The sequence below is a fragment of the Dreissena polymorpha genome, chromosome 15 (assembly GCF_020536995.1).
Source record: "Dreissena polymorpha isolate Duluth1 chromosome 15, UMN_Dpol_1.0, whole genome shotgun sequence".
Taxonomy (NCBI): Eukaryota; Metazoa; Mollusca; class Bivalvia; order Myida; family Dreissenidae; genus Dreissena; species Dreissena polymorpha.
The window spans coordinates 36,094,698-36,323,399 of NC_068369.1; the positions used below are offsets into that span (position 1 = coordinate 36,094,698).

At 34.5% G+C, this 228,702-nt stretch overlaps 3 protein-coding genes, 1 long non-coding RNA gene and 1 pseudogene across 5 annotated transcripts; 1 reads left to right on the forward strand and 4 right to left on the reverse strand.

The window, feature by feature from the left end:
- Positions 1-9,054: 9,054 nt before the first annotated feature.
- LOC127860462 (uncharacterized) lies at positions 9,055-18,817 on the reverse strand. The gene is made up of 4 exons (XM_052398544.1): positions 18,683-18,817; positions 11,086-11,307; positions 10,257-10,347; positions 9,055-10,000 (listed from the first exon to the last, which is right to left on the reverse strand). The coding sequence occupies exons 1-4, from the start codon at positions 18,744-18,746 to the stop codon at positions 9,475-9,477; spliced, it is 903 nt and encodes a 300-aa protein (XP_052254504.1). The 5' UTR covers positions 18,747-18,817; the 3' UTR covers positions 9,055-9,474.
- Positions 18,818-23,156: 4,339 nt separating this feature from the next.
- Positions 23,157-27,236, reverse strand: LOC127859687 (uncharacterized; annotated as a pseudogene).
- A 13,874-nt stretch (positions 27,237-41,110) lies between these two features.
- LOC127861029 (uncharacterized) lies at positions 41,111-67,541 on the reverse strand. 2 transcript variants are annotated; one of them, XM_052399386.1, is made up of 15 exons: positions 67,452-67,541; positions 66,605-67,245; positions 66,072-66,212; positions 63,378-63,449; positions 62,556-62,760; positions 60,268-60,431; positions 59,615-59,765; positions 58,486-58,653; positions 53,927-53,995; positions 52,501-52,612; positions 47,794-47,862; positions 43,788-44,079; positions 43,008-43,199; positions 42,448-42,563; positions 41,111-41,698 (listed from the first exon to the last, which is right to left on the reverse strand). In XM_052399386.1, exons 2-9 carry the CDS (start codon positions 66,722-66,724, stop codon positions 53,934-53,936), a joined length of 1,083 nt encoding a protein of 360 aa, XP_052255346.1. In that variant the 5' UTR covers positions 66,725-67,245; positions 67,452-67,541; the 3' UTR covers positions 41,111-41,698; positions 42,448-42,563; positions 43,008-43,199; positions 43,788-44,079; positions 47,794-47,862; positions 52,501-52,612; positions 53,927-53,933. The 2 variants fall into 2 exon arrangements, with proteins under 2 accessions (XP_052255346.1, XP_052255347.1); XM_052399387.1 differs by lacking the exon at positions 47,794-47,862.
- Positions 67,542-75,491: 7,950 nt separating this feature from the next.
- On the forward strand, positions 75,492-176,939 carry LOC127860763 (uncharacterized). Its single transcript, XM_052399041.1, has 22 exons — positions 75,492-75,621; positions 138,532-138,703; positions 146,257-146,366; positions 147,471-147,625; positions 150,360-150,519; positions 151,691-151,805; positions 152,228-152,372; positions 153,078-153,240; positions 154,497-154,611; positions 155,496-155,643; positions 156,595-156,757; positions 157,343-157,457; positions 158,566-158,713; positions 159,100-159,256; positions 159,636-159,753; positions 160,802-160,946; positions 161,783-161,942; positions 162,966-163,110; positions 163,428-163,590; positions 164,184-164,361; positions 174,016-174,130; positions 176,195-176,939. Exons 1-22 carry the CDS (start codon positions 75,499-75,501, stop codon positions 176,476-176,478), a joined length of 3,297 nt encoding a protein of 1,098 aa, XP_052255001.1. The 5' UTR covers positions 75,492-75,498; the 3' UTR covers positions 176,479-176,939.
- Positions 80,618-85,404, reverse strand: LOC127860764 (uncharacterized). Its single transcript, XR_008039921.1, has 7 exons — positions 85,118-85,404; positions 84,694-84,862; positions 84,339-84,537; positions 83,821-83,903; positions 83,586-83,606; positions 83,315-83,397; positions 80,618-82,470 (listed from the first exon to the last, which is right to left on the reverse strand). It is a non-coding gene; the product is annotated as an uncharacterized LOC127860764 (long non-coding RNA).
- Positions 176,940-228,702: the final 51,763 nt, after the last annotated feature.

Below are 228,702 nucleotides of genomic sequence, written 5' to 3' on the forward strand. Positions count from 1 at the left end.
TTATTATCAATATGATACTAATGCCTTATTTCGCCGTGATAAAACCGATAAAGGAAACCCCAGACAATATGGTCGCGAGTTGGGAATTGATATTCAGTTTACAATAGAAATGTATTTCACTCAATGTTCTTTGGATATAAACCATTCAAATTTAATATTTAATTGATCATACTACACAAATACGTTGCCAAACTATCAGAGAACAAACAGGTTGAAGATTAAATGGTGGTATATCGTTTTTTATGAAGATACACGCATGTGTTGAAAGCATATATATAAATCGTAGTTTATTTTGGACAAAACGTACATGTTCACTGTCATATATGCACTTTAAGCTCTGATTCTAATAACGCCGCGATACCAAGTCTTATCTTGACGATCTTATTTTTTCGATTTATGTTCCATTCAATATTACATAGATGAATACTAATATCGAGCTCATAGATTAATAAAAATATCAAGCTCAATTTATGTTCATCTGTAGATTTGTTTTTCCAATTCACGAACTTGTTTCGCTTAAGCTATACTTTTACGTTGTACGAGCCTATTTAAATCAGACACGAAAAGCTCCAAACGTGCTTCTAGAACAGCGCCATTCAAATTTCCCCAGTAACTCAACTTACATGTCAACATAGGACGATGACCGTATAAGAGAAAAAAATATAACAATACACGATAACAATATGCTACGCGAGTATGTTAATCAGATAACATTACGTCTACCATACAACGCCGATGCGATATTTATTGTTTATAATGTTGTTTGGCTCGAACAAAGTATAATTTTAATGTGGAAGTTAACTTTATTCACATCCTATCACATAATCTAGTTTCAATTTACAAAGGAATACTTTAAGAAATGATGTTCGGTATTTGACGGATCTAGTGCTGAGCTTGTCATGTGGTTATGTGCATGCATTGCTGAACAGTCTCCCTTCTATCGTAAACGATGTAAGCCATGCTATCCGCCATTTGATATTACAAGGTTGCGGAACTGCCAAATAAACAACAACACGAGTGGCCTACCTGACATTGTGCAATGCCTTTGAAATAATTATGTCATCCAATTTATTAATCAAATAAATATTTCTGGAGATAACTTGATGTAGATTTTTAAAATTTTAATGGATCTTTATATATGGGAATGAAGCAAGAAGCAAATACAACCAAGGCGGCTGGGGTATGTCATAAACAAAGTCAAAACATAAGTCTATATATTTACCGTCTATAAAATTAACTGCATTGCAAAACAAGGAGGAAAATTCAAAATGAACCTTCAGTTAGGTTCAGGTTTACATCCTCATTATAAAGACAATCAATCTGATATCTGCTCAGAAGGTCAAAAAGAAAATTCAAAGGATATCGACGCTGCCTACATGCTAATAAAAAGCTCCCTGAGGGAGTTTGAACCCCGGACATTCCGGTCACCAGGCAGTAACATAATACAGTTGTGTTTCGTATGTCATTTGTATTCGTGTGTAATTTACATGTTGAACAAATCTAAACTACATTATTTGATTGATCCAAAGGCAAATATTCAACTATTTAAGTAAATGTCATGCTTTTAATATGTTGAAATGGTAAGTAAATTATCGGTGTTTGTTCCAGTTAAGATGATTGACCATTGAGCCTATACATTGGAAAGAAGGTCGAACGGATATATTTTATAGACTGCTTAATGTATATATTGCACAAAATGTTAACATATATTTAACACATTGACTATTAAACGGATACGATTCTGAGATTGTTGAACCACGATATTCTACAGTTATACGTATATGTTGTATCGGCCCACGAACTTGTATGTTACTTAGACTTCTGAATATAAAATGCTGCTGCACAGACTGTTAAAGTATATGTTATAAATACTTCTAGCAATATATGTTGCACAGACTGTTGAGCGTATATGTTTCCCATAATGCTGACAGCATTAGTTGCACAGACATTTAAATATACTTGAGGACCCTATGTCGAAAGATTATTTTTTACACACTGTGAAACGTATATGTTTTTCACAGATTATAAAACGTACGCGAACATGCCATCAATTTAGTACTTGTACATAATATGTGACAATATCGTGATGTAATACCATATTTTAACAGAAAAAACGACACGCTATTAAAACAATATTGGATTAGCTTGAAAACGAGCACGGAACAGATATTTAAAAAACAAATAATCTAACGACATTGACATTACTATTAAATTTTTGTTTTTGTTCACATTAAACACACATAATTATACATAAATTGATTGGAGTACATAGCTGTAAAAATATTATTGTAATATCCCGCATCTGCTTGTACAGTAAAAACTTAAGTGTATAGAACGAATGAATAGTAATGGGTCGCTGAAACCCTTTTTTTAAACGATTATTTTTATAATAAAAACACGTAAAACAATAAAAATAATTGCGTAAGCACTAAAAATGAATCTTTGATACATTTGAATGACTGGAAACTCTCTGACTGGTTTAAATCAAACTACTATAAAGTGAAATGGAAACAGTAATATTATCAATGAATGTTAAAGGTTTAGGTTATAAAAAAGCGAAATCAAGTTTTCGAATGTTTAAAGAATAAAAAAATTGCGTTGTACATATTGCAAGAAACACATTCTACCAAAAATATAGTAGAAACATGGAATGGAACGGACACGCCTTCTCTAGTGGCACGAACTCAAACAGCGAAGGAGTAGCAATCCTAATAAACGATACAATGCCAGTAAAAGTATTAAACTACAACGAAATTATACAAGGTCGTCTTCAGGCCTTAACACTAGAAATCAATGAACATAGTTTTACAATTATTAATATTTATGAACCTAACAATGACGACACCCTTTTTTTAAACTCTAGCTAAATTCTTACAAGATACTATCGAACATATTGTAATCGTGTTGACTTTAATACTGTCTTAGACACTAATTTAGACAAGAAAAACGGCCGAGCCGATACACATTAACATTGTCGAGATAAAATACATAAAATTATAGACGAAAATAATGTAATCGACGTTTGGAGAATGGATAACCCTAATAAATGTCAATTTACGTGGCACTCCAACGGTAAGCCGCCAATTTTGAGCAGACTTGATTTTTTTCTTATCACATATTAATTATGTAATATAACAAAAAGTTGTAATATTCAAACAAGATGTAAAACAGATCATTCAGGTGTTATATTAAAACTGAATTTCATATCACATAAACGGGATCCAGGTTACTTTGAAATAAACAACAGCCTTTTGTTAAATACCGAATATAAATCGCTAATTAAAAAAAACATCGCCAGAAGTTTTAAACAACAATAAGCATTCAAACGCAAACACTATATGGGAATTGGTAAAAGGAAATATTAGAAATGTTACTATAAAATTTGCTAGTCAAAAGAAAAAAGAAGATAATCAACAAGAAAAAGAACTAATTCAAGAAATAGAAGCTCTTGAGCAAGACCTGATATGTAAGGGTAATGAAGACACAGAAGAATTATCAAATAAAAAAATGTTATTGGGTAATTTAAGAGACAAAAAAAATAACGGTATATTACTGCGATCAAAAGCTATATACGTTGGAAGTAATGAAACAAAACATTGCATTTTTCGCAAACCTAGAAAAACACGCAGAGAAGAAAATCATTAAAACACCACACATAACGAGTTGCCTCCCTTAATTCAAAATGGTACCATATATGAGTCTCCCCTTGATAAAGCGAATATTTTTTAATGTCTTCCTCCAATCTCAATCTACTTTAACAACACCCAGTACGCATATGCACAACCTACATTCCCATGAGCCAGATATCCCCGTCTTTGAAGATCTCATTATTTCCCGTCAAGGTGTCTTGGATTCCATAAAAGTTATGAAAACGGGAAAGGCATCAGGTCCAGACCAAATAAATAGTCAAGTCCAAAAGCAAATTGCATCTGAGATTGCAGGTCCACTACACCATCTTTTCCATTTCTGTATCAGTAATGGTTGGGTCCCACGGAGCTGGAAAGAAGCAAACATTTATGCACTTCACACAAAGTCTGATCCTCGTGATGTTGAAAATTAAAGACCGATCTCCCTTTTAAGTAAATATCTCGAGAGAATTCTCGACAAATATATGTTTTACCATTTAAGGGCTATTGAATTTATAACTCCATTTCAACCAGGCTTCATTCCTAAAGATTCTACTGTCAACCAATTAGTATCTGTATATCACTCCTTTTGTAAAGCACTTGACGAAGGTAAAGAGGTTCGAGCCGTCTTTTGCGACATTTCTCAGGCTTTTACAGAGTATGGCATGACGGACGTATTCACTAGCTCCGACTAAGTGGTATCTCGGGCAATATCCTATATTGGTTAAAAGACTACCTATATGAGAGGACCCAGTGTGTTGTAATTTCTGACTGCCAATCTGACCTATTCCCAGAAATGCTGGTGTCCCTCAAGGGACTATATTAGGGCCCCTCTTCTTTCTTATATATATAAACGACATTGTACGAGATATTCACTGTCCAATTCGCCTATTTGCAGACGACACCACGCTATACATCATCGTCGACAACCCTGTTGATGCGGCTAATCATCTTAACTCTGATCTTGCAAAAATTAATTCCTAGGCTGATAAGTGGTTGGTTACAGAAGCAGTGAAATTCTGTCAATCCTTTTATCAAAAACAGTAAAATAAATCATCAAATATTGATGTTTTAACACACCGATAAAACGCCTTAGTGAAAACAATAAAAATATATGTGAAGGTATCTTAACCGAAGAAGAATGTTATGGTGCCTTAAAAGAAACGAAAAATGACAAGAGCCCTGGCTCAGCTGGACTTACAGTAAAATTTTATAAAACCTTTTGGGATGACACTAAAAAAATCATCGAATCAATAAACTATTCATTTATACACAGACATCAAACTGACTTTCAAAAACAAAGAATTATATCATTAATCCCTAAACCTAACAAGGATACCACTATTTTAACAAATTGGCGCCCATATTAATACTTAATGTAGACTACAAAATAGCTACAAAAGCCATCGCTAATAGAATAAAACAAAACCTTCAATAATAGCACCTTTACAAACAGGTTTCATAAAAGGGAGATTGATTGGGGACGTGTCAGACTAATTTTTGAAATTATCGAATACCTTGAAAACAAACAAATGCCCGGTCTTTTATTTTTTTCAGATTTTGAAAAGGCATATGAAACTTTAAATCATGAATTTATGTTTAAGTGTTTACAGCATTTTAATTTCGGCCATGATCTTATCTATTTTACCATGATATAAGTAGTAGTATAATGAACAATGGCTACATGTCGGAAAGTTAAAAAAAAATGCGTTAGCCAAGGTTGTCCACCCTCATCGTCACTGTTTGTAATATGTATCGACATACTGTCTAATTAGATTGAAAAAGACCAGAACATTAGGGGTATTGTTGTGAAGAATGTAGAAATAAAACAGTCGCTCTTCGCAGACGACGCAACCTTTTTCAACAACGGTGCACACAATTATTTTGAAAATTTGGTAAATGCAACAAAAAAATTGGGCATACTTCTGGATTAAACCTTAATTATTCCAAATCAACAGTTTTAAGAGTAGGGCTATTTAAGAATACTACAATCCGGTTCTGCAATTATCACACATTTATTTGGACATCGACATCTGCAAACACTCTTGTGTTATCCTTTTATAGCTGTAAAATAAAAAATATGTTCATGAACTTAGAACCCACACTATGTGCATTCAGTAATTGTCTTAAACAATGGCACCACAGAAAATTGATCTTACTAGGAAAAATTACAGTAATAAAAACATTCGCCTTACCACAACTAGTATATCCATTCACTGTATTACCAAACCCTCCTAAACACACCATACACACAATAGCTTAGGAAAATTTAACTTCTTATTGGACGGTAAACCCGACAAAATAAAACGCAGCAAAATAATAATGAATTATACGAATGGAGGCCTTAAATTAACACACAATGAAATGTTCCTAAGTTATATATAGGGATCATGGGTTAAACGACTACTTACAGAAAATAATAGTATGTGGAAGTGTATGTATGATATCATCCTTCAAAAATACGAAGGAGAATTGCTATTTGATTCAAATTTACAAACATAAGATATTAAACGTATATATAATGACAACGAATTTCTAAAAAAACATAATTCAAGGATGGAATACGTGTAATAATTGTTTTAAACATAACTTTAGCAAACATATTATATGGAATAATAGTAAAATACAAATTGAAAATAAAACTTTGTACTGGAAAGATTGGCACGAAAAAAAGACATTTTGTTATAAACATAACCTCAGCAAACATATTATATGGAATAATAGTAAAAAAAAAATTGAAGACAAAACTTTGTACTGGAAAGATTGGCACGACAAAGGAATTATGCTTGTTGATCAGTAAATGGACTTTCGCGTTAAGAAATTGTATAGCTTTACTGATTTCAAATATATCTATAATTCATCAGACAATGAATTTCTTAAATACAATAGTCTTATAAATAACATACCTAAAGACATATTGGACGAGCGTTTTTTAACATGATCAAGGAATAAATCATTACTAGATATAATCAAAACATCGTACCAACCAAGTACATTTGATTACAATCTTCAGTTGTGTAAAATAAAAAATACAAATTCGAATGCGGAAAATAGATGGCAAAATATTTTTCAAATTAAAGAGTTAAATTGGGCAAAGATATACACGTTAGTTTTCAAATTTTGTACGGATACAAATTTAAGATGCTTCCAATATAAATATATTATGCGTCTAACTGCTACGAATACATATCTCTTTCGGTGCAAACTGACGAGCTCTAACTTATATGATCTGTGCAATGAATACGACGAAGATATTGAACACTCGTTTTGTAAATACCGGGTAGCACAACATTTATGGAACAGATAAGCGGACTACATGTATCACAAAGGCATTTTAGTATATTTTAACTACGAATTTATTCGTTTTGGACCGATGGGATATAATAAAACATGCAAACTATTAATTTCATCATTAATTTAATGAAATATTATATATTTAAATTGAAAAGAATGAACCAACCTCATGATTTCAAAAATGTCCTTACATTCCTAAAATTACGATTTGATATAGATCAAGAAATAGCCCTTAAAACGATAATCTCGAACAATTAAATACAATTTATCACAGGTTACTTGACGGTCAGTTTTGAGCATCCAGCGTCTCCTCTGTCTCTCTATCTCTCTAGCTACCACTAGAAAGAGCCGAGAGAGGAGAGAGCGATAGAGAGAGAGAGAGCGGAGAGATGCAGAGACGCGCGAGAGCGAGAGAGAGACGCGCGCGCGATAGCTCGACTGAGAGTCTTCTCTCTTCGCTCTCTCTCTCTCTCTCTCTCTCATCTCTCCTTCTCTCTCTCTCTCTCTCTCTCCTTCTCTCTCTCTCTCTCTCTCTCTCTATCTATATATATATTAGATATATATATAGATATTACTTTTGTTTTTTTTTTTCCGTTTTAATTTTGCTAAATAAAGTAATAATTACTCATGGTTACCACAAGTTATCACTAGTTTTCAGCAGATTAGTATATTTTAGGGAAAAACTTTTTTTAAACATTCCATTGTACGTTATATACGCCAATAAATTGCATTGTTAACTTATTTAAGGAAATAATGTTTACAATGTATGTACATGTATAATGTTTGTTTTTAGTGATATTCAATCATGATAAAAACATATATATATATATATATATATATATATATATAAGTTGATATTATGCTAAGATATTATTTCTGTCATTATCCAGTAGGTCCCTGGTTTGGTTCCCTCTACGCATCTTTCTTAAGAAACCAATTACTATTTCTTTCCAGAAAACAGATTCGAGTTGGTATATAGAGGCCCAATGCTTTTGGTGTAATCGAGCCACACTAAATAATATTAGCTTTTATAATAAGCTCTGAAACGCTAATCATGTTGGATGGTGTAGCAGTCATCTTTAATTATGTCCAACAATTTTAATATGATATTTGATATGTTGCCTTCTTGATACTGAGGCATTTTGAATTAGCTGTACAAACCTTTGTCTGCAGGAGAAAGAGATTTAGAAGAATTATATTAAGTAATGCATATGTAACAGTGTATTATACAGCAATATATATGTTTTTCAAAATGTGGGCTTTATATAGGATGTGCGCGACTTTGTAAGAATGTAAATGTAATATTTATTTTTATATGAACTACTTCGAGTTTTAAAGTTTAAAGATAACTTTGGATGCTGATTACCCAAGACAATATGTAAAATTTATTAATATCATATATCGTCGAAGGTCACAAATAAACGTTACTGTCATTGAAAAGTAAGCACTCTTTTAATTTATAACTGTTTCTTTGTAAATATTATTTTAAAGTATGTTCACCAATGATTCGGAAATGTGATGCGTAATTGCACCACGCGTTTTATGCAAACCTCATTAACAAAATTAATGCAACAAGCATATATGAGTCATGTTTGTTCGTCAAATACCAAGGTCACAGGTCATTGTCAAAGGTTAAGTACTTCGGCTGTGTTTCCGTTTCACAAGTGTATATAAGACGATGCGGTGCTCACACTTATCAGAAGGCTGTATTTAAGACAAATTCAATATATTAAATTCTGGTTTTGTGGCGCGTGTAATTCGAAACATTTTACTGCAAGGGTGAGTTAACTTAGAACATTTAAATACATGTGCAACGTGTTTTATCTTAGTTTTCGTAATTGGTAATAAATGGAGAAATAATTTATTTTATTATGTAACTTTTGAAATTGTGTAATTTGAAACGGTAAGCTAACTATATAAATCTCATTAAAAATGTAACGCGCCTTGTTTAAACGTGTGTCAAATTATCGTATCGTAGTTTTGAGGAAAATGTTTCTGTATGAAATTTTACCGCATAATAATCGGTGAATATCACTGATTGAATTATGAAAAATATAAATATAATAACCATACTATGAACTCAACCACTTAAGTTAGTATTTTATGTGTGATTTCTGAAGTAAAAATAGCGTGATGTTAGTTAATGTTTAATATCCTTTAACATATTATTATGTGTGAACTATATTATACACATGGTATGAAGAGAGGCGTTTGTCGGTTAGCTTTAATAATTTAGAAGATTAGTAAATATAAGAATAATGGCATGAAAAGATCTATTTTCTAACGGCACCAGACGTAAAGTCATAATTATTGCCCATAGCCGTATCGTTGTGTTGCCCTTGGCTCACATGATCATACTCGTCGCCAACAGGTTTAATATGGTTGTAAATGTTGTCTGAGTTTTCCTTTCGCGAGTCATTGAATCCCTTGTTAGTGTAACCGTAGTCGTTGTTATCTTCTCGTGAATCATCAATGCCCGCGGAATTGTCATTCAAATCTATCTCTTGATACATATCTCCATTATCGTAATCCAATTCAAGCGCATGTGCTGTTCTTATTGGTGGTGAGTGTCCATTGGTTTGTTGCTCTGATACAAAGTAAGCATTTCCATCTTGTGGAGGCATGTCATGAAACGGCCGATCACCTTCTTTCTCCAGCACAAAGTAGGGATGCACTTCTTTTTTGAAACACCGTTTCTGTTGCCAATATTTGGTTGCTTTTTTCCTAGAACAAAAAAGTCGTGTTCTTCTGTTGGAATGGCATTGGTAGCGCTTATCTGCTGCTCAAATCCGTCATTTTCAAACACAAAGTAGGCACGGGCCTCTGAGTCGTGGTTTGTCTGTGTGATATTCTTATTTTGATGTCTAACGTCTATGTTTGCGACGGGATTATACTTATCAGCGTTATTTGTGCAAGTTCTGGCGTTTTGCAGAGCAATGTACGTTTGGTTGGACACAGAAGGTCCTGGGGTTTGGTAGTATGCGGTTGGTTTTGATTTCACCCTCGCTAACGATATGTGGTGGTTAGCGTCTCTGTTTTCCAATTTTGGACTCTTTGTGTGTTCGAAACACAATTTCCTGCTACAAAATATTAAGATACATCTTGTGTGGCGTTTTATCTTCAGTGTTCGGAAAATGCAAACAAAAAGCATAAATCATTATGCAGGTATTATATAATGTCAATTAAAATGTATTATTGTGTTCGTTAACATATAAATAGCTGATTATTAGGCATCACAGAAGTTATGGGCCGTGCTTACAAGATGTTGTGTTAAAATAGTCAAAAACAATAACATATATTTAATATCAAATATCATGGAAGCGAGTAGAAACTTACCTGTTCCTGAGGACTAGGACAAACACAACAGCAGAGACAGCTATTGCGACTGTAACTGAGACCCCTGCTGCTGCAGCCGTAGTCGTAGCTCCTAAACATTCAATATTTAGGAAAACATATCCGGCTAAGTGCTAGTTATAACTGTAATAAACAACGGCTTGGAGTTTCAATGCGTAGCAATTAAATAACGATGACGATAACCTTAGTGGTTTGATTATAAACATCGTGCCGACACCACGTTGGTTATTATCCGAATAACCGACACTATGTCGTACATTATTTTGAGTTTTCCACGGATGTTTATGATTTGACTGTATTACATCAGACTTATTATAACATATAGAAAGTCCCTTTTCCGCGAAAAAACATACACATATGCGTGTATGTGACGTCAACATCAAATTAATGCACAATAAGGTTGGCTTTATTCGTAAAACGTAAGCATCCAGTCAATAATTCAAGCGACACCATATATATTATTAAACATAGTGAAGCCAGTATTCGAAACAAAGGCCAAATTCACCAACCATAACCATTGTCTTTAGACATAAATATTAAAATTGCACATAACTCATGCGGTTTTTCTGTGCTGCATATTGATGAAATTATTTGCACATTGTTATTTCGGGCATTTAGCACGTTTACATTACTAAAATACTTTTCTAAATATTACTCCGCCCATGATTGTTTGTCGGGTAGCCCATACCTTGTCTATATGAACGAGCTTTGTATATTATTGTATGATCCATTACACACGAAAATAGCATGATTAATTAGAAAAGCAAATATTTCTATAAATGCCGTTGCTAAACTTAATATATACGCATACCATCTTTATTAGCCTGTTGTTTTGAAACGGTAGATTGACCGTAAATGGCCGACAAAGAAGTTGTGGATTGATTAGGCTTCGGTGACGTTGTAGTGTTGAGCGATATGGCGTTCGTACTTGTTGGGGAGGTGTTTTGTGTTGTATGTGTTGTCACAGGTTTGACCGTTGTTGTTGGCCTTTGTGTTGTTCTTGACGTTCTTCTTAAATGAGTTTGTGATGCTCCTTGCAATATTCAATAAGAAAGCAGCATTCATACTATAATGTAATATTTGTAACAATATAATTATGCATTATTAGTTGTATTATTCGAACGTTAGATCTACTGGAAAGAAACAAAGATATCGCCCTTGGTATATACCGACAATGAACATGTGAACATGGTCAAAGTTGAGCTTAGATTTCATTTGTTTTTTAAACAAAATAAAAGAAATACGAAAATGTGACAGTTAAGCTTTACATACCGTAAAATAAATGAAATGTACATAGTGTGTTGTATATTTAATGTTCATATTCATCCATAAAATTAGTAACATATGCGGAATAACTGTTTTAACATCCTTATATTACAATTGGGAAAACAGTTATGTTTTACAGCCAAAACCGTATAGAATTTAACAAGAGTTTCAAAAATTCCCAAAGTGACAATTTCACGCATATGTTATTCTTGTGAAATATTCTATCAAAAGCCACTTGTGTGCTTATTTTTGCTGGTGGCATTTCCTTCTAAACTAATAACTGCAAATCGATATTAAAATTATACACTATAAGATGTATTTAGTAGTATTGCATCTATTGTTTATGTATCAATAATATGTTGATAAGTGTACATCATAGCCGGTGAATTAGATATGTTTGTATCAGCATAGATTTATGAACAGTTATTCTTATGCTGATATTGCTGATGTCTCTGTGTCTATTTGATGTATGATATATTCTTTTATTAACTCACATAACGAAGAAAAGCGATGATACTTTTAAGTAAATGCGACGTGTGTGTCCAAGCACTAAACTCATACAAAATAAAGAAGATTTCGAAAGTAAGCTTTTAAACTTCGTATGTTGTATTGTTTCATTTTTCATGTCCATAATGTTGTTCTTGAACAGTCTGAGTTCAATCGGTTGGTTCTGTATATGTGTTATGTATATATGGTTTAATTAAAAGTGTCGTGGTTGTACACACTATGAAGTTTCTGTCAGTGAACTACACAAACCAAATATGCGTAGCACAATTAAAATATCAAAAGTGTACTAACTTCTGTTAACAGGCATACATATGCATATCCAGAACAGAAATGATCGTTCATACATCGGCATTCTGTGTTAAGTACACACTAATTTACATTCCTAAACCTTCGAGTTAGTTTATTTTCTATCCGGATTTAAAAAAAATGTGAAACTTAAATACGGAAAGCTTTGTTAATGGTGTCAACTGTTAATTGTAGTGAACTGACATCGATTTACACTGTTAAATGCAAACTAGGTTCCAGCTTTAATTTCTGAATCGCATTTCATATAGTGAATGAACAGAAGACAAAGTTAGAGATTGTGTTGTTTGTTTAATTATTTTTGCGTTAAATTAATGTCATTATGTGCACAGGAACATTGCTCTTACCTCTGAATTTAATAGCTAAGGTTTAATTCTACAATCACCATGTAGTAACGTCAGGCAGGTTTACGATTAAAACATATAACGGATCATATCAGAAATTTTATTTCAAACAGTAACTCTGCCAAGGACGGTCCCAAGGCCGTATAAAAAGGAGGAGGAGGGTTGGGCGTAGGGATAGCTACCATACCCTGTTGAAACCTTATTGCTACAGAAACGCCGAACAGATAAACAACAGACATCACGGACCTTGGAGAAGGTGGACCTCCAGCTGGAGGAAGTATGAAGCTGGACGGTGAAAGCCATTGTCAACTGGAAGCCATCAGGTCGAAGACCATAATCTCCACCAGGACTACAACCACCATCAGTACATGGAGTGTACGAACCACGTACGAATACGGGAAGACAGCACAAGTTGCCGCAGAGATGAAGCAGTTCAACCTCACCATCCTTAAAATCAGTGAATCAAGATGGACTGGCTCTGAGCAGAAACAACTGACTTCCGGTGAGTTACTGTTGTTCTCATGGCATGAGTAGGAGGATGTAGCATACACACAGGGAGTAGCCCTGATGCTTTCCAAGTTGGCACAGAAAGCGCTCATCGGGTGGAAAGGCACACTTGACGGCCTATTTCCTAACAAAGAAGAAGATTATCAACGTGGACATAATCCATTGCTACGCTCCGACGAACGACAGTAAAGAGGAGGAGCTACTCAACAGGCCAGCTCATGCGGACCCAACGGAGATTCCGCAAGCTTTAAGCGATCTGCCAATCAAGGGCCGCACTCGCACAAAGGAAGAGATCAGCAGCGTCATCAATCAATTAAAGAACGAAAAATCTGCAGGACCTGACAACATGCCTGCAGAAGCGCTTAAGGCTGACATGGATACCAGTGTGGTGCTACTTCACCCCCTCTTCAGCAAGATATGGGAAGAAGAAAACATTCCAGCATACTGGAAATAGGGTTACCTTATCAAGCTTCCCGAGAAAGGCATCCATAACAGGAAAGGTGTTTAATCGCATCCTGCTGTACCGAATAAAAGACGCAGAAGACCCAAAATCTCCGTGACCAACAAGCAGGCTTTGAAAGGAAATATTGTACACGGATCAGATCGCAACTCTGCGCATTGTTCTGGAACAATCACTGGAGTGGAATTCGCCGTTGTATGTCAATTTCATTGATTATCAAAAGGCGTTCGACAGTGTTTTCCGGGTGTCACTCTGGAGACTTATGAGACACAATGAAGTGGATTGATAACTTCAAGGAGCTACTCAACAATCCAGCTCCTGCGCCCCCAAAGGAGATTCCGCCATCTATAAGCGATCTGCCAATCAAATGCGGATGTCCCACAAAGGAAGAGATCAGCAGCGCCATCAAGCTATTGAAGAACGGAAAATCTGCAAGACCTGATAGCATACCTGCAGAAGCGCTTAAGGCTGACGTGGAGACCAGCGTGGAGCTACTATTCATGATTTACAGCAAGATATGGGAAGAACAAGAAATTCAAACAGAGTGGAAAGAGTGTTACCTTATCAAGCTTCCCAAGAAAGGCGACCTCAGTTCCTGCTCGAACTACAGAGGAATCAAGTTGTTGTCCATCTCAGGAAAGGTGTTTAATCGCAACCTGATGAACATAATGAAGCACGCAGTAGACCCGCAATTCCGTGAAAACAAGCAGGCTTTCGAAAGGAGAAATCATGCACGGATTAGATCGCAAACCTGCGCATCATTCTGGAACAATCCATGGGGTGGAATTCGCCGTTGTATGTCAACTTCATTGACTATAAAAAGGCGTTCGACAGCATTGCCGGGAGTCCCTCTGGAGACACAAGGCTGCCTACTCTCACCTTTCCTGTCCCTGATGGCCATAGACTGGGTAATGAAGACATCGACGGAGCAGAAGCGGAATGAAATTCAGTGCACACTCTGGAAACATTTGGAAGACATTGACTTATATACCAAATAAATGCAGGACAAGTCAAACATAGTAGCGAACTACGAATCTAGACTGGGCCTTACCATCAACATAGGGAAGAAAAAGGTGTTCAGGACCAACTCATCCAACAACACACCCTTCACAGTCCAATGTGATGCGCTGGAAGAGGTGGACAGCTGCACCTATCTCGGCAGCATTCTGGACAACCAGGGAGGTACGGATGCAGATGTCAGAACCCGAATCGGCAAACACGAGCAGCTTTCCATCAGCTGAAGAACATTTGGGGAACAAGCGGATTTGGCATCACAGCCAAGATAAGGCTCATCAGTACTATCGTAAAGCAAACACTCCTCTATGGAGCAGAGACCTGGAGATTCACTGTCACCACCATCTATAAAATACAGGTCTTCATTAATAACTGCCTTAGGAAGATCGTCAAGATCCGCTGGCCAGACAGGATCTCCAACGAAGAATTATGGAGAACAACAAAGCAACAGCCAGTTGAAGAAGACATCCTTCAGAGACGTTGGCGGCGAATAGTCCACACCCTGTGCAAGCCTGCATCCAATGCGACAAGGGAATCTGTCACATAGTCCCCCATCCCAGGGTAAAAGGAAGAGAGGTAAGCCGAGAAACACCTAGCGCCTGGATCTGGATGCAGATGCTTAGCAGATGTGCCAAACATGGGGGCAGCTGGAGAGAATCGTCCAGAACCGAGACACCTTGAGAAGCTGGTTGGCGGCCTATGTCTTATATGGGAACTCAAGTGAAGACGAGATGAGATGATGTCAATTATTTCAGTCTTTACTAATAAACATGTCAACGCTAGATATTACTAGCAGTGTCATATGCATTATGAATATCATTACTCGTTCTTCTCACTTAAGCTACTCGTGTTATTCCCACTTAGTACACCATATTTCCCCATAGCTGCAAAATTAACGTATATAAGTAAGAAATAAGTATGCAGGATTAGTTAAGGACAATCTCGAATCCTCATTAAATACAGAAAAGTGTGCAAAGAGCTAATAAACTTCAAGTTAATTAACACATGCACGAATAATTAATATCAAGTAATGTAAAATACTGATTTAAATAACGAATATGTTTAATGAACGAATGTACACGCAACTTATATCTTTATAACAATTATTGTTGTCGCGATAACAACAGAGTATATCTTTTCCATGATACTAGGTGTAACATGAGCTATATGTATTCTTTTTTTATTTATGTAGCTAAACATTTGGCTTTATATAAAACATTCCTTAACATCTGAACGTTATATGTTGTACGCCTGTACGAGCCCCCATTTAATGTAAATCAGACCTCGTTATCAATACAACAAAACAAAGTAGCATAATTTTGGGCAATGCGTAAATATATGGTGTTTCAATAACTACAATCTACTCACATAAACATATAAAGAAAACAAAAACGAACCAATAAATACCAATCCTGATCCCAGCTCAATCACTTACTCTTGCAAAATAAGTAATAACTTCGTTATATCGGCATGTATCAGTCCAAAAACACTCTTCATTAGTTTAATTTCCGGTTGATAACCACATATGATGTCGCCTAACAGATTTGTATACTATAGGCAGAACTTGTCCGTATTGTATAATTAACAACTAAACATAAACATAGGAAATAGAGCGAACCAATAGAAATACTGTTTTTAATTTATCTTGTTGTGTTCAAAGACGTATAATTAAAACAACCCCGATCAACCCCGAGCACGAAATATCGCTATATTAAATTAACTAAAATGGGTGATCGAATGTAATTTGTGACATGTACCTCAAAACCTTGTATTAACATCCTTTACACTAAGACGCCGTTAACCAATTTAGAATTGTTAAAACCATTAATAATGAAAATATAATAAAGATATGAGAAAACACTCCGTGCTATGTTTTGCAGCATTACGAACGACTAATGTTGAATAATGTTAAAACAACGACGTGCAAGATTATTTCAATCTGTCGCAATAATGACATTATCAAACCGCAGAATGAGAGGGAGGTCACACTTCAATATAATAGCGTTTTGTGTTGAAAAAGTATAATTTCTTTTCGGGGTTTAACTTTCCAAGTAATAAAGCGCAATTTTATAAGTAGTCATATGGAACGATCGCACATGTTTAGTTTATACTGAGTATATGTTTCTTAAAGAGCCAGGGCGCGGCGGACTAATGTATTAAGCGTGTTTTACGACCGAATGTATGTGGCCTTGGCTTTGTTGGTTATTTGTCAATGTGTAAGGATCATACATTGACCTTTTTAATACAAAGTAAACATAAGCTTATTGTATTGTACACTGTAACGGCATCATGTGTGATAATTGTCAATATGTTGGTGAAAATAGAAGTATAGTGTATGTCTAATTCACTATATCCGCCGTGCACAGAAAATATATTACATTAATAATTGTTGCCATATTTTATGTCAGAAAATATAGGGAACGCAATGGTGTTCCGTTCTATAAAATATATAATATATGAATTTAAATGCAATCGAAAAATTAGTAGTATTTTTTCACTGGTAATGACAGCAATTATCTACAGTATGATAACGTCATCTTGTTAGGTTTCGTGATGTGGTTTGTGGTTATTAATTTGGAAACACCCCATCTTATCATTGTGAAAAAAACAACGCTGGCCAATTTATCAAACCAACAAGTTTCATTCAAATCATAACGGTTGATATTAAAATGAACGAGTTTCGAATGGATCAGCTTTGTTTTGTAACCAAAAAATTGACACGACATCATCAAACTTTAGCACATGTTAGAATAGGTTTACTCAACACTAAAAAACATATGCGTTCGTTCATAACTGAATATGAATGTTTACAAGGTGATGATGTGTCTTGTAATTTTGCAGACTGAGGGAAATGCTGCTATAATATAGGTACGTGCATGTTATGCATTTTGTCGTGCACTAACCCTTTACAAATATGTTGCATGTTGGAATTATATATTGATACTAAGTAAATACAGTAAAACTGTGGCTGTATGATGTTTAATATTTACCTTTGGTGCGCATGTCAATGACCTAATGTTCTTTTTTCTCTCAATTACACGATACCTTTTTTCATGACATAGTCTTTGATGTTTGATCTTACCTTGAATCCGGGTTTAAACCAAAAATGCATACCCTTTCCGAAGTGTCATAATTATTGTGTGTGTTTAAAATTGTAATTGAGTGAGTTTATTTCGTGGGACCATATCTGTGTTTTTAGTATCCATATATTCGCACATCAGACGTAACTGGTATGCATGTCACGTAGGTTGCTTTATAACAAACACTTTACCATCACAAACGAAATATGTTGACAAACATTATCTTTGTTCTACTGTATCACTGATCTAAAGACTGAGTTACGACTAAAACATACATGAACTAGACATTTTCTTGAATAATGGATATGCAAAAAATATAAACTATTCATTCATGGTGTTACTGAAGCAGTTATTTTTATTCATAACAGTTTTGTTATTGAAATTGGTAAATCGATGAAAAGTATGTCTAGGTATAAAAAATATTAATTAAAACAATGTGTGGATACAATTTAAATAATTAGTGTAGTCTTCACATACATTGTTAAGCAATGCTCCTAAATTAATATACATTGGCATTCGTATTAGTTTTCACATATACCGAATATTAATTATCCGACTTTTAACATTGAAATAAATCAAGCTTAACTTTCATCGGATAGGCCACTAACGGTCCAAGAAACAGCTTTCCCATGTTATACCAGACCAACATATAAATATACAAATTTGCCAACTCAAACATAAACAACCCATATAATTCAATTATATCCGGAAAATAAACAATCAAAATGAAGGATTACTTAATTTATTTCGTATTAAATAATTATATCAAAGCATGTGCCGTAATCTTTAAAAAGTCGTGTTGTATATATTAAAACGTTACTACAAAATACGATAGCTGTATCCGCCATGAGGATTTCGCAAGTAAAACAATAGCAACAACAACAAAAAAATAATTACAGAAGAGTTGAACTAATAAATATAAATTACCTTCGGTGAGCAGGCATGTATAAATGCAGATCCAAAACATAAATAATCGTTTATAAATTCTCATTTTATATGTATCAATACATTCACGCCAACAGGTCCTTTTTGAAATGCGATTTTGTTATGGTATACCTGAATATTTAAAACGTAAAACCATAAACAAGGAAATTTTGTTGGATGTATCAAATGAAATGTGCGAAGTTAACTTCCCGATTCAGCGGACAAATCGTAAATACTTTACATCGGTTTATACTCCTTCGTGTTTTGTGCAAACATAAATTATTCTTTAGTTTCTCATTTACATGACATAGAGAGGATGAACAGTTGGTATAAATACGATTCTTGGTACAAATTTCACTGGAAGGGAAACTGCAAAAGTGTTACCCCAAATATTGTATAATTGATCCAATTAATGAATTATAAGAAATAAAAGTTAATATTGTATATCTTCCAAACGTTATTACATAGTAATATACCCCGATGAATCATAAAGCTCGTATTGAAACAACCGATGCATGTTATCGAACACGTACTATCCTATTGAGTCTTAAACACATTAAAAACAAACACATTTGTAAACACGTTGTTTACCAGCGTTATCGTACGCCGGCAAGTTGATATATTGAAAATATTATCAAGATAAGATTGTTACATCCGTGTTAGGTTTTGCGATAGTATAGTCCAATACCTGAGAGGTATAGAAAGGATGACTCGTGCACAATACTTTAAATCACATGTTGGGAGGTATTCAAAAAGATGAAAGCGTATGAAGGGACAGTATTCGCCATAACTGTCATTGGTGTTACAAAATAGAATTGAAAATTAAATGTTAACTAATAAAGTAATTAAATAACTTTAAATAGTTTAATTTCGCAACGATTCTCATGGAATGAAGCAATAGTTATATAGTTGAATTCGCACATTTATTAACAACGATTGCTAAAGTATTTCTTTATATGGTGTGTGTGTGCATAAAAGTTGGTTTTATTATATAGTAGTCACCCTGTTGGTATTTCGGTCTTTCCTGTATATCGGAATGTTTAACATTTCCGTTTGCTCACTAAATTGTAAATGTTGACCGGGTTATGGCCCATTTTCTTTATCTTAAGCCAGGCATGTTTTCAACATGGTATATCAAGAAAAGCGTGGATATGGTTTTCAAATGCTGATTCTACAAATGCTAGCTATATTTAAAAAAACGATTTTCAGACCGATAACTGCTATATTCCACTTATTTATATTAATGACGATGGGAAATTATTTTGTTACACGTTGTATTGTAATAAAGCAGAGTTCCAGTTATATAACTATTAAAGTGTTTTCGATTCAAATTTCTATAAAGACATAGTTACCATAATCTATATCAGCAGGTTTATATCAAACTCAGAATGGATACACTTATTTAAGTTATTTATCTGATGTATTTGTGACTTCTTATAAAGTATGTCAGTATTTTTTTTATTCAAAGCATTTACAAAACACTAGAGACGTTTTGGTCTTTAATTATAAGATTTATCTCATACTCAAATTATATTGAATTGAGTAAAAAGTCCGAGCTTATGATCAACAGGGGCAATACAGTGTTTATATGAGTATAAATGGAAACTGTTCTATGTATTTATCGACATGCTTGTGTGTTCTATTTATCATAGATTTTCTAACGTACTCTCATATTGACTGTCCGTTTCTTTTGTGCATCAGATCTCATCGCCGATGTGATCTGATGCACAAACCTTAGAAATTACACCATGAAAATGTGTATAAGATTTAAGATTCATTAATGTCACAATTGTTTGGTCGTTAGTTATGTTATCATCGTTCAATGCTCAATCGTTTTGGTCTTCGTATATATAGATTGTAACATACAACGAAATTGAGTTCGTTAGAAACAACAATGTTCGTTATTATTTTAACTTCATTAATTTATCCAGAGTCGGAATAAAACTTAAACCTTACCAGAAGTTCAATGTCAGCATACGCTAAATCAAATGGCCGAGGATTCCTGTTACAAAACGTCGAATTTTCACACCAAAATTGTTGTACATGTAAAAGTATTTATCTCATAAGAAATACAATGTATACCGATCAATAACATGACATTTCGGGAATATTACAAACATTGCTAAATACATGTAAGATACACAGACTAACTTTGTCAATCCGTCTCTAAAGAAACCTTTTCCTAAAACTACTTGGTAATTCACTCGTGAGACAAAAAACTACAATGCAACACCTGCATATTGTCTGCATGGATTGTATGGCCCTATCATTAACTCTTGTTATATAAACCTTTTGGTGTTCACGTAATGGCTATCGACATTGATCTTTAAAGTTTGCTCATCCGACGTCCTATCATATGAATCTTAGAAGCATCCTCCGGCAATTGCATGTTTAAACTATGCATGTTTTGGGTAATATAATCGTTTACTTTGCTGTTATGGGCACCTGCATCTATATCAAGTATACGGTAATTGACAGCGTGTTCATGGTTGTCATTAATGATAGCATAAACATGTTCAAGCATTCCTTCGCATGTTTGGCAGCTTTTGTCTAATGTTCGTGTAACATTTTGTTTTCTAAAACAAATATATATTTAACATAAATAAAACATGTGACATAACAGAAACTAAGAAAGCAGCACATATCAGGGATACGTTTTATGCCGACGTGCTTAGTGACCACATGCTAAAACACTATACGTATACATGTGTTTAACAGAAAGGACAATCGTTTGCATCAAGTTAATTTAGTAGGTCAAACATATAGCAACATTGGATAATTTTACTATGGCACTACACGTGTGTCATAAGGATATACGTTTATCCAAGTAAGCTCGTTTTTAAATTAACAGTTCTCATACCCATGTTCTCGTGTCGCAATTATGTTAAGGTGACATGCCAATCTTTTTAAAACCCGTAAAAACCATTTATTTATTGCATTTAGTGCATATAAAGACGTTTTATCATTTCACTTCGATTCAATCACAGTGTTATTAGCGAGAACGAGTTTGACAAAGTCGCGAGTTTTCACACATTCCGAGCCACTAGCTATTTCATTCAAACCTGTAGTGACGTCAATTACACCCGTGCGCAGTGCGCGTGCTATCAATGCGCATGCACTCAATAACGAACCGGCGTTATAGGGCTTCGGATGTCATAACGTTTGCAACTTAAGTTACTAAGAAAAATTAATAAAAATGGAAAATGACAGTGATAATGACGAGTTTTCTGTTGAACCTTTTATGTTTGAGCCTGAATTAAGTGACAGTCCGTCTGATTTATCTGAATCTGACTCGGGCAGCGAGGAATCGTTTGCCGATGCTCGAGATGAACATCGTATTGGGAATACGGATTGGTAAATATATAACTTTCTTATTTTGTTGAATGCACAGGTTTGGTAATACGGATTGGTAAATATATGACTCTTTGTTTGTTAAATGCACACAAATTCAGGAAAAAGACAAATTAATCGTTGATTGTAATTCTATAATACGAGCGCGTTGAATATGACTACGTTGAATGGTAAATAAATATCAACACAGAACGGATACTTGCACCAGTTCTGAATGGAAAGAATTTCTGAATTGACAAGCAAACATTTTTGTATTTTCAGGTGTACATGTTCATGTTGCACACTGTATCGCATGCAAATTGAGTGCAAATGCTGCACTGAGTACTCAGAGCTAATGGAAAAGATGGAAGACGCAGGGGTAAAGTGCATAACTGATCACACTGGCTTCCCTGCCAACTGTCTCAACCCAGATGTAATTGAAGTGTCGTTTTTCGAATTCCTTGAAAATAATGGTCCCATTGGTGATGAAGAACCAATTCATGAGTAAGATATTATTGATTTGTTTAAAATGTTTGTACCAGGGCAGTTTTTTTAAACAAAGTCCACTGCAGTAATCAAATAACACCATGTTTTTTCCCGTTATTTTAATAACACAATTGACATTTGTATGTCATATTGTTAACATGTTTAAATACAAATATGAATACCAATAACACGAAAAAGATAACAAATTTAATTAACCATAAAAATATTTATGTATAAAACAGGTTGATAAAGTTGTTGAACTGTTATCTAAAATAACAATCTGCTACACCATGATTATTGGATGCTTAAAAGATCTCCACTTTTTTCTAACATATTTTTGTTATCGTAAAATTTTACCAACATTTGAAATAAATACATAAACAAGCTGTTTAAATTGTTCAAAAGTACATTCCCATAACAACCTGCTAAAACATGGTTTGTGGCTGCATACAAAAACTTTTTTTACAAATTTCCAGAAAGCAAGTTTGTTAAATAGTTAGGAATCGACATTTGAAATAAATATATATACAAGCTGATAATGTTTGTTAAACTTAAAAGTAAAGTAACAATCTGCTACAACATGGCTTGTGTTATTACATAAGTTGAAAAGTACCAATGTTTTACTAATATTTATAATTATTGCATCCTTATACATTTTACTTCAGAGTCTACAGATACATTGCATATTGAAGACTGGCTCGTTGGATTTGGCAGTGCCTGGGCAAGAAGGACCGACGACCACTTCCATCATGCGCTGTGGCAGCCGTTCGTCAGAGGTTTCCGTCTGGCGCTTACACTGGGTTTGGCTTTGCAAATTAAACCGCGACCGATGAGCTTGAACAGCCTCTGTTTTCATGATCCTCTTGGCAGATGACGACAGCGTTGGTGGTGATAACAGGACATCAGCGAAGGCAGCACTTGCATTGACATCGCTCTTTAAATCCTCTTTTAGCCTAAGTAGCTCTACCAATAGTTCACCAACATAGTCTGAATGTTATATTTTAATACATTATAATAATTTAACAATTTTCCTACTCTTTGTTTTGAAAAAAAAAACAGTGTATGGTTTTTGACTTGTTGTTTTTCAACTATGTATTATAGTAATCTAGGACTTAAAAAATAAAAAAAATCATAAAAGACTGCATGTGTTGTTTTTACAAAGCACGTGTATCCAGATTATTCTAAAAACTCTACAAAGAACGATTATACTTCACAAATGCACAGGGTTCAAAATAGGTTTTTAAGAAATATAAATATGTCCATTTTTACATAGATTTTGACTTTAAATAAACAAATTCTACAAGCAAATGAGACACATATAATTTAGATATGGGTCATGACCACTGAGTAAGATGTACACTTGTTATGTTTCAATGAGGCACAAACCAGTTATTTGTTGCAATAACAGCTTAACAAGATCACAACTTAAAGTACATTTATACATTATTGTATCTTAAACCTTCTATAGTTTGTCAGAACAGTCACTTAGAATTTCACCAAACATGGAAAACTAAGTAGCACAGTGTTACAGAATGTCTAAGATGATAAGAGGCATATGTATTTTTTTTATTGTACATGAAACTAAAAGCACATGCACATCTTCATATCTCAAGGACAAATAACATCAAGTGTCAATGTTCCTACATTAAAAAATGCCTTTTGACACATTTTTTATGACGAACAGACTTCTATGGTGATTCCAGTGCATTCGCTTTGCGGTTGTTGGACCTTCCTACCTTTGCTTCATTGCTGCATAGGAGAAGCTGAAGAACTTTGGGGCAAACTGATACTCCACCTTGTGCTGCGACTCCAAGGCTGATGTCTGCTTAGTGGGTGACAACATCCAAATATCGGCCAGGAAACGCTTACGTTCTGTTACAACCAACAGCTCTTTGTGGGCCTTAGAACCTGAAATTTACAAAAAATATTTTTTTTTCTTTACTGCACATTACACATTAATGATCCCTTTCAGATATTTCAGAGTTGTTTATGAAGTAGGGTATATACAGAAAGAGGAAAGGGCCACACATATTAATTATAAGGCTCTGCTAATTAAGAAAAGTGTAGTTTTTAATTGATGTGCATGTGTATAGGAAGAAGTAGATATGGCTGCAACTATGTATTATGCGTTGATTTATTGTGTATATCACTATGTATGTAACAAAATAAAACATTGCATTTAACCATTTTATGTCTATTGGTCCATGGAGACATCTGGGAAACAAGTCGCCATGGCCATCATGACGATTTGTGACATGGTTCCCAATTGAGGTCCACTTCGCAATAACCAAGTCCCCGTTTCCCTCACTGGAGGCCGCACAATAGTAGATGTGGTTTGCAATTGACCGCGCCCAGTTTCCAACTGCTTCACATCCTTTCTTCTTCCCAAGGATCGGCAGCTTGTTTTTCAAACCTTAAACAAAACATTCATGTCTCAGTCGTAAGTCTCAACAACATTGTTGTATAATACAGTAGTCAAATCAACAATAGTTGCTTTATGAGCACTGCAGTGTAATCCTATTTAAGACTTTCAGTCGTCTAAAATACAAACTTACTTTTCAACGAATCATCCTATGCAAATTGTTGAAATACAATTACACACACTGAGGCAATAAAAAGGACAATATTATTTGCAAGCATAACTTAAATTGTATTTCGAGAGTCTAAATGACGGACACCAATTTAAAACAAAATGATTATTTTATCAATGCAATATTTAATGCATTTATACATACCCTTTGCCACGTGCCATACATCAAACCAGTGGCGAATGTTGTCCATTTCTTCACGCATGAACTTCCGAACTTGTACATGTCTGTCGGTCGTCAGATCAGTGACCTTGATGTGGTTGGCAGCCAAGTTCCGAAGTCCTAGCTTCAATCCCTCCAGTTCCATAGCATTGGAGTTTTTAACTTAATTTCTCTTAAATACATTGAAGTTATAGTATGTTAATGAATCAGATTTATTTCTTATTGCTATATACTACAATTTTAGCATGAAAAATTAGCCAAAACACCCACAATAATATTATTTGCATTTGTATCAGTGTATTGGTATGTGAGAAAAATAGGCATAATGAAATTAAATATCCACTGTAAAGTTGTTGTTGTTGGCACGGACAATGTACCCCTTGGCTTCACTATAGAAATATACTGTCACTAGTTGACAAGCATGAGTAGACTCTTTTCAAAAGATAAAAATAGATAGCAAATAAATAACGCAAGTTGAGGTACCTGAACAAGCTGCACATCAAGGACGTGGTTAGTCTCCAGATCCATGAGGGTGTATGAGCCGTACTTGGCTGTGTGTCCAGGTGAGCAACACCGAGCATCCCCTCCTAGTCGTAACGCTTTACCTTTCCGAATCTCAAACAGTCGTGCTTGTTTCTTTTTCCAAACATTGTCCACCGCTGGCAATATATAGCTTGATTGAAGCCTCATGTAGGTCCTGTATGATATGATTGGAATTTTCACAAAAGTTAAACAGTTTAAGAATTTCCTCATGCAGACACCACTAAAAACATGGCTCCTGCCACTACTAAGTTGATAAGGGGTGTTCCAGATACACTGGGTGAACTGTCCCATGTTCTGCAATGGCCAGTTCCACAAACAGTCGAAACTTTCAACTGGCCTCCTCTTATTGTCTTCTTTGTTATGGTTCTTCTGTCGCCACACACAGAGCACATCAGAAGTAGTGGAAGCAGACAGCTTTCATAAACTAGGTATGGTCTGTCAATCTCCTCACTGCAGTCTACCCTGAAAAAAAAACATGATAGGAAAGTAGGGTAAAGACAAGGTAAATGTAATAAATACGTTTTTTTTAAAGCTTCAACTTCATAGACATGTACAACACTTTCAAACTATTATGCATTTGTTACTAGTTACACTGAATTGTTTCTTTTTACACAAGCAGTGGTTGTCAGACCCTCATTTAAGCTGATGTCATATTTACCAGGAATAACTGATGTTAATGAAACACACAAATGACATTCAAAATGCAGTTAAAATATTATCTTATTCTGAAATGCAAAGACCAACAAATTTAAGGTTTATTACACTTCAAGTTTCATTATATTTCTTAACAGTGTTAATCTGCAGAACATGAATCATGATTAATTCAGACAAGACATTTGTGCATTGGGCACATATGTAACATTCCAATTTTGCAGAAACTCCACTTAAATATGACCTTTGACCTCTAATTACACCATTGACAATAAAGATTGGGAGATGGGTGTTACACACAACAGCTCTCCTTATGATGATAAGCATTTGTGCCAAGTATTTAAAAATCCATCAATACATTGCAACCTGATGGCTGAGACGTAAAGTTTCGCACAAACGGATAGACAAACATATGGACTATACGACTTTTTCAAAGGGGGCATACCAATAACTACTACCTGCTTGAAAATATTCAATATAAAAAATAACCACTAAATAACAATAATATGGATACATAATATAGTAAACATAAGTTTTCACTCTACTATGCCAGTTTTCATAAATACATACTGAATGTTTTCTTCCTCGCCGGATGCATATTCCTCATCCGACTCATCTTCTGGCTCCCAGTCGGGATCATCCTCTGCACCATCCTCTTCATCATCCATCTCATCATCTGTCTCAAGATCTCCAGCATCTGACCCCGACTTAAAACAGGTAGGCTCTGTACCCACGTCCATCATCACTGGCATTGGCCCAACACTTTTGTCTTGACACCGTGGTCTAATAGTGAACCCTTTATTCTCAGTTGGCCGAAATACAACCATCTAAAATGATTGACATTTTGCATTTTTCAGATTTGTTGTCAAAAAAGTGTTAAAAGTCAGAAAGTTTCCCCATTTATTAATACAAAAATATACAGAGCATGAGCTGTGTTTGTCAACAACAAAATGCCCCCTACTGCGCTGCTTTGAAATACAATTTATATTTATTATTTGGCAGGTATAGAAATTATCTCCCTTTAAAACTTGTTACTTCCCTTGGCTTTTTTTACCTTTTACCTTGATGGATGACCTTGACCTTTCACCACTCAAAATGTGCAGCTCCATGAGATACACATACATGCCAAATATCAAGTTGTTATCTTCAATATTGCAAAAGTTGTGGCCAATGTTAAAGTTTTCGGACGGACGCACAGACTGACGGACAGTTTAACTGCTATATGCCACCATAACGGGGGTATAATTAAAACTATTATACAAGAATTAAGGATTTATTCATAGCAATTTAAGTAAATAACTCCCCTGACCTATGAAATCAGGGTGTTCGTAAATTATAATTCAAACTAATTAATGATTGAAGAAATTTCTAACCTCAGATGTCTGTGGTGACTGCGAAAGCACATTATCAAAATGTGATTCAGGATCACTGATCCAAGCAGGAGACTGCTCACAAGGCATTTCTTCACAAACATCTGTCTGAGCCACACATGATGCATATGAGTCCTACAATTAATCATTGTCATGTCACTTTCTATACATGTAAATTCACACAGAATAATGATACAAATTATGTTCACATTACTTTATGGATACAAAACAATGCTATTGAACTTTGAAATAATGTATTGCCATCAGTTGCCTTTCAGTGGTAGTGGGGATAGTGTGATCAGTACACCTAATAGGATTTGGAAAGATCGGGTGCTAATTTGCAAAAGGGCTCGTAAAAGCATACGTCCCTATATTATTATCTGTCTTGCATATTTTCAATAAAGCATGTTTTATATATTATTATGTAAATCTTTCATATTACATGTATTTTAACTTTAAACACTGTTTCTATTATAAATAAAAGTAGTTTCAGTGTAAACATTTTGATTAAGTTATTGATTAATATAACTTCCTTTAATTACAATAATGGCTGATAGTATAAAGGTTTATGACCGAACGTTGATTTAATTGCATAAGGGCTAATCTCTTATCTAATACCACACTGTGTCTGCCATAATCAACTTGAGATATATCTGCTGATAAGGCACATGTCAACAGCCAAATAGCCATTAATTACAAGACCCTTATGGCAGTTCTGTATGGAATAATACACAACACTGATTAGTGGTAAGTGGTGTCACTTTGACTGGTTGCCATGGATATTTGGAAAAAATAAGAAACTAAGACAACAATTCCCTCTGTGACCTTAAATGAAATCCCTGCTATCATTACAATAAAATGCCAAGCTGTTCATTGTTTATGAAATCAATACATAGTCTTATAATTAGAATCAAGGCACAAAACCCTTAGAATTTATATTATTATCCGAATATTTCAATATTACTGTATTAACAAATAGAATTGTGTAAGTGCATACTATTAATAATTTTATTTTTTATATTTTAAATTTCTATTAAAATGTCTGTTACAAATCTATGTAGTAGTAGAAATTTATGTATTTAAGTTAAATACCAGTATAAGAAAGTTTACATAATTTATTTGTTCACCAACAATTTGTTTTTCTCATTCTTTTTTAAAAGTTATGGAAATATAATTGATACTGGCCAGCTAAAATTTGATTTTATACAATTTCAATATTTTTGGTGAGTAAACCAGAAGTCTAATTTATTTATCAGTTCAAATGTATTTGTCATTTTTATAGCTGTTCCACTGATTCACCTTTTATAAGAAAATAGTTCCAAACATGTCTTTGTTACTAATCAATAAATGCATACATGCTAATAAAATAGAGCATTTTGACAACTACATAAAGGCATAATAATGATGCATTTCCATGCTGGGCCTAAGGCTGCATAATGAGCAAACCCGGAGTGTGCCCCAGAACTCCCCCTTATAAACCTACATTTTGTACTAGAATCTGGAAAGCGTTGATGAATTATAAATGATACCTGTAATATGAGCTGGTTGTTACAGAAAGATTTTAAATTTTGATGCAGATGTGTTGTGGAGGGAAGGAATCCAGGTCGTTTAGCCCTAAAATATCGCCGCGAGACGTTTCGCCCTAATATCTGTTCGCCCTGGGTCGTTTCGCCCTTATTTTTATTTTGTTTAAAGGGGATAATAAAAAGCACATAACAATTTTGTCACAGTATTGTTGTTCAATTAGCCTGGCCAGTATTTGAATCCGGGTCGTTTCGACCTAATTCCTGTTCGCCCATGAGTCGTTTCGCCCGAATTCCCGTTTGACCTGGGTCGTTTCACCTTGTTTTTTTATACATAGTAATTAGCCAATCATCTGATCACATGTCTTCCGGTCTTAGTTTGTTTGATAATTGTGATTGGTCCCGAAATTATTTCAACTGGCAAATCAACGCATCATACCTCTGCCAAACTTACTAATCGTATTACTTAGTTTGTAACACAATGTATCATAATGTTTCTGTTAATAAATTGAGATTATAGTCAACAGATAATTGCGCAATCATCAAATTTGTAATAATGAAATAATCAGAATTTCCTTATATGAATTATGATAAACAAATATTAAATTAAAATTGCAATTAATAATCAAATTTTTAATAAAAATCTTTAATTTGCCATATATGTTAAACAAATGCTATTCGGATCGAAAGAATCATTTACAAAACCTTAATAGAACATGAGAATTTAATAAGGGCGAAACAACCCACTTGCAAGGGCGAAACGACTCAGGGTGACTTACGGCAAACAGGTTTTAGGGCGAAACGACCCCAGTATTTCGAATTAAGTTGCATCTGAAAGTATTAAACACTATTTCCTCACCAGATGTAACAGTAAATGGCTAATTAAACCTCTGGAAATATTTGTCTGCTGAATAAAAATGTTAAGTACTGTACATGTCAAAATAAACTAGCATAGATAGCAACATACCGGTTTCTTGTTCCTTTTGGAAAAGGCCCCATACTTCTTTCGTTTGTGCTTCAATGGTCCAAGGTCGTTGGGATTCAGTGGGGCTTTCTTTGAAGCTATTTATGCCTCTGTTTCAGGAAATATGGTTGGAACAGCCCCAGCCTTCAGCATGAGCTTTAACTCCATTCCAACACTAGCCATAATACTTGGAGGGTGAACAAAACAACTGTCTTCAAAATGCTTCAAGCACAACCTAGAAGCATTACTCGGCTTGAAATCAACAACGTTCCTACCAATTTTCCTCCTGGAATTGACTGCTATAATCCATTTCTTACGAGTAACATGCCCCTTGGGAAAAAGAAAAAAATCCCTTGTTTCCCTTCACTGAACGTTCCTTGCACCCGAAAGCAACACACTGAACCATGTCTAATAACGACTGTCATGCAATAAACACTGTTAGAGCACACGCTTGAAATAAAACTGTATGACAAAATATATTAAAATAACACGATATTGATTTAGTTCAACAAGATATTGATTATCAAAGTTGACGTTAATCACGAAGTGTGCATGCTCCAATCCGTAATAACAATGGACGAGTTTCCGTGTCATGCGCGTTGAGGTCGAGTTGATGTCATCACCGAAATAGGTGGCGGAAATACCCGAGCGGCTTACGGAAATCAAAATCATCGTTTTTTAGTATCAAACTATTTTTTTCATTTTTATTGATATTTCCACTCGCTTTAGAATATATTTATTAAGAAAATGGCAGTTTTCGTTGTGAAATTGGCATGTCACCTTTAAAACATAAATTTACATACATGCCACTATATTACCCAGAGAATGCAAACCAGATTTCAAACAATTACATAGATACACATATTTAAAAAGTGAAACTTGACTTACTTTTTTCTGTGGCACGCGATGACACAAGCTACTATTCCAATTGCTTTAATGATGCCGATTGTAACTCCGACTCCTCATCCTACAGCTAGATACTCTGTCAGCCAAATATGATGAATAGAACCAAAAACCGCAATGGCACATAACAAAATATTTGCAACGTTCACCATACAATTTCAATTAATACATAAATTATTATGTTCAAGTAGTAGAAAATGGTAGGAAACTCGAAACAGAACATTATACCTAGGACTGAAGCCGTAGACTTGTTGTCAAGTTAACCGGATCGAACGTCATCTGTGGTAGAAACCTTCGGTAGTGTTTATCTGTGGCACTATTTGTAAATATGTGGTGTAAAACATTGGGGCAACTGTGCTGTTCAACGTCGGGCCATATGTTGTATTAACCAATAGCACATTGGTGGTGGTAATCTCTTGGACATTTGTGGTGTTAACCGATGGGATATTTTTGTTGCTAACCACTGTGTCATATTATATAAGCTGTTGTGTTGGGGACTTCAAATGAAGCAGAATACGTCGAAATCGTAGATAAAGCCGGTGTAGTGGTTGGTTCCAAAGATTTGGTTGAAGTAGAATAAGATACCAATACAGTTGTCTCTTTAGCTGAGAATGAATGTATTTGTTGATCTTCTTGCATTTACACATAAACACTATCCGCACCCAAACAACTTATGTTATATGTGGGAGTGAATCGGCTGTCGCCATTTTACTCCACAGAATTTTTTTGTGCACGGTTTTCGAAGGTTAATTTAAAACACAATACGCCTATTAAAATGCATTATTTTACCGTGATATTCTGCTAATTTAAAAATGTATATCATATTTTATTTTCGGTTAATCAAAATAAGGCTCAGACGTTGACGTTTACATAAAACGAGTGCGTCTAAGATGTTTTCAGTGTTTAAAGTCTAACGCATGTATAAAAAGAGCATCAGTCATACATACATTTGTATATAAATTAAAACCTGACTATGTACTTAAATAGTTTTATATATTCAATTGCAACATGACTATATAGCTAAAATTTTCTAAAGAGACACAGTTTAAGATATTTTATTTTCAAGGAGAATAGAGCTATACAACTAGACAGTAATTTTTAACCAATAATGTATTGATGGTATTATAATATAAATTTTAATTAACGAATGAACACAGATAGTTATTGGCATGTAAGGCCCATTTATATTTAATGTGTACAGTACTTGATTTAACATCAATAATCTCCTGAAACGAATACATTTCCGTCTTATAATATGCTAGTACACGGTGGTGCATAGATTTTAATATGTACTCAATAATAACATCATCACTGTATCAGTTCGGGAACCAGAAAAATCAACGGTAAAACAAATCGAAAATGTTCTTCTCTTTACAACACTTTTTGAACATACGATTGTCAATTTTAATGTTATATGAATAAGACATAACCGGAAACAGGTGAGACATTATTATTAACACCAGCTAATATGTATTAAAGTCACATATATTTCCATATAAACCACTTGAAAGCATACAAAACAAAGGTTTGTTGTAAATTAATACTATCACATATACCGTTAATGTTTATAATCACAAGCACAAACATTCCTAAACAGCAAAGAAACAGGGTTACTTTAGACGCCATGCGTATCGAATGCTATCTTAACACTCGGAAGGCAGTACGGAAGTAAGAAAGGAAGTTTTAAACAAAAAAATAAATACGTTCTGAATAAAATCGAAACTTAAAGGAATAAAGCCAAAACGTTTTGAATAAAATCGAAATTTTATGGAATTAATAAAGAAGATAAGATTTACGTTAAAATTACACATTAACAAAATCAGCATGTTTAAACCTCACTTTCACATACTCGAAACGTTTTCTTATGTCTTAAAATCAACTTTATAGATAAATACAATTATCAAGTAAATACAACATATTGAAAACAATGTTCGATTAAATCGTTGTTTATCCATCAATTATCAATGTTTGGAATTATAATCTTCGCATAATATCGTTAAGGGCGATATCCACGATACATGTAGATTAAAAGTCGCGCATCGGTATAAGCAATATATTGCTTATTAACCGATTGATAGCGATAATGCGATATATATTTCATGTATACATAACCCTACAGTTGTTATTGCGAACTTAATTTCTCTCTGGTGTGTTCAATTTCGGAAATTTCTTCCGCATTGATAACGAACATGTGCCTTCTGAGTCAAACTAAATGTCAGCGATTTCTGACTACATGGAGGCAAAAAGGCGAATACATGTAAATAGTTCGCGATACATTACATTTCTTGGAATGTGTAATAGGCATGGTTTAAAATGCACAATCAGTGGCAAACAAATTGCTCCGAATGATTTGGTATACTCGTTTTGGTTGACCTTGTTAGTTTTACGAATTATTAGCTGATATCCTATCACTATGAACGTACATACATTTCGTTTTTTTTCACATTTAGAACAAAACACAGATCATGTTTATATATAATTTATTTCTTAAACATTTTGCAAATAAATAACATTATAAATTTCCATATTTAAGTATCCTTATATTATCTTAAAATATTGTCCGATACTGGGCAAATCTTTGTTAATATCAAATGAAATGATGCATTATGGGAAAAAATGGCAATCATGGAGTAAACAAGTTTGACATATTTTAGTTGTACTATACGAGCATTTCGCTGTTGATTATTAAGACTCTTCATGATCTTTGCATCAAAGTTACACCGAAAATGAGTATCTAATGAAAACCAAACGTTAACAATTTAATGTTTAAATCATTACACTATAATTATCCCTACAAACAGTCTGGCGTAATTATAATCAAAATGTAATTACGTATGAATATAAGGAGAATACTAGGTTGGCGTTGAATACAGAGAAGTTTATGTTGCGAGGCTTAGAACGCCGGGAGCGCGAGCCTTGGCGAGCGCTTTCGGTGTTCGAGCCGAGCAACATAAACTTCTCTGTATTTAACTCTAATTCTAGTATTTTATTTATCTCATCGCATTTTTACTAAACAAGATAAATAACAAACAAACGTGGCATGTGTGGAAACTTCAAAAACAATTTAACACAGCGAACGAGTGTTTGTTTTTGTTTTTTCACATTTAGAACAAAACACAGATCATGTTTATATATAATTTATTTCTTAAACATTTTGCAAATAAATAGCATTATAAATTTCCATATTTAAGTATCCTTATATTATCTTAAAATATTGTCCGATACTGGGCAAATCTTTGTTAATATCAAATGAAATGATGCATTATGGGAAAAAATGGCAATCATGGAGTAAACAAGTTTGACATATTTTAGTTGTACTATACGAGCATTTCGCTGTTGATTATTAAGACTCTTCATGATCTTTGCATCAAAGTTACACCGAAAATGAGTATCTTATGAAAACCAAACGTTAACAATTTAATGTTTAAATCATTACACTATAATTATCCCTACAAACAGTCTGGCGTAATTATAATCAAAATGTAATTACGTATGAATATAAGGAGAATACTAGGTTGGCGTTGAATACAGAGAAGTTTATGTTGCGAGGCTTAGAACGCCGGGAGCGCGAGCCTTGGCGAGCGCTTTCGGTGTTCGAGCCGAGCAACATAAACTTCTCTGTATTTAACTCTAATTCTAGTATTTTATTTATCTCATCGCTTTTTTACTAAACAAGATAAATAACAAACAAACGTGGCATGTGTGGAAACTTCAAAAACAATTTAACACAGCGAACGAGTGTTTGTTTTTGTTTGTTGTGAACTACTTACACCTGTTAAATAAAAAAAATAGTTCGAGAATTATGTAAAGAATAAACGATAATAGAAATATCAACAATAGTTATTGTTTACGAATATTTTAAATCATTTAATACTTAAAAAAAAACATTTGCTATAACAAAACACTTCAAAATTTACAAAAATAAAATATACTAGTAATACATATGCGTAATGATATTGAACATTTCTAATTATAGATCAATACACAACACGCATGTAACATAAACGGTCATGACCTTTACTGGTCTCATTTTCAAAAAAGTGGAGGAAGCAAGAACAATAATGTGATGCTTCGCACTGTTTAGTACATTGTGGATTTATTTATGTGCATTGTCGCGTTCGTTGCGAGTAAAGTAGTTGTGAACATGAAAGTTTGCAATGTGAAATGTTGCTCCGGAAAATTGTGATTGAAGCGAGCTAGCAAATTGCTGTTGGAAGCTGATCGGGTGGTGGGGTGTATTTACATTTTGCATCTCGGTGCAGTTGGACGTTTGAGAGAAGGAGTCACAACTGTCTGTGGCAGAGGTAGCAGTATGGGCTATACGAGATGTAGAGGCGGTAGAACTGCTGATGTTATTTGCACTTGGAGTGTGACAGACAAGTATGTTTGAGCATTTTTTGTTGCTCTTCACTGACACAAGAATAATTAATAATTGACTGCACATTTTTATGCTCAGTTATTGCCATAATATCCGTTGGTGGGGTATTGTGCTCCCTCAGTTTGTGAACAAGATGTTTCCGGGTAGAGTGGTTCGTTCATCGTTTGTTCCCAAGTAAGCCAGCATCATTTGCCTTTGTTTTAACATTTTCCCCATTTTGTTCATCCCAACCCTTTGTCTGATAAACCAAGTCACCTCTCCCTCACCACTTTTCCCGGAACCATTTTTTCCAAAAACTGTGTTCGGTGCCAAATAGAAAGGGTATTCGGGTCCCAAAAAACCAGTGGGCCGCTTCTGCGCATACAGTTGATAAATGTTAACAGGGTTTCTCAAATCATGCTCTCCAGTTGAAAACATCTTAGGTGTCAAACTTCGCACATCTGCCACATTTTCACCCGTTCTGGTTTTTGTCTGGCGCTCGTTATAGTCCAAATTTTCTGTTCCATCTACAGCAGCTTTCAATGTAATGTCACCCGATCTGTATAATTTGCAATTACTTGTTTTATGGGAACATATCATGTTATAATCTACATGATAAAAATTTATATCAATCTGCATGCTTTTTTTTATTTTAAACATTTTTGAAAAAAATGACCCTTACATATTAAAATGGGAGGTTTAGTGTCAATTGGGAAAACTAACATAGTTTAAGGACTAAAATTGGATTTTGGTTTTGAAAACTACATTCATGTAACAAATTATTCTGGCCATTATTGCGTTTATGAATAGTAAATTCATAAAAAAACATATTTCTTGTTTATAATTGGCGGGTAAATTACTGACAATGTAGATGTTACAAACGAATGCATGGCATAAATGTGCTTAAAACATTATCAAAACAAATCAACACCTGGTTAATAATGTTAATAACTATTTCGATTATGGCTATTTCAACGATTTTTCATTTTTTATTATGGCTATTTAAATGATTTTTCCATTATCAGATTGTGGACATCTTCAACTTTATTACCTCTGACTGCACTGCTCTGTAGTGCATCTTAGGCCGAAGTGCAGACAGTTGTTGAGCCAAAGAGTGTTCACCAGCGCTGTTGGGCTGTGTGATCCAAAGACACCTTTCTGCCACATGACTTCAAGCTCTCCATCGGTTAGTGGTTCTGCTTCACATGGCCTGTTCCCGTTACCCTTATGTAAAAAGGTGTATGCTTTGTGTGTTTCTTTTTATTAAGGTCAACAACAGTAAAACAGTTTTTTGTTTATTAAAAAAAATCTTTCTTTTTTTCATAACCGAACACATATCTTAGTTTTTGTGAATTTTTCATCTGGGAATTGGGAAAATTGATTTTTTTTATTTCGAAGGTACCTTTTATGGGTACCTAATAAAAGTAGAAGAAAAAAAACATAGGTAGAATACAATGAATATTAACAAATCTTGGGGGGGCTTTGCTTAAATAAATTGACACGTAAATAAAAAAATACCATACATTTTTTGTTTTGATTTATTTAATACATTATGTGCTACATGTACTGTACCCATCATCAGCTGCTGCATTTTTATTATAACATAAAAAATGATCAAAATTGTCACAGTTGTTTATTTTTAGTTATTTAATTTTTTCTCGCTCAAGGTTTCAAGAACAATTAAATCAGATGGGTCAGGGTATATTACTTTTTTACTTGGTGAGTGTGGGTACCCGAAATTGTTTGTCTAATCATTTATGGCATGTATGGATTACCCGTTTCTTTAAGCTTGTTTCTTGGCATTATAGGTCTGTCTTTTCAGAGAAAAATGGGGCCCACAGCCAGCTCTAGTGCTTATGCAATAAAACACTAAAGAACTTACCTTAGTAAGTTGCTTTGGGTAGATACCGTCGTCAACAGTGTGTACAAGCGCAGAATAACTCTCCACAAGATTATAATGGAACGTCTTGTCAAGGTTGTTTACTGCACACACTCCGTGTCGTCATTCTTACGTCATAAGCGCGTTTGTCGGTAAAGAGGGCAATTCGGCAAAACGGTCTGGATGGTCAATTGACAGTCCGGGCAATTTCACCATACAGCCATTATCGAGTATGGATAATGATGCATCTTCAGTTATCTGTCAAGACTGCCAAGGATGCCTCGAATACTATTGGACTCGGTGCAATTGGACTTTTGAAGCGACAATATGAAGGTGGAAATGTATTCGTCAAGAACGTCAATTCAATCTGGTGCATTTCTCTGTATTCGCCACTTGGTGCAAGGAAACTTTTAAACTTGTTTGTGTCGTTCAAAGATTTTTTGGCTGTGTTTTTGCCATTCCGGACAATATGATACCCCGTTGGGCGTCCCGAAATGTTATTACATGTATTTTAAAAGAAAGCTCATCTGTATGTTGTTTTATAAACATTCAACGAAGAGTAAAATTTGAGATCACACTGGGGAAAACAAAGATATCTAACAATAGTTTTGGTGAAATAATGACAATTTTCGATAATTTTCACTTTTATTTTTCGCTGTTTGAAACAGTGAAATATCACTGATATTTCTCTATAAACCATCGGAAAGCATACAATACAATTCGATAACAGGATTGGCTGCCTTTCAGTGGTTTGGTATCTGATACACGATGCGGAAGAATGAGCTATATACTAGTATGAAAATAAGGTTCCAACAGTGCTGGTAAACACATTATTTTTTGTCAATATTATTAAACCCGAGTAAGATTTATCTTTCGTGCCGGGTGAATTAGGCACACGGTCTGCACCGAAGATTTTGAAAGGCTGTGTATACATGTGTTAGTGTGTGATGCCGGTAAGTTGTTAATAATATTGAATAGCTCTAAATGTGTTTTGCATTGTATCAAACCTCAATATAAAGAAGTGAAACTCAAGTTGCTCCAGCAGTATTATCATACACACGTTCGTAATTGTTTATTTATGACAAATGACCAATTACCACTAAACAGTACGGCACAAAACAAACCAACATACACACATAGTAGAATAAAGCTGGGGTAACCGCCTTGAAACGGTCAGTGCTAGGCACTGGGGGTTAAAACCGGTTTTAGAGCGCTCAACCTCACACATGGCCCAGCAATATTAATGATACATATACTTTTAAATAAAATTTAACCTCATAGCATTGCAACTCAAATTCAATAACAATACAGGGGAATAATAACGCATTCAATTTAATCAACATTTAATGACTTAATGGTAGGAAGAAGACTAGAGCAACAGAGTTACCACTTTTTGACAAACGATTAATTGAAATTCAGACAAGTGTCATCTTCATCTCTTCTTTTTACAAACATATTTAAGAACATAGCATCGTATAGTTAATATTTCAGATCAACATCGTGGAAAAACAAGTAAATTCCGTGGATCGGAGGAGGTCATGTATATATTACGTTTTTATATTTGAGAGAATACATACAAATGAAAAACTGGTCAAGGGTTTTGTGTTTATCTTAAAGGGGCCTTTTAGCGTTTGGATAAATTGAAATAAATATGAAAAAAGTTGTTTCAGATTCGCAAATTTTCGTTTCAGTTATTGGTTATATAAAGTATAAAATGCGTCCAACATTGCATCTGGCAAGATGGCCGAGAGGTCTGAATGGGAGACTTTTTACTCCAGGAATCCATGGGTCAGTAGTTCGAGCCCTGCTGAGGGTTTCCTTTTTTTCTTTGTTTAAATTTTATTCTTGATTTTTTACTGGAGAATTTTAGATCCAATGTTTACATTTATTGATATAAAGCATGTAATGACAAACTTCAAAAAATGCCAAAATCTATGAAAAGACCCCTTTACTACTACTACTACTACTACTACTTCTACTACTACTACTACTACTACTACTACTACTACTACTACTACTACTTCTACTACTACTACTACTACTACTACTACTACTACTACTACTACTACTACTACTACTACTACTACTACTACTAGTAGTAGTAGTAGTACTACTACTACTGCTACTACTACTACTACCACTACTACTAGTACTAGTACTACTACTTCTACTACTACAACTACTACTACTACTACTACTACTACTACTACTACTACTACTACTACTACTACTACTACTACTACTGCTACTACTACTACTACTACTATTACTACTACTACTACTACTAGTACTACTACTACTACTACTACTACTACTACTACTACTACTACTACTAGTAGTAGTAGTTGTAGTAGTACTACTACTACTGCTACTACTACTAGTACCACTACTACTAGTACTACTACTACTACTACTTCTACTACTACTACTACTACTACTACTACTACTACTACTACTATTACTACCACTACTACTACTACTACTACTACTACTACTACTACTACTACTACTACTACTACTACTACTACTACTACTTCTACTACTACTACACTACATTTCAATTACTTCAATCATAATATTAATTTAAAAAAATGTATTGCAATATGAACAACTGAGATTCAGTTTTACTGTTAAATTAGGCTAAAGCATTTGATATATAGGGACCATCCAATCTTTAATTAAAGGAATATGGCGCATTGTCCTTGCAACACCGCTCATGGTAACACTTGAAAACTGGAAGTCTGTACCTCATGGGCTATGATTTTGAAGGCTTTGCTAATTTAGATGGAAGTTGAAAAAGTGTGCAACACTACTTTAAAATTTGTCAGATTTGAACTAAAATATACCTTCTTGATTTGTTTAAGGTCAAATATATATTATATAAGTTTTCATATGCCATTTAATCCAGAACAGCATCTAGAAAATCACTTAGTTCTTTTTCCGACTTGTTTTTCTTTGCATGATCTTACCTCCATGACTGTAATTTTGGATGCACTGGCACTGACGTTTGGGAAGCCTATGCCTGCTGTACAGGGCAATACAAACTATCCATAACTGTACAATGATAAAAGCTTTTGAAACTTCCATGGATTTAAATCTTAAATCATTTCAAAGTCGTGAAAGGATGTTCGTTGTTGTGACAGTATAAACACATCGCGCAGTGATTAGACTGGAACCAGCATAGCTGTTTGTGAGAGCAAGGAACGACAACTCTGCGTGGAGATTGGTGACAATAATTGTCTGACCTTGTCCATATTTTTTTCGACCATAGACCTGGGCTTTTGACATGTTTTTTAAAAATGAAATGACGCATGATAATGGGCTTTTAAGTTAGCTTCTTGAAGGGGACAAGAAAGCATGCATCAGAAACGCGACGGTTCATTCGAATAAACTGTCTTTTTTATTTCATTTTTGATTTGTTAAGACATATGGAATGATCTAAGTTTGAAAGAAAATCCTTTTTCAAATTAATAATTAAACGTTTTGAACTAAGCTCGGGTAGTAAAGGGGAATTATTCATTTGCAATTTCTCTGAATGTCTATTTTGAAGACAGGTCATAGCCAATATGAAGTCAAGTATGCAAAACTGCATATTGCTGAGAATGGACATCGTTTCTACTTAGTTAGTTTTCATTACGTTTACACTACAGATACAATATATGTTGCAACAACCAAGATTTTTAGATGATGTAATTGAGGGTCATGCATATCCTTAAAATCAAACAACGTAAATACATATAGATTGCCTTATATCTGGGTGTTACCTGTTCTCACTTCAATGAAATTCTGCTTGGCAGTTAGGCAGGAAATCTACATTACATGATATTTTTTTCGGGTTTTATTTCATGTCCCATTAATCTCCCGCAATATGTGAGCCCATATTTTTAAATTTATTACGCTATATCGGCTCTATGAGAAAATAATTTGTTTAACATACTATACATGCTTATTATTTTCAAATTGTTTAGCTCAATTAGCTTTATTGATTTTTTCAATCGCCAACTTATTCAGAAAAACTAGTGTTTTGTTTCAAGTTATGTGTTTATAATTATTTACAAAGAGTCTCAATTAATACATGATATGGATTTCATTTGCGTAGTCAGTTATTACGCTCGGCTAAACGACACTGATATGTTTCCTCGTCTCGATGTCTTTGGTGTCCGTTCCATAGCAACACAGGTTAGATGCGCGGCAGATGTACTCGCCTTCGTCCGCCTGTGTCACACCATCTATGACAAGATTGCGCCTTGACCAGCTGGTCCCCTGTAATCATGTATTAAATCAAACCACAAATTGCATGAAACCATCACTTAAATCGAACATACACGCAAGCTAATGATTTCAGTACTTTGGAATTGAATTGTAGAAAAATAAAACGTGGAAAAGGGCTGCGGACATTTAATACATCGTAATTTTATTACTTAGTTTATCTTGATTGTACAAAACAAAAAATGAAGAAGTTAAAGCGGGTATATACGATTTTTTATATGTGTTTAATTGTAATATATTGATAAAATATGTTACAATAACACAAAATAGGCAAGAAAAATTATACATTAAAGCCGAATTTCATAAAATGCAGCAAAGACAAATTAGCGCCCCGAGCCGATAGTGACGTACATATTTTCCTACAATAACCGAAGCATTCGTCTTTGTATTAGGATCGGAGATAGTGTTCGTGTGTCGTATGAATAGATATCGTTGCAGGAATTCAAATAAACCGTTAAACTAAGTTTAGATGCACATCGTACATGTATGGTATACATGCTGGCGAATTCGGCTGTACAGCCGTTTTCAGTTTCAGAAATAAATATCTGGCTTATTTCGCATTTTTCGAAACATGTTCTTCTTAACTTTTATTTTAATTTATATTGAAATATATATATAATAAGTTTTTTACACAGTTTATATAAATTCATAAATATTTGACAAAATCGTATATACCCGCTTTAAGCAAAATATTCGTTGATTTCGAGGGTTTCTGAGCTTTAAGTCATCACAATAATTCTTACATTCGGTAACCTCCATATTACGTGCTGTGTTGGATAACCATCGGCGATACAGTGTAATGTAACCTTGCCTCCAAGCGGCAGTTGGCTTCTTGCTTTTATTCGCACGTTTTCAGCCTCTAAAATAAAGCACACCCACCGTGAAGCTTTGACAACAAGGTGAGGTAGCAAAACATCGCATATGTAATATCCTGTATAAGTAAATGATAACCGTCGCAGGTAATATATATATATATGGAATATATCACGATCTGGAAGGATAACGTGTGTGTGTACATTTTGTATTCAATGCAATTTAGGATGACTTAGTTTGAACATTAATGGGCAAATTAATATAGCATTTGCATACACTATGAAAATTTTTTATTGGCCAATGCCAAATCACGAACAACAAAGAAAGATGGTAATCGATCATTTTGGTTTATTATGACGGCATGCATTTGATAAAAGCTGTGCGCAGGACAAGTAACAATCGGCGAGAAGCCTGATATCTATTAGAGGAAATGTATGATACGGTTTCATGAAGCAAAACTCGCTTTTCAGTTAAACTAGATTTTACATACGTTGACACGGAATCCCAATTCCTCCATGACAGACATTTATAGTTGCGCCAGCTTCTTGGACATCTCCGTCATAACATCCGATCCCTGGCTTATCAGTCGGGTTGTAACACGTCCTCCAATGAGACCTATTCCCCTTTATATTATACATTGCTTCCAGGCATATGTCTGGTTCCCACTCGCCCAATCCCAGAGCTATGGATATAAAACATGTTTTTTGAAAACCTAGACATAAATCTACAAGGCAAACAATTTATAAACAGTTTTGCATAACAACTCGGTTATGGGTAGTAGTTGTTGTTTAATGCACAAGTCATTGAATCATCAATCCTTCTTTTTTATTTTATCTTTGCAAAACGTGCATATTTAGCAACCACATTTCCTACGTCTGGTTTGACCTAGTTTATGTTGTTCTTAATACAATGCCAACTATGTGTAAATATTACATTAAGCAGAAAAACTGTATTATAAATATTTCTGCCGTTTCAATCATTTTTTAATACCGAGTGTCTTGTGTATTATGGTATTAATGTAATTGAGAAAATAAATAAATATGTTTAAACTAAACCATGGTTTATTAATAAACAGAACCTGTTATCGTCTTATTTTATACTGTTTAAGTAAAATTTGAAAGACGTACTGGAAGAAAGAAAAGTCCTTCAACTTAATAATTATTCGATAAATTTTGCATGACCAGCGAACAAGAAGTCGCCATGTCATCATGCATTAGTATCAGCTACATGATTGTGTACTTAACATTTATGTGAACACATGTTTACTTACGAAGGGGAGGATTTGTCGTGGTCGTTGTTTGAGGCTAGGTTAGGGCTGTCGTAGACGTTGTTGGTGGGTGGGTTAGGGCTGTCGTAGACGTTGTTTGAGGCAGGGTTAGGGCTGTCGTAGACGTTGTTGGTGGGTGGGTTAGAGCTGTCGTAGACGTTGTTTGTGGACGGATTGAGGACTGTGTGGGTTGTTGGGTGTGGTGACCGGTATCAGGTTTGTTGTAGGAGTCACACAGGTTGGTGTCACAACACTTCGGATACATGGGGTCGGCGAACGGTACAGAATTACAACTCTGTAGTGCAAAGTAAAGCATGGATGCACTATCGATATAAGTATGTTCTGCATATACAAATAGGCCTTGCTGTGTGAAAAAGGGGTTTAAAGCATGTGCGTAAAGTATCGTCCAAGATTAGCATGTAAAGTCCGCCCAGGCTGAAAATGTTAACAATGCATGGATAGCGTTTAAAGATATTTTCATGTCAGTTTTGAACTCAGTTGCACCTGTTAAAGAAGTTTGACTCAAACAAAGGACTGAACCTTTGATGTCAGCTGAGATTTTACATATGATAAAAGTTAGAGACGCATACTTGTATAAGTTTAGAAAAGAAGGTTTCCATGATGATACTCTATGTATTGTCGATATAGAAATAGTGTACAAAGACATGTTAATACTGCAAAATCAACTTATTTTTCTGAACAGATTGCTGAAAACAGCGATAAGCCCAACAGTTTATGGCAGCAACTGAAACAACTTGGCTATAAATCTGGTAAAGCTGGAAATTATAATATTGTTTTAAATATTGAAGGCGAAAACTGTCACAGTCCTAAAAAGGTAGCCTCTCATTTTAATAACTACTTTACTACAGTTGCATCAAAGCTTGTTGAACAGTTACCTACCCCTACTTAATTGTTTGATTTAGACGCTCATACTTTGTTAGATTTTTACAGAAATAAAAATGTTAGTAATAGCAGATTTGCCTTAAAACATGTTTCTGAGTCTTTTATTTTCGAAGAACTAAAAAACCTTAAAACTTCTAAAAGCACTGGTCTACATGAAATTCCTGCCAGATGTTTGAAGAATTCTCCTAGTTATATGAAAATACCTGTAACTTTTATTGTAAATATGTCTATTTCTGAAAACTATGTAACTGATAATATGAAGGAAGCAAGAGCAAAACCATTGTATAAGAAAGATAGCAATCTTGATGTTGGAAACTATAGACCAGTCTGCATTTCAAGCATTGTCTCAAACATTTCAGAAAAAGCTATATATACACAGCTTGAAAAGTAACTAGAAGATAATAATTTATTATATGAATTACAATCAGGTTTTAGAAATTCATATTCTACGGATAAATGCCTTGTTCATTTAATGGACCACATTGGAAATAATAATGCTAAAGGACTGTATACAGGAATGGTTATGTTAGACCTACAGAAAGCGTTCGATACAGTAGACTACAGCATTTTATGTGGCAAATTAAAGATAATGGGAATTGACAATACATATTGGATCTTGTATTATTTATCTGGAAGAAAGCAAACTGTATGTGTGAACAATGTATTTCTGAATTTGAACCTATTACTTGTGGTGTACCCCAAGGTAGTATTCTTGGAACTCTTCTATTTTTATGTTATGTCAATGATATGATTATTATTATTGACCCTGATTTTAAATTGATCTTATATGCTGATGATAGTGCTATCTTGTATGCTCATAAAGACCCAAATGTTATCTCTGAGAAGTTAAGCAGTGTCATTGATTCTTTTTCAGACAGGTAAGTAGACAATAAATTATCACTACATTTAGGGAAGACTGAATGTATTGTAAATGGAACAAAGACAAAGTTAAAACAACTGAAAGATTTTAAAATTGAATGTAAGGGGCATACAATTGAACCCACAACTGCTGTAAAATATCTGGGTGTTAGTATTGATAACACATTATCTGGTGAAAATATTGTAAACAACATTGTAAGTAAAGTAAACTCTCGTCTTAAATTTATGTTAAGAAATGCAAAGTCTTTATATACAAGAACTAGAAAATACTTATGTTCTGCCTTGATTCAGTGTCACATCGATTATGCTCTTTCCTCTTGGTTCAAAGTTTAAATAAATGTCTAAAAGACAAATTACAGATATGTCAAAATAAAATTGTTAGATTTTTTTATGGAATGGGTCCTAGGGATAGTATTAATCAATGTTACCTGTCAGATATGTCATTTCTAAATATTGAAAATAGAAATGAGCAATTAAGACTGAACCATGTATTTGAAATTGTTAAAGACAAGTGTCGATCATACTTGGAAGAAATTTTTATCTATGCTAAAGATACTCATTCAAATGCAACAAGGGCAAATACATACAATTTTAGAGTGCCCAAATGTTATGGTAAAGGAAATGTTACCTTTTACTACAGTGCAATTAGTGATTGGAATGCTTTGCCAAATACAATAAAGAAAATTGATAATAGACATAAGTTCAAATTAGCTGTTAAGAACCATCTATTGTGCTTAGCTAAAACACTTTAATTGTAACAATATTAGAATATTTGTGATCAAGTCATCATGGCAAATATATTATAGAAACATGATTGTAACAACTAACATGTATACTCAATAATAATTAGGGACTTATTGTTCATTTTTTGCAACTTTCACATAGGCGTATATTATAGTAAGTATAACCGGAACAGAACCCCATTGGAAATAAGCTTTCGGGCGGCTTCCATGGGCAATCCTACGTTTTTACACTATATTATCCAAGTTATTTCATTTTACATACTTAGTTCCCCAAAGTTGTGAAGTTGTTTCTAAAATATATCTAATTACCAGTCTAAACTGAAAGTATGTGATAGTTAATATATGTGGCATACATGTTTAACTGTGATATTTAAGTAATATATTAAAAAACTGTCATATTTAAGCAATATATTAAATACCAATAGAGTAACATTTAACCATATTTTAAGTGTGAGGTAGTTGCTGATCTGTTCCCTTCAAAACTAATTTGAGTTGATACGCCTTCTTAAAACCTTTTTATTTTGTCGCACTTTTGAGTTCCTTTTCATTGTCATATCTTACTTCATATTATTTTTACGGCAGTTTTTAGACCACAGGTTTTGTTCAGCAGCAATCTCTTAAATACTTTTAGTAATAATTGATATACTTTTAGAAATAATTGTTATATAAAATTGATTTATAACTTGTATATTATGTGTTTTAAACCTGAATAAAAATCAATCAATCAATCAGGCTAATCAGGGACGACACTTTCCGCTTTTATGGTATTTTTCGGTTAAAGAAAGTCTCTTCTTAGCAAAACTCCAGTTTAGGCGGAAAGTGTCGTTCTTGATTGGCCGTTGCGGACTTATCTGGGACGACAGTTTACGCACATACATTAACCTCATTTTTCACAGAGCACAGCACAAATATAGATCAGGAAACATCAAAACATAGTCTCATTACAATATATTTTGTACGAGTTAATATTTTTGACGTACATGTTCAGCATAAGAATGGCTTAAGCTTTACATTGTATATTACGAGAAAATACTATAATTACTTGAGTAAATAAAAGTTACTGTAATTTATTTTTTGCAAACGTTAAAGTGTTGATTAGAATTGATTTTCCTTAACAATTTACATTTATGCCGATATGGCAAAATGTCCGTTTAAGGCACATACTTTTAATATTCTTTTTCCAGTGCTGTTTGTATTGACTTTATTAATACATTGTCATTGCAATTTTTGGATAACTCGCACCTACAAAGTCGTTCACTACAACAGTAACTATTGAAGTGAATGTCCGTCAGTCCATTTTGCTAGGCATGACTCAACATGATAAATAAATAAAATTCGACATGCCCAGTTGCAATATGTTAAACATGTATGCTGTATTTAATTTGTTTAACAATGTTTTTTATTTATTTATATCATTGCAATGGATGTATAATACAATCGCCTTGTAACCGCTTAAAACGTGCAGTATACGCAAATTGCTTTACCTTTGAATCAATACAAGAAGTTTTGTAAAGTTCTCGGCCGTTTTTGGTTATTTTCATCAGACCAAAAACCTGAAAAAAAAGCGTTTACTGTGTTCAATTAGTTGCTTTTATTGTAATCTTTGTATATTAATTGTTCTACTAAATAAAATGGCTGCTTATTTTACTGTCCGATTACAAAGTGTGTATTTTTAAAGTGAGAGTTTGTCCGTGTGTTGACAGTACGAAATTCTACGTTTGAAATGCATTTTTATTTCATAGAAAACAATGATGAGACACATCATACGGAGTAATATCTTGTCGAAGCCCATCGGTAGTTGCAATGTGCAGCAAATAGTTAATAACGCTTATTTTACCTGGACATATTTATCTGAAGTAAAATTTCCTTAAATAAAACTTGTGTTACTTCCAGTCACATGGATTTAATATACTACGTCCTTAAATTAAAGATTTGATGGTAACAAGAGTTTCTCCCCTGGCCTTGACCTATCAAAATGATAAAGCCTAATTAAATATTAAAACTGAAGCTAACTTGATCATATATACAATACATTTTTTAATTCAATTTTATTAAACATATTATATGCTAGTATTTAATTGAAATTAAATTTGAACTAAACACAACGCGTACTATTTTACACAATTACCTTTAAAAAAATAAAATGAATCAAAACAATATTTGACTAAAGCTACCTTTTTTAACATGGCTAAAAAGTTTACCAAAAAATCAATATGTTCAAAATCAACCTTAATGGCCCTTTTTTTATTTTTTAAACCTGTTCAACAATAACATAGCAAACACTATAAACATTAATGACTGATGCTGTGGGCATGGGTGATTTTGAAAAATTTTATAATCTCAAAAACAACATTCAACATAATTCAAGTCTTCAAAATTTCATTTTGAATGTATTCCGGCTAATTAAGTTATATTTGTATTCCACATATACCTATTTAGAACAAATAATCAGCTTTAAAAGTAATGCAGTATATAATTTATATATCACTTAAACGCAAAGTTTGATTTGTTTCATATATCGCCAATAGGCAGTGACGCCACGTAAAGTGTCTATTTTGTTTTTGTTACCTCATGCATTTGTTCCTCCTAAAGAGTATGTAAAAGTAATATTAAAATAAACTGTGAATATGCATGTTTATTTGCCGACCGGATCCGACATCTTCAGAGCAAATAATCAATCTACAATGTGATGTTTCTTATACGGCATCAATCTTATTGTGGGATCATTTGTTGTTCATGGACTGCTCTTCTGTAACGTATTTGGTAAAATATATTATTTTTTAGATTTGAATTTCGAACCTTCCACTGTATAATCATCTAGACCACAAGACGGGTCTCGGCATTTCGATAGTTTTGTTTGGAGGGAATGGGAATTTTGATACATTAATTTGATATTTAATGATAAAACATTTTAGGTTAGGACGTTTTCTATCACTTGTTATGTTTGTTGTGTTTTGCTTTACATTTTTCATTAAGTAATTGGCATTGAGAATTAACGTATTATTTTTTGCAGTTTACCAGATACTTCCTCATTTTTTAGGATTGTGTTAGGGGATAAAACACTCAGTTTTTCTGTTTTTGAATAGATAATTAGGCGTGTCCTGGAATGTTTTATGCCATATTTAATAACTTCCATCTGATAATTTTGCTAAGATTTGCTGAACATTCATTTCCAACGAATAGTAAGAACGTTAATACTCAAAATCAACGAATATTTCGTACAATATTTCGAAAAAATAAAGTTAAAATGTACCTTAAAGTGGGTATGCACGATTTTGTCAAATATTTATGAATTTATATAAAATGTGTAAACAACTTATTATACATATATTTCAATATAAATTGAAATGAAAGTTAAGAAGAACATGTGTTGAAAAATGCGAAATAAGCCAGATATTCAATTCTGAAATCGAAAATGTCTGTACAGTCGAATTCGCCAGCATGCATATCATGCATTTACGATGTGAATCTAAATTTAGTTTTAGTGCAGACTCGTTCAAACGACACAAAGAAACAATTTCGTTTTACGTATCATTTTAATTTCCTGCAACGATATCTATTCATATAACACAAAAACACTAACTCCGATCCTAAAAAAAAAGACGAATGCTTCGGTTATTGTAGAAAATATGTACGAAATATCTTCGTCTTAATCGGCTCGGGGTGCCAATTTGTCTTTGCTGCATTTTATGAAATTCGTCTTCAAGGTATATTTTTTCTTACCTATTTTGTGTTATTGTAACATATTTGTATCAATATATTACAATTTAACACATATTAAAATCATGCATACCCACTTTAAGGCAATTGCAAAACTTTCAACGCTAGATGTGGTTTGAAATATAGATTGAAAAAGATTCAAAATGCTCGTTTGTTTGTGTGGAGCACTATATTCCATCGTAATTTGCCATTTCTATTCATACGACACACGAACACAAATGTGGTACATCAACATGTGTTTAATATATTGTTCCGCAAAAAACAACGAAAAAATATTTTGTATCTTGTTAAATCTCTTTTACCAGACAACATCTAGAGTTGAAATGTTGGCTATTGTTATAAGGAATATAGATGTTTTATGTGCTAACTTTATTGTTTCGAAATATTGTTCGAAAAACTCGTTGATTTTGAGAGTTAATAGGCTTTAAATAATTGTTCAGGTTCTGCGTGCTAAACTACACAAATTATTTTATTTTGCGTGGTTTGGAGGGCACGATATTAATTTGATAAATATGTCATAACATTTTTCATACATGCAGTTTGTAACGTTTTATTTCCACGATTGCGTTTAAAATGGCCTATTGCGCAAACAACAGGAACATAGAGACCCCAACTTTTAAGGCATCCTTCGTAAGTCGAATTTTCGAGTGCTATACACAAACAAGGACGAGTGGACGTGACTGCTTCAAACACATGCATTCAAGTTTCAAAGTTAAACGACTATCCGGCATTCTGCCTCTGGCCAAGTACATGTATACAAAAGAAATATGACAAAGACCGAGAATCATACAATTATACAAATTAAAGATGAGCAAATATGACAATCAAACAAAATATGTATGAATTGTAAATAAAATTATGTGTTTCAGCATTCAATTATACAACAGTTAGACTATTTAAAGTCTCGCCTCTATGTTTAAATGCTTTGACCAAACATTTTGCAATGTATTCATCACTGATATGTATTAACTGATGGTAGGCCATGATGTCTGGATATTATTTTAAAATGTAAATCGTAATATAATTGACAACATAATAAAAAGTGATATTCACAAACATTCTGATTTCTTAACGTGATTCAATTTACAGGAATATGTTAACAACTTGCCTCGTTGTCTTTGCAAACGTTGATCTTGTTGCAACTTTCTTTTGACGGCGCGATTTGCTCATCACATGCGAAACACACAAGTTTTACAAGATATGAAACATTTTATGTCATTATAACCACAGGAGACAGCAAGAAACACGACCACGTTCAAACAGTAGCATATGAACAAAGAGGGACATTAACCACAACACAAGGAGAAAACTGTGCTCAACGAGGCAATTTTATGCGGCAAATATCTCAGTACATGTGGAACATTTCAAACCACATTAAGAAGATACACCTTAATGAAAGAAACCGTAAGTTTTGGTTTGCTACTCTGACAGCTACTGAGACAGCTTGAGGTTTTTCTTTGCTTTTATGATCAGTATCAATATCAAGCATGTGATGTTCAACCTAGTTAATAAAGGGAGCTGAATCATCATATATGGCGACAAACAAATCTCGCACAAACTACATCACGCAATATGTTTAAAACCAAAAGGTTCGTAACGGTTGTATCACTTGGTAAAGAATGTCATGAACATAACATGAGTGTTCACAACGGAAACTCGAACATAATAATTGGAAAAATTGGACATCATTCGTTACAGTAGATAACAAATATTACTAAGCCCCCAAATTGTAAAAGCCAACATTGTCACTGATGTTAAACACGGTTCAAAGTTCACCTTTCTGAAAAAAAAAATAGAATACAAATCTAAACTGAAATAAGATTAAGTTTATAATTCACTACAAACAGTTTTCATTCAGCTGTATATGCATGTGCAGCATTTCTGTTTCACGAACTATTAGAATCATGACAGCTCCACTATTGTTCTCCGCGTTATTTTATTTCAAGCGAGACCCGTCCAATAGTCATGAGTTATATTAGAATCTTACTTTATGCTTTACAGTGGTTTATAGAGAAATATCAGTGAATTAAAATTGATGATTCACTGTGTCAAACAGTCAAAAATAACATTGAAAATTATCGTGACCATAGAAAAAATATATTTTCACTCGTGAATTAAAATCGATATTACACCGAATCCAACAAATATCCTCTATATAGTCGTTGTTGCATATTAATATATATCAGGAACAACAGATTATGCTTTCATTTGCATTTATATTGTGTGTTTTTTATATTTTTGCCGCATCATTTGAATGTATAAACGTATGTTTTATACGTGAAATGATAATAAAAACAATGTAATGAATACGTAAAAAATCATATCTGACATGTTAAGAATGCATAACTGAAATGAAAAAAATAAATAAAAACACCTTAATTTTGTGCTCTACCCTTTGCTAAGTTTACATATTTCTTTAAAGACATGCGTTTGAAAATTCAAATAATTCAAATACGTATTTGAATGCTTACGTTCGTTCCCGCAAAGTTCGTAGTTACAAAGGTCTTTGTTTTCGCAATATTGAGATAATATGATGTTTTCTCCTGCATTTTCTATGAAACGTTTTCCACCTGCCAAACAAAGCTGAAATAAGCAAAACAATGGATTCATTCCTTCAATATATCAAACCACAACCATGGATTTAGTATTTAAATATTTTATATCGCAATAAATGGGGTTCGTCTTTAGCGATAAATACCCCAATACTTGCTTTAACGTGCTGAACAGACATGAAGAGATTGAAAGCCTAATAAAAGAAAAGTACAACAACATCAAAAAACACAAAACTAACGTCAAAGTCAATTAAAAGTTCTTTTCATTTGAAATAGATAACATTTTTCTGAACGGTTCGTATTCAAACATTTCTGTATTTTGTTCAGTTACTTAACATGTAAATATTGAGATTCTGTTTTTTCTTTTCACTAGTGTATCATTAGTGTATATTGTCTATTATCAAGACACAACATTAATTCTTAATACACTTGCAACAAACTTTAATGAATTGTAATTGAAATGAATTTACTTACACAACTTATTCATTATTGAATCTATTTAATCATTATGATATCCAGGAAACGTTATTAAAAAAATTATTTCACTGGAATTAAAGCCTGTGGCCACTGGAAGTTAAGCTTTCTAGTTTTCACTTGGGTAAGGGCTATAAATTAGTTATGATATGAAATACTCGTATTTTACAAAATATTGATTAAAACGTTACTAACAATGTATTATGTTATCTATTCTGATTGATATATTTTCCATAAACGGAAAGTTATTTAAATATGTTTTGTAATCATGTTTCATGTGTCAGATTCTTCGTGTGTGTAATGATATATAATGGACTATACACGATAAATAATAACGTCAAAAGTAGATGCTGGTTTGCATCATTAATTCTTCGTCGCGATTCCACGACATACTAACTTGAGGGAATAACTTACTAACTCGTTTTAGCTAGTTGGCTATGTCGTGGGAACGACTTAATCGAGGGAACGAGATAGCAAAAGAGAAGGAATGCAAACTAAATAAAAAAAAGAGTGAATTGAAAAACAGCGGTGCAGTAAATACATGATGGGTGCATTAAACAAAACAGGAGTTTAAAAACGAGTTAACTATGTCGTCGGAATGACTTACTTAATTGAGGGAACGAGATAGAAAACGTGGACAACTAGCAAAAGTCTATTGGTCCCCGAATTAGTAGGGTTAACGAGTTAGTCGTTCTCTCGAGTAAGTATATCGTGGGAACGAGATAGAAAAAGGGGATTGAATGTCATCTCTATGCCACCGTACTTACGTGTACGCATACATTACATTTTACGCACTATGTATCCGAGGTAAACACAACATACATGCACATTCACCCTTTAAGAGTCAGATTTATTAATAAGGGAATCTCACACTCTTATCACGGCACATAGTTGCGTAGAGGATATTTCCTCCCATCTGGTATTGGTCTGTGTAACACGACTGGAACATATAAACGAATAATATAGATACTATTATCAGATATTATCCAGCCTTTGAACAAAAGTCATGTACATTTAATATATGTGACAAGTATTAATATTGTTGTTGTTGTTGTTGTTATTCAGTTCCATTCATTATACCACAATCTTCTACCAAATAACCATAAAAATGCCCTATAAAAATGAAGGCAATCCTGCTAAAATGTAAACATTTTTGTTTTCAACATCTCTTTATATTCAATATTGCTGTTTAGCTTTTCTGATCATAAAAGCTCTGATATTTTCATATCAATTATATTAATATAGGAAAATAACGAGTGAAAATAGAGTTATTAATTGACATGACGTCGCCTGTCAATCAAATCCTTATCTAGGAATTGATCTACCAATCAGCGATCGATTAACCGGGCGCGCGAGTTAGCAACGAATTGTCCGTCATTTGCTAGACAAGCTATGTCTAGATTAACTTTTATTTCAACGAGTTTCTTTTGTTTTCCTCTTTAAAAAAACGTAGATTAAAATGGTAAAACGGTGTCAATGGGGATTATGTAACTCGGGAAATCGATATCCTGTCAGATTAGTTGGTGGCATTAAATTTATATCGTTTCTAAAGCCGAAAAGAGATCTTGAGAAGTGTAAGAGATGGATGAATGCAAGCGGTCGTACCCACGAACAACTGAACGTCAACACTATCAAATACAATTACAATATCTTATTATCGAATATACTAGCAGATTAAAATAGTTTATGTTATCGATATGATCGTGACTTAATAGTTCATGTTTTAATAGTTTTGTCAGTTACTAGGTGATTAATAGAAGCAAGGTTCATCTGCATTCCTTTAATAGAAGTAAAGCCCAGCATGAAACCTAATTCATGCTGTTTTATTACTCTAATAGTAATGCACTTTATTGTCATTATACATGTTATTTGAAGGTGACACGTAATATCTTATCTTAATAACGGTATTTACATATGTGCAGACATGTGGTGTCACCAATGAACGCTTTTAATCCACACGTGGAGATCGAATGCCTAGTTCTCATTTTTTCCAACGAGTTTCGTTTATTTTGTTAAAAAAAAACGGAAATGAAATATCGCAAAACGGTGTAAATAGGGATTATGTAACTCTGACATTCGGTATCCAGAAAGATTTCCAACGCGGAAATGCGGTCTTGACAAGAGCGAATGGAAGTTTCTAATGTGTAGAATTACCGAGATTCCCTTATAGAACATTAATTTATTTCAAAAACTGGAAATGTCATATAAGCAATAACTAAGCATTATTAAGTATGAATTATATCACGTGTGCATGTAAAATAATAGAAAATATTGGTACTCACTTTGCGTTACTTAACGAAATCCCCGTTATTAATCTAGTTGTTGTGTGTGTCAGAAACAATTGAAAACCATTTTATGTTACTATTTTAATAAAAACGTATCGATAAATGCCATTGTATAAGAGTTACTATTACTGATATAACCAATAAATGCGGTTACTTGGGGGAAGTCGGTACCTGCGCGTGCATCTGATACTAAAAGCTTTATTAAGTAGCCTGACTGAATTTTCCTTCATACAACGCTAATTTATATCAGACAATGACCAAACTGATTGTGTTGTGCACTTTCAATTATAGTGATTGATAAATGTCAAATAAGCAATGTTTTAATATTACTAATATCACTTTTATACGTAATAACATGTGGGATTTAGGTACCCACTCGGCGTCAGAAAGCGCGTGAAACTTCAACGAAATCCCAGTTATAAAGCGATATTTCGTGTCAAATACACGAGGGAAAATGTTTCGTTAATATTTTCGTAAATAACATGGGTAAAAAGCGGTGTATACGTGGTAATTTATTGCTAATAACACCATTATACGTAGTAACAGGTTCGATTTTGGTAAGCGAGCAAGCGTTTGAGAGCGTGTTTAATGTACCGAAAAAAAATAGCTGATGTTCTCTATAAACGTATATTTTTGCATTTGCATAATAACTAAATGACACAACCCCCTTTTACACGTGTTATATGGTGTGAAAAGGCCATACCAATCATACGGAATATCGCGTAAATCTATATGCAATCTATAGGCAAAGAAGCCATTTTGGTGTTAGCTTGTCTAGGTTTGCTACCCGCTGAGCCACGTGATTAAGTGGGCGGAGCGATCATCGTCCAGGCGTCATGTCAATTGCAATAACTCTTGTTTTTATTTTATTTTTTCTTCTTTAAAAGCATATCATAAAATCCACTTCATTCTATCTATTTTACTCAAATAACTTGATCCAGATAACTATCGGTAATTATACCACACTTATTAAACAATGAAAGCTATGGCGTCAATGTGATATGGCATGGATTGAAGCGACAAATGTTTTAAACTATTTTGTGTTTAAATTAGTAAACCACCACACCATTAACCATAACTATAACACGCAAAATAACGTGAAGACAGGTTACTGATCAGCATGTTCTTACTAATAATATGTATTGTTAAAAACAAAACACAGCAGCAAAAACACTCCCGGAGTGTTCTCCACATTGCTCCACGTGTTGACATGTAGACAGATAAATCGAGGCGTCAGAACGTAAACAGAACGTTGCTGTGGAGAAAACGTACGTTTACAAAGACAGTATGAGTGTATACTGCACATACTCACAACCAATTACTGACTTCAATATGATGTTCAGGATAACAACTATATAAGTGAGTAATTGTAAGACTATAACACAAATAGATGTGAAAATACGACAGTTAACTTATTAAAAATCTAGCTTTAAAAAAGTAAACTTTTTTACTGAAAAATTTTGATTTCTGCGTTGAATAAGACCGAGATCGTGAAAATCGCTGCAAAATTGATGAAGCCATTTTGGTGTTAGCTTGTCTAGGTTTGCTACCCGCTGAGCCACGTGATTAAGTGGGCGGAGCGATCATCGTCCAGGCGTCATGTCAATTGCAATAACTTTTGTTTTTATTTTATTTTTTCAAAGCGATGCACCCTGTTTCCGGTTGATTTCGAGTTGAATACCTTGTTATAGATATAGTTGATAGTGAAATTGTTTCTTTTTTTAGAAAAGTTGATTTTTCGTTATAATATGATTATTTATCATTTATAATGATGTTTTCACTTATTAATATCAAAGCCACACGCTAATCACCTGTGCATTGAACACGTATTAAAATATTGAGTAAATTATCACTTACTTTCCTCTAAAACAATATTATGTGTATGATGTTTAATACATAGTACACAATCAATCTTACTTCATCATTAATGTCTTTGTTTGTTTGTCCTCTTAAGGGGAATTGTTGAAGATTGTCAAAATGACAATTTTCCTATTTAAGCAGATTCAAACAATAAAAAAACACTGTTTTTTCGAGTGGCATATACAAATCATTACGATGACTTTTACATACAATTCATCTTCGTTAATAAGTAAACATTTGCAATTGTTAAAATGATAAAGTAGTTCAAACGCGAAACGATTGAATAATGTGGCGTATTATTGTTGCTTTGTAATTTTCCTTGATAATACATGGAACGCTGATATAAAATGATAAAAAGTATAAAAAGCATGGCATGATACAACAACTCGGATGGACGCAAGGTTAAGGCGATAGCTCCTTAATCATTGTCTGTGCTTTTAAAATTGGAATTTAGTGGCAAAAAGGCAGGCTTATGTTTTATGTTTGAATGCTATATGTTATAATTTTAATATCGTTATGTATTGAACTGTGTTTAATAATAAACAATTGTTACCGTGACGGATTGCTCTGTCAAAGCTCTAGTTTTGAAAACAAAATTCAATTATTCGTTTAGTAAACGAAATATCTCCGTAACAACAATCCTGATTTATCCATGAATACTCCAAACCATAAATAGGTATAATTAACTTTTGAAACACTAAAGTTCCTTCCAGAATAACCTACATTTTTACCTTTAACATATTAAAGCATTATTAAGGGTTTCAAAGATGTTCACCGATATTTAAAAAAAAAATCTACAAATGATATAATACACAAAGGAAATGCCTTTCGTATATATTCACACAGAATGGATGTCTTCACACATAAATAATTTTTCGACATGTATTGTTTCAATTGTTTTAATATACTCGAACCTTCAACTGTGTGATCCATACTAATATATCATCAAAGTGTTAATATAAGTGTTTAGTTGATTTTTTTTTATATAACTAGCTGTATCATTAAATGAAGCAAAAATATACGTCTGAGCATGAGAACTTAAATATATATGCGATGCGCACCCACACAATTTGAGGGTAAATAATAATCGCATGTAATTGTAAGACGATGCCATGTATATCTGCTTGCCTTACATGTTTGCCTATATACTTTTAAATAACATTACGTTGTTGGATGCCTCTGAGAAACTAGCTACATCATGGGCGAAAACAAGACATTATATGTCGTGACTTTCAATAACTTAAAAGAAAAACCTCGATTTAAACATAACATAATGGACACTTACTGTTTGTAGAGTCTTTGTCGGCGAAGGAGTTATCATAGTCTACCTCCGTCCCCGGGCACGCGTTCCCGTTCTGGTTTAGGCAGGCCCGTTTGCGAGTTCGAACCCCTCTCCATCCACAAGTAGCAGTGCATGCTGTCCAGCTCTGCCAGCTCCCCCATGAATCATAATCTAAGATATGAAATGAAAAATCCCACGTATGAACTAAAAACTGGCAATGAAACCCTTTTTGTAACTTCCAAAATTGATCATTCAACGTCAAGTAAGGAATAATATGTCAAACAAATTTATAAGACAAATAATAACAACTGAATTCGGCTTGCAATTGTTTATTTTCTATATTATATTTTTCAATACAGATATACAATCCTTATATACATATAAATGCATGATAACATGTTATATACGCAAACTGTAACACATTAACATATTATATTAACATATTATGACGATATTTATTTGTATATAGATTATAATTGTGTTAGTTAAATATTGTCAACTTTGTGTCAATCATTCCTTTTTCTGTATAAAACATAACTGAGATTGAATAGGATATAGATGTGAGTGAAACATTATTAACAATTTAACAAAGTGGATTTGGGGATACAGCATAAAGCAATACCCTTAAAAGGCCTTTTTTACTGATTTTGGCATGATTTGAAGTGTGTCAGTAAATGCTTTATATTGATAAATGTAAAAATTGGATATAAAAAGCTCGAGTAAAAATACAAAATGAAATTAAAGAAAGAAAAGACACCCTCAACTGGGCTCGAACTACTGACTCCTAGAGTAAAAGTCTAACGCTAAGACCACTCGGTCATTTGCGCTCATACAATGAGTGATATATTTTATACTTTATGTAAGCAATCCTCTAATATCACAAAATATAACGACAACAACAGAACTCTCCAAATTATACAATCATTTCGCGTTTCAACGCTTTATAATTTTCAGTTTTTTAAATTGTCGAAAGATGTATATACTGGATATTTTAGAGCATGGTAAATGTTCAGTATTACTGTTGCCTGACAATTATCAACTACGACGAACATTTGCGATTCAGAAACATCTTTTTTAATTTTGCCAATTTACCAACACGTGAACATGTCCCTTTTAAATATTTCATATTTACTACAGAAATCCGTTCGACAGCAACGTCTTGTTGTCGGAGGCGCATCTTCCGAATCATCGAAACCACCATCGTCGGTGTCATTTGGTTGTTGCATAGAACGTCGTCCGATAAGGGCATGGGGTTCGATAAACATATGGTTCGCTGCGCATTTCTGTAAAGCAAGATACATTACGGTAAACAGAGCCTTCTGGTTTACGCTAGCATTGCCATGCTTCCTAAATCGGTATATTTACGTATTTTTCATTGATAGCAATCTTGTTTGATGTATTCATAGCGTCTGTGTATCATTTATGGACGTTGATATAAATAAATAAATTGCATAACTGATTTTTGTCATGGTGCATGACTAAATGTGTTGGGATCTATAGAACGTGATCATAGTTGGTGCTTGCAAATGGTAGATTTTTGTTTTGCAATTTATAAGGACGAAGCTTTTGTTTTCAAGCACAGAATATTCCCTTTGTATTTTAACCCCGATAATAATGTATTCCGGTGTACTATCACCCTGCAATAGGAACAGCGCCATGAATCTTGTCGGCGGACATCAGTGCCATACTAAGATTTATTTAGAGGCTCAGCAAGTGTTTACACATTTTTTAAACGTCAACTGGCATACGAAATTCTTTAGAATAATAATGTACGTTGTGACTTACTCGAACCCCATAACATCCAGTATGAAAGACTGCCTGTTCAGCGATGCTCAAATCCTCAATAAAGCAAGCCTCGTCCTGCCCGCACACTTGTATTCGGGGACATGTCGATTGCCCTTGCTGTTGTTGGCATGCGTAGCAAAGAGGGCCACGTTGCATTGAGTAGCCTGTATAAACGAACAGATGTATAAATTCAGCAGAGTATATTCGCAGTAAATCAAGTCAAGAAAATATGACACTACCTGCATTTGCAGTAATTGTTACTGTGATAAATCATCGTTATATATGTTAATACTTTAAATCGCAAACCAGCTGTATCCGACGGAAGGTCAATATAATAAAACGTGTATGTTATTTTATAAAACAAATATATAACGATATATACACCTCGGTATAAAACAAATGTATCACAAACATTACAATTATTAAACCTTGCTGTCTAAATCACTGCAGTGTGGATATTTGTACGCATGTGTCGCAAGGCCGAAAGCATTAGAGAATTATTCAGTCATTTAGTACCTGAACGGAAGCATACAACGATATACCTTTGCTTACACACAGATGAAGCATACAACGAATTACCTTTGCTTCCACACAGATGAAGCACACAATGAGTTACCTTTTCTTCCACACATAGTTGAAGAATACTTAAACGAATTACCTTTGCTTCCACACACAAATGAAGAATACTAAAACGAATTACCTTTGCCTCTTCACAGATGAAACATACAAAGAATTACCTTTGCTTCCACTCAGATGAAGCATACAACGAATTACCTTTGCTTCCACACAGATGAAGAATAATTACCTTTGCTTCCACACAGATGAGGCATACAACACATTACCTTTGCTTCCACATAGACGAAGCATACGACGAATTACCTTTGCTTCCATACAGATGAAGCTTGTTCTGGCTACCATAACTTTAAATGTCGCTTTTTCTTATTTTTGACCGGCGCGACTTAAAAGTTATGGACCAACCCCATTAGGTAAGTCAACCAGAAATTCCCTAAATGTTGACAGTTAACAAAGACCGATCCAAAGCAGCTTTTAAATGCAGTTATTGGCCCGAGTCAACCACGTGATCGAAAAGATAGACATTTTTCACATTCAACTGATATATTCGTTCACAAAATACTGTTTTAAACTTTTGAAATTGATCTTTTCTATTCTGACATATCGAGAAAAACGGCGATGCGACAAACATTCTTGAAATGCGAATCTCCAGAGATTTCACGGTCATATGACATTATTTCTATTTTTAGTAACATACCATGTGCTCAAGTGTTTTCAAATTCAGAATGACATTTTCCGGTATTTTAAATTATTCATGCTTGTGCTGTAAACAAATTGTAGTGTAAATGCTAACTCAAAGTAAAATACTTTAAATTACCTAATTCACTTTAAAATCAGTCTTTTAATCCACCAGACGTAAGTTGTTAATAATAGATTTCAGAAAACGAAAGTAATGTTTACAATTTCGGCAAACAATGTCAAGGTCGATCCGAAAGTATCCAAATGAAAACTCATCACGTGACAAAGCGACAATTGCGTCAAACTTGTGAATTTCATGCTGATGAGAGTTATTTTCATCTATTGTAAGATGCAAATGAAACAATTTGAAGCTTAAAATATGCCCCGATGCAGTAATTTATATTCATTCACCAATATGTGTAGAAATGTATCCAAGAAAATGAACTGTCTTTGATTTATAGCGTGACATAAATATGTTACGATTCTGGTTGACTTTCGATATGAGGTTCGCTTCAGCGTACAGGTCTGTCAATATTATATAACCTGTACGCTGAAGTTTCTTTAGCTAAGATGAAGCATACAACGAATTACCTTTGCTTCCACACAGATGAAGCAAACAACGAATTACCTTTGCTTCCACACAGATGAAGCAAACAACGAATTACCTTTGCTTCCACACAGATGAAGCAAACAACGAATTACCTTTGCTTCCACACAGATAAAGCAAACAACGAATTACCTTTGCTTCCACACAGATCAAGCAAACAACGAATTAACATTGCTTCTACACAGATGAAGCGTGCAACGAGTTACCTTTGCTTCAACACAGATGAAGCATACGACGAATTACCTTTGCTTCCACACAGATGAAGCATACAACGAATTACCTTTGCTTCCACACATAGATGAAGCAAACAACGAGTTACCTTTGCTTCTACACAGATGAAGCATACAACGAGTTACCTTTGCTTACACACAGATGAAGCATACAACGAATTACCTTTGCTTTCACACAGATGAAGCATACAACGAATTACCTTTGCTTCCACACAGATGAACATTGCAAACATCGCCAGTAGGACAGCACTGGCTGCAGACTATCAGATCACGCTTGTGAAGGGAACCAGAGTTACTCATGACACCATCATTATCATTATCTATTTCGTCCCACCAAGCTTTCGCGGTGTCATTATGACCTTCCGACGATAAATCGGAAAGTTGTATTTTGTGAACTGTACATTGCTACAAAATGAATGAATGCTTATAGTTATAAAAAAACAACATTCTACATAAAGAAATCATAAACGTAATATCGTTAGAGATTATGAATCGACCACGATAAGATAAATTCAAACGGATACCGATATTAAAATCACAATCCTTCTTTTGTTCTTCAGAAACTGTTTTCAAATCATGGCAGTGACAACAACATGTATAAAGCTGATGACAAAACAAACGAAGATATATAAAGATGTTTTCATAGTTTGCAGAAACCAAACTCAAAGGGTTTCGTTACTTCATAGAATTAACATACATTACATGTCTTCGTCGGTGTACATATTTTCAACGAAATACTTGTATACTTGTAATGCACATAAGACGTGTCGTTTCAAACAAATCCGCACTTATATTTTACTCCGATAACCTTGTGAAGTCCACAAGTACATGCACTTAAAGGGTACGGCATATGCTATTTTATATTTCAATTATGCATGTTCTTAACATAAAACGAAAGTGTTAGTTTGTAAAAGTATGATCCTTTGCCATAATCTACGCATACCCATTAAGCGCATCCTTTTTATTTAGAGCGCGGTAATAGCTGAAAAAGTAGTCCTGTAACTTGACAATTACTACTTTACCCTTTGGTCCCGGCATCGAAGTGTGAAAAGCATATGTCCACTAGGCGTCACATGGACGTCGGTAAAGCATTCCTTTAAATAAGAACAGCACAATGAATTTAAAGGAGCAGTTCACGTTTTTGTTGTAATAATTAATCGTCTGAATCTGGTAAGTACTTGCATATTTTAACCTTATAAACTTAAATTAAATAAGACACAGTCAATTGTCTTTGACAATCACACACTAATCATATGAACTGATTTTATTATTATTAACCAAATTATAGCGTCCATCATTGTAACTTTATCAAAAGTGACTATGTTGTGGTCGTAAAATATATTTCCTATTATAAACTAAGAATTGGTTACGTAAAATGTAGCAATATGTTGTTACTTTATAAAAGCGCTAGTATACTGAACATTACAGCAAATCAATTTAGAAAATGTCAACTTCCATTTGGACATCATGAGTATCTTCTGGGTTTAATTAAGGTAAGCAACTCCTACAGATATCGGGAATCTGGAAAAGGGTCTATTGTACACACACGATATTACCATTTAGTGAAGTGGAGCAAATAATTCAGCACCAAACTATGGAACTGCGACTTATATAGAGAATACTAGGTTAGCGTTGAATACAGAGAAGTTTATGTTGCGAGGCTTAGAACGCCGGAAGCGCGAGCCTTGGCGAGCGCTTTCGGTGTTCGAGCCGAGCAACATAAACTTCTCTGTATTCAACGCTAATCCTAGTATTCTATTTATCCCATTTGATTTTTTCAACGTGACGTTTAACATAAATAGATCTAATAACCTTAACAATAATTTTAATTCCGTCATTAAAGCGCTTAAAATCTAACAAATGTAACCATGCGTAGTGATATACATGTATTTGTTCTAGTACGCGAAATAGTCTTTAAAAAATTCACACACAAACTGTAAAAATATCACCATATGCCTACATTCAATTTTACGCAGTATGCGTATTTTAACACATTACGACCGTGAAAAGAAGATTTTACTTTACTATAATTTATTTTATTTTCGAAAGAAAATGATCAAAATCCAATATGGCGGCCATTACTCCTGACAAAATGCTGTCGATGTCAACATACATGTACACCATCGACGACCTAGTTCTGGCTACCATTACTTTAAATGTCGCTTTTTATGATTTTTGACTGGCGCGACTTTGTACAGGTCTGTCAATACTAAATTAACTGTACGCTGAAGTTTCTTTAGCTATCGAAGACCTTGACAATTTTGACGAGTAAACAGACAATTGCAGCGACTGACACTTTATTTGACAAAATATACAGGGCAATACGTTTTCCGACTTCGGACGACGAATTTCAGGACGCGCAGAACGTGTTTTTTTATATAATGTTATGGGTATGCCGTGTGTGATCCGATGCATCAATGGCGCCCATGTTAAAATTATTTCCCCGAGATCAGGGAACGACAAAAGTACAATCAAAAATCAAAACATGTAAGAACTAGTATCTTACCTTTAATTATCCTTTAAAATCCATCTAATAATCCATTTAACTCAATTATTGACGATTTTGCATCTAGGGTCTTTAATAATTATTTTAGCATAGTTAAATAAAGACCCTTATGCCATTTTATCACTTTATTCAAATGAGTTTATGAACGCGATAAACTTTCTTCTTCGTCACACGCTACGTCATGTACTCTACATTACTGCTGTTCAAATGAACCGGAGCAGTTTATCTAATAATAGCCGTTGGTAAACTCGGTTGCATTTGCAGATTTCTGCATATAAACATAATTATGTTTAAACTTGCACAGTGTTTTATTTATCTATGGTAAATGCCCTTATTGTACGAAAAAATAATCTAATATATAAATACACAAAGAATGGAAAACATTCAAGTACACAACAGATGAATGAGTAGAAAATACCCGTGTACAAATGGGACGTTCCCAATTCCAGGGTGGTGCTATTTTTACCATCTTATACTTTACACAGCTCTATGCCTAACGTGAATTAAATAGGAAAGCAAACATAGCAGATGATTCATGAACTGTGCGATATGTGTATGGCTTGTTGTACATTCTTAATATTTAAGTTAAATGTCAAAAGTATATGCTTTGGTTATAAACAGTGCACATTACACTAAATAATGTCATATGACTAGATTTAAAGGTTGAAGGTCGTATAATTTTGAAGCTCAAGTTTTGTCGACTTTGTTTCTTATGAAAAATCATTCAGTGGTAAAGTAAATATAAATAAAAAAATAACAAAACAAAAATCGTGTACTTTTATATTTTATTTCAACATTTCTTTTGGTGAATATGTCATATATATTTTTTTCTGCAAAATATGCACATTTTCTTTTCATGGGTGACCTTAAAATTCGATCAATGAACCAAACAATATCGACCTAATTTTAGCGCATATCGCATGACGTCATTTAAAAAGTAGTCCGTGCACGCGACAGGTATATTCCACAGTGTTGAATACAAGCAAGTATATTCCACAACGTGTTATACCGTCAATGTCGCGGTGAAAATGGGATAAAATGTGATCAGGGCACTTAAATCTAAACGGATGCAATTCGCCTATAAGAAATTGTGTTCACGAGTAAACATAATATATTTAAGAAAGCTCACAAACCATAATGTGCACAATCAGTAGTTATAGTAACTAAGCAAATAAACAATCAGCCGAGGAAACTACGACAAAAAACTGACCAGCCAGACAGCCGCACACATTGAATTTGGACCTAAGCCGAAAGCCGAGATCCGTTTACAGTTTAGAAATTCCTGGGTGGTCGTTGTTATGCCATTGGGTCCGAAGTTGACAATCGAGATACATCGATTATCTCCGGAATACTGTGTAAGATAGGCAGATTTAAGCAATAAATCGTCTTTTGTTCCAGAGTGCGAAGTCGAGTGTAATTCGGGTTTAGATATGGTACCGAAATATTCAGACACTGTATCAACCAGTGTTTAATCAAGTATTTTAACAGTAATGTTACACATTGACAACAATGTACATTCCAAAAATATATTATAATAAAATACATTTTGTTTCATTTGAATGTTAGATACACATGTATAAGAATGGGTTTCAGAGAACGTGGTTTTATGCACACGTTTGCCTGTGTTAATTGTATTGTATGGACCTAAACCGGTACCATAAATGAATAAGGACAAACTCTTGTAATGTGCAATATAATCAGAATGAATATGTTTCCAAAAGAAATAATAAACAATGTGCTTACCTCGTGCTGACCGCATTCGGATATTGAATTGCAATCATTGGGTTGGGGTATATCATTGCAAGACAGACATTTCAAGGCATTTGTTGAACGAAAAACACAAGGTCTAGGGTAAGAAAGCATATATTACGTAAATCAAGCAAAAATATTATCAGTTTATGTCTTGAGCATTTATGTTAAGCCGTAAACAATATTGTTTTTAGCATTACCAAGTTTGTTACCAAAGAAATTTCTTTATATCAATATAAAAAACATCCAAACTGATCTGTAAAATATCACTTATGTTCATTATCGTCTCTCAAAGCCGTACTCGTCGCAACTCGTCGTAACAAAAGAATCAAGCACGTGTTCTGTTTGTTAAATTTTGTACAGAACTAGAAAGTATATTTTTGTTATATTATCTTCAATTGAGAGACATGGAATAACAACATGACCATTTTTTGTATCCAAGCCATCACATAGAAAAGATAGTAGGTTTGCAAGAGACTAAGCCAACTATATATTACAATAGTAGAGTTGATAGAAATTGAAGTAAATATAATAAATAGTTTGAATCAGTAGGCATCAACTTAACACATGCACAATTTTATGCTTACGTGATGATGTAAACGTCGCAAGAAGCACATCGGCAACAGACAACATAACTATATCAAATGATAGCAGTACGTAATTATTCGATTAAATAAGCTCAGTCAATGTGACTTATTATGATAGAAAAACGTAATTTATTATACATCGATATGTAATAGAAGCATTATGTTAAATCCATATTGCTTATTTTATTACAAAGCTCAGCTAACATAATTCATCACAATGCCGTATTTGAGTAAAACAAAACATGTCGAGTTACCATTCATCTTAATGAGTCCAAATTCCATTAGGTTCTTTATTATTTTCACCTTATTGCAATATTTCGTCCATGACTTTATCTATGTCGATACTAAAAGGTTGTAACTGATAAGAAGAATAGCGTGACCCAGATTCAAGAAGATATTCATAGCTTGTAGTGTACGCTGCATAGTTTAGTTCGATTGCATATAAAGCCTAAGGATTTGAAACGCTCTCGAGTCCTGGGACTAGAACCAGTACTTGGTGTATATGGGGGAAATTGAAAGAACGCTCCCACAACGGGAATCGAACCCGTGACCTCCCGGTCGCTGGCGGACACCATATCCACTACACCACTGCGACTCAAACAGATTAGTTTAATGAACTACTATGTTTGCAAATAATCACAGAAGTTGAATTAAAAAAATCAACCATATATTACAGATTTCGTAGTACTTCAAACTTGGTATAAGTAGTGGCTGAAAGAATCTACAAACCTGTGGAGGTAACGAAGGCGAGGAGCAGGTTTAACGACACTGATATGTTTCCTTTCCTCAATGTATATCACATCTGTGCCGAACTTACACAGGTTTGAAGTGTTGCAGATAGCCCCGTCCGCAATTGTGACATTATCGATGACAATATTGGGCCAGGTATGATGACGTCATACAATACCAGATCCAGATAAAGCAGAAATGTTCAACATTAATAACTTCACAAAATAAGCAACATGAAATGCGAAGATATTAGGATGTAAATGTTATTTACTGCTATTTCAATGGATTTACAGCAAAACCATTTTTTACAGTTATATTGACGGATACATGGATTGTAATTTGTATTAAAATAACTAGATATGTATAGCAAAATATACGCGGTAAATACTTCTTATTTTCATTTAGAAGATATCGAAAGACAACATAACATAATTTGAATTTTTCAGCAACGATTTCTTGACAACCCAGGTCCAATGATACTGCGGCAGCAAATACTCGTGTGTTGCATAAGTTTTAAAACCTTCCAATAAAATTAAATGCCGTGTGTTTTTTTATTAGCCATCCATTAGAATGGTCTATAAAATAAACGTTTCCTTATCGACACTGAGATCGATTGTAGCAAATTTATTTGATGACAACTCCCTCGTGATCAATACGTATTCATAAAAGATGCTCGCGATGCAAGTCAAATACAGCGTTATATACATTATACGCTAAATTAAGCTTAATCAGTGCATACGTTTCACTTAAAAATATGTAAGGAAATGACGATGCTTCGAACATGTAACTTACTATTTATATAAATGGTTAATCAAAACGGTGATCCGCTAGATAAAATAAACACTGTAATTATACAACTGGTAATGTATGCGTAAATAAACACATCATTCGAAACACCATTAATAATATAAGGACTAGACAAGTATGATGTTATAATAAATAGCGTCTGTTTATTTTCAGGGTGAAAAGGTTGACTTGGAATGCTGGTTATTAAAAACCTTCTGCCTACCTGTTTTGTTCATTATTTTGCAAATTGTTCTGGTTTACAATCTATTTAAATAAACACGTAAACTCGTAAACCATTCATTACTTGGTTGATGATTAGACATCTTGATGTCGCCCATTCAAACTTTTAATTCACTTTATCGAGCTAACTGCTGATTTTAAACCCGAACATCGCACCGAGTTGTAACGACATGGGTGACTGGCTGTGTATAGACACCCAAAGAGAAAACGCTCCCGTTTAATACACTGTGTTCGAATATAAGAACATGATTTACCTCACTATGGGAAAACGGGGTTTATTGCATTTGTGTAAATGGTCGTCCCAGATTAGCCTGTGAAGTCCACAAAAAACGACACGTACCGTCTGAACTGGATTTTTCTCGATATTAAACAAATATACAATGAAAGTCGAAAGTGTCTTCCTTGATTAGCATGTGCGCACTGCCGGTCGACACCTTACGTACATGCATTAAGCCCCGTTTTCTCAGGGCGAACTCATATTTAAAGTAGAAATCGGCTTTTCTTAAACGTATATTATACAAGAGATATAACCTTTCTTTGATTAATATTCGCAAATAACGATTTGATTCCGTTGAGACGATATATATATATATATATATATATATATATATATATATATATATATATATATATATATATATATATATATATATATATATATATATATATATATCTATATATATATATATATATATATATATATATATATATATATATATATATATATATATATATATATATATAAAGCAGAATATCGCATACCCCTCACTGTGTTGTTGAAGTAGATAAATGTCGGTCTCCTAAAGCGAATGTCATAGGTTCGAGCCTCGCTTGATTGTAGTTTGTTTTCGCAATATAACCGTTGTTAACTTTTAATTGCACAATAATCATTAATAATGTCGAAATAATTGAACTGTAAAAACATATAGCATCTATAGTTATATTGTATGTTTCTACTTTATTGTATTATAGCTGTTAAATTAATACAATAATCAATTTGTAGTATCCCTCAATCACATTCTAACAAGTGGTTTCGCTAATAAATGGTTAACTTCATGCTGCAATATTGACCTTGCGGGTTTTTTAACAGAATTAAACTGTATTGTTAACAAAACATTCAACATTCGGGTTTGGAACTAGAACCATTTAGTTCTTCTGCTAAGTTACCATTAGGTTAGACCATTAGACAGTTGAAATTGCATTCTAGCCCGTCTTCACATGAATACAACTAGATCTGGAATCGGCTATAGATTTTAACGAATAATACAAGAGGGCTGGGTAATATATATATAGTAGAATATCTATTATTGTTGAATCGCTAACGTCACGCACTGATCATTGCTTCAGTTAATGCCCAGTGGGTTTTAGTGCCTGCTATTTATTGAAAAGGCGAATGGCCACTTGCCTAAAATGAAAGACTTGCTGATGAAAACGGCGCCTCCTCCTCCGAGGTGTCTGGAGTTTAGTTATTATATCATTATAATAAATAATATTTAGATGTTGCACAAGGTAACTAAGACATCTTTGATTTGATTTTTGTTTTTAAATTACTACTTTCTATTAACGTTAGAGAGAGGTATTCGCGAAGTTACAAATTGATCGGATTGGCTATTTTAATGATGAATTTAGTTTGTGTATGACGTATGGTACAGACCGGATAAATCCTTTTATAAGCATCCTCTCAACGCATTTCTAAGAGGAAGTAATTATGTGTGTATGACCTTGCTTCGAACAAAACGGTCTACAGGTAGATCATCACAATTATTCGATTTTAGGATATTATACATTGTGCAGATTACTCTCACCAATTTGTGACCACTATCGAAATGCTTTAATTTACGTTTCTTTTTTAAATTTGTTATGGGTACCGTATGGTACAGAACGGTCAAACCTGACTGTGAACATCACCGCTAATCCCTTTATTTTGCGTGAAGTATACGCATACTATTTGGGTATGATACAGAGCGGTCTAACCAGTGCTGCGTGTCATTGCTACAAAAACATAAGGCAGCCTTGTAATGCAAACGGACTGGTACAAACGGACTCGATATCTTTGGTTCGCCTGGATGGAGAAAGTTTAATCAATTAACCATTTGGTACAGCCGGGTTGGATTAGAAATGTGTCGCCCTTTGATGGCAATTTTCACTTGAAGTTTTGTTTGCAATTAAAGTTGTGAAAATAAAGTGACCCCGCGGATTTCTATACGAATGTTTTATGAGCAGTACGCCTCATTTCGGGAATTAAATAGTTGAATAGGACTATCAAGCTCATCGATATTGTTACAGGTAATGTTCCATCTTTGATATGTTATGAAGTTATTGGAATATATTCAAATCCAAATAAAATAAATACATTTAAAGAAAAACGGATTTCCAAATTCCTACTTTCACAGTGACTACATGATGTGAGTTGGTTTGCTTCTTAATAAACACAACTAAAATAATGGCAATAATAACCTCATACTGTAGAATGGGTAATTCTATTAACGCTTTATTTATCATTTATTGAAACTTTCACCCATGGTTTGATAGATGCAACGTGCTTAGTTCACTGCAATTACCAGAAACCGGGGTTCAATGCATTTTACTGACAAAATCAACATTCAGTTGTAAACACAAATGAGCTTCAGAGTGTTGTTTTATTTATCGGCGTTGTTTTGACATTTCTTTTACGTAGTTTATTTGACAAAGCCTTTGTATTTTGTAGAGTTTGTATTAAATTATTCAAAAGCACCGCTTTTTTAGTTGAATGGTTTAGTTAAATTTCTACCGATGTTTGGTATTTGTGTGTATTGCATAGTTTATGAGTGACTCAATACCCGCTGAGTGTCGGTAGTCGCTTCATTAACTGTGTTATTAGTATCATGTGTGGTTATCATAATGCTATTCGACACAATACGGTAATTTTCTCGTTTTAAAACTATTCCTGTCTAATTAAATATTTGTGTCATTAAATGTATTTAATAGATAACCTGCGTCTTAAGCCAGCATACATAAGTTACTTTATTAAGCAAAGCTGTCAAATGTGGAATTACATTATACATATAAACTTGACCCATACATATTCGGGTATTAAAATTAGCACGCAATAGTAGATCTAGGCAAAAACATACACAATGGCTTTTTAATCAAAATCAAACATTACCCAAAATATCACAAACATTTCAATTCATGCACATGCATATATATAGCTTGAAATATGCTTCAAGTATGCTTGAAACTTGGTCAACTACAAAGGCAAACGCGAATTCAAAAGGAAAAACAAACCAGTATCATAATATTTCAAACGGATGGTTACATCTAGCGCACTAGCAGATCATCTAATTAAAACATACAGTTCAGTGCAGATAAGAAGATGTAACACATTTTAAAGCTTATGAATATTGTTCTTAATGTAAAGGAATACTTATCGGTTGAAATCTTACGAATGAGGTTGCAGTGCCAAATAGTTCATTTCTTGATTACCCGTGCATTACCTTGATTTCAGTGATATGTAATACTTGGTTAGCGGTGCATTTCTTCAGTGATATTGAATACACGGTTTATTTTAATAAGAATGTGAGTTCTGTTTATATCCATATTTGATTAGTTGTGTGTTTCTGTTATACCAGACTACATAATCGAATTACAATTAGATATACATGTATACACTTATGTTTAGCCGATATTTCCAATATTTGCCATTTGTTGTCATAGCATATGTTTTATTGCATTGGTTTACCACCTCGTTTCAATGTTGATTGAGGTTATTTATTTTTGACTTCCTTTTTATAGGTTCGAAAAGAAACCGGTAATATTCACTTGCAAAAAGACTTGGTCTGATAGAACGTATCGTGTGCATTCGACGAAACATATCTAGCTGTAACATATATTAACATTATTGTATGCATACATCTATTTCATTAAATTTCAAATACGCTTGCATTAATTATTATGGATACATAATTATTAGCTAGATATCCGTATTTTCATAACTACTAATGACCACGTGTCGAAACATATTGACTGTTTTATGGATATTAACCAAAACAAAGCATATTACAATTTCAACGTTTTACGGTAGACAAAATCCCGATAGAAATGACTGTAACTGCTATAAAAATGATTAAATAAAGTTTAAATAAAGACAATTACTAAACGTTACACTAATGACTAAATTGTAGCAAAGTTATGATTGTGGAAACCGAACAAATGAAAATTTACGATACAAATATGTTAAACTAAAACGGAAATTGAGTTTGAGAGAGTGTTCACAAAAATTCTTATTTATAAATAAAAACGGCTCCGAATAGGCGACAGTTTATTATGTTTTTACAAGTATCCCGTTTATCTGATGTGGTAACCTATAATACCTGACAGAAGTTGAATGGGAAAACATTCTCGCCGCATTAACCCTTGTGAGTGTTTAAGGCCAAATATTGTGTATTTTTTTTTGGTCATTTGGTCGATATTCTGGAGAACCTGTTATCCGTTTTGAGAACAAAATGCAATATTAATAAAAAATTAAGTATGGGCGAGTTAATTAGCGAATACAACAACGCACCATTTTTAAATACCAGTAGACGTAAAAAGTCGCGGTTAATAGGGTATTTTCACTGATGATACAATCATTGCTTTTTGAACTGAAATACGCTACCGAAGTAGGGAAGCAGATTTCGCAATATCTGTTCGGCGTGTGGCTGGTTCTCGCTGGTTCTGAAGTTTCCAACACGATACCACGTACGAACGACGAAATGGCGACACATGTCTAAGTTGTCGTATGTGCGCCCGTTTGTCTTTCTGAAGGATATATTTGTCGTTCTTCCGTTTTTAGTGTTTATGTGGGGCAAATTTGCTGTTCTTTCGTTTATTTGTGGCCTTTTTAAAACCCCTAAATGCGCCAGAACGATACCATCGCATGGAGTGAAAATACATATTCTTCATTATGCAATGTTTGATTGATACCAATATACCAGAGGAATCTAAGTAAGTCGGCCTATTGTTTAACACACATTATATTTATGTTTTTTTACTGAACGAGCGAAAACAATGGGTTTGATAATCTTAATATGCCCATATGGGTATCGTCCAAGCCTTTTAGATCCGTTTGTGTTTTGATACCTAATGTAATTATATATAACTGCAAAGTCTACACAATAAACGTTGAATTTAAGTTTAATTTGTGGTGCTATGTTTTAATATGAAATAATAATTATATCAGTGTGTGTATAATATTTGGGCCCTGCTCTAAGAAAAGGAGGTTTAATGCATGTGCGTAAAGTGTCGTCCAAGATAAGCCTGTGCAATCCGTACAGGCTAATCAGTTACGACACTTTCCGCCTAAACTGGATTTTTAATAAGAAGAGACTTCATTAAAGCGAAACATATCATAAAAGCGGAAAGTGTCGTCCCTGATCAGCCTATATTAAACCCACTTTTTTTTATTAAGTGTGTTTTACATTTGTAAACATGTGTGACTGTCTTTCGCATATATTATCATAAATATAAGTTTGATTAAAAAATGTTCATTAAGAAAACGACATATTGGGAATGTGATGCTTATCTCTATTTTCTTATGCATGCAATTTTGTTTCAAATTTGATGAATGTTGTTATTCATAATCGGATCTGCTTATCCGAGAAACAAATAAATCAACAACGTTTAGCCTTAGCCGTTCAATTGGATAATGTTCTATCAACGCGGACAGTTAACATCTAGATTGTGGGTGAGACGGGTAATTCGAGCTGCCCAAATTCTGCGACGGACCCTCAAGTAACACATGCGAAAGTCAGCGAACCCTATAATTAAATGTTCGTGTTATGATTTCTACGCCGTAATTATACGTATTATAAAAGTAGACTTCAAGATCCGTATTGTTGAAATATGGGTTTTAAGATACCGGATCTGCGGAATAATCGTTTGACTGCATTTTCGACAAAAGTAGCATAACCAATAGCAAGATTGAATAATGGAAATGCGATTATAAAAACAAATATGCATTTCTCGTTTTAATTGAAAAGATTAAAAAGCGATGATAACTGTTTGTCCGATAAATAAACCCAGGCAGCAAAATCTTGTCCAATAAAGGAACGGGCATCCTTTGTTCTAAGAAATGTATTTGTATTTTTTTACGTGTGGCTCTGAGGCAACTTTCAATTATAATACAGCCGAAACTGCTTAAACATCTCTGGTTTAAACAAATCATGCTTTTAGTTTAAACTTCATTATTTGTGTTCTATTGCAATAAAATTGCTACTACGTATTTGAAACGCTATCGAATCCTTTTCCTTGGACTTAAACCAGTACTCGATCTCAATGAGGGAGGTCTAAAGATCAGTGGAGATAAAAGCCGTGACCCCCTGGTCGCTAGGCGGATACCGTATCCACTACGCCATGGAAATCTAAAAATACAAAACGATTAAATTAACACTCGTGCACGCACTAACTCACTCACGCACTCTCATCCAAGCATCCTTCATTTAAAACTACCTAAGTCTCGTTGGCACATTTGTAAGCTAATATTTAACGACGAAAGTATCATTTTTTTCAGATCATCCGGATGTAAACATGCTATTTCCGGTCGCACTTGCGCAGTGGTTCGTGTCCGTGTCACTGCTGTTTCAGTTGCTACACGTCGATGCACTCCGAACCATTACGGACGAAATTACGTTTAATGGTTATCGTGGCAAGGTAAAACCTTTTTTTAAGGGAGAACATTCTTAATTATCGTAACCAACAATTCATTGTCGTAGTCTCCCCTTCTATGATGACCTAGTGCATTAATCTCCACGTAGAGTTGTCGTTCCATGCTTTCACATACAATCTCTGCCTTCACAAGAAAATCCTTCCAAATCTGGAAGGATTTGATATTTTGTTTAAGAATTATATTATAAAAAGTACGGTAGTATTATTTTTTATAATTTAAAAATAGCGTATAAGTTATGTTCATAATACAAAATTATTACCTACATTAAAAAAGGTAAAAATAACAACGGTTATATTATTCTTCCACGTGGCTTGGCTATCATCACGTGGTTGGTTATGAAGGCAGGGGTTTAGCATCAGCTATGCTGGTTCCCGTCGAATGTCTGTGTGGATGTTGCTAGGGTATCACTGTGTACGAGTCATACTTTAAACCCCTGAATGATTTGTCTCCCGTATTATTAAATGGTTAACACTGAAATGACTAGTACAATACTTGCAAGATCTTGGGTGAATTTAGTACGCAAATAGTACTTATAGAAACAACAATCACAACAACAACAACAGCAACAACATTTGTTTATGAAATTTTCTTGACAGGTTCATGCCATATATGGAGGAAAATACACTTACACAGTCAAAATAGTTTTGATAAATTTCGTTATTATTATTTTGTTGTCTTTTTGTTGCTTTTTCGTTAAAATGTTGCTGTTTACAAATATGACAGTACCGCTTGGATACTTAAAAGCCACTAACATCTCAATATTGGTATTATGAGGTATATAAACTATTGCCATACAATTGACATGTTCTGACAGATAGAAACTAGTTAGCTGATAATTACTTCCTCATCCGCGCGTATATGTATGTTCGTTTTGGGGGTTAATGTAGCAAGCTCTACCATCCGCTTTCTTTTCAACTAAATAGAGGATATTTGATGGATTTGGTGGAATATCGATTACAATTCAAGAATGATCATATTCTTTTTTTAATTATCACTAATGAATAAAATCGATATTCCAACCAATTAAATAAAATGAATTTTATTTTATGCTTGCAAATTATTATTTTCGTATTTGAACTAGAAAATTACGCTAATATAATGACGTCACTACACCCAAAACAACGTCCTTTAAGAGTAAAACAGTGAAAACTTTCGATATTTTCACTGTTTTAATTCACTAATGTTCCTCTTTAAACCACCGGAAAGGATAAAATAATATCGTCTCTTCATAGTACCGAATAACTTTTCATTTGAATAAGCTTAACTCTAGATGATACTGCAATAAACATGTCATATCAATTAACTATAATAAGAGCTTTTTAAATTCATGCAAACCAGTAACATTAAACCAAAAACGACCTTAAAGGCGTTCTGCGTAAATCGAGTCTTCAGAAAAATGGCAGAAATCATGCGATATGTTTAGTGAATTTATTAGCATGAGTTATGAATAACATCGTCCCCAGAGGGAATAAACAACTTTGAAGCAAAATATTGGCTCAATTGTTTTGCTGACACCTCTCGATAATTTAAGATGATGATGAGACTCACAAGGGAGTAAATACGAGCCATCGGAACATTCGTAAAAAGGACTTGCCGAAATAATTGCCGGGGGATTGATTTGGTGAAAACAATGAGATATATATAAAATCGTATTTGAGGTAAAATACGCCTTGTACAACAACGAATATTACCACTGATACTGATGGTCCGTTTTATGCTTATATGAGCCTCGTTCTGGGGCATCTGGACCTAATGCATCATGTGCATAAAGTGTCGTCCCAGATAAGCCTGGAAGTCGACACAGGTTTTCGTATAGACTGGATTTTTGTGTAGAAGAGGAATTTGAATAAAAAATAAATAAAAGCGGAGACTGTCGTCTCTTATCAGCCTGTGCGAACTGCACAAGCATATCTATGATGACAATCAACGCACATGCATTAAGCCCGGGTTTCCCAAAACGAGGCTAATTAGGCTGCTGCAACTGAAATACTTGGCCAAGCAAAGTAACACAACAACAACAGCAACAACAACAGCAACGAAACAACACCTTTTGGTACCGCTGTATACAAAGCCTCTACATGTGCATACAATGCTTGTCCAACCTATAGCAACAAAACCGACGCAATACAAAGGCATCTCGCGTACAGATGTAACATTCTGAGATTAAATGTATGAACCCATTGTTACCAATCGAGGTAAAATTGTCGCCTTCGTTGTCTATGGCACAAACCCTTCAACATCTGCAGATTCACGTCAATCTACGAAACTCTCAAACTCAAATCCAATTGAAAACCTCTCTGGTTGTCCTCTTCAGTTACGAGTTATATTTGAATTCCCATGAGGCTCACAATTTTTTAACTCTTTCAGTGCTGGAACCGAATTTTGAAGGCCTTTGCAAACAGTTTGGATCCAGATGAGACGTCACAGAACCCGGCGTCTCATCAGGGTCCAAACTGTTTGCTATTCTGAAAGTATTCTTCGAAACAAAATCGAAGAAAATGCTAATTTTAGAAATTCAGCAGACGACATTTTAACAGACGACAAATTTCCCAGCATGCAAAGGCTTAACAGGCAGAGTGAGAAATTACTGGGATGAAATCCAATTACGATGCAAATTAATTCTACCGGGATTATCAAAGATCTGTAATTGACTTTAAATGTTTGATTTTATCAAATGTTCCAAACCAGCTGACATATTAATCACCTTTATTGTATCAAATACAAACAAAACGACACCCTTATGATGAAAAAGTAGAAGTATGTTTATTTTGAATGGTTGATAAATGGGATCGAATTCTGAATTATCGAAACGGTTCTTACCTTTTTGAATACACACACACACACATACGCACACACACATACGCACACACATACGCACACACACACAGGCACACACACACACACACACACACACACACACACACACACACACACACACACACACACACACACACACACACACACACACACACACACACACACACACACACACACACACACACACACACACACAACACACACACACACACACACACACACACACACACACACACACACACACACACACACACACACACACACACACACACACACACACACACACACACACACACACACACACACACACACACACACACACACACACACACACACACACACACACACACACACACTCACACACACACACACACACACACACACACACACACACACACACACACACACACACACACACACACACACACACACACACACACACACACACACACACACACACACACACACACACACATACTTGTAAAACCTTCCAACCGGGGAAATGTGTTCTAAACCTACCAACCGGGGACCACCATTTCCACATATTCTAGAAAGCTGAAAGTGATAAAGAACAAACAAGTTTCGAACCTAAAATACGATTTTGACATAAAAATTATGATAAATAGGGTAATAAATCAAAGAAAAATTTACATGCACACCGGGGAATTATGTGCGTACCAAATGAGGAACTGCGATGTGTGCCAACTGGGGAACGGTGTATACCAACAGGGGTACTAAGTGCGTACCAACTGTGGAACTTCAATGTGTACCAACAGGGGAATGGTGTATACGAACAGGGGAACTTAGAGCGTTCCAACTATGGCACTTCAACGTGTTCCAACTGGGAAACGGTGTATACCAACAGGGGTACTATGTGCGTACCAACCGTGGAACTTTAATGTGTGCCAACAGGGGATTTGTGTTAACCAAGAGAGGAACTTAAGCGCGCTATCACCATGGAACTTCAATAATGTCCAACGGGGAATTTGCGTTTACCAACAGGGGTAATTGTGTCTAATCATGGTACCGTTGTTAATAGGACAATGGCGTGCACGTTCATGGATAATATTTAAGTTAGTACAAAAATTGAAAAGAATATGTATGAAACAATATTTAAATTAAATATGTTTATCATATGACCTTATATAAGTAATACAAAAATGCCTTATTAGAGTGACTCAAATATTATTCACATCAAAATAAGCATAAGAGACATAACGCAAATCAAACAATACATTTATGACTTCATTAGCTATAAGCCGACTACAAGCATGCAAGTGCTGCATTATACCATAACAATCATGGTGCAATTAATCAACAAATGAATACAATTCGTTCTTAAAACTAAAAAAATAATTTTATTTTTTTTCAGGCTACGCTATTTGTCAAACCAAATGAAGAAGAGGGGGAGGCGGCTTATTTGTTTAATTCTATTTTTTCCATCAGAAAACAGCATTCACGATTTTCACGTACTATGAAGTTTTTTATCCTAAAAGTAGAACTGCCCATATGCATGTATATTGAGTAGTGTAAATTTACTTTGTCCTTACTCTGACATTATAAAATAACTCATGCATTTAATCCCCTGAAACAGGTAAACATCATAAAATTCATTCACACGCATGGCAACTTCCACTTCAATTAAATTGTCTTAAATACATTTATTGCATTTTCAAAAATAATAAAATCTGTAACTTTAAACAATCATGAACGTTTCACAACGAATGTGGCGAGGCCTGAGAAACTAAATATTTTAGTAAAGTAGCAAAACGACTTGATAACAATGCATTTTGATGCGCCAGTCTACGGCGGTAGGTCAATCTGAATAATGATCAGTATTTTTTGTTATAATATATGTATTCCAATTCTACAACTTTGATACCATTACACATCTGCTGTATTAAAAAATACAGTATGTATGCACTTGTTTGAGTAGAGAATGCCAAAAACGGGTTAACGTTAATAATGAACTTACATTTAATTCTACCTGTCGAAATAACAGATTATATTTTAAGGAAAATAGTCACTGGCAATCGCTTTGTTTTCCCTTGGAAACCAAACACCTTTTTCAAGATTTGAATTCACGTATTTTGTTCAAACTACCTTTATGTAAACCAACTTATGTACCTATTTTTTGCATAAAATATAATAGAAAGAGTGTATTTTAAGCACTGAAAAGTTATGCCGATGTGTCATCCATATATTATTGGTTGAAAACAATATAAAAAATATAAGTAATGTTGTTATACACGTATAATCATCGCTGACTTTGACAGCATTATCATTATATAAATACACTAATAATTAAATATGAACCAAAGCAAACACTTATCAAACACGTAGTTTAATATTATTTTAAATCACTTACATTATAGTATATATATACTTACTGGGGAGTGCACATGTGGATCAATTGTTAGACCCTTGTCGGAACCAACTTAAAAATAATATGTACCAACAGGAAAATTATAACAGTGTGACTCAATACTGAATATACAGCACCAAATCGAACAAGATCAATTTCGCATGCATGTCAAAACACTTAATTACATTCCAGATGGCAGATAACATGGTTAACATAATGATTAATCACTTAAAACAACCGACATTATAGCATCATATCGCAAAGTGTATAAACATGATTAATTATTAGCTTTGTTCATGCATTTACATATCACATATAAATATATGTTTCAAATATGTTTTGTTCTAGGTAATCTACAGCTTGTTCAAGTGTGTGTATATGAAGATTACTCGAAAAAACAAGTAAATAGCTTGTGTTAGAATGCATAAAAGAGGTCAGTCGCAAACGCGATAAATTGTTTTAACAATATCTTAGTCTGGGAAATGGGTATGTTAATTGATCTTTAACCATAAACGAGACAAAACAATAACTAAATCTGGCATCTTAGTAATTTTCATCGTCGTTGAATTATAAACTTCAATTAAAAACATGGGAAAAATGCATAACTCCTCGCGAATTTTTGTAGATCAATCAATTTTGATATGAAAAACATATAAACATACCAATTATATACACAAAGCAAATATGTGAATTGATAGTTAATGTGAATATCTACACGCAAAACAAATGCACAAAATCTGTGTAGGAAATTATTGTAATATTTAACAACTATTTAATCAATTCTAGTGCGATATTTACGCACTAATTTACATTTTGGTAAATTTTTACTTTAAAATAACTATTAAGTACTTAACTGCAAGTCAGACACCTGTCATTCAAAACAAATTTTGTAAAATTGACAAAATATTCATTTGTATTCTTCATATTGTAGCAGTAGTTAAGCAGTAGTTTTTTTATGTTATTTACATTTATCTTATTACATCTAAAAGTGTTTGTTTGTTGTGCTTGAACAAAATGTTTGTTTCCATTTATCCGACTGAATTTTTTTGTGCCTTCTCTGAATGTTTAGCCTTCTAGATTGATATGTTATCATGTTTGCTATATTCATTCATATTCACCAAGTTTAGGGTAAAAATAACTTGAATAGTGAGTAACTCGTAGAAACTCGTAATAGAAAGTACAAAGAAACACTCTTTGGCCGAACTATATACCAATCCTAATTTGTTCGGCGATATGATTACGAACAAATATCGTTTTTGACTGAACCGTATTAATAAAACATTCAAATACAATGAGCACACATATATCGTTTTCGAAAAGAGTATTGAACAAGAAACACAAAAAAATGTGGCAACTTCATCCTTTAACGTATTCTCCTAAACGTGCATTATATGTGTAATATTTTTTTAAGTTAAAAGTCCCCGTCGCTTTTTTGTTTGAATTAAATTTCTGCAAAAGTCTTTGACATTTTTCCAACTTCGGTAGTGAAGGTCATTCTCACTTTCAATACATGCAAGTATTTCTTTCTTCCCTGGTGATTTACCCATTATCAAAAAACGATCAAAGTGTCTGTGAACAGCTCCTTTTTCGTTTTCACTCCATTGCTTTTTGGCTGCTTGTTTTGTTCTCCTGGTATTTGAAGTACCCTTTTCTGTACATGGATAATAAAACACCATATGACGTTGGTAACTGCCACGTGTAAGATATTCATATTAAATATATATACTTCAGTACATTTTTTTATAGCAACATTACGACAAAAGCGTCCAGGTACTTACGGCACCTGATAATGACATCGATGTCACACGACAAATTTGGAAACATTATTTTGCCTAATGAATCAAACATTTACTTTTTTAAAGATTGGCTGAATACACCGACGTAGCATGTCATAACATATACCAGGTTGTTCCAAACATGTTATCAAAGTTCGAAAAAGTATACAATGAATATTTTTTACAGATACTAATAAGACAAAATGTATGCACGGTTAAATGAAAGGTATTGAACTTCTCTGGACAAATGTGTTGGAAGAAAAAAGAACTGATGAACGGACTGTGGTTCACGGTAAATCCTGTATGTATTGTGCGGTGGTGGGTATAAAATGAACTATCTTTTCTTACCCATGTCAGAATGTATCGTATAGCAAATATCGAGTAGACGCTATTGTTTTTTTGTCGTTAAGATAAAATATCAACCAATGTCCATTCTAAATTCTTTGTGTATATGAAGATTTTGAAAGACAAGTAGTTCATAGTCACTACAACTGGTAAGCAATATTTTATTCTTTTAAAATTCGCATAACGTGTGCTTTAACATGTTAATATAATGATCATTGAAGTACGTGTTATGTTAAGCACAAATACCAATTAGCATCACCCGGAATAAATATTGGCACAATATAATTTAAGGTAAAATTACGCCCATTTCACTGAAGACTAAACCAAACCAGAAAATTCGCCTTAGTAGCTTCGACATAGTGAAATATTACAAACCGTCTCATCGACTTCTTCCGTGTGTACGGATGTTGTTTGTCCTGGTTCCTGGCTGTCTGTAGATCTAGTAGTCATTGTGTTGCCTATTCAAAACAACAATAAAAATGGTATAACACATAATTTAGTCAGAGTTTAAAAGTTCGTTATTCATGAAACCATTTAGTACAACACATTGGCATTAATTCCTTGTACAACAATTACAATAATTTCATGATGTTCATAATATGTATTTAGGCATGTGTAGTAATAACAAAATCACTGTGAAACATACCCATTTTTGTTCCGTACATTTCTGAAAATGCAAAAAAACAAATACACATTATCAGACAGAACGCATTTCAAGTAGAGCTTGACGATGTTCAATGATAAACCATTTTAATTCACGGCTAAAAGGTATTTAACCAGAAAATACGCGTTAGTAAGGCGAAATTACGCCCATTTCACTGAAGACAAAACCAACCAGAAAATACGCCTTAGTAGCTTCGACCTTGCGAAATATTACAAACCGTCTCATTGACTTCTTCCGTGTGCATGGATGTTGTTTGTCCTGGTTCCTGGCTGTCTGTAGATCTAGTAGTCATTGTGTTGCCTATTCAAAACAACAATAAAAATTGGTATTACACATAATCTAGTCAGTGTTAGAAAGTTCGTTAGTTATGAAACCATTAAGTACAACGCATTTGTATTAATGCATGTGTAGTAATAACAAATCACTGTGAAACATACCCATTTTTTGCTCCGTGCATTTCTGACAATTCAAATAACAAATACACATTATCAGACAGACCGCATTTAAGTAGCGCTTGACGACGTTCAATGATTAAACATTTTAATTCACGGCAAAAAGATAGTTGAATATCTGTATTTAAAATGAATAACTCATGAATGAACATGAATGTTATCATAAAACTGATTGGATATATTTATAAAAATAATAAGTCAAAAGACATTTAAAGCTAATTTAAAATGTGATTAATATCAGTGATAAATCCATCAAAGATGACATCTTTACAATAGAATGTACCTTTCTCCATGGAAGTGTTGGTACTCCATAATCATATCAGAGTTCCTCGCCAATTGCAATGTCTCTGTCGGCGAAAGTGCATAGATGGGGAGTTTGGTTGACTTCAACTATTTTCATTACACAACTTTGTTTTGCGTCTCCATTTTCGGCATCATTTATCATTCGAACCTCATGAAATATATCGTTGGTTGCGTCAATGCTGAATAAGACATTTAAATAAACACTTCTGGTGATTTAAACTAAAATAACGCGCATGCCATATTTAATTATTATGGTGAAAAAACTTAAGATAATTCTTCTTCTAATGGCGTGATTTAAACGTTTGATGTGCAAAGTAAAGATAATTTGTAGTTACCAGCAAGATTTGTCTCTGTATTTAAAAAAGTAAATGAAGCTGCCTTGACCCTCCTTTTCATATTCCATTTCTAATTGCCGTGCATGTTTTACTCGTGTAATCAGATCCCCTTTGTATTCGAGAAGAAAGTCTCCTTTTTTAAAAGGCTTAGTGGCAAAGACTCCTTCGCCTGAAATATTTATATATGTAGACATTTTATATTAATAATCATTTTGGTCATATAATTGAAGGCTAGATATAGGCGCCAATAGTGTTTTATTCATAAATAATCAATACATGTTTATGCTTCTTCCATACTTCTGCCCAGTATTAAGCAACCCAATAGTCCATGTTTGTTTTGTTCTTTTTAAAGGAAAGGGGCTACGATGTTCTTTAATAATTTCTAAACGACTTTAAACATAACCATATACAAAAATATTTGTACCTATGACATCATTGACGGTTTTTACTTCAAAACCTGGTGGATCAACGTAATTCAGGCAGTACGTTCTTGCGAGACCAAGGGGACTTGAACCCTTTTGGCTACTAAATGTTAAAATGGAAATGTCGATGAGAAAGCAAACAAGAGCCGTCTGAAGATAGCGCGCTCGACTATTCAAGTGCTTGACAGTATAAAGTAAGTCACCATGGGGAAATTGTTCATATTCAATAAGGTCAAGGTACTTTAGTCATATTCTAACTGGAAGAGGACCATAATTGAAACATATTGATCCTATGTCAATGTCATGTAACTTGTGAATATGTTACTATGTCGTAATAAATAAGTTTGAACCAAACATATTGATCGCTTATGTTTTAAAGAAGTGGTACATTATAGACGATTCTGAGTTCAGGTTTCCACAAAACATATGTATTGAACATTTGTAAAGACATAAAACAAACTAATAAGATTGCATTTCAAGTTTGATAGCAATAGCTTGGGTTGGATGGTTGGACGGTCTTAATTAAAAAAAAATTGCTTTTTTTAACATGTTAAAAAAATAAGGAAAACAAAAACATTTTTTAGGGGGGGGGGGGATTTCTAGGGTGTTGCGTGTGGGATGGTTTGGGTGAAGTCCATTGTGATATATCAGGTAAGTGTTGTTTTGTCAATGTATGAATCAAATATGATCCTAAATAAAGAAGTCATGGCAATTTAATCAAAATTTATTAATTTCACCTTCAGATTCAAGGTCAAAGGTCAAGGTAAAATTCAACTTGTCAGGTGCAGTACCCTCATGATAGTAAGAAAGTATTTGAAGTTTGAAAGCCATAGCCTTGATACTTTAGAAGTAAAGTCGATGTAAACACAAAATTTAACAAAATATTCAAAGTTACTAAGTGGAAAAAGGGCCATAATTCTTACAAAATGTTGTTTACAGTAGTCTGCTCTTGTTTATAGATTGGGGTCATGTTGGTAAAGAAGTATGCAAAATATGAAAGCAATATGTCAAGGGACAAAGAAAATATTTAAGGTTGTACGCACACTTTAACACAGAATTATTAATAATATGCATATTCTAAGAGAAAAAAGGGGCCATAATTCTTACAAAATGCTTTTAACAGTTGTCTGCTATTGTTTATAGATTGGGGTCATGTTGGAAAAGAAGTGTGCAAAATATGAAACCTTATTTCAAGGGACAAAGAAAATATTTGAGGTGGTACGCAAACTTTAATAAAGATTTATCAATAATATGCATATTCTAAGTGGAAAAGGGGTCATAATGCTTACAAAATGCTTGTTACAGTTGTCTGCTCTTATTTATCGATTGGGGTTATGTTGGTAAAGAAGTATGCAAAATATAAAAGCAATATGTCAAGGGACATAGAAAGTATTTGCGGTGGTACGTAAACTTTAACAAAGATTTATAAATAATATGCATATTTTAAGTTGAAAAAGGGGCCATAATTCTTACAAAATGCTTCTTACAGTTGTCTGCTCTTGTTAATAGATTGGGGTCAAGTGGTAAAGTAGTATGCTAAATATAAAAGCAATATGTCAAGGGACATGGACAATATTTGAGGTGGTACGCAAACCAAAACATTCCAACGCTCACGCTAACGCTCACGCTAACGCCGACGCCGGGGTGAGTAGGATAGCTCCACTATATATATATATATATATATATATATATATATATATATATATATATATATATATATAACGAAAAACTGCCTAGAGCTCTACTTTGTTTAACGTATATTTATAAAATATATTCGTGAAATATGTACCGTAAAACAAGCTTTGTAATAAAATGATATTTATATAAATCGATCTTTAGAATTCGTCTTCCAGTATTACTTTAACGTTTACATAAAAACGCTTTTTACTAGTAATTGAAAGATGTAAACTTAATTAAAAAAACTTACCTTAGTTAAATGCGTTTGTTCGCTCGAAACTCCATTTTTCCAACTTACTTTCACTAAATGATATAAATACCGAGTGTATGAATTTTAAACAGCGCAACCGGGGAACTGTTATAAGCCTGGATACACACTCGATTGTAATTTGGTCAAGATTTGTGTATATTTTGTGCATGCCACAAACCCGCTAATCGGGGAAGGCGTTGGATTTCTAATTTAAATTGACAGTTTGGTATTTCATACACGTAGATTAGAGATTTTCGCCTAAAACCAACCGGGGAATTCCCCGGTTGGTAGGTGTTCCCCGGTTTGTTGGTGTGTATTCATACGATTTTCCCCGGTTGGTAGGTTTTACAAACTCACGCACACACACACACACACACACACACACACACACACACACACACACACACACACACACACACACACACACACACACACACACACCACACACACACACACACACACACACACACACACACACACACACACACACACACACACACACACACACACACACACACACACACACACACACACACACATATATATATATATATATATATATATATATATATATATATATATATATATATATATATATATATATATATATATATGTATATATATATATATATATATATATATACACTATAAGTTACCAATAACAGCAGGTACAAAATTCAACAACACAACACCAACAACATAGCTGGTTTTTTTTCATTCTAATGGACATAATATACTTCAGAAGACTTGGTTCTCTATATGTATTAAAATGTATGTATGAACATATACTTATTAAAATATATGTATGAAAATGTATGTTGAAAATATCATTTGTGCGATGGCACTTGACCCTTAATTAATCGGCGTAGAATGAGAGTTGAGTCATTGTCTTTTCTGATCTAAGTTGTTTTGTCTGGTCGGATCGTGTAAAATATATAGTTTTTCACACAAGAACAGCAAATGATGCCATACAAATTTATGTTGAAAATATCATTTGTGCGATGGCACTTGACCCTTTATTTATCGGCGTAGAAATGAGAGTTGAGTCATTGTCTTTTCTGATCTAAGTTGTTTTGTCTGGTCGGATCGTGTATAATATACAGTTTTCCAAACAAGAACAGCAAATTATAATAATATATATGTGCTGCTAAATTTACCCAATCGATACTTATTTACGTCACTATTGCTGGCATCAATATACATTATAAAATACGTCACTAATCAAAGCTCGGCGGCCTCATAATTCCGTTTTAATCGGTTGATGACAAGAATGGCCAAACAAGAAATACTTAAGTATGGCTTATTATTTGCAATTACGTATCTTTATATACAGTATCAAAGATGAATACTGCAATATATCACGTGGAGGTTGTAATTTCGGAAAAGATATGTTATTGGTCAGAATATATTCTCATTGTGCTTTTATATGTGTGGTATATCTCATTATATTTATGCAATGTTTGATCATTAAAGTAGTATCATAACTCTTCATATTCTCACGTGATGGTCCCTAATATGGAAACGGAATCAGAACGCAAAGCGTTTGACACATTTCTTTAAGAACCGGTTAAGTTGGCGGCCTCAGTATAAAATTCCGTCCAAATTAAGCAGGACGACCATGCATTGTGTTTTGAAAGCAACATCCTAAAACGTTAGGAGCAGTTTAATAAGGACAAAGCTTATGTGTGTGACCATATGGTGTAATTGTTATTAAATGCAATAATTCGCCCGTGCTATATGAATAGTTGACTTCAATTAAATATTAAATTCGTTTTATTTTACAACTGTGAAATCTTAATAAACTTCGTTTTAGATCGGAAACTTAACATTCGTCTATTATCGCAGCTGTACAAGTCACATTGTTTCCTTTTGTGAAATCCTGATTAATTTCGTTTTAGATCGGAAACTAAACAATCGGCGTTTATCGCAATCGTACATGTTACATTTTTATCATATGTTCATGCCTTATTCCTTTTACAGGCATGTTTATCATAATTATTAATCTCCCTCCTTTTTCGACGACTTTTAACAAATGAGTGATTAGTGGCTTTTTCATAAAAAAATTAAGAGTAAATATTCCTACAATTGTATAGATAAACATGATTTTTATTGTCTTTTAAGCCTACTTAACTAATTACTTTATTTTTCCCCAGGTCAAATCTTTATAGGGATAATACACGTTTTCAAGGGCATGATCGCAGCACGAGGGCAGGAACGGATTTTTCGAGCTCCGCAGATTATCATGTCCGAGAAATGTGTATTTTCGCTATTGTTGCATAAACAAATCACACAAACCAAAATAGATTAAAATATCAAAACAATATCGTCGTTCGATTGCTTTAGTGCTCTAACTACCGTTTTCATTTTTTTTGGGGAAAGCGCATTTAAAGGTTGATCCTTAATTTTCTCACTCTTTAATATTTATGCACGTATTTGGACAACAATATACCGGAGTGTTTATCTGCAAACGGAGAATATGAATATAATTAAATATTTACTTTGGTAAATTTTATGTTAAATTATATGTTAATGGTATTTGCAATTTTATGTATGGCAATTGATAGGCTAATCTGAGCGTACATTCTTCTTTGCTCTAAGTCCCGGAGATGGTGTAGTACAGCATTCACCCGTTTGTAAAAATGTGGGAGATAGAGCAAAATGGAATAAAAACACTTCTTCTGTGACGACTGAAACTTGAGAATCCGATTACGTCATATTAAATATCTCGCTCTTACGAACTCAGCACAATAGAAAAAAAATGAAAAAAATGGATATAGACACTATGGCAATAAAGCGACGATATGTCTTGTTCATTTGACATCGACACAATAATTCGATTATTTCATATGACGTCATACGGTTCAAGGTTGTGTTTTACATATGCCTCACTCGGTCATCATCAGAAATAAAGAATCATTTTGGAATGTACAGGTTGTGACGGATAAATATATCGCCAGAATAAGTCATTGGTTTCATAGATGTTTATTTTGTATAGGTCAACCTTATTTCGTTCCAACTAAATTTTCTAAACATTAATACTGCCAAAATATTGTCACTGGAGTATTTCAAGCATACATCAGGAACGTTGAAGGTACATAAACACTTACATTTATAGCATAGTCTTTTGAAAGTGTTGAGTAAATAACCCCAACGTCATTGACGTTGCCAATAAATAAAGCTGTTGTCAAGAGAGTGCAGATGGTTTAATTTGAAAAGTTGATTGAAATATTCATTGCCTTCATCATCGAATGTATGAGGAAACTGGTGCTTATTAAGTTCCTCATTTAGACTGGTGTTTCATCTGGATATGCTGGAAGTATATATATATATATATATATATATATATATATATATATATATATATATATATATATATATATATATATATATATGTGTGTGTGTGTCTGGGCCATAACTTTATTATACATGATGCGATTTCAAAATGAAAAGCATGAAATACATGAGCACTATACCATACTGGGGCGCAAGCCTCAAATCAAACGTATAGTCCCGTATAGACTACTTCATAAATGTAAAGAGAGAATTGAATTTAACAAAGCGAACTTCCACATTTTAGTATTCAGGTTTAAGGTCCATTTTATACGTGGTCCAATAAGAGTGTACATGTTATATATGGGCCGTGCTCTGTGAAAAGGGGGTTCAATTTGTGCGTAAATTTTTTGTCTCATATTAGCCTCTTTCACGGAGCACGGCTTATATGTATTATATTATTGATGTTAACTTGTTTGCATATATTGTTTCCCAGGCAAGACCCGATAATGTTCCCGTGACATTTTAGAGTACATATGAAATTGCACACTACCTTTCAAAATCTTAGCCTAAGCATTAAACATGTTCAAAATTTAATACATTAAGATGATACATATCTGTATAGAGAGTAAAGGTATCTACGAATCTTGAGTTCATCGGTATTAATTTTGTGTATGCATTTAATACATAGAAGATCTAATAACGTATGGATATTCATCAAATCATGGAAATGGTACAATTCATATGCATTCCTCTATTTAACAATATTACACATTTCTTGGGAAAAGAGATCTCATAATAGAAAATAAAGCACACACTGCATATCAATTTCTTGCATCACTTTCTGGTATATAATCTCAACAATTATGCGTTCAAACAATCGTACCTACGTTTTAAAAAATATGTAAATTTCCGGATATGTCCATATGACCCCCATTTAAAGACATAGTGTCTTTCTCCAATGGATAAAACACTATTTTTCATTCAATTTCTAAAATTGTTGCCAACATGCCTCTGAAATTTATATAAATCGCATTAAGTTTACAACAACTTAAAGATGTTCTTCTTTAATCGAATCACCGGATGAAGTCAGTAATAATTCACCGTGTAAGCGAATGCATCAGCGAATGTTTATACTTATGTTGTTTCCGGGCGGAATAATGATCTTACGTGTACAAAATTAGTCTCAATAGCTTTGCACATACTTCAGATTTTCAATGCGAGTTGAATTCACAACAGAGTCACGCGACTCGTAAGCGCTTGTTATAAATATTAATTATCTCCCTTTACAAAAGCAGTTCCCGGTATTACATCGGAAGCGAACAAATATACTGAATAGATTATCCTTTCGGTTCATAGTTTTGAATTTGTTCATTATTTGTTATTATTATATTATCTTAAAATATAAAGAATTTCAATCGGTTTTGACATTTATTGAAGAACGACAATACCACAACATTGATATCTTCCTGATAAAGACGGGGTAACCACGTGATATTCAAGATGGTGGCGTCCATGCCGAGCCAAGTATTTTCTGCCGTTAATACCCTTTATTACTTGTATTAATTTTCTAAATGAAGCTCACTTCCCAACCATATCAGCAAGAAAGTTACTAGAGTTTTTTTCGTATTAATATTCGCTCTACAACTCGACTTTACTCGCTGCGAAGTTAATTCGCAGGTTGACGTAATTATAGCTCAACTAAGAAAATTGGCGAGGAGTGAAGTGGATATATACAAGAATTTTAACACGAAATACACTCTATTCACCTTTTTACGGAAATGGCTGTAAAGTGAATAAGTAAAAAGTAAATACAATTAATAAAGGGCCTAAAACGGCGAAAATGAACTGTCTTGGCATAGTTGTCGCCATCTTGACTACCACGTGATTAACCACTTTTTGATATAAATGTGTCTGGCATATTTTTTATATCAGGTCAACAGGGTTTATATCATTCAATGTTTGAAGATAGGTCATCTTACTCGGTATCAACGTTAAACTCATATTTCATATGCTAGTTTAAGACTGCGAGAAAACAACATTAACACTGAAATCGAATATGCTTTATTTGACGAATGAAATATCACACACATTCGCTTGGTCTGTTTAATTGCCAAGAGGCTAATACGTTTGTTCACAATTATGTTAGAACTCACATGTGGTCATCTTAACATTTGTAAATTCAAAGCTCAATCAGCCTGACATCGATGTACCCTTGTATAAGTCTTAATAAACTGTCTGTTTTGTTCTATTTATCATTCGATGGAGCACTTACTATAACGCCGTGACACATACAACTATTGAAATAGCTCTGTTATTGTAAGCTTCTGTTTCCCATATGCGACATCAACAAAGGTCGAGATGAAGTATTTACAAATTACGTTTTAGGGCTCGAATGAAATAATGAATATCAGTGAACAAGCCTCGGGCAAAAAAAAAGCATTAATTAAACGTAAATATTTAAACTTTCTTGCTTATTTTCAATTACTATGTCCGGTCGTTTGAGGTCATGATAAACACTTTTTAGGGAGAACATATCCAAAGCATTTAGTCTAAGTATAATTTAATGTAACTTAAAAACACACTATTTTAAAACCTGGCTCAGACTTTTTCGATTAAGGAAACGATTTTAAAGCGAGTAGATGCGAATTTAGTTTAAGATTGTTTTCTTGCAATCTCAAACCAACAAGTAAATATGACCGAGCAATGTAAAAAACAATGAATTAACAATATGTATATGGAACCATTTAACAAATAGTGTTTACTTCAGATTTAATATGTGTTTGTTGAAAATATGTTGTATATTAGTTTATACAATGTCATATAGGCGTATATCAATATTTTTTTGTAAAATGAAAGTAGTTTCCTTTTGTAAAAAATAAGAAGTCGAAAAGTTTTAAGCGTGAGTTTGTATTTTGTTTTAAATTCGATATAGAGTTTATCCTAACGATTCGGTAATTTCCCAAATAGACACGGATCCCGGAAATATATGTTTATTATGTCTGAATAAAAATTTAATATAGCGTTATAAAGATATGAAGTATAGGATTTTAACTTTAGTTCTACTGTACATGTATAATTTTTGTTAAAGTGGAGTAACATACGTTTGTGTTAAAGAAACTATACATTAAATAGGAATGTGTTTTACTAGCTATAATACTTTATAATAATAATACATGTTAGAATGTTATTTTTTATTATAACACATATGTGTTTTATTTTATTTCAATATATAGTTCATAATGAAAATGTCGTTTATATAACACTTTTAATACTATTTAAATGTCATGTACATCACACTTGTATCGATGCCATGCAATTGAGACAAACATTTGTGATCGTGTATTTCGTTATTTGCAAACATCAATACATACAGGCATTACCTATACAATACCGATCTCCACGCAGAGTTCCCATTCCTTTCTCTCACAAACAATCTCTGCCATCACAAGCAAATCCTACTAGATTTTCTAGGATTTAATTTCTCGTTGTTTAAGTATTATATTATGAAAAGTAGTATGATTGTATATTATATTTTGAAAATTGTGTATAAGTTAAGTTTTATTATAAAAAAACTTAATTTAAAAAAAGTAAAATAACAACGGTTTAATTATTGTACAGCGTGGTTAGGCTTTCATCACGTTGTTGTAAATGAAAGCAGGGTGGATCCACCTATGCTAGTTCCAGTCGAATCTCTGCGCGGAGTTTGATATAATTCACAATATATGTCCCAATTTCAACATCTAGGCGATATGCGAATCAGACCCAACATGAAACGAACTCATTCGCTAAATTATGCAATAATTTCTTAATTGATGGTGACATCGTCAGAAAAATCTGTAGTAATTCTTGGCATATGCTAGATATAATTGCAGCATTTGCCTAAGCGTCATATTTATGTTAATTAACAAAAAACCACATTGTGTTGGGTGGTGACATATATACGACATGTGAGTTCCGTATCGTGTCTGTACGACTTACAGTGTACGTTCTTCTTTAAAGGATTCTTTAAATATAATGTCTTGAACAGAAAAGAAGGAAATACACAGTTGTACCGCAAGTACTTGGAAGAGGCTAACAAGAAACATATATATTTGTGTTTAGGTTCAGTATGTGATATAGATTTATCTTTAGCTATGCATGTGTTTATATTTGAACATTGCAATGCACCTGTTACATAGTATGTATGTTAAAGAAATATAACAGACACGATTTGAAGAACGCTGACCAGATTTGATTTAACTGAGAAAACTAAAAACTAAAAAAAGTCTTTAGAATATGTGTAATCTAGTCACATGGTATTACCTAAACTTAGATAACAACAACCATTTATTGAATAACCGTCCCATACTTAAGCTGTCCAAATCTCGAAACGTTTCGTCGTTGGCTTCAGATGCAATTTAACAAAAAAAAACGATACTATCTCACAATCGATTAAATTAAATTTAATTTTCTGGCGTGTTGTTAATTATTAAGTTGCACTTTTACTTGCTCATTGTACTGGAAAATATTTCCCCGTAGTTTTGAAGATATCACATTAGCTTGTAAATGTAAGATTATTGTCTTATAATGATAGACTTGTTAACAGACTCGTACAATTATGCGATCTTCTTATGCAGAGGGCTTGTCTAATAATAGTGTTACGTGGTATAAATTGGCAAATACATGTTCTGGCATTGTCGTCGCCATCTTGATTTCCTTTTGATACTCACATTTTTATAAAGAAATCCAATTGGGATGTGTTTATTTATATTGATTCAATGTAATTTATAGCTAAGGACTGTTGATATGAACAAGACTCGTGAACCAATTGAAGCAACTTATTGGCGGCAAGCAAATCGTTTTTAGCGTCAAATTGTTGCAGTTATCATAAAGCAGGCAATCAAGTTTAATTCTGTAATGTAAACATTTTGCAAAATATATAAGTGGGCAGACAAACATACAGTTTTATTCTAATAATGACTATATTGCATTACAACTGCTTTTACACAGTCGGATATAAAGGTCAAAACGAGTGATGTTCCTTGCGTTAGAAGTATCTCTTGTATCACAGACAGATCTGTATCAATGCTAATGTTTCCTGATAATTGGTTCTTAAAAATATATATAAGGAGTAACACGCAATTATTTGCGGATTTGTCGAAGGTAATTGATAGGGGTAAAAGAGATTCAATCAACTAGGTTTGGAGTTAAGTTTATCCTTGGAATATATGAATGTGCATGAAAGCAACAATGTGTTAATGTGCTTGTTGGATATGTTGAGCAGAGGACAGTAAACTATACTATGGAAATTTATTGAACACATCGAGTGTGGGACCGCGCCCAAGTATTGGTTCTTGTTTTCTTTCGGCGTAGCTGTTTAACCCAGCTTTTCAACTTAAATTACCTTTCTCAACCGCCTATAAAATGTTCGGAAACTTTCCCTACAGTAGTCCCGAATGAATACATACGAGTTTGGCTGATATGAGAGAAACCCACAAGAACACTGGTCACATAACTGCGTCTTTGTGCAGCGTATATGGCGTAACATTATGCAGTGTAAATAACTCCGGTCTGCTCTCTGCATGTTCATACGACACACAGATACAAAAGTTTACCTTGTTACAGGTACGCATTTAATTCCATATCGCAGACTTTCAGGGGAAGTCAGTGCGGACAATCGATAAGCACTTTATATTGATAACACAGTAAGTTTTGCTCTCTTTTTAAAAAAAAATCGGGAATGAAATGCATAGTAAGAAAAAAGAACCGAAATAAAATTGTGTCATAATAAGAGGAAAATCGTTAATTTATTTTGACCACACATGCCATTTTGTTACGTTGGCGGTCAGCCTGTCTGGCAATCGTTCCTTTAAGCCAGAATAGGCTACCGACATATTCCAGTGTGATATTTATAACACAGTCTGACTTCAATTTTCACAGTGAGATTTTCAAAGACCCTCATCATGCAAAAATCGTCTTATGCCATATGCGGTTAGACTAGCTCAGGCTGTGTAATTGCGCAGGCTGGATTTGAGCTACGCTGGCCCCCTACATAGTAAGATACATTTTCGCTTTACACGGTAAAAGTGTGAGTTGAAAACGTGGAAGGAAAACTGCGTCTTACTCAAATGATAAATTAACGTATTTATATATGTAAATCGATGGCATAATAAGACTTGTCAGGACACATATGATGTAACGTATTATAGTTTTTAGCTCCAAACACTATTGTGTGGTATGCATATACGTTCAATTTATAACCAAGTTACGTACATGAGACGATATTGAATAAGTCATTTTTTTCTCATTTCGAGAAAACGGGATTTGAAAATATGGATTCGAATAACTTTTTTGTGTAATAGCTACAGCTTTAAAATTTGGCATATGTATTCAAACTACGATTAGCTTTAGGCAGGTAAATTTTCATGAATATACGTCTTTTTAGTAGCCAATTATAGTTGTTTATATTTTTGTTTAGAGTGCAGAAATTTACGAAATATAAGATTTTATATAATGCCAGACACCTGTAAGAAGTTACGGGGTTTTGATCTTAAAAAATCCAGGTGTTTTCATTGAGTAACATATTTTGTAAACCCGAATAACACCACCAAAAAACTCACAAAGTTCACCAAAACATTTATGGATTAATTTAAGCAAAGGTAACTCCTTGCAAAAAACCACATTTATCAGCACCAAGCCCGTTAGCTGATCATTGGTTGCTTTATACAATCATCTCGTGTCCAGCAGTCGTGTGAGTATCATCAGTTTTACTTTGGTCAGTAACTTTGTCATTTTCAAGGAAAAGTTTCTTGGCTTTGTAGTATTGACTTTCGATTGGACTCATGTATTCAAACATACTGGTAAGATCGCGTTTTTTTAAAGAAGTAACTGGCTGTTTTCTGAGCAGGGGTGCTAATGGCAACACTGCTGTGGGAACTGAATTCCTCGTCGGTGGCCTGCCATAAATAGTAACTGTACGGTATGACACATCGGAAAACGAAAGTCTCAGATCAACATCCATAGGTCGGTGTTTTTCATATCGAAGACACTTCACCTTTGTAAAGGGTATATTGCTGAATTTCAATGACTGTGTTGGTTTTAGGTAGTCATTATAGTGCTTTTTGGTCATTTAAATGATATTGAAATCGGCTTTATGTCGAACAGTCGTCATGGCTCTAATTAGGGAAACTGGACTGTACACTTCACACACTTTGAGTACCTTTTCAATGCCACTATGGACGTTGTCAACTTCCTGTATTTCAGAATCCCCGGGACAGCAGAACTTTTGGACAATTTCTTCAACATCCCTGGTGTTCATGAACAATTTCAAAGCTAGTGTCATCGCACTTTTGCGATTCTGGGGAACACATGAATCTGACCACAATGTGATTTTGTTAACATTTGGATGTTTGTCCTTAATTGAATATAGTACTGCTATAAGTCCACTTGCGATCTCATTTGCCCCTCTTCCGGCATCAGCCTCCGTCCATATAACATTATAGCAAGACCTGTCCTTTAAACAATGAGCCGTTAAATTATATACAGACAACTTTCTATTATGGAAAAAGTTTTTCACCTCTGCCCTGGGTAGGGAAATAATATTTTTTAAGTCAAAACACACTGTAACTTGGCGATTATCTGAGCGCTTTGACACGATCTTTTTCTCGTTATGCATGAGATTCATTACGATCTTTTATGTGGTCAATATATTTTGGATTCTCCACGCTTTTAGTGTTCATTTTTTGTATTTCACAATTATCACACCTATCCTTTTTAGATTTTTTAAATAAAATGTTAAATTCCTTGTTAAATATACATGTATTCCTGTATTGGCTATTCTTTAATGGCGTGAAGCCTTCAGCATTACATTTGTCTATGTACAATTCATACATTGCATTGAAAGACAAGGTAGCATCTAAATATACAACTGAGCTGTTTGCGTGACAGTAATGTGACGGTCGTCTTTGAAACGACTGTATATGTGTTCTAATAAAATCACGTTGCGGTATTCGGTTTGTTGTTTTACGTCCTCTCATATCTTGGTAATTTCCTTCACCTTTGAAATCTTTTCATGCAAATTCCTGACTCTACATTCATCAACTCGTATCACCCCAAAGTACAATTCTTTACACACTCTAAACTTTTCATTGTCTTTTAACAGATAATATGTGTATGTATACTTTCTTCTGGAATTTGTTTTATTTGTGTCATTACTTCGTCTTTCAGTTGTATTTGCAAAGAACACATACTTTTTATCATCAGTAAGTGACCTAAACTCTTTGTGTATTTTATCTGCTGATTCTTTCGGAATTACCTTACTACATTTAAATCGGCACTTTCCATCGCAATCTTTGTTTAATTTAATTTTTTCCCTCTGTACAATCACACTTTTACAAGTTGAATATTTTTGCCCAGATTGTCTTTTAAACTTCTTTTCATTCTTTGCCCAAGACATAGGATCTCTTTTACGTTTTCTACCCGTGGTTAACTGTTTTCTGGTAAAATGTGTTCATGGTTCATAGCATTATCACCTACTTCTATTTGGCTTTCATCTGTTAGCAGGTTGGCTAGCAGTGACATTATTATCAGCATTCACATTCTCCTTGTCGATAATAGTATTCACATTATTATTGCTTCGAATTAGTTATGTTTGTTTTTCAGCCACAAAGCGGTCTTCGTTAGCACTTATGCTATGTACAATGTTTTGATGGTCTTCAGTAATAAATTCCACTGTAGAATTATCTTCATGCCCATTTACATTCACGTTTTCGATATCCTTGTCAGTAAAGACATTATTTTGAAGTGGCTCAATTTCTTGGTCAATCACAAAGTGTTCATTATTGACATTTATGTTAGGACTAATGTTTTGATCACTATCAATATCAAAGTTATCCGTAAAAAGCGAACTAGGAGCATTGTTTGTGTCATAAATATGCACTGTTAAGTCATTACTCTTGTCGGCGAACAGTTCGTCATTGTCTAAATGCTCTTTAGGATCACTTGCATACTCGTCTAAAAGACGTAGCGTATCAAACAGGTTAAATCTGCTCATACTTGAAGTTCATGAATATGAACACTTGTCTTAAAGAAAATGTCGCTTACACGTCTGTTAAATTCCCTTCTATTGACTGACGGACATAAAGATATATGCATTGAAAATAATGTTCCAACGATGTTGCTTAAAATGGTCGCACAATGAACTATTTGTAATTGTACATTACAGGCATCCAAACTGTTCAATGATTTTCGATTACAAATGCATTTAAGTGTTTCTGGTGATATGCTTGTAAAGATTACATACAGTTTTTCTAGTTTTGAACAATCAACAAGAACTTCGAAGTCTTGGTCACATAAGTTGGAGCAGCCTGATTCATCAACCACTTTAAGATTTGTTGAACAATGAATAAAACAAAGCGTCGAAAGCGGGGCCTCGGCTATTGAGCCAGTACAAAATCTAATTCAAATGTTTTAATCTACCAGATAGAGTACGGCAATAATAGTTTTTCCACGATTCTGGAATGCTTCTTAATCGACTTGAATGCAGTTGAATCAACGCGAACACAATGGTTGAACTGTATATTTTTCCAAACCTTTGACGAGTTGTTTACAATGTTGTAGAACAGAGCGTTGCCCCTGCAGATTACTGTAAAATTTCATAGATTTCCAGGTGCAAGAACACGGTCTATAGTATTCAACAGGCAGATCGCATATCGAACACCTGTCAAACAGATTGTTGGTGTTGTTAGCAATTTATTTTAACTTAATTGAGAGGGAAAAATGAGTTTCAATACTTATTTATCCTAATCAATTTTCCAGTTTAAAATTGTTTTCCGAAATCAATATACATATATAATATATATGCCTAACTGACATTCAAATGAATTCAAAGTATAATGTATTTTGTGAAATCATTTTAGATGTAAAAGAGCGTAGTGGATTGATTTATTAGGCCTATAGTTATTTAAATCGAATGCTTAAATGTCTTATCTATAAACTATAAAAAAATAAAATTCGGAATTTGTTAGTATATAGAATCATTTAAGACGAACGTTCATATTAGAATAAATTGTGGATTGTATAAAAATATGTATGTGTGCAGTACATTTCATTTACAGTCAATTTATACTAGCCTTTAAATAATCTGTCCGAACTTTTTATCCGATTATCAGATGTAATTTAAATTCGGACGTTAATTCTTTATCAATTTAACGACAAAGATGCTTATTATTGTTAAACAATTACGAACACACAAAAGGTTTATATATTTCGAAATGAATACACACTTGATAATACTTACATAATTAATAAAACGGCTCATTTCATTTTGTATCGTTTCCAGTAAAATACAAACTTGAAGCGGCATGTAAACAAAGCTGACCGGCACACGTGGTCGATATGGTGAAATTTCAATGGCTATCGACTTACGGGATTTTGGAATTGAAAAATTTAAACGTTTAGTAACTTACGGTGTTTTAGAACTGTCAAATAAGGCATTTGCGGACTATATATACGCACGTAAACGGTATCATTAGAAATATGGCAAAAAATTTACTTACGGGAGTCTGGGATTGAAGCGACTTAATGTTCTTATTGACTTCAAAGTCAACAGTGCAAATACACACATCAAAGAACTTTTTAACAATTAATAGTAATACACAAATAGTGGGGACCTTTCGTCTACAATAAAACAATACATCAGTTCCTGTACACATTATTACCGAAATAAGATTGCACTAAAAATGTTTATAGTAGTAAGTGTGATATTTTAAACGTCTTTCACAAGGTTTTCACAATATGTTGTAATATAGTTTTGTCATTTTAGTAATCAGTTATAATAAAAATAAAAATAATGAGGTCTATGACAAGCATGTAATGATTAAAGTTATCCATAGTATTGCTATCATACTAGAATAAAAACGTATCGTTTTTATAACTTCTGTTTCTACATAATATCATTAATATGTGTATGTATTATGTTACTGCTTATTCTTTTCAAAACTCATGGCTACATTTAGTGTTGTTTTTGCAACGAAACTACGTTGAAGGGTAGCAAATGTAATACATGCTCTATTTTCCAAGAATATAAATATGTATGGATAAACGGATTCATTCTAAGGTTTAGCCACTATCTGCTTAAGAAAGTTCCGCCTTTGAAATGTCTATAAATTAAAAGAAACTGCCAACGCAAATCCATATTGAAATCCTTTCTCGACAATACGGACAATTACAAAACCCCACGAGACTAATCATCCGTTGTGTAATGGTTCAAATGTCTCGTTATGAATTCCCTGAATATTTAAGTTGCCGAAAATATTTTATTTGTTCTGTGTATGAACATTAGAAAACGATTCACACTGGGAATCATTAAGTGTTTATTCAGTGTTAAATAATGCAGAATTAAAATAATTGAGAAAAAAATGAAATTAATTTTCGGCCGTTCAAATCCTTGCTGTGTGTTACCGTTGTTAATAGTTACCGTTCATGCAATGTACTAGAACATATTTAATTGCAAACTACAAACCCTGAAAATATAATTTTTTTAATTGCTTTGAATATCAAACGTTTGAGTATGTGTGAAAGTGTTCAAGGTTAAAACTTTCTAGATGTTTGTCTCTGTACAGAGAATCCGTTTTCTGCCTCTAAAAACGAGCGACGTATTTCCACCAACATTAAATTATCATTGTCTCCAAACGGTGCAATTATTTCTTTGTTGACGGCAAATATACTAAACTGTCTGCAAATAATCGCGTGCGGCGGTAGACATAATTGCAGCCTTTGCATCTGCTTCATATTTATGTTAATTCGAAAATAACCACTTCACGCGGAATGCCGGCGAATATGTTATGTATGAGTTTGGTATAAGATAAAATAGTTTTAAGTGATAATTGTATTTAGATCAAAGCATGAATCGATGTTAAATATTTCCCGCTTAAAAATCAGAATTACAGTATTACTGTATCATAGCAGCATGATGTTCACGCATACAAAAGGCGCAATATTGAATTGAAACAGCGAACAATCGAAAAAAAGATGTTATATAACGTGTTTATGTAATTAAGGAACAGTTTCTATAATTGCTAAAGTGCGAGCCACTCAGAGAAAATACACAAACCAGTCATTACGATCTCATGTCATAATCAAGTAATGATATACCTCTATTTACTGGTACATCCAACACCAAACAAATCTTTTCCAGGTTACGCCTCGTCTCTCCTTTGCACATTGTTACGTATTTGTCATCAACCTCCACAAGAAATGTTATTTTTATCGATGTGTATCAATCGATCCATTCATCTCTTAGCCGCATTTAAGTTTCTTAAAATGTTATAAAAATCTAGTGTTAAATACGTTCCCATGTTTTTTTTTTAAACTTTGGGAAAATTCGAATCCAAATAGACTTAACATAGTTTGTAATTGTTTGAATGATTCTGTTAGAGTTTGAAAAAAATTGTAGATATAAGTTGCTTGGATTTTATGTACACATCTACGAATATCATGATTGAATTTTGAATTTGCAACCATTATGTATTTCCTTCCAGTAATACATTTTTTAATTTAATGCCATTTAAAAAAGATATATAGAGAATACTAGGTTAGCGTTGAATAGAGATAGGTTTATGTTGCGAGGCTTAGAACACCGCGAGCGCGAACGCTAATCCTAGTTTTCTATTTATCCCATAGATTTTTTTTTCGACTTGACTTTTAAAATAAATAGATCTAATAACCTTAACAATAACTTTAATTCATTATTAAAAGCGCTTAAAATCTAAAGAATGTAACCATGCGTAGTGATATAGAATGTATTTGTACTGGTACGCAACATATTCAACAAAATTCACACACCAACTGTAAAACGAGAAAAAATATCACCATATGCCTCGATTCAATTTTACGCAGCATGCAAATTGTAACACATTACGACCGCGAAAAGAAGATATTTCTTTAATATAAATCATTTTATTTTCGAAAGAAAATTATCAGAATCCAATATGGCGGCGATTGCTCCTGACAAAAATGATGTCGATGTCAACATACATGTACATGTAGATTAACACACAGAGTCGTTTTAAACATAACATATCAAACAAACTATACTCGCCTAATTTTTTCATGAACGCTGCAGATTTTGATGACGTCTAGATCTAGCCTTCACATCCTGTAGTGTGTGACCCAAAAACAAGATAATCCGTAATAATTATATAAAGCTTTGAAACACTGGTTGCAAACGGGTAATTCTTACTAAATAGACTTTCTTTGATAAAATAACAAAGACAAAGTCTTTTCATCAAAGAAAATACCCTTACGTTTACTAACATACAAAAGCAAAACAATTCGGATAGACTACCTAACCAAAATACGCACTCATCAGTATGTTCTACACACACAATTTCGCATCCAAATAGGCACGCACATTCTGAAAACACAAATAAGCTAGATCTACAGTTGATCATAGTTATTCGTCTCACCGGTTCCATCCGAGGTAAGTAGTCCATAGAAAATGCACTTTTTAATAAAAACATCCAGAATACGTAAACAATATAAAAATTCGCGTCATCAATGTTTTATTCCTAGTCATCGCATATTAGTTTCGTATACACCAAAATATGACATCACATATTTTTGGAAAATGACGCAATAAGTATGTCATTTTATGACGCCACCAATCAGCTGATTCATTATACGGATGGCGAAAAATTATGTCCCTTGACTAGATCTAAAGATTGAAGGTCGTATAATTGTAAAGCTAGCTTTTCTCGACTCTAGAGATTTCTTATGAAAAATCATTTAGTGGTAGAATAACAAATAGTCCTTGCACGCGACAGGTATATTCAACAAGGTGGGGTACAGGCTAGTTTATTCCTTGGGGTGTCATACCGTTAATGTCGGTATAAAAATGGGATAAACATTATATACACGCCGGGTGCAATGGCCGAATACACATCTATTAAATATGATGACTAAAACATTTCAAACTTTGGTTGTATGGCGGGGACGTGTAAGTCGATATTGATATATATTTTACAAGTTTAACATTTAAACATGCACATAGTTGAGCAACGCAAATGAATCGCTGATGTCTAATGCAATCTCCGATGTATAATGCAATAGCATATGTCTTATGCAATCTCCGATGTCTAATGCAATATCATATGTATAATGCAATCTCCGATGTTTAATGCAATCCCTGATGTCTAATGCAATCTCTAATGTCTCATGCAATATCATATGACTAATGCAATCTACAATATATAATGCTATCTCCGATATCTAATGCAATCTCCGATGTCTTATGCAATCACCGATGTATACCTCAATCTCCGATGTATAATACAGTATCCGATGTTTAATAAAGTATCCGATGTATAATGAAGTATCCGATATAATTATAATGAAGTATCGGATGGCTAATGAATGATGTATAACAAGCGCTAAAATAAGCTAGTGTGTTACAATAAATTGATACTCTGGTCAGAAACATTATGTATTACTGTTTCTGAAATGCCGTGGTTAGACTATTCGAGGTACAAACACATACAAAAGGACAGAAAATTTGCTAAAAAGTGTGTGTATAGTGTATAAATAACTGATAAGCGAGAAAATTTGAAAGAAAGTTCAATTATTAGCAGTCATTTGAATTGCTCTCTCTTTTCTTTGGACCAATACTTATTTTGTTAGTAAAATATTTTGTTCTGTTATTGACTATTGAATAGTTAGCGTATTTCACTGACAGCAGATTCTAAAAAAATATGAAGTCCTTTTATGAATTGTGGACGTTGGACACGTGTAACAAACAAACGTCTGGTCGTTTCTGATGATTCAGACCACTTTTTGTGTTTGCGTGTCGAAGTTTATGATGTCCTTCAGCACCTGAGACGGCACTATGTCAGGACCCGAACGGTGTCCCGCAACTACGTCCTAGTTACTAGGGCTGCAACGGATATCCGCAATATCCGAAATTCGCGGATCCAAACGAGGATTCGCGGATCTAACTGTGATTGGTAAAATCGGTTTCGAATCCGGATCTTATTTGAGTTTAACCTTTCCTTTGCGGTAATTGTTTCTTTTGCCCTGATACTTTTCGTTAAATTGTTTCTTTCTGTTTGAAAGGCTGTACGTAGTTTGCCACAATTAACGCAACTTTTTCGACAAAAACATGGTACTACACAGTCTACTTTCGTTTTCGATGGTGCAAAATCGCGCAGAAGAAAATTCACGATGCACCTAAACAATTAAAATCCTCGGTGTGGAAGCATTTCGGGTTTTATCGGCATACAAATACGAAGTATTTTATTGATACTTATTGCAGATTGCGTGTGATGCGTTAATTGCTTGTTAAAAAACAGCGTTATTCATATTATATCTGACTGACAAAGATGTGTTTAATATGAGACATTATTATTTATGTTTGTCGTTAAAATGCTTACACTTTATCGTGTATGTGCGATTTGGTAGTTTTTGAGAAATTTGCGGAATCTTGACCCGGATATAAAAGTTTGTTCGAACAACGTAAGGGCATTTTTTATCTCTTTAGTTTTTGTTTTTGATGTCGTTATTTCTGCTTCCAATACTGCTGTTGCGATTGAAGCTGCATCTTCTTAGTCTGCTAAAGTAGTACACATATAAGTAGCTGTAAATTTTATAATGATAATAACAGTTAATTTCTTTTTTTCATAAGAAATATATAAGTTATGGTGGTTCAAAACATAATTTTGGTCATAGCAATATAAATTATAATTTATTTTGCGTATTTTTACTTTCAAATTAGGATTCGAACCGATATTCGATATCCGAGCGTTGGATTCGAATTCGGATCCAATTGAAATTTTGGATTCGCTGCAGCACTACTAGTTACCCTTGTAGACTCTCGAAAATTTAGACGAGTTGTAAATTTAAGCTGCAATTTTCAGCTTTCTTGTGCTGTTTTTATACTGAAATATGTTCGAATTTGGTGTGGTCTTCTTCAAAGGGAGGGGGGGGGGGGGCGGAACTGTAGTACTCGCACGAAATTCAACCAACCAAGTTCACTTGCGCCGGGGATTGAAAATCCGAATAGCCTAGGTGATGAGCGCGCTTACCAACCACAGCACTAACCGGACAGAATCTCTCTCCCTCTCTGAATCCAGGACGCAATTAAGGAGTCGTTGTCATGGAATGTTTAATAGTAAAATATAGTTGGTGTTTTAGGAAGCCTTCCTTCGTTTATTACTTACATTACAAAGTCCAATCGAGTGAATTGTTAATTTTGTTCTTGTTGAATAATATTTGTTCCTGTTTAAAACAAGCATATAAAGCTGCGCATCGTATTATACGTACCAAGATTTTCTAAATTGTTTGGCAATGAAACTAATATGATAGCCAAATTAAGTGTTTTATTGCTTATCATTTCGTTTACACTGTGGTTGATATCTACAGAGAAATGTCTGCAAAATTAAAGGGTTTCTTAATACATATATAACATACACATGTAAAGACGTTCTGACATAAGATCAGTGGGGAAACATGGCTTAGTGCATGCGCGTATAGTGTTGACCTAGATTAGCCTGTGCATTCTAGAACTTTCCACTTTTTAGGGTATTTTTCGTGTCAAGGAAGTATATTCTAAGCAAAATTCCAATCAGACGGAAAGTGTCGACCCTGATAATCCTGTTTGGACTGCACGTGGTTATCTGGGACGATTCTTTCAGCACTTGCATTAAATCCCGTTTTCTCACAGAGAGAGCCAAGGCTCAAATATAAAGACGCTCTGGTGTAGAAATTAAAAATAATACTTAAGTCTATCGAAACCCGTACTCAAGTGAATATTATGTTAATTATTATGTCTAGTTTTATACAAATGTACACTTTTTAATTGAGTATATTTGACACTACTCAATTTAATAATCAATACCGCTGACATACGCACCTTGCAATTTGTTTATATTTTATAATGTTCCCTTTATGTTTGTAGAGCGACCAACGTAATTATTGCTTGCACAACGTAACATTATAGGCTTCTTCCCCGTATCAAATACTAAAGTAATGTCTTTGTTGACGGCAAATCATCCCAAAATACCTTCAATAATGTGAGAACGGCGGTAGAAATAATTGCAGCCTGTGCCGCTTCATAATATTTATGCTAATTCGCAAATAAACAGTCTATGCCGGATGTTGACAGATTAACGACACGTGGTTTGTGTACGAGACCAATGAATCAAAGCGATTGAACATTAACATTGTCTTGAAAAATAGAACGAAAAAACAACAACCAAAAAGCACTGAACTTTACACCTTTAGTTCTACATGTTTCAAATGTGCTTAAACATATTGGTATGATTCAAATTCCTTATTAATTTCAATCTTTAAGATTATGCTGTAAATAGACGATTATTTGATACCTGGTAGATATCGTTTAAGTTAATACGTAACACATAACAAATATTTTACCAGTAAATATCTGAAACAACGTATATATTACACATGTTAATAATTATGTGAAACACATCAGATACTGCACACGTTTATATGTGAAATATAGCAGATGTTACTCAAGTTAATATCTGAAACAATGTATATATTGCACATGATACTATGCGAAACGTAATACGTGAAACATAACAGATATTGCACACGTTAATATGTGAAACGTAGCAGATATTGCACAAGTTAATACGTGACACATAGCAGATATTGCTCAAGTTAATACCGGAAACTTAGCAGATATTGCTCAAGTAAAACGTTAAACGTAACAAATATTGCACAAGTTAATACCTAAAACATAACAGGTATTGCACAAGTTAAAACATAAAACATAGTGGATATTGCTTTAGTTAAAATGTAGAGCTCTAGACAGCTAAATCAATTATTCCGCTTATATCTCAGCTCTGAAACTACAAACCTTAATGCTCTAAAATCCGTCAGATCAAATCCTACTTTTTTTGTTTTATCTGAACATACGAAAGGTATGTCTATTTGGATTTTAACGTAATTTGCATGATTTAATTTTATTTGAATTCTTACTTTATTGGCCCCCTTGAGCCAGCATTAAGGACTAATACATTCTGCACCATATACATTTGTTTAAATGAAAATCATAAATGCTACATATGACATATTCTATATACAGAGAGTTTCATTATATAACAGACTATTCTCAGAATCGTTGATTTCTATTAGGACAAATGCAATGCAGGGAATCACGTGGTCAGATTTGAGGAAAAATGGCCGCCGATGCCTCGATTCGATTGAGAAATTGAGTCTTCAAAATGGTACATCTACCTTATTACTTACTTGTTTTTAATCGGAAAACGCCTATCATAGGGCCAGCCGGAAGCGGTTTCAGCGAGTATCAACCGTTTTCCGCTGGTTGGTCTAAGTGTGGAGATAACTCATGGAATATTTCGCGATTTCCTGAACCGTCAGTATGGTTGAGATACCCTAACACAATCAATGTAATATACAATCGATAACAAGCAACGAAAGCTGATAACGTCTAACTTTCATTTTTCCACGCGATTATGGTTCTTGCATTGTTTTAAGGCATTTGGTTGTCATTTGATGGGAAAAGATGGTTTAAGCATTCATCAAACTAATCGACGTGACTCACGTGTAAATATTTTGCGTGATTTAAATAGCGTATTTTTTATAATGTTTATGTTATGTTCATTATATAATACCACAACTACACTACAATACAATTTATCCGAATAAGGCATGTATTTGTGTGAGTAAAATAAATCATTTCAGGTCACAAATCTATCTGGGTTGACAGCAATAAATTAATCATATTTACCCACGCGATGTCCAGTCTAAGGTAGCAATGTGTGTATTGTAGCTGGCGGTACACCGTGTACTGATGTCCAGTCTAAGGTAGCAATGTGTGTATTGTAGCTGGCGGTACGCCGTGTACTGATGTCCAGTCTAAGGTAGCAATGAGTGTATTGTAGCTGGCGGTACACCGTGTACTATTATGAAATTGTGAGCCACATGAATCCAATTCTAAGCTACGGCTCAGGGGTGCATTCTGTGAAGTGTTTTATGTTTCAATCTTTTGGTGCGATAGATTCGTGGATGATTTACGTGCAGAGTTAACTGTTTAATGATTTGAAGTGGTTATTTCATGTGTGATTATTAAACTGAAACGTTTCAATTGCCTTGGATTATTTGTGAAACGTTTCATTGAATTAGGATATATTAACTTCTGAACTCTGGTAATTATACGTTATGTTCATGGAGTTATGTTACTTAAGATACAGGGATATTAAAACCACATGCACTCGTATTATAATACCATTGATATATTTGTCAGTTGTGTGATTTATTACTGAGGGTCAAGACTTGAATTTAAAGTATTTTTTACGTTCCCATACGATTCATCTATGATGCCAATGCTATCTTTAACATGTTGTTTGCATATGAAATTTACTTTCCTACATATCCTATATAAAGTGTTGAACTAACAACAAATTTGTCAAAAAAGTGATACATTATTTTTGAAGATATATAATGCCTTTAAATGTGGATTAATACACAATGTGATGAAATAAAAGTTTTTTTTCTCCAAAGAAACTTAGAATTTACAATTCGATCGATCATACATAAATATCAATAATACGTGTTGACCCAATAAACGACGTGTCTGCTTGCTTCATTCGTACACACACTTTCTTTCTTATTTCAGCGGCTAACATATTTGGAAATAAATCTAAGTATAACAAACACACAGATAAAATGTTGAAGCGTTGTTTACCCATTTTCAAAATATGTTATTGGATTTTCTACTAATCGACGTTCAGTGTAAGAGATGAATCAGATAGCAGGGTTAAATACCAATTATTTAGGCATCAAAACGCTAATATTATTTTTGTCCGTGATTAAATTCAATAAATTATTTGGCAGGATGAGTTCGTTACCGTTTATGGTTAAAGTTTTGTTGAACGTATACAAATTTCGATTCAGATAGATAAAATGCCAACCGAAACTTAATGTTTAGTTTATTCGTTTTGTATACCAACATTTGTTCTAGTGTTTTGTGAAATTCAATGTGAAATGAAATAGCATATTCCGATTAGCAAACGCGTTTAGCTATCAAACGTCTATTTTGGACTTATTAATCGTTTCTGCGCTGTCCTCAGAGGCTTATTAGGGACCACTTATTTTAAACAAAAAATACCATAAAAGCGAAAAGTGTCGTCCCTGATAAGCCTGTGCGAACTTCACAGATAAATATAGGACAACATTTAAGGCACATGCATTTAACCCTTTTTTCCCCCAGAGCGATGTTAATATATATTTATGTATGTGCCAATTTCATATTACTGGTATACTTCTATAATTTTTTAGCGTCCAAAATGGTGTGGTTTACATAAATTTTGCAATTATTTTATGTAACTCATTTCTTAAGTTCAAATTGTATAAAGAAAGAAAGAAAGAACGTAAAAAACGTAAAGAAAGGTATTGCTCGATGCTTGTCAGGCAATGATATTGACTTAACTTACAATTTATGTGTAAGATACAACCAGAAACAAATATGAAGAAAAATAAATAAAGCTTTGGATATATACTTATAAAGTTAACCTTCATCCATCTTTAGGAAAGATGTAAAACATCTCAATACAATGTGTGACAGACTTTGTGTTGTTTAGCGTAACGTTTTACATTAAGGGTTATGTGTTCTTTATTGTTGTTCGTCGATAGAAGTTTAAGTCATAATAACCATGGCTATATATCCCTTGTGCATTTATATCCTTAATTCTTTGGACTTATATACCTAACTGAAAGTGGTGTAGAATATTTCGAGTGTAGTTGCTGTGTTGATTTGGCGCCAGGTTATGGTCTTTATCAAATTATTGCGTTTTGTTTCAAAATCTATCTTTGCTAATTGTATGTTTTGTAAGTCTCAAGTCGTTGTCATGTTGAAGAGCATTGTACGGGTGTCTTGAATTGTGAAGATCACTAATTACAGTAAGTTTAGTCGATGAATCAACGAACAATAAACGTCGTGATGGAGATTTTAAACGAACTTACATACATTGAGATTATTAGTTTTATATTAATTCGAATGGCAAAATTGATATTGCGGACTTAAAAACTGCCGGATAGGAAGGTCTTAATTTCTATCATTTCAATTACAGTGTTAAAGAAAAATCAATGCACATCCGACGTTGCATGCGTTTTAGTAAATAATAATGCATAATAAACAGTAGTAATTTAGTATTAAAACAAAGTTACTATTCAATGAAACAGTGTGCAGACGTTTGCGAACGAAGCGAATTCTTAACACTGTAAGGTTGAATTTTCAGGAGCATTTATTTCTACATTCATACACAGATTGCTCTTAGACAACTCAGCACTTTTTATCCTAAGCCGAAATTCCCTAGAGACGAAACGTTGGGAATTCGGAGGAAATATTAAGTGTATACATCTCGCATTCAAATCGCCAAGTGACCACAACAAACGCTTGGTTCCGATGCCTATAGATATTCATGTACGCTATTTGGGCAATGTCGATACATGTTGTTTGACGAGAGACTATATGTGCGTTTTTATTTTGTTCGATATCAAATATATAAAACAACAATGTAAACATTCGATAGTTTAATACACTGTTAAACATAAGTTTTATCTATGAAAGCGATACAATATATCAATATGCGCCGTGTTCTGTGAAAATGGGGTTTAATGAATATGCGTTTAGTGTCGTCCCAGATTACCCTGTGCAGTCAGCACAGTCTAATCTGGGACGACACTTTCCGCCTAAACTACATTTTTACCAAGAAGAGACTCACGAAGAGACGTCTTTAAACGAAAAATAATATAAAAGTGTCGTCCCTGATAAGCCTGTGCGGACTGCACAATTTAATACGGGACGAAACTTTACGCATATACATTAAACCCACTTCTAACAGAGCGCGACCCATATATATTTTATTCTAGTCACGTAGCCGAACTGTAATGAAGAAGTATTCTATTCAAATTTCAGCCGTATATGTCTTGTAACTACACTGATGCAGACGGATATAATATCAAAGCGCTGAAGGCACTGAAGTTGTTCTCTGTTGTCGTCCTTGATTAGTTTGTGCGCATTGCACAGGCTAATAAGTGTGCACAGGCTAATCTTATTTGACGTGCATTGAGCCCCGTTTTCCCTGAAAGCAGCCAATATGTACATATTTCAATGATAAACACTAGACTGGCCAATGTCGTCTTACAAGCTGGTATATACACTCACTGCTAGAGAGTATATACACGCACTGCTAGAGCAGAATCATTTGTCGTCTGCTGCAGACAGGCAGCGGTAATCGTCCCTAGCAGAGTGAGTTGCGGTTCTTACCGTACTTAAGGCTTCTAAGCACATACTGATTTGCAAAATATGCTCTGTAAATGTAGCTGGACGCTAACGCGACCAACTTAAAATTAGGTCCGAGTGATTGATTTATATGAATGCAGTGAGAAACGAATGCGCGGGAAAGCAGATGTTTGTTTGTGCCATCTATCGGAAATGTTTTAACAAAGTTCAAAGCGGCTATGTCTTTTATAAGGGGTCCAAAAAGACAACATTTCAAATTCAGTTAAATAATGGAGCAAAAAACGTACCAGTCTATGATGAAATCTTACTGAAGATTGGTTTCATCAAAAGAGACCAAATTATTTACCTCTGGCAAATTGTCTGGCACATAATCCAAGAAGAGTTTATAGGCGTCGCACTGAAGTGCGGCGACTAGTATGTAATACGTTTTTTTTTTCGCTTATGGGAGGAGAAGTTATTTTACGGATCAATGTATATATTTTTGATTTAAGAATATCTTGCATAGTGGTGAATTTTGTGTTAATTAGTGTAAATAAGTACTGCATTTGTGCCTATTACATTTACTACAACATTTATTGCCAATAATTCAAAACTAATTGTTTTATTTAACAACTGATCACAGGGTCTGGGCAATAATAAAAGATCACAGGGACTGGGCAAATACGCGAAAGGTGAAACTTTTTGGTTTTGTATAAAAACAAAACATAATCAGAATATATTTATTTTGTGGTTTTTCTAACAATAACGCAGACTTTTGCTGTTCGAGTTTTGTTTAACGCGTATTTTCATCAATTTTACAAGACTACAGCGATTACACGGTTTATTGCTTTATTGATAACCTGTTCACTACAGTCACTTATTAAGGCAGTAGGTGCCTAATGAGATCGGGAATAATCGGTCGATATCGCCGTATTCGGAAAGCGTTTCGGCTATAAGCGATATCTACGGTAAAGTCAGGAAATTATACTAAATACACGAAATAAATTTGTGTTTTTTTATTTAAGAGTTAAATTTGCTTATCTCTTTAAGATTTAATAACTATACAATCCAAATATAAGTTAAATTAATTCGTTTCATAAAATATTTGTGTTCATGACGTCACAGTTGTTGACATTGTTTAAGCAAAATGAAAGTGCGAAATAAAAGCGAGCGATTTGCAAAATCGAAAAAGAAGCAAACACCGATCGACAACGTTGTGTTCGATAACAATTATTCATTTACCGAGCTCTGCGATGGCGATTTGTGTGAGAATTACTCACGTAAAAGCTATTCGCATTTGCTAAATCGCGTGAAAAGAGTAAGCAGAAGTGAGTGGGGGGATGGAAGAAGATTGATTGACTCGTTATGCTGGAGGTTTTGCTAAACAAATTACAATATGGTCAGTTTTGTAATCTCTGTACCATTCCTTTGACAATATATAACATTGTTGGCGAGATACAAAATGGCCTCAGTGGTTATTTGTACGTTGTGTGTGAAAACCCTGACTGTAGAGAAGTCAACCGTGTTGCTTATGGAAAGCAGCACCATCTCAAGATCAGGGGAATGCCATGCTTTGACGTAAATACAAAGCTTGAACTGGTATGCATGTCTTCATGTTTCAACCTGCCATTTCTATCAATGTTTAATAATTGTACAATTGCCATTGATCTTTGGACTTCTTACACATTTTCAGACACCTTGAAATTCCAAGTGTCATTCCCAGTGAATATTTGTTTATCGTGTAATATATAAGGAATATTCCGGTGTCCATCATATTCAGTTTTCAAATTAAGTTTCGCATTTGTGTTGTTAAATCCAATTGATTGCTCATTCATGTTATTTAATAACGTAATAATGATACGAATGGATTCTATGAAAATATATTGTGACGTCATTATTAAGTAACTACGGCTTTTTTCGTTTTCATGTTCTTATCAATTTCAATTTTCTTTTCAGCAATGATAGTCAGTTTGGGCAAGCCGGTTAAGGTAAATAACTGCCATCCACTCTAAACATAACGCCTATTGCAAATAGAAATCTAATGAAGATGGAGGCTCGTGCTGGGGAGGCCATCAAGAAAATCTCAACTGCGTCGTCTAACAAGGCTGCCATTGATGCTTATGAGAAAGAAAAGGAGTAAGTGTAAGAACTAACGTTTAATACAATGTTATTGACTATTCTGGTGCCAAATTTTAGTATTTTTCTAATCAACTGTCTTCTTATTTCCTATTCCAGATGAACATGAAACATATTAATAATAATTGTTTTTTTAAAGGCACTGTGTTCATAGTTCGGTAAAATTACATTTTAAAAAAGATTTTTGGTTATAACCCCATGGCAGGCACATTATTAGAAGTATTTGTGAGTGTTATTATAAATATTAAAAGCTATTCCAAATATTACAATTTTTTAAAATAAATTCATTACTTTTAGTAATAAATCTTATGAAGGAGCATAGATATATTAAAATTCTGAGCTATTCATATAAATGGTGAATTCTTTTCACAAGCGATAATTTGAGTTCAACGACTTGTCAATATGTTATGTGCTTGTTGTGCTGAAAATTGATTTTTTTATAACCAAGGATCATATAAGGCGTCAGAATGAAACTTAAAGGTGAATTATAAAATTCATGAAATAAGCATTGTGTGAATTTAATTTTGTATTTCAGTTCGAGGTACAGTAATGCCTGATATTATTCAGATTGCTGATGTGCATTTGAAGACGGGTTTTAAGTTCTCAACATATGTGAAGACAACAGTGCAAATTTCTTCCGAAGCTCAGAAAGTGATTGGCATCTCTGTTGATGATCATGGCATAATGCGTGTAAATGTCGGAAGTGTTGATAGTGTATCAATTAAAACTTCTCTACATGATTGTATGATGTGGCTTGCAAAGTTTCCCAGAGCCATTTTACTGTTTTTGCAATCCATGTTACTGCAATCCATAATTCAGTTGGTTTAAGTCATGAAAAGCCTTAAAGGCAAAGAACATTAGATTGTTAGACGTGCTGTTGCACAGAGGAACTCTAAAGCGACCAACAGCTGAAAACATTGAGGGATATGGACTGGCCTTGTGTCATTTGAAAGCCATATTTTCTAGTTCCGGAGAGGATGACTTTAGGGATACTTTCGTTGCTAAAAACAATTAGGGACTACCAAAAGTCACAAATGCAAAATATATTTTATCTGAAGTGGTCCCTAAAATCGGTCAGTTTTTCAGTGACAGAAAGTGACGAAACGAATTAATATGGCTTTCAAATGACACGCGGCCAGTCAAAATCACGCAATGGCTTTATACTGATACTAAATTATGTACATCTAGTTGTCATTAATCTGGCTGTTTTTATAATGCCCCCCTTCGAAGAAGAGGGGGTATATTGTTTTGCACATGTCGGTCCATCAGTCTGTCGGTCAGTCGGTCCGTCCACCAGATGGTTTCCGCATGATAACTTAAGAACGCTTAGGCCTAGGATCAAGAAACTTCATAGGTACATTATTCATGACTGGCAGATGACCCCTATTGATTTTCAGGTCACTAGGTCAAAGGTCAATGTCACAGTGATTCAAAATAATAAAATGGTTTCCGGATGATAACTCAAAAATTCTTACGCCTAGGATAATTGAACTTCACAAGTACATTGATCGTGACTGGCAGATGATCCCTTTTTATTTTCAGGTCACTAGGTCAAAGGTCAAGGTCACAGTTACTCGAAACATTAAAATGGTTTCCGGATGATAACTCAAGAATGCTTACGCCTAGGATTATGAAACTTCATATGTACATTGGACATGACTGGCAGATGAACCCTATTGATTTTAAGGTCACTAGGTCAAAGGTCAAGGTCTCAGTAACTTCGAACAGTAAAATGGTTTCCGGATGATAACTCAAGAATGCTTATGCCTAGGATCATGAAACTTCATAGAAACATTGATCATGACTGGCAGATGACCCACCCCCATTGATTTTCAGGTCACTAGGTTAAAGGTCAAGGTCACAGTGACTCGAAACAGTAAAATGGTTTCCGCATGATAACTCAAGAATGCTTACGCCTAGGGTCATGAAACTTTATAGGTACATTGATCATGACTTGCAGATGACCCCTATTGATTTTCATGTCACTAGGTCAAACGTCAAGGTCACAGTGACTCGAAATAGTAAAATGGTTTCCGGATGATAACTCAAAAATGCTTACTCCTAGGATATCATGAAACTTCATAGGTACATTTATCATGACTGGCAGATGACCCCTATTGATTTTCAGGTCACAAGGTCAAATGTCAAGGTCACAGTGACTCGAAACACTAAAAGGGTTTCCTGATGATAACTCAAGAATAATTAGGCCTAGGATCATGAAACTTCATAGGTAGTACCGTACATTGATCATGACTGGCAGATGACTCCTATTGATGTTCAGGTCACTAGGCCAAAGGTCAAGGTCACAGTGACAAAAAACGTATTCACACAATGGCTGCCACTACAACTGACAGCCCATATGGGGGCATGCATGTTTTACAAACAGCCCTAGTTAAAATATAAGTTGTATATTATTGTGCTACATGTTTAAAGAAACATGATAACTTATACATCTTTATGCTTCGTAATATTGGGACAACTTTGACTTTTAATAAGCAACTCGAAAACCCCCAAAAAGAAGTGATATACAAATTTATACTTAAATTCATTGCGTGAACATGAATTGGGGTAGGCATACTCAAAGTAAAATTTCTTGAGATAGGAACGGTAAAACTTCATGAAATTCATTCAGTGTGTAGAAAAAAATGTTGTGTTAAATAAATATGTACAATATATGCATTTCATTACACTACAAGTGACATAAAACGTAATTAAAGTTTCTTGTCACTGAACCATGTGTTGTCGTTTTTGCCATTTTATCCAGAAAAGTGCATATATTATTGGACATCAAAGGCATAATTGGTTTTCAATGACACTTTTTTCATTCTGTATCTACTTACAAAATCCAGTCGAATACGTTTATTAAGTAAATTGTCAAAATATATGTATATCCCATTACAAAAAAACTATATATTTTGGATATAGGGTAAATCCATAGAAAATGCCCGACCGAGTCAAGGGGTAGGTGTATTCAACCAATATAAAGAAGTGAAACTCCAGCTGCTGGAGCAGTATTGAATTTTCATTAAAAACAATTAGTTGGCCCTTTATTTAAGGCAAGTGACCGATTGCCCAAACAGTACAAAACAGCACAATACAGCACAATACAAACCAACATAAACACAAAATATGAATAAAGCTGGGGTCACCGCCTTGGAACGGTCAATGCAAAGCATTGTGGGTTTAAACCTGGTTATAGAGCGTATAAAAAGTTAACCGGCTGGTAAAATGTTTTAAAATTTTGCAATTAGTTGTGATATACAATTTACTATGTGGAAATAATAACAAAGAGTGTTTCTGGAAAAGTACCCAATAGGCTCCAACTACCTTAATATCTTAGTTAGAAGGTGATTTTTCAAACGGTTTCGTTGTGTAGTGGTTACACGCTCGCTTCACATGTGAGAGGTCCAAGGTTCGAGCCCCAGTAGAATCAAATTATTTTATTTGTGTTCTATGTTAACTTTTTGTTTTGGTGTAGACATTTTAGTTGAAATAAATATGCTGTTTTATTGTATCCATTTTTTGTTTTTATTATGCCCATCAAATATATGTGTGAGAGGGTGGGGGGAGGGTTCGTAAACACATTAAAACCTTCTTTGTTCCACTATTCTAGCAACCACCTAGTTACTAATAAAGGCGCTATAGAGCGCAAAGCGCGACACGTATTATTAATTGTAATAATGAGTCTTGATTAAGGAAGCAGGCGCTTATCAATGAGGAGCACCATCACAGCACCCCAGTCTCAGTTCTATCAAGTCCTCCTACAGGTTTTTTTAAGAACCACATATAGACGGCCGCAGGCCTGACCCGTATCTTGACAGTGGTATGGGCCCTTTGGTATTGACCTTTAACCCCGCTCACTATCCAGCGTTTAAACTTCCGTGTTTACATTTAAACCGACTATTAATAGCTTATTAATATGTTAGTTAGAAGTTTTTTTCAAGCGGTTCCGTAGTGTAGTAGTTACACGCTTGCTCCACATGTGAGAGGCCCAAGGTTCGAGCCCCAGTAGAATCAAATTACTTTATTTGTGTTCTATGTGAACTTTTTGTTTTGATGTAGACATTTTAGTTTAAATAAATATGCTGTTTTATTGTAACCATTTTTAGCTCATCTATTTTTTGAAAATAAATTATGAGCTATTGTCATCACCTTGGCGTCGGCGTCGGCGTCTGCGTTGGCGTCGGCGTTGGCGTCCGGTTTAGTTTTGCGTTTAGGTCCACTTTTTTCGGAAAGTATCAATGCTATTGCATTCAAACTTGGTACACTTACTTACTATCATGAGAGGACTGGGCAGGCAAAGTTAGATAACTCTGGCGTGCATTTTGACAGAATTATGTGCCCTTTTTATACTTAGAAAATTGAAAATTTTGGTTAAGTTTTGCGTTTAGGTCCACTTTTCTCAGAAAGTATCCATGCTATTGCATTCAAACTTGGTACACTTACTGACTATCATGAGGGGGCTGGGCAGGCAAAGTTAGATTACTCTGGCGTGCATTTTGACAGAATTATGTGCCCTTTTTATACTTAGAAAATTGAAAATTTTGGTTAAGTTTTATGTTTAGGTCCATTTTATTCCGTAAGTATCAAAGCTATTGCTTTGATACTTGCAACACTTACTAACTATCATAAGGGGACTGTGCAGGAAAAGTAATGTAACTCTGACTGGCATTTTGACAGAATTATGTGCCCTTTTTATACTTAGAAAATTTAAAATTTGTTTAAGTTTTATGTTTAGGTCCACTTTATTCCTACAGTATCAAAGCTATTGCTTACATACTTGCAACACTTATTAACTATCATAAGGGGACTGTGCAGGCAAAGTTATGAAACTCTGACTGGCATTTGGACGGAATTATGGGCCCTTTATACTTAGAAAATTGAAAATTTTGTTAAGTTTTGTGTTTTGGTCCACTTTACCCCTAAAGTATCATAGATATTGCTTTCATTCTTGGAACACGCGCAAACTATCATAAGGGTACAGTAAAAGGACAAGTTGCATAACTCTGGTTGTCATTTTTACGGAATTATGGCCCTTGTTTTACTTAGTAACTTTGAATATATGGTTAAATTTTGTTTTTCGATCCACTTTACTTCTTAAGTATCAATGCTATTGCTTTCAAAATTCAAATACTTTCATGCTATCATGAGGTTACTGTACCTGGCCAGTTGAATTTTACCTTGACCTTTGAATGACCTTGACTCTCAAGGTCAAATTATTAAATTTTGCTAAAATTGCCATAACTTCTTTATTTATGATTAGATTTGATTGATACTTTGACAAAACTACTCTTACCTGACATACCACAATAGACTCCACCCAAACCATCCCCCGTGCCCTCCCCCCCTCCTCCTCCCCCCCCCCCGAATCCCCACCCCTATTTTTTTTTTGATCAACTCACAAATGACCACCACACCCTCACACTATACCCCCCCCACCCCACCCCCCCCCCCAATTTTTTTTAAACGGTTAAAAAACACAAATATATATTTTTATTATTTTATGTTTGAAATACCGTCCAACCATCGCACCCAACAATCCCCCCACCCCCTTTCCCCCCAACCGAATCCCCCCCTAATTTTTTTTTAAGATCATGTCACAAATGACCACCACACCCTCACACTATACCCCCCCACCCCACCCCCCCCAATTTTATTTTTTTTGAAACGGTTAAAAAACACAAATATTTATTTTTATTATTTTATGTTTGAAATACCGTCCAACCATCGCACCCAAGAATTTCCCCCCCCTCTCGAATTTTATATATTTTTTTCGCATTTTTTTTGGCATTTTTGAAAAACAATGTAATAAATGTCCACACCCCCACACTATACACCCCTCTTCACTCCACCCCTCCCTCCTTTGTGATTGAAAATGAGAGTCCCTTCACCTTTAAAAAGAAAATAGATGAGCGGTCTGCACCCGCAAGGCGGTGCTCTTGTTTGTTTTTATTATGCCCATGAAATATATGATTGAGAGGGTGGGGGGGTCGTAAACACATTAAAACTTTTACAGTGGTTTCATATCAATGAGTATTCAACCCCTATCGTAAATGAGCAACGTAAGAATAAGTTCAGAATCATCTCCCCTTGAAGTTGAGAAAAATATGTAATTACGCTTACAAGATGAAGCAGATTTTTTAAAAACCTACACAGTTCTGTTCCATTAATGAAAACTGCACACGGATGCAAGTAAAAAAAAAGGAAACCAATGTGAATAAAATGAACTATGAAATATTTGGGGGTTACAACACAAAATCATAGATAATTGTTATTTGGGAGTTATAACACACCATCATAGATAATGATTATTTGGGGGTTATAACACAAAATCATAGATAATGGTTATACCAGTATCTGTTTCTATTTTGCTTTAAATAATCGGCCAATATATTAATATTTACAGTAGAAAAAAATCGTTCCATGTAACTTCATTGAGTGCCTTTTACACTGAAATTCCCGACGGCCTTTGATGCTTTGCATCAATACTTATCTTGTAATTTATGAATTGCGTTCATTTATATTATGACATTCCGTGCTATGTGACACAAGAACGTTGATGAACGTTGATGAAATAGTCAGGCTAACGACAACGTTGAACTTCAAAAGTAAAAATTATGTTTAATAGAATTATTTTTAAACATCACAGCTTTTAACACTATCATTACAATAAAACAAATACACTATTTAAAGAAATTGTAACAATACAAATTGCGCAATCGCTTAAAAAATGTTTGCATGATTCGTTTCTAAATGTTTATGTTTTGAATTTGCGTTTGAATCATTACATTGTTATCTTTTTCGTGCATTGTCACACATGTAATGTTGGCATCGAAAACATAGTTTCAATCCATGTAAACTCAATGTTCCTTATAGCAATAGCCAAAATTTCAACGCTAGATGTGCTCTGTTAGCATAGATTTAACAAGATATAAAATGCTCTTTTGTGCGGGTCAAATTTATTCAACACATGTTCGTTTACCAAGTCGTATAGCAAGTGCATACGAACAAGTGTACCATGTTGGTGTACCAAGTTCGTGTGTCGTATAAATAGATATCGTTGAAGAAAATTAAAATGGAATATATTGTGCCACAAAAAAATAAAATCGGGCATTTTGTATCGCGTTTAATCTATGTTACCACGCCACATCTAGCGTTGAAATTTTAGCTATTTTATTATAATATGTGATCTTAAGTTGACTGACTGAGAATGTAAATTACCCAAGTAGATGTCAATAGAAAGCACGATCTCATTGCTTTGTGCACATATTGTGTGGTCTCTAAGCATGTCAGGTGTATGACGTTGAAATGAAAGAATGCCACCCTCGTTATGTAGATTCTTGTTAGCAAAGATCATGGTTGTATTTAGTATTTCCTTAATTATTAGTGTACATTTGCATTTGCTACACTATTTATGTTTCAAAATGTGCAAGGAGGCCAAAATGCATGTGCGAACTGTCGTCCCAGATGACAGACGAAACTTTCCGCCTAAACGGCATTTTTACGAAGGTGCTACTTCCTTTAATCGAACAATACATGAAATAAGGAAAGTGTCGTCCTGATAAGGCTTTGCAGTCAGGACACTTTACGCATGATCATTTAGCCCCGTTTTCGAAGAGTGCGACTTATGTCTTTAACTTGGCGCAGCTTACGATAGCGGCGGTTTGTGGTGCTGTTCCGTTAGGTTTAGCATTAATACGCAAGTAATTCCGAAGCGCCTGAACCATTTTCGCGTAAAAATGTTACCATACCTATGACAGAAAGGTATTATTTTGTGAATAAGCGTGTGTATAATGTTCTTCCATGTGTCGATTTAACGGTATCAGTTTATAGAAAGAAGAACTTGTGTTTGGTAAAGAACCATACATCTACAGCAAACAAATGTTTTACATATAATTATATTAAATTTCTACTGTATTGCATTAAACACACTTTATCAAAAGATATAATGTAAATTAACGAAAGGAAAACAAAACATCCTTGCGCTTCAAAACATTAGCCTAAGGCAGAGATACTTCATGTAACAACAGGTGTGCCACTCTATGTCAAGACGTTTTTTATTCTTTTAGATTACGAGTCTTTTTTCCGAAATCGTTGAAACGATAATTACTTTTTCAACTTTATGTTTTGGATTTCAAATAACACCAACCTTGTAAGCGCAACAGCGACTGGCTACGCGTTACATTGTTATAACTCTTGTTGGTAGTTATGGTTATTTGTTGCTCTTCTCAAGTTTGTGTCGCTACAGGTGTCGTATTGCGTTTCGCATGGGCAAATAATTTGATGAATAAGACAAAAACGAAATAAAAATAGAGTGACGCAACTGAACTATTGCGTGTGGCTGTCATACCCGTTCAAATCTCGTCATTGTCGTAATGGCGTAGTAGATATGTTGTCCATTTAGCGACCGGGAGGTCATGGGTTCGATCGCTAATGTGGAGGCGTTCTTTAGATACCCCATAGGCACAAAGTGCTGTTTCTAGTCCCAGGAAACGGATTCGAGATCGTTTCAAATAAGCTTTCGGCTTTCTATTCAATAGAGTTAAAATATGCAGGTTTAAAATACCTGAATTAGTTTGCCGGCGACGCAATCTGACTCAAGAACTAGTTAATACATCCATTCGTACGACATTCTTGAAAAACAGCGACATCTCTACAAAAATTCAAATGGGCATATAGCAATTGATTAAATAAGTAACCTAGATACTATTTAAGTATTTATAAGCGTTAATAACATATGTATTGCTATGGAAAACAACTTTGTATTGTATTACAAACTTATTATGCGAAAACATAAGAAATGGTAATGCAGACAGAGCTTTTTGATAACCTATTATCCTATTTAGGCAGATAGTTTGGCGTGTTACAACCCAATACATAACTATCCAGAGACGGTACGTTGATATTTTGGAGGAAGTTTACATTGTATCTAATCTAATCACAAAGTTACCTAAACAGCATATGACGGTGCAGTTTCCTTACCTAGGATTGAAGAAGGGCTGTAAGTCCACCAAATGCTGCACGGCAAAAACGCTCAAGCTAACTAATCCAAAAAGTGTTAATGTGACTGAACTGCTGTTAAAATGGCAACAATCAAAACAAACGCATGAATACAGCTTGACAAAGTAAAATTCATCTTTGCGATATAATACATTGCACACATGTGAAAAGGAACATGAACTAATTGCAACTACATGTATCAGAGCGATGCTCGCGAAAAATGCATTAGTTTGTTTTTGCTTTTCGAACTCGTCTTTGTTGTTAGCCCAGCTGTTGATATAAGGGTGACTCACACACACCCGATATAAATATTTCATTGATCACATTTCAATGACAGTGATAACAGCGTAATTTCGCTTTCCCACGCATACTATGTTCAGGATTACAGAACGATTTAATATAAATTTTAAAGTGGGTGGTCCGCGTAGAAAAAGATGATGCCTTAATTCAGATAACACTATGACGAGATTTAAAGTTGCTTTTCGGCCACTTTCGTATATCTATATTATGACGGTCGAAAATAAAAAACACACATTTCGTTGTGTATCGTATACATGTACACAGTGTTTACAAGTTTGTGTAATAGTCTTAGGCCTATCTGTGTTCTTGTTTACAATTATTTTCATACATGTATACGTGTATTCTAAATGCAGCTTATGTATTATACACTTACATTCCGCGAATATACGAACTCCTTCCATACATTTCCCTTACGATTTAGTCGGCCTAACATTTTCTGTAGCGAATTAACGCATTTAATAATATAATTGGGTACATAATTATGCTTATTGTAACAACCCATTATAGCGCTTTTAAGTTTTAACCAAATACACGTTTGAAATACCACCTGCTACCATGACACTTTTCAATCAAACAAATTTACGTGCCCCACGTTTAAAAATTTGAGCCTCAATCCGAGAAAACGTCCTTTAATGCATGTGCCTTAAGTGTCTTCCCAGATAAGCCTGCGCTGTCCGAACAGGCTAATCTGAGACAACTCCTTCCGCTTGTATGGTAATCTTCGTTTACAGGAAGTCTCTTTATGGCGAAAATCCAGTTTATGCGAAAAGCCTCGTCCCTTATTAGCCTGCGTTGACTGCACAGGCTAATCTGAGACGAAATCTTACGTCAATGCACTATGGCCCATTTTTCCAGCGCGATGCTTATTTAAACTGGTCATGGGAAATTTATTCGCTTTACCAGGTGACCAGTCTAATGAACAGGCGGCTATCAGTGGTAATTATATTTACCCACGCGATGTCCAGTCTAAGGTAGCAATATTTGCATTGTTGGAGGTGGATAAACATCTTAATGCCTAGTGCTGATGTGAAACTGTGAGCGTATTGTATCACTAAGTGAGGATAAGGAAAGAAAGGCGCAGTTATGTTAAAATAGGTAGATTCGCTGAAACTCATTGTGAAACGTATTTATACATCAAACCTTGTGCTAGGTACGTGAAGGTTTTCATTGTGGATTGTATTTCCTTTAATGCGCATTTCATATGCGATTAAATTATGTGATTCTTTCGAATAACGACCATACGAATTCAATCTTAACGTTTTGGAAAATTGCACGATTGGATGTTTTCATCGCTCGGTGTTTGTATGTATTGTCATGGATGAGGATAAGAAACTCATTTTTCGATGGAATAATTTAGAATAGTGTAAGCGGAAAAGTCGTTTAAACGGAGATTTACTGTTGTAAGTTTAGTGCAATGTTGAAATAAACAAGTTTACTTCCGCAGGTCAGTTTTTTTTAATTATACGCATAGAGTACATTGTTGAAGATATAACATTGATTGGAACTTAAAATGAAATCTATTGTAGTTATGTATGTTTGATTTGAACTGCAAACTTGGGATTGAAATTGATAGCACAGTCTTTTATTAACAAAATAAGTCTAATACGAAATCGTCAATTTTAATCATTCAAAAATAGATCGCAAAAATAAAACCCATTCAAGTAAACATTATTGATATTGTTCCATTGAATGAAATATTTTCATTCTAATTGAAGTGGATTTACATTTTTGAAAGTAAATATTGTTGTAACGAACACGTCTTAAAGGAGCTTTTATCAGATATATTGCAATGACCTGTCTTCCAAAATATAGGTGATTGCATTTTTTTCTGATCGATTTATTGTGAATAAACTAATAGGACTTTAAATGCCGATTATTTAAGCATCAACATCAACTTGTTATATAAGTTATAACCGTGATTAACGTATCATTTTTCGGACAGAATGAATAGTTTATATTGTTTATGTGTTTTTAAATATAAATAAATGACTAAACGGGCATTGGGCTGAACATAAGCCGAGGAAATTATTATTAGAGTCGTTTTCTGATAAAACTGGTCTTAATGCATAACCGTAAAGTGTCGTCTCAGCTTAGCGTGTATAGTCCGCACAGGCTAATCAGGGACGACACTTTCCGCTTATATGCTTTTTTTCGTTTAAATGAAGTCACTTCTTAGCAAAATCCAATTTAGGCGCAAAGTATCGTCCCTGATTAACCTTAGCTGACTGCACACGCTAATCTGGGACGACACTTTACGCACATGCATTATGCCCAGTTTTCTCAGAACACGACTTAATTATTCAGGTGGCATGAACGGAACAACATTTCACAAGGGTTTTTAAACAATGTGCAAATTGGAACGCCTGAAATGGTTAATGAACAATAAAACATGGTTGCCGGATGCTTAGAGATTCATAAGCAGATTTATAACACAAACAGCCAACTTTTGATCACTGCGTTGGCGTTTTAAAATGCCAACACATTAAACGTATGCCAAAACAAACGCTGTGTAAGAATTTAGAGAGAGACTAATAAACTTATAGAGAAAGCGTACATTTTTAAGTAAGCGTCAACTTATAATGTAAGCTTCAACTTATGAAGTGAATGTCAACTTTTAAAGTAAGCTTCAGCACGTGAAGTAAGCGTCAACTTATAAAAAACGTCAATTTATAAAGTAAGCTTTAATTTGTACCGTAAGAGACGATTTATAAGGTTAGCAGCAACTTATAAAGCATATTGATTGTCTTATTAATTTGTAATACATAACGTAAGCTTCAACATATAAAGTGGGTGTTAACTTTTTAAAGTAAGCTTTAACATATAAAGTCAGTGTCAACTTATAAAGTAAGCGTCAACTTATAAAGTAAGCTTTAACTAGTACCGTAAGAGACGATTTATAAGGTTAGCTGCAACTCACAAAGCACATTGATAGTCTGATTAGTCATTTCGTGGACGTAAAACATGCTTTACTGACTTGACAATCACTATTTGATCTTTATTCTTACAAATTGCCAATACCCGCTCGGTAGACCAGACATCAATAGAAAGTTCAGCCTTGTCTTATTTTTTGGAAGTGCATTGCGTTGTTATTTGTGTTTTATGTATGGCCTTCAAATGAAAGACTATCGCTCACTGAAATAAAATGATTTGATAATACAAATTGACGTGTAGAATGGTCGCGTAGAATAGCGTTGAACCTACGTTTGTATGCACGATATGTATTATTTAATAGCCCAAGAAAAGATAACATTTTGTGCATGTATAGAGATTGTTTTCTTTTATTTCAAGGTTTAAACTCTTAACCAAACGTTGACAAATTATACCTTGGAAAAAAGTTATTTGTAATATGAAGATTTCAAGTGTAGGTCTGCTTCAAGTTTAAGAGTGTTAAATATTCAGCAAAAATAAAACTTTTAATTAAGGGCATTCAATAAACGGAATCGATCTTTCGAATATGATAACGATTAATAAAACAAATTTCATCAAATGTCTAATGTAAAATGAACGCATAGCAACCACCACGACGCGATTAAAATACAATCCCTTGAGGGGAGAGACTATTCTCATCTTTAACACCTGTTTCATCGCTTTTCGAGAACACGTTGCACAATCGTAAGGAATACGTGCTACGAACCTTTGTGCGTCGAGAATGGTAAATTGATAATTAGGTTCGTTATCCAAAGTATTTTCGGCTTTGAAATCTACAAATCGCACACAAAGTTGGCATTGTTATTTCAAGTGTTCTCGCTATTGGAAAGACGCCTACCTTAACTCGTTATCAAGGTATTGGGTATTGTTACGAATCTCTTGTGGATAATTACGTGTAATTGTTGTTCGTCTCGAGATGGTGTCATGTGGAGGTATTTTGTACAGGTGGATTTGTGCGACGATCAAGAACGAGGTAGTTGGTTAAATGGTTGATGCACGAACAAACAAAATCGCATCGCAAATTTCGTATTACAGATTTTATAGGACAGAAAATTGTCGAATGTATTAAGCATTTGTTATTTCATATAACATAGCGGATGGAATGGCGATTTAAAGACCGGTATACTTAAAACCGATATAGAATAAAAGGAAGATAACACTAACGTTAAAACGATAAGACAATAACACACCATGTTCACGCTTAGTTTTAGCGAGCGTAAGACAAAATGGTGGTATTTTTTTTGAAAGGGCCAATATCTAAAACGGTATTTGAGAGAATAAAACATAGAAATATGAATTTGTGTGCCAGTTTTCGTATAAATACTAAGGCGATATGTAGCGTCTTAGTTATATTATGTTTGTATTTCATTCAAATGTGCTCCTTTGTTTAATATTTTGTTTTGATATACACAAAAGTAGCGAAAACTTTTCTATGCATACAAAATAGCTAATATCTATTTTCAAACTATTTAACATGTCGTTTTGCCACAAGTTTTCATATTCAGGCGGTTGCGTGCTATACATTACATTTGTACAAAGGTACCAGTCTATTGTTGTCTACCATACGATAGGTAGGTACCAGTCTATTGTTGTCTACCATACGATAGGTAGGTACCAGTCTATTTTTACTACCATACGATAGGTTCTTAAAGGAGGCCACGTTGTTTACACTGTTGTGTCAATTTTGTCAATTTTGTGTACTTGTCTAATATTTACATTGCGGTGATTAAGGGACCTTTTCACGTTTTGGTAAATTGACATAATAACAAAAAATGTGTTTCAGATTCGCAAGTATTTGTTGTAGTTATGATATTTGTGAGGGAAAAGTAATACTGAACATTAACCATGCTCTAAAATATCCATTATAGGCATCGTTTGACGATTTAAAAACCTGAAAATTATAAAGCGTTGCAACGCGAAACGCTTGAATAATTTGGAGAGTTCTGTTGATGTTGTTATATTTTGTGACACTACGATGATTGCTTATATAAAGTATAAAATACATCACTCATTGTATGAGCATGGATGGCCGAGTGGTTTAAGCGTTAGATCATTACTCCAGGGGTCAGTGGGTCGAGACCATTTGACGGTTACTTTTTTTTTCTTTCTTTAATTTTGTTCTTGTTCTTGTTTTTTACTGGAGGTTTTTAGCTCCAAATAATTACATTAACCATTATAAAGCATTTAATGACAAACTTCAATACATGCCAAAATCTGTGAAAAGGTTTCGTATAAACGAAAAAAATATATACTATTCCATTTTCACGCTTTTTATTCGCGAGTGTAAGACAAAAGGGTGGTATTTCTTCTGAAAGGGCCAATATCTAAAACGGTATTTTATAGAATAATAAACAGAAATATGACTGTGTATGTCAGTTTTCATGTCGAGTAGCTTATAAATAAATATTAAGGCAATAATTATGAAGCGTCTAAGTTGTTATATGTTCATATTTGATGTAAATTAGCTCCTTTTGTAAAATTTTGATTTTATATATACACACAAGTTGTGATAACTTTTCTTTGCATACAAATAGCGAATATTTATTTTCAAACTGTTTAACAAGTCGTTTTGCCCCACGTTTTCATATTCTAGCGGTTGCGTGCGTTACAAAGGTACCAGTCTATTGTTGTCCACCATACGATAGGTTATCTTAAAGGAGGCCACGTTATTTAAACTGTTTTGTCAATTTTGTTTATTTTGTGTACTTGTGTTACATTTACATTGCGGTGTTTAAACGTTTGGAGTTTGCTATTTACCAGTCTTATGTGTAGCCCTGGACAAATATATACATATAAAACTGGAGTGATGAAACTGACAGTAGCGGTACGTATAGGGTCGCCCTGATAAGTTATAAACGTTAACATGATATGGTGGTATATAAGTCGTCTATGTTATTAAGATCCCGTATTGACGTTGCGAACCTTAATAGACCGATTTATTGACTTCAGTAGCGCTATTAACAACAATTATTCGACATTTATCAGTTTTAAGAGACTTTTTATCCTCGTAAAGTAGCTTCCGATTAGCAGAGTAGAATCAACTTTCATCAGTTGAAATATTGCATTGAAGCGTCATACGTGAATAGATATGAGCCTCGTTCTGGGAACATGGGGCTTGATGCATGTACGCACAAGCTAACAAAGGACGACTCTTTCCACTTTTATGATATTTTCGATTTAAGGATGTCTCTTCTTAGCGAAAATTCAGAGAGGTGGAGAGTGTCGTTTCTTATGAGCCTGTGCATTTAGTCCGGTTTTCTCAAAACGAGGCATATATGTACTGTTAGTAAACAAGTAGCACTTTTCAGGAAACTTAAATTTTACCATGTAGTTATAACATTAATATATTTTTAAATGGCCAATGTTCACAATCTTATTTTATTTCCTTTTTAATATATTTTGATATTTCAGTGTTTTAATGCAGCCGATTTTATTACTGTGTTTCCTGTAATATTCTTTAATTTACATTAACAACGCATCAGTGTATAATCTTTAAATGTATTTAAGTTCGACAATTATTGTATAATATTTTTTGATATTTGAGAGTTTTAATGCACCCAACTTTATTGCTGTATATAAAGTAATCTTCTATAATTTACATTAAAATTTACATTAAAAACGTGTCAGCGCATAATCTGTATATGTATTTAAGTTCGACAACTCGTGCGTAATACAAATTCAAGCATTATAGATTGACTGTGAAATTTGCCAATAAGATGTAACGGTGTGCTACCATATTGTACTATTTATAATTCGTCTCGGTCAAGCGTTCTCGATCAGTTTACAGTATAAGACCCACAGATGCATACCGGTACTCATTTTGTTCAACACGGAACGACCCATATAAGAGGGGATAATAACGTGAAAGTCAAGATGGCGACGTTCATGCCGAGACAGATATTTTTTGCCGTTTTATACCCTTTGTTAATTTTGTTAGGTTGTAAAATAACGCTCACTTTCTAGCCATATCAGTAAAAGGATGGTGAGCGTTTATTTTGTATTAAACTTCGTTATATATTTCGACTTCATTCCCCGCGAATTTTCTTAGTTGAGCTGTAATTAGGTCATCCCACTAAGAAATTTTGCATCGAGTAAAGTCGACATATAGAGCGAATATTTATACGAAATAAACGCTATCTTGCTGATATAGCTGGAAAGTGAGCGGCATTTAAAACATTTATTAAGTAATTAAGGGTATAAAACGGCGAAAAATACTTGCCTCTGCATGATACTTGCCTCTGCATGACCGTCGCCATCTTGACTATCACGTGATTACCCCATCTGAATATTGCAAAATCCATTCACATATCTCCGTACTTAATTGAAAACATTTGTGACGCACCATATTGAACTCGCCTTTTATCCGTCTTTGATCCTTACCATATCTGGTAATCGCAGGTCTTGAATCAAAGTGATTTAACAGATTTGTGGGCGTAGACTAACAACATGTTTAGATCATTTGCACTGACAAATGTTTGTTTGTAGCTAGGATTCAGGTCCAAAGAGTTCGATATGTCACGCACCTTCTTTTAATGAGGTCCAATTGTCTCAGGTTGCTTTGCGTCAAAACATCATATAACGTTCACCCACGTGGATGTCCATTTGCAGTTGATCACATCTTCTTCATGATAAATGTTCTATTTTACAAAACTGTCGTCGCTTCAAAAAGGTAATGGTATTAACATTACGTCGATACACAATAGAGAAGTTTAAATAGTGAAAATAGTGCAAATGTTGTCGCTAAAATGTAATGTGGATGAAGAAGAGCTGTTTAGAAAATAATACTCATAGACTTAAACAATGACAGGCAAAATTTCACACACGTAATAATAATGTGTGCAGGATTTAGTGCATCGAGGACAATTTAATAAAAATTAGACAATTTTTACCAAAGGCTGGAATATATAGTTAAATATGCGATGTCTGTAATTCTAATATAGCACGTGATATCAACATGTACGAATGGTTATACATTGTTTACGTTAAAGCCATTTCTAAAATGTAAAACAAACGCTGTGAAGATACATAGATATTTTGCATCCAAAGAAAATATTACTAGATCTATACCGTAACATATTATAACAATTTGACGTTAAGATATAATCAAAAGTTTGTAACTATTAAATTATCATAACGCAGCCTGAGAAAATGCTATTCTAACCCTAGTGAAAATGAACAGTACATAAACATGCCATTGAAAACTTCACAATAATAGCAGGTCTTCTAGATATTGTTAGTCTAACAACTGTAGAGGGAAAGATTCGCAACATTCTCATAAACAGCTGTCTAAAATGCTTTGATTTGTCCTGCAATTAGCAGTCAATCATTCGTGGCCAGACAGATTTTATCGCCAAAACAGCAACACGCCGGACGGATTTGCATACGGGACGTGTTATTATGGCGATCAAATTTTTAAATGTGACATGCAATTTAGAAACGTTTCGTAGGTACACAAATGCATAGTTGCCTGTATTTACATTTGAAACAATACGTGACTTTCCATACGCAGAACAGAGAAAATTGCAACGCCACATTTGCCATCGTAATTGGACATTTGTTTTTCCTTCTAGTTCTACTCCGATTTTGCGATGCTTTCTGGGATTAAGTTTCTGTTGCGGTTGAGTAGAATGTAAACTTTATCAATCTGTTTAAGTAGTTCTCCTTTTCACGATATAAACAATTAAAATTAAGAAATTGTAAGCATTTATAATAAATTGTGTATAACTATAGTCAAACTTGCTATTTAAGTTTCGAACATGTTTTATTCCGCTCACTTTCCGAAATCTCTAAATCAAAACTGTTCAGCGTTTTATTAAGCAACACTGTTGTTTTAACTGTATGGAAATGTACACTGTAAAATCTTGTTTACAACAAATATGGGGTAAATAAAGTGTGTACACCAATATTGTATTGGTAAGTGGATGCTTTAGTAATAACACCAATGCCAATTCTTTGAAGAGGATTTAACCCTTTCGCCATCAGAAAGTGAAAATGTTTTTTGCAACCAGCATAAAACCAGGGCCCGTGTTTACAAAACGATTTTGCAATCGAAAATCGATTTTAACAGACATCGATTTTCATTTTTGCCTATCAACTACAATGGAAATCCATTTTCAATGACATGCACAATTGATTTTCGATTGCAAAAACTGTTTTGTGAACACGGGGCCACAACAGCCTGCGAGTAACTCGCAGTCTGTTTAGGTTTTATACTGTTTGCTGCTCAGCAGACTCTAAGGGTTGGAAATGAAGCCTTTAAAACTTGAGTATAGTATGAAAAGTATTTAACCCAGTTATGCCTAGTGGACTCTCCCATCCTTCAAAATTGGATCAATTTATTTAAAAAAATAGGGATGTCTATTATATTTATTTCTATATTTAGAATATTTCTTACAGAAATTCCTTTAAGCAAACAGCGCAGACCCTGATGAGACGCAGCATCATGCGGCGTCTCATCTGGGTCTACGCTGTTTGCCAATGCCTTTTTCCTAGACGCTGGGCATACATTGGTTAATTACATTTATCTTTTAAAGTGACTACAAATGGGTCAAAATACGTATCTAAGGGGTAAAGTAAAATGTATATGTGTATCGTTTTAAATGTAGTTTATAGTGTACACTTAATGATCACTTACACCGAATAAAACATGGTTATGATGATGAATTTTTAAAAGCATCTTTGCTTTTGAAATCTACACATATTTATTGATCTTCAACGGATTCTTAGAAAGTCAATCTCTGTAATACGTGTTTCAAAACACGGTAATGTTGTTTGAACATCAATGCGTAGGGAATACGGTATTCAAAATATATGTTGAAATCGTACTCGAAATATATGACCTAAATATATTGAAGCATGGTAGTATATCTCCATAGAAAGCACGGGTGTTTGCAATCGTCATAGGTCTGCATGAGCTGCTGGTCCTCATCTGAGATTATTGTCTTGTCCCCGCCTGATCAAACACGCTGATCGTCAAAGCAAACACATTGTATTAGATAAATCTGCTAGACTTTCGAGATATTGTCGTGGCGGTCTGTCACAGTTTTTGTATTGCAATCAATGCTGTTAGAAAACCAGTACATGTACTGTATTGTCTGTTTCTCTCCATGAACATTTTTCGGCATTTTGGCTATGTGTGTTAGTTTGTTTATATCAAACGATGGATGAAATATAAAATAGTTTTTCTTGTGTTAAAAACGCGTTCACAGTGTGACATATTTAAAGCGCATACGCTTTCTACACACTGTTTTGTGAATGGAAACATGATGAATGATAATGGTAATCAACAAATTACTAGTATCTTATTCAAAACGATTGAATGTTTTGACTAATTATCTAGCCAAGTACAAAAGCTTTTACGCATGCGTTTTCAATTCGTATAATTAAGTAGATGTTTTGTGAACATTTTGTATATCGATATGAACGCATTCCAACTATCGGATTTGGGGAATGCATTTATCAAAGGCCGCCTTATACGGAGAACTGTGCGCTGTAAGACCAGAAAAAATGGAAACGCGATTTAACTTTGAGGAGTCATTTTAAAACAATTACGTGATTAACGAGACCTTATGATTGATTTTCTGACTGCATTGGTAATGTCTTTCAGGGTAGTAAGCCTGGATTTGTGTATTATTAAGATCTTATAATTTCTATGAAGGATGTAAATCTGGGTTTGTATATTATTAAGATATTATACTAATCGAAATGTTATTACATGTGGTGCAATGCTCATGTAATACATATTATAATATTGGAAATAAGTTAGTTAGACCGCACTGAAATGCCTTACAATATAACACACACGATATATACGTTGGTTGCAACTGTATTAAAGCTCGTTGATTGGTTGGCTTGCGTACTGCACGTACGATTGCAAAGACGGGTCAAGTGAGGCGTAAATGACTGCGTGAATGATTCTCGAATTTCGTGGTACATGCCAAACTGAAGGCATCGAGACGTGAGCATTGATATTAGCTAGAGATGTAAGTGTGTGTGCAAATGAGAGAACTGGCGCAGGAGAGAGGGAGAGAGAACGAGTGGGGATTTATTGAAAAAAAAAGGTTACCATGTGGATTTGCGAATGCGCTGTTAACAATGGTTATACATTGACGATGTTTGTAGCAAATTGCGAGCATTTAATTGGCTGTAAAATACAGATTTGTACAGATCTTGATAATACTGGATGATCTTTGATTATAATAACACAACTGTTATCCACGATGATAACGTACAAAGTACAAAGCTTACTTTCATTGTTTATATAGTGTATATGTTCTGATCGAGTGTTGAATCTAAGTGTTTCTTTAGTATAGGATATTAAAGGACTTCTTGCTCTTACGGACAAATACAGAAAATAACACATTATAATTATGCAAGTATGCGATTGTGAGCATATGCACTTAATGTATTGATGGGCAGCAAGCGATTTCATTTGGTCCAATACGCCCCGCGCCGAAATTGGATATAAGGGATATAAAGTGTGGTCAATCAGCATGAAACACTGACGAGAAAGTGAAAGAAAAGACGAGACACAGACAATGCCAACACTCACGATGATACTGTGGTTGTAAGGCAAACATGAAAATATGTGTCGTGGTGACTATAGTTGGAACTGTCTTGGTTGTCATGACATCCCTGGGGATGACTGTGATACCGCCTGCACATCGCCGGAAGACCGTGTATCAATACATACAATACTGGAATAGACTGCGAAAGGTTGGCATTTATAGCTTCTTCGGTCACGATATTGAGGCCTACCATTTACAATATGTAGAAATCAGCTTCAAAATAAGCTGTCTAATGTTGAAATATTCATTTTAAAATCAGCCGATATAATTATTTGTTGTTTTTTTTTCTCTTCTTTAACAACTTTCTTTTAAAATCTTGCATCCGTCTTTTGGTATTATTCATGTTCTTGTGTAATCATTTGATTTCTCCAAATTAACGATCTGGTCGCGTTCTGTAGGAAATGTATTATATCCATATGAACTGGCAATATTTGTTTTATGTTAAGGGCATTTCGTACCGCAGTTGTACAAATACGGATATTGACAATTTATTTTCGTCTCGTACATCAATGTGAAAACAATTATGACATTATCAATAGACGCCCCGTGTATTGTTTTTCACATTTTATATATCACATATTATTGGTATATTTATATATAGGATCTGGCACGAGTTGTCATTTCATACCATATTTTATTAAACGAGTTCCCGAATATTAATAGTAAGCTCGCCACAGGCTCGCTTACTAACAAAATTCCTGGAAGACTTTAATAATATATGGTATGAAATGACAACGAGTGTCAGATCTTTTTTATCACATGATTTTAAATGAGCAAATTAAATATATATTTACGCAAAAATAATGATAAATCCCGAATGTTATTTACATTTCGTGACGTCATTTGACGTTGCAACGTCATTTCAGCAAAATAACAAAATGCGATTGGTCAATCGGAAGAAAACTAAGCCATTGAAAACGCTTATAAAGTATATTAAACATGTGTAAGATAAAAATATTTGTAATGGTTATATTACATGGGAAACAGGGTATGGCCTGTGTTAAAAATGCAATTCCTTTGAGAAGAGATTTATTTTAAAAGTAACCGACGCTTTTTACAGTCATTTTCCGATCCTTCTTTGAAAACGTATGCTCTAACTTTGTTAGTGTTGTAATAATTATCGAGGGGAAAGTACTGTGTAATTTAAATCGATTTTTTTTAAATGTAAAAATATGTGTTATTGTCTTGTAGTTAGTTTTTTCAGCAAACATGATTTGTTATCTGGAACAAATATTGTTTTACCAACTATATAATATGCGTCCAGTACGTATTCCTTCCTATGCACTCCTCGTTATGTATGATTGCATTATATAACAACATTGTATGCATGGTATATGCATGAAACATGGAAGATAATGCAAGCGTCCGAAAACCAACGACGCCATCATGCTCTGAACTGAAGCCAGACCTAAAATTTATACCCAAAATTTCTCACCAGTCCCATACATTTGTTTTTTACACATATGCGCCCAATTCCCCCCTGTAGCATTTATATTATATTTGTCCTTTATAGTGTTACATAACGTCAATTGCTATGTCAGAAACATCGTCAAAGATCGAATACCAAATATATTTTATGTGTAAACATTTAATAAACTAGTAGTTAGAAAGTTTCGCAGATAAGATGTTTTTTTGCAATTAAAATGTATATACATGTATATCAATACAAGAATGCATTCCATTATTCAGTGGAGAATGTGTCTTGTATTACAAATCGCATCTGTAGTACTTGTGTATTTGTGTCGCTTTTGTTGAGTAACACCACACATATGAAAATTAGTCATATGAATTAAAGAATTCAGACAAACTAAAACGAAAACAAAATTCATAGAAATACATTTGATTTCCAAAACGTAAAGCTATTTGTTCCAAAGTATGTATGCTATTATGATTCTATTGTTATTGTGAATTCTGTCTTTAATTCTTGACTGACAAGCGGTTCTTAAAAATAAATGAATAATATAGTAACACAGATTAGCGCTAAGACTTTTCGTAAACAAGTTTATAAAACCGATATGTACAATACGTTGCAAATTAAAATGCTTCAGTTTGATTGGAAAACGCGTACGTTTCAGAATAGTCCATACCACTTGCATATCACGTTTCTTAATCAAGCGTTACTCTTTGGAATGATAAATTCGCAGTGTCTACATATAATATTCTTTAATGATAATTGCTTCGAAGTTTTGATACATTTAAACGCCCTTATATATTAAACAAATGCCAGTATTCACCAGGATTGAGTTTGAACGAAGAAGGATTTAAAATGGCGAAATACATGTTGAACATTATTCCATAAATATCCATTTATATTACTAACCTGTTCATTTTTATGCCCCCGAAAGATGGCATATAGTTTGTTTAACTCTCCGCCTGTCCGTCCGTCTGTCAGTCCGTCAATCAGTCCGTCTGTCCGTCTAAACACTTTCACATTGGTCATAACTTTTGCAATATTGAGGATAGCAACCTGATATTTAGCATGCAGGAGCTGCACATTTTTAGTGGTGAAAGGTCAAGTTCATCCTTCAAGGTCAAAGGTCAAATATATGTCTTCAAAGCGGCGCAGAAGGGGGCATTGTGTTTCTGAGAAACATATCTCTTGTTCTATTTGTTATACTTTTGTACAGAAATAACGACAAATTCATGTGTTCATTTTCATTCAGCTGTAAGTAAAATCGATTCAGGATTCTCTAAAAAGATATAACATAAAGGCCACCAGGAAGCGTTCAGACTCGCTCTTGAAAAAAAGGCTGGAAGTATGAGCGAAAAGTGTCGTCCCTGAATGTTCTGACTGCTCAGGCTTGTTCGGGACGACACTTAACGCATATGCATTAAGGCCGCACAGGCTTATCAGGGACGACACTTTCAAATTTAATGGAATTGTTTTGTTCAAAGGAAGTTTCCCAAAATGCAAAGTCCAGGCGGAAAGTATCGTCTTGAAAAGCCTTTGCGGTGCGGACGGCACAGGCCTATATGGGACGACAATTTACGCACATGCATTATGCCGCGTTTTCCCAGACCATGACTTATAACTGTTTCCAGTTCGCCTCCTTGATAAAGACGTACAACCTGTCACATCACTTCGAAAGACCCGGCATCACGGTGTTCGTACCCGTGTCCTCCTCCAACGATGTCTTCCTTACCGAGGCCGCCTGGTTTGGTTACAACAACAGTGATCGTGCAACCGTGGAAAGCATGCTTCTGTATCACATAGGTGAGTTTTTCCATAGCACGCATGTAAATATATTTCATAGCTGATAGGAAAGTTGTCTTTTACAATAATTAAAAGGGCATTATATGTATACAGCTGGCAACTTCATTCGAATTCCATGATAATGCAGTACTCTTAAATCAGATGCCATTCGATTTGGTTTCAACAGCGATTACAGTACTGTCGAATACATACTTTTGCATCATATACTATTAATATGTTTATCATTTTGGAATACTTATGTCATTTAAAATAAAAAGGCTTATCAAGTTGCATTTATTTCAATGAGATCATTCATGTTAGAAATAAATCGCCGATTTATCGATTTAGATGTGTTTGCTTGGACATTCCTTTAGGTACAAATGTGAATAGTAATTTTAATATGAGCTGTGCTCTGTGAAAATGGGGGTTTAATGCATGTGCGTAAAGTGTTGTCCCAGATAAGCCTGTGTGGTCCGCACAGGCTAATCAGGGACGACACTTTCCGCTTGTATATGTTTCGTTTAAAAGAGAGTCTCTTCCTAGCAAAATTTGAGTTCATGCGGAAAGTGTCGTCCCTGATAAGCCTGTGTGGACTTCACAGGCTTATCTGGGACGACACTTTTCGCATACGCATTAATCCCCTTTTTCACAGAGCGCGGCCCATATATATTGCCGTTTTGTTTAGCAACAATATGAGTGGACACAACACTGACCGTACGCATCTTTAATAACTTTAGGAGTTCATGAAGCTTTAAGATATGTCTCGTGTTTTGTATTAAATAAAAGAATCAGCGTAAATGAATTGTATATGCATGTAATCGTTTTCACTGACGTAATACGTATTTTAAGTACAGCATTAAATCGATTTGTTCCTTCATGATATATGACTTACGTGTATTGTATTTATTTTCCGTTTATCTAAAGAAACAACATATTTATTTTATACTGCATATGATAAGAAGTTAAAGTTAAGTCAGTAACCTTAATACCATCAAACTGATTTTTTTTAATATAAAACATGGTAACGTTTGCTCGATTTAAATTGTGTCATGTTACAACGACCGCGCGAGTATACCGATTCGTATGCCAAAAACGTTTAGTTGTACTCATATTGCAAATTGCAAAGTGTATGTAGAAATTAAATAAATATAGCCACATTAGCCCATTTATGCCTAGCGCCTAGAAAAAAGGCATTGGCAAACAGTGTAGACCCTGATAAGACGCCGCATCAGGGTCTGCGCTGCTTGCTTGAAGGAATTTCTGTAAGAAATATTTTAAATAAAGAAATAAGTATACTAGACATCCCTAATTTTGGAAATAAATTGATCCAATTTAGAAGGATGGGAGAGTCTACTAGGCATAAATGGGTAAAAAACAACTGCACCACAAAAACGCTTGAAGTATAAACCGTACTTAAGCGGTCCGTATAGCTAAAATCAGAACGTGCGCACACATTACAAATATCGACAATAAGTTTGGGATTGCGCTATGAATCAGAACGGGCGCACACATTACACATAGCGACAATTAGTTTGGGATTGCGCTATGAATCAGAACGTGCGCACACATTACAAATATCGACAATAAGTTTGGGAATGCGCTTATGAATCAGAACGTGCGCACACATTACAAATGGCGACAATTAGTTTGGGATTGCGCTATGAATCAGAACATGCGCACACATTACAAATAGCGACAATTAGTTTGGGATTGCGCTTATGAATCAGAACGTGTGCACACATTACAAATAGCGACAATTAGTTTAGGATTGCGCTATGAATCAGAACGTGCGCACACATTACAAATAGCGACAATTAGTTTGGGATTGCGCTATGAATCAGAACGTGCGCACACATTACAAATAGCGACAATTAGTTTGGGATTGCGCTATGAATCAGAACGTGTGCACACATTACAAATAGCGACACTTTGTTTGGGATTGCGCTATGAATCAGAACGTGCGCACACATTACAAATAGCGACAATTAGTTTGGGATTGCGCTTATGAATCAGAACATGCGCATACATTACAAATAGCGACAATTAGTTTGGGATTGCGCTATAAAACAGAACGTGCGCACACATTACAAGTAGCGACAATTAGTTTGGGATTGCGCTATGAATCAGAACGTGCGCACACATTACACATAGCGACAATTAGTTTGGGATTGCGCTTATGAATCAGAACATGCGCACACATTACACATAGCGACAATTAGTTTGGGATTGCGCTATGAATCAGAACGTGCGCACACATTACACATAGCGACAATTAGTTTGGGATTGCGCTTATGAATCAGAACGTGCGCACACATTACACATAGCGACAATTAGTTTGGGATTGCGCTTATGAATCAGAACGTGTGCACACATTACAAGTAGCGACAATTAGTTTGGGATTGCGCTTATTAATCAGAACGTGCGCACACATTACAAATAGCGACACTTAGTTTGGTATTGCGCTTATGAATCAGAACGTGTGCACACATTACAAATAGCGACAATTAGTTTGGGATTGCGCTTATGAATCAGAACGTGTGCACACATTATCAATAGCGAAAATTAGTTTGGGATTGCGCTTATGAATCAGAACGTGCGCACACATTACAAATAGCGACAATTAGTTTGGGATTGCGCTTATGAATCAGAACGTGCGCACACATTACAAATAGCGACAATTAGTTTGGGATTGCGCTTATGAATCAGAACGTGTGCACACATTATCAATAGCGACAATTAGTTTGGGATTGCGCTTATGAATCAGAACGTGCGCACACATTACAAATAGCGACAATTAGTTTGGGATTGCGCTAATGAATCAGAACGTGCGCACACATTACAAATAGCGACAATTAGTTTGGGATTGCGCTATGAATCAGAAGGTGCGCACACATTACAAAAAGCGACAATTAGTTTGGGATTGCGCTATGAATCAGAACGTGCGCACACATTACAAATAGCGACAATTAGTTTGGGATTGCACTTATGAATCAGAAGGTGCGCACACATTACAAATCGCGACAATTAGTTTGGGATTGCGCTATGAATCAGAACATGCGCACACATTACAAATAGCGACAATTAGTTTGGGATTGCGCTATGAATCAGAAGGTGCGCACACATTACAAAAAGCGACAATTAGTTTGGGATTGCGCTTATGAATCAGAACATGCGCACACATTACAAATAGCGACAATTAGTTTGGGATTGCGCTTATGAATCAGAACGTGCGCACACATTACAAATAGCGACAATTAGTTTGGGATTGCGATTATGAATCAGAACGTGCGCACACATTACAAATAGCGACAATTTGTTTGGGATTGCGCTTATGAATCAGAACGTGCGCACACATTACAAATAGCGACAATTTGTTTGGGATTGCGCTTATGAATCAGAACGTGCGCACACATTACAAATAGCGACAATTAGTTTGGTATTGCGATTATGAATCAGAACGTGTGCACACATTACAAATAGCGACAATTAGTTTGGGATTGCGCTATGAATCAGAACGTGCGCACACATTACAAATAGCGACAATTAGTTTGGGATTGCGCTATGAATCAGAACGTGCGCACACATTACAAATAGCGACAATTAGTTTGGGATTGCGCTTATGAATCAGAACGTGCGCACACATTACAAATAGCGACTATTAGTTTGGGATTGCGCTATGAATCAGAACGTGTGCACACATTATAAATAGCGACAATTAGTTTGGTATTGTGCTATGAATCAGAACATGCGCACACATTATATATAGCGACTATTAGTTTGGTATTGCGCTTATGAATCAGAACATGCGCACACATTACAAATAGCGACAATTAGTTTGGGATTGCGCAATGAATCAGAACGTGCGCACACATTACAAATAGCGAAAATTAGTTTGGGATTGCGCTATGAACCAAAACGTGCGCACACATTACAAATAGCGACAATTAGTTTGGGATTGCGCTATGAATCAGAACGTGCGCACACATTACAAATAGCGACTATTAGTTTGGGATTGCGCTTATGAATCAGAACGTGCGCACACATTACAAATAGCGACAATTAGTTTGGGATTGCGCTTATGAATCAGAACGTGTGTACACATTACATATAGCGACAATTAGTTTGGGATTGCGCTTATGAATCAGAACATGCGCATACATTACAAATAGCGACAATTAGTTTGGGATTGCGCTATAAAACAGAACGTGCGCACACATTACAAATAGCGACAATTAGTTTGGGATTGCGCTATGAATCAGAACGTGCGCACACATTACAAATAGCGACAATTAGTTTGGGATTGCGCTTATGAATCAGAACGTGCGCACACATTACAAATAGCGACAATTTGTTTGGGATTGCGCTTATGAATCAGAACGTGCGCACACATTACAAATAGCGACAATTAGTTTGGGATTGCGCTTATGAATCAGAACGTGCGCACACATTACAAATAGCGACAATTAGTTTGGGATTGCGCTTATGAATCAGAACGTGCGCACACATTACAAATAGCGACAATTAGTTTGGGATTGCGCTTATAAATCAGAACGTGCGCACACATTACGAATAGCGACAATTAGTTTGGGATTGCGCTATGAATCAGGACGTGTGCACACATTACAAATAGCGACAATTAGTTTGGGATTGCGCCTATGAATCAGAACTTGCGCACACATTACAAATAGCGACAATTAGTTTGGGATTGCGCTTATGAATCAGAACGTGCGCACACATTACAAATAGCGACAATTAGTTTGGGATTGCGCTTATGAATCAGAACGTGCGCACACATTACGAATAGCGACAATTTGTTTGGGATTGCGCTATGAATCAGAACGTGCGCACACATTACAAAAAGCGACAATTAGTTTGGGATTGCGCTATAAATCAGAACGTGCGCACACATTACAAATAGCGACAATTAGTTTGGGATTGCGCTATAAAACAGAACGTGCGCACACATTACAAATAGCGACAATTAGTTTGGGATTGCGCTTATGAATCAGAACGTGCGCACACATTACAAATAGCGACAATAAGTTTGGGATTGCGATTATGAATCAGAACGTGCGCACACATTACAAATAGCGACAATTAGTTTGGGATTGCGCTATAAATCAGAACGTGCGCACACATTACAAATAGCGACAATTAGTTTGGGATTGCGCTATGAATCAGAACGTGCGCACACATTACAAATAGCGACAATTAGTTTGGGATTGCGCTATGAACCAGAACGTGCGCACACATTACAAATAGCGACAATTAGTTTGGGATTGCGCTATGAACCAGAACGTGCGCACACATTACAAATAGCGACAATTAGTTTGGTATTGCGATTATGAATCAGAACGTGCGCACACATTACAAATAGCGACAATTAGTTTGGGATTGCACTTATGAATCAGAACGTGCGCACACATTTCAAATAGCGACAATTAGTTTGGGATTGTGCTATGAATCAGAACGTGTGCACACATTACAAATAGCGACAATTAGTTTGGGATTGCGCTATGAATCAGAACGTGTACACACATTATCAATAGCGACAATTAGTTTGGGATTGCGCTTATGAATCAGAACGTGCGCACACAATACAAATAGCGACAATTAGTTTGGGATTGCGCTATGAATCAGAACATGCGCACACATTACAAATAGCGACAATTAGTTTGGGATTGCGCTATGAATCAGAACATGCGCACACATTACAAATAGCGACAATTTGTTGGGATTGCGCTATAAATCAGAACGTGTGCACACATTACAAATAGCGACAATTAGTTTGGGATTGCGCTATGAATCAGAACGTGTACACACATTATCAATAGCGACAATTAGTTTGGGATTGCGCTTATGAATCAGAACGTGCGCACACAATACAAATAGCGACAATTAGTTTGGGATTGCGCTATGAATCAGAACATGCGCACACATTACAAATAGCGACAATTAGTTTGGGATTGCGCTATGAATCAGAACATGCGCACACATTACGAATAGCGACAATTAGTTTGGGATTGCGCTATGAATCACAACATGCGCACACATTACAAATAGCGACAATTAGTTTGGGATTGCGCTATGAATCAGAACGTGTACACACATTACAAATAGCGACAATTAGTTTGGGATTGCGCTATGAATCAGAACGTGCGCACACATTACAATTAGCGACAATTAGTTTGGGATTGCGCCTATGAATCAGAACTTGCGCACACATTACAAATAGCGACAATTAGTTTGGGATTGCGCTATGAATCAGAACATGCGCACACATTACAAATAGCGACAATTAGTTTGGGATTGCGCTTATGAATCAGAACGTGCGCACACATTACAAATAGCGACAATTAGTTTGGGATTGCGCTATGAATCAGAACGTGTGCACACATTACACATGGCGACAATTAGTTTGGGATTGCGCTATGAATGACTCGTTCCGTGTCCTGTGGCGGCCAATACAGCTGGTCGGAATGGAAATTCAGATATTTACATAATGGACAGTAGCGGAGGTTATTTGTAATAACCGTCCCTTGTGTATGTATATTGATTAACGTCATTGTCGATGTTCGGGGTGATTTATTCGTTGATTGCATGCGAATGGTTATAGCTGTAAGATGTTGAAATACATTAACAGACTGATTCATGATGGCGTTGTAATTGCATAACGATCACAAGCACATGATAAATTTGTTAGTGCTTAATTGCCAGTTGCTTAGCAAAGTTACATGTATTGTTGATCGGACAATGGAAAATATGTGAAATAATTAAAACATACTCTATCATATCACGTAAAGCTTCCTAGTTAATCAATTACCAAATGGAAATCCGAGAAAGCATTCATAAAAGTTACCGGTCGCCTAACATATATCCAAGCAAGCACTTATTAAATGTTAACTGTAATACTCGCCCTACGTTTCATGCCAACACAAGAATAAGTATACCTGCAAAGTCCAATGAAAATCGACCATTTTAACGAAAGAAACGAAGTGAGCCGCATTGTGACGAATGTTTCCGTGTAGACTCAAATACACTCTACGATGAATGCCGACATCAGCCGACATGGAAAAATACCGCGGGGGAGTTTCGTACAATAAAGTTAATACATATAAATCAATTTTCCGTATGGCAATATTTCTACGCTAGAAGTGGTCTGGTAACATAGATTTAATGCGACATAAGACGAGCGAACGCGAGATTGGCTTCGGGCAGCTTCGAAAGCATGACGTAGTTCTCATGAATACGTCGTTCTTCCGACGCTGCCCGAAGCTGGTCCTTCGTTGGCTTTTGCGTTCGTTCGTAAATGTTCGGATATCGTGTCGGGAAATTAACATGGACTATATTTTCGTACTAAAAATAAAATTGAGCATTTTTGTATCTCGTTAAATCTTTGTAACAATACCACATCTAGCGTTTAAATGTTGGCAGTTGCTATAAGGCACACTTACTTTTTGAGGGTTAACTTTATTTTACGAAATATTTTCCGAAATATTCGTTGATTTTGAGTATTCATGTTACTTTAATGGAACAGAGCAGCCAGTTATCTTAATGAACCTGCGTGTTTTTAGCGGAATCGGTAACGAGTGTAGCTGATATGTCCTCAAGGAAATCCGCGATGACTCCTCTCGAAGGACAGAGGCGGTTGTTCTTCGGAAGTTACAACTACGGAGATTCGATTGTAAGTTGTTCTTCGGAAGTTACAACTACGGAAACTCGATTATAAGTGACGGCCTTTTTACTCATGACTCATTTGAGCCAAGCTTTGGGAAATGCGGGCTTAATGCGTGTGTGTAAAGTGTCGTCATAGATTAACCTTGCAATCCGCACAGGCTAATCAGGGGCGAAACTTTCCGCTTCTTTTGTATTTTTGTTTAAAGACGGAAAGTTTTGTCCCTGATTAATATTTGACAGGCTAATCTGGGAAACATTTTGCGCACAACAAAGTGTCGCATCTTTGCGACACTTTACACCCGGTTTTCCGAGGCCGAGGATCGTTTATTTAGCTCGATTGAATCAAAAGCTTACGGTTTACGGAGAAAATCGGTTACATTACATTGGTACTTGTATGTCCACACTTTGAACACATGGATTAAGGTGATTTGATTCAAATATTTGAAGAGTGTTCGATTAAATCAATAACGTGGAGTATTCGATGTTAGATTGTTGTTTCCTGATTTTGTCTTTCGTTCAGTAAGCAAACTCTAAATAAATCCCTGTTGCATAGCGTGCCACCTCTCACTGAACGCTGAATACTAATTTTGAACACACCAAATCAACTATAAGACCATAATGCTGAGTGGAGTGCGGTGTAGAATCGTATTGTATTAATAGAAAACATAAGAATTTAACTAAATGTGCAGATGTTTAAATACTTCAATCTTCAACGTATAATGTAAAAATAGCACTAATTGTTCGGCTAACAATGCTTCATTATTACTTTTTTATTTCCATTTCGACTGCGTAAAACGAATTGTAAGCACACTAACTTCTACATTTCCCTTAATGAGCTTCAATGCGGGAAACGGGGCTTAAATAATGTGCGTAATTTTCGTCCCATATCAGCCTGTGCAATCCGCACAGGCTAATCAGGGACGACACTTTCAACCTAAACTGGACATTCGCCAAGTAAAACGCCCTTTAAACGACAAAACCCTTACAGGCGGAAACTGTCGTCCCATTGCGGACGGCACATTACGCCAATGTATTATGCCCCGTTTTCCCAGAGCGAGGCTCAACTCTAATTTGTGCAGTTAACATTTCTTGTACATGTCTTATGATAAAGGTACATACTGTCAACGGAGCCTGGATTCTGACCGCAGACATTCTTGCTAGCAATGGTATAGTTCACCTAGTGGACAGGTTTCTGATACCAATACAGTCCAACAAGACGGTCGCAGATTATCTGGAACATCCGGACATACAGAGGTTTTCATTTCAGTAAGAAGATGAATTTTCTGTAAAGATAAGTTTAACTTCTATGTAATTATTTAGCTCGCTTGCATTGGTAGCCGATGGCTTATTAAAACGCGCTCATGTCCGTATCCTTAGTAGAACCAATACTTTGTCATGTCCGTATCCTTAGTAGAACCAATACTTTGCGTGTCTGGAGGAGATCTAAAGATGCTCACAGTGTGGATCGAACCCCAATCGCACATTCTCGGCCCTTTCCGTCAAACATCGGATAAGTACCTCGAAGGAGATAGTATGAATACACATTTCGGAAGCGGTATTGCGGTCTACCTACGCAGGCCTACGCGAATCAAAATTACATAGTAAAAACAAACATGGCCGGTTTTGCGAGTTGTTTACATTTTGCAAAGATGAAAATGGGGATTTTCTATGCTCTGAAGTACAAACTCTACAGGAGTTATGGACGCCATCGTTGTTATTGTTTTTGTTGTTGGAACATTCCTTAGAATGGTATCACGTGGGCGGACTACTTTCAACCCGTATTTCTCCCGAGTCCGATTATGATAATCTGCGAGGGGTACCGAATGGATCGAACCCGTGATGTTCAGATCGTTAAACGTCAACAATATCAACTTCAGCGACCTCTTATATGTGAAGATTAGACGTAATTTCAAATGCGATTGCATATTTGCCAGTTCTTCCCATTGATTATGTAATGAAGGAATTATTTATTTTTTAAAATTGTGATTCTTTAAAAGTGGAAACATGTTAAAAACTTGTATGTACCGATGCCTGAAATAGTTAAACTAAGGAACGTTCTACTTTGGATGTTGTGTTATGCAAAAGGTAACATAATACTATATTGACGTTTCCATTATACTTAATCGGGTATCCTGTTTGATTTACTTAATATATTAATTATAGCATAAGTCGTGATTTTGTGTTGATGTATTTCTCAAATAAATAAACATCAAGCGCCAGGAAAGTGTAATATATGTATATCTTTATAGAATTTGAACCTCTAAATTAAATCGCTTAAAAATAATATCTAAACGAACATTTAATTTATTTTTCAACTACCAAACCCTACTGTTATAATTCAAATCAACTGATGGCACAGCCCCTAATATCACAGCAGTATCGCAAATGTAAATACACCAACACACTCCGGAACAACCTCGCTTATCGCAGGCAAATCGGACCAAATTTACAAATGGATCTGTAAAAGTGTCTGTAATTTGGAAATTGGACGCCGCCATTAACTTACGAGTATCTGCAACGCCAGATTTACATATTATTTTAAGCGCCGCTGCTCAAACGTCTTGTTGTCAGGAAGGATTGCTTTGGTTTTCATTATCAAACGTTTTAACACGATTATCCCCCTTGGTTGCAATAAAATGTTTAGCAACGCTTTCTCATACGAGACTGCGGGCAATAAAAGGGATATTACGAGTGTCTGAAAGCACCTTTCAGGATATAAAAGACACATTTGAGTTTTTGCTTAAGTGCAAAATTGCGGAAAACAAATGAGATTGTAAGATTGGGTTCTTTATTGTGTGTAATTTCAATTGTTTTCCAGACATTCATTAGATACAGGTTTATAAACTGCATCACAATGATCCGTATCGAGGAATATTTGCGATACAAATTTAATAGTTTTTATTTTAGTTTAAAAAAAAAATTAAGACGGTTTGTTACCAGATTAAAGACCATATGCATTGCCTTCTAGTAAGTTGAATTCAAGCTTTCTATTTAAGCGAAACACGCTTAAAAATATTTCCTCACACAAACTCGGCAATTCACATGCAAGAGACACAATTGTTGCATTTTCAGTATTTATATTAGAAATACATACACATGTCTTTCATAAACATAATACGTTCGAATATTATACATACTTTATAAGTGAATATATAACTATGTTACACTCCTGTAATAGAAGTACTTCGGATTATGTTAGAGTTTGGAAACTCCACTTATCCCTCAAAATCTGACGGTAAAAACAAATCTTAAAAAAATACGAACAATATCAACCGTTGTTTTTTTAGAAATAACCATTTTGACATGAGATGAGTCAGCAAAGTTTGTAACTTTGTATGCGTATTTTTATTTTGGAATGTTAACCGCAGTATGGGACAATCCTATTATAATATTATACATGCATTTTTGAAACTCGCACAATGCATACTACACAGTTACGTCATATTAAAGCATTGCGTATTCTTTGTCCAGCTCAATTAGGTTGGCATCTATCATTGACTTGGTATTCATTGTCCAGCTCAATTTGGTTGTCATCTATCATTGACTTGGTATTCATTGTCCAGCTCAATTAGGTTGGCATCTATCATTGACTTGGTATTCATTGTCCAGCTCAATTTGGTTGTCATCTATCATTGACTTGGTATTCATTGTCCAGCTCAATTTGGTTGTCATCTATCATTGACTTGGTATTCATTGTCCAGCTCAATTTGGTTGTCATCTATCATTGACTTGGTATTCATTGTCCAGCTCAATTAGGTTGGCATCTATCATTGACTTGGTATTCATTGTCCAGCTCAATTAGGTTGGCATTTTTCATTGACTTGGTATTTATTTTGCAGATTAATTGCGGCGGCTTCTATCATTGACTTAATATTTATAAGTGTGTTTCTAAAACTATTAGTTTGTATACTCTGTTGACTATGGACTTCTCTATGTCAATTTCATATTTTGTGCTTGTATATTGTATGAATAAATTCTGTACTTGTGATTTATCTTACAGATCAATTAGGTTGGCATCTATCATAGACTTGCAACTGAAGTCTGCAACGAACTCTTCAACGAATCGCTTCACCGTGTTTGCTCCTAATGATTCCGACATCAACATAATGCCGGACTTTGGCAAGGATATTTTGTTTAATGATACGGCTTTGCTGAAATCGGTAAGAACTCGTTTGCGTCTAGTGTATTCGCACCATTTTGTCACGCTCAATTGGCCAATGTCGACTCGTGTATTTTTTTAAATATACCCCGGGAACTCTTAAGTATACTAAATGTACCCCGGGTACGGAAAATATACTGAAACGTATTCGGCCAATTAAGACTGTATCAGAGTTTTATTCCCGCCCAAAATCGTAAAACGAAACACAATTCTGTTTCAAGAAAACCTGCCTCAACATTCTTTTTGAGCATGATAATCTATAATATCGAGGCAATTTTACAAGATATTGACATACATATGAACATAACTAATTTGAAAAAAAGCCGACAACGACCAATTAAGCGTTAGAATTTCCGGGAACGTTTAAGTATATTTTTCGTACCTGGGGTACAGTGAAGTAGTAACCGAGCCGATACTGACCAATCGAGCTTTTGTCACAGCAATCGTAGGTAGGCTCTAGTATTTTAGAAATATTATGTCTGATTCTATTGATTACATTCGGCCTAATGTTACTTTAGAGAATAATATAAGTAAATTAAACTGTATATGCAAGACCAGTTCATATGCTAATAAATCAAATCATGAAGACGTTTATTAAACAAACGTGCGCACAGGGCAACAATTACATGTATTTTGAACTAAAATCAAGACACAATTTAAAACGCAAACTTACAATATTTATTTTCGCATTTATCAAAGTACATTTTGCATGGCTGTTGTAGAAACCAAGTTTTGTAACACTAATTCATTACGTTTGTTTTAAGTTATGATTGAACAATTTTACTAAATAAAAAGGTAAAAAGGTTGGTAAAAAGATGAAGAATAACTGTTGAAAACGTATTGGTATTTTTTATTGAACCTTGTCCTGGAAAAAATGGCTTTATGCATTTGCGTAAAGTGTCGTCCCACATTATCCTGCGCAATCCGAACAGACTTATCTGGGACGATACTTTACATCTAAACTGGATTATCGCAAAGAAAACACTTTCTTACAATAACAAATTGTCATTTATGAAATACTTCTTTTAAACGATAAATATCATAAAAGCGGAATGTGTCGTTCCTGTTCAGCCTATGCGGACTGCACATGCTTACCTGGGACGACAGTTTGCGCACATGCAATAAGCCCAATTTTCGAAGAAGATTGTCCAATAGCTTTGTTTTATTTGTAGGTATTTTGGGCCCACACGATCGAGGACGAAACGTTGTATATCCCCAGGATGGGAACTATTCCCAACTATCCAGCAAAGGCGGGCATACTGAAGTTTTACCGCATTGGATCCGATGGTATAAGCTTTAAATAAGTAAACAAACAGACACAAAACAACAAAAATACTTTATATTCAATACGTATTCAAGACTTCTGTTTCGCTGTTTAGTAATCTAAAAACGCCATTAGCAACAACTGTATAGATGTTCGAATAAATGAGCGCCGTCCCAGATTAGCTTTCAGCTTTGTATTTTTCTTTTCTGCATAGTTTCATAGGCTAATCTGGAACGACACTTTACGCACTTAATGCACACATGTTTTATTTATATATTTATATTAAGACCATGTGCCTTAATCCAACTGATTTAAATAAACATTTAAACTAGATTTGAAATATTCATTTGTCTATATTGATAGATTATGATCAAAGGGGGACAAACCAAGCTCTCACAAACTGTTTTAAGCTTACATAATTTCAATCTTCCTTGCCTTGTTACAGTGTACGTGTCGAACAATAAGGTTCGAGCCCGTGTTGTTCAGCCGAACATCCCGGTACAGAACGGGGTCATCCACGTAATCGACGACCTGCTTTTCTTTGTGTACAGAAACTTGCGGCAGACGATCGAACATCAACAAAAGATAAGGTAGTGTATGACCTATCTTAATATAATGTATAATCGGGTCTGGTTTTGTATAAACTTGAAGCGCACATTGCAATTATGTTGTAAATGTAAAGTAACCGGGTTTATTTACCAAGAATCTCGTTCTGAATTTTTTTCGCTCAAATGCATATTCATATGGAATCGTCCTTGATTAATCAGTGAGGAAACTTGCCGCTAATGAACCGGGACTAATTAAAGCGGGGTGTGTGGTCCCTGAGTAGCCTTTCCAAATTGCACAGGCTAATTTAGGACGATTCTTTACGCACATGCATTAAGTGCAGTTTTCCCAAACCGAGGATAAGCAAACAAGCTGTTGTATGCGAACGTCATCATCAAGGGCAATAACCGAATTATCATGCTACATGAATGCCAGATAACATTATCGTTCATATCGATGACGAGTTACTTGTTATAACATAAAGTATATAAAGTGTACGATAGAAAACATGGATATAAATATATGCTATCTAAAAAAATCTTTGAAACAATCAATTTTTATGACTATGTTAACCATACGAAACACATGTTTCGCGTAGAGCGTGTAAACCATTATGAAAAATAACTGTTCATAAACGATTATTAAAAAAGAACTCGCTCCACAATCATTTATGCTAAAGCAATTTATATTGCAGTTTTATACAAGGCAATCTTATATTGCAGTTTTATACAAAGCAATGTCTATTGCAGTTTTATACAAGGCAATCTTCACAGTCTGGACGCGGAAATCGTGACCAAACTCACGGATAAAACACGCAATATGACGCTGTTCCTGCCAACAGACGACGCCTTTGCAAAGCTGCCACAAAATAAACAATATTCAATAGACAATATTGGGACTCACGTTTCTCGGGTGAGTAATGTTACTTTATACGGAATACCGTTAATGCCATCGTGGTTACACATTAAAATCCAGAGGGCGACAATGCGATAGTGCGATAGTACGATGTCGACAGTGCGATAATACGATGGCGATAATGCGGCAATGCGATAGCGCGATAATACGATGGCAACAGTGCGACAATACGATGGCGACAGTGCAATAGTACGATGGCGAAAATGCGATAATACGATGGCGACAATGAGACAATGCGATAGTACGATTGCGACAACGCGGTAGTACGATGGCGACACTGCGATAGTTATATCGTACTGTCGCCATCGGATCATCGCAATGTCGCCATCGTACTATCGCATTGTCGCCATCGTACTATCGCGTTGTCGTACTGTTGTCATCGTATTATCGGATTGTCGCCATCGTACTATCGCACTGTCGCCATCGTATCGTCGCACTGTCGTCATCGTATTATCGTACTATCGCATTGTCGAATAGTCGCCATCGTACTATCGTACTGTCGCCATCGTATTGTCGCAATGTCGCCATCGTACTATTGCATTGTCGCCATCGTACTATCGCGTTGTCGTACTGTCGTCATCGCATTATCGCATTGTCGCCAACGTACTATCGCACTGTCGCCATCGTATTGTCGTACTGTCGTCACTCCCTTAAGAAATCGTTGTATCAACTCATAATTCACGATTTACATTCTGTACGCAAAAAGAACATTCAATACTCATGGACATCTATGAGAATCCATTTGTTTCCGTTCTATATATTTACTTTATCTCGTCAATAGATATGTGTTTGTCGAGGACATGCCGCTGCACACCGTTCATCAACAGATTAATATATATAGTAGATACTAATGCATGATAAACAATTTTAGATGGTAGACAATTGAAAATAACTGCATACTATGCATACATATGTAAATGCATTTAAATGTTAAACGGAAATAGTACACATATTAAATGTTATTTTATATTACTTCTACACTGTCTTTTACGTGCTTTTTGATAGATGTCTGAGTTATCTAAGAGTTACTTTTATAGTTGGGTGCAAGTTAATTTCTACGGTAGAAAAAGTTGTCCGAATGTGAAAATATGTTTAAACTCATACACACGTGCTATTAAATGTATTTAAATAAACAAACGATAAGTAAAATGCACAACAAATTCGTTAAGAAACTTTGTATGACCAGAGTGTTTGAATCTTATTAATTGACTAATTATCTGATCACACCAAACATCGATATGCTTCTCTTTTAGTTATTCCGGGACCACCTTATTATGTATGCAGCGCGGGACATCGATTCTTTCCAAGACGGGGAAACATTCACGACCGCAGACGGCGCAATATTGACCGTGAAGAAGATTCAAAATGGTATACTGATTAGCCTCGTCATGGGAAAAAAGGACTTAATGCACCTGCGTAAATTGTTGTCAGGGGTTAGCCCGCTCAGTCGCACAGGCTAATCAGGGACGACACTTTCCGCTATTATGTTCTTTATCTTTTAAACAATGTCTCTTCTTTTAAAAAATCCAATTAATACATAAGTTGTTTTCATAGATTAGCCTGTGCGGACTGCAAGGCTAATGTGGGACGACACTTTACGCACATGCATAAAGCAAATATCTGTATACACATTATTTCGTATATAAATATGTTCACGTATTTTTACAAATGTTTATATATAAAGCGTTGGTACTGTCATTGCTTTTGAAACAATACATACTATTTAATTTCGTACAGAACTGTACATTTATCACAGACTCAATGAAAACAATCTCAATCGCAACAACAGTGACTGTTGAGAGAAACGTATTTATGAAATAGAATGTGGTTGCAATTAAACTGTTCTGATGTATTAAAGTTATTCATTTCCTACCTAAATGAAATAATACTAGCTTGAAGGACTTGATTACTTATATACTGACTTACGAAGTCTTTTTATGGACTGATATTAAAAAAAGAATGAGCTATCAAACAATACACGTGTGTTGAGTATGCTGACAAGATAGGGTCGTCTTAAAATCCGGCATCGAATATCATTTTCTTAAAATGTCGCCGAAGCGTGGTGCGACCGGGAAGTCATGGGTTCGATCTCCACTTTATAAGCATTATTTAGACCTCCACCAAAGTCAGCAACTACTGTATTTATCCAGGAATTTAATAGAGAGCGTTTTAATAAGCGGAAGGCTTGTTATGTACTCGAGCTAAAATTAAATAGGTTTACACTAAATATCATTTTCTCCACCTCTCCTCAGTCGTGTACGTGGAAGGCGGTGGTGTCCGTGCCAAGGTGACCACGCCGGATATCGGTTGCACCAACGGCGTCATACATCTCGTCAACAGTGTGCTCTTCCAGCGTGACTTCACCATCTGGGACGCAATCATAGGAAACAACCAGCTGAGGTCAGTGCTTTATTTGCGAAAAGGTATGGCAATATTGGGGCAAACAGGTACCATGTGCACCAATGTGGCGGTATGCGCTGTTAGCATGTGTTATGTTTCCAGTGTTGTACATTGCGTTCTTATTTGCGTGAAGGTGTACGCTATTAAAGCTCGATTGGTCATTGTCGGCTCTGGTACTACTTACAAGTACCCAGGGTACTCTTATGTATACTACAATGTTTCGCTGGTACGAAAAATATACTTAACAGTTCCCGGGAATACTAACACTAAATTGGTTGTTGTCGGGTCATTTTTTTAATTGTATTATTTTCATATTTATGTCAATATTCTGAAAAATGGCCTCTTTATTAACGACATTTATACTCAAAATAAGCATGTTGAGGAATGTTTTTTTCGTAATGTTTAACTACATCGGATTGTTGGCGGGAATAAAACGTGGGTACAGTCTTATATTGACTGGCAACTTTTAATTATCTTTTCCGTACCCGGAGTACGTTGTTGTATAATTAGAGTACCCGGGGTACTTATAAGTAGTACCCGAGTCGACAATGACGAATCGGGCGCTATTAACTTGTGTTGTGTTTGGGTACTGTTAGACCAGATAAAAGGAATATCTCTTTGCTTAGTGTTTCCGATATTGTATGTGTATCCGTATAAAAACGTTTGAAACTTCGTATGGCTTGAATTGATTGTTCGAAGGCGATGACTTCGGCTTTATTCACGTGCATTTGTGTGTCTGATTGATGTCCCGTGTCCGACATATTTATTTGCTGTGTAAGAAAGATTTGAAATCGGTTAATTGCCTTAAATATGCTGTTTTCCCCTGTTGGTACAGTTTCAGATTGTTTATCTTCGAAGCTAAGCATACCGTAAGTAAACTAAATGTTGAGATTTAGTCACTTAATGTCTATTGATTCCATATAATAAATAATACTGACTGTGTTGTTATAGCAATATGAAGCAATTGATTAGCAAGAACCAGGACCTAATGGCGACGTTGAACGCTACACGAAATGGACCCATGACGGTGTTCCTGATAAGCGACGCTGCCTTGAACAATCTCCCTAGCGACACGTTCGAACATTTTACGGCCAACTACAATTTGATACTCGAAGTAAATACGCATAGATATTGTATTGTTTGAGTATTGTTTTCTACTGGACAATATTGCAACCAGTTTTCTGGGTGAACAGGCGTTATTTAAGAATAAAGTCAAACTGTGTGTGAGTGTTACATTTTGCTAACAAGTCAAACTCTTTACAAGCGATTATAATAATACAACAGTTTTATGTTTTCGAAATAATACGTTTAGTTTTGTTGTTATGTTTTATTAATATAAGGTTATTTAGCACGCCTTTGAACATTTTTGTATTGCTTATTTTCAATATGGTGGGTTACTATGGCGAAAAATGCATTAAAGACGGTGCATCAATTTAAATGAAGATGACCGCTTGATCAGCCACATTGCAACAAACGTGTGTATGGAAGATACAAAATGATACATTATAATATAACATCGTTTTGTAACCCAGCCAGAAAAATCCAAACCACAATCGGGATTGAACTCGGGACCTCCCAATTCTTAATCAGACAGACACTCTACCGTATCGCTATAAAAGCTAGCTCATATAGCAAGGCAGTATACGCTATCTTTATACCTTATCCTACTACAGTTTGACATGTTTTTTCTCTGATTTAGGCGCTGCATGGATCAATTGTACGCGGAGTTATTCTGAGCTCCACCCAAATAACGGGCGAGATGGAGGTCCCTACGTTAGCGGGCAAAACTATCACACTGCATCAAACCGAGACAGGTATTGTCTTAAAAAGCACCACATACAGGGAGCAGAATCAACGGGGTTTTCAGGGATTTACACACGAGCTGGACATACTGTAAACATACCGTAAATAACTTTATTTTGCAAAAATTTTCAGTGAATAAAAGACAGTTTTTTGCAGTATTTTTCGATATCTTAAGGTGTGGTAATAAATCCTTGAATACGTCTGAAATCGGTGACAAAATTTCACGTTGCGTGAAGCATAATCGTGAAGTATACATGTACTTTTTTAATACAAACACAGGCTTATTAAATAAAGTAATTTTGGTGTATTTCACATTTTCATAAGCAGCATAACAATCTGTATTGTATGCACTAAATGAAGTTCTTAAGAAAACTTAATTTAAAAAGTTGGAAAAAAGCAGCACTTACCGATGTGTTTACATCCATTAACGTTTAATTAAGAATCCAACAAAGTCACGTGATTCTGCACCCTGTATAAATAGTTCCAATACTCTGATATACCAAACACATAAGCTGGTATATCATTGTAATTGATTTAGAGCATTGAATATTAGACACATTTTACATGAATGATATAAAATCAAATGGCTTTATTTGGAAAACCCTTGTGGTATTCGATAACTTGTGTCATTTTTCGATAATAAAGATTTCCAATGTAAAAGTTTGCAAGAAACATCAATTAAGCCCATGTTGAGCTAGAAGCAAATCTTTAGATGTATGTGACTTAATGTATCGTTGTAGTCAATTTAAGGTTTGTACATTATCGGGCTTACTTATTGGACGATAATGACTTACGCACACATAGGCTATTGAGCATGTCATTGAAATAATTTCTATTGGCAATATCAATGGTATTATAGCTATTGACAATGGAAGTGAAATTATGGCTTTTAAAAGTGACATTCAAATTATGACTGTTGACTATACCATTGCAATTACGGCTATTGGAAATATCATTGACAATAACATTGAACTTATGGCTATTAAAAGTGACATTTAAATTTATCTATTGAAATATTGACCATGCCATTACAATTTGGCCATTGACAAAGGCATTGATTTTTTTATGAACTTATTTTGTCACTTTCAATCGTTGACTGGTTTGCAATTGTACTTCCAGGTTTGTACATAGTCGGAAGTCGGATTCGCGCTGATGTAGTCATCGAGGACATCTGGTGTTCTAACGGCGTCTTACATATCACAGATAACCTCCTGCACCTTCCGACCAGAAACATTGTGGACGAAATGGCGGTGCAACCCGGTCTTGGGTAAGCTAATAATGTCTTAAAACACTACTAATAATTGTGACGTTAATCCACGTACACATATGATGGAAAACAATCCATTTTCAAAGCGCACAGATATGTATTCATGATCGTATAATCATTAAGCTGGTGAGACTACTGTACATTGTACATCGTATCGAATGAAAATGATTTGAGTCACTTCGATAGCGTTTTTTAAGTCAAGTAGTTTGAATGTTGCGTTAATCAGTAATGGTATCTATAATACGGGCGTTATTAATATGACATTGTCTTAAAACTAATAATGCGAGTTGATTGTTAAACACTGAAAGTATCGAACAGTATCAGTACGCTTTCTTTTAATTTTATGAAAACAGAATTATTTAACAACGTTTGCTATTTTTCTTTAGGGTTATGGCTGGAATTCTCGATGCCATTTCGTCTCTGAAACAAATCCTGAAGGACACGAGTAAAACATTCACCATGTTCGTGCCCAGTGACGACGCGTTCACACTGCTACCCACCCATCGGGCTCAGAAGCTGCAAGACCCCATCTTACTGCAACATGTTCGAATACTTCTAACATTCATAACTATATCGATCTATGGAATGTTGTTGCTATATCTTTGCGAAAACTGATTTTTGAGCTTAAGTGTTAGACTACTTCATAGCGGCAACGACGCATGTGTCAATTGCAAATTGTCTTTTCCAAAACAACTTAAAGACAACTATATAACCAACATAAAATGATCGGAACAAAAATATGAGTGAATATACAAATTTATGTAATCGTACAATGCAGCGTTATTACTATTGCGCATTATGTTTCAATTAAATAGTTTCACAGGCTAATCGTCCCTGATAAGCCTGTGCGGAATTCACAGTCTAAACTGGCTTGACACTTTACGCACATGCATTTAGCCCCGTATTATGCTTTTTATTTCAGATCGTTCGCTCACATGTTATTTCCGGCTCTTCATTATTCCTGGAGCAGTTCCGTGATTACTCGAAATTTTCATCCCTGACAGGCGACCCGCTATTTGTTCTACGTGAACAGGAGAAGGGTAATAACGTGTGTACGAAATTGTACATGTCTTATCACCATTAAAACATAACATATGTCTCATTAGTTTGAGCTACAGTGCATATACAAACCAACATTAATATTAAGGTACTTTATTTACTTTTGTGTTTATTAAGTTTAGTCAGCAACTCAAGACTTTAAGTTTGTTAGACTTAAAGCACTCAATCGGACTTTAATAAAGTAACTGGTATGTATAACCTCTCAAATACGTCAACTGGTTTTAAGGAAATTTCACAATTGTATTGATGGTTACAAATATAAACACATAACTTGTTGCATAATTCATTAGCACCATCAAAAAATGAATTTAGAAAATTGCATTTATAAAGTCATTATAAAAGGGGTTAATTACGTGATAGTCAAGATGACGACGTTCATGCCCAGACAGTTATTTTTCGCTGTTTTATACCTTTTTTTCCTTTTTTTAAATGACGCTCACTTTCCAGTCATATCAGTAAAAGGGTGATTTACGTGTATTTCGTATTTAAATTCGCTTAATATCTCGACTTTACTACCCGCAAAAGCTTTTAGTGGAGCCCTAATTAGGTCATCCCGCTAAAAAATTTCGCAGCAAGTAAAGTCGAGATATAGAGCGAATATTGCTATGAAATAAACGCCAGTAACTTTAATGCTAATATGGCTGGGCAGTGAGTGGAAGTAAAACAATTAATACATGTAATAAAGGGTATAAAACGTCAAAAGTTACCTGCCTCGGCATCCTGGTCAAAATAATGTCTGTATTAGTGAGTTAAGGGTTCGTCATCGTGGCCAGAATTTTTCGTAACAAGTACAGTAATAGTGAGCTATAGGTTCGTCATTGTGGTCAGAATTTTTCGTAACGAGTGTCTATAATAGTGAGCTTTCGGTTCGTCATTGTGGAAAGAATTTTTCGTAACGAGTTTCGTAATTAGTGAGCTATAGGTTCGTCATTGTGGCCGGAATTTTTCGTGTCTGTATTAGTAAGTTACAGCTTCGTGTCTTTGGCCGGCATGGTATAGTAACGAGTGCTCGTATCCCTCATCCTCCAGTGTTCGCGGTCAGTAGCAATGTCCGTGGGAGCGTCATCAGATCCGACATCCGCTGCAGTAACGGGATCATCCACGTGTTGGACACGCTGTTGCAGTTCCCGTTCTGGACCGTCGCCGAAACCATTGAGAAAACCAACAACCTCTTGTACGCAATTTCTAGTTTAAAGTTTTCTGTGTTGGTAAGCTAGATAACACCGGAGGCTAATAGCTTATTGAAAAAAAATATTGAGTCGTTTTCTCGGGGTAACCTACTTATTGGGCTCAATGGTCGTTGTCGGCTCGGGTACTACTTAAAAGTGAACCATCTCTTAATTATACTACAATGTAGTTACCCGGGTACTCTTAACTATATTACAATGTAGTAACCCGGGCACTCTTAAATATACTACAATCTAGTAACCCGGGTACTCTTAAGTATAATGCAATGTAGTAACCCGGGTACAGAAAATATGCATAAAGGCACCCGACCATACTTCAGGGTACTTTTAAGCATATTTTCCATACCCCGGGTACTTTGCAGTGTACTTAAGATTGCTCGGGGTATTAATACGTACTACCTTAGGCGACTATGACTATTCGAGCATTACTTGATTTCTTTGAAGAACGCTCCTAGCGCTGAGATCGCTGCCAGATACTCTCGACCGCTAGGTGGACACCACGCCACCGCGATACTTCAGGCGCCTTTTTCTATTTAATTGTGCATTTTTAGTTGTCAATACTTTTCTAAAATTAATAATAAACTCATCAATGTACGGATGCCAAACATTTAAGCTCTTTAAGAATATTATTATTTTAAGAATGTTCCTTCTTCTTAGTCTTAAGGCTTGTTCCTAAGTCTTATTTTAATTCTTAAGACGTATGTGTGTCTTAAGACTTATATTTGGACTTAGGTGTTATTTTTACAATTAAGTCTTGTTCTTAGTCTAAAGTGTAGAAGTTGGTTGTTTGGTGAATACGGGGCATGGTTTGAAATCATTTCAGACCTTTTCACGACATAATAATGAACGTGGATGACCTCTACACGTGGTCCAACTCGCACGACACGAATCTCACTCTGCTGGTTCCCAGTGCCAAGTTTATAGCAAGCCTCTCAAATTTCCACCGAAGTTACATAAGCGCGGAGCCAGACATGGATAGAAAGGTAGGTTACATTACAGTAGCATTTCGTGTCGTTACTTTAAACATATATATTTTATTTCAATTTTATCGAAAGCCTAAGACCTACTTAGACATTTTCGATTCCGTTTTCTTTGTACATCCAGTACATGATGTCTTTGATGCGATTTCGAGAAGACTTCCTCAGGTGGAATCGAACCGGGACCTTGATCGCTTGGCGGATATCAACCTTCGCGCGATTCCAACCCAATAACAAATGAATAGCAAATTTCACAGAACCTAATACTAATTACATAAACGAGAAGTCGGACCTTGGCATACTAGAAGTGCATGTTAATATTTTATACTAAACACGTTTTAGTTGATATTTTATTCAATGTAGCTATGTATTACAAAGGCAATGAAAACGATGCCAATATTAAATGGTTAGTTGTCTTTATTACTGTCGTATAGATTATGTGAATGCTATGTAATTGCATAGTCACTTATACACGTTTCATTAAATGAAGAGTTAAAACGTTTGGAAAAAGTTTAAAACGTTCTTCCATGATTCATTATCAGACAAAAACACACGGTACAGTAATTTATATTTGCCCACTAGATACGAATAACGGCCCGCAGGCGACGTCGTTTTGTTACTATTTATAGTAACGATATGTAATTTGGCTGTTTAATTTCAGTGTACTGAAATTTATTGCTGCTGTGTGTCATTAGGTCCGTTACAGACTTGCATATTATTATAAATCAAAATTCAAACGTATCATTGAGATGGTCAGTCTGTCATATTTTCAAGAGCGGATTTTCTATAACCCATGTGCGTTAAGTGTCTTCCAAGATAAGCCCGTGAATGAGTCTACATAGGCTGATCGGGGACGAAACTTTACGCCTTAACTGGATTTTCGCAACGCAGAGAAGTCCTTTAAACGAAAAATACAAAAAAGCGGAAAGTGTTGTCCCTGACTGTAAACTGCACAGTCCAATCTGGGACGACACTTTTCGCACACGCGAATCGGCAAAATAATATAACGTTATATTTTGCTTTTTTCAGTTATTCAACAGCCACGCACTGCCATCTATCACGCTAAATCAAGCGAATATGGACGCTATATTCACTGGCAGTCGAGTGTTCTACACAGAGAATCGCTACAATACGACCTTTACCTTTGTTAATGTGGACCCTACCAACAGAATGGGTAAATATGTATCACTTTAAAACGGTAGCCTAAACAAGAATGTGATATCCAAAATATTTTTAAACTTTAGTTAAAAGATTTTTGTTGTTGCGTCTTTGTTAAGTTATTGCTTGTTTTTACTTGATGATGTATTAAGAAAATAAACACTTGTGGTTATTAAGTCAATAAAGGTTATGAGTATGGAGAATACTGTGTTTTTTGTGTTTTAAATAACTTTCGCAGAAATTTCTTCGGTTGATATTCACCTAACGATGAACGTAGTTTATTTTGCATTTATTATATCATAAATAACTTACACTATGCACACGATTTCACAGAAATTACTTCGGTTGATATCGGCTACACGAATCTCAGACGATCTTTCGACCTGGTGCGTGACGGCATCGCGTGCAGTAACGGCATTATCTACGTCATCGACGGCTTCCTGAACTTCCCGCTGCATGACGCTCATTTTGAGTTGACGCATCAACCAGATATTAGGTATTGACAGCAATATTCAGCTAGCGATCGTTCATGCATTCAACCGAAGCATTGTTGACATTATCGTCACCATCGTCATCGCCATCATTATCAAACAATTAGCTTATCATGACAAAAATCATCCCCATAATGCTGAAATATAATTTTCGCCAGGGAGATTAGATAATACTTCTACTACTTATTATACTAATTATAATAATAACCAGTCCCATTAACCCATCCGCATCCATAATATACTGTATTCAATCTTTTTATACGTTTCATGCATTTTGATGACATTAGGTAGCATCATCTTTACTATCATGATAAAATAATATCATGTTTGTGTGTTTGCGCCCGGCTCTGGGATAACGGGGATTAAAGTGCGTAAAGTGTCATCCCATATTTAACCGTACGAATTGCAGGGACGACACTTTCCACAAAAACTTGATTCTCGCAAAGAAGAGACTTTGAACGAAAAATACCATATAAGCGGAAAGTTTCCTCCCTGATAAGCCCATGCGGACTGCACAAGCTAATTTTGGACGATGTTTAACCCGCATGGATTAAGCCCCGTTTTCCAAAATTGAGGCTTATTTATATTTGTATTACAGCCTTGGAAGCGATCAGCTGCTGAAGCTCATATCGAGCGACTCCGGTATCGATCTGACGTCATTGAAGACCATGTTCACGGTATTCGTTCCCTCGGACTCCTCGCTGGACCCCCAGCATCTCAGTAGGCTGGACCTGGAGTACATAAACACGAACCTCACTAAGGAGGCGAAGATGGCGGTACAGTCATTTGTTTTTCTTCTTTATAACGTACCCGTAATAGGCACTTTCCAATTGAGGACAATTTGCACAAATCCTAAATGCCAAAAATAATTCCGCCCTCCCCACAAAAAATATAATAGGGCAATTCCGTTCCAAAAGCACAATATCAACAAGTAAACAGATACAATGCGCACTAAAAAACTGAAGATTTCACGATGCGAATTTTCCCAACTTCAGGTTTTTCACGATAATTTTTCCGAATATGCTAAAAAAGCGTTGCGGTAAGAGTGAATCGCAATACAAGGCGCGTCACGCGAGAATGGGTATTATGTCGTTTGCGCCCAGCGTACTTTCAGACAATCTGCGATCGCCACAAAGAGCAGAAAGCCCAATTTAGCGGCTCATATTGTAAAAATGAAAATTTCAGAATCACTTTCAGGATAGTAGTTGCTGTAATCGTCTGCTAGTATGGTGCGATAATGGTGATTAATAAAATAAAACACTTGTTAAATGATAAAAGATGAGATCCTGTTGATCATGTTGATCACAAATGTTTGGTATATGGTATTATCTTACCATTCAGTCGCAATATTATCTCTGATAACACAGCATCAAAATGCTTAGCTACGAAGAAAACTTAGTTGGTATGAGCGTTTATTGGCCGATAATTTACTTATTCTGAATCTAACTTGACCGTAAACAAGACGTAACCTTACCTGACACTAGATCTGACACTTAACTTGACACAAGATTAAACACTAAACCTAACACTTGACCTGACATTCGACCTTACACTTGACCAGTCACTGGACCTTACACTTGACCTGACACTTTACCTGACATTAAACCTTACACTTGACCTGACACTCGACCCGACATTTGACCTCACAATTGACCTGCCATTGTACCTTACACTTGACCTGATACTTGACCTGACACTTGCCCTGACATTGGACCTTACACTTGACCCGACACTTTTTTTTTATATTCAATATCATACATATAATGTAAACATGTACATGATCATACAACATAGTGATTGTACAAAGCAATAAAGTTCAGACATGTTATACAAGATATGCCAATATATATATTTTTTATAAGAGAGAAAAGAAAAGAACAACGGAGGGATAGTTATGAAAAATGATGAGTTGTATAAAGTCGGAAGAAAGCATACTGGACTTGTGTGTTTTGTTGTATATTCACAATGATCTTGTCAGATTGAAAAAAAATAAAAAAAAATAAATAAACATAACTATTTTAGATAGATAAACTAACATTAGAGTGAAAAGTATATAAGTGGACAAAACATTATGAGAATTTAATCCGATTCCATTTTTGTTCAAAGATTTGTAATGTGTCATTACTGAGGGCTATTTCTTTCTCAATCTGGATTTTTAGTTTAAGACTATGGACAAAACAATTAAAAGTTGGTACTTGTTTTTTGTACTTCATGTTTAAGATAAAATATTTCATCAATATAACCATAAAATTCACAATATTATTACAGTCTATTGATTCCAATGAGTTAATTCCGAAACTTACATTTAAGAAAGATAGTTAAACGTTTAGTTGATGTTGTTCAAGAAAGGATATTAATTGATTCCAAATAGGCTGGATGTGTTTGCACTCCCAAAAAAGATGTTCTATAGTTTCAATGTTTTCACTGCAGAAGTCACACAGATTTGAGTAAGATAATTTGCATTTAAAGAGATATTTATTTGTAGCTATAATTCTATGGATGTATTTATATTGAAAATTTCTCAGTGTGCTTTCAATAGTTGCTTTATATGGCATGGTAAATATGTGTTTCCAATTAAGTTCATTTTCTCCAAAAAGGACTTGCCATTTATTTTGGATTTTGGAGTTTTCTGTAGGGTTTTGAATTTGTAGTGTGTAAAATATTTTATTTGTTTTGTTTTTTCTTCCAAGTATGTTTTCTACAAATGTTGTTTGAGTACATGGTGTATTATTTGTATTGATTTCAGATTTAATATGTATGGGTATGCTTTTGATTAGTGTGTAGTACTTTAGAAAATTATTTGAAGGTATTCCGTATATGTAGCATATATTATCAAAAGAGTAGAAATCCTTAATTCTGTAGTCATATAATTGGCCGACATATTTAATGCTTCGTTCAAACCAATCTTTATAGAAAAACGTCTTATTGTTTGAAGTTATGTCTTTATTATTCCATAAAATTGTTTTACTGCTGGTTTGGGTTTCTAAGTTATGAGTGACATCACTCCACGCTGATAGAACATCAGACAGAAATATGTTTTCGTTTGCAATTTCATGTAAGATAGTATTGCTGATGTTACATTCAAAGAGTACGGAGTCACCATATTTTTTTAGGATTTTCTGGTAGAATAATTTTCATTTACTCGTATTGGTATTATCTAGGTATCGTTTAACCCAGCTGCATTTGACTGCATTCAAGAATGAGTCAATGTTCGTTAATTGGATACCTCCATTTTCTACAGATTGAATTAACTGAGTTCTTTTTATTTTATCAGGCTTACCGTCCCATATGAAATTAAATATTGCTGATTTTATATCGTTAATAACATCATTTAGTGGATTTGGGAGAACTGTTAATACATATATTAATTTAGGAAGTGCAAACGTTTTCAATACTGTGTTTTTTCCGATTAGTGTAAGTTTACGATTATGCCATGATTTTAAGAAGTTTTTAAAATTCTTTAATTTAGGTAGTATGTTTCTAAGAACTGTATCCTTTTCATTATTTGTTAATGTAATTCCTTACGTTGTGGCTTCATCGGATGTCCAATTAAATTTCATTTCTTTTTTATATTGAACATTACTTTGTTTTAATTTACCTACTCGTAGCACAGTACATTTACTTTTGTTTAGTTTAAGACCCGATGTCAGTCCGTAAAGGGTTAGCGACTCTATTAGGTTATGGAAAGAATCGTAATTGTTATTTAAAAAATAAGTTGCATCGTCAGCAATAGAGATTGTTTGATTTTTCGTCAAGTTCTAGTGATATGCCTTTTATGTGTTTATTTGATTGGATGTGATGTGATAGATACTCGATGCAGATAATAAATAGCGATGATGAGAGTGGACATCCTTGTCGAACCCCTCGTTCGATGTTAAAACTGTTTGAAAAGAAGCCATTGTTGATGATTATACTGTTAATATCGGTATAGAATAGTTTGACCCAATGAATGAGACTTTCACCAAAGTTCATATTTTCTAAGCAAGAGAACATAAATGAATGATCAAGCGAATCGAATGCCTTTTCAAAGTCTGCAAAGAATATTAGACCAGGACTATTTGAATTGTTGAAATAGTTTATGCATTCTTGGATAAGACGAACGTTTTCACCAATGTAACGTCCTTTTATGAAACCAGATTGAGATTTTGAAATGATTGATGGTAATATTTTTTTTTATTCTGTTTGCTATACTTTTAGTTGCAATTTTATAATCATTGTTTAGTAAACTAATCGGGCGCAAGTTTGATAAGGATTCCAAGTTTTTTCCTGGTTTTGGAATAAGTGATATAATACCTTGTTTTTGTAGCGTATTTAAGTTTTCGTTGTTAAATGAATAGTTAAGTGAATTAATAAGATGTGTTTTTATATCATTCCAGAATATTTTATAAAATTCGATTGTGATGCCATCAGATCCTGGGCTTTTGTTATTTTGCATTTCTTTTAGGGCTAATCCACATTCATATTCATTAAGCAATCCGTCGCACAGTTGTTTTTCCTCCTGGTTTAAAGCGTGATGTGTATTTTTAAAAAGGGTGTTATTTTCAACTTTGTTTCGTTTATAGAGGGTTTCGAAAAATAAACGTTGTTCTTCTAGTATTTGAGTTCTGTTTGTTATATCTTTGCCATTGACTACTAATTTGTGTACAGTTTTTTGTTCACTTCTACGTTTTTCAATGTTTGCAAAATATTTTGTATTTTTTTTCATTATGTTCAACATGCTGTGCACGCGCTCTTAGTATTATTCCATTGAGATGTGTATGATAGATTCCATCTAATATTTGTTTTTTTAATGTTATTTCATTTTCAATGTCGGTGGTATCATTTGTGTTTGTTTGATGCAATTGTTTTTCAAGTGTTTCAATGTTTTTGATGGTTTCAGTTTCAAGTTTGTGTGTTTCTTTTGTTTAAATGATGTGTATCTAATTGTTGTGTTACGTATATTTCCTTTAATTACTTCCCATAAGGTATTTGGGTTTGCATCTTTATTATTTTGAACTGTATTTAATATTTCCTGTTTTATTTGTGTTTGATATTGTGTATCTAATAAGATGCTGTTGTTAATTTTAAAGTATCCTGGGCCTCTTTCAGGTTGTATATTGTGCAGTTTAAGTTCAACTAGAGAGTGGTCAGTCATAAATCCTGGTTTTATGTTACATGTGTCAATAATGTTGCAGAGAGATTCAGATATTAAAAAATAGTCTAATCTACAAAATATTGTTGGTTTTGTGTTTGAGTGCCAGGTGAATTTGCTTTCGTTTGGGTATACTGTACGCCAGATATCTATCATATTGTAGTTTTCAATTATGTTATTTAAGATGTTTCTATTTTTAGTATGAGTATAAAGGTTTCCATTCTTTTTATCTATTAATGGGTTCAGGACAGTATTGAAATCACCACCGATTATAATATTTTTATCTTGGTTATTAATTATAAAGGATTGTAATGTTTCGAAAAAATGTGGAATCGTCTATGTTAGGGCCATAGACGTTGATTAATGTTAATTGTGTTTCGTGTATTTTGATATCTATACATGCTTGTCTGCCAATTATTATTTCCTTAAAGTTATCGACTGTGACCCCTATATTATTTTTTATCAGAAAGGCAATGCCTTGTTTATTAGTATGTTCTCCACTGAGATAGATTTCTCCGTCCCATTCATCTTTTAAAGTTTGTGCTAAAGTAGGTGTCAAATGACATTCTTGTTAAGAGGCATATACTATATTTTTTTTTCGTCTAACCATTTGAAGATTTTTATTCGTTTGTCTTTATTGTTTAATCCTTTAACATTTAAAGTACACAATTTAATCATTTAAGTAGGTGGAGGGTGATGTGAATGGTAATGTGTATGTGCTTGTCCAGTTAGTTTCTATCTTAAAACATGTCCATTTTGTTTCTATTTTAAGACATAGGATGTCCATGCAAACAAACAAAAATAGAAAACAAAAAATAGGGATACAGAAAGATGAATTTTCCTTAGATATGAAGAAGTGAAAAGAAATAATCACAAAAGTGAGAAAAAAACACAATGAACCACTGGTCCCAACTTAGAAACAAACATAATAGACAGAGAAAAACATAAAATTGAAAATGACAATGAGTGTAATGGTAGCTTTGCTAAACATTACAAAGATAAAAAGAATAAAAGAGCATATGCAATCAGTGGATAGTAAATTTTTTCATTATCTTTCGAACAGTTATGTTAAAATTAAGAATTGTGTTATATTTTTAAGTGCAGATATCAATCAATATAATGTTATTTAAATTTATTAAGTTGATTTATTTTTAAAATAACAAAAATGTATTAAAATTATGCTATTTCATTGGACGCATTTTTTAAATGCAGAAATGAACCAATATAAAGTTAATAAGATATGAATAACTTTGTTTTTATATATAACAAAAAAAAACACGTAATGAAACACTTTTTTGAGTTCTTATGGACGATTATTGTTAATTTCATGTGATCATAAGATCAATAAAAATAACGTATAATTGCCATTAACAATTGACTATTTACAAATTATACATGTAATAGTAGCATTTAACAAAAATCGATAACAGTGGTTATGCGACTGTTGGTTTAAGTTATGTACAATAAGGTAGGCAACAGGAGATATCAATGGTTTAAATTATGTACAATTAAGTCGGCAACAAGAGATGTCAATGGTTTAAGTAATGTACAAATAAGTAGGCAACAAGCAATGTCAATGGTTTAAGTTATGTACAAGTAAGCAGGCAACAAGAGATGTCGATCTGAAGCGGTAAAAATAAAAAAAAATCCAGATATTTTCAGATTAAACATGGCAAAATACACATAAGTTTCATGGATCAAAGCCTTAACAAATTAATGACACCTTCCTTTAAGGATTAATATCTATAATTGAATTACAGATGCTTTATCAGGAGAATACTAAAACAGTTTTGCTTATGTTTCATAAACTCATAACATACACATAGTTGAGGTATAAGTAAGATATGCCAGTTGCTGTAATAAATAGTGTTATAAATAGTTTTTTAATCAATAACTAAAAATGCAAAAGTAACAATTTGCATTTATTTTGCATGTTCACATCAAACCTAATACTTGACACAATTTAATTTGGATTAGTAAATGTAAATATTCATGTTTTTTTAAATGCCATAATGATAGCACATAAGATAGTGTTTTGTATAATAAATACAGTTATATAATCAATTGCTCAAACATAAATTAGTAATTTGTAGAATAAATATAGTTATATTATCATTTATTCATACTAGTGAAAAATAGATTTTTAACAAGCCTGTTAATTTTGGAATAAAAAAGTATATTTAAATAATCACCTTCAATCCTTTCTTATTTGTAGTATCAGTTTATTTTAATCGACATGTAGGGTAGGTATATATTTGACAAGCATATTTTTTAATAATATTGTAACTGATCTATATGAGAAAGAGAATACAAAGACAGTGATATTGAATCAGATAGTCTAGTTGTATTTTACATCCAAATTTCACTCAACACTTAAAAAGCTTCATATGAAAGCGAAAATGAAGTAAGAGTTAATATATTATTGAAGAGTTGTTACTTATAAAGTGTTAAGTGAAAAATAAAAGGATGATTTTAGTCCTCCACTGTTTACACCTTCATAAAAAAACCAAAACAATACAGCTTCAGAATGTTAATGAAGACAAACAAATAATCCTAAGTTCAGTACGTCTAATACCTTCAACAATATAATTTATTTAAATGTATTTATAGCTTGTTTAACATTCACAGATTAGAAAGAAAAATCATGTAATGAAGGTATCTTAGTGGATACATTATTTAGCGATGTGTAACACTGAATGACCATGTATTCAATTAAAAATAGATAAACAGTAATATACAATCAGTAAATAGTTAATTTCCGAATTAATTATCGAACCGTTATGTTTAAATAAAGTATTTTTCGTAATATTTGTTATATCAATCAATATAATGTAATTAAAAATTTATTAACTTGATTTAATTTTTTCTAACAACATTTATATTTTTGTTGTCTCTTTCCCCCCATTTTTAATGCAGTTATAAGCTCATACAACGTTACTAAGAAATGAATAAACAACAAGAAACAGAATTATGACAACATGAACAGACACGTTGATTTTGGTTATGTAGTATAAGTGTTGTTATAAACAACTAAACAAAAACTACAACTACAGGTATAAAGACTAAAAAGTGTCAAGCATGTAATGCAGTTGCTAATAAGCATCAGAAAAATATATTAAATCAGATAGTTATTTCATTCAACATCTAAAGTTCACTTAACACTTGAAAAAAGCTTCAGATGAAAGCGAAAATGAAGCAAGGTTTACAACTGTATGGCATGAAAGGCTAACCTATAAGTGTTAAATGAAAACAAGCAGATGATCTTATGTTCATCACTTCTTGTACCTTCAAAACATTTTTAATGTTCACAGTTAAAAACGTAATTTATTAATCCGCATTGAAGGTACATAAGTGCATAAATTATTAAGTAAGTTGTTATACTGAAAGATTAGTATCCTAGTACTTTCAACACCATTTTTAATTTTCACAGATAAAATTTAAATGTTATAATTGGCATTGAAGGTGCCTATATGCAAACCTGATTAAGTAAGTGGTAATACTGCAAGATCAGTATTGAAATAAGGTTTAAAATTTACACTATTTTATTTAAGTATTAAAAGCTTATGTCTTATTATGAACATTATAAAATATATGAAACTATCTTAAAGCTGCTGACAAGAAAATCAAATTCAAAATTCGTGTATATGAATATTAGTAAGTATTTTTTGTTGAGTGACAGGGATGACGAATAGGGTAATAAGACCAATACATTTAACATGCAAACAGACAAGCAAAAAAAGGATATAAACAAACCGACAGCCAATCTTTACAAGCAAAAATAAAATATAAACACAACACATTCATGTATATGAAACATTAACAAGTCAAATAGGTTAAGAAATGCAAAGAAGATTAACACGCACAATACCTGTTCCAAACAGATATTCAATGTATACAAGCTTAAATTAGATATATCCAGGATTAATGTTTTGTTTTCTGGCACAATTTTTCCAACAGTGGACTGGTAGCATAAAGTATTATTATTAAAAACACTTTTAATAATACACAAAAATGTTATTATGCGAATTCAATTTAAGTAAATTGAGACATGTTTTGAACCGAGTTTTACAAGATAAAATATATCTTTACTGAAATAAATAGACCATTTTGTTGAAAAGAACAAACAAACGTTCCGCTAAGAAAGTTAATTTAACATAGCATTATACATGACGCCGTGTTTATATGTGTTTTATATTCCCCATGAAAAATAAAGGTATTAAACAATTCACACGTGCGTCTAAATACACACGTGCGCCTAAATGCTCATTAATTAAATATTTCTTAACAGGGAGATAACTATGCCACTTGACCCGACACTTGACCTGACTACGGACCTTACATTTGACCTGACACTTGACCTGATATTGGACCTGACATTAAACCTTACACTTGACCTGACACTTGACTTGACACTGGACCTTACATTTGACCTGACACTTGACCTGACATTGGATCTTACACTTGACCTTACCCTTGACCTAACATTTGACCTTATACTAGACCTAACATTTGACCTGATTTTGGACCTTTAAACTTGACCTAACACTTGACATGACATCGGACATTACACTAGACCTAACACTTGACCTGACATTGGACCTAACACTTGACCTAACACTTGACCTGACATTGGACCTTTCACTTGACCCGATACTTGACCTGAACCTTACACTTGACCTGATATTGGACCTTACACTTAACCTGAACATTACACTTGACCTGACACTTGAACTGACATTGGACCTTACACTTGACCTGACACTTGACCTGACACTATACACAGCTTCTGATCTGACACTGGACCTGACATTGGACCTTGCACTAGACCATGCGGTAGACCTAGCACTAGACCTGATGCTTAACCTGACATTAGATTTGTCATTGCAATTAAGGACAATATTTTACATGGTTATGCCAAATATTTGGACGTCTTAGTGCTATGTTTATTTGGCTGTTTTAGTAAACAAGGTTGTTTTTTTGCCCGTAATAATGTCGTCGGGAATCATGTTCGAAAACATAATTATTTCACTCACGAAATACAGCAATAATAACACTTTAAACGTGTTTCATAGAGCTTGTAGTGGCTATTGCCAACATACACAATATTGCATCGTTATTCACTATATCGTTTTTCAATTTGAATAGAAACCAATATACGCGTTTTTTTCATCGCATCATAATAAAAGCTGTCGAATATTATAAATGTGTGTCATTTAAGACATCTGAACATATAAAGGACAAATATCTTAAACAACATATTATTTGTTTACGTGTGGTTTTCGTTGTATTGTTTGACTAGATCGTTCGCCGCCATATCGTTCCCAACCAAAAGGTGGATTACGACACCATCATCGACGGCTCCTTCAGCGCTTACGCAGGCAGCAGAAATATCACAGTGGTAGCTAGAACTGACGGTGAGTTGACTTTATTTCACATCTATACATATAGCTAGAACTGACAGCCACTGACCATATCACATTGATAGCTAGAGCTGACGGTGAGTGGCGACATCACAGTGATAGCTAGAGCTGACGTTGAGTGGCCCGATCACAGTGATACCTAGAGCTGACGGTGAGTGGCCCCATCACAGTGATACTTAGAATTGACGGTGAGTGGCAACATCACAGTGATAGCTAGAGCTGACGTTGAGTGACCATATCACAGTGATAGCTTTAACTGACATTGAGTGACCATATCACCGCGATAGCTAGAACTGACGATGAGTGTCTCTGTCACAGTGATAACTAGAAATGACGATGAGTGACCCTATCACAGTGATAGCTAGAACTGACGTTGAGTGGCCCCATCACAGTGATACCTATAACTGAAGGTGAGTGGCGACATCACAGTGATAGCTAGAGCTGACGTTGAGTGACCATATCACAGTGATAGCTTTAACTGACATTGAGTGACCATATCACCGCGATAGCTAGAACTGACGATGAGTGTCCCTGTCACAGTGATAACTAGAAATGACGATGAGTGACCCTATCACAGTGATAGCTAGAACTGACGTTGAGTGGCCCCATCACAGTGATACCTATAACTGAAGGTGAGTGGCGACATCACAGTGATAGCTAGAGCTGACGGTGGGTGGCCATATCACAGTGATAGCTAGAACTGACGTTGGGTGGCCATATCACAGTTATATAACTGACGGTGAGTGACCATATCTTAATGATAGCAAAAACTGACGGTCAGGGGCTATATCACAGTGATAGCTAGAACTGACGGTGAGTGACCATATCACAAAGATAGCTAGAACTGACGGTTAATGACCATATCACAGTAATAGAAAGAACTGACGGTGAGTGGCCATATCACAGTGATAGCTAGAACTGAAAGTGAATGACCATATCACAGTGATAGCTAGAACTGACGTTGAGTGACCATATCACAGTGATAGCTAGACTTGAAGTCGAGTGACCATATCACAGTGATAGCTGAAACTGACGATGAGTCACCATATCACAGTGATTGCTAGAGCTGAAGGTGAGTGACCATATCGCAGTGATTGCTAAAACTGATGTTGAGTGACCATATGACAGTGATAGCTAGAACTAACAGTTAGTGTCGTCTGTATGATTTCATGAGCTTTTTGTAGGACATCAGTCAATCTATGCTGCATTAAAAAGATCTGTGCATTGCCATAGATTGGAAAAATTGCTGTAGCTAATTTGTAACAATGTTTATATAGTTAATATAGAAGCATTTACACAACCTTCTGGTATGCAAACGTTTAGTATATTTTTACTTGTACAAGATTTCCTTGATAAATTGATTTAATATTAGTTTTATTTTCTCCGTATGGTACATGAATTTAGTTTGTAAAACGTCTGCGGCACAATAGTAGGCAAACCAAACTTATTTATACATGTAGTTTTTTGTTTGTTTGTGGAAATGAACCAATTTCCTTATAATGTAACATAAAACATGTACTAGACAAGATGCATAATTACACACACAAATTAAATAAACTGCTATAACCGCCTTGTTCCGGTCATTGGAAAGCCTTGTTTGTTCAACCGGCCGTACGTATCTATAGTATAACTTCCTTGTTTAAGCCTTAACATGATATCATGTCTCCATTTTCACCAGGGGCCAGGTTTATTAATCGTCGTATGGCATTACATTGATCCACCATTTTGGAAGAACATACTTATTACCTACATCCATAATTACTTTATTTATTTTATTCTTTTCAATTCGTTGGAAAAAATATTTATTTTACTTTAAGAAGACATTTATAATAAAAGATCTATATTTGAAAACTAAAACAAATTGTTGTGAACATAAAGCTCATGAATTGAAAAAAGGAAATCGGACAAACCGATTGGTTGTTTTATATCCGCATATAAAATCGCCCCCTTGGTGCAAAAATGTGCCATTGAACTAAGAAGGCATATGGTTTCTTTTAGCACCAATGGCGCGAAATGTTATATCGGATATACAATTTATTATAAGCTATCTACTTTCAGGGTTTTATATCCGTTGGGAGGACATCGAAGCCAAGATCGTCAAACCAAATATTTTAGCCATTAACGCAATAATACACGTGGTGGATCGGTTCCTTATGACGTCACCGTACCAGACCACCACACTTCCGCCACCGACATCGACGACTACTCAAAAACCTGTATCATCCGGTCATACTATCCACAGCTCAGTTCACGCCCATTATGCCTCATTAAATATTTATTTCGCGTATTTCATTTGTCTCGTGTGTTCACAAGTTGTCAAGTGTTTACAAGTCTGTAGATGATGCAGGTGAAAGACTTTATTAATTGTTTCTTTTTTCCTTGAAATACGTTGTGTTATATTTTGTTGTTGATGGCCCGTATTCTGTCTAAATAAACAACGCGACGACATTTGAGGCCATGATGCATACTTGATTATGTATTATACTTTGAATTAATCACGCTCCCTTTATTTCAAGAAACGATTGATTGTTTATTTTTGTTTGCTTGTTTATTTTTGTTTTCTGAACAAGTGCTCTTAATGTGTTGTGATCAAACAATCGTCTTCCATTCCCTCGAATTGTTCGGATTGTGTTTTAATACTTATATTGTTTGAAATAAACACGTGTTCAATTACTTACCTATGAGTAATGTATTAGCAGCATGAATCATGTATTGTTTTAACATTATTTTGTGATTATGACATGTTTGACTGTTTAAACGATTTTAGTTATAAATATTAATACTAATAAACGATTTCCGGATTTTTTGCGTTCGCGAACTTCCAAACTAATTCCTCAAAGACCACTTCATTTACCTCTTATATAAACAATGTACCCCAGTCTCTCTCCTATACAAATCTCAAATAAAATCAATATATTTTCTTACTCTTTGCTAATGAACAAAACAAGACTTAAATAATGTTCCGTTCATTTTCTGTATTTGGCAAAGCATCTGGACATTATACTGTCTGCATCAAACCTCACAATAATATAATAATTCAACAAATACATATCGAGAAAATGTATGTTATCTACCTGAAAAACATATCATTCATACACATAAAAGTTATCCGCATATTTTGTTGTTATCTGTTAACCAATACCTAAATTATTAATAATGTTCAAACATTAATTCACACTGTAATTGTGATTAAAATACAAACAAAAAGAAAAGAGACACACACTTTAACCATATCTTTATAGTTCGACTTTCAAAACTGAATGACGGAAACTGTCAAACACACTCGATTTCCTCGTGCACACTTTGAATGGGCCCAAGCGTTCATATATATTGCATTATAAGAAAGTATTTTTTTCTGATTTGTTAACTCAAACGATAAACAAATATATTTTCTGGAAGTTGAATACAATGTGGCACATTATGCAAGTGAGTCATGATTTCAAACGAAATGCTCATTTCCGTATGTTGCTGTATTATGTTGATTTACTCAAGTTTTGCTTATCAAAGTGACGTTATTCAATTTCAATGACGTCAAGTCATTTTAAAGCGTATTCCGATTGGTCATTGCAATTTTATTTGCACGTGGGAAAAAGACGTTTAACCAATTTAAAATATTGTAATACACGGTTAATAAGGTTAAGTCGGATAACACAAATACAACAAAAAACAGAACGCAGAACAGAACAGATCATATTGTTCACCAGTTGATATAAAACGCATACGAAATCCAATTATGACATCTCCGCCTTAACAGGCATTTGCGCATTTGATGACGTTAACTGTTAGCGAGATATCCTAACAGTATAATCCAAGTCATTTAACAAATTCATATGCGTAACTGTGATCGTTTACCGAGATACTGAAGTTTAATAACATAACATTAAACACTGCTATGTCTATAATTAGAGGGAATGCGTTTGAAGTGAATTCCTGATAATAAATCAGTGTAAATAGTATGTTCTTTATTAACAAAAACGCCACTTAAAATCTAATACATCATTTTTTCGCAACATTTGATATCATTACACAATCTTTGTTTTTGCTATTTATTTAGTTTTGCGGTAAACGAAATATGAATAACATAACGTTATTTTTAATTCATTGTACAAATATAATGTATGATTATGTACTATATAAATGACCCAAACTCTTTAATATTTGTTAGCTTGGTGAACTTCATATGGGTCGTTGTGGGGTTGGTAACCCGAATACCGGACGAATGTCCTATCTGTCAAAATAATGCATGAACCATTTTTGGAGTTGTCAACATTACGTTGTAACGAATGTCCGGGTTGTCAAAACGAAGTGTGAATCAATGTCCGCTGTTGTCCAAATTAGCGTAGGAACCATTGCCCGGATACCTCGTTACCAAAGAAATGTTGAAATGAACGACATAAACAGGTATCTTAAAACACATAAAATACAAAATTTATTGTTGGTACATTGTTTCCAACAATTTTATTTAGATAAAACATCATGAAAAATACACATACATGTTTAAGCATGCAAGACTTCATATACAAGCAATTACAACAACGACTTAGCTTAAAACGTGTTTATTATGATTTAATGTTACACTTTGATATCACATTACATTACATTACATTACATTACAGAAAGTCATCAGATATTGCGTATTAGCATTATACATCGCCTTGTGTTCATATATCTGCGGTAGTTTAACACATGTACTGGGGTGTGTTCAGATACTTAAAAAAGTGCGGACTTCAAATATCCTTTCTAAAGAATATCTCAATAAATTCCAGCAATAAAAAGTGACTGTGCGTGTATTTTGAATTGTTTGAGGTCCTTCCGCGCCATGGGTAACCTAATTAAATAACATGACGCAAGAAGGCATTGGTAAATGTTGACGTAAAACTATGCAATTTTCAGTTATTAAATTGTTATTTAAAGAATTTAAATTTAATTGTGGCCTTGTGTTGTGGGGGGAGGGAGGAGCCGGAGTATTCGTTTTGAAACCCAACCTCTCCGGTACTGTGACCACGATCCAAACTAAAATGCTTGCAGGAAAACGGAGTGAACCCGGATCGCCAAGGTGAGACGACCCAGATTCAATCCCCGTAACCGAAAACACGTGAGCGTTAATCAACAAATATTTTATTTACACAACAGGATATTACTGCTGTGACAAGTTTGACGTTTTTACTGATAAAAATCCTGAAAAATATTTACAAATTTCGCCTTGAATTGTTAATCATAAGCTAAAAATCTCTCTAAGTGCACGTTTTCACACTATTTTGCACAAAAGATACTCTTATTGACAACACATTCAGCAAATACCAAGGTGAGATAGATCCTAATACACGTGCATTACACTCCCTCACTCTTGGTTTTTACATCTTTGCTTTGTTTTATGTTTTGCTTTGCTTTTTAGGAATAATAATCATATTACGATGTCAGAATAAATATAGAACTTTCACGGAATATGTTAAGATTAATAATATTATATTTTTAAACAAAAGGTGAATGATAGCCGAACATTTTGTGTTCTCGTGGTATTTTCTCAGGTTTAAACATTTTGTAATCGCCACAAATAGCTCATTGCGCAAAATTCTGAAACAACATATTTTTTCCCTTAGTTTCATCATCATCAACACCACTTTTCAGAATTGTTTAATTGTTCAACCAACCGTCAATTTCGATTTAGCTGAAAGTCGGTGCATTCGCCGAACCGGAGCCGGCACTACGGTGTGGTTTTAGCACGTGCGTTTTACTGTAATATTTTTGTAAACCATTCGGTACTACATTCAAATCTATAATGATTACACAATAACTCATACATTATTCTTTCTACGTCTATATAAAACCACTCGCGTTTCGTGTTTAAAGTAAAGCAAAGCTATCTCGATTTTGGTTGTAAGAAGTTTACAATTTCAAATACGATAGGTCGGTTTATGTAGTATCGCCTAATATAATTGTTCCTTAAATGTTGATAGGCATTGCATTCAAAAATGAAATTCATTCTCAATATCTGCACTATAACAAATTTGGCAAAGTCTTTGTTTATGGTCTATTTCTTGACATCCATACCTACGTGTATGTATTCTGAAATTATGTACACAAATACTTATTATAATAACAGCAGTTCTTTAGTTTATTGTTCTTGCATTTATGTCATCCAACGTTGAACATCAAAAATAGGCAGTAACATTGTGCAAGTTCAACCAAACAGATAAAAAACCGTATTTTGTAGCAGTGTGTTTATGATTACAAACCAGTTTTGTTTTCCGCTTTCGACATTTACCAGGGACCTGTTCACAACATGATAATGATTATTATATATTATGAGATCTACATATTTAAAATACATATTTTAGAATCTTAACCTATCTACTGTATTTGCCCCATTTACGCCCATACTATTATAAGCGATCATGAAAAGAATTTTTAAGTTGTTGGCTTATAACCGCCTAGATCCTCGACGATAAATATATATCAACATGTACATGAAATAATGTCATAATGGCATCTAGGTCCGTTAAAGTCGTTTTTATTCATTCGTTTAAAACACCTGAACGATATTTATACACCCACAAACGAAGTTTAAGGGGTAGGTACTGTATATAGGTGTGAACTTGTCGGTCTGTCGGTCGGTCCGTTTCATGGTTTCTGCTCAATAAGGTGAGTTTGGTTTGACATAAAACTTGGTAGGATAGTACCTTGTATCAATACCTTGCTTGGGATTGATTTTGGGGTCCATCAGGTCAATGTCAATGTCACTGCAATCAATAATTTCAATTTCATATGAGATACCGTGACACAACTTAATTTAAAGGATGCTAATGACAAGACAGCGCCTCGGATTGCTTTTAGGATCTCTGGGATCAAGGTCAAGGTCACTGTGACTGAAAAAATAAGAGAATTGATCCGTATCATGGTTTTCACTCAATAACTATTATATAATATAATATATTTAGCTTTGGTTCTAGTAAGCGCCCATCGTAGTTATATTCAGGTAGATCTATTAAACATGGAAGTTTCGTTACTTAGGCAAAGCAGCAGACTTATCTAAAATATGTGGTTTTAATGGATATGGATATAGAAATACATATTTTGTGTTGCGTACCGGTAAAGTTCAATCGACCCCAAGGATGCACACAACAATATTAGCAGGTGATATAATACCTGTATTAAACAAATTAAATGACTCAAAGTTAAAATAACTTACAAGTATTCATGATAATTCTCCGTTTTAATTAATCTTCAGAGCTGAATGAGTTGATACATGCAACATCATCTGGAACCGCTCTGCTTAATGAACAGCAACATCCTGGGAGCAACATCCTGAATAATTTGTATGTGCACAAACTATGTATTTCTAATCTAAACTGAACATTATGTTAATAGGGGCAATATCCATGTCGCTTGTGGTAAACAACTGCGTACCAGTAAAGTTCAATCTAGCCTAATAAAGGTACAAAGCGTTGTGTGTTCAGGTTCTTCCTTTTACTTCAGATTCAACTATAAACATGACGTATATATACAACAACAAATATAACGTGACGTCAAGGACGTACTACACATGTACACTCAGCTGTCTATTTCAGTATTTTTCAGTCTATTTTTCAGTCTCTAATGGTTAGAGTTTGCCCGTTGTACGTTTGGGAATAAATCGCCACTCTGTTCCATTTCTGCCGAGTTCTTCTTGTACGACTTGGTAGTTGAATAGCTTCTCAAGGTAATTAGCAGCAGCAATATAAGTCGTAGCATTGTCTGATACCATCACCGTGGGCAACGAATTCCGGCTGGCAAATCTCCGAAACGCTTGAAGGAACGAGTCGGTTGATAGGTCAGGTGGGGGTGGGGTAGGCGGAGGTTCGTCCGACATTTAAGAGCAGGACTGAAAGCCAGGGCTAATTGTCGCGTCGTACACATTACCAACTGGCTGACTTCCGGACGACGTCTGCCTTTGAGCACGTGGATGCTGTTGTCGGTGAAGTTATCTGCACAACCGGGAGAAAATGGAGTAGGTTTTTAAAAATAACTTTGAGGGTGACCTGAAAAAGGATATTGGCGATTAGAACCTACCGATGTTTGCCTTTGATACGGAGACTCAGTCCTATTTCCGTTCGTATATTGCACATGCGACATTGGCTGACTGTAACTACCACCATCGTTATAATCTCCTCTTTGGTTGTAGCTGTTGTCATTGCGTATATCAATTTAAGTTGGTGGATTCAAATGTAACCGAATACCAGATGTCGACTTATATGGGTACTTATTCTGTTGTGATTGTTGTACGGGCCTGAAACCATCTGCGTTCTGTTTATTCGCACTACCTCTCACAGGCATGGTACTATACACAGACATTCGCGGAGTTTGTTCCAACTGACGCATGTCATATGCACTACTTTCTTGGCCGTTATTATATCCACTAGAGACATTATTAAGTGATTGGTATCCCGTTCCGATACGATAATCTAGAAGTGTAGAGTATTTATCATGTTGCTCCAGACCGGACCCGATGGGCGTGGGCGACATAGAGGCGCTTATTCCGGGACCTTTCTTGATTGTGAGTTGCAGGATGTTTGTGGCCCCGCAGACCACCTCCTGGGCCTCGTTGTGGCTGATGTTCGTGGCGTTCACGTTTCCTATCTTCAGTACAACATCGCCGGGAGCCAGGCTGTTAGAGTTCGCCGTCACACTTCCTGGCGTCACAGTTCTGTCGGGAAAGAAAGAAGAAGCGTCTGGGTTCAAACCATTGCTGTTGCGCTGCTGATTACTTGAATTTCTCTGGTCATCTCGTGGGCGGGGCTGCTCTCTTCTCCTGTTGATCTCGGAAAGCTCGTAAGCGACACAGCAGAGCAGGATATCCAGTTCCGCTGAATACGTGTCTGTTTGAAAGATTTCTTCCTCCAATCCTTCAATCTCCGTCTGTGAAAATATTTTCTCATTCAGTGTCTCTAGAATCGTGATTTTCGCTTCAATAGCGTTGAGAATAGCGTGAAAATCGGTCAATGAATCGTTCTTCTTAGATTGTTCGATTTTCTCCAAATATTTCTCAATGAAACGGCGGTGACCCTCTCTCTGTATCTGTATTTTCTGTAGATTCATTTTTTTGTAACGTCACCAATATCGCGATCGTGTGGGATAATAAAGGTACAAAGCGTTGTGTGTTCAGGTTCTTCCTTTTACTTCAGATTCAACTATAAACATGACGTATATATACAACAACAAATATAACGTGACGTCAAGGACGTACTACACTAAAGCGCGGCGCGGCAAATAACGTTACGTTACATTCACAACAATGCCAGACCCTGGCCACAGTAACTGAGAATAGTACGACAACTCATTGTGCCGTTTTCCCTCAACGCCGATGTTCCTTTTAGGACAGATGGCTGCTACAAGCAGGTAGTTAATTGGTAAATGTACGAAAGCACCAGATGCGTTTGTTAAATGACCGAGACTGTTAAAACGGCGTTAAATCCAGACCAATTTAATTAATCTCTCAGTAAAAAATTCTGCCTTCATTTTCGGTCCAATCAATTTGCTTCTGAATCAAAGTGGATTAAACAAGTGTTCGACCACTGTTCTGCAACATGTTTTCTGGCATTGTTATTTCATACTTTTTATATGTCCGTCCTAAGACGGGTCGTATTATGGGAACCAAATCGCGCCCGGCGTCAGGCGGCGGCGGCGTCCACAACGATGCTCGCTCTCTTAATCCAACAGTTTCATCTGATCCTTTTCAAATTTGGTGGCATGTTTGTGGCCATAATATCTCGGTCAAGTTCGAAAACAAGTTAGATCTGCCCAGGCACTTCCGGATTATGGTCCTTTAATTATCAAAAATTGGCCAAATTGGTTTTGTCCGCTCTCTAAGTCAAAAAGTTTTCATCCTCTCCCGAACTTACTGACGGACGTATATTGCGGGCCGCGTCACATTATTATATTTTTTTCGCAGTGTTGATTATCAACTTGAACAAGCGAAGTTAGCGTGCAATGCCTACTCTGACCCACCAGGATTTGAGGTGAAATACATAAATTTATCTCATAGTTAAGTCTTGTTTTGACAATAATTAAATGTGTTTTGATATGGATATATGGTAGGATATTATCGTTCACTTAATTCAATGGTAACATAGTGGGCTGTAAGTGTTAGACAAGTCAAGATCATTCACTTGAATCCAGAGATACTTGTAAGACACAAGTTACATAAATAAAGCAACTTGGCTTGGTGTAAGCCAAATATAGTTCAAGACATATTTTATAGGTCTATTTCAGAATTACATTTAATTGATATATGAACGAAAGTTTCTACATGTCCCTGTTCATATCAACTGCTAATAACACATATTATAATGCTTAAGCATATAACTTAGTTTTCAGCAAACTTGTCAGAACAGCCTGAAAAAATGAAAATGTTGTATATTTATAAACTGTATAAACAGAGGTTAAAAGGAGTTTCGTCAAAATTCTAACAATTGTACCAAAAATTTATGACAATTATCAACATTTTCCCAGACTTCTTTAATCTTTATTTTATAATATATGTGCTGCATATTTTTAGTTTATTTAGTTGTGTGTAACCTTTTACTGTAACCTCGGTTGTTTTTTTCGGGAAACATGAGTTTACAATACATTTTTACCTTTAATTCAGAATTGTTGCCTTATAATGTAAGATATTTGATTTATATCATGTGTAAAATCATTTCTGTGTCTTATTTATATATTGTCTTTTGAAAGTTTTTCTGAGTTTGCCTACCTCTGACGTTTTAAAGATATCCGAATTTTGACTGTCCGAGACCAGGGGCGTAGATAATGGGGGGGCAGGGGGGGCGGCCGCCCCCCCCAATATTTCAGCTAGTCATCGTTATATAAATAAACGTAAAATCCCCTAAAAATTGCCGCCCCAAAACCAGTATTTTTGTAATCACGCGCCGTCAGTGCAGAAGCCATGTGTCCCCTCTCCGTCTGCTCTGAGGTTGCCAATAGTGATGTGTCAATATCCCTTGTTAGGTGTCATAAACTAGGGGCCGGGGTAAATGTCATTGCGTTAATTGTTTCATTGTTCTTTTCCGTGATTGCACTGTCGGTGTTTTGATTAGGGACAGGCAATTCTTTTAATTTTAATTGATCGCTTTAATTCAAAGGTAACTGCCACTTTAAACAATTTTGAGTAAATATACGCGTGAAAAACAGTAATTAGTTTGAAAATATTTTTGTTCTCTAAGTACATCAGTAAACTCTGATTGATGAATTTTATGTTGTAATTAGAGTTTTGGAAAGAAAATAACATTTATATCAACATGAAAGTTCCCCCAAAACGCACCATATTAATTGTAATTATTTTTTTTTCTGAACCACGGGAGAGGACAACCCTCTCAAACGAACCTCTTTATGTTCCCAGTACAGAAATTGGACCGCCCCCCCAATGTTGGGAGGTTATCTACGCCCCTGGAGACGTGTGCCAGTATTGTCAAATGCTTGTAGATGAATCCGAGTCCGTTCGCCCTAATTTCAGTTCGCCCTTATTCCTATTCGCCCTAAATCCTGTTCGCCCTGGGTCCGTTCGCCCTTAATTTTATGATCAAAACAGGGAAGCAATAAATATAACGAAATGTGTTACCTTTTTAACATTTTATTGTTACCTTCACCATTTATTGAGTCTATAAAAAAATATAATGAACCAACAATAAAATTTGCCAACTTGTTAACAATAAGCCAACACAAAATACGCAAACGAAAGCACATACAAACGAAAAGAAACACACATGTACATTAATACACACAACTCGATTTATACGAGTCAGTTCAGCGTTCATGATTTTAAATCGTAATTTGTTCGCCTCAATCATGTGATGATCTACTAGGATTCGTATCGTTCACTTGTGTTACTTGGAATCAGAAGTTATATTTATATAATCAGCGATTTTCCTTGTCCAATTGGGAAAAGTACCCGTACCTGTCCAATTGGGAAAAATCGAGTCGTGAAAACCTCAAAATTGGGAAAAATTGAGTCGTGAAAACCTCAAATTGGGTAATTGGTGTATTTGATTTTTTGCTCCCAAATACTTTAAAATTGATAATCAAGTGTTTTCAAGCTGTCAATATTATATAAACCTAGGTTCAAGCTATAGAGCTGCAAAGGGAAACTAACTAAATGTTGCTTAAGAAAAATTTTTTTTTTTTTTTTTTTTACCTTTAATTGGGAATTTAAGGACAGCAATTGGGAAATTTGTATTTTTTTCGTAATTGGGAAAGTGCCGTTTACCGGTACTTTATAAAGAAGGAGGAAAATCGCTGATAATAGCAAAGAAATAGTGTTTATATAACAATAAAATTTAATTTAAGACATGTGTTACTAGCAAATTAGGCAGCAACAATAAAAAAAGTCTTAATAAAACGCAAACATCGATTTTAAGTACAATCTTTCAATAATACATGTACCATGTCTTTACTATCTCAAACACATACTGTGTATAGGCTATAAATTTGCAATATGCTATTTAATGCCGAATAAACGTTATGTTATGTTATGTTAATAAAAATCATTCAATCAATTATTGCTATATCAACAATGGTAGTATCAATCGATTATGACCACTTTGACACCTATGATGTGCGAACCGTGCATAAAGTTCCGCATTTAGATTACAGACTGGCGTCACATTAAAGTTAATTAAGGTAAGTAAACAGTTAGGTCATTGTTATCACATTTGACCGATTGATATATGACACTGAACGATTTCTTAATCGGCAGCCGCATTTCTATGATTATTAAAATAGTGTGTTAAGTGATACCGCACGATTTTTATATATGTTAAAATATAATATATTGATAAAATGTTTTATGTATATGTTACAATAACACAAAATAGACAAGAAAAATTAAACATTGAAGACGAAATTCATAAAATGCAACATGGTGGCGCATTCGACTGTGCAGACATTTCCGATTTCAGAATTAAATATCTGGCTTATTTCGCTTTTTTCGACACATGTTCTTCTGTACGTTTATTTCAGCTTATAATGAAATATATGTATAATAAGTTTTTTACACTTTTTATTTGCTTTATTTGCTTAAAATATAGTCCGTAATACAATCAATTAACACAAACCGTTATCTCTTTAATCGACAACGATCCATAAAGGCCAGGTGCTACTTCACACAGCGCAATGCACGCGGGAATTATTGCAAGTTGATCATTTATATTAAATGAATATTGATGATGTTTTTATTGAGATTTAATGATGATAATATGAATATACGAAAAACAGTATGTATTCAATATGTAAGTAACAAATAGATATCGACTATACATAACCAATTCTATTTTATTAATTTTTTATAGAAGTTAATTAATTTAAGAACCCTAATTCAAACTATAAAACAAATAAATACTACCGAAAACAGATACCGAAAAGAGCATAGCAAATTAAATGGGTGTCATAATTGATCGCTTTAATATGTATTAAGTTTCCAAAGTCGGCAATATTTGATTAACGTATTTCTTATTTTTATATAGATATTTGCATTTTATTAGAAATAATTTCACATGATTTATTTTTGTACAGAAAGTTACTATAAAATAAACAAAATATGCAACCTATTAATTCTATGTTTGTTTGTCAGTGGTTGTCTAACACCTTCAATTGTTTGTATAACAATAGGCGTGCATTGCGTTTTTTGGAGTGTAAAGTATTTGTCATAGGTGTGAAACCATTGTTAAATACTGGCATACATGGGGCCCGTCTTATCAAAGATCGTACGACATTCTCACCAATTTTCGAAGCGCCATATATACGTAACCGTCACATTTATAATTACTTTTGTTGAATATTTCCATTCATGTTCAAAGAAACTGTAAAATATCCTTTATATCTGAAACATACAAATCATAATCACTTATAATTTAAAATTACAAAATTCAATCGTAAGTTAACATTGTCGTACGATCTTTGATAAGACGGACCCATGGTTTTTAACTCAATTACGCAAATGTAATGGGCCATTGCCCTAAGGGGAATAAATGATAAACTTGCCAGGTTTTATAACTTTAATCTGGTCATGAAAATGCATGCAAGAAATATTTAATACTTAGTTTAATTTAAATACGTACTGAAATTAACATTAATCAAATGGTAGTTTAATGCAACTATCACGATGTTAAGGTATTTAAATACGTACTGAAATTAACATTCATTATAAATCGTAGTTTAACGCAACTATCACTGGTAAGCGTGTTTGTAACAAAGACAAGTAATTTTCACTAATTGCTTTTTATATTAATTAATAACGGTACACACTTGCTTACATGTGTGAAAAATCAACTGTTTATACCCCCAATATGCCACTGATAGTATAGGGCGAACGGACCCAGGGCGAACGGACCCAGGGCGAATGTGTAACTAGGGCGAACGGACCCGATACCCTTGTAGATAGACATGTTGCACACATTTTCAGGGCTTGACACTAACTTCTTTTACCTACTGACAATTTTTATGTTATTTTACCTAAATTTCAACTTACTTTCCGGACTATCCACAATGTATTGTGCATTTATTTAAAGAAAACTATGCTGTATTAATTTAATATTCTTTGTACACATGGTACAATAACGTAAGTCTAGCACATAGGCTAAACACTAATATGATAATAGGTGCTACCTAATTTACGGGCAAAAGCTTATTTGATGTTTGTTAAAGATAACACGGGTAATATATGTCTGCACATTATCATGCAACAAAACATTCAATTTCTTTACAAAACAATATGTAATTTAGCAAAGCAATAAAATATAATTTGTTTAAATCTTAAACAAGTTTATGAAGCTATGCTTTTTGTATAGTAACCCCTTGTTCTGTTTTCAAACTCTTAAACATGTATTTCATTTTTTGTTTCCATTTTTTCAAAACAATGTTAAATTAAAAAAAAAAAAAATCTTGCGAAACTGTGTTTTTTAGATGTTTTCCATATGCAGGGATGCCATTTATGTATTAGGGCGAGATTATTTCTAAAACGATTTTATTTAACTTAAGCATAAAAAAGAAAGGTGCCGTACTTCATTATTTTGGTCCCATGTCTAAATCATCGACATCGTAAATGTATCCCCTGCATATGTAAATGAAAAACTTTTTGTACTTAATTAATGTTAATAAACATATAAATGCAACAATGCTTGCGGGAGTGTTTGCGTCTATCTTGAAAGAAGTGCATAGACCTCATTCACTGCGCAAAATTACACAGACCAGAAATATCACCTTTGGCTTTGGACACAATACTCTTTGCATATCTTAGGCACTGTTAGAGCTGATGTCATGAAATGTGGTAAACTTATTGTATTTTTCGGAATCCTCAGGAATTAACAGTTGGTAAAAACTATCGCTTATGGCATAAACAGATTGAACATTACTAGGTTGGTGCTAAGGAGAAAATACTAGTAGCAAAAATTTAGGTTTATGATGAAGACCCACATCATAAGCTTAACGCTATGTCACGTAATTACACATTGTTCCTTGATAATACACAGTAACAACTAAAGTTCATTTCTTTTTTCATCGAGATTTATTTCTGTTAAATAATTTCTAACACAACGCTTCCAATGTTCATGAAGTACAATTTTACATCGCGGTGGCCGACATGGCCACCACGTCAAGAAAGCGTGACTACTCTACTCGATTGTCAAACTTAGGACTCCCTCTTCAAACAACGCAGATGCCAATTTATACAATAATGGACAAATAAATTGGGTGACGCCTGTCTGGATGATTGACTTTAACATGAGTTGAATTACCTGATACAGGATGGCTTTATGTGTGACTTACATATCTTGTGCATATATATGCCAATAATTAATCGAGACCACGTTTGTTTAACTGCGTATATGAAAGTTCACCTGTCATTTAACATGAAAATATATACAAATTAACAGTGCTGCATGTGCTTACCATATACATAACTAATTAGTGAACCCAGCCATGGGCAATAACTTGGTGCATTTTTCTCGTCTAATTTGACGATGACATATGATGCCCATTTATGCATTTCTTCATGAAGACATATATTATGTATTCAGTTACACCGAACAAGGAATATACATGAAATACACCAATTATGCGACAGCTAAATATATGAGTGTACCTGTCACTTTATGTGTGAGTCAAAAAATAAACAACAACATACTTATTATCACGAATTTACTGTTATCAACAAGAATTGTTTTACCAGTAAATAATTTACCAAACCATATTTAAATAAAATATAATCAAATATTTTTCACCTTAATTTAATTACATTATTTCGTTTATTTTCATTTCATTTAATTCATTTTCATGTTTTGAAAGTAAAGATATTCAGTCATTATGGAATGTGGCATTAAACATATAGACAGCAGCTGCGTATTGCATGTGAATGAGACAGTTTCCACATGAATATGATTATAAAATAACAACCCGATTATTAAATTGCATGTACATCCCAATTGATTAAAGTCAAGTTTTTGTATGTTCAAGCTCATAAAACAAAATAACACATTCAGTATGTTCATTTATACCCTTATCTTCTCGCCCTTGTTTCTGTGCACTCAACACATACATGTAGTATTAGACACACTGTTATGAGTTTGCATATATTCGGTAAGTTCCTACCACGTGTTTGTTAGTTTAAAAAAACACGCTCAGTCATGGCACTAAATGTCAATGAGTTGACTTCATCAAAGATGTAGAACCAAAAAAAAATACTCCACTCATCCAGTATGCCTTCTATGAAGAAATAATAACAAGCAGTCATCAAATAAAATGAATACCGTATCCTACACTTTCGCTTCTTATATGGTCTTCAAAAAATTAATCAGAGACAGTTGACAAGACTAAACTTCTGCTTTTCGTTTATTTGCAATTTTTTCAAAGTGTCAGTATAATGTGCAAAATAATAATGGTAATACACAACATGGTTTCAGGTGTGTCAAATGAATTTTTAGGCAAGGATTATTAATTATAGGTATAAGTTTAAGTGTACAACACACTCTTTTGTAATAAAAATATTGCAAAGTGTGCTACTGGCACTGCATTATGCACATTTATATTTAAGTAAAAATTAACATTCATTTATATAATAAACAAGAAATCTGATACTTAAAAACAACTTAGTAGATATTGTTTATTGTACAATGTATTACTCAAAGTCATCATCACACAATGAGACAACACAATGGTCTCTGAACAGAGTGTGCTATTTAATTGTGGCATACATTTTATGAATTAATACTAGTAATAGAAATACAGAAAAAACGTCTAAAGCTGCCTGGGAACTATGATTTTTAATATCAACAATTAATTTGACATGCCTGATTGCAAATTGTTAATTTCACTATTCTTTCCAGGGGTTCTGAAATATGCTGTCCGAGTTGTCAATTTACCCTTCCGGGCAAGCAGTTTTTGAAAGCTGGCTTGTCCGGGGACAAGTAAAATTTCCGTGGTAAAATTTGTTTCGAGAACGAAACTTCAATATTTTTCGAAAATAAAAAACGAAGTTTATATAAATAGCTTATGATTAATCTGCGGACTAGCACACTTTTTTAACTGGAGGTATGTTATTTTCCGATAATAATTATTTAATGTGGTAAACCAGTCCACGAGTACATGTATATATAGCAACAGCCAATCACGCATAAGAAAACAATTTTAATCAGGGACCTATGTCCCTGTTTTAATAGAGAAACCAGCACACATGTGTATAGCAACAGCCAATCACGCATAAGAATTTTAAGATAACACTTTTCGTACATTGCAAATGGCCGCATACATGTTCTAACTACCTGCATTCGATTTTTATATAATAAAACCACTTCAACGTCTAGCCATGACGCTAATCAGACCAATGATAAAATCAGTTCGGCGTCGGAAAAGAAGAGAAAAGCCAAGTATGAATATGATAAACACACGACGCCAAGCGGAAACGAGAATTTTTTGAGTCTTGTCTAATTGATTTTCCTTGGCTTGAAACGTTGCCAATGTGTGTAAATGTAAACTTCGTAAGGAGTTTCCTTTATTAGCGGATAATTATATACTTATAATTAACGGAGATTATTTTATTTCAAGTGAATTGTCTAGTCATGTTGAGATTATTAAATAGCCGAGATGGTACATGTATCATGTTAGTCGAACTTGTTGACGCTCTCAAATATTAAGCTACTTTTTATATTGGTAATATTTGGAGTTCCAAAGAATTTAGCCCACATAAAAAGTATCTCAAAATTCTTTGCGCGTCTTATAAATAAGACTAGTATCATGTGTGACTTAAACGTGATCTTATTATATGCACATCTTGCTTGTATTTTTTGTTCAATTTTCTAGTTAACTATGTTTATAATTTAAAATAGAAGTTAACAAAAGTGTATGTTTGTATTATTTGCTTAATTAGTAATTACCTTTTCCTTTATATATCTTAAAAGTACGGACAAGTACTTCTTTGGTACGGACAAGTGAATTTGTGGGTCCAACTTGTCCGTGGACAATTAGACTCTTAAAATATTTCAGAACCCCTGCTTTCACATTGTTTTCACACCTGATATTTGTTATGCTGTATATTCTTTTTGCTTACAGACATACAGAGTCTCTTCACAATAATTGCAGTTTCTTTACAGTCCACTAACGTTGAACATTACAGAGTCACAATTGCTAATGTTTCAGTCCCGGTCAAGCTTTATAGGTCCAGAATTGCTTCGTTGTTGAGAACAAAGCACGCAGTCAGTTTTGCTCAGCAGAATGCTGCATGGCATGTGTGGAGACCAGCATTTGACAGAGCAGCTTCTAAAAGAAAATCAAAAGAATCCATAAAAATGTACATATGAATTAGTCTATTTCCAATGTGTATGTAAGCACAGTTTGATTTTTTACAGTTTGAAACAGTTTGGTACGAAAATGATCGAGTATGAGTCGGAGATGCAATATTGTTTACAATCACAACGTAACTTAATACATCACAAAAGAAAGGGTCTTGAGAATAATCATGACATTGTAGAATATACTCAAGAAATAACTCCAAAACCACAAAAGAAAGGGTCTTTAGAATAATCACGTAGAATATACTCAAGAAATAACTCCAAATCTTAATAAAATGATAACTTTTATGTTCCATTAGTTTGACTGAATAATAATGACCTTAAATTTAAAATCGGCGAAATTTTGTATGTGCGGAAAACAGTTCCCATGTTATCAAAGGTAATCTTTAGCAATATTATATAGATTGATGTTTTATGTATAACCAAACGCAATATTTTAATTGAATAATGACTTACCAATCGAGTGCATTCCATTAATTTATTAAATTTCAACAATGTAAACATACACCAGAGTATGTCAGTTTCAATTTTTACTTCTTAATGACGTATTGACGAAAGCAGTGACGTCACACAGACATGTATAGTTGTCGACGAAAGAAACGCGGCCGTTCATGTTGTGAACAAATTTAACTTTTAAACAATCGTTTATCTGTGTAAAGGGATAATATTAACTATAGAATATTGGGTTCATTTAAGACGTTAATTAGAAACTAATCTTATTCGGTATTGTAAACCGGAAATACGCAAATAATTTAGACGGGTTATCTTTTTTAAGATTTTGTTAACAACATCTAGAGCAATTTTCAATTTGCAATGAATTATGGGAAACAGGAAGTGTCAAACAGGGAGGCAAACAGACGTATTTTGATCATAGAAAATCATAATACAATAACATAGAGTACGATACGCTACTTAATAATTACTGCCATGCCGTATTATTTCATGAGGAATGCATCTATGTGTCATATAGCGTTTGTCGAAGTGTCTATGTGCTCCAGCGCTCTATGATTTTCCATCGCGAAAATAGGTGACGGCAGGAATTATTTGACTTGTATCCCTATAAGGTAATGTCTCTTTGTATTTCAGAAAAGTGATACAAATAAACGGTCAACGCCCGCTTCGGGGGCTTTTGCCCATATTACATTCAACCAGAAAAAAAAATGTGTACGTTAATCTTTAATCAACTACCAGCAAGTCCATCTTTAGTTTGAAACAGAATCAAATCTTTCTTTTGTAGCGTTTTTTTTATATAGATTTTTAGATGACTGGCTTCGGCACAGTGCTTTACACAAATTCTACATGTCATATGTTTTTTGGTTGAATTATAATCAACCCTATTGAATTCTATCCTTTTCATATTTTCGCTGTACTTCAAGCTTCTCTTCATTAGTTAAGTCTATTAATATGGCGGTCTCGAGTCGTCCCATAAAATAAGGATGAAATTATCGGTTTATTATGAATATATAAAGTTGTTTTATTGATGATAACGGCTTTCCACCAGTGTTTCACAATAAGCTGGCCAAGATTTTTTACTGGTCTGACAGATCAACCAAATTTCTAGTTTAACTGGTCCACGCTTTTTTTTTTACTGACCACCGTTAGTGTTGAGCCCTGATTTTTAGATATTGAAGCTTTATTGTCTTGTTTAGTTATGTGAAATAAGATCTTTGAATTCTGCTAAATCTTATTTTTTAATTACTCGTAGATTTAAACACAGCAGCAAATATCTTTATTTTCATATCATTTGTGACATGGTTGTACAGTGATATTTTCTCTTTTGAGTCCTTGGACTTGATAACTTGCAAATCTATGTGTCCCCGAATTGAAAGAATGAGTCCAAACATTAAACGATATTATTTATTGAGAAATTTCAATGCATTTTTGGGGTTCACACAATTTGAAACTTTGCATCCCAAGAGGTTTTTGTGGGTCCAGGACGTTGGACTCGCAGGTAAAAAAATCACGGGTTGTATTATATTTCCAGTGTCGATTTCATGCGTCGGCTAAATAAAAAGATTTAACCATCTAAGACTCTGGCTGTACACTATAAGAAATACAGTCTACTCTCGTTATCTCGAAGTAAGCGGGAACATGAAAAAATATCGAAATAACGAGAGTTCGAGATATCCGATAAGGCGTTTTCAAAGAAAAAAAATGTATTGAAAATTTACCTTGTTTTTAACATCTTAATACCTGCTATGTGGTCTAACTAAAGCTGTCACCGTGTGGCATAATACTTTCTTCTTCCCTATATATTACCTGATATATAGGCATTTTTACGAGGCATGATTCAATTTGCTATTTATATGTGAAAATGATGTTTTAAGTGTTACCCAATTGCATGAACACATGCGGATATCATTTTTCTGAACTGTCGAATAAACATCAGGTAATGTTGCTTTTTAAAGTTATGATGCAATTGATGTCAAATCAAGACGAGGGTTTTCCATCTGAACATGCGTAAATCACGTTCTGGACTTTTGAACTGTTAATGTACAATTTGTTTTTTGAAATGCAAACCGTCTCAAGCAGGAAGTTTATCCAGTAATTGATGCAGTCACACGGTGCCGTAGTGTACGATGGGTTATAAATCCGCTATGGTTAAACTTTACTGATGTTTTCGTATAAAAAACATCACATAATCAGTCAATTGGTAATTCATAGATTGTTTCGGAAAATAAATTAAAGAAATCAGATCTTTATCGCAGTAAAAACGTGTGAAAATTACGCGAAAAAGTTGTCACGACTTTGTAACGTTTTTCTCGTTAACGACGTCAGCGCTGAAAGGGTCAAAGTCTGATCGTATCCAGCCACATATAGTGGAAGTTTTCCCTATTTGGCTATAGAGAAACTTTGTAAACACTCTAGAAGTCACAATTTTTGCCCAATCATCAATTTTTCTCTATATGTATATCATGAAAACATGTGAACACAGTAGAAGTCACATTTTTGGCCCAATTTTCATGAAATTTGCTCAGAACATTTGTTTCCTTGATACGAGAGTTGAGTTTAAAAATGGTTCCGGTCAGTTGAATAACATGGCTGCTGGGAGGGGGGCAGTTCTCTCATTATGCCCCCCCCCCACCTTTCGAAGAAGAGGGGGTATATTGTTTTGCTCATGTTGTTCTGTCCATCCACCAGATGGTTTCCGGATGATAACTCAAGAGCGCTTATGTCAAGGATCATGAAACTTCATAGGTACATTGATCATGACTCGCAGATGACCTATATTGATTTTCAGGTCACTAGGTCAAAGGTCAAGGTCACGATGACCCAAAATAGTAAAATGGTTTCCAGATGATAACTCAAGAAGGCTTATGCCTAGGATCATGAAACTTCATAGGTACATTGACCATGACTTGCAGATGACCCCTATTGATTTTCAGGTCACTAGGTCAAAGGTCAAGGTCACGATGACCCGACATAGTAAAATGGTTTCCAGATGATGACTCAAGAACTCTTATGCCTAGGATCATGAAACTTCATAGATACATTGATCATGACTCGCAGATGACCCCTATTGATTTTCAGGTCACTAGGTCAAAGGTCACGGTGACCCTAAGCAGTAAAATGGTTTCCGGATGATAACTCAAGAATGCTTATGCCTAGGATCATCAAACTTCATAGGTACATTTATCATAACTCGTAGATAACCCCTATTGATTTTCAGGTCACTAGGTCAAAGGTCAAGGTCATGATGACCCGAAATAGTAAAATGGTTTCCGGATGATAACTCAAGAATGCTTATGCCTAGGATTATGAAACTTTATAGGTACAATGATCATGACTCGCAGATGACCCTTATTGATTTTCAGGTCACTAGGTCAAAGGTCAAGGTCACGCTGACCCGACATAGTAAAATGGTTTCTGGATGATTACTCAAGAACGCTTATGCCTAGGATCATGAAACTTCATAGGTACAATGATCATGACTCGCAGATAACCCCTATTGATTTTCCGATCACTAGATCAAAGGTCAAGGTGACCTGAAATAGTAAAATGGTTTCTGGATGATAACTCAAGAACGCTTATGCCTAGGTTCATGAAACTTCATAGGTATATTGATCATGACTCGCAGATGACCCCTATTGATTATCAGGTCACAAGGTCAAAGGGTAAGGTCACAGTGCCAAAAAACGCATTCACACAACGGTGACTCAACTTAGAAAAATGGTTTCCGGATGATAACTCAAGAATGCTTACGCCTAGGATCATGAAATTTCATAGGTTTTCCCTATTTGGCTATAGAGAAACCTTGTAAACACTCTAGAAGTCACAATTTTTGCCCAATCTTCATGACAGTTGGTCAAAACATTGGTTTTAACAACACAGATTTTCCCAATTTTAGCTTTGTCATGCTAATTTTTCCCAAATGACCTGGTACCAGTACTTTTCCAAAAAGGGCAAACAAATTGCTGTTTCAATAAAAAAATGGATATAACTCTGTTATTACAGAATAGTTAGAGTAGCGCTTTGTCCTGAACCATCCTCAATATATACACACATGCCAAGTTTTTCAATGAAATCTGCACCAGCAGTTCCAAGATGCTGCTCCAAACACACAATTGTGCTTATTTGCAAGTAAAACAAAGGCCATTACTCTGTTATGTGCTCATAGATTGCAACAGCATTTGATGCGCATCATTCTCTGACGATATGTAAACTTGTATCAAGTTTCCATGAAATCAGTCCAAGCAGTTCTGAGATATAAATACTTTCCAGAAACTAAAGTGTTTCGGACAGAAAATGCCAAAACTATATCCCTTTGCCTATGGCGATGGATAATAACATTAAGACAAGAGAACCTAGTTGTTAAATTTTGATTTCAATAATATTATGTAAACAAACTATTATAATAACATGCTAGATCAACACCTGGCCATGTATTAAATAATATGCATAATTTAAAACCCCAACATCATAAAATATAACATTAAACTGCATCATGATTCAAAAGTTAAAGAGCATTTAGACCTCTATAAAATTAATAAGAATTTGCTTGGATTGCTTGGGTCTTCACACATAAAATCTATTTTCAGATGAACATTGAGTAAAACATTTTTATTTCAAAGCAGGCACAGGAAAGTGCATGTACGTTGTACTTTAAGTACAGTCCAACCCCTACTTCCGGTCACCCCTCATCGCCGGTCGCCTCATGTAGGCGGCCGGTGTGTGCTGCGACCGTCGATAACACTATAAAATGCACCCCTCTTAAGCGGTAACCCCGTTTCTCCGGCCAGCGGCCAGCTATTTTGCATCCCAAATGTAAAATATCCCCCATATGAGTGGTCTCGCGCGAGTAAGTCAGTCATGTACATTGGCAAAATTACACCGACGCAACGGCAATAAAATCGATACTTACATCCAGTCTGCGGTTTAGGCTTTGTAGTACTGAATCGTGTTGTGTGATAAACATTTTGACAGCCAGTTTGCAAATTGCAATTAATTAGCGGTGGATTATCGGGTTATCGGATAAAAGCAATATGCGACCGTTTGATCTTTTTGTTTACGCATGTGCGAATATCACCTATTATTACTGGAAAAGAGATTATTAATTTATAATTTATTATTTGTAGTTGTTGAATCATACTATTTCAAGCACACATTATGACAATTATCGGCCAATTAAAAGTGATATGGTTACAATCATATTCGCGACCCTTTTGAAGAACAAAAAATACTCAGAAATTGAAATTCTTTCAGATTAAATTGAATCCAATGAACGAACACAAATAAGGACGAAAACAAACAACAAATTGATTGAATTTATGTAATCAACATATAGAAACTGATTTGAACCTATTTGTCTATAAAAACTTACCTTGTTACAGATTAACTAAATCCTCTTGATAAATGTAAATGCTTTTATTAAATTGTTCACACCAGTTTTGACACTCTTTGTTTCAGCATTTTTAACCCAGTATTTAATTGCCCCTTTGTTTATCCCAAACCGATTATCTCGATATGATCGGATACTGTCCAGACAATTACTAAGAAAGCAGTTTGTAATAAACCCAGGGACCTTAGTACATGTATGACTCTGTATGGGGTCTCTGCATAAACCACATGAGTCTGGTTATTAAACACAATTTATGATACCTCCATGTCATCTCTTCGCATATTAAGTAAAAAACTTAACAGTTGCTTTAATAAAATATTTGAACATATTTAAACAATAGACATTTGTCCAAAATGGATTAACAGCTAGGAACTATAAAGTATATATATTAGCCAGTTTAAACATAACAATAAAGTGTTTAATAACTTTACATTTAAAATATTTTACAAATTTACTGCTACACAATTAACGTATTTAACGGGTACCTGCAAATGTAAACTCTGCTATAATGTGTAAAGATCGTGCATTACTGCAGTGTTCGAAACATCATCATGAAAACAAGCAATCGCGTTTGGTCATTTTAGGGATATAAAATACTTGCGTAAAATAAATTAAATGTGTAGATTTATGGTATCAAATAATGCTAGATTTGTATCGTTCATTATCACCAGAGAAGAGTTTTCAATATACATGTACATGCAAACCCAGTTCAATTTGCAAAATATGCAGGTGTTTTTTCAATTGGAATGCTTAAATTTATTAATATTTTCATTCAATGTAAATTTACGAAACAAAATTCATTCAATGTAAAAGAAAATTCAAACTACATTAAAAGATTGAAATGTATTGAGCTATTTAAGGACTTTGTTTTAACTGATTCAATACACCCCTTACACTAAATTTCAATCTCTGATGAAAAATAACACTATCGCATCCACACCACTTATAATAATATTCATAAATTATGATGTTTTTTATGTCCCCCACTATAGTAGTGGGGGACATATTGTTTTTGCCCTGTCTGTTGGTCTGTTGGTCTGTTGGTTGGTTTGCGCCAACTTTAACATTTGCAATAACTTTTGCAATATTGAAGATAGGAACTTGATATTTGGCATGCATATGTATCTCATAGAGCTGCACATTTTGAGTGGTGAAAGGTCAAGGTCATCCTTCAAGGTCAAAGGTCAAATATATGGGTCAAAACCGCTCATTGAATGTACACTTTTGCAGTACTTTTAATATTCAAGATAGCAACTTGATATTTGGGATGCATGTGTATCTCATGGAGCTGCACAATTTGATTGGTGAAAGGTCAAGGTCAAGGTCATCCTTCAAGGTCAGATGTCAAATATATGTGGCCAAAATCGCTCATTTTATGAGTACTTTTGCAATATTGAAGATAGCAACTTGATGTTTGGCATGCATGTGTATCTCATAGAGCTGCACATTTTTAGTGGTGAAAGGTCAAGGTCAAGGTCATCCTTCAAGGTCAGAGGTCAAATATATGTGGCCCAAATCGCTAATTTTATGAATACTTTTGCAATATTGAAGATAGCAACTTGATATTTGGCATGCATGTGTATCTCATGGAGCTGCACATTTTTAGTGGTGAAAGGTCAAGGTCAAGGTCATCCTCCAAGGTCAAATATATGGGTCAAAATTGCTCATGTAATGTCACTTCTGCAATATTGAAGCTAGCAATTTTATATTTGAAATGCATGTGTATCTCATAGAGCTGCACATTTTGAATGGTGAAGGGTCAAGGTCATCCTACAAGGTCAAACATCATATAAGGGGACATTGTGTTTCACAAACACATCTTGTTTTTTTTTTAAATATCATTTATTAAAGTCTTACTTAAAAAAGAATACGGGTATTTATAGTTTTGTTTTGTGAAATTGTAAATTATTATTAAGTCTTCCGACGACCTTTACTCTGATACAATGTTATTGGCCACGATCGAGAAGTTGACGGCCAATCCATTTTTAGTACGGAAAACCCCTCCTGTGACGTCACACAAAAACCTCCTATACACAGGGCTCGAAATAAACACTCGCACACTCGCAAAATGCGAGTAAAAAAAGATTGCAAGGTAAGTTATAAGCCACTAGTATTTTTTGCAAGTGAAGAAATAGTGAAAAAAAACAAGTTATATTGCTAAATGCGTTCGACGACATGAACGCTAAACCGTAGGTCAATTTTTTGACCGTCCGAATACCCATATGCAGAAGCGCGCACCTTGTTTGTAGACTGGTATACTTATGGTACAGATACCCAGATGGTATTGATACAAAGAACATGAAACAGTCGACTATTCACACTCAAGTTAAATCCAGTTTTGACACAAAGGGGTGTACATTATACAGTGTACTGACAACTGACATTTCCTGTAAAACGCGAATGCAATAAGGCTGTATCGAATGCGTCAACTTCGTTTAGGTAGAATAGTGTTGATTAGCGCTAATTGTTAACAACTTTATTACCCATTGTGTGTATTGTGTTTTTCAGGGGTGTTGCAGATTATACAGCCAACACGCGGCGAATCCGGATTACAGACAATACTATTAAATGCAATTAAAATATGACAATGTGTGATGAACACCTGACTGAAATATATTCTGCGCTTTTATTACAAATTAATAAAGAACATATTGATTTGTGTTTGGTTGTTCGGTTTTAACTGCATCTACTATTTTTGTATATATACATAAAAACCCGTACCTTCGTTGTTTAAAACACTCGTTAACGGTTATTCAGTCCCTTTTATCTGCTAATCATAACAAAGAACGTGTCAATGACATAAAATAATAAGGGACAGTTACTATCACCTGAAATAATAGACTTGTTAATTGGCATATGCCAAACAAGGCCCACCTCCTGCAAGTGTCACCCCTCTTTCCCCAGCATGATTTTTTCGCAACCACGTATTACAAACATTACAAACAAATCGGACGCTTTTTTTTCAAAACCAGAAATGGACGAATTTAAGTGCTGACAAAACAGTCATTTTTTAAAAAAAGGACGAAATTTCGTGCTGACGAAAATAAATGGTTTCGCAGTATACAAAAAGTGAACAGTTGGCCATGCACTCATCATTTCCAGACTCCCTATGACCTAACCCCCTCTTAAGAGGCCACCCCGCTTAAGCAGCCAATTTGGCCGTTTCCCTTGACTGGCTGGTTAAGAGGGGTTGGACTGTATACTTATTCATGACATGCCCATGACGTTTCACGCTTAATTTCACAACACTATAAATGAGTATAAATTTAATAGAGGTTTGAATTGGTATTTTTAACAAAAAGTACTATAAATATTGTTGCTGGATAAAATTGTTGGACAATTTGGAATATGCGTTGTTTAAATACAAGTCTATATTTAAAATGCCCTTTTTTGTGAGAATAACTGTAAAAATGCCCATTTCATAGTTCTGACAAAAGAACAAGATAAATAAATAATGATTAGTAAAACGGTACATTTGGATTTCATTTTGTATATAATGGATAATTTTGCTCTATGTTGTTATTATTTACATAATAATTCAATAAATTATATTACATCATTAAATAAAGTAATAAATTTGTTACAACCAGTTATGCACTTAAATGTTAAACAGTTTTCAACAATATGGCTTAAAAAGCTCTGTTAATAATAACTTTTTTCTGATTTTTGAGTAGAATACAGACTGAAAAATTCAACAAACATATCATGTTCACCATTCTACTCCTCGTCCTGGAACAACACAAATAGTTGCCAGTAAGACTTGGCTATCTAATACTGATCGCCTTCACACAACAGGCAGGTACAATTCTGCGGTCATCATGTTGAAGGCGTCCATGTATCTCAAAGACTTTCTGGGGATAGGCAGCATGTCGCTTATAGCGCTTTGTGTCCTCCACATATACCACCTGATCATGGGGCATTTCTACTTTGTTATAAAGCACAAATAAAATGCTTTGCCTAAAAGAGATTCATGTATGACTTTTTGCCCAAACCTGCTTACCTTATAGGAGAACATATTATGCCTGAATAGGTGGTCTACTAAGTACTCCTAGAACAAAACAGATTTCTTTGCAAATAATTTTATTTACAAGTTAGATCATTTAGCTAATTCATGTTTGTTTGTTCACAGTTGATGTACAGAAGACACACTGGTCAGCCAAGGAATCATGTTCTGTGAATAGCAAGAATGTTACTTGAGCCAGGGAATCATGTTCTGTGAATAGCAAGAATGTTACTTGAGCCAGGGAATCATGTTCTGTGAATAGCAAGAATGTTACTTGAGCCAGACACTGAAACTGTACTAGCCTCATTGTTGTCGAGGTGGAAGTGACTGGGGTTGAAATAGTTGTCTAGTGGGCAGCAGAAATGGAACCCTAGCCGGACGCTGGACATGTGCTGACATCCAATTTGTCAAGGTGGAAGTGACTGTGCTTGGAATAGGTGTCTAGTGAGCAATAACAATGGAACTCAAGTCAGACACTTAACATGTACTAACCTCCCTCCTGTTGAGGTGAAACTGACTGTGCCTTTAATAGTTGTCTAGTGAGCAACATAAATGGAACTCTAGCCAGACGCTAAACAAGTACTGACATCCAATTTGTCTAGATGGAAATGACTGTGGTTGGAATAGTTGTTTAGTGTGTAGTGGAAATAGAACTTAAGTTAAACAGTGGATCTGTATTGACCTCACTCCAGTTTGGGTGGAAGTGCCTGTGCTTGGGATAGCTGTCCAGTCAAGAATTACAAGCCAAATCTTGTCAGGTAAAATTACATTGATATCAATAACAGCCGCAGCCTCAGTGGCATGCAGCCCAATCACAGATTGCGTGCTCAACTGAGGTTAAGTTCTTAGATGTGTGCTATTGTGATCAGTCACTGTCTGCTTTTAAATGTGTGTTGCCTGTCGTGTTTTGGTAACACAGGAAAGAAGTTTAAAAAAACTGGACATGCGTTCTGAGTTCTCACCCATTTGAGAAACAATCCATAAGTGATACTGTGTGTTGTTAGTAGCAAGTTGGTCTTAGCAATTATCAAGTCATTAAGAAGCCTGTTAATTATTACTTGTATGAACTCAGTTAAATTAGTGTGAATGAATATTTCATTAATTCCATAAATTTAACACCAACTTTAAAGCAAGTTAATGACATGTTCATGTCTGTAGTTCATGTATAAAAGTGTATGCCGTATGTATTTCAGTTTTATATAGACATTAAGAACTTCTAAAATTCCATAAAGTGATTGATAAATCTCAATTTAACTTATAATTCTTGGACAAACACAGTTAGGTACAATATTTTAATTTTGAGTGGTCTCCCTTGGACTTGCTTTACTGAGTCAACTCGTATATGTCACTTCCATTTCATTAACCAATCCCTGAATAATGTGAATATGCCATGAGGTTGGATAAAATGGACAGTCAACAAGATTGAGAAAAAAAGTTTTAAAATACCGTATTTTTTTATAACTATTAGTTTATATTGATTTAAATATAACGACTAGTATATTCCATTACTTGAAAACTGTTATTAAGTTTTCATATTTTCAGTATATTTGGTAATAAAATTTTACTGAGTTTGTCTCTCAGGTAACTACCAGTTAACAATAAATAACGCAAGTAGATTAATCATCATCGTTACGTGGTAAAACCAGGAATGCAAATTGTGCCTGCATATATTGTATATATTGTATATAATAATTATTGTATATATTTCATATATAAAATCGCCCCATTGGTACAAAAAGGTACCAAGTGACATTTTCATAGTTTTGAGAAATCGCGTTTAAAGATTTGAAAGTCTATATCAAATTAACTATAGACAACTCAGGACTGTAATTGTGCATATGGTTAGATATAAATACAACCTTCATGCTTGCAAAAATTGAACATGTGTCAGTTATCAATAAGCGATAATTGATAAATGATGTCATATGGTTCCTTTTTGCATAATTCAATATTTAGGTAAACAACATGCAAAAGGTACCATATGCACACTTGGATCCTTTTTGCACGAACTATTTATGTGTGTTATATTCTAAAAAGGCACAATAAGGTACCAACTATGACATATGGTACCTTTTTGCACCACTCAAAACTGGAAAGTGAAATGATGATTATACTTTATTAACAAAAGTTAAGAATAAAAGTTTATAAAGATGTGACACATCTGTTAAGGTAAACAATTAAAGTAATGTTAAGGTTAAAACACAATAGTATTATTGAAAATGTATCTTACAAATGTCAGTTTCTGACAAAAATGCAGAGAACCCATAATATCCACATTGTCAACATTCTTATCACTCAATATCAGTATCATAATCATCTGACTCCATTATAAAGGTACAAAATCCTTTTTCGTCAGACTCACAAGTTGACCAAGTGTTCTGATAGCCTTTCTGTTATCTTGTTGTTTTCTGTACTTGAAATTCCTGAAATTGGTTGTCGTCAAAGCTGTAGTTCACAAATACTTATCTTTTATTGTCCCTTCGCACTTGTATCCACTTGACCTTAAGCCAGTCTATTCTTTGTACAGTGACTGATGTTTTCAGGTTTGTACAATTTTTCTTTACAAAGTCTTTGAAGTCCATGACATGATTGTATTTCATTGGTATAGTTACATATGGCTGTGAGTTTCTTACTAGAGAAATTAAAGTACACCATTGGGATGGGACATACACTGGCGTTACTTTTTTGGAACATTCAATAGTTGAATGGACTGAATCGCATTCCATTTGGGAATGCCCTGAAAGTAGAAATTTGTGGCTAATGGTTTTCAGGTTTGGTACTTTACGCTACACTTGCTACCTTTCGTATATTTTTCAACAATATTATTGTATCTTTCTTGGCAAGTACACTTTGACTTACTCTCCTCATGTTATTTTTCTTTCGAATTTTCTTGGTTTTCTTTTTCAATGAAGTTTCTCTTTGCTTGTTCATTTGCACAAGTCTCTTTTTTGTCTTCAGCTTCTTTACATTGAATTCTGAATCAGTTTAATTGATTTCATCTTTGTTAGGATCATAATTTTCACCATCAGCACTACCATCACGATCTGATTCACTATCACTTTGATAAGTTTCCTAGATCAGCTAATTGAATATCTGTGGGAACTGTAGTGTCGGAATCATTGCCTTTTGTTTGGGTTGCTATCATAGGTTCAAACAGTTCCTCTTGTGTAAATGTATGATAAACTTCATCGGACCAAACCCCGTCTTCTTTCTGTGAAGCAAATACCACCATATAGTGAATATATTGATAATACTTTTTAAATAAAATTAAAACTTATTTCTGTAAAAACTGTGCAGTTTAAAGCTACCTTTTAGAATGTTAGTACATAATATATTATAAAGTATGTTCTTCTCCTGACTGCTCCCAGAAATAAATTACTACCATCCATGATAATTTTATAATAAAGAAATCAACTCTTTCAAAAAGGATGCAAGCATTATATTAATTATTAAGTTTTCATTGTTTTCATAACTAACTGGTAAATGAATTTAAATTTGCAATACAATTTACTTACAGTTTTATTATTTTCCATCTCCTTCTATAAATAACATCACAGTACAAAGTCACATGTATGAAATCTCAGTATGTCTCTGCTCTCTTCACTCTAAAAATTAGCAAATGAAGGTGCAAATACTTCACCCTCATAATTATCATCTGCTTATTACAAGACATCTTAGGTTAACAGGATAGTTTCATAGTGTTATCACTGTCTGGAGAGAGTATTCATTGTTGAGGCAAAAGGAACAACATAAACCAAATGATTGTTACCTGCGTCTGGCTAGTGTATTCAGAGTTGTGCTAAAAGGTACCAACTAAACACATTTATATTTTTAAACAAATGTGGACACATTCATTTCTTGTCTGTAAAAAGGCACCATGTGTCATATGGTTCCTTTTTGCACTGATATTTATCTAAATTTCCCACACACTGCTGGTGCAACAAGGTACCATGTGTCATATGGTACCTTTTTGCACAAACAAATGTTGCAAATTTCACTTGGTACCTTTTTACATTGTCCTATATCTTTGGAACCTTACAAGCTACAGCTTAGATATTTTTACAGAACGTAGATTATACAAATTCATAATGAAATATACTAAAATGTCATTTTTGATCAAAATGTCATATGGTACCTTTTTGCACCAATGGGGCGAAATGATCAATCTACTTGCGTTATTTATAGTTAACTGCTTACATATTCCTCTGCTATATTGCTTAAGTGCTAGATGGTAACAAAATTGCAGGGCATACACCTTATTTTTGTAAGTTAACCCTTTGCATGCTGGGAAATTTGTCGTCTGCTAAAATGTCATATGCTGAATTTCTAAAATTAGCATTTTCTTCGATTTTTTTCAAAGAATACTATCAGAATAGCAAACAGTTTGGATCCTGATGAGACGCCACGTTCTGTGGCGTCTCATCTGGATCCAAACTGTTTGCAAAGGCCTTCAAAATTCGGTTCCCGCACTGAAAGGGTAAATACCTGCCATTTACCCTCAATCTATTTTATTACATTTCTATTTGGTTTATTATATGAACAACAAAAAATACATCTGGAGCAGTATGGCAAAACTTCCGTGTCAAACAAATATAAATAATCAATAAGAAACATCATTAAGTGAATTGCAATTTTAAGACAGTGTTATGTTTCAGATGCTATTATAACATGTATTGCATGGTGCCTTTCTTAGGTTTGCTTGTCAGCATGATTGTGGCAGTCCAACTATTTTTTTCCTGTCAAACTTAGCAATGTTTGTATGAATCTGGAGCGATATATACATAGGACAATTGTTAGTGACTATCTGATATATCTGTTAAGTTGTTAACTCTTATCGCGTTTAATTTGGTTGTTATTGTATATATGAACTAGGATATAGTGTACATAATAGCAATACTTAGCTATCGGTCCTCCACAGTCAACATTTAAGTATGCCCTAAGGTTTACCAGATCTTCTTGGCGCTCCTCACAAGTGGTTATTTCCGTTGATCTCGATTGTGACATCCAATTGTGTGTGTGGTACTGATATAAATATAGTTAAGAGTAGACACAATCCAAAAATATTGTGTATGCCTTGGGATTGACTGATGAGGGGGAATACATATAGATTGACCCGTCCTTCTATCTCTTCACGGTTAACACAAAATGACACAATCCATATAATATCAATAATGTTTCATACAAAGCTTTCATACTTGCATGGATGTTGTCCTTGAACACTATCAACACACCCACTCTAACTTTACCTCATGTTGCTTTTGACGCTGACCTACATTTGGCTCAGACTAATGCAGAGTTCAATCTCTTGTTTAGCCCTTTACCACTTAGATACATATTTTGACGCATCTGTAGTCTCTTAGAAAGTTGAATTTAAATACAGATCTATCTTACTACATTCAAGTTTTAAACGCTTCAATTCCAACCCTTGGATACTGATCAGCAGCAAACAGCAAAAAGCATGAACAGCCTGCAAGTTACTCTCACGCTGTTCTGGTTTTATGCTGTTTGCACATAGCCATTTTCACTTTGTTTTGAGTGGGAAAGGGTTAACTAAAATTAAATTTATGCACTCCATCTAACATCTTGACCATTAAGTTGACCAACTTCAAGACTTTATCTCATTTAGAAGGTCTTGTAACACCCAAATTATCAATCTTTATTTTCACCTTGAACGGCCACCGGAAAAACTTTGCGAAACCGAAATTTCGCAAACTTAAGTACCCTTTTTCTTAAAGATTTGCTACTTTGAGACATAGTATGCGATAAAAGTCTTATCGTTGATTAATAATTGATTATTTTCACTCAAAAAACGCGTTTTCTTCACTATGAAATTTATAAGCAAAGTTGGGGTTCCCATGGGATTTTTGCATTTTCCCATGGGATTTTCGATTTTCCCATGGGATTTTTTCTCCCATGGGATTTTTTTTCTCCCATAATTTGCAAATGGGAGAAAAATCCCATGGGATTTTGAACATTTTAAAAAACGTGTTTTATTTGCGTTTGCAAGTATTTTAACGTTATTTAAGGACTGTATATTGGTTTTATGCCAATTATATATAAAAATATTTAGTAATAAAAAAATCCCATTTTAAAATGGGAGAAAAAAATCCCATGGGATTTTTTTCTTATTTTGAGAGATTTATTCATGAAACTTTCAGAAACATCATATTTTATGAAATGATGAACAACTACGATATTTTAATGCGTTTAGTCGTGTTTAAAAAAAAAAAAAAATCCCATGGGATTTTTAAATCCCATGGGATTTTTAAATCCCATGGGATTTTTTCTCCCATGGGATTTTTTTCCAATGGGATTTTTCAGTTTCGTAAGCCGAATAAGTTTCTTAATGCGAAAAACAACAATAAAGGAAATAATAATTATAATTTTGAATAATAAATTGAATAATATAAATAACATGAATATTTTTAAAATGAGTTACAATTAAAGGTTTATGCTAGTAGAACTTATCATTTCTTGTTCGAGCAGATGGTTGAGTCCAATTGGTGAGTATGCCAGCTTAGAACCAGTATAAATGCATCGCAGACAGACAACGATGTCATACTGTACACACCGCTGAGTAACAATCTTTATTGCATTTCATTTTGCAACAGAAAATGAACTCCGTAGTATAATTGATCTTATATATGCCCTCTGCTTTTGAAAGCGTGCAACACATTAACATAACAATAAGTCCATGCCAAAAACTATGTGCAAATTCCATTCAAAGCTATATACACATTATAAAGGTCAGATGACCCGCGTCATGCGAAAATGGGTCTTATGTCATATGCGGCCGAAGTTGGTCCATCCTAGCTTGTCCAACCGCGCAGTCTGGTCAGGTACTACGCTGACTGATATATAAAGTCAAGCCATGATTCGTGGTCTCATATCCTAACTCGGTAGCTCCTGTGCGAAACTTTCACCGGAAACGACGGCACCGAGACGGGCGCTCGAACTTTGCGGATGCGCGTTATATGTTATATATAATAGCGCGATGTGTTTTTTCTTGCCTCAAATTAGTAAGCCCAATCAGCGTTTTATTGTGTTTTTTGCTTCTACTATTAACAAGAACTTCAACTGATACGAACATGAATTTTATTTTAATATGTTTATTTAATGCTCGGAAAACTCATTGTATATTTAGACTACTACTTATAAAACAAAGTCGGGTTTTCGGCATAAAAATTGTTATTCCAAACCAGATTTTACGCACTTTACTGTACAAAATACCGTTAGGGCCACCGTGGTTACTCATTAAAATCCAGAGGGCGAGAATGCGAGAACGCGAAAGTACGATGACGACAGTGCGACAATACGATGGCGACAATGCGTTCGTACGATTGCGAAAACGCGCTAGTACGATGACGACAATGCGACAGTGCGACAATACAATGGCGGCAGTGCGATAGTACGGGGGCGACAATGCGATAGTCATATCGTACTGTCGCCGTGGTATCATCGCAATGTCGCCATCGTTCTATCGCATTGTCGCCATCGTATTGTCGCACTGTCGCCATCTCATTTTCGAATTGCCGCCATCATACTATCGCGTTATCGCATTGGCACCATCGTACTATCGCACTGTCGGCTATCGCCATCGTATTGTCGCACTGTCGTCATCGTATTTCGCACTGTCGTCATCGTATTATCGCACTATAGAACTGTAGTATTGTCGCCATCGTACTATCTCACTGTCGCCATCGTATTGTCGCACTGTCGTCATCGCACTGTCTGATTGTCGTCATCGTATTATCGCGTTCTCGCATTGTCGCCATCGTACTATCGCATTGTCGCCATCGTATTGTCACCCTGTCATCATCGTATTGTCACATTGTCGCCATCGTACTATCGCGTTCTCGCGTTCTCGCCCTCTGGATTGTAATGTGTAACCACGATGGCACTAACGGTATTCCGTAATACTGCTAAAGCACAGTATGATTAGGTCACTCCCAATGCTCAAATCTCTATGTCTATTTTAGTAACAACACATGTCTATGGAAGGATATTTAGGTAAAAGTTACATCATTCGTGGTGAATATTTACATTATGACCGATGCTTATTCTAATTTGCTTTATGACAATTCCAACATGCTTGTTGTCTATTCGTTTATACTTGATGATTGCTGCAACATTACATCATTCATGAATAATATTTACATTGTGCGTGATGTTTATTCTAACATGCTTCATGACAGTTCCAACATGCTTGTTCTCTATCGGTTATACTTGATGATTGTTTCAACATGCTTGGTGACTATCCAATGTTTGTGTGTTCATTATTCCTGAAACCAGTCATAATCGGTTTTGCCACTAAGCGTCATTAACAACGGCAGTTAGCAACAGGCAGTAAGCAGAATGCAAGTTACTAAATTATGACATCAGGTGGCGCGCGTTTATTTTCCGTATGTTGAATAAATTACTTTTCGGAAAAAAAAGCGAAAACATCCGAATCATTTTGACTAGTAAACTGAATAAGCTGAATTAGTTCCCTTCGTTATATAATCTCCATTAAACTAAATACGTTCATTATTGCCATGAAGACCAGTAAGTTTACACAATGAATTGACTGCCGTGAATGTTTTTGATATTTGTAAGATGCAATTGGCACTCAAGAAATTATAGATGCATTTTATTCAGAACATAACGGGGCTGATGTGTTGGAATTGTGGCCCTTCCCTAGTCCAAATAATTACAGTAGACGTAATCTACCGATGTGCATTGCATATCGACCTCATATTTATAAAGTAGCCCAAACCCCCATTGCCACAGACCTGTGCGTGAAACTTTCAGATTTCTCTAGTCTGTTTACCATGCTATAATTACAATTTCTATAAACACATATTTATCATTTTATGACTATATAATGTCTGTGGTATACAGAGAAACCTGAAAGTTACAAGTACTCGTGTCTAGTACTGTACAACTATTGTACTCCTCGTTGAGAAAACAACTACTTCATCTACATGTATTAAAATATCATAAAACATAATTTTCAATCAAGTTGGAAAAAATCAATAAATAAATGTCATATAAACAGGTTTGTCATGAACGTTGACGTCGCTCTTGGTTATCAGAAAAATTCCCACGCACGGATTTCAACCGTCATTGTTTACAATCAATTAAATGCATAAGTACTTGAATTTGTATAGTGTTTTTTAAAAGTGTCCAGCTACAGGTGGTTAGCGTGTGGCTATAATACTAGTTAGTGAAAACATATTTTGGAATGATAAGTAATCATATTATAACGAAAAATCAACTTTTCTTAAAAAAAATAAGTTAAATATATATTCAACAAGGTATCCAACTCGAAATCATCCGAAAACGGGCTGCATCGTTTTAAACAGCCATTACTTCATCAATTTTGCAGCGATTTTCACGATCTTGGTCTTATTCAACGCAGAAATAAATTTCCTTTCTGGAAATGTATATGTCTTGCAATATTTTTACAAATACTGGGTCAACTTTTAAAAAATAACACGATACACAACTCGCGTGACCCAGCTGTGATCGATCAGACAGTATTCATGACTGAAATCTTCACGGGGAAATGGGCATTTTCCCTGCAAAGTTCACGAACCTCGATACCATAATTCAATAAAACGTATGAAAAAAAAACATTCTTACCGTGCTTGCCGTAGAATTATGCATCAAAACTAACTGTCCAGCGCATTTTCAAACCTTTGTTTACATACATTTCAACCAACTGACATTTTAAACACAAGGGTGATTTCATTGCTCCAATGCGGAGTTGTGTCCTTACAACTGGAGATTTCATTCATAAATACGGTCTGATCGATAACAACTGGGTCAAGCGAATTATGTATAGCTTTATTTCTTAAAATTTGACCCAGCATGTGTAGAAATATAACAATATATATACATTTCCTAAAAGGAAATTCATTTCTGCGTTGAATAAGACCGGGTCATGAAAATCGCTGCAAAATTAATTTAGTAATGGCTGCTCAAAACGATGCACCCCGTTTTCGGATGATTTCGAGTTGGATACCTTGTTATATATAAAACGGTAGTGATTTTTTTTTTATAGAAAATTTGATTTTTCGTTTTAATATGATTATTTATCATTCAAAAAGATGTTTTCACTAATTATTATCATAGCCACACGCTAACCACCTGTGTGTCCAGCACGTGTGCCGGGAGAACAGGGCTTAATGTATTTTTTGTTAAGCTCTATAATATTTATATCCAATCTGTATGAAAAAATGTCGGTGAACATTATTCCGGTGTTAATTTTTGAAAATATTGAGGCATTCGTTAATTATGGATCTAAAACGGAACATTAATCCGCAAAAAAAAACACCGGGCATATTGCATATTAGATCGGACACATGAAATTATTTCGAAAGAAAGCAATAAGAGTTTCAATTCTACAAGAGTAAGTATCGCTGTGCACGATTACGCTCTTACTGCTCGTATATATTTGACTCTTGGCAAATACCTAGTGTTTTATTTTGCTTAATCTAAATTGTGTCATGCATCTATATGTACTTAAAGCAGCATGACCAACAGCTCTTTCATATGTGAAAGAGATTGACACGAAATACCTACCCATCTATAATAAAGTTTATATGTGCACTTCAATATTATAGTTTTAAAGCATTTTATGTGGTGCAATATAAAAGTACTCTAGTAAATTTGAAATTATGTAATCGATTTCCTCTCAACATACATGCAAAGTTCCAGATAACTTTTTCAGCAAAATCTTGGTTTACACTCTATAATAATCCAGCCTTAAAGTCTATTATTAATTCTTTTTTTTCATGTAAATATAATTTTTGGCACATCCGCATTTAGGTTTATAGTCTAAGAAGAGCTAATGACAATTGCCGGTTTACAGCAGACTTTTTGCGATAAAAGGACCAGATAATGGAAAACGTTCGGCTTTTCGACTGTTGTAAAGATGGTCTGTTATTCATAATAACGTTAAAGTGCTGTTGATTTCATAATTGTTATGAGGGCCTAGACGAGTGGGAAGTCATTGATAAAATGTTTACATTATATGCATTGATATTGAGTTTTACGCATGATCACACATTTTGAATTCTTATTTTATTTTTCCAATGTGTAACCGTACGCACAGAATTTAAGTCTACTTTTTTACTAAATTTAATTCAATTTTTTACGACTTTAAGCGTCTTATCTGGAGCTCTGCATACATGCATTAGTAGCATATATTGAAACATATCCATAGACTTTCTTTGGTTATTGAAGGTAAATTACTGTACAAAAAATATGGTTAGTCATTAACCAAAAAAAAGTTAAGTCTACAAACACGCGGTTAATTTCGGTTCAGTAGCAAATATCTTACAAAGGTGCGCAACTTCTCCTATAACATAAAATTTCCGTAATACGCCGTAAATTTCCGTAGTCCTCCGTAGCATTTCGGAATGACTGTCAATTGACATCATTGTATCATGCATGATAGTATGTTGCTTTGTGCTTGGGTGAAACTCACATCTTACCATCGCGTTAATTTATTAAACGCATTAATATTTGATTTCATTATGCACTGCGCCTATTGCACAAGTCTCTCTGCACAAACCAACATACACATATGCAGCATGCAATTAACGAACAAGAATGTTGCATCTGTACACATGCATGATACCATTAAGCAGAATGTAAATAGACATTGGACATCAGGCAAGATGTAAGTGTCATCAAGCATGAAAAGGTGTCTACATATTAATTGAAAGTACCATCAAGAATCATGACACAGTCACAAAGAAGGATGTAATTTTTACCTAAATACCCTTCCATATTTGTCGGCACTGTGTGTTTGCTTAATTTCACTGAAGAACGTCTACTGGTAAATCTTACAAAAAAAGTGATAAATAAGACTGAGTAGCAATTTTTTCGGCGTTGCTGTTTAACGTCAAATTTGGCCTTTCAACGAACTTCTTAAAAGCCCATTGAACTTTAAAGGGGCCTTTTCACAGATTTTGGCATTTTTTAACTTATTCATTAAATGCTTTATATCGATAAATGTAAACATTGGATCGTAAAAGTTCCAGTAAAAAATCAAGAATAAAATTAAAAAAAGGAAAAGAACATTGCCCGGTCCAGGTTTCGAACCAGTGACCCCTGGAGTCCTGCCAGAGTCCTGAAGTAAAAACGCTTTAGTCTACTGAGCTATTCCGCCGAGTACATATGCTTGAAGTATTTTATACCTTATATAAGCAATCTTCGTAGTTTCACAAAATTTAACGACAAAAACAGAACTCTCCAAATTATTCAATCGTTTCGCGTTGCAACGCTTTATAATTTTTAAGTTTTAAAATCGTCAAAAGATGCATATAATGGCTATATTAGACGATGGTAAATGTTCAGTATTACGGTTTCCTCACAAAAATCATAACTAAAACGAAAATTTGCGAATCTGAAACAACTTTTTTTAATTTTGTCAATTTACCAAAGCGTGAAAAGATCCCTTTAATGAAGAAGTTTCCCGCTTGTAGGTCCGAATGAATTAAATCAAATTTTGCAATTGGCAATTTGATAGAAATCCCCATAAAACATTGCACATAGCTTTCTGAAATAAACAGGCCACATTGAACGCATTCACGATATCCAACAGCTCTCTTTGCAAAGACCTATCTAGTGTTTCTTGGCCGTGTAAGATCTATAATTAGAACATCGTCACCTAAACATCTACTAATAGAAGAGCATATTTTGGGGAAACAAATTCAATAAGAGTACAAAACGTCCACGATCAATAATGTGTAGTTTGTTAAAGATATCACGGCAGTAAAAACATAGCACTTTAAAGAGACCACAATCTGGTACATTTGGTCAATTGTTGCGTCCGTGGCGGACAATACATTTTTAAAAAGAAAGCGTACAAAAAAGCAAACACAAAGTTCTTCGTAAGCTTGTTTTAATCTTAAAAACACATAATCGACAGTCATTCCAGTCAAATACAATACTAACAGTCAGTACTCTAGAGATCAAAAGTGCGGATATAAATATTTAATTCAGGGATATCAAGTGTATCAAGTTCGAATTCCGGAAAAAATAGCCGGTAGTCTGGGGCATTAGGTCCCTTACAGGGATAAAAGGTAAATCCCCGCCCGAGCCGTAGCTAACTGATTTATTGTAGTCTTTCTAGTTGCAATTTCTGGTGAGTACAATGCGGAATATTACGGATATTTGCAACATGTCGAAGATTTTCGGAAAGTAGCGAAGAGGTTTTCGTCAGTTAATATTCATGTCCGTGCCGGCCGCTAACTTATCAGAATCAATAAAAAAGAACCAGAAAAAATCGGTACCGATCGCAAATTTCCGGAATTCCGATAAAGCTTCAACATAATTTGTTCTCAAATGATCGCGTACTCGAACGAATCTGTCCCTACGCCTCAAACTCCCTTTAAATCTCATCGGACGTACATTGATCTCAAAATCTATCCTTGACGACTCAAATCATATTTCCTGAATAGTTTGGCCTATTGACGTCCCTGTAATTATAACAATGGTCTTTTGGATAAACACCGCTAAGTTGTTGCAATATAATAACCGTTTAAAATAGTTACCGGTTTTCATTTAATAAAATGAGTAAGTCATATTCGAGATTTCAGCGATTGCCAATATTTTGCTTTTGTTTCTCATAAGCATATGGTGCTTGGTATCTGCTATTGACTCCTATGTAGATTGCAAATATTACATAACCCTTACAGCGGCCGAGCGCAGATATCTGCATTTGGCCGCTAAAAAGGAAAATCTTTGCGCATTAATTTAATTCAAATCTCATTATCATAATCAAAATCATCATCCTCGTCGTCGTCGTCACTACTACCACCACCACCATCATCATCATCATCATCATCATCTTCTTCTTCTTCTTCTTCTTCTTCTTCTTCTTCTTCTTCTTCTTCTTCTTCTTCTTCCTCCTCCTCCTCCTCATCATCATCATTAACAACAACAGCAACACCAACTTAACATCATCATCAAACAACAATAAACATCGGTAGCATACAATGTGCTTCATCAACCATACATAATTATATGCGTTAAAACACCATAATAGAACAGCATGAATGAAGCTGTCTATTACTCTTTTATATTTCCTATACCAATATTTTTTTTTCGTTAATTGAAGGACTAGTTGAAATCTTCTATAAAAGCCCTCCCACCCCCCCCCCCCCACCCCAAAAAAAAAAATAAAAAAAAATAAAACATAATAATAATAACCCTAGCAAACAACAATAAACATAGGTTAGTTAGTATACACTGTGCTTTAGCAACCATGCATAATGAATGTTTATGACTTCGGACCGTTGTGATCAAATTTAAAAAAGAAAGATGGTATGTATGCGGCACACAACACATAGATAATTATAGTTTTATACCTTAAACGTAGTTCATCAAAATAAAGATAAGTTATTATCTATGTAATACTTAAATTAGGTTTATAACGTATGCATATTTGTCTAAAACTTGTGAAATGTGATTCGTAAGCCGACGACAACATTATCATTCGGACCCTTCTCCCCACCTAACAATCGAGATTAAACACCTGTGGAGATCCCGATCTTATCAATGAATAAACCGGTTCAATGATGTCAAGTCAAATAAAACATACCATTACTATCCAAATAAATATCTATCAAAAAATGTAAATTGATATACCTACTTAACTAAAACTAAACTTAAACGATTAGCAAGAAAAATATATAAAGAAGAAGCAGGCAAAGTAGACAAATTAATTGTAACATATGTTTTCTCAGTCTCCCACTGTTGAACAATATAAATAGTATTTATCGCCACCCCAAAAGGGATCTTTATCACACGTTTGGCTCAACTAATATATAATCGTGACAGGACAAACTGTCAACAAATACCTTGTTAATGTTTTATACATAACTCCAATCAAAGGTCAACTTCCAAGGAAACTGCGGCATGTTAAAACTGTTGATTATGACAAAATGTTGTTTAGTACAAATCAGTACAATAGCGTCTGTTATGTGGCCTATACTAATCCAGTTAAATAAAACTTTAATCGCAGACAAGTTTAGATTCTTTACACCTTTAAAGGGGCCTTTTCACAGATTTTGGCATTTTTTTTAACTTATTCATTAAATGCTTTATATTGATAAATGTAAACATTGGATCATAAAAGCTCCAGTAAAAAATCAAGAAAAAAAAAAAAAGGAAATGTACATTGCCCGGAGCAGGGTTCGAACCAGTGACCCCTGGAGTCCTGGCAGAGTCCTGTAGTATAAACGCTTATGCCTACTGAGCTATTCCGCCGAGTACACATTCTCGACGTATTTTATACCTTATATAAGCAATCTTCGTAGTTTCACAAAATTTAACGACAAAAACAGAACTCTCCAAATTATTCAATCGTTTCGCGTTGCAACGCTGTATAATTTTTAGGTTTTAAAATCGTCAAAAGATGCATATAATGGCTATATTAGAGCATGGTTAATGTTCAGTATTAATGTTTCCTCACAAATATCATAACTAAAACGAAAACTTACGAATCTGAATCAACTTTTTTCAATTTTGTCAATTTACCAAAGCGTGAAAAGATCCCTTTAAGAAAATATATAAAACAGTTCTTTCCTGTTTTAACAAAATGATACATTTAAAAATAAATTATGAAGCATCGCTAGCAATATTAGAAAGAGAAGTAGAAGGAGAATTATTATCAATAGTAGCAGTAGCAGCAGCAGCAGCAGTAGCAGCAGTAGCAGTAGCAGAATCAGTAGCAGTAGCAGTAGCAGTAGCAGCAGCAGCAGCAGTAGCACTAGCAGTAGCAGTAGAAGTAGCACTAGCAGTAGCCGTATCAGTAGCAGTAACAGTAGCAGCAGCAACAGCAGCAGAAGCAGCAACAGTAGCAGTAGCACTATCAGAAGCAACAGCAGCAGCGGCAGTGGCAGCGGCAGTGGCAGTGGCAGTAGCAGTGGCAGTAGCAGTGGCAGTAGCAGTGGCAGTAGCACTATCAGTAGCAGCAGCAGCAGCACTGGCAGCGGCAGTGGAAGCGGCAGTGGCAGTGGCAGTGGCAGCGGCAGCGGCAGTGGCAGCGGCAGTGGCAGCGGCCTTGGCAGTGGCAGCGGCAGCGGCAGCAGTAGCAGTAGCAGTAGCAGTAAGAGTAGCCGAAGCAGTAGCAGTAGCGGCTTTTTGCTTTTTTGTTTTAGAAGTGTTTGTCGTATAAGAAGAACGCAAGGAAGACAAATTAATTGTAACATGTGTTATCTTAGTCTCCGTTGTAGTAGTATTTGTTGTATCTACACAGCCATTTTTCAGTCACCTGAGAGTCATGTTTTTATAAGAGATTTAATTGTGGACCAATACATCGTGTATTAATATCAGTGTACACACTGGGACACCACATGGGGCGAGGATTAACAGATAAACTAGGCCTTCAATTAATTATGCGCCTAGAGGCAAACAATACTATAACTTACTGATAATTTTAGGATTGGGATGTGTTTGTATCTTATTTGAAATTAGCTAGCTTAATTCAAAAACTAATTATAGCCTCAATATTATCACAAGAACATCATCACATATTCATTGTGCAATATATAATCATATCACCATCACAATATGCCAGAGCGTTAGTATTTATTGTGCATACATATCCTACAGCAACATTTACAAAACTTATTACAAACCAACCGCTCAAGCTTTAATTAAGATTGATTTTAATTTATATTATGACATACATTAAAGATCACTGTCAATTAATTAAAAAATAGCTTGATGCTTCGTACTCAGCGATTTAAATAAAAGAAACGTTGCGTACACAATAATTGGGGTTAATAAAAAAAGTCTGCAATTAAAATAATCAAATTTAAATAATACAAGATTTAGTTTCAAATTGTCGCTCAAAAAATGTATCAGTTATATCAGTTACTAGGGAATCGATTTGTTTAATCTCCGCAATCCAATAATAATTATGGTGTTTGTATGACAAATTAATAGCTCTTCGTCATTGAATGTATGATACTCATAAAAATATTGAAACAATAACCACAACAACAACAACATATGTGATTATGTATATATCTTCTTCAGATACTCTGTGTCATACTTTCAAAATTATCCTCATAAGATTCATAATAATAAAATAAACACTATTGCAATCTTAGTAAAAACCAACTTAGCCGTTATGCTAATGATTTTATGTTCAGTATGCGTGTACATTTCAATATTATATAACAACAAGTGTTCACAAATACCTATGTTTAATAAATATTAAAAACATGAGAACCAATGAAGGTATTTCATTTTAATAGACTAGTTTTACCGTGTGTGTACATTCATATAAAATCTTTTGAAAATCACACTTGAGATAATGTCTTTAGGTTTTGCTATTTCTAATCGATTTTAACACCATAAAACCACCGTATTTTCTCTTACATTCTAAATTTTCTTACATTTCCTTTTTAAGCCAAAATATTTATGTTTTCATGATTCTAAATTTTCGGACATACGGATTTTCGTACAGTCAGTTAAACAGCGCTATTTTATCAGATGTTGACCCTGTTTTTGCTTATCTGATGACCCTGCGGTCATGCATTCTTACAACCGGATTAAAGTAATAAAACAGAATCATGCCTAAGGGCAATCGACCATTACATTTGCGTACTTGGGTAAATTACCTTGTAAACCTCTAATAAGCAATGGTTCCTTCCAACAGCGTTTGAAATGATATCGTATTAAGAAAGCCAAACGTTTATTGTTTTTACTTTTTATATATTATTTCAGTTGATTGCAAAGCTGTTAAGTTGCATTTTTAAAGTAAAGAACGAAGGGAACAACACAATAAAATTATGTACACTGATGTATTATTTCTACTTCAATTAAATAATTGACAAACAAACATAACACACTTGTCTCTAAATATTTTTCGTATTTAAATTTTCCAACACGAAAAACAATATCTTTAAGTGAACGGAAACTTATAATTATTACGGCATATAGTAAAAGCAGAGTTGTCTGAACCATAAGTAAAATAAAAAATAAAAAATGACACAGCTTATTTTTCCCTCAAGTGTTAATGATAATATGGATAAACAATTAAAAATACATAAAGTCAATTGTGTTGATTACTCGTTATTGAAATATTGCAATGCCAATTATAAGACATCTGATTAAAAACAAAATGTATGGTGGAATACCTAATCTGGAAATACAAACTAATGATACTATTAATGCAACAACAACAATCACATCTTTTCAAGCGCAATCAGAAAACTGCTACAGCTTTGTATTAACAAACATAAATATGTTTGTGCTTATAGATTTTGATAAACTTCAAATCTTTAAGCGTGCTATGAATTGAATATAATTTATATTTAAAAGTTTTGCTACTCTGTTGATAACTAGCAACAGCAAAAAGGAAGATACCATTTTTTATCATCTAATTTTATTTATATTTCATTGTTTATTTGTTTATGATCACAAGGATTGTTTGGATAACAGAGTGTGTCTAGATATACCGGTACCCTTAAAAATATTTTTATGAATTGCAATTAAGCGTAGAAATTAAACAGGCCCTAATACAGACACCATTTTTATCGGAATGCGATTATAGTTTCAATAGCAACTCGTAACGCTTTTAGCGACAAATTGACTTGGTCAAATACTGCATCTTAAACGGATAAATAAAATTGAAACCATTTATTTTCAATATTATCAAAATTATTATTTAGTTATTAATACATTAAGCAGCAAACTCTATTAATCAAAAAGATTTGATATAACATCCGAATTCACTGCAAAAATGAGCTGAGCGATAGGTTTTACGGTTGTTGAAATTGGTCACGATGAGAATGACGATGACGACGATGATGACGATGACGACGACGAGGAGGAGAACAACGACGATAACAATGACGATGATGATGATGATGATGACACTGATGATGATGATCACGACGATGACGACCATAACGATGTTGTTGGTGATAGTGACGATAATGCTGCTGCTGCTGCTGATGACGATGCTGCTGCTGATGATGCGGTGGAGGCTGAAGAGCAGGACGAGGACGAGGGCGACGACGACGACGACGACGACGACGATGATGATGATGATGATGATGATGATGATGATGATGATGATGATGATGATGATGATGATGATGATGATGATGATGATGACGATGATGATGACGATGATGATGATGATGATGATGATGATGATGATGATGATGATGATGATGATGATGATGATGATGATGATGATGATGATGATGATGATGATGATGATGATGATGATGATGATAATGATGATGATGATAATGATGAGATGATGATTATGTTGATGATGATGATCATGATAACGTTGATAACGATGATGTTGATGAAAATAACGATACTGTAAGTAGTAAATTAACTCATTAATTGTTATTATAATACACAAGCACGTGCTAATGGATCTGTATCCGCAAGACGGTCAAATGAAAACTCACTTGGTATAAATATGAAAAATTGAATCAAAATATCATTGATTAGCTTGTTCGCATTGCATATGCTTATCATTGTGCACAGGCTAATCTTATTTGACGTGCATTAAGCCTCGTTTTCCATGAAAGCAGCCAATATGTGCATATTTTAATGATAAACACTAGACTGGTCAATGGCGTTTACAAGCTGGTATATACATTCACTGCTAGAGCAGAATCATTTGTCGTCTGCTGCAGACAGGCAGTGGTAATCGTTCCTAGCAGAGTGAGTTGTGGTTCTTGCCGTACTTAAGTCTTCTAAGCACCTACTGATTTGCATTTATTACCCATTCTCTTGAAACGCCGACTAATAAAGTGCGATAAACCGCCTTTAAGCACTTGGCACATTAACAAATAAGAACATTCCACACCTAACCGAGAACCGACGTCTTTAATCGCGAAACTATTACCAGAAATTGAATACCGCCAGAAACAACAATGAGCTCACTTCGATTAAATATAAATACACTATATTCATTGCGTCCTACGCAATCAAACATATCAACCGAAAATACCAGCGAATACAGTATTATATATGACATCGATCTTATATATCGCCTCAGACATGCGAGAGCGCCACGATGAGTGAAGAGTGTGTGTATGAGAGTTTGTTTACAGGTCCTACTAGCCTCTTCACGAGATTTGTGTAGCCCGACCTGAATGATGAATGAAATGGATGTAGTAACAGTTATATGAACACGATATATCCGTACCAATATCCACGTAAGCATATACTAATAATAATTAATTTTTTAATCGCCATAAGCTTGAAAATAAACGTAAATAGATACAACAAAGACCAATTCGGAGACTTTAAAATTTTTTAATTACCTCCCCTGCAATAGAAAATATATATGGAGACTCGCATTCTATGGAGTATCTAAATCTCAATATATCTTTCTCCGAAATTTTTTTCTGGTAAAAATCATCTTAAATTTAGCTGTATATTCGTATGTAATTAATTAAACAAGAGTTATAAAAAGGCATTGCAAAAAATATCGCGTTTTACTTGAATAAGTTACCTCCCTTAAGCCTATCGGAATATCAAAAATACGTATATAAACAAAACGCGTTCCTTGCATAAGTGATAATAAAGCGCGTGCCCGTGCCACTCGTCCTCCAAATACTTACTAAATATAGTACAACGTATCTACAATCATTGCGACTAACTCATACCTCAGTAAATAAGTAACCAGGATAAATATACGTTTAGGTAATTAAGATATAAAACATACATATAAAAATTTACATGTTCCCTGTCTGCCGAACCCGATCCATGGACTATAGCCACAAGAGGTTTCTATGTACCTATGTAGCCGGATTGCGCCCTCAGAGCGCCCAACACCGACACAGATCACGCTACTCTCCCGGTCAAACACAATACTGCATAGGACTACTGCCTTTGTCACCATATTATCAGAATCATTAAAGTGCAAAATGGAAACTTTCAACTGTCCTTTCACTTCATAAGCCATTGGCGATCTTCAATGATCGCTTATTTCCGAGAGATGCATTTTATTTTTTTCAAACTTCGAATTTTGATATATGTTTAACTTATTCATTTAGATTACATTATTTTCACTATAAATATTGACTTTGATCCAATTATCATCTGAAAAATACGATTTCGCGATTTCTTCAAAGATCGAGCGAGCCTTTTTACCTGTTTACTTATATATATCTAATTTAAGGTTACACAGATGTAAAGTTGTCGTGGCCGAGTGGGTAAGGCGATAAAATTGAAATCTTTTGGGATTTTCCCGCGCAGGTTCGATTCCTGCCGACATCGCATACTTTTTGCGACGCGTTTTATTTCTTTTCTAACGTAATTTGATTTAATATAGCACATAAGCTATGTTTATTGTTAAATATGTTGAAAATTGTATGCACATCCTTCAATTTTAAAATTAAAACAACGTTATGGCTAAATTGATTAATTTACTGCTGAAAATACGAATGATGCATGTTGCATTTTTATTTTTATTTCAAAAAGTAAACGGTAAATCTGTCTATTTTTTGGTATTTTTGCTGTATATAGTGTTTCTATAAAAACTTAATTTAAAATATAACTTAAATGATACTATTTTGAATTTTATGACACTTTGTTTTTAACCGACCCAATTTTTACTTGGCTGAAATCACTTACATTTCATGGCGCTATTCCATAGATTAAAATTTGTAAAAAATAAATGTCTGTAAAAGAATACTTATTTCATCTTGTTTAAACTTTAAACACCTTTACTGCATCTGTACACACCAACTGCATGCCCACATTTGGAAATTTGAATGAATTATGGAACTTTTATATACCCCAGGGGTGAAAATAAACTGGACAAAAGCCGAGCGTGAGGGTGGTGATGAAAAAATCGGTTTATTTTTTTTAAGCATGGAAAGCTACCTACAAATTTGCATGTAGTTTAGTGAAATGATGCTGATTAGGAAAATAATTAATTAAATTATATTTGGATATGTGCCCATTAGAGGTGCGCAAGCTTAAAAAGGTAGAATTACCGAAATTCCCGTTCTTACACGTTGTAGCATGGGTCGGGTATTGAACACGATACACGTGTGTATTAGCACCCTACTGTAGTCCCGGCGGGGTTATCAACTGCACCAATACACCGGTAAACAACCAGGGGAATATCATATGAAAAAAGAACTATCATGCCTGTTTGTTTTGTTAAAGTGTGTCACAAAATTTCCCTAACTGCCGATGTCGGCTATAATCTCGGTATAAACATGCAAAGAAATTAACATATATATAATGTTAATGCCGATATGTTATTGGACATTTTGTATGTCAAATGTTCATTATTTGCATTAAAATTAAGACGATTGTACTGAACACGATACACGTGTGTATTAGCACCCTACTGTAGTCCCGGCGGGGTTATCAACTGTACCAATACACCGGTAAGCAACCAGGGGAATATCATATGAAAAAAGAACTATCATGCATGTTTGATGTGTTAAAGTGTGTCACTAAATTTCCCTAACTGCCGATGTCGGCTATAATTTCGGTATAAACATGCACAGAAATTAACATATATATAATGTTATTGCCGGTATGTTATTGGACATTTTGTATGTCAAATGTTCATTATTTGTATTAAAATTAAGACGATGCTTATTTGCCAGAAAGCGTTTATTTCAAATTCAAAACAAGCAATAATCATACATAATACCAAAATATAAAACTAACAAAATGGCAACACTCTCGCTTAACGCAACGTTCAGAAGCACGCGCACTTAACAAAATTATTGCAACTAATGCAAGCTGTAATTAATATGTGACTACTTGCTATACAACCAGTATCATGCGAAAATTGATCTTATTTAATTGTGGTTCCCTCTTTGAATTTATGTTGCCTGTCGACTTTTAGAATAATGTGTCAGTAAGAAATGTATTGCTTGCTCTACAACCAGCATCATGCGAAAATGGATCTTATTTAATTGTAAATCCCTCTTTGAACTTAAGTTGTCAGTCGACTTTTAGAATAATGTGTCAGTAATAAATGTTTTTCTTCAGTTTCACATGTTTTTTAAGAAAATTTAGTGAAAGATGCAAATGTGTCTTATTTATTTTTTTCTGTGTCTTCAATGTATCTTATTTATATGTGACTGCGTGCTTATTTTTTTTTCAAGAAATGAAAGATGCAAATGTGTCTTATTTTAATTTTATCCATGTCTTAAATGTGGCTTATTTATATAAGATAAAATGATATACTGCCAGTGTCATGCAAAAAAGGATCTAATTTCTTAATATCCACATTCACGCTTTGTTCTTTATTAGCACCGTCTTTAATTAGGCTATCTATTTAAAGTACAGATTACTGTGAACTTAATAATTGTGCAACGGTGATGTTGATCCATTATCGTTGTTAATTTAAAATGTAGACAACAAGTTAGCAATTAATGAAATCAGTTATTTTGGAAGTAAATCTAATTGTTTCTGTACAGTAGCCAGGTGGATGTGTATTGAGCGGATAAGATAGGGATCACCACAACAAGTTTCTAATACACAGTATAGACTTCCCCTATTATTATTAATTACCTGATTGGAATAAAAAAAGTGTTAAAGATCATTTCATGTGAAAAGCAGGATTTCTGACATAATTTCAATCGTTTTGCTTTTATACACAATTTCATGGAACAATGAATATATTGGCGCGATGGAACACAATTTATAAATCAAGCTGACAGTATAGTATCATTTTTTAATTATGTGTAATTTAATTCGCATCTCTCCCTTAACTCGTTCAATGACACGTGAACTTATATCAATTATAAAACATCACGTGCATCATTAAATATTTTTTTTTAATTATGAAAACATATATGTTCTACATGGTTTTGTTTAGTTTTTTTTCTCAACCAGAGAGACATTATAAAACATTGTTATATATAAAGCGCTTTACTTTTCTACATTACATAAAGATATATCGATTTTTTTGTTAAGTGTACGTGCTTGACATATTTATAAAAAGGCAGTGTTTATTTTTGTAATAAAATCGAAAATTGACATTTAATTTGATGCAATCCACATTGTTTAGCGGCCAAGCGCAGTATTCCGCTCTCGGCGGCCGATGGTGTATTGCAATATATACAATGAAAAGCTGGGTTTCTGACATAATTTCAATCGTTTTGTTGACGCGGAAGTGCTTTTTGGTGGCCAAAAATACTATTGTTCCCTTTATTTAAACCTAAATCAGTATTTTTTTACACTTGAAGGTTTGTACAGCGGGGATTTCGGTACCGGCGCGGGTTTATGTGCTTGTTAAGAATTACCGAAATCCCCGCTAAGAGGCAACATATTATCCTGATTTATGCTTTGATTAAACATTGATAACTAAATTGCATAAGTGTATAGCATATTGTAAATAAGGTAGTACGATATCATTTGTTTCATCAGATTTGTTTGGAAAATACTTTCTGAAGACTTATTATTACTATGTCATGTTATATTTACATATACTTTTGTGTAACCAATGTTTTAAATGTACATTTTACCTTTTTTACATTCGTTTACACATTTTTCACATTAATAAACTATTTAATAATGGAAAAAATATTCTGATAAGAGTGTTTAAATGATTAACACTAATATGATTGTGTACAAATCAACATTAATGCAAAGCCAAAACCCAAACATAATGACATATAGACCCTTTAAGGCGTAATATGGGAGATTGGCGTAAACATGGGTGATTTCGGCTCTGGGCGTACGAATGTAGCAGTACCGAAATCCCCGCTAATTATTTTCCAAAAGAAGTAACCGAATGGGAGATAATACATGTCACTGGTTGCTAATGAAAAAAAAACACTATAATAATTTTGTTGACACTTGAAGGTTTGTTCAGCAGGATTTCGGTACCGGCGCGCGTTTAAGTTCTAGTGTAGAATTACCGAAATCCCCACTGAAAGGCAACTTAATGCTGTCAAGAGTGCTTAATAATTAAAATTAATATCAAATTTGTTGCACCTTAACATTCATGTGAAGTCAAAAACCATTCATACCGATGACCTATTGACCCTTTAAGGCGTAAATATGGGGATTTCGGTACTAGGCGGGCGAATGTAGAATTACCGAAATCCCCTTTTCATCATCGCACATTAGTGTAACATAAATTTTAACACAATATATGTAGGGAAACTCATATGAATCGCGTAATGTGAAAATGATTATTATGCTATAATTCGACCACGAAACTTGACGTGACTTAATACCGGACATTATGGAATGGAGCTACGCTTGCCGTATTTGACATAAGACCCATTTTCGCAAATTATCTTATCAATGCTTATATGAATTTGATTGCTATAATCTTATGCGTATTCGACACGGAATTATTGTCAAGGTTTTTCATTTTGTCAATATTTATCATAGCAGGGGACATTGCTGACATCAATATGGATACTGTTTTCATTTTCTGTCGAGAAATGATATGACTTATTATCAAGATTATTTTATAGTACGGTAGCGTTCTCTTCACAATTGAGATTTATTTGTACAGGTAAATTGCTCTTATACTCACCATTCGGACTCGACGATCGGCTCGAATAAAAATGTTAGTCGCTTAAAAGTACAAATTCATCATATTGAGCACGATTATTATTATTATTATTATTATTATTATTATTATTATTATTATTATTATTATTATTATTATTATTATTATTATAATTATTATTATATAGCTTTTAGAAACTTATACCTTAAAAAAAATCCCATTGGAAAAAAAAATCCCATGGGAAAAAAAAATCCCATGGGACAAAAAAATCCCATGGGAAAAAAATCCCATGGGATTTTTTTATTATTTTAAAACACGATATAACGCGTTGAAATCGCGAGAAATGCTCATCATTTGTTAAAAGGTAGTGTTTCTGAAGGTTACATGAATAAATCTCTAAAAATCAGAAAAAAATCCCATGGGATTTTTTTT

Excerpts from the sequence above, each read along its gene's own strand:
- LOC127860462 (XM_052398544.1), bottom strand. The coding sequence starts at position 18,746 with ATGAGAATTTATAAACGATTATTTATGTTTTGGATCTGCATTTATACA. Across the intron at positions 11,308-18,682 it reads TACATGCCTGCTCACCGAAG|GAGCATCACAAACTCATTTA; the intron begins GTAATTTATATT and ends GAATATTGCAAG. Across the intron at positions 10,348-11,085 it reads ACAACAGGCTAATAAAGATG|GAGCTACGACTACGGCTGCA; the intron begins GTATGCGTATAT and ends TTGAATGTTTAG.
- LOC127861029 (XM_052399387.1), bottom strand. The coding sequence starts at position 66,724 with ATGCTTTCTTACCCTAGACCTTGTGTTTTTCGTTCAACAAATGCCTTG. Across the intron at positions 60,432-62,555 it reads TCATCTGTGTGGAAGCAAAG|GCTACTCAATGCAACGTGGC; the intron begins GTAATTCGTTGT and ends TCGTTTATACAG. Across the intron at positions 58,654-59,614 it reads CTGTCGAACGGATTTCTGTA|ATTATGATTCATGGGGGAGC; the intron begins GTAAATATGAAA and ends TTCATATCTTAG.
- LOC127860763 (XM_052399041.1), top strand. The coding sequence starts at position 75,499 with ATGCTATTTCCGGTCGCACTTGCGCAGTGGTTCGTGTCCGTGTCACTG. Across the intron at positions 154,612-155,495 it reads CGTGAAGAAGATTCAAAATG|TCGTGTACGTGGAAGGCGGT; the intron begins GTATACTGATTA and ends ACCTCTCCTCAG. Across the intron at positions 161,943-162,965 it reads AGCCAGACATGGATAGAAAG|TTATTCAACAGCCACGCACT; the intron begins GTAGGTTACATT and ends TGCTTTTTTCAG.